Source organism: Myripristis murdjan, chromosome 6 (assembly GCF_902150065.1).
Source record: "Myripristis murdjan chromosome 6, fMyrMur1.1, whole genome shotgun sequence".
Taxonomy (NCBI): domain Eukaryota; kingdom Metazoa; phylum Chordata; class Actinopteri; order Holocentriformes; family Holocentridae; genus Myripristis; species Myripristis murdjan.
The window spans coordinates 27,855,954-28,144,311 of NC_043985.1; the positions used below are offsets into that span (position 1 = coordinate 27,855,954).

Sequence of the window (288,358 nt, forward strand, 5' to 3'; positions counted from 1 at the left end):
AACAAACTGTAGTGACAGGACTATGAGAGAGCCTCGCGCTGTTGTGGCAACCATCATCCTCTCACATTAACCACACATTTTCCAGATTTACCTCAGGGAATGTGGGTGAGTTCACACAAACGCCTTTAGATGTATACAATAGAGTTTTCCACAGAGTTGGTAAATTAACTGCACATTTAGCATTTCCTGTAACACATGTACATAGGCCACAGTTGCCCATTTGCACAGTTGTATCTTTAAAGTGTCACATGATGCAGTGATGCCATTGCTTGCATTAGTAGTCTTGGCATCTCTTTCTCCTCCTCCTCCTCTGCAGTCCCAGTAGCCCACTGCTGTCTGCTCACTGACCCATTACAGGGTCCTGATGACAAGCTCTCAACATAATGAGATCACTTAGTATTATCATTGGTCTCATCATCACCCTCCCCACCCATTGAAACTCATAGGAGAGAAAGCAGGCAATACATATGTAAATGAGACTTGGAGGACGTGTAGGCATGTCAGTAATAGGCTCAGATGTTGCATTCATTGGCTTTTCTTCACCATGATTTGTGACAGACCCATAAGCTCAGGTCCATGTGCTCCTGTGGCACCCCGGCCCTGCCAGAGAACTGGGTTCAACCTGCATTACCTGGCTTTAACCTACATTCAGCAATAACCGAGGGCTCCATGCATGCATACATCTAGATATGCAGACACACACACTCGTACACAGGCACACGTACGCACACACACACTGTACATCCTTTTCCTTAGAGTCTAATTAGAACATATGAGCACTTCTCAGCTCTGCAAACACACATAATGAGCAGCTTTTCGAATCCCTCTCCTGCAGTTGTAAAATAGCATGGCTAAGAGGACAAGACTGACATATAGCAAGGCATACTTCACTGCATGAATATGAATAAAACTGGATAGAGTGTGTTTGATACAGAAATAAGATGCATTGCTTTCAGTGACTCAAACCCCTTGTGGTCCTCTCCTTGTTCTGTTTATAGTTCCAGGTTATGTGGGCGAATACTCTGAATAGGTATGATGGTTTCATTTGGTTGAAATTAGGGGTGTCTTGCTGTAAAGTTAAGACAATAACTTTCATAAAAAAATGAAATAATAGCATCATGGTAATAATATGCATATCATAATATTGTTTTATATAGTATAATCCAGCAAATAATTTGTTTCCTTCTGTTCTCTAGTGTCACACACATGCACACAAAAACACACACACAGTGCACACACCTGACTACAGACACTCTCTTTACATTATTATGCTTGTATTTTGCATGTGATAAATTTGCCAAAAAGAGACAAAATGCACAGTCATCAAAGTTAAAGATGAATTTGTCTGATACCATTATTATTGTCAGTATTCTTATTTTCTGTAAATATGCTATAATATCATTATCATGAATTCTTGTGGCCATGCAAAGTGAAAATCTGATTTCGTGACAGCCCTGGCTGAAATGAGCCTTTTCACTCAGTATCATCATCAAAGTGGATTTTTCACTCTATTTGAAATTCTAACAGATGAGCATCAGTCTGTGAGAAAGATTTCAAGTAGTCATCATCTGGAATGGTTGTATTTTTTTTATTCAACATTCTTTATTATGTTGATATTGCAAATTAAGACAACAATAGTCACAAAGTCACATTTTCTCACTTTAGGGATGAAGCCTATCTGCAAGAAACTGATATTGTCTTGAGTGGACAGCACCGGCAGCAACAGATTTCATTGTAAAGGCACCGGGAAGGCAACCGGTGGCTTCAGAGCCGTGCAACAATAACTGATATGACAGCAAATGTTAATAACACCTTTGTGTGGTTGGTTTTTACTGGGGCACAAGAAACAGATGGCCTCTGTGGCAGGGGTGCATGTTTTATTAATAAACATCCCATCCCCACTGCCCAGTTCTAACATTAGAAGAAGAAAGGCTGCTTGATGTGTGTCCCTGGTCTCCTCTGGAGTGAAGCATTTGAGCGACACGTCTGCTTGACTCAGACAGGACTGATGGATCCACCAAAAGCCACCGAATTCTCTCAAACACACATCGGAAATGGCGAATTTATTGCTATTTCCTATTGGGCCACAGTAGAAGTAATCTATACATCCTGTCGTGCTTCATTTTGATAAACTTCTCAAGAAATATGCTTAAAAAATACCCAATAAATTTAGAATACATAGGCCAGATGAGGGGCGTGTTTCTTTGGCTGTATGCTTTGATTGAAGAGCCTGAAGACGGCAGCTCTATGGATTGTTGTCATTACCTGCTCCACAGTTCTGTGTGTCCAAATGTCAACATCTGTTTCTGTCCATTAGGAAATACTGGGTGCATTTTACACTGTGGGATCAGCTATCTGGGCACAAACAGCCCAACTGACAGCCAACTGCAAGGACTTGGTCTACTTAAGACTGCTCATATTCCACTTAACTCAGGCTGACAAGACATTTTGCGAGTTGTTCAGTACCTGGCAGAGGCTGCACATACATCCCCGCTGAAAAAAAATGATATCTGATATTTCCTATGAATATGAACGGCTGCCCGCCTTATCTCTGCCAGACCCTTGTAGATCAATTTCAGGGTCTGGACAGCGGAAGAACCACCTTGAACCAGGATCGCATGTCATCATTGGGATTAAAAGTGAAATTGACAGAGATCTAAGTCCTCTCAAATGGGGCGTAAAATATTTAAGCCCTCTTTCCAAATTCTTTTACTGCCCCCATGAACACAGAAAGCACTTTTTCTACTTTCAGTCAGCTGCTGCTTTTATTGCCGCTGTTCATGGTCCAGTCGCCCCCCTCCTCCCCACCTCCCCCACCGGCTTTCAAGTCTGTAAAATGCCTATAAAATGTATAGCAGCAGAGCATTTATCATTATGCAATTATGGCACAAACGCTGCACAGCACATGCTTTGGGGTGCTCCACTGGCGTCCTGATCTTTTCACCGTAACTTTTGCAAGTGTTCTTGATAAAACTAAGCAGGCAACATTTAGTGTAATCTCCCTATTCAGGAAATTCATTTGGGTCATTTACTTGTTATCAACAAGGGCAATAACAGTCAGTGTTGTTTTTTGTCTACAGCAAACAGAGCTTTTGTGCTACTGAGATAGCTGAAGCTTTGTGTGAGGTTTTAACATAACTCTCTCTCTCTCTCTCCCTCTGTGTGTGTGTGTGTGTGTGTGTGTGAGACCATGTGCAAGCAGCTGCCCATATGTACACTCTGCCCAAATCTCATGAGCTTTCCCTTTTACACTTTAGTCATTTTCTCCTCACATGTAGTCGTTTTACACTGCAAAAAGTCAAAATCTTACCAAGATTATTTGTCTTATTTGTCTTATTGTCTTAGTAAAAATGTCTTATTTCTAGTCAAAATATCTCATTACACTTAAAATAAGACATGATCAGCTCAGACATAACTTGTTTTTAGACAATTTTCACTTGTTTCAAGTGAAAATTTACTTGAAACAAGTGAAAATTTGCTTGAAACAAGAAACAAATTCTGCCAATGGAACAAGCAAATTTTTACTTGTTCACTTGTGTCACTAGTAAAAATTTGCTTGTTCCATTGGCAGAATTTGTTTCTTGTTTCAAGTAAATTTTCACTTGAAACAAGTGAAAATTGTCTAAAAACAAGTTATTTCTGAGCTGACCATGTCTTATTTTAAGTGTAATGAGATATTTTGACTAGAAATAAGACATTTTTACTTGAAATAAGACAAATAATCTTGGTAAGATTTTGACTTTTTGCAGTGTACACAGCCACCGTCTATTTGAATGTTTAGGCTTGCATTCTTTTTATGATATTACGCCCAGCAAAGAGTGAACAGCAGCAGTGATGCATCTGTTTGCTTTCTGCAGAGCCATAAATAGCCCGTGCTGCCCCGCTAGGAGAGGTTGTGCCGTGGTCGGCCAGCAGGTCAAGCTGCCACAAATGGGCGCTCTGGTATGTCTTATAACCGTTGTGTTATTTCTGTATCCCAGGCTCTGGCAGCTTCGAATGCTGCAGCACATTTTAGCAGATGGCTCACAACAGCAGCATCAGCAGAGAAAAGCAAACAGCAGGAGACAGCTGATAGAGAGATATCAGATCCGCGGGCCACAAATCCAATTAGTCACTGAGTCGGTCAGTCCGTCGGCCTTTCAGTCAGTCAGTCACTCAGTCAGGTGGAATCAGTGTCTCCTTGGTGACCCAACTCAACCCCACCTTAAAAAGACGCCCATTGTGTCTGTGTGCTTGCAGGCCGCCTGACTGAGGATCCCTCCCTTTGTGAACTGGTGGGTGTGTGACATCATCTCTGGGAGGCTGCCCCCCTCGCCCCACCCCTCCCTCACTTCACTGTGTCTCACCAATCAGCACCCGGCAAGACCCGGTCACGTGAAAATCACCCTCCCCAGCTCCGGTTGCCACGACAACGAGCAGTGGTCCAGGCAGCATCTTCCTGTGGTGAGAGGAGGGGGGGAAGACGTAGGAGGGAGGAGAGAGAGAGAGGGAAAAAGGAGGGAGAAGATAGAAAGAGAACAAACCCCCGGCTAGAGGAACACCTTGGCTCTTCAGCTGCCGCCTGGCTTCCCTCAGCACAGTGAGTACAGAGCCTTTTTTTTTTTTTAATCCACACTCATCATCACAGAGCAATGAATGAATATTTGGTGCAAGCCGTTGTCACTGGTATTAGGTAATGCGATATGGCAGATCTGTCTTTGAAGATTTCAGGGATAACATCACGCACAGTTCCTTTGTTATGCTGGGAATGTGTGCAGCCCGCCTCACCTAAGGTAGACAATCCTTTGTCTGCACGCATCAGTCAGCCTCCCCTGCTCCTCAGTGAATGGGTGTTGACAAACCTCGCCGGTGAACAGAGGCGTGGTGGAAACCATGGTGTTCAGGGCGATTATGGGCAGTTTCATAATGCGGTGAAACTGTCTGTGAACTCCTCTCCTTACTCCTAATCTCCTATCAGCCCTTCTCTAGTCTTCCGGCGTGTCCATCTACATTTATTCTCTCATTCTCTCTCCACCGATGCTGGTTGACATCCCGTGTCCCCCTGTGATTTGTTTAATTAGCGAATCCCTGCAAATCCAACTAGGTCAGCTTGTCCTGATTGGAGGCCTCATATGTGGAATGTCCTTGTGATGATGGAAACAGTGAGCTTTCCTGTTGTTGTTGTTGTTTGGATTCACCCCACCTTAACACTTAAGTATTGGATGTGAATGCTCAACATGTTGAATTACATGAAGATAAAAACTAACATTCCCAGACTAAAATTGTGCCAATGAAAGTTTTTTTTTTCTTCAAATTACCATGGGAGGATATATCGTCCCATTACGCTCTTACACACATGTACAGGACCCCATTTCACTTTTGTGCTTTACAGGAGGAAGTTAGGAGGTTAATGTTTTTCCATCACTCTGAGGGAAACCATTACCAAGGCCTCTGTTTTTACTTAAACATGTGGGAGAAGGTATATGGCCTGGAGCCCATATTCCACCCCGGGCTTTAATCAGATAATCCTCATAATAAGCATTTAATAGGGGAAATAGTTGTTTGGAGGAGAGCTAATGATTACTTGGTTCTCTACCAAACACAGTGTTTTTCTGTGCACCATGCAACACTGTACTTATTCAGTGCAAATGACATTTGACTGTTGAAGCCGGGGTGCATGACCCATTCATGATAATCTGGGTTGTACCTGACATTATATTTTGCCTAATTCCCTGTATCTCTTCCTCTTCAGTCTTTGATGATCATGTAGGCTTTGAAGTGTGGCACAGATATTTTGCACTCTATAACTTACACATCCGCTGTGAAGTAGTATGCATTCACACAGTATCACGTAACACTTGCAGCAGACATACAGTCACTATTACAGTGGTATTGCAAAAGTATAGCAGCAGCCGTGCATTAAACCAATCCCTCAGCAAGACAGAATTCAAGTTGAGGTTCACGGTATATTGTTAAGAGATAACAAGTAGCGTGTGTGTCAGAAGCAGCTGCATGGGTCTATCTGTCCAGTGACAGGAGCTGACAGGAAGGTGTCTGCCTGGCTGGATCCTTGAGAGGGAGAGACCGGCTCTGTAACGTGCACCGAGCTGATAGTGTGGAGCGGCTCCTCCTTCCTGCACACCTAACAGCACACTCTTCTTCCAGTGGCTTAGCACACTACAGAACACTCACTACACAGCAGATAAAAGCCTATTTCTGACCAAAGCCTCCAAGCTTTATCTCAAGCGGTCACATTTTTCATGATGCTGTGTTTTACTATAGCTTGCACTTCTGTTGTTTTGCAGAAGCACGCTCGCAACAGCGGTGACTTTGATAGCCGAGTGGGTTTTATAAGAGCTTGCATGTCGTTGACCTTTCCCTCGCAACTGCTCCGGCACTTTGGATGATTATTAGAGCTGTTAGTGGGTTATGTGGATGTGCAGTCGGGTTGGCTGTGCTGTTAGTTAGAGCATACTCTGGATATGATTGTTCTCCTAGTGTGAGGAGGAGTCTTGGATTTTAATCTGATTAAGAAAGCACAAAGGAGTGTATCATCAACAGTGCATATTTCTGTCTGTGGGCAGCAGCCAAAAAACTCACTGTGCTACTGCCTCTCATGTGATATCTTGCCATAAGAAAATGATTGTGTGAAACCTGTAATTTTCCTGAGTTGTAATCTTAAGAGGTTTTCCACAAAGTCAAACTTCAGCCCATCTAAGACCAGTGCACGGGGAATGTCTAGACTTTGTTAGAAGACAATAAAATGGAAATGACTGCAATCCAATGAGAATGTTTGAGAGTGTTTTTCAAGAATGAGGAGGAAAGTTTTTCAAGATATCCTCCAGGTAGACAGACACAAAAGACTCACTAAGACTGAAAAAAAAAAGTCTTATAGTCTATTTTGCAGTGGAGATCAATAAAGTCTGTCTTATCTTGTTTACCTCATGCCTCAGCCATTCAGAAGACTTATGCTTCCTTCAAATCCCTCTCTGACATCCTTGTCGGACATCTGAATTTTAAGGGCGTACAAACAGTGGCACCTGTCCAAATGCTCTCTGTCACACCAAATAGTCCGGTCCCATTAGTCTGATAAGTGTGAGCAGACAAGCAACATCAGAGAGATTAATCTTAACGACAAAATGACTTCACCTGCAAGCGATATTTTATTAGGCTTATCATTTTTTTTTTTTTTTTTTTTAATTATTAAGAGCGTCGTATATCAGATACTCGTAGTACATCGGTGCAATGTATCACAGTGCTTATAGGGCGGTCATAGAGAGTTATATCAAAATGACAAGCGCAAAAAAGGCCAATTACTAAAAAAAATCCTCGTCTCCTTGCCAAACGTACAGCGCTCTTAATGGCAGTCCTAATGACACCGACTGTACTTGAAGGCAGCATTACCTTCTCTTCGCATGCTGCGACGTCACGCAGGAGAGACCCAATCGGATTAAACTGAGTTAAAACATGCAGGCTCATTCCGAGGAGCGACGGGGGGAATTTCCTCCGTGCCGAGCCTTAAAATAACCCATTTCAAATGGGATTATGGCACGGTTCCACCCCGGCCAAACGATATAATGTGCTGCACCGTTGATTTAATTATGAGTATTGATACAATGAGTCACAGCGCGACATTTTGGTGAGGCGAAATTATTTTTAGACTCGGGTTTGGTCCCCTCGGTGCTGAAGACGTGGGCTCGGCCGGTTCGTCTCCGTCAGTTTCAAGTTGCGCCTTCTCCGCCGTGTGGCTGTGGCTGGTGTGGCCCTAACAAGCATTCCCTGCAAAACAACAGGCCAGTGAGAGCTGCGGATTTTTTTTTTTTTTTCGTTTTTAACCTGTGAGTAGCAGTGGACATGGATTCATTCTGGTGGGACACGGATGGATTGTAAGCGCACCATTCAAAGGTAAGGAGAGGCGCTCCTGTGCGTCGTTTGCAGAGCGCGGTGTGGGTTTTTCCTCGCTGTCCGGGATCCACGGGCTGCACCTCTGCACGTTTGGGAATGTCACGCTTTGCTGATTTTCATTGGGCACATAACGACTCGACAGCATTATCCTACATCAAATCGGACTTTTACTATCTGCAGATGGCGTGTGCATTGCCCTAATGGTGCATCAGTGGTCATCTGTCAACCTTAATTTTTTTTTTATTTTTTATTTTTGGTTGCTGCAGTGTAGTGTATCTCAGATCGGATGCATAGCCTGTGGAATGCGGATCGCGGTGTTTGTTTGCTCCAGATCATGGATGTTGCAGTGTCTTCGTCTCCATCTCAATAATTCAGCCTATTAAACCTGAATATGCGAATACATGTATTAAAATATGACCTGCTTATGTCCTCTGCGTAAAACTGTCACTGCGCCTCTTTCATCCCCGGTTGACATTTGAGAACTTGCTGGACATGTGACTATTCATGGTATTTGTGAAGTAATGTGAACATAATAATTAATTGATTTGCAAAAAACAAAAATTGGCCCATTACACAGTAGTTACTTGATAAGGCGCTTAAAGGGAAACAGAAGTTGTCATTGCAGTGCTTTGAATGTGGCCTGAGGGTACACATGTTATGTAACCCCCTAATTTATTACTTAAATATCTGTGCTGACATTTATATTTTTCTATGTTTTTTGCATTTGGTGCTAAAAATATAGCGGCTGTGGTACAGTAGTAGTTTTAATAATGAGTGGTAGCAGGAGCCACTTGAGCACATTGTGTTTCTCTTTTTCACAGCCCCGTTCTGCTCCAGTGGTCTGTTTATTGGAAGTGATGTGGCAAGGTGCTGAAAGCGTCTGTGGCCTTCATACTGTTGAGTGTGTGACCTACCTAACTCATTTGAGGTTTTGAGTGTGTTCTGGTCACCGGAGGAGAGAAGTGGCATTGGCATTTTACAGCTTATTTTCATGCTCAGTGCAAAGATTCCCACACTGAATTATGCAAATCTTCCAGGCAAACAAGTCGACTGCCATTGAAGCTGCTGCTGCTGCTGCTGTTGGGAGTGTGAAGCGTGCACTGCGCCGGCTCTCTGGTCTGCTGCATTGCATTCATGTGTCTAAAAGGAAGCCAGACAGAGACACCTATCATATAGGACGACTGAAGCTGTAGTTATCTGCTCTTAGCTGTGTCTCTCTTGTCAAATGTGTCCTCCAGGCCCCACTTATACATACTTTTATGGATGCCTCTGTTTTCTGTCTCTGCGTTGATTGACTGCACACTGCGGGTCAACAACAATACCATATGACTCCAGCTGACCCACATTTGGCCATACATCAACAAGCAGCAACAAGAGTCAGCCTGTGGCCTAATGGAGCAGTGAGGTCCTGACTTGAAAGGCATTTCCCCTGGACAAAGGCTTTTGACCGTCTTCCTGGAGCCATTTGAAGCATTTGAAATATGGATTGATGGTATTGAGCTCTGTTCTTCAGTGCATTTCTTCAAGCTCCTTTTTTTTTTTTTCGTCCATATCCTATCCAGTGATGCTAGACTTTGTTTTGGCAACTTGTCCGGGGTCACTGGCTGTTGCTGGGCAGGCAGACGATGGTCGGGATGTGTGTCCCGCCTGTAGCTGCCTGTGTTATCATAACTCGGAGTTTCCCTCCCAAGAGATCAGGATGTAGAGCAGAGGAGGAGGAGGATGTTTGCCGGCTGGCTGAGTCAGCACAATCACGAACACGCAGATAACTGGAGACGGTAGTCTGACACCCTCCAAAAAAGCCGGGTCACAGTCGTATGTATGCCACCTGTGATCAACAGCATCTCTGCGTTATTGATAGGAGAGCTCAACATAGGTGCAAGAACACGGATACCTCAATCCTGTGTTTTGTAGATCCATGCATGTGCCGGTCAGACTCACCATGAATGCTTTTTAAACTCAATTAAATGAAAAAACATGGATCTGATTTTTCATTGTGTATTATACATCTATTTAAAAAAAAAACAACAAAAGTCAGACATTTTTATTGTCTTATATTTTCATGTCCAAAATTGCAGTGCTCTTACTATTTCATGTGGTAGCAGAAGGTGTACAAAATACTAGTTTGGACCATCCTCATTTCTGCATCTCCCATCATATAAAACCAATGGCCACAAGTAGGGGCAGTGCATTTTTGTGCATTCTTCCCTGAAAACTCTTGATTCCTTTTTCTAAAACTCTACTGTGATCCTTGCAGCTGGAATTTATTCATTTGGAAGAATAAGGGGTTTGTGATGGCTCAGAATTATGTGCAAAGTATCGAGTCTCCTTCCATGTTTGTTGTGGTCTGACCCGCAGTTCCCCCCCGTGCCATGTCCCACCCGAATGTCCTCTTTCATCTGGGCAAAATGCAATCAAAAGGCTGCTTTCCTTGTGATGTGAAGTCAGCTCATGCACCAGGCGTACGTGTGTTGAAACGGCCTTGCATGAAATTAGCATTTCTGATGATGGCGCACGCCTTGTTGATGCGTTCGTGTCATCCTCCGCTTTTTGATCCATGGAGGGTCGTGCGGCTGCGTGCAGGGAATAGGTGATGCAGACCGAATGGCTCGGACCCCCCGCTGTGCCGTGTCTCGGAGGGAGAGAGTGAGTTCCTGTCAAGCTTCGACCCCCCTCGTGGCCCCACAGAGTGCCTTGGATTTGGAAACACCGCAAGATGAAAGGAAAAAAAAGGAAGGAAGTCCTCTGAAGTCGGCCCCTGCTGTGTCATGAGCAGCTGGATGTATCCCAACTGTCAGGTTTTGCCCAGAGGTCTGTTGCTGCGGTTGACTCATCCGAAGTTTGCTGGCCCCTTTGCTGCTGTCAGACCAGCTTCAGCAGGCAAAGCGGAGCTCGCGTTGTGAGCCCGCACCGGGCCGTGGCTGCCGCGTGCCCTTAAAAGGAGCGCCGTCAGTAACGGGACGCTCATGGTATGCTGTTAACCGTTAGAGGTTTATGTTCTGCAGCAATCAATTACTGTGAGGAATTTAATGTATTTAGCCAACCGTCATGTTGCCTTTCAAATGTTTCCTTGTCTGAATGAGGTCATGATGGTTAGTTTCTTCCAGACTGTTGAGTCAGCCCTCTCCTGTGCCTCCTGGAAAAGTAGGCCTGCACACACACACTGTAAAAATCCAGCCATGGTTTAAACAGAATGACAATAACTGATAAAGAGAAACAGCAATGGCATCTTTGACTAAATAGCCTCGTAGATGCGACGGTTTGTTTTTATTTCAAGAATAAAATGTACCCCAAGAGTGTAAAGTATAAACCCGAAGTGCCTCCTTCAGAAGGTCACTGTCAGTGAAGCCCCGAGGTCCTGTGAGGGCATGGCTCCAGTTAAACCAATAGTTAAACCATCTGCTGCTGTACCTTCTCCTTCCTCGCTGTCAAATACATCCGATGACATTTTGAATGTAGAAACACGGCTCTGTCAAGTGTGTGGGGAGAGCTATTAAGCAAGGTCCCAGATGAAGTGGCGCCTAAAGCATGTAAGTAAATTAGTAATCATCAATTAGTGTGCACTGATTTCCTCCGGCTACAGATTAAGACTGTTTCTTATACCTCGCAGGTCAAAAGTGGGTCAGTGTGACACCTGCATTCCACAGGCCGGGCTGTTTACATTCAGCCAGCCTACTGACCCTTGAACACAGTACTTCAGAGTCACACAGTCTCTTTTTTTTTTTTTTTTTTTTTTTTTTTTTACCCTGGTCAGGATGAAATTATCTGGGGGCTCAAAACACAGACCTACAGAGCATTGTTGTCTTAAATTTTTCAAACACAGCAGGCTTAAAAATGCTTTTACTGATGGGATTTGGCTGCAGCTGTTGATTGTAAGTGTATAGGCCTATTCATCTATCCTTGATATTTTTTTTTTTAGATTAATTATTTCATCTTTGAAGTGTCAAAAGTGAAAATGCCCCATTGGAAGTTCCCAGAACCCAAAGTGATACCTTAAAATTTCTTACTTAGTCTGAGCAGCAGCAAAAAAAAACCCAACAAAACAAAATCAAACAAAACAAAGTCGGCTATTTATTTTATGACAAAATGAAAAATGGAGAAAAGCAAGCAAACCTCAGCATTTTTGAAGCTCTAACTACCAAACGTGGTATATATTTTTTTTTATTATTAGCTGCAACCAGCAGCTCTACAGTTTGCTCAGGCAGGTGGCCACAGTTTTTATCCTACGAGGCTGAAATTTGGCATGGAGGTCCAGTGTGTGTGTGTGAAGCTGTGCATTCGCATTCATGCTAATTGGTTAAAGGGGTTGTGGCAATGGGACCAGCGAGTTGCAAAAAGGCGCTTAATTTCCAGATGGATTCTCAGACTTGCACAAGGTTTTGTGTAAAGGTCATGAGGCAAAGGACAGCTGATTGACTGTTCAGGCTACTGGGCGAAAAGGGGGCGTGGCAGTGGGCATGAGGGTGAAATCTGCATGCATGTGTGGATGCATGCGCTCGCCTGGTCACAGGTATGTCAAATTAGTGATTGTTACATGATAAAACAAGTCATCAGTTGTCAAAATTAAAGATGAACTTTCTCTTAACTGAATCAACTAATTTTCATAGCACTATTTTGCCATGTGGCCTTGTTGTACCAAAACACATCATATTAGCTGGCGTGCCAAGGAGTTATGCAAAATTGCACGCATGATAGCTCTGGTATCTCAAACTATGTAGCCAGCAAACGTCATTCCCATACATACGACTCGAGGCCACTGACGTGCAGGAGAACTCGCTCCACTGGAATGCATTGGTTATGTCAGTATAATGAAGCAGAGTGCCACCAATGTCGGTACCTGGCAGGTGAAGGGACCCCTGTAATGACCTCATTTGTCACTGCCAGCCTGGAATCCACTGCTCCAGCGGTGAGGTGAAGTGAAGTGTCCTTTCTCCTCTGAAACGTATCCTCACCTGTTGAAATCTAAACTAAGCCAAACCCTGAAGAGTGGGATCCACATGATTAATAAACCATGTCTGTGTGCTCTGAGACTGGAGAGCGCTCACACCCAGGGGTGTTGCTACCAAGCGCTGGGCTGATGCAGCCTGATAGATTTAGGCCATGCTGATACCTCGTAGGTCCTATTCGGCTACACTTTTTTTTTTGTTTTGAAACTTTCTGCATCACCATGTTTTTTCTTGGAAACAGACTTTCTTTTTTTTTTTAGCAATCAGGCTCCAGGAAGCGTCTCACAGCTGCCGTGCCTATAGTTCAGCCTAGCCTAACCTTCCTCCCAAGTCGAGCCTTTTGACTCCAGTAAACCCTTCATCCCTCCAGAGACCACATCATATTTCACATTCACTCTCCCGTTGCTGGAACGCGCCCCGCGGCCTCGTTATCTTCTTATCTGGACAAGAGCCGAATTCTTCTCTGGCAGTTCTGACGGCAAGACGAGCCCGCTAAAAGTTCTTTCCCAGAAGAAAGTGAAAGAACTTATGGGAGGCTTGTCTCTCCCGAGCTTTCCTCTCTCGGGTTGCCCGCATCACTCCGCAGCAACCCGGCTGCTCCCTGACAACCCCCGACACACATCAGAGCACATGCTCAGGGAGGCGCTTCCAAATGATCCGCACTTCCTCTGCAACTGATGCTATAAGCAGGTGAAGGCAAGGAAATGTGGGTATGAGAGGCTGATGAAATATACTATTTTGGGCTTCCATCCATCCATTTCAATACACATTTTGAATTTGTCAAGGAGAAGGGGGAGACGCAGCACTGTATTGGCATTAGGGCTGGGCGATAGGGACCAAAAGTCATATCCTGATATATTTAGGCTGAATATCGATATACGATATATATCCCGATATTTTTTCTGCAAAGTGAGAGCAAATGTTCAGTCAAAGTCAAAGCCAAATATGACATGACGGGGCTGGAGCTTTTTCAGGTTGTGGATGGGGCTTCTGCAGTGTTCCTGGTAGTATCTGGGGGGCAGGAGCTGCTACAGGAACGTCCTCTCGCTCGGCCCTCTCACCTGCCATGTCTCCACTGAGAGGGCCGAGCAGGAGGAAGGCTCCTGTAAAGCTACCGGGCCGTTGCGCGACCATCAAAATGCGTGTTGTTAAAAAAGCGTGTTGTTAGCATTAGCTTCCGTCCGCTAAAGCTAACGTTGGTGTCCCTAAAAGTAAACCCCAAGCCCCACCCAGGAGTTTTTCAGGGCCACTCAGAATCTCTACCCCGAGGCAGGGCCTTTTTTTAGGCCCTGTAAAAGTTCAGGAACTCTCTCCTTCGGGGTAGTACCTGCGGTGGAGACATGCGACAACGGCCCAGGCCCCGTAAAATTGCCCAGAGAGTGCCGGAGTGCCGGAGAGCTCTGGGTCAGCAGCGCAGCAGAGCAAGGATCACAGCGCAAATTTGAACTATATCGATATATGCGATATAGTCTAATTCCATATCACATTTTAAAATATATCGATATAATTTTTATATCGATATATCGCCCAGCCCTTATTGACATCAAAAAGCCAACTTGACGTTTCAGTCGACTGACCTTCATCGGATTAATCAGTTCATCTGATTCATAAATTCATTTGATGAAGGTCAGTCGACTAAACATCACGATGGAGTTTTATAGATTCTAGAAATAAAATCACCCACTTTTTAAAATAAACCGCCTTATGTAATTGGAAAGGTGCACTAGTTCATGTTTTCATTTTGCTGAATTTTTGAAAATGTTCCGATGGAAAACTGGGTTTGTTTCCCTGTGAGGGCAGCATGCCTGCCCATCTTTAATACTTAACTTTTGGGTACCACAGCGGCTGGCTGCTGTCTGAGCCAGAGGGTGGAAGCAGACTTTCACCATGGGAAGGTTATTTAACAGTGTTGTATAAAATATGCAATAAAAGGCGATTTTTGAAAATACAGGAGTTGCTGTGCACCTGTCAGCACTGTCTGGCAGTAATGGGACATCAGTGCCGGTGTTCAGTGCCACTGCTTCTTTGACGAGGTGTCTGCTTTCTCTTTCTTCACATGTTCAGTTCACTTATTGAAGCAGGACTTGTAGCCAGATCCTGTAAGTTCTCACCTGCTGTTGAAAGGAAGTCTCTCCTGCACCTGCCCGGTAATTGATTTAACCTGCAGCTTGTAAAATGTGACAGGAATTAAAGTGTAATTCAGGAGGAATCTGTTTTCATGCTCTCTCCGGTAAAGCTATCAGCATGTTTCATAGCTCTGTGTGGGTGTTTGGTTACCTTCCTACTGGATTAGTCTGCGGCTCGGCACAGTTCACACACAAAGTGCTGTCTCCTTAGGTCCGGGGTGTGCTGCTCTGTTTAATGGAGCTGGCAGGAGAGACGTGAAATGATTGAGCAATGTGAGGCTGGAAAGCAACCACTCGTGCATATTCTCACACTATCTGTTTGATCGCGTTTGCACTGTTCTCAGACGCTGCTCGACCACAGTTTTGGGGTCTGTTTCCTTTATGGCTTTGATTTGTAAACGGACAATATGCTTTCTGGATCTTTCCCAATGCAAAGTACACGTTTGGTGTGCTTCATTTTAAACAAAGGTGTAAAACAACCTACTTTTGGATCCTTGAAAGTACATTCTTTCTGCTTTCCCCTCATCCCACAGGGAGGTCTTACTTGGTCGGGCAGCTGCAGAACTGCGGCCCGCGACTTGAAGGGATTTAGCAACTTGCTAAAGGACACCTCACCATGGCCTAAACTGACTTACAGGAGGGCTTGAACTTGGACTGTCCTGTCTTCTATCACTAGGCCACCCAGCTGCCTGTCACCCTTAGTGTCAAAAAATAGTCTAAAAATAACTCTTTGAACTCCGATTGCCCCTTAAACTTCCACATAAGTAGCTTCAGAGTTAGAAAATAAAAACATTTCATAACACTGACACATATACAGTTTATTCAATACCTGCTGGTTGCAGCATTTTATTGAAACTACATCCCACTTCAGCTTATGTTGAGTGAAATATTCAAATCTAAGTCACCACTGATTTATGGCTGCACCATTACATCAAATAGAAGATATCTAAATGTGTTGTGCATTATTTTATACACATTTTCCTGTAATTCAACAGGACATATTTGGTATCTTCGGAAACATTGGGATCTCCACTAGAATTTAAAATACAAATGACAAAACCACCTGTGGAGGGGAGATTTGCCAGTTTGCTATTCATTATCATTAACATATTTATGCCTATTCGCCTCTTTCCCATCTTGTCCATCTTAGGCTTCACCCTAGCTGCTGGTTTAGAGTAGAGTCTCTTCAGGCCCTCAGGCTTGTTAGGTTGCTGGAGCTGCTTTACTGAGTGCCACCAGTCGATCTTTATGGTTGTTTGGACCCTGGAGAAAGATCAAGGCATCTGCAGCCCTGGTTGGAGACCCAGAGTGGTCGGCGTAACGCAACAGAAATGACTTCTGGCGGCTCATTCTGCCCATTCCCTCGTCTCGCCGTCTCCATACATCCAGCACTTGTTTACCATCGGAGCTGCTCACAACCCCGCCCACAAATTGGGATTAGAGACAGCAAGTGTGCGAGTGTTTGTGCGACAGGATTAGCGCGGGCTGTGTCTAACTGTTGCATGTTGCTCCTAGGCTTTGCACAAGCAGCTGTCTGATTCTTTGTTCTTGTCAAACACTACGGATCATGAAAGCAGTTTGGGGTTTTTGACCCAGAGCCACAATGATTTGTTTGAGGCACTGATGTTAGTAGATTTAGAAAGATCTAAAGATAAATCTCAGTAAATAGTGGAACAAACAAAAGTTGCGGCTTTTCACATAGAAAACGACTTCAGTCTTTGGGCAGTGTTGCAATTTTATTGTTCCTGTCATGTTTTATCCTCACTGAGAAATGCCCTGTTTTGATCTTTTATGCATTGTGTGGATTAAATTTGAACAGCAATAAACAGAATATTCAGAATAATCAGCTTTTTTCTTTCTCTTTTTTCTTTTTCTTTCTTTTTTTTTTTCCTCTGTCACTGTTCTAACACTGCACTTTTCTGTTAACATCCCTCGGTGATAAATCAGTTTCTGCCATCCAGACCGGAGAGCAATGGCAGTGGGCACAGACACAGGAGGAATATCACAACCATGCAGTGATGCCTTGCCAGATCCTTTTAGCTCAAGCCCATAAAGGAATCATAAAATGTCAAAGCACAGTGGGAATATGAAGTTCGCTTCTCATCCTTTCTTGGGCAATTTTCAGCCAATCCTCTGAGCCTCGGTTACATTCAGCAGCCGTCCAAACGGTCTGGAGTCTGGCTGTTTGCTGAGGCTCTTCGAAGTTTAAACATTGGCTTTGTAATTAATACGGGGGGGAGAGAAGAGCGCAGAAACCGTGAGCAGAGCTGCACTGTACTTTCCCATGGCCTGCCAGAATAAGAAACACACCACGAGCAAGCCTACATGCATTGTAAGGCATGATCCACTTATGAGATGTTAAAGTTAGTTATTATAAGGCTTGGCTCAGCTGCAATATTCCTGTCCATCATGTCAGCCCTAAGTGAAGGAAGACAAAGGAGTGTTTTCTTTCTCATGGGAAAAAAAAAGGGAATCCACTGAGATTGGCAAGTCAGGTGTTGCTGGAGGTGAATCATTTGCTGGTGTTGTAACATAATTCCTATCCAGGCCTCAATTTATCTATTTATGTATTTATTCTTCTGCTTTTCCCTCTGGACAGTTACATGAAACAGCCGGGTCACCGATGAAAAGCCGCTTGTAGCATGCGGCCCGCTCCTCAACTTCTCTCTCTTGCCTTCCTTGTTTCCATCTTCTCCTCCATTCCACCACGGTCACGACTCGGCCAAGGAAACAGGTCTCTCTCTCGGCTGGGTTTGCGCACAGGTCTCAGATTGCACTTCCTAGTTCCATGGAAAGGATAGATCTGAGTGCACGAGTAACTAGATGCATGTCACCATCTCGCCACGCACTCCGGTGGGAAAATTTGCACATGAATGACAGAGATAGCCAAATGTCAAAATCCCTGGAGGCGGGTAGTCAAATTAGCGGATTTGAATGAGCAGTGATATTGATAGAATACAGGAACAGCTATGTTTTATGGCATTCCTGTGCTCTCCTCCATCCCCTGTCTAGTGGTTTGCTGTTTTTATGGCTGATAGCTGCGGCATCTGGTCTAGTTTTGTGATGAAACACGCCAAAGTAGAAGAAGTGACGCTGGAGCTGGGAATTTAGAGGATAACCTTAACGTCACTAAATCAAACAGCTCTGACGTGCTGGCAGGCCGTTCTAATCAACCATGTTGGACAGCCATAAACAAACGGTCCGGGCCAAGGCTCAGATTACCCTGAAGAGGCATCACTAATAGAAATTTGATAAGAAAGACCCTTTGTTGTCGCTAAATATTCCCCTGAGTAGCCCGTGAGAGATTTTCAGTTACTGGAGGCTAATTCTTTTATTGGCTCTGCTATTTGCAGTTTGTAAGCAATCCATTTGAAATCCCCTTTCATGGTTGGAATGAGTGTGATATAGGCCAGTGAAGGAATTTAACAGTACCCAGATTCAGCTAAGCTCTCTCTCTCTTTTGGATAGAATTGAAGGGTGCATTGGCAGCGAAACTGAGCCGACTTGGACCAATACTAATAAAGCCTCTTGGAGCAGCACCACCTCTGATCTGCAGTGACTTTAGCCTATCAGATTACAATAATATATGAAGGTCAAATGTAACTGGTCGTGATTTGTTTCTAGCGGTTTTATTTATACCTAACCCCTGTCAGCGGTAAAACTGTCTGTATTTGTTAGCCTAGCCTATATTCTTTTTCAAAATTGGACAGGTTCTCTAATCTTTCAACGAATTTCACGAAGGTGGCTTGTAATTGTTTAAATATTTACTTGGATGGAAAAGTTGAGATTAAAAGGCCATTAAGTACTTGAAAATACACATTTAAAATTGGCTGCTCTGGATTAAACATGCCAATCAGTAACGGTGAATGCGTCCTTTCTGGGAAGACTGCAGGAAAGTGCAGATGACACATATTAGAAGTGATGATCTGGACCCAACACAGGATGCTGCTTGCACTCAGTGTGACGCCTTGGTTCGTTGATTCCCAGGACACCGCAAAAGTGATTAATTAGACTGGATCCGTGATGTTTTCCCAGTGTCCTGAAGGTCAATTTGTCAGGCAGTGATTTCTCTGTGTCGTGTTTTAATGAGGAAATTCGTACGTTTGGCTCAGAGGCGCCCAGTTTCTGGAGCTGTTGGAAGTCAGTTGTGGGAATTAAAACGAATGGCTGTGCAGCACAGTGTAGCCGATTTGTCAGAAAACACAAGTGATTCAAAAGCCAGATGGTTCGGAGAAGGTCTTTGCCAGAAGCAAGTTGTGCTTCAGACAACAAATGTTTGCGCAGTCACTGCACTGTGAGGCCTTGTCTGCTGATATCGCTCTGGACAGACAGACAACTGTCTCCACTCCTGTGGGGGAAATTCTGAAGATTTTACCAGAAAAATAAAAAAGAGAATTTAACCACTTTGTTGACTTTATAACTTTGTATGTATTACCGTTCTGCTGTCATGGAGTGATCATGTTTGTAATTAAATTTCATGATCACTATTGTTTCCGATAGATTTGCCCTCGTATCTGATCAGGAACATGTTTTCTGCAGAAATGTTTACAGACTAGATTCTTGATAACCCTCCCATGTGATATCATCATACTGCTGCTGTTGTAACAGACTTTTTTATGGCGGCCAGAGTTTGACCTGAGGCACCACATCCCCATCTGTGTAGAATTACTCAGCAATAAGCCTAGTGTTTTGTTTACAGCTGTGCTTACAGACGTGATGGTGAGGGAGCTCTCTTGGTAGTTATCACTGATTATACCACGGAGGTTTCTGGTCAAGCCATGCGACTGGTAAAGGGCTCTGTGTTATTTACTATAACATCACGGGAGCCACATCACTTCATTTGTATTATACCTCTGACAACAGCGAAACTGAAACCACATTCTGACTGTTGCTAACAATGGATATGTTTCTAAATGCAGTGTAACTTTTGGTTTGAGTCACGAGGCTGAAAAAGAAGAAAAGGCAAACAGGAGCAGAAATGAGGTGCCCCATGGCAGATGGTTTGGGCCCTTCATTTTTGTAACGGTTGACAAAGAAAGTACCAGAGAAAGTATTGAAACAGATGTAAGTGCATGTCGGCTGCTGCTAAACACTTTTTTGGAAGCTGTAGAGCATCAGTAACGGTAATCACAACTTTATTTTAGCGTGTTATTTGAGATCGAAACAATATTGTCGCTTCAATATCGTAACTGTTGTGTAAAAGCACTGGGACAGGAGGGGCTGTGTGTTACAGTAAATCACATCATGGCTGTGATGTGATTTACTGTAACACACAGCACCTTGTGCTTCTTTCCTTAAGTAGGACTTACTGACCAGTTGTCTACGGTCTTTCCACTGCTCAAAATGGCCAACTATCAACCCTGTTGCTTGGCAAATTATACAGCTTGGTATATTTTTTCACAACATTGTACTGCTTCTTATGCCCCTTGTGTTATCATTTAGTACTTTTTGACAGTACTGTGTGAAGTGCATTGTACTAATGCTGTTTTAGTACACGAGAATGCAGATTTTGAATTAATCTGATTTGATTCATCTACAGTTTTGATTTGTCACCTGATTTATCATGTGAATTGTTGTGTATTTTATGCAGTATGTTGTGTTTTAAGCTCTACTTATACATTTTCGCTAAATTATGTCGAGTATTGCAGTGTATTGTGATACAATTGTGGCTTAACCCATGTACTGTAATATATATTGTATCATGAGGTCCTTGCCAGTACCCAGCCCTACTAATGCTGTCAAATCTGCTGCATTTGCCTCCAACCAGTTTGTCTATTTGTCATTTTTTGCTCTGCTTCAAGCACTAAAAAGAATGACAGAGTTGATGGTTGATGATATAATGATCGCCACCAAAATGCTTGCTCAAAGAAATGGAAAGAGTGGGATGGAAGTCCGACAGAAGGAATACTGTCTGACATCATAACATCAGCGTGGGTCTGTCCAGACGGCAAACTGTGTGTTGATGGTTGCTGTTGCCGCAACAGTGTCTGGAGGCTTCCCACCAGCTGCAGCGCTCAGAGTGAACACACCTCAGTCTTGGAAAAAAACAGAATGAAAGTACGGATGGGGAAGATATTAAAGTATGCAGGATTTCACAGTACAAGATCTGAAAATGTCTCTTCGACTGGCGTGACTTAATTTTGGTTTTCTGTGCTCTTCAGATTGCATTGATTTCTGAATTAGCCTAGCTTTGACCTGTGTCTCCCATTGCGTTATGATGTTGGAATTGAACTTTAGCCTATTACCAGCCTACATAACGTGCAAATAATGTCCAGTGGAACACATGATGCAGGAGGAAGGAGAGATAACAACTCTGTCCAACTGTGATCGTGGTCTGATCTATTTACAGCTTGCAGGCATGCCCTGAATAGACCACACCTGCCAGCGCATTGCACCGCAATTAGTTTTGCAGTCATACTCTCCAGTGATTGTCATAATGACTATGAGGGGAACACTGAAGTGATCAATAAATGTCAAGAATAATAGCAATACCACCGGTGTCGAAAGGCAAACAGGAAGGAATGGGCCTAGCAATCGATCTGTCAAATCCAACTACAATTACAGTACATGCATTTAGATTTGGGGAATTGGCCGGTGTACCACAATAACAAGGTGGGCGGATTGAATGTTCTGGTTGTACATCCATTATTATCCACCGCTCGGAGAGACCGATCACGTTGCATCCTGTCCTCCCACCTCCTCTCTTCCAAGTTCACTGATGGATGAAGAGAAGGCGACTGCGATGGGGTATTACTTTCATCTCTAGGGTGTCCTCTTGAACATCGCTCATCCAGGAACAGGAGAGTGAGGGCATCATCCTATTTAAGGATACACATGGACACACACAAGGTTACAGTAGCCTAGTTAGGTATTCTGCTGCAGTCTGCAAGCAATTTACCTGCCTTTTTGGTTGCTTTTACTGACCGTCCATGCTCTCTCCACGCCAAAATCCACTCTGTAATCGGTTCACTCTCGTAGTAAAATCTCACCCTATTATTCTTTGTTTTTTTTTTTTTTTTTTTATATTCTGTTGTTTTAGCCTTGGGCTCGGATCCTGGAATGAAAATCAAAATTGAATGCAGACAAGATACACACATGCAGTTGTGTGAAACCCCAGATGGATTCTTCACATTGACCAAACATGGAAAATAACCTAAAAATACCCATCAGACATCGCCAGTCATCTTTAATTAAAATATACATTCATCCAAGCGGGTCACTGGCAATAAATTCTTTTGTACAAAGTATTTTTACTGCCAGTAACAAGTAGGGGATGTGTTTGAATCAAAAGGGTGCCTTGAAAAAAACATGTAGCCTAGTGGCCTAATCTGTGGATCTATTTTTAGATTAGAGGATGATGTAATCCAAGCAGTAAACCACAGAAAGCATGCCATATCCATGTGTGTGTGTGTGTGTGTGCACTGGGAGGGCTGGTGGGTGAGGGGTTGTGTGGGTGTACGAGCTCGCATGCATGTGTGTGAGGATGTGATTCTTCCGAGTGTGAAATCCCGCAGCTCATCCAGATGTCAAGATTTTAAAGGAGTGCCGAGGCGAAACTGCTTTTGCTTTCTCCTTTGCATTATCCACTCGGGACTGCACGGTTGGAATTTTAATCTTGTTGGAAGAAATAGGAATTTTTGTTACTTATTTCATAAACATCCCTTCCCTCAGGATTAGCGATGGGAATCACCAAAGGCCTCGCTTCACCATGCATTATCACAGAGCTTGAGCCATGATGGGATTTTTTTGATGATTTGCAGTATCCTGAGTATTGTGATATGATGTATGTTGCAGTTTGTTCCTTTTTTTTTAATGCAACCAATGCAACCTGGATCAAAATCTTTGTTATCTGAGATCAAAGTTTTCTGTTCATCTCACTTCTGTCTCTACCGCCAAGAGCTTATTGAAAATATTAATAATGAAGTAATTAAAGATCAATACTTGATGTCAAATGCATTGATGCAGTTTTACTGCTCAGCCAACCACACAACTGCTTCTCCCCCTTTTCTGTAACAGAATAATAAATAAACTCACCCAGAGCAAAATTTTACATTTCCCATCAGTGATACTGTGCTAGTCCATCTCGACCAGCATTATCTGTGTAACAGAAATATATGGTGCAGCGTTTCCCGAAGAATGGTCATATGAGCCTCTGCAGGAGGCCACTCTTCTATCTAATTACAGGCCCAGCTGTCTCTGGTTGTTTAGCTGGGTCAGGCTCTGCCATTGTTGCAGCAAAACTAAACCTGTAGTGCAGCATCTTTTGACAACACACACACACACACACACACACACACACACACACACACACAGTGAAAACACACTGAATGCACTCCCCTTCCCCTTCAAAGAGCTCTGAGGGTGTTAAATGTTTACTGCGAGCTTCCTCAGGAGTGTGCCATAGGGGTGATATTGTCTGTTCTTGGCTCCTCGTGAATTCACCAGAAGGCACTTGCTTACAGCCCACCGAGGGGATCCTGTGTGTCCCCTCTGTGAATGGGGAGGTTGGCAACAGCAACAGGTCAGCTCTTTCTTTGCAAACTGATTTGATTTCACTGTCAATGTATTTATTTATATAACCTTTTGCGACTGCTGGCCCAAGCTCACATTCTGTTTTGGCGTGCAGAATGTTTGATTTTTTTTTTTTTATTATTATTTCAGTATGTTTTCATGAGGCCTCAAACAAGATGTTTAAGACATGCCGTGCTGATTAATTGGGGGCTAACCCCGTTAATTACAGTATTACAGAACATTTGGATCCGAACAAACAAACTGTTAGGAGAGTCAAGTTTACAAGTTGGGTGAGTTTATTTTGGTCTGAGTTTCGGATGTTTGGTTTCGTCTTTCGACAGATTGCATTAATAAATTACGCTTGTTGGAAAGCTTTTACTGCACCATTGCATGAGTGCAAATAAATTTACAAAATAGCATAAATAAAATATTTTGATTCTTTCGGGGGTGGCAGGCAAGGCTATGGTACGGGGAACACTGTGTGTGTGTGTGTGTGTGTGTGTGTGTGTGTGTGCGCACATACTACCCAGAGACTTTGCACAGCTGCTACAGGTGCCAGTGGACCTCACAGAGTGCGGTTTTCCATAGAAAGTCCAGCTCCACACTTTCACTAAGAGACTGCTCTGTGGGTTTTGGTGGGCTAGAGGAAAGGGTGTAGCTGGTTACCTAAGTGACTGTGGTGGAAGAGGCCTCTTTCGTCTTTGCTGGCACTGCATTTCTAGTGCTGCGTCTGACGGACTGAGGCTGAGCCAGACCCAGAGCCTGCTGTTTCCACAGCAGTGAGGAGTTGGCAGGGTGTGAAAGGGAGGCCTAGTGACCCCTGTACCTGCCTCCCTTTCATCATGTATTGCTACTGGGACTGGGACTGCATTGGTTTCCGTGAGCTATCTAGGCTTCCTGGACAGTGGTGCATTGAGAATACTTCACAGGGGCCTGTCAGCTTTTTACAGAAATAAGCTGACGGCTTTACAGTTCATTTGCGATTTCCTCAGGAAACACTTGCAGTAATTGTTGGCAAACTCATTTTGGCATGTGACAGACAACAGAGTCAAATTGTTCTCTGGTGAGGATCGGTATAAGGTTGCAGGAAGGTTTTTGGCATTGTGATTTTTATGTTACATCTCATGTAGCACGTCCAACAGTTTTGATATAAGCTCTTTGCTTTTTTGAGATATAAGAACCATGAACTGTCCCTTGTGAATCAGAGAATCAGGCCATATTGTCTTTCCATCATCCTTCCTTTTACTGCAACCCTGTTGAATAAAAGAGAGAGCATCTAGGCCTAGTCCTTTAACAAACCCACTTAATCCTTAACCTTTTTCTGTTGTCAATGTGCCATGTTTTGTGTGATCAATAGATCAGACAAAAGCAAATTGTTGCCTTTACATGCAAACGCAATATTCATGGTGAATTTGTTTTAAACAGCCTTTGATTCTGTGGATAGTCTCTACACGTCAGAGTGTTACATAAATATACCTGTGTAAAGTGATCCTATGTGCTGAGCCATTGTGGCAAGTTTCTGCATTGTCGCCCTGGGGAATTAATGAAAACCAGAGTCACTGCTTGGCTCGATCCAGTTATTATTCAGCGCACAGACTGGCTCAGACAAGGTGATGTGTACTCCTCACGGCTGATCTAGCAGCTCTTCGTTAATTTTCATTGTCTATTTTGCCGTTATCTATCCTTACACTTTGCGCCGATGCTGTGAAAAAGCTGACATTTTGGAAAACTCCACTCCTGAGACGTGGAGAGAGACATTCCAGCCTTGACAGCTGAGCTACAGACGCCATAGAACATGAGTGATCTCCTCCCCGCGGGTGAAAAAGCACAGCACACAAAGAGACACACCGCTGCATGTTATAGCAGGTATATAGCCGCTATAAACAACAGCAAAAATCAGCTCTCACTTGCAGTGTTGATACAGGAAGCAGCAACAAGGGCAGGAACAGTGAATGTCTTTTTAAATGGCAGGTAGCAGCCTCGGTGCTGTCTGGCTGGAGCTGCTGCCAAATTATCGTCTTGAATGAGTATGATTGTGTTTTGATTCGCGGTGTTTTGGGATGAAGCATTATTTCCACCGTCTGGAATGGGGAATCCGTCTGAGTGATTCTGTGCCCCAGTGATTTGTGTACACACACATGCCCTGTTTGTTTCCTGTTTGGCTTTGTGCGGTTCAGTGTGCTTCCTGTGTCCGGCGGCTCCGTTCCTAGACAGATAAGAGCTTGTTTTAGGTGGTGTGGCTACAGGAGAATGGCAGTGAGACCTGAAGTGACCTGCTTATTGCACCTCTGGTTGTTTGTCTGACTAATCAGCTGGCCAGGGCCGATTTTAATTTGAGTCAAGCCTCTCTTAGTGAGGGCATTCCATTGTCAGCCAAAAAACTGAAGCTGAATCGGTACTTTTCCTAGAAATTTAGATGAGCCCATTCATTTTATTTCACGCTGCATGTTGATGATCTTTACCACAAAAAATCTGTGACAGAGGAAAGGAATGAACCAGTCATCAGGATTATGGTGATTTGAATCCAAACACTTTAAATTTCCACTTGGTTTTCTGCTCCTTCATTAAGTTATCATTAGGGATTGAGCAGTATGTTGAAATTTAATATACTGCTAAGAAACATGTGATAATACACGCTGTGGGGGAGGAAAAGCAATTGCTGCAGGCTGCATTTTATTTTGGTTTTGTAATTACAAATGAGATGGCTTGTCCATCACAATTTAATGGGCTGCCTGTCAAAATTATATTATTTACACCTTTTAATGACAGCATTTTTAAGTTGTTAACATTCTACTAAGCCAGTCCCAGTACTAGGAATATTTGTGGCTCATAAAATTTACAATTAAAATTTTGTTTATTACATTGTTTATTTCATTCAATTGCTGTTTTATTGAATCATGAACCCTATTATGTATATCAAACTGTATTGTGAAATAATGCATATTGTCCTATTATGCATGGTTTCCCTATACAAGGCCTATCTAATAAAATGTTCTGGAAATGTGAAGTGACTATGTTGATATTGTTTAAGCTATGAAAATAATCCATAGCTTGTATGTTTGACTTCTTGTGACGTGGAAATTATTTTCTCATGATCCGCTCAATTATCTGTCTCTCATTTTCCCTGACAGGATGAGGATGCCTGAGGCTGGAAGTTAGACCCCCACCAGAGACACAGAGGCAGTCCCAGGGCTGGGGCTGGACCCAGAGGCCCCTGCCTGGGGGTGAAGGGCCCTCACAGCCCCGCGTGAGCCCGGACCATGGGGGATGGAGGCGCTGGTGCGGCTGGGGGAGATGGGGTGAACCGGTCCCATGTCCTGTTTGATAACTTCGTCCAGGCGACCACTTGCAAAGGCACGCTCAAGGCCTTCCAGGAGCTGTGCGACCACCTGGAGCTCAAGCCCAGCGAGTACAGGGTCTTCTACCACAAGCTCAAGTCCAAACTCAACTACTGGAAGGCCAAGGCACTCTGGGCCAAGTTAGACAAGAGGGCAAGCCACAAGGAGTACAAGAAAGGCCGTGCATGTGCCAACTCAAAGGTGGGCCTACATTGGATTTTTTTTTTGCATTTAAAGCTTAAACAGTTCCAAGTGTTGGCAGCCCTTAGACGGCATTGAAAGCGAAATGATCGAAATTCAAACTTAAATATCCAGAAATCAGCAAAGGCACACCAAAGGGAACTATGAGCATTTGCGCCCTACTGTATATGAAATATTCTAAATTGTGCTTGTCCAGTGTTAAAATATGCTTTTCAAGCAAAGTTTATTTGAGTTGACTTAAGTAATTACCTTAATGGCTTTCTGTGTAATCATTCAACTATGTCTTCTGTTGCTGTTGGCACACTTCTCGTTAGCCATTTTTCACAGCTTTATTTGTTCCTCTCTCACCTCTAGTGTCTGATCATCGGTGCTGGGCCATGTGGTCTGCGGACAGCCATCGAGCTTGGGTTTCTGGGCGCCAAAGTGGTGCTGCTGGAGAAGAGAGATGCTTTCTCCAGGAACAACGTGCTCCACCTCTGGCCGTTCACCATCCAGGACCTCAGGGGCCTCGGGGCCAAGAAGTTTTATGGGAAGTTCTGTGCCGGTGCTATCGATCATATCAGTGAGTCGCCATCATAAACTCGTACAACATCATCTGTTGTGGTGTATTGCATTTGCAGGCACTTGTCCAAATGTCCTCTCAGCAGTGCAGTGTGCTGCTGCTGTTGGAGTTTTGATATCATTGTGTCTGCTTTCTCTCGGTTTCTACATAATTAGGTATTCGTCAGCTGCAACTGATGCTGCTTAAAGTTGCTCTCCTCCTTGGCATCGAGATCCACGTCAACGTTGAGTTCAAGGGTCTGATCGAGCCCCCCGAAGACCAAGAGACTGAAAGTAAGTCCCGCAAACTGCTTGTCAGGCCTTCAATGAAAAATGAATGGAAAGAGAACAATCTGTCAGAGACTCTTAGCTGGCTCTGTTGACGCATTTCTGTCTGATTACACAAGCCATGTTTTCTCAGGGATAGGCTGGAGGGCTGAGGTCCACCCCAGGACACACCCTGTCAGTGAGCTGGAGTTTGATGTCATCATTGGTGCAGATGGGAGGAGAAACACTCTACCAGGCAAGTTCACAAGCACTGACAGGGAGTAATGGTTTGGAATGAAAAAAAAAAAAAAAAATCACAGCACAATCCGGTTTTTCCTTTACCAATCAAAGAAGACAAAACTTTTTTTTTTTTTTAATTACTTGGAATCAATTAGAGAGATTATGATCTCACTTGTGTGAAATCGTGGCGTGCCTGACCTCACTGCATTCCTCGTGTGCTTAAGATTGTGTATTTGCGCCTGTGTGTGTGTGTGTGTGTGTGTGTGTCTAGCTGCTGCAGCCATCTTCAGAGAGTAGAGCCTTTTAGCAAAGCAGAGCAGGAACTGGTAAATTGACTGTCTGTTTCCTGTATGAGTCTGTGGGCCTCACAGGCGGCCACACTGGCATTGGGGAACCCCTGTGGAGAGGACAGCCATGACCCCTCTCTGTTCTGCTACCTGTTACATCAATGAAGGGAAGCAGGTTCCCTCTGGGATACCCATGAACTCCATTCGCACAGCTTGAAAAACGAAATAATTTGTACATCTGGTTGCATGCAATGTTTGATATCATGCAGCCTAAGTGGTCAAAATCCTGCTCTTGTGGACAGTTTGCTCCATCCCTTCTTGCAAACCTGAAACATTATGGTGCTCAGAGTCTACGTGGTGATCTGTTCCCCTCTGATTCCTAACCTCAAGGTCTCACGCTTGCCGCTTCCTTCCCCCTGTTTCCTTTTCCCCAGGGTTTCGGCGTAAGGAGTTCCGAGGCAAGCTGGCCATCGCCATCACGGCCAACTTCATTAACAGGAACACGACGGCGGAGGCCAAGGTCGAGGAGATCAGCGGGGTGGCCTTCATCTTCAACCAGAAGTTCTTCCAGGACCTCCGAGAAGCAACAGGTCTGTCGCGGCTCCCTTCCGCCTCAAAGGGACGGTGGAGGAAAAAACAAAAGCAGAAAAGATCCGAGCCGAAAGTGTCGCATCCTCCAATTAAAATGCTTGATGTCGGGTTTGATGCCAGGCCTGCCAAAGGAGTTTACTGCTGACATGGCAGTGTCCCCGGGGCCTTTGCTTTTGTGCTCTGAGTCATGTAATTGCCGCTGTTGTCCTCTAATGATGACGTTTACAGTGAACTGCTGCTGCGGGACGCTTTCTTTGAGAATGTATATGACAATACGTCTTTCTGTTGCTCGTTTTAAGGAATTGACCTGGAAAACATTGTCTACTACAAGGATGACACGCACTACTTTGTGATGACTGCCAAAAAACAGAGCCTGCTGGAGAAAGGAGTCATTCTGCATGTGAGTGATGAAAGGCCAGAGTTTAAATGCTTTGTGTTTGTGTGTCACTTTTATAAAGACATAAATACGAATGCGGTGAGCACACACGAATCCCGACAAAATCATACTCCTGTCACTCTTCTCTGTCTTTCAATTTTTCTCCGTCTCTCTCAGCTGTTCTTTGTTCATGCCTAGTATCAGCCCTAATGGTCTAACCACGCCAACAGGGTGCAGGAACAAACTGCCAACTCAGCCATGCTGTCTGAGAGTTTGTGTCCTCATAAGGCACAGTGCTTTTTGTTTGCCTGGCCACTTTCCACAGGAAACTGTAAAAAAATGGGTTTTTGGAACTCATCTCAGGGCTTTACATATCTGGATTTTATGTCCAAAGGTTTCTAAAAATGCAGTGTGTGGTCACTTTTAGATGGCAAGTATTACTCTAAACCCAGTCACAATCCATTCCTCATTTATTTTGAATCGACTTGGCAGGGAGTCGGTGTCGATCTGTCATCAAATCAGTGTTTTAGGTAGTTTGTTGCCTAAAGTTGAGTAGGATCCGAAAGTCAGACAAATACACAGGCACGGACATACACAAAGACACACACACGGTTATGTACTGATGAGCTACAGTAATCCAAAATCTACAGATTTAAGTGTGGGGAAGAACTGTGTTTATTTTCATGATGAGTTGAAGATTTCTATGAGTTTGCCACATTTTGTACACACTAATGAGGTCTGTTGTCAGAGACAGCTGGAGTTCAGCGGGCACATGTTCATGAAAAGGCGCAATTTACTGAAGCACTACTTGTATAGTAGCTTCTGGAAGTTTCCTTTCAATGCAATGTCCTGGACAGATCCTTTTATAGCAATGGAAATGACTCCATCCTGCCCCTGGGAAAGGGGGTGGAAAGGTTGGCAGACGGGTGGCGAGTCCACACAGTTCCTCAGGCAGCAGCATGAATCAGAAAACAACAGCCATTCAGATCTTCCACTGCTCCCCCACCCCCCCTTCCTCCGACCCTCCACCACCAGGCAGGCTGGCACGGGACGGCCGGGGGAGCTTTAAGAGCGAAGAATGTGCCTCTCACCAGCCTCTTTAAAAACATGTCACTGTGAAAACATGCAGTGATTTGATGCTACATGTCGGAGATACTTGCGAACAGCACAGTTCAGTCCGGCGCAACCTCCAACTCTCTCTGCAGAACACTGAAGAATAAAAGAAGCTGACATGTTGAAATACATTATCTGACAGGCATGTTCTGATTAGTTTAGTTATTCCTGTGATGTAGTGAAATATAGTTTTAAAATATATTTTCCGTACTACCCTTTTCAGTGTCTGTTGGGCCTTAAATTGCCATCACACACAGATTATGTAATATTGATAGTCCCACAAGAAATACAGCAAGTTCTTGTTCCTGTTCCCTCAGAGAGACTGGCAGAGTTGAAACGAGGCCAGCCATGTTTCTTTTTTTTTTTTTTTCTTTTTCTTTTTTTTTGTAGTGGTCATTTATTTTTTGAAAACATTACTGCAGTAGATTTCATTATGGTAATTTTCTGGGATTTTTTTCCCCTTTTATTCTTCACTGTCAACTCAGCTAAACAGGATAGTTATTTTCTCATAGCCACATGTTGACGTGGTTGCAAATTTCTTTATTTGCCGGGGTCTTGCATTTTGGCATAAGATCAGTTGAAAGACCTTTTTGCTGTGGTTAAAACTGTTGACAGGACACAGTATATCGCCAGAGCAAGTTTCCAGATTTTTGACATCGACCCACATGGTCCTTACACAGAGAAATGATGCCAGGTTAATTGAAAAGGCAGCACCTATAAAGGCTTTTTTGGCAATAACACTAATAAACCTGTTCCCTTTTATTATTTTTTTGACAACAGTTATCACTTTTCACCCTCATCTCCACTCATGTGGCTTCAGCTTGACATTTGCTCCCTGTCTCACCCGTATCACTGCAGTTTTCACGGTAATCTCACCTCTAATCTGATCCTATGGCGTTATTTCCCCTGTAGGATTATGCAGACACTGAGATGCTGCTATCCAGGGCCAATGTGGACCAGGCTGCCCTGCTGTCTTATGCCCGCGAGGCAGCCGACTTCTCCACTAACCACCAGCTGCCCACACTGGACTTTGCCATCAACCACTATGGTCAGCCTGACGTGGCCATGTTCGACTTCACGTGCATGTACGCCTCGGAGAACGCTGCCCTGGTACGCCAACGCAATGGCCACAAACTGCTGGTGGCACTGGTGGGAGACAGCCTGCTGGAGGTGAGTGACAAACACCAGAAGGCTTGAAAAAATCCTGAGATGGTGTGGCATTGTTCGAAACTTTGAAGAATAAAAGTGGATTGACATTGCACAGAATTTCTTCTCGTCATTTTAAATAATTTTGTGCCTTTTTAATGCACAACCCTAGCAGTAAAATGCTTGACCTGATATGTGCATAGTGCATTCTGTTTAGGGTTCGGCGATATTGACAAGATCATAATGTTTTGGACTGAATACCTTGATATTGATAATGTGAAGATGTTTTGGGGATTACCTTTCATGCTTTCATAAGATATTCACATCTAAGAATATTTCAAGAATCATTAATGATCACTAGCAGTTGATCATCAGGAATGAATATGGATATATGTGCAGTTAAAGGCAATTCATGTTCATTTTACTCAGCCAGAGCAGTCTAATAAGTTCATAAAATTGTATCGCTTTAATGTAATTTAGGCTTTCTGATTAGAAAAAGCTGCTGTTTAAATTATTTCACAATATTGTGATAACCAAATTCCCAAATGATATCAAGTCTCGCATCACAATTATGCAATACATCATCCAGCCTTAGTCCTGTTATACCTCTTTTGACAGAGATAGGCATCGTCATATTGTTTGAAAAGGGCCATTTTTCCTGTTGCTGTGTGAGATTATCAAAGTCAAAGTGATGAGAAAAGGATAAAAGATGCAGCGGAAACGTTGACAGTGACACTTGTTCAAAACGGTTCAGAATAGCTCAAGTTGTTCTTTTCAAGCTGACTTTTATTGTGTTTCATTTCTGATTCATCTGTGGCTGCAACTGGTGGCTGACTCGTTTTTGTTTGCTGGTGTGGTGCAGCCGTTCTGGCCCATGGGCACTGGCATCGCCCGAGGTTTCCTGGCCGCCATGGACTCAGGCTGGATGGTGAAGAGCTGGGCTCAGGGAAACACCCCTCTTGAGGTGCTGGCAGAGAGGTGAGGGAGTGGAAACACTGATGCAAACACACCCACACTGACTTTTCCTCTCCTTCTTACTCAGCTTCAACACACCCTTTTATCTGTTAGTGCCTGCATTAAATCTCAGTCTCACCTCTGGTTGCATTAATGGTATAAGAGGCTCTCATAAGAACCGAATGCAATGCTGTACCCTTTTATAACCACATTAACATGGTTTCACCCTGGTTACACCCTGCATGCTCCCTTCACTAGTGAGAGTTAATCTGCGGTTATGCATATTAATATTTTGCATATCTCTTTACCTTAGGGAGAGTATTTACCGTCTGCTGCCCCAGACAACACCAGAAAACGTCAGTAAGAACTTCAGTCAGTACAGTGTGGATCCCACCACGCGTTACCCCAACATTAGCCTTAACTTCCTCAGGCCCAACCAGGTGCGTATGAGAGCGGAGGCATCATGGAAGCCGTCTGTCTCTCCATTTATTTATTTTTCTCTTTTTGTAGATGTAACTTGTATCATTTCAAAGACTGACAAACAGTACTCAGAAGATACCCTAAAGTCAAGAATAACTGCTCTTTGAAATTACAAGTTTGAAGATGCTTTTATTTCTGTAAACGTTTCTTGTGACCTGTGCAACCTGTGTGATTAGACATGTAAGAGAACTAAGTTTATGGTTTATGGATAATTAACTGACAATTAGCATGAAATAATTAAAATCTCAAGTGCATTTCATTACAGGTACGGCACCTATTTGACACAGGGGAGACCAGGGAAATGCGCATTGAAATTGAGAATGTGATCAACGCATCGACACCCAAGCTGACCCGGAATGGTGCGTATATGTCACATACTCACATACATATATTCACAAACGGTAACTATAATCAGTTGTTATTAGTGCCATCTAAAAAAGAGATATTGGTTAATATGCTGATTGATGAATTTAGGATTTTGCTGCAGTCACTGTTGCTGAAATGTAATAATGAACTATTTTCACTCTAGAAATTTGCCTGCTTGACAAGCAGTTGCGAGGTAACATCAAGTCCACATTGCATGGTGTTGGCTTCTCAGGGATTCCTAATGGTTTTTTTTAACAGTTATAATGTCTATCTGCTGTACTCACGAATGTGTAATGTTCAGTGAATAGAGGAATGATGGTACTGTATGTGGATGGACTGATCGCAGCCTCTGAAATTTTTTTTGCGTGCACTAACTCGGTCATTGATATTCTCATTTGAACTCACTTCAATGTAAAACGTCACTTCTAACAGTTTTAAAGGTTTTCCTAAGAGTTCTGCATCTCCTCCTAACCTATCATTTGCACTCCTCCACTTTTTAAATATCAATAAAACATTTACATTTCACGGATCATAGTTTTTTCTCATAGGCTGGGCATAAACTGGGACTAACATGGATGATGAGATCATGGATGAGACAGCCATACTGCTGTGTGCTCAGCCTAGCCTGAACAAGGCCATGAGACTGCCTCGCAAAAGATGTACACCACTCTCAAGAAGCCGCTTACATTTTTTGTGATGCGTAGTCCAGGCTCTGTTTAGCTTACTCTTTGAACGTCAGCAAGTGTCTAACTTTGGCTCTTTGCGCATTTTCAGAATCCATAGCTCGATCCAGTAAGCTGCTAAGCTGGTGCCAGCGGCAGACGGACGGATATAGGAATGTCAACGTGACGGATCTGACGATGTCTTGGAAGAGTGGCCTGGCCCTGTGTGCTCTCATACACCGATACCGACCGGATCTCATGTGAGTGTACACTGTGAAAGAAGTACATGCAGTACATGAATGCACAGTGAAGACAGCAAAAAGAGAATAAGTTAAAGAAACAATAATTTTTGCATTTAGCGTTGGTGCAATCCATCCATCCAGACTGGTTCCAGTGTGCAGTGGTCATCCCTCTCTCCCTGCACCATAATACAACGGGGCTGGATGGGAACACATATAATCATAATCTACAATCCTCAGGGGGTGAAGAGTTTCATTGGGAGCCATTTCCTCCAGAAGAACACCATCAAGCTGTTTCTATCCACCTTGAAGCACACAGTTTGCTGGTTAATTTATAGGAAAATTGAGCTCCGTAAACACAAACCCATCTAACCCCACTGTATTGAGCTGATTGGAGACAGGGGAGACCGGAAACCATGCTGAATCACAGAAACTGTCTGTGTGGAAAGATTGCACCAGGGGTAAGTGGGGAAAATATATGTTTTTGTATCCTGGGTGAACATCCTGAGTTTTCATTTAAGCGATGATGACAAATTTGTTTTGCAATTTGTGGGGTCTTGTAAAAACAACAGGAAAAAAAAAAGTATTTTGCAGTCATTGTGAAACAAGTCCCATTATGGTTTCTGTGAAGGGGCTAAACCTGCTGCGGTCCGAGGAATGGCTGGCCTGCTGTGTTTATGGCCGCTTGTTGGTTCTGACTGATGTTTATTGTCTGGTTGGGACCTTGGTGTAACTTCGTATATCACTGCAAATGAGGTGACAGCCACCAGTCACAATGGCCCCTCAGGTCCCTCAAGGACTCACCCACACACAGCACACACACACACACACAAGATGCACAATAGCCCCAACCTCCCCGCCCCCAAGCCTACTTATGTGCAACACAGCCTTTATGCCACATAACCTATCGTGGGCTGTTACCCTCTGCAGGCAATGTGGCAATTAGCATTATAGTCTATTAGTGTCTGTGTCCTGCCTGACCTTTACCAAGTGGTGTTGCAGTTCTGCCCTGCTGCCTTTCATAGACCAGATGATTAGAGGAGGGGAGGGACGCCGATAAGTACAAGTAGTATGGGAAAACTGCGTTCCCATGGGCACACATACTGCACACAGGCTGATGGTTTTAACTATCACTAAAGCACTTATTTTGGAGAGGACTGAACGGAGAGAGTCCATTACTTTGGCTGACGTGAAGCTCCACTGCTAATGCTTTGAAATGGCTTATATGTGTTGTTTAGCTGTATGGATGAGCCACATCAGATGGTATTTTGAGCCGTAATGGCATTTACAGTAATACCACTCGCAACATGTAGCCTGCTGCACAGAAAGCGTCTGCACATAATGGAGGCTCAGCATCAGCAGGGTCAGCATCCATTATAGCCAAACCTGTTAAGTGGATCTGGCTGGACAGTGGGCCTGAAAATATCATATTACAGTTAATTTTTACAAATATTGCGATTGCGATGTGATGCACGTTTTTGGTAGGAATGATCATTTTTGCATCATAATTTTCATTTTCACAAAAAGACTATTAAGTTGGTGATACGCAACAAGACTTCATCTATAGCGATGTTTTATCATATAAGTTACCTTCATCGAAAAATTAAGGCTCTTGCAATTTGGATTTTGTACTTGTACTGGGATTTTGTAAATGTTTCTATTAATTATTCACCTTTTCTGGAAAGTTATATGAGCATGTATTTCTTTCATATTCACTGTACACTGTTATGAGCACTCAAGGGTTGTTTTCTGTTTAACATGCACTGTTTGCCCCTTGTCTTTGACTTTGTCACATCAATACCAACCTCTTTTTTCTTTGGCTTCTCTTTCCCTTCCTCCCTCCCCTCAGTGACTTTGACTCTCTGGACGAGAGGAACCAGGAGAAGAACAACCAGTTGGGTTTTGACGTGGCGGAGAGGGAGTTTGGCATCTCGCCCTGCATGACTGGCAAGGAGATGTCTTCTGTGGTAGAGCCAGACAAACTCTCGATGGTCATGTACCTCAGCCAGTTCTATGAGATGTTCAAGGACACAGTGCCCCCTGGAGGTAAGAGTCGGCGGTACATTGGGTTGGTGTATTTCATAACCTGCTTTTTTGTGAGTGGATGAATGTGTGTCATGTTGTTGGACGTTGTGGAAACTTAATAATTCATATTCCTGGAAGAATTTTTAAAGTGCTTCCTCACTCATAATCTTTCACTTTCTTTAGACTGATGTTTTCTGTTCTGTTTCTTCCCAGATAACCACAACTTGAGTCCCGAGGAGAAGGCAGCACTGATAGCTAGCACCAAATCGCCCATCTCCTTCCTCAGCAAGCTTGGTCAGAGCATTGCCATCTCCAGGAAACGTAACCCCAAGGTCAGGGTCTGAGTAATGCCTATCAGCACCCTTTGAATTCCCCCCTTAAACATTAAATGCAACATCATGACATTGTTGCCATAGGAGTGGATCTCTGTCGGCGCCAAAAATAACTCATGATTGTGTCATCGACAGGACAAAAAAGAGAAGGACGTGGACGGTTTGGGGAAGAGAAGGAAGACCAGCCAGGGTGGCCATTCTGAAGATGTGAGTTGCACCGACACAAGTGCCTTTTCAGATGTTGAGCTTTTCATAATTGTATTAACAGTCAATGCAGCCAGAAAAGATCGGTGAATCCATCTAGCTCCGACAGCAACGGGCTGAAAAATAGGTCAGGTTTTCAACAGTTCTGCCTCCCGTCGCACAGGAGGAGGTATCGCGGACCGGTCGTGACGACAGGCCATCTGTCTCCACCGCCCTGCTGGACAGAAAGATGGACCCCGGCGCTGTGGGTAACAACAACAAAGTCAAGGTCATGGCCACCCAGCTGCTTGCCAAGTTTGAGGAGAACGCTCCAGCCCAGTCCACGGGACTCAAGAGACAGGTATGGACAGAGTCTCAAGGACTTGTGCGTGCCTAACACTGCAGTTAGGGTCCCTGAATCTCAGTTGTGAGAGTTTTCCGCCAGCGAAGACGAAGGAACAGGCAAAGATCATTGTTTTTCTCTCTTTCTTGGATGATTTAGAAGTTCTCAGTGTTGCGTTTGCTCTGATGCTGAGTACTCCGATGAACATGTAAATTTTGCGGCTTCTGACAGGACCTCGAGTCTCATGACGGATGGGCTGTAGGCCACCGTATTAATGAGTTGAGGTCCAGAATGCTAATGTTGCTGGGGCTGTCCTGGCCGGGGTATTGTTCTTGGGTAGAGTAGGTGGCCTCATAGTGCTGACTGGGCTTGGACGGCTGGGGTGAGTAGGTTCGCAGAGCTTTGGGAGGCTAGCTACTGGGGACCAGCAGAGCTCAGGCAGTGGGAGGGAGTGTAGGCCATGGGAACACTAGCCACCATTGTTGACACAGAGGGAAAGACAGCGCTCGACTGTTGTTTCTTCAGGATACGTCTCCTTGTGTGTTTTGGAATAAGTGCTTCTGTTATGATCTTTGATTAAACAAAAGCTTTCCTTGCTTGGTAAAAAAAAATGGATGAATGAGAAGGTTTTCTGAGCACGCGAAGCTGACTGGTTTGTAACTTGGCAGCCTGAGGAGAGGTTTTGAAGGATTTAGCTGTAAAGACGCTCCTGAATTACTTTTAATCAAGTTTTCATCACCTGCAGCCAGCCTGCTGGAAGGGTTGACCAAACCTGCTCATGCTATATGTGTGTTTGCCTGTGCGGCTTATTGAATAATGTAAGATTCATAGGTTTGGTTGGTTTACACAGGTGCAGTTAGCACCAAATGGTTTGTCAATTGATCTGCTAGCTGATCAGCAGAATTAATTTATTATCCTTTTCATAATTGATTGTTTTAGTCTTGAACATTTCCTGACTCGGCTTGCTAAGATTTACTTAATTTTCTCAGTTCATATGATCATATTTTAGGTATTTTTGGCTGCTGGTCAGATAAAGAAAGCAATTTGAAGACATCACTTTGACTCAGCTAACTTCCCATGAGCATTTTTCATCATTTTTGACACTTTATAGACTAAATGATTGATTAGAAAAAATATTTGTAGATTAACTGACAATGAAAATAATCATTAGTTGTTGCTCTAACTGCAGTCGAGTTGGAGGAATTTGTTATGCGAGGCAACAGTGGATTTCATTTTTCTCCTATCATTTCTTTTTCTGCATGCCATTTCCTGTCTAATATTTCCAGATATTGTTATGAATGCATGCCACACATCATTGCACTGTAGTGTTCTTTCTCTCAGCATGATCCTCTTATGACTCCTCATCATTTCCTTTTGAATTTTGAACAAGGTTGCACTATGACTTTTTCCGTCTATGATTTACTTCCCTCTCTCTCTCTCTCTCTCTCTCTCTCTCTCTCTCTCTCTCTCTCTCCCTCTCTCCTCCTCCCATCGTGGGTCATTGTGACTGTGACTCGGTGGCTTGCATGGTTGTTTGGCCTCGTATTGGCCACACTTGCTGTCGCTCATCTTTGTTTGACCACAAAGGGGGAGTCTCTGCCCAATCTGGACCGCCTTCTACCCCTTTCCCCACCCCCAGCCCCCCTGAATGAGCCAGTCCGCCTGGCACCTGTCCCGGCATGGAGAAAGGTAAAGCGTGTCGACCCTTCCCCTCCCTCCCAGTAGAACTTCTGTTTCTAACTCCTAGACTGACCCCTCTAACCGTATGTGCCTCTGGTGTGTGTGTTAGTGGGGAAAGGCGCTTTGTGCCAGAGAGGAAGCTCCGTCTCCTCCCCGTAGAGCATTGAGTCGTTATTTATGTGGGATTCTGGCACAATCAGTGCTGCTTGGAAGGCTGTGAGTTTGTGTAATCAACTAAACCGAGTGGCAAAATCTGCAAAATGTTCTAACCGATGAATTAGATGGCTGTGTGTGTGTGTGTGGGTGTGTGTGTGTGCGAGAGAGAGAGACATGCATGTGCGACACCATCATGGCTGTCCTGCTTGCTTCTCTTGTCCTGGTTCAGCGACGCACTCAGCAACAGGAGCAGCTCAGCATTCGCTACAAAGAAAGGGTGAAATGTCAGACCCTGCCCAACAAAGTGGAGCAGGTACGGTTAGCTGTGCTGGCCTGGTTGGCCTCGTAGCCCCCACCCCACCCCCCTTTGTGCAGTTGTGATTAATATTGCAATATTAAGGAATAGTTTTCCCACGTATTCCTAGCGCAGTCTATCCATGCCGATAGTGTCTCTGTGTGATTTGGTGAGGTTTTTACGTCTGCCGCAATCTCCCCCGACTCCCTTCACCCCAGTGCAGCGAGGCTGGATTGTTATTGTTTTTTCAGAGCTCAAACTGTCAAAATTTACATGTGAAAAATTCAACAGCAACAGCTCTTTCCAAAAACAATGACACAGATACCCCCGCATAATCCACAGCCCTGGTTGGTGGTGAATTTCATTGGGAACTCCTTTCCTTGCCAAAGAACACCAGCGAAATGTAGCTATACACCCCCAGCAAGTACGAATTAGAGGCTCCTTTAAACACTCGAGCAATGTCTAGGGCGGTGGCGTACATGGATATTTGGTTATTTGATATCACCAACACATTGCAGAAAAACTGTATTCAACCCAAAAATAAAAACGCCAACATTTCTTCTGTGCTGCACCAATTGTCAGTGCGGTAGCAAGTGTTGAAAGTACTTTAATGTAAATGTAATAATGTAAATGAATCGTGTGCTTCAATGACCCACTAAAGTGGTAAAAACAAATTTTACTGGATACTCAAGATGTCAAAATGTGGCTGCATCTGCATCTTATTAAAATATCAATCACAAAACTGATGCGGAAGTGCTCATTCTAGTGTTGCAGCACAAAATAGCTCTTTACCACATTTTTTCTAAAATAGTCACCGAAAAAAAAATACTTCCTCTTTCACTGTCTCTGTTATGTCTGACTGAAAAGTACTTGATCACATGGTAAGTTGTATTCACGCCTGTCAAACTCTGACGTACACGCTTATGAAGGGAACATTAATGCGGCACGTTTGCATTCTGTTGGCTCAAGTCTTAATCAGATGCATTTGCTGGAACGCTACATTTGGCTTGTATGGTTTATTGCAATGTAGATTTATCTAAAATGTGCCCAGTAAATGTTGTACTTCTCTGATAGAAACCCTGGATGTGACTAATAGGCCAATTGCCTGACATCGGGTCCGTCATTATGCCTCTATCGCGAATGTGTGCATTGCATTGCCAGTGTTGAATGATTATATTATTCAGGCCAACCCATGTGTAACCTGCAGAGAGAAAAAAAATAATTATTGTGACGTTAGTTCCTCAAGCCTCAGTAGATGTCAGCTTGCTTGCCTGAGTGTCACCCTGCTTGTGCTCTCTCCCATGTAAAATGCAGTCCTGCCAGCACTACCTCTCCCCTGCTTGATGCACGCTTAGATTCGTTCGCTTTCTGTCTTGTGGATAGAGTAAGCATTCTCATCACAGGCATCCGTTTAAAGCTTCGGCTCCACAGTTCAAGGGGATTTAATGGCCCTTTTTTCGACGTCCAAAACTTACACTATAACTTAGGCTGCTTCACTGCTTCACTGCTGTAGGTAAAGTTCCTGGAACCTGATTTAGTGATGCTAAAGTCTGAGATCCAGGAAATTTTAGGAGGAGCTAGCGGGGCTGTCATCTTCACTGGTCCAAGCGGTGACTTGGCATCGCTTTTTGTAAATATAAGCTATTCGAGGGCCACAACACAAAGCAGTCACTGAAAAAACAAACAGCGAAGCATGGCAAAGTACAAGTTGTACTAACAGACACAAGCCCTGATCATTATTTAGGGAGAATTAAGTATCTACCTTGCGTGCCATTTAACAAACTAAAATTAAAATGTTATACATCTGCAATAAAAAAATATCATAGATCAGTGGTTAGGAATGAAAGTGTATATAGAAGTTTCACTGTGTTTGGGAGAGCTGGGCATGCAGCGCACAGCCAGAGGGGGGAAATAATAAGTCGACAAAAAAAGATGACGACTGAGATTTTTTTATAGGACACTTCTCACCCTTCAGGGTTGCTTCTTCATGCTTTGGATGAGGAAACAAAAGGCCGTCCCCTGAACTTCATGAGTTCTGGCAAGTCCCAGAACTCAGTCCCAAAATAAAGTATGACAGTATTTTTGAATGAATACTTCAATATGTATATTGTGAAGATAATTGTGAGATTTTTTTTATAAAGCAATGTGGATGATCAGACAGGTAGAAGCAAATAACATAACAATCCATTAAGTTCAGAAAACTGTATCCTTTTACTGTAATTTAGCCTTTACAATATGCAAAATCTCAGACAATATGTAGTCTTATATCGCGATATTGATATAACATCGTTATATTGTCCAGCCCTGTTCACAGCTGTACTTGTATGACTTCTCACTCATAATCTTAAGCTGCACTAATTAGCTGAAAGTCAACTATAAAGACTGGAAGCAGACATATGCATAAATAATCTTAAATACTTATCCACGCAAAGTGGATCGAGTGGACCTTTTAATGCCAATTTTCCACTTAATGGACTTTCTTACGAGTTAAGTAACTCAGTTCAGCTCAGTTTGTCCTCAGGTTGCCCTCCATTTATAAGCTAATGCTTTCTTCGTGCCGCTTTTTGCTGTCGCTGCCCCCCGCCCCCATTTTTCCATAAACCAGTAGGTTGTACTAAGTCCTGAGGAGAAATTACTTGTTTTTCTCATGGTTCCCATAGTTTGTGTATGCCCCCAAGACCAAACTTTGAACTTCATGCAAGGGTTAATTAATGCACCGGTGGATTATTTTTTCTTTTTTGAAATGTCTCTGTGACATCTGTTCGACTCTGGGTACACAGTGTGGTTTATTTTGCTTGTGTTTCCACATACAGTTTGTGGGTGGTCTGTGTCGGAGTATGTATGTATGTATATGTGGGTCAGTCATCACTAACAGTGTGTGTTTGCAGTAGCCCCTAACACACTATGTGAACCTAATCAGGGGTAGCGGGCATGATACTGACTTTATTAAACTACTTGATTAGTTACTTGAAATTGTTAATAAAAAACAGGATGAGGTTTGTGCTGAATGTGTGCACAAATTATTCCTGGGATGTAGCACGCTTTTGGGAGTCGATATAAAATGAAAGGCAGTGTGAGTAGTGTGCACTGCACTGAGTCACGGATCATCATCTGCATCATCGCCATCATCTTCCTCTACTTAATCTGCTGTTCCTCATCTCTTATCTCTCAAGGCCAGAAGCAGCACAGACCAACTGTCCAGCTCGGGCTCTCGAAGCTGCCCTAAGAAAACCATTCTGCTCCCTTCCTCTTCCTCCACCTCTTCGCTCTCTCTTCACTCACAGGTGACACACAGAATATCCGTCTGTCTGTCTGTGCCACAAATCCCGCTCTGCCCCTCCTCCTACCCTTTTGTTCTCCGTAAGCCGTCCTCCCAATCATCTCCCGACTTCGGGTTTTAGTGTGTCTTCTAAGTAGAGACTAAATCATGACGTGATGTCATCTCCCTCTCCCCACATTAACGTCCTCGAGTGGCTCCAATCTAGAGAAAATAAACGTTGTGTGGGTGTTGACTTCCCTGTGAGTAGGTAGTGCATGATAATACGAGAGGAACTGCTTGTTTTCATGCTGACTGGTGTGTAGGTGGGGTGTGGCGCCTTGTAAGTAGATACACTCGTAAACCTTGGCTGGTGTCTTTGTCAAGCACCGCCTGGTTGCATAACAAGCTGCATTCAAACATGAGTGACCGGCACCATCATTTTGTTCAGTCCCTTTTCCCTAGATACAGGCCACAATGACAAGGTGTGTCTGCTCTTTTCTGCCTTAAAGCGTCGGGGTAAAAGTTCAGAGGAAGAGGAACCTGAATGCAACCCGGTGCCTCTGAGATACGGGGTAGAGTAACCACTGCTGCATGGATATTTTTCTATGTCTGTCACTATTAACTCTACTGGTGTTGAAGTAGCTGTGAACAGACACAAACACGGCTAAACCAGACCTTTGCATATACACTGTTAACCCACTGACTAGGTTTACATGCAATAGCAACCAAATTACTGTAGGTAATCAGGTTAAGGCAGGAAATCAGATGTAAGTCTGATCTCTCAAAATCCCTCAGTGTAAGTCAGTAATCATGACATCTCTGCAATCAGATAAGTGCCGTGATGTGGGGAATAAACTAAATGTGGGTGTAAATGCACTGATGCTGGTGTCTAAAGCACAGGCTCAACAGCTTCAACCCATTCAGTCTCAAGTCTCAATAGAGTTTTATTAACAGGAGTGGATGCCGCTACACCTGGACGACCCAGGGCCCATTCACATCCCTAGCATACAGGAGAGGGCTGACTGCCTCATCTCCAAGTTTAAAGAGCGACCTAAGAAACCGCCAAAGGTGAACACTGTGCATGGGCATGTTGTGTTTCCCTGGAGTGATTTAAAGATGTAAGCGTCGCAGATTTGATGCGTTCCCAACCGACTGGTCCTTTTTTATTCTGGATTGTGTATTGATGGTTGCTTCATTCAGTAGTTTTCTTTCTCTGAATTCATGAAGTGTTTTTTATGCCATTACCCTTCACTCTTCAAGTCTAATTCCCTATTTCAACCGTCCTTCTTTTCTCTCTCTTTCTCCCCGGAGCCGAAGAAAAAGCCATCCCGTTTCTTTTTAGAGCAGTGGTACTTATCCCGAGACCTGAGCAGGAGCCCTGAGTCACCCCTTTCCTCTCCCGACTCCCCCAGAAAGGTCAGGGCTCGGTGCTGTGGAACTGACACTAACGGATTACTAAGTGCCTTACTGAGTCACTGGGTCTTACTGAAATTTCACTTTGAGGTTAAGATCTTACATGTCGGCTTACTTCTCGCTCATCAGCTTTAATTCGTTCACTCAAGAATGTTCAGGCTACTGTAAGTCTAATATTTGCGGCCTGCTGTCTTCCTTGATATTCTTGTAACATCATTTGTCCTATTTTTCTTGGAGACTTCAGTGCACGTACTATCTGCACAGGAAATGAAAATATGACTTAATATGGAAAAGGTATAAATGCTAGATCCCCTCACTAAGTGCGGACCATTCCTTTCATAGCTTACTTATTCAGGCTCCCGCTGCTGCCAGGGCATGTAAATTAGAAGCTGTCAGCTGAAACTACCAAAACAATGACTAACATCCCTGCTATGGCCTTTACCACAATGACAAGCTGTTTGAAAGGAGGAATATTTTTTGAAAACCACCAAAGAGGCAGAACACGGCTACAGTTTTCCGCTCCGTGCATCTCCTCTGTGATCTCATAACGCGTTTCTCTGCAGGAGCAGGCAAGGCCTCTGCGGTCTGACGAGCAAATGCCGATACACGTGCTTAGCATTCAGGAAAGAGCTGAACAACTTGCCTGTCAGCTGGAAGGCAAGCCAGCCAGGCCACAGGTGAAACAACCCCATCCACCTGGCTTTTTCAAAATGCAGCTTACGTTTGATTTTGAGCTTATATTTTCTTTTTGCTGAAGAGCATAATCCATGTAGGTGCCCTGTAGATTATTAGTAGATTTAATGGTGAATAACCGCTCTAATTTTAATGATTGAAAGAAATATTTACTGATACTTATTTGGTAGAGTAGTCTATGATTTTATATTTTGAGATACTGTTTCAAACCAGAGGCTACTTTCCCTGTTGATATCAAAAGTGAAGGTGGTGGGTGCACTGCAAAAAAACGCAAACTCTTACCAAGATTATTTGTCTTATTTCAAGTCAAAAATGTCTTATTTCTAGTCAAAATATCTCATTACAATTAAAATACGACATGATCACCTCAGAAGTAAATTGTTTTTAGACAATTTTCACTTGTTTCAAGTGAAAATTCACTTGAAACAAGTGAAAATTTGCTTGTTTCATTGTCAAAATTTGCCAGTGGAAAAAGTGAAAATTCACTTGAAATAAGTGAAATTTAGCCAGAAACAAGAAAAAAAAAATTGCCAATGAAAGAAGCAAATTTTCACTTGTTTCAAGCAAATTTTTACTTGAAACAAGAGACAGTTGTCTAAAAACAAGTTACTTCTGAGGTGATCATGTCTTATTTTAAGTGTAATGAGATATTTTGACTAGTAATAAGACATTTTTGACTTGAAATAAGACAAATAATCTTGGTAAGATTTTGAGTTTTTGCAGTGTGATCTCAGACTGTGTATGGCAAAAAATCCCTGTATGATGGATGAAAATGTGGTTGCTGAGTTAAAAACATGTCATTTTTAGGTCGTAGGTTGACCAGTGGGCCAGTCCCGCCCGAAACACAAATACTAAATATGGCAGTGAAATGAGAGGGAACTTGAAACGGCAGCAGTGAATTTAAATGTCAGGCTTATCAGTTGTTTGCCTTATCTCTTTACATATTTTTACAGCCGCTACTCTGTGTCTAACACTCTCTCCTCTCTCCTTCCTTTTCCTGGAGCCTAAGAAAAAGCCCTCGCGCTTTTTTATGGAACAATGGCACCTGGCCCGAGCCCAGAGTCCCCCCGAATCTCCCCTCTCCTCCCCTGACACGTTCAGACAGGTAGCCCTTTCAGTGTGTGGGAAAGAACGGACAGCGGTGACACTAACACACTACTCCTGCACATGGCTCCCGGACATTTCAGCAAGATATCATTTTACTGTCTTGGTTGCAGAATTCAGCTGACTTGCCTCGAGCTCTCGAGAGACTTATTTTGAAAAGCTGGCTGCCGGTTCTGCAGCAACTAACTTGCAACCCCTAATCGTGTGTCATTTAAATGCCCCATCTCTCTCTTTTATTGTGGTTATTTAGCTCAGCATGAGGGCAATTAATTGGTCCCAGTGAGTGTAAGTGATTTCTATTCATATATCAACATTTTGAATTTCACATTATTTTTTGCTGAGGGAAGCAGAGCAGTTGTTCTGGCTTGAGGGAGCAGCATGTCAATGGGAAAAAAAAAAAAAAAAAAAACAAACTCATCCACTGTAATTCCCATGTTGACAAGCACTGTTCCTACTTTGGCGAAGTAATTACAACTTTGCAATATACTAGCTGCAGCGAGTGTGCTCAAATGCCATCCGTCATGACCGTAGTTTGCATGGCACAGGACTACTCTGCACTAAATCTGACCTCAATTCCACATCTATATAGGATAAAATGCTGTTTGGGGATTTTAATAGATAGGGGTTTAGGCCTAATCCTGTAGTAGACCAGTTGAAAAATTTAAGCTGAAGAAGGATTCATATGCTACATACTTTCTAAATTCAGTTGATTGCAAACTGGCATGAATAATCTTTTTCTCAACTGACTGTGAAAACGCTGTTGACTATCATATTTTTGTTTTATTGGAGTATGTATGTGTGTGTATGTGTGTGTATGTGTGGGAATGCATAGCTATGTATTCTTTTGTACATAACTGCGGTACATTGGTGTGTAAGCATGCATTGTAACTTTCACACAGGGTGTTAGTGAAGCACAGAGATGCTCAATAAAGAAGAGGCATGGCTCGTGATGTTTTTTTAATGTCCCAAATCCAGCGGCGCTTTGTGTGAGCCACTAAAAGCACTGCGACTTATGGAATTATCTGTGAGACTGAGGGATGATTTTTTTTTCCCCATCAGTTTTGGAGTTGTTTTTATGAGTTTTGTTTGCTTCACATTTTCATTGCTCTCGATGGCGTCATTTAGGAAAGGCTGCCAACACGTTTTACGCGCTCAGTCAACCAAACATGCCAGCATGGGTTTGTTTACCCTCTCATATCTCAGTGTGCTGTCAGACGCTGTTGCTTTCAAGTGCCCTCCATACCGTAGCACTAACATCTCCTTCCACAATCCTCCCCTGCATCTCACCCATGTCTTTTTCTGGTTTTCACCCCTAACACCCTCTGTGTGACCCGTCTTCTTCATCCATTTTTGTCTAATGTCTCTCAAACTCCTCTCTGTTTTCCTCACTGCTCTCGATAGCGCTATGTAAAGATGTACACGGGGGGCGTTAGCTCATTGGCTGAGCAGATAGCCAGTCAGCTTCAGTCTCAGGAAGACCCTAAGCCCCCTCCTGATAAGAAGGACTTGGTAAGAACCGCTAAGTGTGTGCCTAGGCTAGTCGGCATGTGGTCGCACAAATCAGGACCCCACTTTAGCCAGGGAGTGTTGTTTTGACGCTGTGATGTGTTTTGATGAGTTTTCTGTTATAGTTTAACCCTGATCTGTCTCCCTTTAACTGTAGAGAGTTGTGTGTGTGTGTTTGCTCAACCACTAACTGTGATTTAGGTCGCTGTTGTGTTTGTGGATAAACTTTGCAGTCATGAAAGATGCATTTTCAGATTGCTGTTTAACTTTTGACATGTTGCGATCTCGTTAAAAAGTTACACATGGACAGCAGACCCAGAACGTCTACAATGGCTTTGTGTGAGCTTGTGGTCTGATTTCCCTGAAGCCCTCCTATCAAGGCTGTCCTCTTTCCCTCTTTTTCTCCTCTTTTGTTCCCTCTTTTTTTATTTTTTTTTTTTCCCTGTCTCTCTTCTCCTCAGATTCTGATTCAGTGCTCTCTCCCCCCGCAGGGCTCGCTGAGAAAAGAGTTCCCCGTCAACATCGGGGGTAGCGACGTCTGCTTCTTCTGCCGGAAGCGCGTGTACGTCATGGAGAGGCTCAGCGCCGAGGGGAAGTTCTTCCATCGCAGCTGCTTCAAGTGCGACTACTGTGGCACCACCCTACGACTGTCCTCTTACGCCTTCGACGTGGAGGACGGTACGGCTCACACTCGCATAACTTGTTTAAATTCCTAGATTTTAGCTCATCTTTTGCTGAAATGTCTGTGGAACCAGAATAAAATGGTGCAAACGGTGAGAATGGGCCAATCATAATCATTTAATTTTAATTTAATATTTAACATTCTTATGCTCTGATAATACATGTTTGTAGATTATACTGATAGATAGATAGATACTTTATTCATCCCGAAGGAAATTCACAGTTTTCAACAGTATCCACAGATTACAAGATTAAATAAATAAAAAATAAAGAATAAAAGATGACACTAGAGATCTAAGTACCCAATGTGCAAAAAACCGTGTGCATAGATGTATACAATGTGCATAGATGTGGGCAATGTGCAAATTTACTGTATGATTTTGGTCACATTATTCCACACATTTTAACATGTAAAGGGAATTGTTATTTAGGACTTAATTATTAGCGCTGACTCTGGTGTTATTGTGTTTTGGCACATTGCCGTCTAAACCCACTGCAGCCCGGCGCAGTTTTTCCTCTCTGGGAGGTGTCTATTGTGCTCATGGACAGGCACGAGATTGTTAGCCGGGACACAGTAGCTGTTTCTCCCGGAGCAGTTAGTCGTGGGACTGAAGCCCACTGGCAGAGCATGGCTCGCTCCTGCCCACTGAGGGCCTGAACCGAGAGCGAAAGGAGGATTTTTTTTTTTTGACAATGAATGGCAAACACAGTGTTCCTCTTCAGAGAAGATTCTGTGGAAAAAATCTCGAGATTATGGACTCTGTGAGGTGATAATGGCACAGTGTGTTTCTATTTAGGCCACGCACTCTTGCTTTGCGTTTTTAGATCATGCAATTTACTTGACTGGTTTGTCTGTCTTCTTTTATCCTGCAGGGAAATTTTACTGCAAGCCCCACTACTGTTACCGTCTGTCTGGCCAGGCTCAGAGGAAGAGACCTGCTCCAGCCCCTGCTCCAATCACCACTAAGGTACCTTACATTTGCCAGAAAAAATGTAAATGAAATTTCAGGGCCTAATTTGTCTACTGAATATGACACCTGTGACAGAGAGCAGCTAATACCCTTTTTATACTGACCTAATATTCCACTACCATCCACGACAGGAGCTCAGTGAATAGAGGATAACTGGGTAATCATAGGCTTTGGCTCTGATTGGCATAGGTGCAAAGTGGTTATTAATTTGTGACCCATGTTGGGCCACGATGATAAAATGACATGCTATATATTTTAGATAGGCTTTCCTAACCTCAGACCTGTCCAGTCTGTTTCCCTGCTGTACACCCAGTGCATGCTGGGATAGTCTCCAGCCCTGCTTCATCCATCCCTCATGGGGAATATACAGGTGTAGAAGATGGTTGGACTCCTGTCTCAGTGTAACTGTAGCCTCTGCATTATGATATATCACTAGTAAATCAATCAGCTGGATTTGGCTCTGTCTTATGTTCATATTGTAGCTGTAATTGGAAGACTGCCAGGGTGGAGTGTTGGAGAAAATGCTGCCGCTGTGAAATTATGAAGAAATAATGGCAGCCACATTCACAGTTCCCATTAATTTATTTAGGAGAAAAAGAGTGTTGCAACAGCTGATCTGTTTTGTCAGGGTTAATCTAATGGTTGGAGGATTTTCAGCTGTAGGTGCAATAAACCTGCCTTTTTTTAAAAACCTGCTTTAAAAAAATGTTCAAGTAGTCCCAGGTAAGGGGAAAATAGTGCAATCCTTGCTTGCTTGGAGTAAAAGTGGCCGTGCGTTGGGAAGGTACCTCTCCACTGTTGGACTCAGGTACAAACCTCCATGGGCGGCTTGCGTCTGCCCTGCTGAAGTATCTTTTAGTGAGACACTGGATCCTGATCAGGGCTGCTGACGCGGTGCTGTGACCTCCTGGTGCCATAGGGAGGCGAGCTCCCTACAGACATCGTTACAGTATAAAATTTCTGTTGAGGTCATGAATCTCTTTCTCCCTGTAGGAGAACCAGGCACCCCCGACTGCTATGGCGACCGTGGACGCCCCGGGAAGGGCGACGGCAGCTGCAACCCCCTCAGCCGAGCGCCAGCCCTCAGGTACCCCACTTTCCTCTCTTGCTGTGGCGACTGTGCCCTGCCGTCTGACCATGGGCGTGGGAGTCTCGCTGCGTACCCTCCGCCGCACGCTCTCCTGGACCTGCCACCAGGTGGCACACAACCCCCTAGACACTCCCTTCCTGTGTACCTACTGCATCTACCTCTTCTGCTGTTTCACCATCAATGTCCTGCTCAACCTCCTCTAGCATGACTCTTCTTGTTCCTTCCTTCCTCCTTTTCTTCCCCTCCTTACTCCTTTTAGACTTTGCTTACTAATGTCAACCGGACTGTATAGATTAAGCAAAAGCGCTCTTTTGACTGTAGTGACTGTAGTTATGTAAATCTTGTGGTTCTGCGTTATAGTATATGATTTATTTCCTGAAGATGCAGCATTCTTTTTGTCTCTCTCAGCATCCAGTTTTTCAGAACTGTGAGGATGATTTGTGATTGGCTTGGCCCGGCTAAGCAGCTCTCTGGAAGCTCGATTTTAGAATTGAATGGTGCATCTTAAATCTCTCTCTTTCTTGGCTTGGAAATTAAAAGAAGAGTCAGGCAAAGTTTGGATTTGAACTCTTCTGCTTCTGTAACTGCACTCTAGACAGCAATAATTATGATTTGTAGACCTGACATGCAGCTGCTTGTCAAGAGTTTATTGTCACAACGGGCAGTAATCTGCCCGCTTTTTTCGATGTAAAGTGTCAGTCTGAAATTGGCATTTAGAAACATAATTTGACCACATCCTTAACTAAGTAAGTACACATAGATGATAATTTTGCTTTTGCCTGCCTGTATTTTAATGAATGGCCAAGCTTGATTTTGTTGTGATTGTAACCTCTAGTGGCCTGTGACTGCTCTTTTTTAGCTCTACCTCCTCCTGTGTGATCTGCTCATTTTTTAGAGCCTGCTATGTGATGTGTGTCTCTCTCTGTAAGCTGTTTTGCACTTACCCTCTTACGGAAACTCACCATACTGTGATGAAGTGCCTGTATCGGTGCTTGTGATTGGTTCCTTTGTAAGCTTTACCTTTCCCCTCTCCTATCAGAGCAGCTTAAAGCTGAGAGCTACTGTAATGCTTGGATTAGTGCCTGTGATTGGTTCTCTTGTGATATTCACTCCTCCTCTGTCAGACCTTCTTGGCTGCCCCGTCCTCCTGCATCCCCCAACCTCCCGCCCCCAGCCACGTTGCTGCTAATACCAAGTTCTGTTTTCTCAATATACCGCATCTTTGTTGCATTAATTACTTTGCATATTAAAGTTAAATGTTGATAGTAGCTGTAACACTAGAAAGAACTGAAATCATTAAGTAGATGGGTAAGGGTCATAGAGAATATCATTAATGTACTGGAATTAAGGAAATAATATATAGGCCTGCTGCATTGTGTGGCATATCATAAACAAGTGGATATATGCTTTTGCAGATGCTGTGACAAATTAATATTACATCATTCAGTATTACATTTTAACTTTTGGGAGTGACTTTCAATACAAACTGCATCTGTTAAGACAGGGTACAGATTGAGTTGTCTTGATTTAAAACAGGTGATACAATTGGTTCTTTCAGACATTTACGGTCATCTTGCATTGTTCAGGGTACATCTACATAAGATAACATAAGCCAAAGTATCAAATATCACACATTCACTCTCACCAGTCCTTGCTTTGGTGGGGGTTTGCATGGGGTCATTGCTTAAGGCATTTAAAGTCATTTTGTCCTAGTAGGAGGGCAACTTAATCTTTACTCAGTTGTGAAAAAAAAAATTGCATACACTTTTGGATTAAATGTGCAGTGCATAAAATGATTTGACCCGTTCCACTCGCTCGCTCGATCTCTAAGCAAATTCTCAAGGCTAACCTCATTTTGTCTTTAAGATTCAGTTTTAAGATTTGCTTCTCAGGATGGGAAAAGGGCAAGGCACCAACCTTGTACCTGTTAACACAAGAACTATTATAGAAGAATTTTAGAGTGTTTTAGATATCTGTGCTTCAAGATACTATTTGCTGTAGGAAAATGATCTAATGCAATAAATTCCTTTTTAGATCTTAATTGGTGTGTTTTTGTCAGTTTTGTTCTTAGAACGAAAGGAACGTTGGGTGTGAATAAGTGATTTTGCAACAAATGCTGATGAAATTATTATGCATTAGTGTCATTGTTGGATGACACCCAAATGGTCATTTGCAATGTGTGATGGATTTGATGCTGCTTATAATAGATTGAGACGGCTGATCCTGTATGCACAAATGAACACTGACAACATTCATTTTGCCCATAAAGGTATCACTGCAACACTTCTCATATGTAGTCGTATAGCATATTTATTTCTCTGTTCCTCTCTGCTCTAATGTTTTGCTTACCCGATTCTCAGTTGCCTTTTTTGTACTTTTTTCCCCTCATCCTTGGTGCTCTGCCCTCTACCGTCCGTCCTGGTCTCTCCTACCTCCGGTCCACGATGCCACCATCGTTTCGTCAACCTGCCTCCGCCTTATGCTCTGATCTTGCATCACCAACGCCAGTTCCGGAGGTCAACGGGGTGCAGGAACCCAGCCTACCGAAGCGACTACGGGGAACTCCAGAGCGCATCGAGCTGGAAAACTACCGTCTCTCCCTGCAGAGAGAAGAGGAGCTGGAGGAGGTGCCAGAGGAGACTCTGGCAGAACACAACCTCAGCAGTGTGCTGGACAAGGCCACCGACGCTGACCTGGGCTCCAGGTAAGAGCACGAAGACAATCAAGATATGCATTTTGGCAAGAAGGATGGATTTAAGAGTCAAGGGGAATACGATTTATAGGTTTAAATGGTGATTTCACAATCAGACAAATAATACTGATATCTCTTTTTAAAGCTGATGTTGGCCATCACTGTCAACATTGTCTGTCAATCCCTGGTCAAATATAGTGTCCTTTCAAGCATGATTATCATTCTGGGGCTTTGAAATATTATCAGGATTCTTTTATGCCCCTTCCTATCCCATGTAAAAATTCTGAAAACTAGAAAACATAAGATGGAAATGATAGATTATGTTGTTATATTAACCATGTTACTAATTTGCTAGTATGTTGCTAGAATGCTCAGCTTAACAAATGAAGATATCCATAATAGAGGGACATTTGAAGCAAAAATGGTTGCTATAGGTGGACGTAGGTTAAGGGCAATAATTTTACATCGTGACTCATTTTCATATTCAATCAGAAGTGGGTTGATCACTTCAGTTCGCTCCTGACTATTCCAACTCTTTCCTGTGTCCCCTCCTTTGTTTTCCCACAGTAGTTCAGAGTCTGACATGGAGGAGGAGGACGAGCAGGAGGAGCCAGATCAGGAGGAGGTGGAGCAGCAGCCTCACAGCCCCTCAGACCTTGGCGGCGTTCCCTGGAAGGAGGCGGTAGAGCTCCACGCCAAACTGAAGGCGGGCAGCGACCACGGGGCCGGGGCAGAGGGCGACGCTCTGGCCGACGCCGTCAGCAGAGACGGGGAAGTGGATGAAGAGGAAGAAGAAGAGGAAGAGGAGGAGGAGGAGGAAGATGAGGAGGAGGACGAGGATGAAGAGGAAGAAGAGTCAAGCGATGGTAAGCCTGTTTTCAGTGTGTACGTGATGCTATTTCAGTGTTGTTCCTTCCTGTAAAGACTGAAAAGGTAGTTTGTTTCCCCTTTTTTCGTGTTTGCACCCTGTCCCGGTGTCATTAGACCTCTCCCCCTTCTTTATTTAGAAATCTGTTTCATCTGTGGTGTCTCTGTTTCAAACAATGTTCTCCTCATCCTCTACATCTGTCGTTTTCCTCCTCCCCCCTCCCCCCTCACCTCTTCCCTCTCCTTTTCTGTCCCTCCATGTCCGCCTGTCGGCTGTGTGTGCTTGTGTGTGGTGGGTTATTTTCGGGGCTCTGTCTCCCCCTGCTGGCAGAGGGGGAGTACTGCCCTTGGGAGAGGGAGCTCCAGTCAGGCCTTTGGCTGGAGAAGTACCTCACAGATGAAGAGGATGTTGGTACATTTAAAGGTAGCAACACTGCCTGTGGATGCGTTTGCAGTAACTCTGATGTATCAGCCTGATATGTAACTCTGGTTTGGGTTTCGTTTTCGTAGGATTTGTCCAATGACAGCGTGACATTTTGTTTTGTTGTTGTTGTTTTTTTGGTCTTGATGTGGCCTTTTTGATATAAATCTGTCATCTCTTTTTACCCTGCTTTTTAACACCTCCTTTTTGTGTAGTATACTATATGGCTCTAAAACACTAATCTGATGAATGTCACAGATTGATGCTGTAGGTATTTTACTTATAAGACAATGCGGTTGTGGCTTGGTAGAAAGTGGCAGGATAATTTTGTTCGACAAACTGTTTTGAACTGTTTTATTTCCTTAATCGCAAATGTTTGACGCTCACTTTTATGGTTTGACTTTTGTTGCGGCTCTAGTGCATGCAGCCTCCACCGCTCCTCTCTGATGATTTTCCAGTGCCTCTGTATTCTAATTGTACCTCTGTCTTCTTTCTTTTATTCTTGTCCTTTCTTTTCCCTCTTTGTTCCTTTTTCTGTTCCCTGCACAACTGTCTTTATCTCTCCTCATTTCTCTCTGCTCCCATGGCTCATTCAACTTCACTACACCCTAATACACAACATTATCACTGCCTACCATGTATTATACATTAAAATCCCGACGCCCACATGTAGCCAGAAACCTACGGATCCAGCAAGCTCTGCAGCCTGTGGACCCCCAGGCCATTCCAGGTTTGGTGAGAACACACCTGGACTCTGAGGGGGACAAGGATGGCCAACCGGCCTCGAACTCCCAACTCTCTCAACCCTCTGAGCTCACGCAGCCCTCCTCCACAGGTAACCCACCCAGAGGAGCTGAACCCTGGGAAGGCTTCGCTGGAGGCCACAGGGGGGATATGGGTCCAGGGTATTGAATCGTTAACCATGTGGCTGCTGCTGTTCTGTATGTGTGTCTTTGTCTGTGGAAGGAGGAGCCTCCTCCCTCACTAACCCACACATTGTATATGATCATCCGTGATTTGGGTACATTTTCTTATGTTGCTTTTTCTTGGAATGTCTAATTTTGTGTTCGGTCTTTTAAGTTGCCATTCAGTGTCGCTGCTGATTCTCTGGGGTGAACAGAAAATCTCCTATCACATCCCAGTGCACCATAACCCCCTTGTTAAGTCCTTTGAATTTTGTTCTGCTTCGTTCTTTTGTGTTCTGCTATGTTCTTTCCCATGTGTCTAATTACTTGTCTGTTATTTCCTTGCCATCTCTCCCTCGTTGTTCTGTATCTCCTGGTTTTAATGTAGCCCCTGCCCACACATCCACCCGACACGAGGCAGTGAGAGTCTGGTTGGAGTCCATGTCTGGAGGTAGCACAGACTTAAAAGGGATCATGAGATCCTGCCTTAGACTTGTATTCTCTCTGTCTATCAGCTGGCCTGTCCTGGAGCATGCACAAACACATGCGGAGACCAGTAGACTCACAAGCATGCATGCGTTAATACTGTCACACCTGAGAGCACAGCTCAGCTCAGCTCTCTTGGGTTCAGACCAACACCTGCATTTCGCTTTTCACAACCCGACTTTCCACCTTGCCCTGCCAAGTCTAGGCAAGTCTATGGACATCTCTTCAACTAGTGCAGTGATTTACTCCGGAGACAAAGCTAGCGCCATGGCATGGAAACACTTAACAAAATCACAGTGTAATCTACCTATAATGGTTTCAGCAGTTTTAGCCCACCTGTGCAGGCTGTAGTGTATACTGCTGTGTACTGTTAGTCAGTATAGCTGCTCTAAGTGGCACTTGTGCTTGGCTGAAATCCAGGGAATAGGGCTGTTGAGGCTCTGTAGTCATTGCTTTAAAAGCTTGACATGAAGGTTACCAGACTAATAAAATTAAAGCACTACACCTATATTTCTATTTTGGGAGCGCTTGCAGGTTTCCTGGGCTACAAGCTGCTTAAAATTTCTGGTGATGAGGCCCATTAGAATTGGGTGTTCTTACCGTATGTGCTTGTGCAAGTCACACACACACACACACACACACACACACACACACACACATAAAAATATTAAGCTCAAAAGTAGTAGTTTATGCTCTGATATTAGATTTAATCCTTACTGTTGCCAACAACTGCATGAATTAAAAGTGTGGTCAGTTCCTTGTTCAAGGTTTTTAATAGGAGGGATTCCTGCTTGTCTCTTGACCAGTGTCATTAATGTCTTGATTATGCTGTTGCACTGATTAAAACATCATCCATTTGCTAATGCAGAAATGGATACATGCATGTATCTAATCTAATGCTATTCTGTGCTTATTCATTTGTTCCTATTTATTAACAAACTTGTATGGTTTATGTTTTATGTTAAACTAATGTCTGTGTGATTTTCTTGTCAGAAGTTTTTTTTTTTTCCCTCAGAAATATTGGACCTTGAGGATATGATTTTGAAGCCCTTTTGATCTTCTTTCAAACTTTCTAATTCCTTTCTGTGTCTGTGTTCCACATTCCAAATTGGTCTGGATAGTTTCTTTCATTAAGCAATCTTTGTGCCTTGGTGCCTTTTTTTCTTTTTTACTTTAACCTGTGTTCAGAAACCTTAGAAAGGTTCAGATGAGGCTAGGTAGTTAGATAGTTCAGAAAAGTTTTCTCTTACTCTTTTTATTGACTGAACAGAGCATGTAATAGCTTGTTTCTCACCATTTCTTTGGTTTACCAGAGCCCTGTGAGGATGAAGACCTGGAAGCAGAAGCAGACAGTCCAGATTTGGAGCCTGGTACAGAGATGGATCAAGGTAGGCAATCAAGATAACATAAGTTTTACAATGATAAATAAACTATATCACTTCTCCTACCCTTTGATAACTATAACACTTTTTCATCACAATAAAGGCCATGAGAGAATAAATGCTGTGGAAAAACTGTAAAGGGGAACTATCATTTTTTATGATGTTATGTGTATATTCCAGATGACATTCCTTCAGATGCTGAAGCTGAGGCACGCTTGCATCAGCCAGAGCACACAGAAGCACTTCCTGAGGAGGATGGCAAATCAGAGAGTCTGGGAATGGCCTCGAGCATTGGTAAGCAATTATAACAAGTTCAAACTGCTACATCTCACAAATCATTCCTTCAAATTAGTCACTCAGATGTAATTATTGTTGCATAAATGCATGTCAGTGCAGTAGTTCATTTGTGTGCATTCAGAACCATCCAGCGTCAGTCGTATGCCGAATGAAGAAGATGTCGTGCTCTCCCCAGTCAAACCATCTCCAGAGCCTGAGACACCAGTAAGATACTATAGATCTATACTTACCAAGCTGCAGGTACGTGATGCTTGTTTTGACTGAATCCTGATCTTGCCTGTTTGTTTCCTAGATAACTCAGACATCGCCTCCCTGCTTGGTGAAGTCTCCTGGCACGCGTTTTTTCCCAGAGCCTTTCTTACCAGAGGAAGTGAGACCTGACAGAACAGCACTATCTCCAGTCACCAAGAGTCCACAGAGCCCTTCTCCTGCTCCTGTACAAAGTCCTTCCCCTGTCCCTTCTCCTGTTCCTGCTGCTACTCCCAATATTGCTCCTGCTTTGTCTTCTCCCAAGTCCCCTTCTAAATCACCAACTCAGTCACCAGTCAGGTCACCTATTGAGTCACCCGTCAAGTCACCTGCCAGGTCACCTGTCAGGTCCCCTGTCAGGTCACCAGTTGGATCACCTATCCGCTCCCAGCCTGTCCCACTACCAGAGACTTGCACGCCTAAATCTCCGGTCCTCCCTCAGCGCTCCATTTGCCCTCTGACAGGCAACCCCCTCTCCCCAATCTGTGCCCAGCCCTTGCCCTGCCATGAACCCTCTTCACCGCTCACCTCTGACTCTCCTGTAAGAACTCAGCCTGTCCCTGCAGTCACTTCCACACCCATGGCCAAAACAGACAAGGCCACACCTGAGCACTCAAACCTCATGGATGACTCCACAGAGGAACCATCTAAAAAGACCGATATCATTGAAGAGTTCTGGCTGAAGAGTGCTGAGATCAGGAAGAGCCTGGGTCTTTCTCCTTTGGACCGCAGTAGTAAAATCTTAGAGAAGACTGTGAGGATTTCAACCCAAGACTCTTCCTCTGTCAAGTCCTCCTCTCCAGAACTGTCTGAAGAGCCGAAGCCTGCCTTTACTGGACGTTCGGTCATCCGCAGACTCAACATTACCCTTGAGGGTCAGGTCATTACTCCCATTGCTCCAGTGGAGCCCAAGAGTAATGGCTCGGATAAAAAAGACCTCAGTAGCAGTTCTGGCTTGGGTCTCAATGGCAGTACCGCCACCAGCCAGACGGCAAACAGTGACAACTATAACACATCTGACTCCACCATGTTAACGCCTCCCTCCAGTCCACCACCACCCGTGCCTGCCAACCAGTCTCCAGCCATATTCAGGCAACAGAGACCACAGGTGTCCTGGAGCAATGGAACAGAAAAGCCTGCAACTAAGCCTGCATCTGAGCCTGCCAAGGAGCTGGCACTTCCGAAAACCAAGACCCCTGTTCCTGCACCGAGGACCCAGTTGAGCCCTGTGTCTGTGCCCAAGCCTGCCGCTAGGACAGTAACAGTGACGTCCGTGCCCACAGACGCAGATACAACTCCAGTGGTGGTCATGAGGGAGAAGAAAAAACCTCGGCGAGAGGAGGTGAGGAAGTCATTTGTGGAGACTGTGGAAGAAATTCCCTTTGCTGATGACGTGGAGGAGTCGTACGACGAGCGGACGCCAGGAACCAGTGTAGACAGATTCTATACTCCACCCACCAGTAAACCCAGCAGGGACAATCCTCCCCTGCACTTGGCCCTAGCCATGGAAAATGGTAAACCCAACATCCCTGTCAACCCAGCGTCCAAGCCCCAGAGGGTGACTCAGTTCTCCCCAGAAGCCAAGGAGATTGCTGAAGAGAGAATGAGGGCCAGAGAGAAGTCTGTCAAGAGCCAGGTTCTAAAAGACGCCATGGCCAAGCAGCTGAACAAAATGAAAGAATCTGACATAGCCAAGGGTGCCTCAGCTAAAGTGGCCTGGAATGTAACCTCGGATGCTGCTGGAAAGAGTAAGAAGTCAGCAGGTTCTCCAAAGACATCAGCCGTGAAATCTCTTGAGTCTAAGAAGGCTGAGACAGTATCTGAGCGTTTCTTCAGCAGCAACAAGAGTCTGGATGGCTCTGTAGCTTCATCTGATGGTTCCTCCGGGAGCAAGAGCAAGAAACGAACTTCCCTCTTCTCTCCACGTAAGAACAAGAAGGAGAAGAAAGCCAAGAACGAGAGCAGTCGGCTGTCTGGCACGGATGAGACACCGCCAAAACACAAGTCTTTGTGGAAGGCTGTCTTCTCAGGGTACAAGAAGGACAAGAAGAAGAAGCAGCAGGATGACAAATCATGTCCCAGCACACCATCCTCCAGCTCTACCACCCAGGACTCTGGGAAGAAGAGAGCATCTCCTCTGGGAAGGTCATCAGGTGAGCAGGATGATCAAGAGGTTTACAAAAGCTTAAAGTTCACTTTTTAATGTATTATTATGCATTTGTACTATGCTATGTACTTGAGAATAACAACAGAGATACTACTCTCTATTCTTATCATGTGCTACAGACTTGAAATCACGCAGAAACCTGAGCTTTTCTGAGGATTCAGACCTGTCCTGTGATGACGTTCTGGAGAGATCCTCCCAGAAGTCAAAGGCAGATGTGAGTAACAATAGGCACAATTAGAGGCATGACATCTTTTTCAACGGGTAGTTAGACGTCTCATTTCTGTTTTTACTTCTTTTAAAGCCATTTTCTTTTCAACAATTTCTTCCATTTATAGCAGCATATGGACATCTTTGACCTAGTATCAGGCATTCAGAAGGAGACAATAAAGGAGGAGAAACTGGGAAAGGAGAGAAAGAGGGAATTAAAGGAAAAAAAGAGGGCAAAAGAAAAACAAAAAGAAGGAGAACGAGAGAAAGAGTTTGAGCGAGAAAAAGAAGATGATGAGGTATTTTGCAGCAGAGGGTTAAATAGTTTTGAATTTCAGATAAACATCATAGCGCTCATAGAGTGAATGGATGTGAATGGCATTGACTCTTTCGCTTTCACTCCAATTTTCTGTGGAATTAGGGGTGTAATGATTCTCCAAGTGCACAGTTTAGTTCAGACCTTGATTTTTGAGCCATGGTTTGGTTCATAGCTTGTTTTTTTGGGGGAGAGGGGTTAGAGAATCAATCAAGGTTTGCAACTCGCGCGGTCAAATTATATGTTTGTGTCACAGTAATTGTCATTCGTGCACTCTACAGTCGACTGTATAGAGTACTAGGCCTATTCAGCAGACTTATAATCTACCATCTCAAGGACCGTGAGATGGAAGATGGAACCATGTCTCGAGACTATGGACATTTGTAGCAGATTTAGTCTCAATTTCCGAACCATTACACCCCTAAAATGAATTCTAAAGGTGTACTGGTGTTGATTATAACTTCTACATTAACATAGTTTGCCCGAGCTATTGAAACATCATTACAGGCTGACCTCAAATGCATTTTGAGTGCTCCATTTTTATCATTTATGTTCAAAAAGTGTATTGGATTCCTTTTCTCTCCTTGGGATTCCAGAGCAAATCAGACAACCAAAACTGTGAATATAATCATTTGAGGGTGTTCAGCACAACTTTGAGATAAATTAGATGTGGCATTTGTCAGCAAAATTAATACACATCCTTCAGTTAATAATATGAATTCATTCACCTTCAAAGGTTTGGTTTGCGGGCTAAAGCAGAAATGCCTGTGGTAAAAATCCCATTAGGAAAAAAATGGGAAAGATGCAGAGCCATTTGCATTCATTAAGTTTAAAATGTCTGAAATTCAAAAGTATTCTGTCCACTGCTGCACCTTCTGTGTGTTTTGTGAAGGTTTAGATGGATATATTGAGTCCAGGGCCAGAGGCATGTATTGGAAATTCAAGCTCGCATTTTTTTTTTTTGCTTTATCGAGCACATATATGACCTTGGCTCGATACTGTTCTGAATTCCGACCCAGCCATTAATTTCATTGAAGTTTACTGTTGGCAACAGGAGCCTCGAGCTCTCCTGCACCTGCCTGGCCTTGTGTAATTCAATCCAGTAGTTCAGTAGTTTTAGTGTCTAGTATTGATCTGTGATTGATTTGGGGTGTATAGCTCTCAAGATGTGTGAATTTGTTAGACATGTTCTAGCAGAGATCATTTCAGAAATTGGTATTGCAGTAATAGACCTGTCTCACCACTCTGTGACCACGTAAGATCGGTGCTCTGTGCAGAATGAGTAGAAGTTGTGTTTCTTGTTTTGACTAATTTGTGATTAACATAGAATTACAAGATGTCATTGCACCCTGTGAGAGTTTTTGTGCTGGTGTGGGACATTAACATTGCCTGTTTTTGATCGTACCAGTCATTTAGCTGAATGATTACATTTTTTTTTTTTTATGTTGACTGATTTAACATAATCATTAACCCATTTAATTTAATCATCTGTATCATGTTTGTTTCCTCCTTTTTTGTTTTGTCTTCCCCAAGTCTGTTTATGTCCCTCATGCACTGGCGTTCAAGAGATCGTATGCCACGAAGGTAGTATTACATACATTCCCATTGATAACCCCTGTCACCCCTTCGCGCATGTGCCAGTTCACCACCATAACCCCCTCTGTGCGTCTCTAGCCTGGGCATTCAATCAGTATTAACCAATCATCCTTGCTGGATGCATGTGAAAGTCAGACCGCAAGGGCCCCAAGCTGCTAAAACATGACTTTACAGCACTACTCACCTTTCTGGTCACAATGTTACCTCTGCAAGTCTTGATATCAGGGGCTGCTCCTCTCTGGTATGACACTAACCTACCTGTCTGTCACTGTGGCACTGTTCCTGCTCTATTGCAGCTACTGGAAAACAAAAAAACAAAACAAAAAAAAACTTGGAGTCCTGTAAAATTTTCCTTCGCAATGCTATTCTCTTTATCCTGGTTTGCTTTTTGAAATCTTTTGTCAATTAAGGGCTATCTTGCTTATTCACATATTGTATATCTTGATGGAGGACTTCATAATTTAAGAACAGTGCAAGAAGAAGTGATTTTTTTTTTTTTTTTTCTTGTGTAATTTTCAAAGTTCAGCTAGGAGAGCTGCAGTGATGTTATATCTTTACACCACATTCTGTTCTGAGATGCTACCTTGTGTTAGATTCCTAATTAGGATAAGTCCTCGGACATACTGTGAAGTCTTGACTCCAGTTGGTTTTCCGAACTAGAGTGTTACTCGTCCCCTACCTTATAGAAGATCTACTGTAACTCATGTTTTCCCTTCTGTTTTTTTTGTCCTGAAGGGCCTGGGCCTGGGTCCCATGGAGCCAAGCAGACTGCGCTGTGGGTAATGAGACCTCACTGACCTGTGTTTTTGTCGTTACACCAGAAAACCTACACGGAGGAGGAGCTGAATGCCAAGCTGACCAGAAGGGTTCAGAAAGCTGCGCGGCGACAGGCCAAGCAGGAGGAGCTCAAGAGGCTGCACAGAGCACAGGTGAGTTCACAACGGGAACATTCACATGATGAAGATTGCGGCAAAACACTCCCCGACTGAAGTTCACAGCTGTGTCCACAACTTATAAATTTTTAATGTGTTTTTGAGTGATACTTTAAAGTGATGTCGTAGATGATCATCTAAACGGGCTCACACAGCTCCCTTAGTGTCGCTAGAGATTCATGTTTAATGAGGGTAAACTCTTGAACCAGTTAAAGAGTGTCAGTGGTGACCTCTCCAACCTTTTCCCTGAGAAAGTTTTCAGATGATTAAACCGTCATTAGCAGTACATTTCATCGGCGCCGCTTGCTTGTATGAGGTGACTTGAGTATTTTTCATCAGTTAGCTCCTCTCTCTCTGTGTGTGTTTATGCCTCATAAATGCTGCGACTGTTGTCCCCTCAGATTATCCAGAGGCAGCTGGAGCAGGTGGAGGAGAAGCAGAGGCAGCTGGAGGAGAGGGGCGTGGCTGTGGAGAAAGCCCTGCGAGGCGAAGCAGGTAACGACCTGTCGCTCGTACATCTTAACCCGTTCTCAGTGAGGTTTTCTCCTTAAACTGGCCAGCTCACACGGTGCGGTCAGGTTTTCATCAGCGTCAGGATCGTGAGAAAGATTCTGGAGATTTGCATGCACTCTGTTCCTGGTCTGCAGTCAGTAATATATTGGCACGTATAGACAAGAGTTTCATACTCACTGATCAACCAGAAGGAACAGTAGAATTCCCATTATTTTGACATTTTCCCAAACTATATCTGGATGATTTAGGTGAGTTATGTGTATGTCACAGTTAAAGTTAGCTTCACTGGAGTTCACTGGAGCCTGTCTCTGAACCTGTGCTTTATCTCCACTGGATGTTTTCCCAGACGTGGGTCAAGCCTCAGCTGAAGAATCATAATTATAATATTAATTACAGCGATAATGATGATGTGGATGACGTTATTTTAGAAAAGCTGCCACCGTATGATCACTTAGATTGTTGAATTCGTTAGATGCTTGTGCTCCATTTACTCAGTTGCATTATTGTCATTATAGGAATGTAAACTTCTGCAATTAACGGCACATTTGTTTCTCTGAAGCATTAAATCCAAACAATGTTTGACAAGGGACTATCACAGACAACACACTGAGAATACATTATTTGTTAGAGAGCAGTGCAGTTCATTATTTGGTAACAAGTGTGCGAAGCATGAACGGCGCTCAGCAGCTGTGACAGTTTGGTTTTGTGGTGTGGGTTTGGTATGAATAGGATATTGAGTTATTTTTAGGTTTGACAATGCATTCCATCCTAATTTATTTAATGGTGATGCTTGGCCAGTGAAACTAAAGCATTTACAATGCAAATGCATGCACATACTTTAGATGCATTCTGTAGTGAGTGCATTTCTTTTTATTTAGTCATTTATTAGAATTTGGCCTTTTTTCCTCTGACCAAAACAATTATTTACTTTACTCATCACCTGTTTTTACTGTTAAATGTCTGGAGATGTTTTAACCTGTTTACTACTCTACTCTTTTAAAGGATTGTATAAAGGTACTTATACATTACCCAAACAGCACAAAAGAAGATCAGGTATTAGAACTACTGTAGTTTTTTTTTTTTTGTTTTTTTTTAAATGCCATAACACTGTTATGTAGGCACCGTCTGTGGTGACACACTGCAACAGTTCTCCATCTTTGAACATGTTGACCTTTGTTCATTCATAATATGTCCGTCATCGTCCGTCTAAAGCTGCATGCGATCAGCAGAAAGTGTGTCCCGACATAGATTTGTGTGTGCTCATTCTGGATGTGGTTTTGTCTTCTTCATAGTCTCTCAATGAGGAGAGTGTCTTTTCTGTTATCTAGACTCGGATCATGTTATGTTCCTGAAAAACCTTTCATGGTGTAATTGGGTTTAAGTGCTCCTTTTATGAAAAAGCCGAAAATATTTTCTTCAGATATTTGCTATAGCTGAATGACATGATACGGACTTTGCTCAAGAGCTTACCCATAACAAACTATGTTTGATATTAATACAGTTCAGAGTAGTTTCTGACTTATATATTTATGTATCACTCAAAGATACTTTAAGCCCAGCTGCTCCTTTATCTATCTATTATTATTATTATTATGAAAACACTCCTAAAACCTAGAATTATTTCTTGCTTCTGTAGTATAAACCCTTGCCTATCTTCATTACAACTTTTTAAAATCAGATAATTTCTTAGATTAAGTTAACATTTCAGTAAACAGCAGGGAAAGAGTGGCTTTGTGTAAAACTCCCTCAGTCAAATTAAATGCACAGAGCCAGTAAGCAGCAATACAGCAAATCTATGTAGCAGACTCTTATCATTTTGGGAAATGCCATGTACTCCTGCACAAGCTATACATTACTGCATTATGCACTGCGGTGAGTACTGATGGACTCTCTTTGTTCTGTGTGTTGCTGCAGTGTGTATGTGTGCGTCCGTGTGTAGGTGTGTGTTTTTTGTGTGTGTCTGTGTGTGTGTTTTTTTTTGTTTTTTTTTTGCAAAGAACATGCATGACTTGCTGTTGTCGGAGAAATTTGTGTGCATGCCCAGTTTGGGGCTGTGTGAAATAACTCCTATCTCTAATATTATCCCTGTCATTGTAGACTATTGGGGAGATTCTAATTACAGTGAAATCCTGGACTTGCATCTGGGCGGTATGTATTTCAAATCTGTCGCTTAAACTAACTAACCTAATGGCTAACCCAATCTGTCCTTCCCCCCCTTTTACCACTTGAGCTTTGAACCCCTTACATCTGCCCTGGTTGGCTGGCTGGCTGATTGGCTGGCTGGCTTTAGCCGTGCTGCAATACTTTCTGCCCCCCCCCACCCCTCACCCTCCTCCCTATTCCCCACCCTTCCACCCTTGATCCTTCCAGTTCAAACACACTTGCATCAAACACATATCAGGCTCTTGCCTCATGTTGTCCTCTTAAGACCCTCTTTGATCTTTCTGAAGTGATGCGGTCTCACATTTTTTTTGGGCTTGTTTAATCTTATCTGCTCTTACATTGTCATTATGAGAGGCAATTTGTACAATTGGAGTTCGACATCGAGCCCGATGATCGTCAAAGTGTAATTTGATGACTGTATTTAACGGTCAAAATGGACAAACTGAGTTATAAATTTGACAGTTATGAGAAGTGCACAATAACATACAGAGGAGGCGCATGGGAAAAGGTGGGTTTTGGTATTTTTCGACCCAGGCTGTATTAAAACGTAAAGCCATCATTAAAAGAAACACGCTCCATTCAACGCAGGTAAATAACTACTACTGTCACAATGCATTAGCCTTTGCTCTTTTACTATTTTGCTGTGTACACTAAAGGCATTTTATTCATAAGAAGATAACTACAATATGGATTTAGTGGAGGAGACCTGCCTGTGCAATTGAGGATAAACAGGTGACACAAGGAAATGGCCAATCCACGCATCTAATCCATTATAAATGACGTTTCTGAAAATGGGGAGCTCACAGTACACTTAAATAGGTCTAAAAAAAATTGTCTGGCCAAAAAATAGTTGCAAATTGTGCTTTCTGACAAGTTATATTTAGCATTTAAATGCAGTACATTTCCTCATATACCAGCACACGCCGTTCTGCCACCGCTCATGCTGCTTTCACAGGAAGTCGGCCTCAGAGTATCCGTCTTGTGCGTTTCCGAGCTGTGACAACACGTCGTTCACGGTGTCAGCTCGGGGGAAATGAATGCTCGCAGGAAGAGGAAGCTCTAGATTTTCCTCGAAGGGCATTAACAAAGGAAAGAGCGTTCACTCTCCCTCAGTCGGCAGCTTGAACACCATTTGGTCGGACTTCACAAGATGGAAATTCCTCAGTCAAAGTTCATGTGAATGCAGCATTAGTCGACTAGCAGCAAAGCCATTTGATATATATATATATATACACGAGGCAATGTACTGTCATAAATGCTAAATAAAATCTACGAGAAAGCACCGTTTACAGCCATTTTGTGGCTGCACAATTTCAAGACGCATTTGAATGCACTGTGAGTTTTACATTTTCAAAAGGGACATTTCTAACAGTTTTTGAGGCTGAAAACGAGTGTCCTTTTGGAGTGTGAGGAGAGCTAACAAGAAGCTGCAGCACAGTGGTACCTTTTTTTGGTTTTAAAACAAACACTTAGGTTATAAATGATAGGTTTCAACTGTTTAATGCATGCCTGGGTTGAAAAATACCAACAGCATCCTTTGTGCACACACACATAGAATCATACACACACACACACACTCGCTGGAAAGTATTGTATGGTAATTCCCCCCCTGACTGACCCCTACTAAACCGCTGGCCTGGCTATTGATCAGTAGCTTCCCCTCCGAGCTGCTCTCTGCTGCGGTGTTGTCCTGTCCTGTAGTCCCAGCCGTGGCTCTCCTGACTCTCTCATACTCGCTCAGTTGCACAACTCTCCCCCAGTGTGAGTGCTGTCTGCCGCTGACGGGCAGCCTCGTGACCCTTGACCCCCGGTTGTCCATGTCTGAACTCATGATTGGTCTGCAGTAACAGAGTGCTAACCGTGTGTCCCGCAGCGGACGCGACGTCTCGTGGTGTTTATCGTTCTGTACTAAGATGTAGCCTTGCTCGAATGCGGCTGAAATCCACTCTTTCCTCCTGACTTCAGCGGGCTCTGCATTATGTGGCTAAGATTAATCCACTCATGCCGGTTTGTTCAGTCACCATGAAATCCTTGAATTGCAGTGAGGAAACAGTGCATTTCCAAGTATTTGAGCAGGGCCTGTGCTTCTCTGTGGTTCTGTCCTGCTGGTCGTCGTTGATGTTGTTGTCGTTGTTGTTGTTGTTGTCACTCATCAGACAGGAGATTGCGTGGAGTTTTCTCAGGGAGAAAGCGTATGTTCATTACTCACCCCAAAAGAACAGGGTATGTCAGTGTTAATTTGTCCATCATTATAATCTCCTGTGAAAGTTTGTTACCTAACTGGTTGCTCAGGCGGTGCACAGGAGCATGATGACCCAACTCAACTCCGACTTGTTAACACACTGAGTCTGACATGACTTATTCCACTGCATGTGGTAAGTATGTGTGAACCCTGAGAGCAATTACTCGCTATCTTGCTTTCAGTCTCATAACTGGATGCGGCGTGTCTCCAGTCTTTTTGATGAATTATGGAGGAGGGATGGTGACTGTGCCTTGAACGTCTGGCTTTGTATCGCCGCGTTTGGTGGAGTGATAAAGAATATTTAACTTTTTGACTGAATAACCTTCAGCAGAGGTTACAGTCAAGAGATTGTGCTTTCCAGCATGGCTGGGTTCAGCCCTGCAGGGGGCACCAAAAGCCAAATCCAAGGTTAATGCGAGTGAGTCACTTCTGTAGGTGGCCATGAGATTGTTGCTGCTCCAGTGGTAACACATTATCTGCTTCTTTATGTTTATTACTTTAATAATCTTCAGTAATTATCATCAATTTTACAATTTACTGAACCTCAGTGCTAAAAATGCATTTCGTGATTGCACTTTTATGATCTGCCTTGAAATTTTAATGGCACTTAGGTGTTAGGGGGCGCTAGCCAAGTTTGTTTCAGAGCAGATATTCAGCATTGCAGTTCTCCAAACGTTCTCCTTCTTCCTCTGTGATAGTCCCTTGTAGTAATGATCCAACGTTTCACTCTCCCAGCTCTTTCACCTTCCAGTCTGCGTGGAACATTGTGCCAGTTTCCTCTTTTGTGTCATGTGATGGTACATAACCCTGTGTCATGTGTTTCTATCAAACGCTGTTCCCCTTAATTACCCCCCTCCCCCTCCATTTCCTCACTGAAGTCCCCTCTTCCATTTTAAGTTGTTTCTGCATCACTTTGCACTGATTCTCCCGGCCTAAGGTGGAGGAGATGCTTTATCATGTTAGCAGCTTTTTCAGTATCCAGAATCTCATTTTCTCGGAGAATATCAATTTTGGAGTTTCAGAGTTCTGGTTACATGTTTTGAGGGGGGGAAAAAAAAAATCCTGATTTGCACTTCAAAACCAGCCACACACAAATTCTGGCGTGTTGGTTTAAATACAGCTCACCTAGAGGAGCTGAAACATTTTTTTTTAGATTAAGTAATTATAAATAAGATGGTTCTCCTCTGGTAATCAGCAGTGTTTTTATATCGGGGTTTATTTCCAGTGGCCTTTCCAGTTCCTCTCCATACACAGAATGGACAGCAGATGGTCATGTTCCCACTTATTTGAAGAATGAAGCGTATGCATACAAGAGCTGCAGATGAAAGGTCAAACAGGGAGATTGTTTTTCCCTCTCCGTCCTCTACAGTTTGTTTCTTTCCTCTCCTTTCCTATTTTTACTCTTTTGTTCTCTCTCCCCCGCACCACACAGCCCCCTTGCCTCCTCTCTCCAGGTGATTTGTCTTTCTCTCCTCCCTATCATAGTGCTCTTGCCCCCCTTTTTGATTTTTCTCCTCGTTGTTCTCTCTCTCTCTCTCCCTCATCGCCCTTCTCTTCCCCCATCCCGCCTTTCCTCCTTCCTTCTTCACCCCCCGCGCTCCTGTGTCCTCCACGCTCTTCTCCTCTCTTGTCTGTAACTTCTCTGCTCTTCCCTCCTCCCATTGTGCTTCTCTCTCTCTCTCTCTCTCTCCCTCTCCTGGCCACCAAACGCATCCGAACCACTTCACTTCCCCCCTCACACTCTTTCCCTTTATCTTGTGGAAGTTGAGCCCTTTGTGGGGACGCCTCGCCGAAGACCTCTCTCCTTCTGCCCCTGCTGTTCCCCTGAAGGTAACGTAACCTCGCCGCCTCCGCTGACGGTTGTGGCGGGTTACCACGGCAACCATAAGGATCTGCAGAACCGGGCTATCTCCCCGTACACACACACCCTCTCCACAACCTCCCACCTGCTCCCCCACCCCCTCATCCTCCCGTCCTTGTCCCTCTGTGTTTAATCGGGCTTAGTAGATTTCCCCAGGATGTCGCTAAACCTCAGTGAACTGTTCAGGCGCTCGTCCTGAGGAAAGAGCAGAATGTTGATTAAAAACGCTGCCAAATGCATCGTTTGGAAAGTCGAAATGTGCAAACATCGGGCCCCGGCTTATGAGATTATAGCACTTGATACTCCAAGACTAAATCAACCCTGTCACCGCTCGCCTCGCGGAATGCCAGAGTGTCAGCTGTGGCAATTATTTTAGATAGAGTTGGAGGTTTTCTTTTCTTTTTGAAGTCCCCTGACAAAACAAAAAAACAGTTTAGCATATTCTTAATCTCCCCTGTTTTTGTTTGAGCCAACAGTCTGATATTTCAGTCGGCTTATCGGAGGCCTTTGACATCATATTAACCCGTTTTGAGATTAACCATTAGCAGCGCATAGCCTGACAGCGTATTGCAAACTTCCCAGCCAAAATTGTGGAGTACATTTATTACTCATAGCTGCAATGCACTGGAATATCCTCATTTAACCCCACAAGCATAGCATCACTGAAAATGGAAGCAGATGTTTGAGGGTTTTTTTTTTTTTTCTCTCTCTCTCCCTTGTTGCTCCAAGTATCTGCAGTCATTTAAAGGGGAAACTACTCTGCTGTAGTGTTTTGTGTGTTCGATCAATAGCATGTTTTCTGTTTTTCTGTATTTTCTAATGGAAAATTAATAACTGCAAAATTGTGCACGGTTCATGGCTCGGTTCTAGTTTTTCCAGTTTGGCTTTTTTTTTTTTTTTTCAAGGAATTCTGCCCCCGTTTGCTTTGGATAAGTGGTAGATATGAGTGACATGATTGTTAAATAATCCTGAAAATGAGTGAGCACCTGAGAAACGGCTCGCTCACGGGCAAATGTGTGGTTCAAAGAGTGAGAAACTTGCATGGTGTGAAGATTTGCCATAAATAATTCTAGTGCTAGACAAAACAAGAATGAAAAATTAATGCATCATCTGGTCTGTTCCTGCACCTAACACCTGTCAGTGGAATTTCTGCCTGAGCCTCTAATCTGTGTACAGAAAATTGCCTTGGTTTTTGTTTTTCGATTTGGTTTTTCGTTCTCCTCTTTGCCGTTGCTGTGTCCTACCTGTGGCTCTTCTCTCCTTTGTGCTAGGAGCCTTGGCTGAGGGGTGGTGGTGGGACAGGTTGAAATAGAATCAGACACATGGAAAAAAAAACAAAAAAAAAAACAGTCGCAGGATTAAGTCGGAAACTCAGCCTTGCTTTGATAATTCCTCCTCTGTCTCCACATGTTGTTCTCCTGTGCGAGGTACTCTTCTCCAGCTTTGCCTCTCTCTCTTGTCCCCTGTCTGTTAATTAGCGAAAGCCAGCCCCCGAGACCACAGCCATGCGATTTATGTGTGTACAATGTTTTTCCTTTTCGTTTTGCAAGAGCCTCCTCTTCCCCAGCTAAGTATGTCATGCTGCATCAAGGTTTGCCTTCCGGTGTTTCATTGAAACCGCTTGGCTCCACCTGCCGCAGTCAGATAATGAAAGGGATGCTTTCGCCACGGCGGCAGACATTGCTCGGCATGCGCTGGTCTCCTCCGTCCACGTCGGGGCTACAGGAGGAATCTGTGACTGTGCTGCCCTCGGACTGATTGTGCTGCCTGTGATAACCGCAGTACTTGAATGCATGATGCCGATAGTACTGATCATGCTTTTCCCTGAGGCAGACTTAATAGAGGAGTGTGAACTTCGCTATTGGTCTCAATGATGAATCATCCCATGAACCATATGACCTCGTAATTGAATATGTAAAGAGGGGAGAATAATTCATGGACTCGTATTTTTATTTTATTTATATATATGTGTATATATAAATAAATATATGTATCCTCTCTCAAACTGCTCAGCATAAATATGATCCGATGGGATTTTATTTCTGCTGGTGGGTCAATATGTGGGCAGGGGAGGATGAGTAATTTCCATAGGGCCTTGGGTACAGCGCTGTGTAATGTGCTGGCTGCTTTTAGGCCCTTTTGTACTTACCACCCAGTCTGAAAGGGGGAACAAAAAAAAAAAAAACAATCAGAGGATGTGATCGCCTCCAAATAGCAACTGTGTCTGTCTGATACAAAGTCCAAACTGGGTACACAAACTCTCAGTGTTGCAACAACAGGTATTAATGCACGCGCGTGTGTGTGTGTGTGTGTGTGTGTGGATGCGTGAAGGTGTGTGCGCGCGCGTGCATTTACCAAAGTTGATACCTGTATCTCCACGCCATCTTCTGTGTGCCATCTCCAGTATGGCCCGGCTGACCACGTCGGTGTCGTGTCCATCCTGCCACCTCACCATCCCTCAGTGAGGACATCTCCCGGCTTGGCTTCCATTGCATCGCCCGTGTCCGTCCGTCCGTGTCTGTGTCAGATCACTGTCCTCCCCCAGCCCGGCCGGCTCCTCACTGCCTCTCTGTGCTTCCTTCCTCCCCTGCAGGCATGGGCAAGAAAGATGATCCCAAGTTAATGCAAGAGTGGTTCAAGCTGGTGCAGGAGAAAAATGCCTTGGTGCGCTATGAGTCAGAACTCATGATATTGTAAGTACATTGCTTTAAGTCCCGAGATCGATACACCTCTAGCTGATTTGCCAGACATGGATTAAACTTCAAGCAGTCCAGCTGGTCAAATATATGCTCCAGCTGTGCTCATAATCTTGTGTAAAGCAGAGCTATGGTTGCTATGCCAACTGTGTCCGTCTCCAGGGAGCTACTTGACATTTTTTCTTGCTCGCCCCTATTTAATATTCTTACAAAATGTAGGTGCACTTATTGCAGCTAATGATGTAATAACCGATGGCTGCTATGCCAACTTGTCAAACCGTAACAGAGATGTTTCTCTGTAACGAGTCAAAAATGTATTCAAACCAGATGACACCACATTATTACATCAGGTAATTATTAGTTAATAGGGGTTTGACATATTGTTTAACAGATGATCTACTCACAACACTGACTCATCTTATAGCTGTATTCTTACAGGATTATTATATTTTTACTTCGTGTAATTAAATCTCAATTTAAAACATTATTCCTTTCAAATTAATAATCACTTTGTCATGTAATGATGTGATGGGATTTCATTTTCGAGTCATTTATCACACTGACAGATTTGATTACGTCTGTAACCCATTCGGAGGAATAGTGCGACACTTTGACAAGTCGTCATTTAATCAGCAGTTAATTAGGTCGCACTTCACGAGTCGTCCAGGATTGCACAATAAAATTAAAAAACTCTGTCGTGGTCCTTTTTTAATGTGAAGACTCCAGCAGAAGCGAGATGATGGCAGCATGCAACATATAGTGCAATACATAAATACTCCAACTCAGTATTACATTATCAGTTGCTACAGCACTACATGGGAAGATCAAGTTTATTCAGTTAATTAGAGCCATAGCGGTGATTTTGAAGGTTTTACTACTTTTAATTACAGTTTCTCCCCATTTGAACATCACAACAAACCATTTTGCAAATCATATGAAGGTAATAAAGATTTCACAACCTATAATTAAAATCACTAAATCTGCAAATTTGAATTTTTGGTTGAATCACCCACTTCTTCTGTGGCTATTTGTCAGCACTCATAAACCACATACCCGTATCCATATTGCAGATATTAGGCTAAACATGCAAAATCACTTGTGTTGTCCTTTAATCACAATTACAGTCTCAAAGGGCTCGCAAGCCCACAGTTTATTGGAAACAAAATGACATCCACTGACCTAAACCCTCATAGCAGGCAAAAAAAAAAAAAACTCTCAAAAATCGCAGAAGCCAAAAAAGGAACAATCTTTTCATGCAGAACACAGGTTGTTAGACACCTGGGGACGTTCTTTACTGTGATTATGGGTACTTCTGTGCTGCTGACAGCACTACGCTGCGGCTCATACCTCAGATCATTATACCCATAATCACAGTAGAGAATGCTCTTTCATGCTCCTATTATTGGTCGATTATCAGCTGTTTATGGTAAAGTGTTTTTAACGCAGATCTTCATTTACAAGTTAAGAAATATCCCAAGGTTGTACTTAAAGTGCTCTTTCTGTTTTGCACACCGATTTGAACACATCTCATGACCAGAGATGCTGAAAGCCAAAATTCATCAGTGAAACAAACGTTAATCTCTGGTCGTTCTGCCTTCCCTCCCAAGTGCCAGAGAGCTGGAGCTGGAAGATCGTCAGAGCCGACTGCAGCAGGATCTCAGGGAGAGAATGGCCATAGAAGGCGAGTACTGAAATATTAATTAGCTCAGCTTGCCTCATCACCATAAGTTTGAACTCCAAGCTCTCTCTTGTCTTTGGATATGCAGTATAACCTCCTCTCTCTCTTTGTCCTTGTTCCTTTTTTTTTTTCCCAAATGCACTCATGCTCCGTGTCTGCTTTTCTTTTTCGCCCTTGTAACTCCCCACTTTTCCTCTTTCAGACCACCTAAAGACGGAGAAGGAGCTCGCCCAGGAGAAGCAGATCCTGAATGAAATGCTGGAGGTGGTGGAGCAGCGAGACTCTCTGGTGGCCCTCCTGGAGGAGCAGAGGCTGCGGGAGAAGGAGGAGGACAAGGACCTGGAGGCTGTCATGCTCTCCAAGGGTTTCAACCTCAACTGGGCCTGAGGGGAGGGAGCGCGAAACACGAGCCAAGTCACGTGCAAAAGAGGAACGAGCAGAGTAATGTTTTGAGGCGGCGCTCGAGTGAATCGGCGTCCTTTTTCAGAGAGCAGAGGGTCCTCGATCACCGTGGTCTGTTTCCTTCATGGCGAGGACAGACGCAGGCACTCGGTCCTACTGTCACACCTGCAGCAGTGAATGTGTAGAGTCCCCCCCCCCACTTCTACCTACTACTATGGCTGTCGCTGATCACAGTTTGAAGCGGTCTGTCACGTTTACATATCCTCAGCCCGAAGCCAGGCGGAACTGTCACCTTTCGATCTCGCCTCGCTCGCCTCACTGTCTCGCCGTGGGTGGAGAGACGGGTACAGCCTCACTGTTATCGCCACAACCTCGGAGCGGATCTTCTTGAAACGGGGCGGGGAACCTCGGGAGAATGTCTGAAGACTTTGAATGACTTCATTCTCGATCATCTAAAGGGAAGAATGCGGTTAGGTCCTGCTGATGTAAAGGAATTGTAAAGATTTGTGTTATATATGTTAGATATGTGTGTAAAGCAAGTCATATTTTCAGTGGATGAGGGTCTTTTATTTTCTTTTTTTTTTTTTTTTTTTAAGGACTGCTACAGAGATGTGTTTAAAATGCTGGAGTGATGAGGTGAGGCCAAAGTCTTGGGTCTCAAACTCTCAAACGCTCCAGGTTTCAATTTTAGCGGCGACTCCCAACTGTAGGAGGGACTTCCTCTGCTGAGGCTGCCTTTACATCCAATCACAAACTGGCTTCCACATGGCAAAGAGCCAGAGGGAGGCCATCGAATTTCTTTTTTAATTTTTTACTCTTTTTTTTTGTTTTCTCCCTTTCACAAAGTGTTTTGTGAGTCAACACTAAGAATCCCTCAAATCTGGCCACGTCTTTTTTTTTTTTTTTAATGTATTTATTAGCTTTGTGTTTAACAGAAACATTTTTTTTTTTTTGGTTTATATTTCATATCTGCATTCACAGGAGAGTGCCCAGCATCCCAATAACTTGCACTTATGTCTACTCTTATTGCATACTCCATCACCCATAAGCCATTGCATGTCAGGAATGAAGACTGCAGGCTCATTAAAAAAAACGAAAAAAAAAAAAAGTGCATCTGTGTTTGTGTTACATTGTCTTTTACTCTGAAAAATGTACTACTATATGGCATAGTATACATACGTGTACGTACATATGTATACATACATACATGTAAATAATAGATATGGACACTTGAACATCTCACTTGACACTTGTATTGGTCTGAAAGTGAGCAAAGTGTGTAATGATGGGCCTCTCCATGAGATGCCGTTCACTGTATATCAGACTGGCAGGTTTACAATCACTTGTCCATTTTCAATAGTGGATGTTCAAAGTTTCAATATTCGCTCGTGAAATTGACGACGGCGAGATTACAACAACCGTTGGAATGATTCATCTGGGAGGGAATTTTCAGTCTTTTCAGGCTGAGATTAGTTTCCTGTGGTGTTTAACACGGTGATGTTATCATTGGTGGAGCTGGTTTTTGTCTCTGTTGTTAAGGGGAGGTCTGTGTAGCACCCGTCACTCATTTAGCAGCGCAGGGCTGCCTCTGCGCTATCAGAGGAATATACCACAAGGACTTACACACTACAGAGGAACATGCATTTATCAGTACATGACAGTGTTAATACTCTGCCCTTGAACAAGATGCCTTTTTCATTTCATCGTCGATACTTTTCAGATTTTATTTTTCCTCTCGGTTCACTTGTTTGTTTGTTTTGTTTTTGTTTTTTGTTTTTGAGGTGTTCACGTTTGTGTATCCCACTGGAAGCCACTGTTTTTGTTTTTCTCTCTCTTTCTTTTTTATATAATCCAACACTTTTTTACAGCACATCGTTAAACCAACAGCAGATTTTACATGTAGATCTGAGGAGACACAAGCTATGCTGTGAGCAGCTTGCATTCAATCTGTAACAAAGGGGGGTGTAGTTTATTTGTTGGACGTTTGAATCTAATAGCCTTTTGACAAACATTACAGATCCAGCTGGTCTCTGTTTTACAGCACACAAACACTAGGCAAGAGGCTATATTTATGACTTGCTATGAGCTGTGAATAAAAAAAAAAAAAGTTACACAATTTCAAGGCTTGTTTTAGATGGTGTGTGATAAGTTTGACATGATTGTATTGATATTTATTAACATGTGTGCAAAACTGTATTATATGTAAAGAAAAATGAACCCTAATTTTTAAACTGTGCTGTTGACACATGACCTGTAATGTAAATGCTTCATGTAGCTAAAATGCATAGGGGTGTTGGATGTATGCTGAAATGGCAATAAAACAATGCAGTTGTTCTTTTAACTGGTGAGCCAGTCTTCTTTTTCTCGCCTTTGCCGCTTGTTTGTCTCACTATCGGTCAGGGTGGCCTTGATGACTCACCAAAATATGCAGGGTTTTTTTTCGTTTTTTCTCTCTACTTCTGGCCAGCTGCTGAACAGAGAATGCCACAGTGATGTGTCCAGCTGTGGAAAAACAGTCTTCCGGTTTCATTTTAAAAAATTAAAGTCTTGCTGAATTGCCTGCATGTGGTGCAATGCCTTCACCTAAAGCAGGGGGGTCAAACTCGTGCCATGGAGGGCCAAGAGGCTGCAGGTTTTCATTCCAACCAAAAACTCCACCAGGTGATTTCACTGATCACCCTACCTCCAAACAGAGAGGCGGGACTAATCAGTGAAATCACCTGGTGGAGTTGTTGGTTGGAATGAAAACCTGCAGCCTCTTGGCCCTCTATGGCACGAGTTTGACACCTGTGACTTAAAGGAATAATCCACCCTGTTTTTTTTTTTTTTTTTTCTCCCATAATTCTGAGGTAATAATGATCTCATTAATTCAGGGAAAAAACAGCAGCATTTTTTCTTTTTAAAAAAATTCTCAAAATGATCTCGAAATCAACATCCATTCAGAAAGACAAGGTGAATGCATCTGCTTCCACACCCACACGCTGCAACAGGTTGATCCTCAGGTGATCCTCTCAACAGGGAGTGAATTTATTGCATGAATTTATCTGACAGAGGGGAAAAATACACTTCTAACAGAGTGTTTTTTGGCTTTTTTTTCTTATAAAACACTCTTTGTTTTTTGCCTCCAAGCCATCTCGGACATTAAAATGAACCTCCTCGAAAGGGAAAAGTCATTTTTCAGTTGAACTGTTCATTACTTTGCATATTAGGCAGCCCGGGGGTGTGAGGAGGCATCGCTATGTGCTTCATAAAATGCCTTAGATTGGGATGAGGGTGCAGAGAGATGCAGCACTGGCTCCAGAGGAATGAGTCAAAGTGCTGCAAGACTATGGGTAAAAACCCCAAAGGGCCACTGGGGTGCATGGTTGTAAATTTTTATTGGCTGTCTCTGCTGTTGCATCTCATAAATAAATAAAAATAAATAAATAAATAAATAAAAAAACCCTGTAAAGTCACTTAAACACAATACACACTGCCCTCTATTCATTCTAATATTTTTACTTTCTTTACATCATGCAAAAAGTTAGAGACACACTTGACTAATACAACAAAACAGAAGCATCAAACAAGTATCAAAGTATCAAAATGAAATGTGCGTTTTGCTGCGCTTTTAGTTTGAAAGAGCGGCATGGCACTTCCGTGAGGTTGTGAACTTTGACTCAGCTGGAGAGAGGCTCTCCGTGAAGTCTGCAGACTCAACTTAAGGATGATCGCATCAAGCTACAGAGACTGCGAGGTAGGTTGAAATATTAACACCGACGATTAGGAGAAAAGTCAGTGAAAAGTTAAAAAAAAAATATGGGTGTGTGTCAGCCCGCAGCTGCTCCGAGACAGATCGATCAGGGTTCCACTTATGGATCTGATCAACAGGCGATTTTGCAGATAAACACCGCCATGTCACTAATGCAGCGCAAGAGGGAGAGAGAGGGGGCTGACCTATTTTTTGCATCCTGTGTTCCCATCGAGAGGGAGCTGCTCCACTTTACGCCAAACTTAAGAAATGTTTGTAAACCCATACAGTGCAGAAGGCAATGTTCTCGAATAAAATGTACAAATATAAACAAAAACATGGTCCAGGCAATCAGTTAATGACACTTTTTTTTCATGCACCCCACTAATTAATGTTGCACTTTTTACCTCCAAGATGTTGCAATCCATTCGTTGCGGCCTCAGACACAATTCGAGGATATTCATTGTGCTCATTTGGTTTATTGTGATGGCATCGTTGTGGTATGGCTGTTTTTGTATCCGCCACATAGCACCACTTCTCTCTAATTTTCCAGCTCGGACCTGTACTTTGGCAGGAGTTTGATCTTTGTGCAGTATCCGTCCGATAAGATTACTGTGTGCTTTTTCGTGCGGAGGCCAAGGTCAGCTTTCTCTTGGCCTGTTAACGACTTTTCATTTGCATATACTAATAGCTAAATCTCCTGACATCTGCATCCCGATGACTGTGCATTACACAGCTTGCCTTCCTCTATCACTGTGTTTGACCTCGATAGTGGAGGAAGCTGCTGCATTCCTGCTGTGTGTGAATAGCCCGCATAAAATATGCACCGATACTGGATTCATGTGTTCTGTACATGCTTTGCAGGCGTGGAAGGCAGAGGGTCTTCCCCTGTCCACCAGCAGCAATGAGGCGTGCAAAATGTATGATGCCATACTCACACAGGTAAGCCAACTACACAATGAAGCCAATAAAATACTCTATTTATATAACTTTTGCTCTCACTGTCTCTCTTTCTTGCTCTCAGTCTCTCACACACACACTGTATTGCACACTGGTGTTTCATGCAGACTGACATCGACACTCAATATTTTGGAGCAGCATGCCGTTGCGCAAATATTCTCTTTATCATGCAGACTTTCTCAATAAATGTAACAGCGAGGATATAATAATAATCTACTTCTCTCTCTTGTTTGGCGTCTCAGTATGTGAAATGGCGTAATGACGAAACCCTCGGAGGAATTGACGGATGCATCTCTGCGGTCAAAGCGGCTGATCCGAACTTTGGTGAGAAACACAGTCATGAACTGAGTTGCAGTTTGGTTTGATAAGACAATCATTTTCCAAATTGGCAGGCAGTATTGCCGTGTTGTAATACAGGATTGCCTTGTTTGCTGGTGTTGTCAGCAAGCCAAAAGTTGGTGCAGTTGTCACTCACATAACTGTAAGCTGAGTCATTAGAGACTGAATAACCTGTGCTTATTAGCCCGTCTCTGCTCATAATGTTGTTCCCAGTTGGAACAAACCTCCAGTCTGAAGTTAAAACATGGCAGGTAATTAATCACCACACCCAACCCGTCCTGTTTCTCAGGTGAACATCAGCTATCATCTGTTCTAGTTAAAGGATATAATTTATCATCAAAGGACATAATATGCTTTGATGATAACACATTAAACAGTAAATGTCAAATGCATTTTTTTTTACTGGGACAATCAGATTTTGGTGGGTCAGTAGAGAATCTTTTACTTGCCATTCATCTTTGATTAAAGTTTGTTTAACTGAAGTTTGAGAGAGCAGAGTTCAGGCACCTTTGACTTTATTTGAGAGGCTATTTGAAGATTTTCCTCTTATGTGGCTGTAAATCACAGTGAAACACTTTATAGGTACATCCAGTTTGGTATTTAAACTGTTATATTGCAGTCTGAGATGAAAAGATTATTGTTTGGCTGTTTGGCTGTAGTTATGGGCCACGTGATCAGCACGGGATTGGAGCTGGTGGGAACAGGGAGCTCGATCCGGCTGAACGAGCGCCTGGCCAGCGCTGTGAAGCGAACGGTGGAGCTGGCCAGCATCCAGGACATAACGCCCAGAGAGAGGCTGCATGTCACGGCCATGGAGCTCTTCTCTCGCGGGTAAAGACCAGAGCCACTGGATACAGAGGGGCTAGAGTTGAAACACCAGTAACTCCAAATTATAATATTTGCCGGCGATTAATCATTTCAGTCATTTATCAAGTAAAAATACCAAACATTTACTTGTTATAGCCTTACAAAGGCTAAAAATCTCATGCGTTTTTCAGTTCCATATCATTAACGAGGGCAAACAAACAATTGCGCACATCTGAGTTGTCTTTTCTTTATCAGCTGTTTGACTTCCAAAGAGATTTTGCACAGAAATGACATGCAGTCATATGTCAACTCAGGATTGTTTGATTGGCAATGACATGTTTTATACATCACTGTGTCAGTCTCACTATAGATAAGATAAGATAAGATAAGATGTACCTGTCTTAAGACGTTTCCATAGATAACATCAAAAAAGTAAAAAATTAAATAACATAAAATAGGAATAATAGATGCAATAAAATAATGTGTGTGTATGTAAATGTGCACAAATCTGTGTGTATTTACTGTATGTATCAGTCCAACAAACTGTAATTCCAGCCACTTACAGATAACTTAAAAGTGTCCAGTTGCTGTTCCTAAACACCATTAGTGGCTGTGCCAATTTGGAGCAAATTGTACAAATTTTAATTTCACTTCATTTTCGTAGCTGAGAGGCGTTCGTCTCTGTTGGGACTGGGAATATAAAGTGATGCACACCTCTTGGATGCAGCAATGATAGAAGTTTATTTAGATCCGTTCAGTACATCTGTGTGTTCACTGACGTTTTATTTTGTGCTGACATTTCATTTACTATCTGCTGTATAGTTTGAGTGTAGAAATTAATAATTAGTGATAATTAGTGTAGAAGCCCCCCCTCAGATTGGCTCAGATGTGGGACCTTGAGACAAAAATCTTATCAAGGACTGAGTCATCTGTCGACTAATGCGTCTCTAGCCTCGGGTCCTGCGAAAGAAATATTTGTGAATCCCTGTAGAAGGCTGTCCAATTGTTTTATATTCTGTCCAGAAGAGTAAAATGTCCTGAGATTGTGTTTCATATGTTTTGAAGAGAGGGTTTCAGTGCTGTCCACCAGCGGGTCCCACCAGAGAACACATCAGTTTTGTTTATCTCCATGCCAGTGGAAATAGGTCGCCTGTGAAAAAATGGCATGTGGTCACACGGCACAAAACTCACAGTAGTGTGTTTTTATGTGTCAGGCAGCTTTCTTTTCCCTCCCCAGTTCCTCTTTATCACATCACATGCCGCAGTCACATGCTGCGTTTTTTGTCCCTCCTAACCTCAACCAAAGATATTCGTCTTTTATTTTCTGACACAGTATGGCCGCTAATATCAGTATTTTATCTTCTGTGTCTTATTTCCCTGCGGTGCTGTAGGATATTCTATGGAGAAGACATTTAATCTCTCAATATTTTCTTAGAGAAAACTGCGGTATTTCAGGCTCCTCTGATTCCCTCCATCAAAGAGAGAAAACGCTCATATCTCGGATTCTCATTGTATAGTGATTCTATTACATTTTGGGCGTTTATTGCTCTACCAAACTGCATCTGTACTTAACAGCCACTGATGTTCCTCGCAGGAATTTTCCCAAAGCCTGTGATGCCTGGGAGGAGATTCTGGTCGAGCACCCCACTGACATGCTGGCCCTCAAGTTTAGTCATGATGGCTTCTTCTACATGAGCGCCCAGACCCAGTTGAGGGACTCGGTGGCCAGGGTGCTGCCTCACTGGAAGCCACACATGCCGCTGTATAGGTACACCACAAGACACCACACTGAACGTAGATATCGCAAAAACAGGACACATAGATATTGAATCTTAAATATTTTAAGATGCTCTTTGTACACAGTGGCATAGAGGTAGGTTGAGCAAAGGACTGTTAGGTACGTAAGGATATGCAGAGACATTAAAAATAGTATTATAGCACCTGTGCAGATTCACAGAGTCAACTAATGCAAACCTTCAAAGGTGCATGTTTGTGCGTTTGTAAGGGAAGCAGACTCTTAATTGCAGAATGTCTGAAAATACCTTAAATTCAATATTAGGCCTTTGAAATGAGTCTCAAATTCAATCAAATTCTCTGATTGAATTTCCTTTATCAGTTTTTTTTTTTTCTATTTGTCAATGTGAGTCTAGATGGTATTAAACTCTAAACTCCAAGCCTGCTGAATCTGCTTTTATACTTCACTGCTACACTTACCTATTGGGAAAACATCTATTCCAGATGAACCCAACTCACTTTACACTTACCTGTCATATTTTCTCGAGGAGAGAAAGACAATCTTTGCACTCACCTGTCCAAAATCCTGTGGAAAAAAAGTTAAAGTTGTTTCACTCGGTTATCTAACCCTACAGGAAGCTGTTATAATAACAGTTCACAGAAGAATCCGGTTTATTATCTACCAAATTTCTACCTAAAACTTACCTCTCCACTGAACCAAGTATATTGTACTTACCTTTAAATTGACCTGCAGTGTTTATTTGCATAAAAAATAATGTATTTTGTCAAAAACCAAATGCCACAGGGTTTTTTTCTCACACGGGGTATTGCTTCACTCCTCACCCTGCATCAACATACATCAACATACAAATACATGCTCTTCTACTTAAAATGTCTATTTTAAGTATATAAATAAGTCACATAGTTGTAATCAATATAATGATGTCAATATCAACATGGCACAAAAGTTAGTGATGGCACATGGTGCATGAAGCCTGTTAGCACAGTCACTTTCAATCTCATAATCACATCCATGATCTTAAAAGTAAATTGGGGTTTCTTCATGCTGCATCAACCCTGTTTGTCCACTCTTAACTGCCTCTGCTACTGCTCGAGACACGTCTTCTCACAAAATCAATGCGGGGTTATTATCATCTTAAAAGATGTAGTAATCCCATCGCAAATTGAGCAAGTGCATCCAAAGTGCTGTTTGCTTTACATTTTATAATGAGTTTTTTTTTTTTTTTCTTTTTCATCACCAGTTACCTGAAAGGAATGTATTCCTTTGGTCTGCTGGAGACTCATTTCTATGACGAGGCTGAGAAAATAGCCAAAGAGGTGAGATTTTCCTCCCCATTGCGTTCTGTGGTGTTATTATAGGGTGCAATTTGTCTCCTTCTGAAGTGATGACATCAATTTGGTCAGTAATCTGCCAATAATAGTCCAAAAATAGTCCAGTGATAAATGGCTCACTCAGATCTCACTGGTGTTCCTCTTCCTCAGTGATGCATAAGAAGTCATATAGTCATCGTAAAGTTATAACAAGTAAAAAAGTGACCCGTTCTACAAAAGCCAGTCCAAATTCACCTTCAGATTTTCAGTATTACCTGATTAAAGTCGCACAACAAAATATGGTGTACTATATAATTATATTAACTGTTTTATTAATAAATGGCAGTGTGCTGTGAGTGTTTCCTCTGTAATTTTCTGCCGGTGGGATGCTTTGGGCCGTATCTGTCGCTATTTATGCACGAGCTGTGTTTGGATTTATTTTAGGATTCGATAATAGTTGAGGCAAAATTACAATGCTTATTTTCATTTCACATTCTCTCGTGGAGTGGTGGTAATTTCCTCGCTGTGGTGGCAGAGCTGTCAGGACACCTACACTGTTGGCGACTGACAAGTCCGTGATTGCATGCTAGTTCGTGTTTTTTTTTTTTTTTTTTTTTTAGCTATTTATTTATTAATTTATTTTGGAATAACACTGCGTGTGAGGCAGGTCTGGCAAGAGGATCAGTGGCAGGAGAGAAATGTCAAGAAACAAATAGGATTTTCATGCAAGTACAATTCATAACAATCCCCCAAAAAACAAACAATTTTTTCAAGCTACTTTGGAATAAAGAAAAAAAAAAAGAAAAAAGCCTAACAACACTGAGAAAGCCATTTATCTTTAGTTTGGCATTTTCATCTTGTGGCGTATAATATTCATTTTTTTCTGCACCTATAATTCTTTATTCTTTAACCGTCCACGTCCCGTTGTCCTGTGCAGGGCCTCGCTCTGACCCCAGATGACGCCTGGTCTGCCCACGCTGTCGCCCATGTCCACGAGATGAAAGCAGAGGTGGACAAGGGCTTGAATTTCATGGAACGCACCGAGAAAGATTGGCAGGTACAGTGCCGTCGACGCTTGTTTATTTCCTCTCTCCTCCTCAGAGGTGTTTTCTTCTCATAAGCTTTGTCTTCATTGTTGCGTGCTGAAATAACGGTTGAAACGGCGCTGAGAAAATTGATATTTCAGATATTTATTTGTTTCATTCCAGGGGTGTGACGTACTGGCCTGTCACAACTACTGGCACTGGGCGCTGTACTTCATCGAAAAGGTGAAGATTATAATGAGTTTTCTCAGTCGAGCACACAGTTGGCAGTCGAAGTGTTTGTGGAAGTTATATATGATACGATACGCTCTCCCTCGGGTTATTTCAAGTGTAGAGTTGATTATATTGGCAGATTAATTCGTGTTTGCATCCATGCAACAGAGTTTATCGCCCCGGCTTATCTCTCATGTCTGAAATTGCTCTGATTTATGCTTTTTTCTCCCCCCCTTCTCCACAGGGACAATACGAAGCCGCCCTGAAAATATTCGACAGCCAGGTTGGTGGAGTGTTCGTCAAAACTTTAATCGTGTCTCTGTCTGAACACATCCTGAGACCTTTCAAGAATAAGGCCCGCCCCGGCACCCAGGGGACGCCGAGTAAAAGCAATGTGTTGTGCTTGTTGTGAGTCAAGAGGGCAAGTGTGAGCAAATGGAAGTCAAATCCATTTGAACATACATCAGCCTGAGAGCCGAGCACATCTGCCTTTTTTCCGGCGTCGCCTGCCAAATGTGATGATTTTTTAATTCAGTTGTTATCCAGGAATAGAAGAGACAGATGTAAAGCCACGTGATGTCCCGGGCTCTGAGAAAACCATTGTGGTGTTACTTAACCACGACCCAAGGAGTCACAAGAAAACTCCACCTTCGCTTTGAAACGTTCACTTTTTGCGGCCTTTTTTCCGCACCTTAAAATGTTGCGCATTGTGTGAAGCTGGTCATACCTACTCTGCAGAGTTTGAGGTGAATGTTAAGATTGTTTCCTGTTTCCTGTGTTAGATATCCAGACAGCTGAAGGCCAGTGGAAGCATGTTAGACGTAGTGGACGCCTCTTCTCTGCTCTACAGACTAGAAATGGAAGGTGAGGAACAAAATAGTCAGTCAATCTTGGTGTCATTGTCATGTTTGTTCTGCTTGCATGGGACTCTCCCCTTTTAATTTTAATAATACACATATTATGATCCCATGTAAATAATCCAGCCCATGGTAAATCATTTCTGTTGGTTGGTCAGTCGGTCAAAAAAATTTACCACCTTTTTGCAGCCGCAGATTTTGCCCTAAGACTAGACCTGTGTTGAAAAGATCGATCCTCCGATTTTGAATTGATCTTCATTTAAATTCCCACGGATCGATCTATACGCCCAAAGATTGATCTTTTAATATATATATATATATATATATATATATATATATATATATATATATATATATATATATATATATATGCTGTTTTTGTGTGGAATATGAACGTATGTCTAGGGAAAATTACATGGAGGGAAGAAAATCTGGGTGGCACAACCCCTCCAGTGGTTTCACGTGCACCTGCACCACCAAGAAAAAACATCACAACAACTGCACCGGCACCGTACGAGTCCAAAAGGCAAAGAAACTTTCCAGGCTACAGCAGCGCACTGACATAGATTGTGTAACAAAGCGAAGAGTTGCCACTCCACTCTATTTTCACTGGCTAACAGCAGCACACTGGCTTAGCTTGTCTATTCAGAGAAGAGGTATCACTTCGGCTTATTTTTTTTTATTTATCTATGTTATCACATGCATACTAATGCTCATTCATTGGTAGTTGAATAGTTAGGTCTGTTTGATAAGTAATTTACATTTTTAAAACAAATAATAATTTAACATATTGTTAAATATAAATATATAGAATGTATAATATAAATATACTGGTAAGCATCTATACCTGCAAGATAATTTATTATGTTCTACAACTCGTAAACATACATTAACATAACATACCAAGTGTTTGAGCATCATATCTCCTCTGGGCTACAAAAGGTGGTCCTAGCCATTTTTACCAGTCTTACAGCCATTTTAATTACCAATACCTATATTAATTTGTTGTCAAATGACACAATATAATACAAGTATTAATGTGTTGCATAACTAGACAGGCATGTAATTCAGTAACAGATCAAAATGCTTTTTAATAAAACTAACCAAATCAATATCGGATCGAATCGAATCGGATCGAATCGTGATAATCAATTCTGAATCTTGTGAATCGGAATCGAATCGATTCTTGAAATTTGAATCGATACCCAGCACTACCTGAGACGCTGAAATTTGGCAAGAGGTGTGTATGTTCTTACCAGCTGGTGTGATAATGGATTTGGCCTAACATGAAAAGGCGCATAACTTCTACTACTTCTACTTCTGCTTCTACTCGTGGGAGCCATCATTGCACTCAGAAGAAAGTTCCCATTTCATTTGTGTGGTTTAGCCCCGCCCCATATTCTTTAGCCACGCCCCTTCATGATTCATTAACCGTTTGTTTTAGGGAAACAGTTGTGTGGAAGTCATCATTGGACTTTGCAGAATTCATTTTTCATCAGTGACCTTTTGCCCCGGCCCCTGTACTTTGGTCACACCCTTTTTCATAACTTAAAAACCATTTGCTGTAGACTCTGGTCACATCATTGCACTCAATAGAGAGTTGCTTTTTCATTGGTGTGGTTTAGCGCGTATACTTACAGTCACGCCCTCTTTCAGAGTTCATGTTTGAGTGGCGCGAGTCAGCCCCGCCCTCTCATTCTGTGTGTCCGTCTGTTCAGTGGTCCACAAAGCTGTGCCCGCCCCATTGCACCATAACAACTTTCTACCTGTGAGGCTGAAATTTGCCATGAAGGTCAGGTATTTGTGAGTTTGTGTATGTGTGTGAATGCATGCATGCATGGATGCATGTGTGCACCTGGTTGCAGTTATTGCATTAAGCCAATAATGCATAGAATGGATCCAAGCTATGCTCTTTCAAATTTTAGGGTTTAACGTATTTAAAGGGTGAAATTATTGGCAAACAGGAACAAGATACCTTGTTCATTTTCACCGTAGACAGAAAATTAATGGAACTGGATGTTCCCTGCCAGCCCTGACCACTTTGGTGTTTTCTGGGTGAGTGAGTGGGTCTGCGTGTCCCGCGCGGATGAGTTTGAGTGATTGTGTCCACCTCCTCCCCGGTGGGTCCCTGCCCTCTCTTATCCTCGATGTCACTGCGGCTTCTGCTGCGCTAATGTTCCTCGCTCTTTGATTTATGTCTCCTCTGTTTGTTTATGCTTGCTTTTTTTCTGTGACTGCCTTATCTACCATAATTGGTTCAAGATGACATTATTTTTTATTTGATTTTATTTACTTGACTGGATTGGATTTGAGCTGATAATTGCCCACTTGGCACCCGCTGCACTTCTGGCCGGCCTGGCAGGAGTTTCGCTCTCTTTGTGATCACTCCCAATATTTCTTCCACTTTTTTCCTTTTCGCTTTGGGTTTTATTGGGAGTTTTATCTTGCCCATTTTCTTGCCACATATTGTTTTTTTTACATGGTAGACCTGTAAAGCCCTTTGAACCAGTATACATTGATTACGGGATATAAATAAACATGAAATTGAACTCGTTTGCCAAGATTTGTGCACTTTGTGTGAAATCCATTTGTGTGTGTGTGTGTGCCAGGTGTGTGCGTGAAGGACCGCTGGCGGGAAGTGCTCCAGATCACACAGCCTCACACAGACGACCATGTGACCATGTTTAATGACCTCCACTTCCTCATGGCGTCACTGGGAGCCAAAGAGAGCGGGACCTCGCAGCGTCTGCTCGAGGGCCTCAGAGAAATGGCTAAGTGAGTTTCGCGGAATTTCTCCTCTTCGCTGCACACCTCGACGCGCTGTCAGCGTTACGTAACGCCGAGGCGAGCCTTATGTAAAACCGAGGCTGAAAGCGGGGTGAGTGTAGGATGGAGAGATACAGGGAGGATGCAGTCAAATTCAGAGAATTCGGAGCTGCAATCCGTCACAGAGACCGCGGTTTTCCCTCTCTGACAGGCGGTGCACGAGCTGCCGCTGCCCCGTGGATGTGTGTGGTTGTAATGTGTTCTGGCATCCTCACCATGGGCAGCCCGAGCTCTCCATTTTCCTTCGCATACAGGCCACAGAAAAGCCACCGCATGTTTAAACCAGTGCTTAGAAAATGTCATGTTTTTTCATTGTTACATAATAGAAAAGAAATCAGCAGAGTCGCAGGATGGGGCACCTTTGGGGCAAATGCGGCTCTTTAAACAGAGAGAAATCAGTTTCCTAAGTGAGGAATGGAAACTTTTTGCACTCCTCTCTGCTCTACTTTGAATCAGGCCAGACTCTATGAGATGTTTGAGGGTTGATTCAACGCCACCACGCACATATACCACGTGGTGTGTATTACCTTAGTCTGGAAAGTTTGCAGTTTTACATAATCCATATTTTGCTTAAATGTCGTTTTACATATTTTCTGTTCTAGTGAGAGCCAGCAGCAGCCTTTAAACACTGGCTAATCTTAGAAAGCCTCACAACTGCATCCTTAGCCTCAGAATAGAGAGAATCCCACTCCGATGATTACGCCTTTCACAGTTCATATCCATAATGAACTGTGCCATAATACCCTTTTCACACTGTAGAAATAAACCAATCTGGAGCTCATTTATAGAATTTGTTGGCGATTTTCACATTTAATTTCATCCTATTATAATTTTGAAAATTGAAACTCATTACACATTGGCATCAATTGGAACTTTTTTTTTTTTTTTTAATTTATCTAAGCACGTATTAGAAAAAAATAAACATGAGTGTGTGTTACACCAGTAAATTGGAGCAAACAATTTACCTTTTATCTCTGCTGTTTTCTGTCTTGTGAAAGGCATTTTGTGACAGTCCTGTTTAAAAAAGCTTTATTGATTGTATAAATTAATTAACTGCATAAATTAACTTCCTTGACTTAAGTCAAACATTGAATCCATTTGGCTGAAATGTAACTGGAGAATGGAAAACTCAAAACAAAGAAAAACCTAAGAAAATTTTGGAGAAACCCTGGCTGTCTTCCTACAAAATCCACTGTAGAAAATTGTTTTGTTCTTCCATATGAATTCAATAAATATGCAGCAGTGACTTGGTATTCCCTGGGGAGACAGCTTGCTGAGTGGTAGACGTACAAATATTAGCATTATCCACCTTGCTAAGCAAAGTTGTTTTTTTTCCCCCCTACATTTTCAAACTCGCCTGCCAAAATATTCTCCATCCTCTGTCCAAATTTCTCAACCGCTCTCCCATACCAATAATTGTCTTTTCTTTCCTGCCACGCTGCTCTTCCTCACAGAGAGCCTGGGGAAAATCATCAGCATCGGCTTGCGAACACACTCGGCATACCTATGTGCCAAGCCATGATGGAATACGACCGGGGCAACTACAGTCAAGCCGTGGAGCTGCTGCACCCTCTACGCTACCGTGTTAAGGAAATAGGGGGCAGTGACGCACAGGTAAGGTATTCTTTTATTCTTGTTCTTTTTATTCCTTTACTCTTTTATGGTGTTTATCTAATTTTTTTTTTATTGTGACCAAATGCATCGTTATTTCGTTTCACAGTGCATCTCTGATGTAATGTCGAAATGATAATAAAGGAATCTGATTTGTGCTTGTTTTCTGAGGGTTTACCACCACTGCACCTTCAGATTCAAAGTCCAAGCCACAATTGAAATGCAGTCTTGAGGCTTTAGTTATATCACTGATTCAGACTTGTTTGGTGGTTTCCCGTGGAAGACACTGAAATCTGTTCTTGTGAGAGCAGGCCACTTATCTCAGACGGTGGAGTTAGGCCGGGTTTAAACAATGCACGGCTTAATATTGAGTCGTTCAGTCCATCAATACAAACCTCTATAGGGTACGGGCATGTATAGCGCAACGCACCACCGCATGAATTATGAATCGCCGTGATGAATGTTGATGGACGTCTTGCACTGCCTTCAGGAAACCATTTCCCCAGATGCGAGAGTGCACATGTACCACTGAAAAGGGAGAGAGAATCTATATTGAGTGTCGGTGCGGCGGGCCACTTATCTCAGACAGTGGGGTTGGACCTGGATTGAACAATGCACAGTATAATATGGAGTTGTTCAGTCCATCAATACGGGCCTCTAATAGAGCACAGAGGATGTCTGGTAGGGCTGGGCGATGAATCGAATTTTATTTTCAATTACGATTCGGGCTTCTGACGATTATGAAAACAAGATGATTGAGATGAAATGGTCATTGTGGCGCGCTCTGTCTTGTGTTATGAATCCAGCATTATTATATTTTTAAAGTTCAAGGAAATCCACTTTGTAAAAAAAAAAAAAAAAAAAAGACGATTAAAAAAAGTTCAATAAATGCATGGTGTTTCCCCAGTCAACAAGTAATCATGATAAATAACAGTGATTATCAGTATTGACCAAAACAATTGTGATTTTTGCCATGATCGAGCAGCCCTAATGTATAGCACAATACACCACCACCACGTGAATAATGAATGCCAGTGATGGATGTTGATGGATGTCTTACACTGCCCTCAGGAAACCATTCACCCAGGTGCACGAGTTTGCACACAGCACTAAAAAAAGATAGAGAACCTATATTGAACGCCGGTGCAGTTTGCGTGTTTCCTAATGGCTTTGTTTGTTGCTGTTTGCAGAGGGACGTCTTCAATCTGCTGCTTATCCAGGCAGCCATGAAATCTGAGAAGAAGCACCACCAGAAGCTGGCAAGGTAACGCACAACAGGGATTTTCGAGTTGAGCACATGACTCGGCCTCTCTGTCCAGTACAATTCCAGTCCTGCTCGTCTTACCCCTCCAAGCTTTTTATTGCATGAGTTGTCTTTATAAGCTACCCAGGGAGCAGAGGGGCAGAAAAGGAAGACCTTGTGCAATCTGTGCTGTTGGATTTCATCATGGCGCTGTATAGTTACTGTTGGGGCTCCTTCTCACTCGTAGCTGTTTTTGTTTTGAAATTTCTACGGGCGCTTTATGCCCCCATTATGTAAGCAGCATCCCCGCTCTTTCCTCCACACCTTTATTATTGATCAGATTACCCTCCCAGCCTTTCTCTCAAAGGTTATGTGCATCTCTGTTTTCTCTCTGTGCTCCTCCAGATGTCTTTTGGTGGAGCGTGATGCTGTGAAGCAGAACTCTCCGATGACTTACCGTCTGATTCAGAGAGCCCATGCCCTCCACGACTAGACAGGCTGCGGGCTGCACAGCGCCGTTGCCCCTCCACAAACCAAGAAGACTCCTTTACCAGCGGACAGCTACGTGGGCCTGTTGTCAAGATGGCTAATGCTTTCATACTGCACTGCCTAACCAAGTATTGAGCCAGCTGCTGTGTAAAGTGAAACTGCTGGAGGAAAGGAAATGTACCCAAAAAAATACCACAAAGTGACCATGAAAAGCTAGTTTCACTTACACAGTGCTGATTGATTAAGCCTTATACAAGCTAATAGCTAAACTCTTGCACTAATATGAACCCCAGGTTGCCAAGTTGATACCTATGAGCATGAAATATTATTAAATTTGATGTATCTGTTCTTTATTGTAAGCTCTGTAATCAGTTTGGAATAATGTTATCGTTCATATTCTGTTATGATTTCTCATTTACTATAAATTTGTTATTTTTTTTCCTCGTGCTTTCCTCATGTAAACAAGTGATTTGCTGCGCAGTTAACCTCTTGTTAAAATGGACAGTATGTCATGAATCAGATTTTATTAGCAAACATATCACATTTAAATATAAATAAATACTTTTCAGAAATAAAATCGTGTCAACAGCAAATACAAAAATCGTCTCCACTTTGTGTTAACTTTTGATTGACAGAGTGAAGTCCACCACACTTGTGTGCCTTTAGGCAACAGCATATTAGAGAATGGGAAATGCACCCGAGTGCTGCAGTGATACAGTAGAAGTAAATAAGATGTCCTTGCAGATGTCAGTGGAGTTGAGCAGAGTACAGTTAGTTCTTTTCTTTCTCGTCTTCCTCTTCCCCAGCGTCGGGCCTTCCTCACAACAGTGAACTAATCTCATCTTGGATCTGAGAGATCAGGATCTGGGACAGCACAATGCCTGCAATCTAGAGGACAGCAGCAGCCACTTTAGATTACAGAACAGACTCACAGTAACCGCCCGAATATCTCAAGGTCCCTGTGGAGGTGTGCCGTAATGCTCATTTAGTGTAGGAAAGAAATGTGCGAATAATGAGGGGAGACTGCTTGGTCAGCATTATTCATTTCAAACTCACGGTACACTCACATTTAAAGGACAATAACACAAAGCTGCTGTCTTTTTAGGTGGCAATCCAGCCCAGCTTCAATTCATACAGTATGAATAAATCATGCAGAACTTAAGAGTGAAGCTTTTGTCTCACTCCGACCCCACACTCTGTGGCAAATGCAACTTTTGTGAGAGCTTGTTAATAAACAGTTTGACTTTTTTGACTTGTGCTGACAAAACTAGAAATTTGTAGTCTGATCATCAAAGTTACTGTGATAATAGTTATTAGTGGGAATGCGATCCCCACTCATCAGATGCGGAGGAAAAGGGAGAACATCCTCATCAGATTTACTGCACATCAAAGCAACTGGAATACTAATGCAATTGTTTTGACAGGACTCATGGGTAATTCACATGCTTTCCCCTCTGTGGAATCATTGGGGACCCAATCAGACAGATATGAGAGAGACAACATTTCGTATCAGGCTAAAGATGCATAAGCAGAGCTCAGATGCATAATCTGCGAGAGACAGACTGCGTGGTGACAGCGGTATAATAACTTTGATAAGTAAGCCAACAAAATATTCAGAGACGGCTCTCGATAAGTGCAAATTTGATTTCATGGCCAATCTAAAATTCTGAAATGAATTATTAACGGTACTTTTTGCCATGGGATTTGAAGTGCGACCTGCACTTGTGCTCAGTATGTTGGAGGGAATAGCTGATTACCTCCTTTGTTAGCTACACTACAGTGCCTTACCTTGTGCAGACTTCCTCATCGGTTGCACATTAACCTGCACCTTCACTTCTAGACTTGCAATGTCATAAATTAATCACACATGCAGTTAAAATTTTATATCCACTGGATCAACAGTGTGCCTGCTTATTGCTGTCTGGGCATTGCCCTCTATTTTAAGTCAAATTTATCCCGCATTAACTCTACCCGGGCCCCCTTTGAGCAGAGTAAGACATAGTGCAGAATAGATAAGCATTTTTTTTTTGGTTACAGATGCAGGACTTTTCTACATTAGGACAGTTGGAGGACAGTTCTTGGAGGCTCTCCAACTGATGTTTGTATGTGGGTTACTTAAGGCAAGGTAATGGATCCTGATTGATGAAGTGCTGCTTGAAGTATTTCACATCCCTGACCAATGCACCCTGTGAGGTCAGTTACGTGCAGCGGGGCCCATCAATATGTTGATTTGTACGCACTTCAGTTGACGCTGGTATCGAGCAATGATTGTTTTAGTTCACTTAAGGCTAGATGAGACCCTTGTTAGCCCATGAATTTGCAGGGTCACCCACAGCAAGGTCCATATTGAGCCAGGAATCACTTAGACTTGCATATGGATGGGCGAGTGAGTTTACCTGAGGCAATGCTAGACCGAGAGCAAGAGCTCCCACCAGCAATAGATGAGTCTCAATCCATGAGACAGCTCTGTCGGCACAGCCCACCGGATAGATTGACTTTGTGGCCTCCACGAAGTTCTGGGTTTGGACCCCGAAACCGCACATGGTGTTGATCACCAGCTGTGCGCCAGACAGACAGCAGCAAAGAGACAGAGAAAGGGAAACTTGAAAAACCTGCCATAACTTGAACTCTTCTTTCATCAACCATGTAACTCGAAAAACACGGGAAAGAGTAGTCCAAGGATAGCGTCACTGGCTGCTTCACAGGCTGTTTGAACGCTCGGTGTTACTTAGCCTTGACACAGACATTAACTATTGTGACAGCTCAGGGTGAGTGTTTAAAAGCTCTGTTGATTGTGGGGGCTTGGAGGAAGAAAGAGGCAAGGAGAGGGCAAGAGAGGCAGAATCTAACACAACTAAATTAATTGGATGTGACAGTGTAGACTGTGTAATGTCTATAACAACCATGCAGTTGCAGCGCACAGACAGCAGGTCGCAGCACTACATCAATTCTTATTGTGGTAAATTAATTGATTTTTCAACCATGTAGTACAAAAAGGTTGCTGGGAACCATTCTCTGTCTAACATGATGTATAATCAATGTTAGTGTGATAGATCTACATGTAGTTACATGCAGTTTTCTAGAAAGCATTGTTAGGGCTGTGTTGTATGCTGCGCTGCTCTGCGTGTGTGTGCTCCCATCGGGTTCGACAGGCATTCTGTGTGTGCATGTGTGCGCCGACGTGTGGGAGTGCAGATGTGTGCAGATGTGTGCAACCGTGCGTTCATGTATAAAGTATGCAGCCTACATTTGTACCGCGTTTGTGTGCGAGCGTGCACTGTGCTCTTCGATGCTCACGTCATTTTTTACATGTGTGTGTGTACACGGTGAGTGCATGTGCTGTGTGTTTTGAGGCTCCATAGAGATGAACCCACCTCCCCAGGCACAGGGGTGCAGCAGGAGTAGGGTACAGCGCATCGCTCTGTGCTGGGGTTCCCCCATGTACAATTAAAGTACAGGTTCCACGACCAGTCTGTGTAGTTGTTCCAACCACAACACTTGAACTGAGAGAGAGGGAGAGAGAAATGGAGAGAGAGAGAGAGAGAGAGAGAGAGAGAGAGAGGAGGGCACAGGCATACAAGCATATATTTAGAAACATGGTCTTGCACCGTACTGTACATTCTGTCGGTCTGGGCTTCTCTCAGGGGAAAGTCCAGGCTCACAAGTGTGCCAGTTTGTGCAGATGGAAGAGGAACACCACATGAGGAGACCCACAGTGCACAGGAAATGTATGTTACTCATAGTAAGCCTCTCATGTGGAAAACCCTCTCTGAAGCCAACCTAACATACGTAAGACTCACTGATCTGTGGTCACTGGCTGTGGTTTCCTGGTTTGGAGCTCTGACATATTTGATAAACCACTCGCTGTAATCAGTTTTGGAGAGCGGTGTGATGTGGTCAGCGACCGAGAGAAAAAGCACACCGGCGTCTCGGTCTAAGTCTAAGTGGAACGGACCTCTTTCTGAATGTAATCCATGAGGTTCTGCAGGTCCAAGTCGTCCCTGTAATGCACGATGGCTTTCTTCACAAATTTCCCCAAAGCATCGCGTGTCTGCAAGAGAGAAAGGATGAACAGAGGGAGGGGTTTTCCACACTGTACAATCACAGGACACATCACACCTTCTCGCTAGCGTTACACGAGCATCCTGTGGGGAAGAGCTTGACAAGCCAGCAGTGCACAGGGACTGTCAAGCCGGGAGCAGGCACTCCTAATGTGGCACGATGGCGGCGATACAACATCGGCTATAAGATGATAATGAGATTGTTGACTCCACAGAGATCACCTGCTCCATCCTCCACCCCTCATCAACCCACATGTCCACACATACACATACACACACAACAACCCATGTGTATGTACACACAGACACCTGAGGGTGTGTACCGCTCTGTACACAGCACATAGTGTGAGAGCACAAACAAACTTCTGGAGTGGATTTCAGCTGCAGGGGATAATTATTTCAACTTATCCCGCACTTGTCATTCTGTAGTAATTTTCATGGTCACAGCTGAATATTGAATAAAAAAGCTTTTTGCTGTGACATCTGGTACATGAAATATTTTGTTTTAATTGAGTAATGTGTAATAAGTATTGATTGGAGCATAAATAGGTTTGAGTCAGATATTGCGGTTGTGTGTAACGGGATAAGCTCCTTTTGCTCCATGTATTCTCACAATTTGGAGTTATTAGTAAGTTCTTGCAGGGGTTTTTGTAATGAAACCATCTCAGTGTCCACAGCAAAGTATGGCAAGATGCAACCATGTGTTTCATACATCACATTAATATTTTAATTCTTCTGTTAGATGTAAACAAAGTAGAATGCAGAAATGGGATTTACTGCGAGCATCCTTCTTATAAAACTGAAGAAACAAATGGATGTTTTTTAATGGATTTAGTTAAGATTTAATATTTGCTAATAAACCTGACGCACGCTAATAAGCTCACTGAAAATATCATTAAACTTGAACTGAAGTGAGCAGTTTGCTGAGGGCTTTACGAATCGTTCTTTTGTTACATACGGTGATGTTGATAAATCCTACGAGCTGTCCCAAAATAGATTGATTTTTCATCGTGAATTAGTTTTACTAAACTGTACAAGAATCTTCACACACACACACACACACACACACACACACACCACACGCCACACACACACACCCCTGCTGCTGCCTCTCCACATGGTATAGCATGCTTGTGGGCCTCAGTGCCGAGCGTCACACCCCCATGTCATTAGCGGCAAAGCCTCCTTGAAGGGATCTGTTGAAATGGAACATTTGGTTCCACTTTGAAGTGCCGAAGCATTTGAATCATTTAGCGAGGAAGGATGCTGGGAGGGTTGTTAAACTGCTCTGTTTAGCAGCAGGCAGTGCGAACGCTGACAGAGAACACAGGGGAGAGAGGAGGAGAGGTGTATCATCAGGCACCAGGCACTTCGCCACCAGACACTGATGTCAGGGAACGGTGCCACTGTTGTCTTTTTATCCTCAGTGGAACCCTAATGGGACGGTGCTGTGGGAGATAAGAGGATGCAAGAAAGGGTATCCTTCCCTTTCTTCAAGCCCACAAAGCAATTGTTAGGCTCATGTAGGGGGCTCTGACACACACACACACACACACACACACACACACACACAGCTTTTTGTCCCCAGTTGGACAAGCAGCCCCCAATTAACTGGTTTTTAGTCTGAAATTTGTCCCTGAAAGTACAGCTAAGTCAGACCCACTCACAAACACACACACAGACACTTGCATCATACATAGCCTGCTACAAAACACACATCTACAGGATGTATGTTCTCACACACACTGAGGCAGATATGTACTAAATATAAGCACACACACGCTCAAATACAAACCAAACACATGTGGCAAGCTGTTTTAGCCTGAAATGCTAAAACGGTCACAGCTCAGTTTTTACTGGTAAAAAGACCAGTTTTTACCAGTTTTCCAGTTTTCATAGCAATAATGAAATTTACTAGTCATTACACTAATTGTAATACTAGTACGTAATGGTCGTAATACTAGGTCTACATACACTAACAGTGACTTTGACTGGTCATAATACCATGGCAACAGATCTGCAATGTTATTTTGACCGGCCATATGTTACCACTGATTTTCATGGAATGTCATTGTCTCTTATCTGTGATTAAGTCTTTTTTTTTTCTCAGTAAAAAGGCAAAACAAATATATTGATTATTCCATTTTTTTACTGGTTGAAATTCTAATTCCAGATATCCGTTGCCGTCGTCTTATTCTTATAAGACTTATTCTACTTGCTGAATTCTAGATATGCACAATTATATTCAGAAATTACACATATCTTGAATGCGTTTTACAATTAGTACTAATTAAATTACAGGTTTTTTTAGAGGTATTTTTCCAGTTTTTAGTTTTAGTACTTTTTAAATTCAGTTATGAATATGTGGACTGGGAATTATCACTCCTCAAAATATCAGTGTGGATATGTGGAATTACAATTTCCTCTGATAAAAACAGAACTGTAGATGTATACAACTCCTTGAAACATTTAGACACTGAGAGGGGGTAAAAAAAAAAAAAAAAAAAAATTATGTAAGTTTTATCTTTCTACCCAACCACACATAGTTTACAAATGCAGAGTCTGTCCAAAAGCATGGAAACATGCACAAAATCAGTGGAGCTCTGGGGCATCTATTATTGATGGTGTATTTTCACCGTGGAAGAGAACTGGAGATCAACCGTGTGTGATGGATATTACCTTACACTGATTCACTTCAGTGCCTGAACATTACTGAGTCACAAGTGTTATTGATGAACAGGCAGGGAACACAACAATACCTGATCTGAGTAGAAGAAGCCCAGCACTGCTATGGCCAACTGGGTGAGGAAGACCAACGTCAGACTAAAGGAGAACTAGAGAGACGGAGTGGTGAGGCATGTTGAAAAAAAAAAAAAAAAAAAATCACACATGCACACACATGCACACACACAGCACAACAGATGCAGTATCACAAGTAGCATTATCACATCTAGTATTCTAACAACTTGCATATATTTAATTTAATTTGAGCTACGGTGCTACAAAAAAGAATAGTGACTAAATAAATCAAAGGAATGGCTAATGGACTGCAGTTTTATAGCCAGTAACAGCACAAAGCGTCAGGCAGTGCCAGTGGTGTGTCTGCGGTGTCTGTTACTGTCTTGAGGAGGCGAATGTTCTCTCGCAGAGCTCCGATGCAACCACAGAAAGTGATGAAGAACATGACCACCCCCACCACAATTAGGATGACAGCCGGGTCGATCAGGAACGTGTCCCGCACCGTGTCTGACAGGAGCAAGTAGAAACAGACCCTGTTTAGACGCCTTTTCGCCCTCTTCCCTCCCCGCTTGCCTCCTTTTTAACCCCCTTTCATGCCTTGAAACCGCTCCCTTTTGTCCTCTCTCCCTGTGGGCTTCATTCTTTCCCTCATGCCTTTCTCCATTAAACCATCAGTGATCTGTTGTAGACGAGCATCCACTATGCATATACATCAAAGTGGAAAGGTCATTTCTTTCGCTGTTCATTCATTCTTCATGCAATGTGGATTTCATGTGAGTGTCCACTTCACTGTGTTTTTTTTTTTTTTTTTTTTTTTTTTTTTTTTTTTATCAGGCCGCTGAATAAAGTCACTTGTATAAGATGATACAAGCAAAAACGTACAACTTGAACTCTCTGACCTGCTATTTTTGACACGGCTGTTTATGACATGGTATGTACTCTATCTGAGTGACTCAATGTATGTGCAACTAAAAAGAGGCTACCAATTCACACCCACACAGCTAGCTATAATGAAAGCAGCAGCGATTCCTCACAATTCATTTCTCACTCCTTTTTTTTTTCCCGCCATCATTGCAAAGCCGATGCTGAAGTGACATTCAGACATAAAGAAAAAAAAATCTGTTTCAACAGTGTCGAGGCAGCATCACAGTCATTTTCCGTGGAGTTTGAAGAGAGTATTTGGAAATGTGGAGAAAAGTGTACCAACCTGTTGCTTTCTGGACCTTAGCATACACTCCTATCGCAACAATCAACAAGGAAAAAACCTGGGGAAAAAAAAAGAGCAGAATGGTTGTGATTTCCCATTTGAGCACACCCACAGAAGAAACAGAGGAACATAAAACGTGAATCTGATGGCACTGTTGGACAGATTACAGAATTCCACCCCCCCCCCCCCGCCTATGGTAGTTTCAGACTTGAGGGAGGCCTGTTCCTGCAGTTTGAGACAATAACTATCACACGTCAACACTTCTCTCTTCAGTTTTCCACATAAAAGTGATGCCTATCTCAAGCTCTCTGTGTACTTGACCTTGGTTCGAAAATCACGGTTACCGTCTGCCCACTGTTTTTTTTTGTTTGTTTGTTTTGATTGTTGTTTAAAGATTACTATAGAGACTTCTTTCTTTTTTTCAGTGGGATATAAATGAAGAGGCAGATGGAAAGATAGGCAGAGAGAGAAACACAGCGAGACATAGAACTCGAGAGGGTGTTTGTGTCAGGAGCTTGACGTTTGGTCTGCTTCGTGTAGGTGTTTGTGATGGGTTGTTGTGCGGGGAGCTATCCGTCTGAGACGAGCTCTGTGCTGGAGAAACCCTTTAAAACTCACTGTAGCACCAACGAAAGCTCCTACGGTGTAAAATATTTAACTCCAAGGATGTGTTGAAAGCCCATGCTATGCAAGTAATGGATGAAGGTGAGAACAACTGCACTAATGAAGCCCCGAGACAGCGCGAACGTTCAGGTGCCACGGAAACCGGTGTTGCAGTTTGCAAAATTACTGTACTTGATGACAGCAGATTTGTCGAATATGTATGTGCTGGATGTTCGGAGGTGTCAAACATGCATTCCCTCACAGAAAAACCGCAAAGCAGCAAAGACGGTAGCTAATATGTGGAATTGGAGCTTCCTGTTGATTGCAAAGTCAACGCTAATTTCCTCCCATGATTGTGTGTCTCACCTTGAATAACCATCTGTAGGACTTGGCTTTTATTTCCAGGCTCCAGATTCACAGACTGACGCCTGATTGCTAATTGTGTGTGTGTGTGTGTGTGTGTGCTAAATATATTCTGTTTGGCCTATATGAGCATATGTCTGTTTTGTTTTTTTCTTATTATCCAGAGGCTCGGTCCAAAAGCCTGTACTAGATCATTATAGATCATGAGAATCCATGTTCCATTTCATGCCGGCTTTGCCCTCAAACTGGCCTCTTCTGGCATAACCACCCCTCTTGTTGCCTCGGTGCTCTGAAATTAGCATGCAAGCGCCCAGCCAATCAGCATGAGCCCGCTCACACCGTGGCTTCCCGCCACACGCACACTCCTCTCTGCAACAAATTTGCTTCAGCACCTGTAGAGAACAACAGTGCTGAAGATGGCATCATCTGACACTCCACCAGCAAATTACTGCCCGGCTTGCCCCAGACAGGTTGCCGCCATCGATTTCCCCGAGCTGCCAGAATGAAACCGACGGCGAGTGTTTTCCATCTGCAAAGCGCCGCCGGCACTGGAGCCTTTTCCGCTGCTCCCCAGAGCTGTGGTTAGAATGTGATGACTGCGAGGCAAAGCATTGATGCTCCTCTTGGGCTTAGCCAATCTGCCCTAGTCTTAAATCCCAGCTTTCCCAACCCTAGTGGGAGGATGACCAATGCCGCCCCTGGAAGTTGCCAATGACGACACCCTCGCTTCTGTCACTTCCCAGGCGGTGTCCTGCTCCTATTCTGCTCTGTCTTCTCTCTGCATGAGAGTGAGACAATAGCTATTTCTGTTGCACTCATCTCTGCATTACGTAAGAGACGGACATGACCCATGGGTCAACTGCCCCGTGGGGACCCACAGCGTTCAGTGCAGTCAGCTGTCACAGAGACCTCATGCTGTCATACCGCTGCCTGCTCTCTGTTTGCTCCATACGACAAAAGCACGGCTGGTTGTGGTTCAGCTGGTTGTCCCATCATGAAGTCCTCCTTTCACACACCCTACAGACCATAGTGATGAAAGTGGTGGGCTTGCTGCCAGTGGTGAGATCAGGGAGGGGCCCGGGATGCCCCCCCAGTGAAATCCGACTGGTTCCACAGCAGGCCTAAACGTGGCCAGGGCCAACTACATGTCGATCACACAAAGTCAGTCAGCGGCGCTCTTTTCATGATTGATGTGGATTAAACGAGCTCCTAAGTGCCCCCGCCCCGACTAAGTACACAGAATGATAAGTCACTGAGTTGTCAATTATGATGACTGAATACCTCATAGCTCAATGAGCATCTGTGAAAATTGAATCAGGTGTCACAAACCCACTCAAGCCCCTCCCTGGCCTGGATATGCCACTGTATAAGCCACATATTTATTATCTGTTTATACTGTAAATTTGCTTCATATTTTGCTATCCACTTTGCTGCTGTAATGCTTGAAATTTCCCCACTGTGGGACTAATAAAGGAATATCTTATCTTATCTTATCTTACAGACTTCGAAACCTTGCTCCAAAGACAACCGAGAAACTGCAAGCTGTCGCAAAGATGGACATAGTATTTTCTCAAGGAATTGGGAAATTAGAAAAGTGTTTTTTTAAAGGACTTGTTCCTTATCCAATATGAAGGTCTGAGGACGGAGGGTGTGCATTGCTGTAAAGCCAAAGGCAAACTCGTAATTTGTGATATTGGGCTATACAAATAAAACTGACTTGACTTGACTTAAAGTAAGGCAAGCTAAAGTTAATTGCTCTCCTGTGGACTGTAAATGAACAGCTTGGTGGATCCACTGTGGTTGAGTAGTTACAACAGCAAATGTTAGCTCTGGTACCTTGGCTGACGGCATCACAGATAGCTTCATAACTCACTTTTGAAACATCTAGATCAAGCATGACCAACATATGGCCAGGGGGCCAGATGTGGCTCAATGATCAATAAACATTCAGTGTGTGACCTGCTACTGATTTATTTATACATCTCTGTGATCTTCTTTATCTCTAATTACTACCAAAACAGTGTCCCGAAAGAACAAAAATACCTCAGGCATTAATGGCTGACTACAGGTGATGCTCCACAGTTCTAGCAGTATTTTGGCTGGTTTAGTGACACAGACACTGTGTTGCTGCTGATTCAAATTGGGCATGCTCTAGTTGGATGCGCCAGTGTGCCAGGTATTATACAGTCCGCAAGGCCAGAGAAAACCATTACAATGGAGCGTAGGTGGCATTTTTTCCATGTGCATCCTGATCAGCTGAACAAACGGTGGAAGCGGCTGCGCCTGCGCCCACGCAGCCATCATTTCTGACAACCATCAAATTCATTTTGCAAGCACCAAAAACGGCGATGGAGCCTCCTAAAGTTTTTAAGTAGTATCCTCCTCGTATATGTCTCTCTCTGTTGTCATTGTCACACTGCAACACATTTTGGGGCAAATTGAGGAGACAGTGTTCATTCACTCAATACCTTGTATGCATTTCATCACCAATATTCACAGAGTACATTTTGAGAAATCATTTTATAACGTGTAATAACATCATCATTATAGTGCACATTTTTCTCCCTCTTCCCCCCTTCTTCTCCCTCTTTGCTGAGTTATAGATATTGCAGTGAGCAAACATGCATGCATATCATAGAGGGAGATATTGCTGCATACATGGCAGACAGTTAATTAACCTGAGGCTGATATTAGCACTGAAGTTACACACTGTGTAAGTTCAATAATATAATGCCTTTGGTGAACAAATACAGGGTTTTTGTGGGCACTTGTTGCTGTGGCTGTCCTAGATTATTACTGATTCCCAACTGATTGTTCAGTGATTTCTGTGTCACCAAAATGCATCCAGTGTTTACACATGCACAACATAGGAGGATAGTAGGGATGGGCAGATCGATGCTCAAGTATTGATGCTTCTGACCCTGAAATTTTCTTTCTAAAAACCTCATATAAAAGATCAATACCAAGTGTTTTCTTTATTTGTAATATTTATTTTTTAGGAGATTGAATATTTTTTTCTGATGCTGAAAAGTGAAAATATAAATGTTGTTTGTTGCAATTCCTCATACAGTTTACACTGGCACACACACACACACACACACACACACACACACACAAGGACAGAGTGGAGTGAAAGCGGATTGCATTACTCTGCTGTAGGCTAGTGGCAGGAAGACAGCATATTTGGAGTTTCATTCCAAATTTCTCCCCACCAAACAATAATGATTTGGCCAAGTTTTCAGTTGACTCAATGACTATAATAGCCCTGGAAGGGGTAATATGTTGTGTTAAACAATACAAATAAGCCTTTTATTTAGCAGAGCATTTTTTTTTTTTTTTTTTTTTTTTTTTACTAATGCATAGGTTTTCAAATATATTTTTGATGTACGCATTTACTCACTCTCTCAGTAGAAACCCTAAAGCTTTCTCCCATTTATGTATACAACAACACAAGACTAGTATCAGCATATTATTCCTGGTATTACTTGGACCTGAAGCAAGAAGAAAATCAGTAGTATGGTCAATCCCAAGGAGAGATCAACCACAGAATGAAAAGGCACTCAGATACTCAAACGATTAGAAAGAAAGACGCAAGTCCAGTCAATGAAAAGAGTAAGACAGCCACAGAATCCACATTCAGACAGAACAGTGACGCTGAACAAACACCAGTGTCGGCTACGCTGGCCGTACTGTACATCAAGGTGTGTTTTGAGAGCACACTTCACTTTGTGTCAGTTCTTGCATCATGAATAGCTAAGCTAACAGGTCAGCTGTTGTCTGCAGCTCTCAGCTGTTACTCTTCCTACACTGGTAAATCATTGATGAAAGACTTGCCGGTGACTTGGATATCTTTTTTTTTTTTTTTTTTTTCTTTTTTTGGGCACTGAGAGCCAGGTTGATGAAGATTCTCCTGCCTCAGCAGCACTTTAAAAATATGTTTTGCTAGATCATACTTCAACCTCAGAGCAATCCAAAGTTAACACAAGCACAGTAACTAATGTCCAACCAACTTCAGGAAGGCTGGGCAATATATCAGTATTACATTTATAAAATCATAGGAGACTCGAAATCATCTGGTATTTTGGAATATAATATGATATGGCATAGGTTTTTTCTTTTCCTATTTGTTTCTACCTGGTTGGTCATCATATCCACTTCAGTAATAATTTGTGTGTAAATATATCATGAAAGCACCACAAGTCATCCCTATTTTGCTGTCACAGTATCACAATTGAGTTTGTTGGTTGGAGACACTGAGATAGTTGATTTTGTCCACAACTACTGTCATGTTTTCACTGTGTTATAGATCCTACAAGTGACGAGCACCAGTCAAAAAATTCTGGTGAGAACCTCCGGCCAACTGCACATCAGGGCATCTTGACCCATAAACTGTAGCAAAAATACCACTTCTAAGCTTTTGGAGCAGGTAGAAGTCAGATTTCATTATTTATACATGATCCTTACACCTGATCCTTTGATTTTTCTAGATGTGGCATTGCCATATGAAAACCAAGCTTGCTGGTTGTAGGACAACCTCCCCAGCCCTAACCAGTGGTCAGTAGTTGAGTCGGTTCTTTCTTTTCTCCAACACCTGCTTGAGATGTGGCGGGCACATTCTATATTTAAAGTATCTGCATCAGCGACCTCCTCTTGTCATCAAGGTTTCGGAGAGAGGTCAGTGTTTGTTCAGTTTCTCTTGCAAAGTGCTCTTCAGGAGGCTGAGGGGAACGTGTAGCGTTACGCCCCGCCTCCCCGCGTCCCGCTTCCAGTTCTCCGAGCCCTCTTTAAAAAAAAAAAAAAAAAAAAACAGCCAAGCCTGTTGCCAGATGTCTCTTAAATGCCGGCAGCAGGGCTCTCTTGATTGACAGTGCTGCTGCTGGCACAGTTGTCAGGTAAGAGAGTGAAAAATTTGTGTGGGAATTCAGGTGGCGCTATAGTCACACAAAACCCATGTGTTGCACCTGAGAACATAAATAGTTATTTTCAGGTCCAGGACGATTCATGTGGAGGCTTTTTATCCCCCTGTCCATGCTAAGGGAAAGGAAGTGGTGATTACATTGGTGGCCTTGTGTGTGCATTGGCTCTCTGTATGGAGCACACCGCTATGTTGGGACTGAGTAGCTGCTTGTGCATGGGGAAGAGAGTCTGGCAAGCCCCTCTCAAAACACAGGCTCACCCACTGGCTTGTTTGTTGGTGGGCTGAGACCCTCCAGCAGCTATATGGTTGCAGTTTACATCGAGTAAAGCCTTGCAATCATTACTGTGAAGAGGATCTGTGCAGCGGCGCAGTGGTTGATGCCGTGGCTGTTCATCACATTCTGTTGGACGTGTCTGGGTCTTTATCACAGCCGGCGCTCACTTGTAGGGCATAAAATCTGGCTTCACAGGGACTTACTGCCCAGCTACACTGCAGCCACTGGGCCTCTGGCATTGCCATCAGGCATCAGGTATCGAGTGAATGCTTCCCTTTAAAGTCAGTTGACCCTGCTACTCTGGCTGCGTCACGTCTCATTCGACCAGAGAATCCACCGTCAAGTTTCACCCGGATCAAATCCCAGTGGCTGATGCTAGCGTGAATGGGAAACTAAATAATAATGAAAAGAGACGCAGTTGTTTCCTCAAATCAGATCATCATAGATAACCTATGAATATAGAGACTAGTGTAAGCCACTGCCAGGTAAGTAGAGCTCAAATACAGATTATTATGATAATACAGCTATTTCTTGCTGCACACACAGAAAAGGCTATGAGTGTTTCAATACAGACCATATTTTTCTAGCAAGTATATTCTTTTTAAAAAAAAAATTTAACAGTTGAATCTGGTCTTTTACTGTTATTCATGAAGAGGAAAAATATAAATTTCTGTATTATATCAGCATGTAAAGGCATATATACAAGATACAAATAAGGCTGCATGGTGTTCAAAAGTTTCCCTAAGGGGACGGTAAAGTATATCTTATCTCATCTCATCTTATTAGTGCCTGTGTAGCCGGCTTGCCATCGAGTTGACACGATGCTGATGGCAAATTCTCTGGTGTGCGTAGCTTCTCTGTGTAAGTGACGGAGTCGCACGGCGCAGTCACAACAAAGAGTCACATCCTGAGATAGTCATGCTGCTAGATCCAAATGTTAAGCACTGATAGGATGCAGAATGAGGTTAGTTCCCTTCGCAGCGCTCGCAGATGAGAGGGGACTGACCCTGATGCATTCGTGTGTGCACACAGAGGTCTGTGCTCGCCGGGAAAGAATATTATACCACCCACTTCAAATATAAGTACCGTTATCTCGCCAAAAACGTACTTAAGGTACAATAAAAATCACCGGTCTTGAAGGTAGTTAAATCAAATGTACTGGGAGTAAAAGTTACTGAGTTAGGTTTAAAACAGGACTGTCACATTATGCATGTAACAGTCTATTCTATGTATTTGACTGATTGATCTTTCATTCATCGCTTTATTATAGTGCCTTTTTTTATGCTTATGAACAGCCCACAAAGTTTTTAATCTTTAATAGATTTTACTTTAATATGATATACAATATACCAAAGTGAAATACTTAAGCACAAATGTAATCAAGTAAAAGTACAGGTATTCCTTTGAAAAATGTTTTGCATGGTGCAGCATTTTCTGTCTTCTTCATGTTTCATCCCCTTAACCAGCAGAGCCTAATTAAAATGTGTGAAATTTAATGATAGTTATTGATTGCAACTCAGCTTTTATGTACCACAAAATGTCACAGGATGAGAAGGCTCATCTTGACTGGTTCAGTGCTACGTCTGTGCATAATTCATTGTTCTGAGGCAACTAGATCAGCGCTTTAATCTAAAATTCTACATGTTGTTGCTCTGCGACTGACCAGGTAACACAAACATAAATATACAGCGTTGTTTACCGAAGGGTTGAAGTGTCCAAGGAAAACAGCATGAGACAGGATGATGTAAATTTCTTGTAATAGCAGGGTTAGCTCGTTTCACTATATTCGTGTGTGTATGCGATTGCAACTGGAGTGCCTGTGGTTGATTAATCTGGTTTATAGTGGTATGACTGGTTTGAACAGACTTTATATGGGCGCTGTCAACCAGGACAAGTGTGACCTGAGAAGCCAGTTGATACCTGGGATGATTTTTCAAAAGCTGAGCATAAAGAGAGTCTCCATCCACGGCAAACGTGACCAGTTTTAGAGTTTTTACCATTCTCCACCTGACACATGGATATCAAAAATGATATACAAAGTAAAAAAAATAAAATAAAAGAAGATGGATTTGAGCTTGAAGCTAATAAAGCTCCTCAGATGGCATCGTCTGTGATCACAGGACTGGAATTATCACGTAAAACTATTGATCAGGGGTCTGAAAGACAATTACAAAAACCTCTGTGTGGTACAGAGAAATTGTTACTTTGAGACGGTCTGTTTTGCCTTCCTCACATTTTTGAATCAATACATTGTTGCCATGACAAGACAATAGCCAACAAAACACACCGCCTCAGTGGCACACTTTTCTTTTCTTTTCCTTTCTTTGGGTCTGCGGTATTTTCAGGGTTTTTTGAAAGCAATACTGTAATTTCTCTCAGGCGTGTCAAGGTGCTGAAAAGAAGCCTGCGGCGCGCGTGAGTGTGTGCACCCTCGCTGTCATTTGTGCGTCTCCTACTGTGTGTTGGTGCGAATATGTGCGCCGATATGAGCACGTCTGGAATAGGAGACACACAGTGAATGTATTTCAGCTATTTTTTCAGGCTTTTCAAAGGGATGAATCGGGCTTCTCCTCGTGGATTGTGCGGGGAGGTGAAAGCCAGCTGAACTGAGCCACGGGGACGCGGGGACAAAGGCCTGATGGATTAGGGCTGCAGTGTTCACTTCTGAGCCCATCTCTGATAAACAAACACAACGCAGGCCAGGCTGTTTGGCTGGCTGCAGTTATTGTTGATTGGCTTCACTCGCAATAAGACCGCAGTACACTCTTTGCACAGCACAGTCCCTTGCTGTGTTTGTATAGGATTGGATGAGCAGGGACATGATGGAGGTGTACAGGCTTGCTGGAGCTCTAAATAAGATCCATAAGCTGAAAGTAGGATCCGTAGTAAGGAAGTGTGCGAGCGAGAGTCTAGACTTTGTGCGAGTGTGAAAGCCACAGAGCTGAGCAATGGCGCCGGGGACACGAAGGCCCAATGGATCGTTTGATGGGTGCATGAAAGTGTCCCCCATTCTTTTATGTCGTCCTCTGTAGAAGTCCCAGTTGTCACACGGCCAACCGCTCATAAAAACAGCCAAGTGCGTTTTGGGACTTCTATTCCCACCCATTTCATACAATATGGACTAAAAGTCTGCCCACAAAGATCCAGCAAATGCATGCAATGTATAGCACATTCAGTTTCTGCTAATGCAGTAGTTGGGGGGGTTTCAAATCGTCATATTTGTCAATAGCCGGAAACATCCAGTCACTGACACTTAGTGCTCCAGCAAACCTACACGGCTGCCAGGTGTTTGATGGTTTAGCAAGAGCTAGAATGGAAAAGATTTGATAAGCATCCCAATGCACCATTCAACAGGTGTTATGTTGATATATTGGTGATCTGAATGTCTCTCTATATATATTACTATTGTAAATCATATTAAAGTAGGTAGCAGTGGGGCTGCCTGAGTCCTGCGACTGTTTGCAGCTCATGATACTATCTGAATTATGTATTTCTCAATCTATTATTCATAGGCTTTTTGTTTTGCCTCTATATTATTTTTCAATTTTTCTCTTTGCTTCAGAATGAATACCTTTTTTTTTCTTTTTCTTCTTGTTTTGAAAAGTTACAACTCCCCGGTTGCTTGGTGATTCATGCACTCAGACACGCTCAAAAACTATGGCGTCCCAAGACTTAACAACAGCCGTGTTTCTCTCTGTGGTGGCTTGCCCCCCCCCTCCTCCCTCCCTCCAACCCGCCCCCCCCCCCCCCCCCCCCCCCCCCCCTCCACCTCCCAGAAGCAACACTACTTACCCAGAATAAGAAGCTGAAAAAGAAAAGAAAATATCTGATCCAGGGGTTGATGAAAGAGAATGTCTCTGCTCGATCCAGATTCAGTTTCCTGTCCATCGCCGGTCAGTTTCGACAATCCGCGAGGCAGAATTCCAGCGAGTTTTACTCCAAAACAAACCTCGGCTCCAACCCCACCCCGGAGATATTTGGCCACCATGCGAGTCAGCAGCTGTGACGAGGGGTTAGTTGCAGCGAGCGTCAGGCTGGCCAAAAAAGGGGGCACGGAGCTGTGACGCTGCACTGCCATGCTGGTAGGGCCCAGAACTGTCTGTGCAGCTCCGCGAGTCAGATTACACAAAAAATATCTCTGGCCTGACTGCAGCTGAATGGTGCGAGAGCTTTGGAGTATTGTCAGGCTGTCACCGGCCTGTGGACCCTCTCTCTCTCTCTCTCTCTCTCTCTCTCTCTCTCCGTCTCTCGCTGTCTCTATTGCCTCCAAATTCCTGGGTGGTGCTGCAGCGTTGCACGTCCTGCGAAGGCCTACCGGCGTTGTTCCAATGTCAGCGTTAACAGCTTGTGAAAAGCGTGCACTCCATTTTGGAAAATTGTTTACTTCCCCTCAAAGACCAAGGATTCTCTTAAGTGAAAAATATCAGATCTTCAAAGACAGGTGCCCCCCTTTTTAGAGAATAAAGCAGAGTGACGGCGGACAGAGCCTGGGCAAAGACAGCTTGGAGAGGAACAACATCAGATGTACTTTACTGATGCCGTCCAGCACTTTGTCCCAGTAAACCTTCTGAATTGCAGCATCTACATAATGTTACATAATGCCCTGCTGAATCAAAGAGACTGTCAAGCCAATTAATTTGTAATGGCACTCAGATGTAAATCTCCGCTGATAATGGACCGGTAATGAATGATTATCAGACGCAGAAGAGATTGCACCACTATAAAATAAAGTTCATCTGAATGCAGTAAACAAAAACATCGGGGGCCACAAATCCAGGCTTTAATGATGGCAAGGAGCTGCTCATAATCCACAAATGTCGACGGCACTGTCCTTGGCAGCAGCAATATGTGAATACTTAATCACAAGGTTTTTATTTTTATCTTTACATCAAGTGTCTCCTGTGGAGTGACAGAAGGACATGAGGTCCCCCAGGTAATCTCTGCCTAGCGTGTCTATCCGAGCTACATGAAGGCTTAATGAGATTGATCTCTATTTTCAGACTGGGTAGCAGCCTGCCTTCGGTCCCACACTGTGTCCAAAGCCATAACCGGGAAAAATGTGCTACTTTGCTACACACAATAAAGGTTGATTTTAACTTCATGCTTGAATTCATCAGAAACCCACTGTCAGGCTTTTTTTTTCTTTTTTTTTTTTCCAGCTTTCATATTTTAAAACAAGATGAAGCCTTTCCCCCCACTCTGAACATTTCCTCAGATCCCTGAATAGTTTGAAAAGTTTTTAGTTTAATTGCATTTTATGTGATCGCCATTAAACTATTCTTCTTCAACAAACGGTCCTCAGTACACAATTCAGCCTGCCTCGGATAGGAGTGATGCCGGGGTTTTCAAAGCCAGCTCTAAAGTTTTAAAGGGAAAACAAATGGTACGAGGCTTCGCTTTCAGCAGTATTTAGTCATGCTGTTTTGACATGAGAAGTCGTGTCAAAGCAGCACGACAAAGACAAAAAAGGGACTCGCTGCCACTGAGTTTAAAAGGATACTGAGCTTTACTTGGGGAAACAAGACAGATTCAGCACAGATAACTGCTGCAACAGTCTGTGAGGCACCTACGTTAACAAGCCGAGCGATGCTATGTGGGGACAAACCCAACTGTCTCATCTAAATGAAAGCCTTCCCAATGTAGGTTAATGAAATGGGCTCTGGTGGGGATGAGGAAACAAATGTGAAATGCTGTAAAAAACGACCAGAAAATAATAATAATAATAATAATAAAAAAAGTATTCACCGTTGATTCTATTCACTTTATTTCAGTACATGTTACTAATACAAAATAATCTGTACAAAGGCTAAAATAGGTCATATTTTTGCATAGAAGGAACAGTGATGTAAAAGAAAAGCCAGGATGGAATGGCACAATAAACTCCACTCACTACCACACAGGGGCATGATAACAATTAGGTTCACCAAGGGATAAAGCTCAGTACAAAAATACTCTGCTGCTCACACCATGCTGTAGAAATACTCGACAAATTGGCCAGCTTCACCACTTTTCATCATTTCTCCTTTCTCCTTATGAAACCTTTGTTCTATCGGCTGACTACTATTAGTTCATTTCAGAGTCTGAAGACAACATTCCCCCAGGTTTTCGCGTCTTGAAAGGGAGGCCATTTAAAGCGGGAGATCTCTTTCATATTGTATACCATGGGATCTGTCGTGACACTGTTTCACTTTGCTGTTCATGCCAAGTCCTCTCTCTTCCAGCCCCAAAAATGATTTCATAAGCCATTCAGCTTCAAACACGATTTAAATACTGTCTATATAATTGACAGTGACAAGAAAAAAAAAAAAAAAAGGGAATACATCAAGAGCGTCAAGTCATAAAACATGAAAGGCAATGAGCGTACGGTATCATGGGATTTTGTGACACTCTTTTCCTTTATTTAAAAAATAGTTATGTTTTAGTGAATGAAGAGAATGTAGTGCACCACCTAGTATAGATATTCAGAGTGCTAGTACATGTAGCAAAAAAACTCCACAGGACGAGGCTGACAGGTATCAGCTAGTGCCACCCAGCAGAACACAACATCAAACACACCATTTCAAGAGCATACATTTCCACTGCTCAGATATTCAGCTTTGGGACTGGGGAGAGATTAGGAGGAGATTATAGAAATAATATGTCAAAGGTGGTTAAAAAAAAATAAATAAAAGGAAAAAAAAAAACAAAAACAGCTGCTATGTCTCAAAATTCCTCACACAAAACCCAATTACTGCGTGTGCATTCTTCCATTGCGAATTCAGTGGCTTACTGGGTGTGCTTCCATGGATGAGAAGGAATATTTTATATCACTTCCAAAGCAGGAAAAAAAAAAGCCTTGTATGTGTATGAAAGAAAAAAAAAAAAACTACAAGATGCAAGGCAAAATAAAATAAAATAAAATAAAATGAGATACTAAAACCAGACGGAACAAAAAACACAATTTACATTTTATACACTGCTCTTCAAATGAAAAAGTACAAATGCAAACAGGAAAATGATCTAACGAATGAAAATGTGGGTAACGTCGGGGTGGGAGCTGTGCGACTCCCACAAACGTAGGCGACACATTGAAAAGAGCATGGGTTGTTAGGAAATCCCAAATTAAAAGATGGCAGCCAACTTGATGCAAATTGTAAGTCGTACAGTATAACAGTAAATTACAACAGCTGTAAAATGGGTAAATGAGTATATTTACATCCAGGACTACGGTACAGGAGTGATATAGTGAGATGAGCTTTGCTTGTATAGAGTCGTCCAATACATCATTCTCTATGATGAGCAGTTGGCATTTACATAATGGGCGTCACACTGGCAGTTTTAAAAGACATACTGCAGCTAATACTAGCACATCCTAAATTAATTAAAGGACAGATCTTAATATAGAGAAGCACAATGACAAGCGTGCAGCATGTCTTTTGTGGGCTTCACCCAATGCTATATGCCAAATTCTTCCCTCTCCTTCTCAATTCTGACTTAATTATTTTAACTGCCTGTAGCGATGTTAAGACAGAACGGCGTTTTTGCACCTTGCAGAGGAACGTCATGTCGACTAATCCCCTAAGAAACAAATGCTTAATGGTGTCACGTTCTCACAATGAACGACGTTGAGCCCCTGTCACGAAACACAAAGCCAGTAAAAACACACGGAAACAACAAAAAAAACAACAACAATATATCGTATAAAAACAAACATGAAACAATGACAACCCATGTACAAAAATAACATCATTAATCGGCATTTGTTAAAATGATAGGCATCCATCCCTGCAATTCTAAAACATGAATAAACAACTTTTTCTTTAATAGGACAACGGTGACTAAGTGAGGCCGGGAGAGCTGACAGACGGTAGGACTTAAACACAGAGGAAAAAAAAAAAAAAAAAAAAAACGTCAGGATGATATCAGCACAATTTCCCCCGATCAGACTGTTGCAGATTTCCCAGGCTGAGTTTCAATGGTATGACATCAGGCTTGAGGACAGACACCGTGCTTTTCTGCGCTCTCATGAAATTATGAGAAACGGTGAAATTGCGCTGCTCAGCATTCGACTGCTGCTCCACCGTCATTACCGGCGGGATCAGACCACGCAACACGACGAAATATTCAGCTTACACCTCAAATCTTTTGGGTTTTCTCGTGTAACATCTTCAGTAAGGTTGCAGTGCAATCTGATTTATGTTTCCGTTAATGGGTAAATCAGGTGAATCTATCTTCCTCCTAACTTTGCTCTCAGCCGCAGCAGAGGAGAGGCATGCACGGGCGCAGACGGCACCACCCGGCTGCTTTCAGGTCTCCAAAGAGCATGGCTGTATTTCTACAGTGTCAGTGCTGCCAGGTATGTAGCGCCGAGTGTCTGCTGACGGCTGCAGTAAACAGGGGGATGCGTGGAGAGTTTGTGGAGGCAGCCAAGCAGAGGAGATCTGACCACTCATGCCTGTGCTGTACATCAGCAGCTGTCATGTTCCCCCCTTGGATACAACAAGAAAAGGTGGAGCATATGAGGGCACAGAGTGAATCACAGCCGGCAGGGTCAGTGCACACCGGAGTCCAAATCTGTTGCTTTCTGATGCACAGAGCCTCCCACCCTCCTCTCCCCCCAAAATCTGTGTGTGTGTGTGTGTGTGTGTGTGTGTGAGAGCTCTGAGATTAAGTCATCATGACGGAAATGAAGACAGGAAGAAATAAAAATAGTAAAAAATAAAATAAATGTCCTGAATGCTAAGAGTGACTTCAGGTAATACTCTGAGGCTTACAGGCTGCCAGAGTGAGAGAATGTGAGATGAGTGAGGTTGTGATAGTTTCAGTCATGCTTGGTTAATTTCCTCTGACTTCCTGTGTCATCTGGTAGCCCACGTAGCAGCAAATGCACAGTGTCTGAGTTCCTAGGCTTCATCCAAAGCAACATTTTTTCGAGCTTTCATTTATCCCCCAAACACATTCACCTCGGATGATCGTCAGAACAGAGCCACTTCTGGTCCCAATGATTACTCTACCCAATTTCAAACATAGCGGTAAACAACTGGACAGTTTGACCAGGCACCTATCCTCTCACGCTCATGCTGAGCTAGTCCATTATACCTACACCTCTATCACACATGTACACACACACATACGCACGCAGAGAGGCAGCCAAGAGCAGAAATGCTCTTGGAAAGCGCGATGCGCCACAAAGTAGAAGGCATTTTATCAAAGTTGCCAGACCAGATGTACAGCATTGTCACTCTTATGGAACCAGGCTGACGTTCAGGCCTCCTGTAGAGAATCAGTGGTAAACAGACATAAACAGACTTATCCTACAGGGCATGCTGCCATACCTATCTGTCTCAGCTTTGATCTGCCTACCCTCCACCACCCCCTCCTCTGACTGCATGAAAAGGAGGCGTACGGAAATTGGAGAAGTCGCAAACTGGAGGTACATAAAAACCATGATGAGCAGGAATGTCAGCAGAGTTACTGTGTGTATGCTGCATAAAACTCATTGCTTTTTGACACATGGGAAGAAACGGGGAGGAAAAAGAGCAATGGAGGCAGAGGGAGTTGACAGCCAGAGAGAGAGAGGGGGAGAGAGAGAGAGAGACCAGGGAGAGCAGATGGATAAAGACCTGGAGATTAAAGAAGGGAAAAGTTGTAGCAATATGGGCTTCACCCTCACACAATTGATGGTATCGGCAATGTCTAGACATCACGTCTGCTCGGCTCTTGCTCCTTTTACCCTTTGTTCTCTATGTTTCCATGTGTCGTTTTTCTCTGCAACACAGACAATGCAATAAAACCACACATACACATGTTCACACACACACGCACACACACACACTCACTTCAGACAGTACTCAAAGCGGGAACTACATCACCTAGCTCTCCTCACTTGACAGACCTGGTGGGGCTCTAATAAAAAGCCATTTTATAACATTTCTATTGTTTCACAGAGAAGGGCAAGACTGCTGCAGTGTGATAATACACTAGATTGTGTGCCTCTGTGTGTGTGTGTGTGTGTGTTCACGTGCATATGTGTGCATTAGAATTGAATTAAATTAATTTGAGATCACCGCAAGGAGTGATGAGTGCCCTGTAATTCCAAAAAAAAAAAAAAAAAAATCAGTAAAACGAATCCATTCATTCCTCATGTTCCATTGCAGTCTACCTTCACACTCACATTCGTCAAATCTCTGCACTTGATGATACCTGAAAATATGTATCATGGATTACATTAAACACTTATCCCGACACTTGTATGACTTTCCGCAGCAACGCCATATCGAATTTAATCCCACACACGCCGCATGTCTGAGAGCTCATTGCACTGATCTGTTCAACACTTACATTCCACAGGAGCGGCAAACTTAGAAAAAAAAAAAAAAATGAAATGAAATTAACAGGAAAAAAAAAAGAAGGAGTCGCCTGACATTTCAACGACAAAGGTAAATCCGTGGAGTAGAAAACGAGCATGCCATGTTGGAACTTTTTTTTTTTTGTCATTTACAAGAGAAGGGGGACTTAACATTAATCAACATGAGGAAAAAAAAAAAAAAAAAAGGAAACTCCACGAGAGCTGGAGGGTACTAAGTGTAAATATCAGTTTCATATGTTCTCTTTGCCTCGGAGGTGGCGATGTGGGCATTAGTAAAGCGTTCATTGTCTCAGAATCCTTCCTTCCGGCACATTGTTAGTCCAAGCAAAAAATAGAAATGTACTAAAGAAGAGCGACAACCAATGCAATTTTTCTTCCTCGCCCAAAGTAGATGTCCTTTCTCCTCCAGTTGTGTTACTCTTTGGCAAAATGAAAGGTGAGCGGAGAGAGCAGAACAGAGTGGGGACACAGCTGGAATCTGTACATAAGGTCTGGGACGGGGCAAAGGGGATCATATTGGGGGTATAAAGGAAGGAGAAGCGGGGGGTGTTTATCCAGAGTCTATCCCATCAGGTAGTGGGGCTCCTCGCTAAGTGGGCCTTCCTTAAGGCTAAGCGTCGTACTTCTTCCCCGTTCTGTGGATTTGGTGGAACAGCGTCATGGAGAACGCCATGCCCAGAAGCTGTGGAGGAGAACAGAAGGAGATAGTAAATACAGAGGTAAGAATCTGTGTTTGTGTGCATATATATATATGGATGTGTGTGTATAAGCGTGTGTGGCTGCTTGCAGTATGAGTGTGTGGGTATATGTTTGATGTCGATGCCTTTGGCTAGTTTTTGGTAGTTTTGGATGCACAATAAATCCTGTAGTGAAGCAAGAACACAATTTCTCTCTCTCTCTCTCAGATGGCCTTCAAATGCATGCTCCACTGGTATGTTACTGGTGGAAAAATGTGCAGCATGCACAGGCATTAAGTCAATGAGGTAAATTGAGATGCCACTGAATCAAAGTAGCCGGCTATCTCTTTGAAGTTTCCATTACCCCTGATACTCCCACATCAAACACAGTTGCAAGGCTGATCCTAAAACCATTATCTGGCAAAGTCTGGATGGCACAGAAACTGCAAAGTGTAGTGCATAGTCTTATAAAAAAAAAAAAAAAAAGGCAATGTGCAGTTGATGCAAACAGAGGAGAAGCCGGCTCCACCAGGGATCCCTTTAGTATATTATTAGGCTGGAAAAGCTGCTGATTCTCTCCCTTTAGTTCCAGTCAAACCCTGGTTCTTAAGAAAACACTACCTTAAGCTGCTGTCAATCAAAGTACAACACAGAGTCAGGGAAACAATAAACAGAGTGATGTGGCTGTAAATACGCCGCTGAAAGTCAGACAGTCAGAACCAATGAGAAACCGTCTCCGTGTTCTGAAACCAACCGTGAACCCAATTATCCTCGTGTGCCACGTCTCTGCGGCTCTGACGCGCACCGGCAGATGATGATATATACTGTCCTCCGAAGCATGACGGCATGACAGCTGTTTCCTTAGGATTCTGCACAGCCCGATCATGCATCCACGAAACCCATATTCCAGTGCGAGTGTAATGTATAACTACACAACAGTGTGGGAATTTTTGAAACCTTTATGCACTCCATTAGTTATGCCTATGGACCTGTGCCAGTGTCTGACATGCCTTTCGTTAATCTACTAAATCATTTATAAGCCACTTCCCTCGCACATTATGTCTTCATCTATTAGATTACAATGTAAAGATTTATAGAGCATCAGCTTTTCAGGATGCTCTTTACTGTCAAGTCTTTCACCTTGCCTTCAATCCTGCTAATCTGGCGGCTCAAGGCCTGTCTCTCCGCTCTCCCGCCCTCACCTAACTCAGAGAAGTGTGTGTGTGTGTGTCGAGAGAGAGAGAGAGGGAGAGGGAGAGCGAGCCAGATCATTAAAATTGATGTCAGCCGAGCTTATGCTATGGGATTTAAGTCTGCACAAAGACTTTATCAGCCTCCAAACAGACCTGATATGTGTGTATGATCTGCATGTGTGATTTGTGCGTGCATTTGTGTGTGTGTGTGTGTGTTTAGAGGAGAAAAGAACTGACAGCAGAGACAGACAGGGTAGAAGAAGAGAAAAAGAGAAGAGCAAAAGTAGGTGAGTCAAAATAAATGAATAAATGCAGGCGTGCTGAGGGAGTCGAGGGGTGGGGGGGCGTCTTTGTGTGAGAGCCAGCTAACAGGATGGGATTGGGTGTGTGAGCTTCTCATGAATACATAGTGGTCTGAGCTTGGCCGATACAGAACGCTGGCTTTTGCTCGGTGCTGGCGTTGAACTTTGAACTGAAGCCCGGGCGCTACTTTTCCCCCCTGAGTGTATTACAAAAGGTTTAACAGTCTGCTGAAGAACTCTACTGGGGGGGATTTCACATCGAAGCTACCTCACTCTCAATGAAGCCTAGATTGGCACTAGGAGGACCTGACAGCAGGACAAGAGTCACTGACAGGCCCGGGGAGAGCGGCGAGAAGAGAGCAAAGAGGGATGGCGAAGCAGAAAGGAAATTAAGTGAAGGTGAAGGGCCTGATGCATAGAATGAACCGAAATATTGAGAGGTAAGTGACAGGCAGGTATGATACTTTAAGGCTGGAAGGGGGAACAGGCGGCGGTTATGTTCACAATAAAGCCATTTCCCTCAATTTGTATGTGCCAGCTACTAGAATCACACCCGGGGGAGTTAGACACCCTTAGACTAGTAGCTGAAAGGGTGAGAAGCAAAGATGGCATGGTACTATCGAGACAGGAACGTCTAGCAGGTGCAAGAACATGACAAACCTGAGAAAAAGCTGGAGCGCAGACGGCTAATGTGAGAAAAGTTGGCCCAGGGACAGGGAATAAAACTCCCCATATCGAAATCTAATATGTGAATATAGAGGCCCCTATACCAGAGAAAGGCTGTCATACTCACAGTTATATAGTCCTATATGAAAAACATATTGCCGTTATACGGTCATATAAAGATGTGTGACAAATTAACCAAATATACATAAAATATGAGGTGGTGAGCCTCCATGGGCTGCCAGAAGAGCTTCAGCGCTCCTTGGCAGGAACTTTACAAGACTCTGGAAATCCACTAGATGGATGGAGCACCATCCTTCCAAAAAATACTGTACAGAGAGAGGGGTATTACACTGGGGTTGCAGTACATAAAGCCCTCATTACAAAGACAAATGCGCATTTCAGAGTTCAGTGGTGCACAAAAAGGTAGGCACTGGTCTACGGAGATGTGGGGGGGAATAAAAAGTGATGGGGTCAGATGAGTAATCCTTCACCGTATTCTGGACAAGTGGAAGAGTGCATGTGTGGCATACACAAAGAGAGCGCTACAGGCCCGAATGGCTTGACCGTTACAGTGAGGCGGGGTCTGCTGGCTCACTTACGCCGTGAGGAGAATTTTCCTGGCATGATTTGGGTCCTTAGAGGGAAGACTCAATGCAAATCAATACAAAGTTATTCTAAGTGATCACCTTTATCCTCTGATGAAACATTTCTCTCCTGATGGGAGAGAAATGGCCCCAGCCACAGGGCATGAAGGCTCACTGAACGGTTTGATGAGGATGAAAATGATGTTTGTAGCCACCAGATCTCAGTCCAACTGAACACTAATGGGAGGTTTTGGGCTGATGTGTCAGACAGCGCTCTCCACCACCACCACCACCATCAAACCACCAGATGAGGGAACATCTTTTAGAGGGATGGTGCTCCATCCACCCAACGCAGCTCCAGAGACTTTAAGAAGAATCGTAACACAAATGCAGGTGCAAGACTTTACACACAGGCCTGTCTTGAGATCATAAAGAGTTTTTTTTTTTTTTTTTTACAAGTTAAGTTTTCTTCTGTAGCTAATTTTACAGCTTTAATAGTGACACACACCTGGAAAAAAAATTTTCACGATCAGCCAAATATACACAGTAAAAATACTTCTCGGAGTGACTCTGATATTGCTTTTTAAAGCTGATATTGGCTGATATGGATAGTCTGGCAATATGTTGTATATATATATGGTTTGTCAGTACAGTAGGTGTTTAAATATGGACATATATGCCATATAGGGAAATCCCCTACATATACATAAATTACACCTCCACATGAAGCAAAACAGGATGAGATCTCACAAGAGAGTGAAAAGGCCAAGGCTGAGAGGTGAGTGGGGCAGTGGGATAGACAGGTAAAGCCAGAGAGGTAGACAGGTAAAACTGAGGGCAAGGCAAGAAGTGACTGTCACAAGAAGAATGTTTATCGCCTCTCCCTACAGGGCCTTTTCTCCCCCCGACTCTATGCCTCTCCTTGATATTCAGCAAACCTCTCCTCCTATCTTCTGATGGTTTCTGATGCATGGCTGCAGCTTGCTAGGCAAGGAGCCAGGTGGCTTTGATTTTCTCAGACAGGATCAGGGTGCAGTAGACAGCAGCTTCAATATTTCAAGATGTGTAGGTGCCCAGTACGCCCACTGAGCATAGCCCTCATAACCAGACTATCTCTCACAGGAGGATGGCACCGGCGCAGAGGCCACAGACATGTGTACATTTATAAAACATGTTGCCAGGAAAGCAGACAAACACACGCATGCATATAGACACACACGAACTCTGCAGTGCAAAAAGAAATAGCGAGAGAATGTAAAAAAAAGACACACTGGAGAAAGACGGATAACGGGATCAAAAGCAATTCATCAGCAAGCTTCGTACCTGCACTACCAAGATGACCATGCCTATGGTTCCCAGCAGGTGTTTATTGTCATCCAGCCACTCCTCCACTTTCTCGAAGCAGCCCTGAAAGGGACAGAAACAGCTTGTGAAGTGCATTTTTCAGTGTCACATAGGAATCGGGCCACTCAGTTTTTATTTTTGCACGTAGCATGGTGGATCAAAAATAGCCACTTTCCATGAGCTTCCCGTGGTTAAATAGCGAGGCTCAGCTAGCAACCGGCAAGCTGCAATCTTGCCAGAAAATAGTTCTTAAACGTACCAGTCTCTACCTTAGCCTAACTAGACGAGTGGACGTAAACTGTACAGAGAATAACAGAAATAACACCTATATAATGAAAAATGAATAAAACATGGCTACAGACACTGATGCCTTGATGGGCACACTGCAGGTGTGAATTATTAAGGAGAGATTCATTTTGCATATAGAGGCTAAGAAATATGGAACATGTTAAGTGGTGTTTTGCATTGGAAAAAAAAAAAAAAAAAAAAAAAAAAAAAAAAAAGCCCAGCTGAATACCACTTAAGCAGCGAGTACTTCATTGTGAGCTCTTAAGTGTATTCCCACCTGGTTCATTCACAGGTCAGTAAATTTCACCCGCTGGGTGTAGGGGGGCGTGGGGTGAGAGACCCGTGGTGCTTTCAGCTCTGCAATGGTGCCACTTGCTGAGTGTGGGTGATGCAGCAGCGTGCTTTACTACACCATACAGTATGTGGCCGTGTCCTCTGGGCAGGATTACACACAGGCTTTTAAAGCTGTGCATCCCCAAATGGGTCGGCACTCTATCTGCCTATTCTCATTTTGGCAATTATATTATAGCTTTTAATCCCCTACTTTGGCCTGGCTAACAAACCACATACCAGACCAAGGAGGAGATTAGACTTGTAATGAGGAGGGGAGTCGCGAACGTTGCGCTGGAAGGTTTTTGGGGAAAGAGAATTGTTGTCTAATGCATAATGGAAAAAAAAAAAGAAAAAAAAAAAAGTTCCTAGCGTGACCGAAATTCAAGAGGAAAACTTTGAAGCTTTACTGTCGCGCAGTGAATTGTAAAAGAGCTACTGAACAGACTGACTGTAGTTAAAGACCCCATGAAATGGACTCCCTCTGGATTTTACGGTGTTCCTGTTGAAACAGGATGTTTGGGCGGCATTAGTGCAGGGAGGGATCCTTCACAAGTGCAAACCAGCAGGATGTCACTTTAGCAGAGAAATCTGATTTTATTTGAAGGTATAGGTGGATGAGAAAAGATGCTTAAAGTTTTGTGAAGGTTTTACTCGTTAAAATTTTTAATTTACAGCCACTAGTGCGAGATGATGATGTCACTATTTATGATGCTCTGTTTTACAGCAAGTAGAAGTCATTTGAGGCCGCGGACGCTGTGGATTTTGCACTAATATCAGATCAGAGCAGGAGCCCCATTTCTAATCCTATGCACAAAACAGGGCCTGAAAGAATTGCTCAAATGCTCCTTTCACTCAGTTAATATCAATTACACAACCATACGATGAAAATATCTCCATCATTGTGCATGAATACCTCCTGACTCGCTTTATTCCGAAAGCCTGCACATCAAGATTATCCAAAAGCCCTCTCTCGGTTTGTAATTAGGTCTATATTTTACTATGTGCTCAGAAGCGGTGGGGACCCAATAATTAAGACAAACTGAAGATGTTAAACCAATGGACCGACTGACAAAGAAATATTATAAAAGGCTTGGTGGTGCATAATGACGTGCCATGGTTGTTTTGGCACAGGTCAGGCATGTAAGATGCATTACGCCAGCCGTGTTGAGAGGCATAATAATAAACATAACACACCAATACAGTCTGAGAAATATACTGAGTGCTGTTTGGTGCAGTATTTCCACAAACAGGGTTGAGCAGTGGCCCGCAGCCCACCTGGTTCACTCGCAGCGGTATTATCAGCCAAATCCGTGTCCCCCTCCTTACCTGGCACCGCTCCAATCATGTGGACTTAATTATTGATGCTGGATGCTCGTCTAGAGCGGTGAGCTCTGCTGTCGACACTGTGAGGATGCTCGGTAAGGCTCTACTTGTTGGCAGCTTTGTTTATGTCAGACCGCCTACTATTTATTTTGGTCACGGTCCTCACATTTTTCACTGCTGCACATAACTCAAGCAGAAGTCGTCTATGTTTGCAGAGCTTTTACATAAGCAGAGGGAATAAATAACTAAATAAATGACTAACTAACTAACTTGCTAACTACATAAATAGATAAATAAAAATGCAGAGTTACTTTTTTTTTTTAGAAAAGAGAACAGTATTCTGCAAATTTTAGAAACTGCAAACTATATACTGCAGCTCAATAGGCTGCAGTAGGATTTAAATGAAACGTATGATAAAGGTAAAATAAACAAATGACAAATAACAAAAAAGGTCGAACAAACTGCACAAAAAAGACCCTCGATTGCAGTCATGGGAGTAATCTTCTTCCCTTCCTCCTCGGTAAATATTTTTGAAACCTCTACTGAGCCACCCGAACTTCATCTCCTTTCTTGCCTCCACCACCTTCCTACTTTGTCCTGCACTCCCCGTTTTCTCCACAACACGAGAAGAGTTGAGGCTCATGTACGTGTTCAGGTAATTTTGTAATTCATTAAAGGGAAGGGCATTTAGGGGTGTGTGTATATACAGTTTTATAAAACTGTTTTGTTTTTTGTTTTTTGGATACTTACTTTTTCTTGCGTTGTGCTTATGCAACCTTTGCACGTATAATCCATGCACAGTTTTATAAATGAGGCCCCGCATGTATAAGACACTGACAGTTCACATTAAGTCAATCACTGTAATGAGTAAGACTCCTGGCCGAGGAACAAGACACAGGTGGGTCTTCAATTTGCTTATCGTGCAAAGCAGCCATGAACTGGTGTTTCTGCATGAAAGCCTTTTCTGGAAATGGTTTATATAGCAATATTTTAATTAAAGTACAGTGGCATGGGATATGCAGAACATATAAATGGAGAGTCAAGACTTGGATTACGCTGTGAAAAGAGTTTGAGAATTAAAAAAAACAAACTTTTTGCTACTGTTTGTGGTAATCACCAATTAACTCCATTCTAATAGAAATGGCTGCAGCTTCTTGAAGGTTTGCTTTGTGGGGGGACGCTAGAACGTTTCTTTGTTGGACATTCAAGACAGGAATTGAATTAATCACTCTTAATTACTCTTTCATCTGCTTATTTTGTTTAATTCTATTCATTGCATGTCTCTGTTTATTTCTCCATTTCTATCATTTTTATGTTTGCATGTTTTTATCCTTGTATCTTTACACCGTTGTAAGTGAAGATTCCTCCTAAATGTGTCTTTGGAGGTGACATTAAGGTTTGATGATGACTTGGCTGGAGCTGATTCCACTAGTGGGAAAAAAAAAACACACCATCACACCTAACTAACAAAGGAAGGCACTTTCATTTCACACGTTGGAGGACTGCAGGTTTGCTGGCCTTGTTTGCTGTCGCATCGGAGGCCAGACGAGGCCGACTCACCCTGTTCCAGAACATGTTGGTGGCGTTGCGCCCGCAGTCCTGGTAGTGCTCCTGGCAGCAGCGGTCAGGAACCACCTTCTCCTTCAGAGCCTCATGCCAGTCCGTGTATGCTGTCACACCGCAGCACTTCCACTGCAGGTGACACACACACACACACACACACACACACAGAATGTGAAAAAGCTGCCTGTCAGTGTGAGACCTCAAACAAACTTTAATAAATGTTTTAATAAGTGGAATTGGAATTATTATCTCACTCTGGAGGACTGCAATAATGGATAACAAGCATACTTCAACACAGAGTTCACACTTTCAGTGCCCCATTAATGCTACTGCTACAAGCCAGGGAATACATTAACAGGAAAATTTCTGTGGAAAAAAAAAACCCCAACGATATCACAGGAAAATGGATGCTCTCAACAAGTATAAATGCATTAAGGCATCATCCCCGGGACATATTTTGATGTAATGTGAATTACAGCCCTTGCTAATGTTTCTGATACACACACTTGTGTATATAATGTGTGGTGCTTTCTTTGTGTGTGTGTGTGTGTGTGTGTGTGCGCGTGTGTGCAAACATGTACCTCTGCTTGAATAATATTCCAGGCATTTCGCAAGCCTACGTTGTTGTCTGAGTTGTACAGAGCCAGCCCATCCTTCAGGTCCTGCTTAGCATTCTCACTCACCTGGGGATGAATAAAATGAATGAATAAATAAATAAATAAATAAAAAAAACAACAGCCTTGGTCATAGACCTTGGTGTAAGGGGGTGTACAAGAATTACACACACTCGTCTTGGCATTTTTATAGTCCTCAAATTGCAGTGTGAAGACGAAGCTTGAGTGTAGTTGTTGTTCTTTACACAGCGCTCTGCTCTTTTCAAGCTCTTTGCATATTTTCTACATGGAGGTTAAGTGGCGGCAGCTTGGAGGCTCAGTGGGTAGCGCTGTTGCCTCGCAGCATGAAGGTTGTGGGTTTGAATCGCTGCTCTGGTGCTTTCTGTGTGGAGTTTGCGTGCGCTCCCGGTGGGTTTTCCTCTGATAATCCAAACACATGTAGGTCAGACCGACTGGTGACTCTAAATTGCCCATAGATGTGAGTGTGTGTGGTTCAATGAGTGAGCGAGTGAGTGTGTTGGTTTATGCGTTAGCCCTGTGATGGAACGGCGCCCTGTCCGAGGTGCTTCCCCGCCTGCCGTGCACTGCATGCTGGGATAGGCTCCAGCCGCCTGTGACCCTATTCACGAATTAAGCCAGCGTGGACAACGAATGGAGAGATGGAGGTTAATGGGAAAACAGCTGCACCTGTCGTCTTTCTTGGCAAAATGAAACGCTCTGTAAAGTTGAGTCGGGCTTTTTGGAGGAGCCTGCATCTCAAGGCTTGAGTTCTTATGAGCCGGTGAAGAAGAAGAGAGGGGCTTCAAGGTTTACAACAACCACCAGAACGAAACTGCAGAAAGCACCGGCAGAAAAGTTGGCAGCTGTTGCTACTCTCTCTGATCATAAAGAGTCAGTGTACGGCACACTGGCTGTGTTATGCACTGCAAAAACTCAAAATCTTACCAAGATTATTTGTCTTATTTCAAGTCAAAAATGTCTTTTTCCTAGTCAAAATATCTCATTACACTTAAAATAAGACATGATCACCTCAGAAGTAACTTGTTTTTAGACAACTGTCTCTTGTTTCAAGTGAAAATTTGCTTGAAACAAGTGAAAATTTGCTTGTTTCATTGGCAAAATTTGTTTCTTGTTTCTAGCTAATTTTCACTTATTTCAAGTGAATTTTCACTTTTTCCACTGGCAAATTTTGCCAATGAAACAAGCAAATTTTCACTTGTTTCAAGTGAATTTTCACTTGAAACAGGTGAAAATTGTCTAAAAACAATTTACTTCTGAGCTGATCATGTCTTATTTTAAGTGTAATGAGATATTTTGACTAGAAATAAGACATTTTTGACTTGAAATAAGACAAATAATCTTGGTAAGATTTTGCGCTTTTGCAGTGTGGGAATATCAGTGCTGTTGGTCATACTGCTTACTGATAACGGCAGCCGGTCATTATGGAAACAAAGTGCGTACCACGTGACCTGCTTGTTAAAATTAAGAGCGCAAAATGCAGTGGAGACATTTGCATTTTCTACCAAAAAAAGGGCAAGCACACCCTATGATATTACTAACATGATGCTGCAGTTCAATTACAGGTAGACCTTTGCTTGTTAACTCCAATAAAGTCAAGACCACAATGGCTTTAACTTTTGGGTGATGACTGAGGACTTGACAGATGTTATGTGCAGCTCCAGTCCACACAGAGCTTCAACATGCCCTTCAGGGAAGGCAGCAAATCATTTTCCTCTTGACTGAACCCCCCAACAATGCGCTGAGGGTTGTGTCATGTCTGATGGAGATTAATATCTCATCGGATGTGTTAATGAGATATACAATCAGTGCCTCAGTTCGTCTGCAGTCCGCCGTGCCCACGAGGCTTTGCTAACTGCCAGGACAGATTGAGAAGCGCTTCAAATATAGGGTAATTAAGCTGGAAAAATGACATTCATTGCGAGAACCATGCTGTGCATCTTTACAGGCGATACAAGTTATTTCAGAGGCAAGAAAAGGAATATGCTTGCTTTAACATTTAGACCTTAAGGCAACAGAGTTGTGTCTGGGAAAAGAAAAAAAAAATCCCCATACAAAAAGAGAAGCAGGGGCTTGTCTGTCAAGGCCCGACTGAAGAAGGTGCTCTCAGCGATTCTCCAATTCGCCATCTTTCCTTAGAGTGGGAAGACTAAACACTGTTTGCAGGCTGCTCAGTCAAGGTCTAAGATTTCAAAACCAGGTAAACGCAATAGATAACGACACCTGCTCTTGTAAAGGAAGCACAAATTTCACATTTCAATTTACTAACTACCTGACCTAACAACTGCAGGAGAGCCCTGTCTTCTATACACTGTATGTGAGAAACATACACCGTCTTTGATCATATAGAGGAATCCATGATTAAACCTTAATTAAAGTGGTTCAGGAATTGATTGATAGAAAAAAGCCTCAAACTCTTGTTTTCAAAGCTGGAAGGTGTAAGAAAACTATTTGCTGAATTATACATTAAAGTCAAACAGATTTTTTTACTGAGTAATTAAAATTTCCCGAGCAATAAAGTGCTTTAGTGATCATTAATCATGCATAACTCATTTAAAAAAAAAAAAAACCTCCAAAACCTTTGAAATAAGATTAGTGTGATTTGAAATTGTTTTTTTTTTTTCTTCTCTTTTCTCGCTCTGTGTCTTTGCTGATGCAGAGGAGCATATCTGTGTATTGCACCTCAGGCTGCCGGCCCCATCGCATCAGTCCTTGTGCAGAAAAATGAGATGAAGAGCAGCATCATCAATCTCTGTCTTTTACTTCGTTTCCATCCTGTATCTTCTCTCTGTCTGGGCTATGTGATGTTGGCTCGCTCATTACTGACTCCTCACTGTAACGCAGCCACTTGAGAACGGGAACCCCCATAAAAAAAAAAAAAAAATCATCTTCTGTGTCTCCAGTAATTCTCTGTACCATCCTCCATTTCATGTGTGGAAGTCTTTGTTACAGCCTGAAATGAAACCTAATGATCCAGATTTACCACTAACGAGAGGCAGACAAATGACTGCAGAACAAACAAGGATTTGATCATGCAACACTCTGACCCATTTTCCTCGTGCAAAAGGAACAGATACAAACGCGTCTTTGCTGTATTACCCTCTTTTTTTTTTTTTTTTTCCTGATAAAGAAAACTAACTTCTTGATTGATGCCCATGCCGCTGCCGCTGGAAACCGTTCATAAATGACAGAGGCCGTATTTTGGTAACAAGTAACTCATCTCAAGTTTTCTCCAAAAGCATCGGCAAAATATCTCCTGTGTGGTATGTTGACAAAGCTTCGAGACACAGCTCATACTTCTCATTACACAGATAAGCTTGTGGTTTCCGCTGGGCTGACCGAGCCCGCACAGCAATACAGGACAGCACATTCATCATAGGAATCTAGCATGACTCTGCTTGTCCAGTGGACAGAGAGAGAGAGAGAGCGAGAGAGAGAGAGAGAGAGACAGAGAGAGAGAGAGATAAGTGCATATACACATAATGGCAAGGCATAGGGCATGTTAAGAAATGCTATTTTCCACACAGCCGGGTGTTTGTTTTCAGTCTCTTTGCACAAACAGGAAACGAGAGTGGGCAGTGGATTTTTCTCTTAGTGCCTGTCTGCTTGTCATTCAGGCATCTGTAATGATCTGATGGATTCTAGCCACTCATAAAATGGTGCAACCACAAAGAAAGCCAGTCATGCAGTCGAGCTTAAGTGGATTTCAAAACAGCTGCATTTTCTCTATTCAGTGCTACAAACAATGCACATATGGTATCTGGAGTTTTCCTCGCTGCTGCCTTCCCACTACCACCATACGTTGCTTTCAGGTAAAGCCTTCAGCTAGTATAGGGAGGCATTAACAACGCCACAATAGGGTCATTAAGTGCTATAGATTTCTGTCAGGTATGAGTCCTTAGCTTGATGACATCTTAACCTGGAGGACCAAGGAGAGATTGGGAATCTGTCAGTGAGTAGACAGGGAGACGGCTGGGCAGGACGGGTCAGAAAGGAAACGGCCCACTTCAAATCATTTCCTCTATCTGTTTCATGTGGGTTTGGACACTGCCCCACCCCTGCAGTGCTGCTGGCATCGCTTTCCAACCGGATGAACAAAAATTTAAAGGGACTTATATGTGAAACCATGATTTAATAGTTAAAAATGAAATAGAACAGAAATAGAATAGATATGAAATTGTACTGGGTTGATATCAGATATTAAACTAGCAGACGCGTGGCAAAATAAGGCACAGACATTAAATTTGTTGTATTGCTTAGACGTGGATTATGGATTAGCCTTGTGTCCATTCATGTGCCATGGAGGACCAAGTGTATGCAGGTTTTCATTCCAACCAAAGACTAAACCAGGTGATTTCAATGATTATTTGCTCCTTACTGAAGGCATGCTGAGGTGTGGTCAGACCACAACTGGCAGGGCGAAACATAGTCAGTACTTCTACTACAAATACTACTAGAGGCTAGGGTTTAGCATTGTCTCAGCATGCAACTAATGCTACATCAAAAGAATCTGGATTTGATCCTCGTTCGGAGATGAAGGAAAGCATTTGTGACAAAGAGGAAAAGGCTGTGTAGTTGAATTGGCTCAGAATAGTCAATCTCCCCTGATCTCCCACTGGTTGAGAATCAGTCCGTCGTGCCGTTTCGCAGGTTAAAGTTGGACTGAGCTGAAACGGGTGAGTAGGCAAGAGGCGTAAATTACTTTGCCACTGGACGGGATTACTTTTTAAATAACTTTCTGAATGGGTGTGGACTGGAGGTGAGTTCCTTTTTTTTTTTGGAATGGTTCATTGTACGGATGGAAACCTGCATATACTCACAATCGGACCCCCCCTGGCCTCGACTCAGCTGACAGCTCTGAACTAAATTCGGCGACTGGGTGAAAAGGATCTGATCTTGTCACCGCTCTATTCACAAAGAATCTAATTTTCAAAGGCCAAATCTGTGCCACGTTGGTGACAAACTTCGACAAGCGAGCTGACGGTGTACATTCTGCCACGGCGGGACATTTGACAGGGCTTCGGGGCTGATTCTCTTGTATTTCTTAATTGCCGATGTGAGGTGAATGAGGTATCTGGAGTTCCTCGCAAATTACAGGCTTGCACTGCTTATTAAGGCAGGGAGACGGTCATACGAGTGAGCTAATAGCACCGTATCTGCAATTTATTAATGCTCCACAAATTGCAATTTATCACCTTGAGCAACTGCAATTTTCAAATGCTATTAGAATCCTTAAATCCTGATAAATAAGTTGTCTCTGCAGGACAATTACACTGGAAAAAAAAAAAAGGTACTGGGTTAGGCACTAATTCATCCAGTGAGCACATTGCATGAGAGACCGAGAAAGAAAAAGAGAGAAAGAGAAAATATAATAAATGTGACATACACAGAAAAATATAGTGAGATGAAAAATGTAATTTGTGACTAGTCTGCCATCTCCGGCCCATGCTGACAGGGCGACGGAGCTTAGAGGTAGCCAGGAGCCACGCGTCACTGTAGGATAACCAAGGATTTGGCCAAAGAACGCATGTAATGCCATGCAACTCCTCCCTTCGAAATCTCTTGCCTCAAAGCTGTTTTTATTGCAGACCTACCTGTTCCTTACTCTACTCTCTACACATCAGTGCACCGCATATTGACTACCTGCCTGCTGCACAATCACACCTGTATAATGGGAAATGAGCAGCAATGACTCTAGGCAAACTGCACTGTCACTATGCAACACCCTCTTCTCCTCCTTCTCCTCTCTGTTCTTCTTTTCTCCAATCCCATGTGCCTTTCCGTCGTCTTCACATTCAATTTCTATTCCCTGCTCTGCTCACCCCATCCTCACCCCTTCCATCTCCAGTCATGAGGTGTAGCTCTTACTCTATGAATTCTTAAATAACTACCAAAACCAAAACAGAACGCCGCGGTTTCAACAATAAAATAATTTCCCCAAACACTATCTATGCGGTGTTTATTCGCACTGTTTATGCATAGCCGTTCTACAGGGACCTGGCAGGTTGCTACAGCACCTTGAATGGAAAAAAAGCAAACATTTTATCTGATCACGGAGGGGGTGTTGCTTTATCTCCAGTGAGCTGTAGACTGTGTAACAGTAGACTCAGACGGCATCTCACAGAGCAATACACTCAATCTTCTGTCATGGGCTGAAAATTCATCTCTTCAAGAAGTACCTCATGTCACCCTCTCGCCGCTGAATCTTTCTCTTGTACACGCTCTAATTTGCTCCCAAGTTGAAAAGAAGTACATATTCTGCCTAACTCTTTTCTTGGCTGTTATTTTGGTATTCATAAACCGCCGCCTCTCTTGTATGATCATTCTCGGGTCACAGGGAAATTTTCAGGACACCCCAACTCTTACACCCTTTGACTCATAGGAATTGAATTTAACAGTGCTCTGTTGTTGTGCTCATTGCATTACTCCGGATAAGAGGATTAACCAAATGCCTCGTATATGAGCGTAAAAAACGATATAGAGAGAAACAACCTCTGAGCCAGAGGAGATCATTAAACAGGATCCTTTAGTCCCCTTGTAAGTCCATAGATCCTTGCCTGGGAGCCAAAGGTCTGGGCACTGGACACAGCGACTCTACTCTACTCCGCTCCTACTCTGTAATTGGTGTTGAAGAAATAAGACATGGTCAAAGATGTAACATAATTCTCCCTGCAGCACTGCAAAATATGACTGGAAGTGTCAGAAGTCAACACTGTTGTGATGGAAGTAGCAAGCCATTCCCACCTTTAGCGCTCTTACCCTCCTTCTCTCATTTCAGTAAATGTCTGAGGTGTCCTCTGCATTATATCTTTGCCCTTTCATCATCTTTAATAAACTCACATTCTCAAGGTTTTCCTATACACAGAGTCACAAAAAAAAAACACAGGCTCTGCCATGCACTGACGTTAATGTTGCCGGTTTTGACTGGGAGACACGGAGCGTGTGACACTGCCACCACGGTAAGCAATTTGCATTGTATCCTAGGAACTAAACCAACTTTTCTTTATTTAGACCTTAACATTAGCTACCCTGAACTTTTTATTTAGCCACTGCAAACTGCTGCTGCCAAGGTAACAAAAATGATCTCTCGTCAAAGAGCAGCGGCAAGCCGGAACAGTTGAGCGCTCTTCAATTTAGCCACATGCAAATCTGTGAGCGGCATCCGAGTTTTCTCCCTTTACTACATCCATTCCTCTCGTCCGACTTCACCTACTTTGTCCCTTTAGCCCTTTTACACTTGATCTTTGCACTTCATTCCTCTCTTCTCCAACACCTTCCTCGCTGAATACATCTCCCTTCCCTCCCTCTCTTGCACAGACATCTCACCTCCCTTTGTCTGCCACCCAGGCCCACCTGCTCTCCCACCGTGCCAATCGCCCTCCTTCCCCTCCTGCCCTGAGCATTTGCTCCATCGCCTCCCTGCCAGGCTCGGATTCCTCATTCTGGGCTAATAAACCTTCATCTGTGTTCGGCCCAGTGTGTCGGCGGGTCGACTTGCAGTACAATGAGGTCACAGCGCTAAAGACGGATGGCTGTAATCTGGTCTGCGGCCCAGCCATCTGCTGTAGTCAGCTGGTTGCTAACTGCAGGGCCAGCCTTTATTATACTACAGCCTCTACACAGCATCTAATCAGAGAGCTTAACACCCCTGGACTAAAGAGGGAGGAAGGGTTACACCCCTGTAAGACATACCTGGAGGCAACGCTATAATACACTGAGGTTAGAGGAGACAAAAAATGAGAGAGAGTTAGAGAAAGGGAGAGTGAGAGGGACAGAGAGCAAGAGAGAGAGAGAGAGATGCTGCATGAAGAACATGAGGGAACAAGGTAGCAATTGATTATGTTCATTGTCCATTAATCTATCAGTTATCTTTGCTATTAATCATCCAGTCTATGCAATGTCAAAAATGCAGAATGCTTATCAGAAATCAGCAGAGCCCAAGTGATGGCTTCGAATTGCTTCCTTATTCAGGCCAGCAGTCCAAAAAAAAAAAAAGAGCTCTAATTATTGATTTCAGAATATATGAAAGGAGAAAGTTGGGGAAATCTTAGCATCTCGGTGATCTCGGGATATTCCGGATTTTTACTTGATAAGTGACTAAAACAATTAATCAGTTCATCAGATCAATTCGTATTCTGGCAACCAACTAGTCAATTAAATGTTTCAGTCCTACATGAGAGTACCTGAGTGGCTGTCATACCCGAAGGGGAACCTCTAATGATGGTAAGGAGAGATGGAAGTGGAAGTAAGTGTGTGTGTGTGTGAGAGAAAGAGAAAAAGAGAAAGAGAGAGAGAGTCAGACAGAGAAAATGAAAGAGGTGTAATAGTGTCTTCCTCTGGCATAGCAGATATGTTCACTTCTTCTCCACATCTAGTCAACAGCTTGTCACCCAGTAGGATCGCGGTTCACAGAGGCATCACTCATGACTTAATGATGACCTGTTTGAAAGACTAAAATATCTATTTTAGAGGCCTCTGTCAATACACTTTTAAATGCTGCCAAGTGCCGTATATCTTCCACACTTGTTAATAAATGCGTTGTGATTAGAAGATCAAATAGGAGAAGCGAATTAGCGATTCCTCTGATCACAGCCTGTAGTGGAAGACGGGGAGAGCCTCACACGGCATACGAAATTTCGCTGGCGAGAGGCAAGCCGAGACGAAAAGGGAAAGCAATATGTGAAGACCCTTTGTGACGGATACCAGTCGCCCTTCATCTAATCCCCTGACATTCCTTAACATATAATACCGTCTGAATAAAATATTAGTGTCACGCCGTTTCCTCAAGTGTGCCTTGGTTCTTGTTTGGAGGCTGTCTGCAAATGTCACCTCCAATAACGTCTAATTTGTTATAATGGCCTCACATTCCAATGACATTTGAAGACCAATACAGGGAGATATATTTTGGAGCGATCGGCATTATCACGGTTTCATCTACAATTATGCCCCCATCAGGATAAACTCCCTGTTATTTGCTGAGACAGGGGAAATATAAAACGTGATACATCCACTGTAACCGATGTGGATGAGACAATTCTCCCCAGCTGAAGCTCTAACACCGGCTAATGCAGGCTCATACCAATTCATATTCAGGAAATCCTCAGACCCACTTGGCCATCTTTTCTTAACTTCACAGGTGATTGGAAGGCGCCGCTGTGCAGCTGAGGGGCTCCACATTAAGATTCCACCGGGGGGATCTGAGTTTGATTTTTTTTTTTTCTCCCCTAAAAGTTAAGCTGGCAATATTGAGAGATAAGGCAACAGACATATTTACTCCTGACAGAGTGTGCCTACGAGACCCGATCCAAATCTTAGAATGGATTGGCTGCTAAATTAATTCCTTTATCTGCCTGAGAGACTAAGTTTGAGCAATAACCTCAGAACAAAGAGGGAGAATTAGCCGACATCCCAGAGGGGAGCATCGAGACTTTGAATGTATAAATAGACACATCTATCAACCATATGTCCTTGAAAAGAGATAGAAGTCTTCGGCGCTCGTCCTGAACAAGACATTTGTCATTGTGGGTAGCAAACATTTGGGGGGGGGGGGGTGATCCGACTCGAACATCAAGAGGACTCGTGTTCGTTTCCCCGCGTGGCTGTCAGTAATATCCGGAGCTTTACATAACGCCATGTGCTCTCCCGACATAGCCACCGAACCTAGCTTGGCCCCATGCAGGGGTCATGGGAAATGCTGATCTAAAGCTCAGGACCAGGAGCTCACACACACACACACACACACACACACCAGAAGCTTGGGACCAATTACAAGGAGCCAACTGGTGGGGATTGGGCTGTATTGTGTGGTCTAACCTTTGACCGCTGGGTTAATGGTATGGTGAAGACATTTAACCTTCTGCCTGAGAAACAACAGAGTGTGTAAGGGGAAACTTGTGACACTCTGAAGCAAGTGGAGCATGGATATGTATATCTCACTCACACCTTTTATTGCTTTGCGGGGTTTGGATCCCTGTGCGCGCATTGTGTTTGTGCACACCTATGCATTCAAACTCTGAGGTATGGACTGGTGTACAGAAAGCAACCTATTTTATGGGTGCACTATCACGTAACTATAGACTGCATAATACCTCAAGGATGGAGCCGGGGAGTGAGGCAGAACAATGAGAAATACAAGCTATAACATTTAAGCATGACATGAAAAAATAACTTACCTTATCTGAGTACACAAAGAACAGGATGAGCAATATCAGCTCTGCCAGGAGAATTATCAGCAGGACAATGAAGAACTGTCAGAGAAAGAGAGAGAGAGAGGGGGAGAAAGGGAGAAAGGGAGAGAGAGAGAGAGAGAGAGAGAGAGAGAGAGAGAGAGAGAGAGAGGAGGGGAGGGGGGGGGGGTCGCTTTTAACAACTGCTTTGCAAATACTGTAAATCTACCTAGCCTTGCCAAAGCAAACATTTTGAATATGAGTCAAAGAAAACATGTCTCTACCGCAGACATTTATATATAGATGAGAGGAAAAACAGTCATTACATGAGTCAAAATCACAAGGACAGCTTTTCTTTTCCATTTTTTTTTTTTTTTTTTTTTTTTGAATTTTTACATCCAAGTGGCACTAATCAGCCGCTCTCTTCAAACTGCCCTCACACCACATTTACATGATACCTTATGAAAAGATTAAACACCCTTGACTGCTACTATACAGACATTTGATTGTGCTATACCGGTGCAATATTTGAACTATGCCTACCCATGGCTAAGTGCATTAATCTGCAACTGCACTGGAACAATTAGGTTAAAGCTAGGTTTAGTGCTTGGGTTTGGATGTATGTGCTGTCTGAATATATTGTATACGCTGTTATTAAGTCTGGCTTGCCCCACATGCGGGTTTAGATTTTGGTTTTGGATAAATAATAAAAATGTCCCCCCTGAAAAAGAAAACTTCAGACACAGTGGCAAACTTATCGCATGTGTTGGGACCTGATCCCAATTCGTCAGAGATGAGGCCCAGTGTTCACACCCATCTGCCCTAAACACTCTTATTTTTCTACCACGCTATTTCAAAGTCCCTCTATCACCTGCTTCGCATTAGTTGAGCTCTGGTTCCGTTCAAAGAATGTCACTTAACATTACAGTGCGCTGTTTTTTTTTTTTTTTTTTTTTTTTGTAGCTGCGAGTACGAATCTGGTATGAGAACAGACTCTTTTGTTTCATTATTTGGTACTGTCTACTTGATTTTCTTTTGGCATTCACAAAGAAAAACCCTGCCCCATGCACATGAAAGCACTGACACGGCGCGGCCCAACGCCTGGATTTTGGAGCTGGAGATACAACCAAGACCCTTCATTAAAAAGACACAGCAACACACACACAAGCAGGGAAAACACAAAGAGAAAGAGAGAGAGGGAGCCAGAGGAAGTGGTGAGGGTGACAGACAGAGGGAGAGTAGGAGAATCCCAGAGCCACAGGGTTTGTGAAGGTGTGAGAGGAGGGTAAGACGGTTTAACACCTCCTAAGATTAATTTCCCACACAGCCCTGCATCTCATTTGCTATTCTCTTCTTTCCTCGTGTCTCCACTTCAGCTTAATATTTACCAATCTCTTCTGCACAGCGTGGGAAGAGGCACAAGGAGCAGAAACTACTAATTTTTCTTGGGTGTTATTGCGGGCGGGGGGGTTTTATCATGTGTGTCAAGGCCCAAATGAAATAGCTAAAACAGCTTATTGTTTGTCGGATTTCTAGGTTGCCAGTTTGGCGTATCACTGTTGATTGCAAGCCCTTCACAGTGTGTTTGTCACATTTTTCCTGGTGCTGAAAGTCAAAGAAACACATTCTGTAGACAACAATAATGGTGCTATTACAGCTCCGTGCATAGCAGTGTGTGTATATATATGTGTGTGTGTGTGTGCGTGCATATGTCTGTGTGCACACATAATTGAAAGTGCGTGCGTGCACACACCTTTGTGGATGTGTTCTCATTTGCTAGCGATTCTTTCAAGGTTCTGAGGCTTGCTGTTTCAGCCAGATACTTCAGTGTTTTCTCTCCCAGATTTCATTTTTTATTTTTTTTATTTTTTTTTTTTGTATTTGTTTGTTTTTGTGTGTTTTTTTTCTTCACTACACCAGTTTTTGGCAGGGAGGAAAACAGCAAGAACGTCTGGGCTTGAATATTTCTAATCCAAAGAGAGTTGTTCACAGAGTAACGTCAGAGATAATATGTCAAGGTGGAAGCTCAGATCTGTTCGCCCCAGGAGATCGAAAACCACTCTGATGTTTTTGGCCCCCGCCCACCTCTGGGTTTGCTCGGACGGACAGGCAGAAAAAAATCTAAATAAAAAATCAACAACTAACACACATCCCTGCTGAAAACAGAATTATCTTGGCCAAATATGAAACAGTTGCCTATTTAGCACTGACTTAATTAGAAATCCCAGAATTTGTAGATTCCCATTAAGACGCTCTTTTTCTCCTTCAGTTCCTCCTCCTCCTCCCCACTCCCACTCAGGCTTCACGCTTCCTCTCTCTGCTTCACAGTTGTTACGCAGGTGAAGGCAGCCATGTCAAACACTGAGGATTTGGGGGGGGCTTTTTGACTGATGCAAGAGCTTTGAGGGATTGAGCTGTTTGTGATGTTAAGTACCCAGAGCCCCGGTTCCAACTCCGATTTAATGTTGATGTATGAAGTTTTCAGCCGCTGATCCCGCAGCCTCATCCGGTTGCGTAAACCAAAGACAGCATTTCTCTCTTAACTTTTATAATTAACATGAGTTCAAGACAAAACACTTGTGCAACTCTAGACAGAATTTTTTTTTTTTTTTTTGTCTGTCTGCAGTAATAGAACATTCTCTATTTTTGAGCTGAAAAAATATCAATTGCCATTAGGCTTGCTTCATAATTTAACCATGTAAGTGACAGAAAAAGCCCCCCTGTCTGACAATTCCTTCACTGGGCTGTGACCAAAGCCATGGAAAAGCCATGATTGCCTGGTTTTAATTTGCAGAATGGGAGAATCCCGCTGCTCAGCTCTAATTTTCCCTTCTGAGCCCCTGAGGTTTTATACAGACTGTACTCTTCCCCACAGAGCATGTTAAATGGCTCTCTCTGGCCTGTGACAATGTGTCTGTGTATGCAGGTATACACACACATGTGATCGGTTGTCCACATTTTGGCTCAATATTTGGATGAGTGATATGGCCAAATGTAAGAGAATAGAGGTGGGGAAGTGAGAGAGAGGCAGAAAGGAAGGACAAGAGAAAGATAGATGGATAGATGTATAGATAGAGAGAGAGAGAGAGAGAGAGAGAGAGAGAGAGGGTGGGACCTTGCAGTGTCGCCTGTTGCATGTGCGTGTACATATGCTTGGACATTTGTGTTTATGTTTGCTATTATAAATGGGATTGCGTAGGCATGCAGATGAAGAAACTCACGCTCAAAAGTAGGCACTTGTTCTCCTTGATGGCACCCAGGCAACCGAGGAAGCCCGTTACCATGACAATGGCGCCAATGGCGATGACCATATTGGCAGCGGAGAGTGAGGGGAATGAGGGCGAGAAGGTGGCGAAGCTGCCCTGAGACACGGAGAGCCAGATGCCCACGCCGAGCAGCCCACAGCCGCATAACTGCAAGGCAAAGAGATGAGAGTCAAACAGGTGAGAAAATAAAAGATAAGATTAGATAAGGCAGGTCAATGTGTCGTCACAATGAGCTACAAATATATTAACAACCTGAAAGTGTATTTTCAGCTCTGCGCTGAACCCACACTGGCAGATTGTGCTGGTATTGACAGACCTCCTAAACAAAGCAGCAGTTCACAGAGTCAACTTAGCGCTAAACAAACAGAAATCCCAGTTAAAAAAAACAAAAAAAAAACCATGCAGCAGCCTCAGTTTCCCTGAGTCTGCCAGGGCACCGGCCCATGCTGTCATCCATCACCACACAGCCCTCAAAAACAAGAGGGTTTACACCAATTACTGCAAATTAACCAACTATGATAAGCCAATAACAGCTCTGTAGGAGATTAGAGCAGAAATTGGACTTGGGCCGTGTTGGTTTGCAGTTTTGAGCTGATTACAGGAAATCCAGAAAACACAGAGACAGAATTACTGCCGCCCCCCCAGAATGAAAACTTCCAGCTTCCAAAACCACCTGCAGTGGAGCTGAACCCCACATAGGGGGAGCAATTCCCTCTGGATTTCCACTCTGTCACGGAGCCAAGCCGAGTGAAATGCGTGTGTGAGGCCCCCTATTGATGTCTGTGAGGTCTGGAATGTGAGTCGATTAATGCGAGAAAGTGTTTATGGAAAGCCTTGATTGGCAGAGTGGAGTGTCCTACCCGCTGATATGTTGGTCCATCTATCAGAGATAAGAGCCAGACAGCATGCCTACCACTCAGTGAAATATAAGCTGCGAGGCAAGTGGTGACATTTTTGCCTGCACCTAATGGAATGAAATACCCAAAGCAATATTCCTGTGAATAAGGAATCTCCAATGAGGTAAAATATGGGGTAGACACCATGGTAAATCACTGCACCACCTTTTCTTTCCCTCCCTTTACCGGCCCCCCCCACCCAGCTTTCTCATCTTCGCACCGCTGCTCCAGAACACATTAATGCCTGTCAAACAATATATAGATGCTAACAACCCTGCAGTGCCTACAAAGACACACACACACACTCACAAACAGGCACATAAACTCACGCTCACACACGCATTTACACAAACACATACATGCGCACAATCACCATGACGCTCCAGTTCAGTTAGTCCTCTTTTTTTTTTACAGCAAACAAATAAATCCACCCCACACGGTGCTTAAATTGACAAATTTAAACGGAGAAATAGTGCCGTCGACGCAGCCCTGGGAAACACGCTGCGACACTCCAAAACCATAACAAGCAGGTGTTCTTTCAGTTTGACTAATGGGCCTGATTCTCAGTTGATCAGCAACATGGCACGCATAGGCAAACAGCGCGAATCTGAGCTGCATTTCGCTGGGATCGGAATGCCGACCATGTAAAAGGCAACCATGATGCAATTACGTCAAATGTGGAGGTAATTTATAGGCACATCTGCATGGCTTCTTGTTTCACAACCAGCAAAATTACATCCATATTTGACAAAACTGTATCCCGGTTGTTTCAACAAGGTTTGCATTCACATCTTTTGGGAATTGAGCTTTCTTTGAACAATTCATCCATTATCGAAAAAAAAATGTATATATTATATTTCCCTTTTACCCCTTGTGGAATATATCCATGCAAATAGTTTCTGTGTGATTTGGGGGAGGATTCCAGTCTGCTGTGCTCTTTCCGTTCTGCCTCCCATCACCCCAAATACAACGGTGCTGGATGGGTATTAGTTTGTGGAGCTCAAGCCATCAAAAAATTTCAAACTATATCTATCCATCCCTAATGCGCAGGCCTTGTGGGCGGATAGATACAGTTTGCGAGCGCTCCTCGGCTCGAAGTTGTTTATAGCAAACTCTTCACCTGTGACAGCTGTGGATTATGTCAGCTATCTGTGTCACTGTTTTTTGGAAAGAGCTACCGCTGCTGAGTTTTTCACATGTAAATTTTTGACAATTTGAGCTCCACAAAAGAAAACCCGGCCAGAACCGTCGTACTGCGGTAATGGCCGGAAGAGAAGATTTAAATCAGCGAGGAAACCTTGCCCACTCAGAAACTATCTGGACGGATAGTAGTGTGAAAATATCTTTTTTTTTTTTTTTTGGTATTTTTGGATGAACTGTTCTTTTGAGGCACATTGCACGGACACATGAGAGGCGCCCGATCGAAAAGCAGACCGCAGCAGTACTAGTGGATGATACGCGAGAATATTTTTGGGGTGTGGTAACATGCAGCAGGTTCTGTGTCCTTGTGTGTAAGTCTGAGGAGGAGCGGTGGGTGGTCGGGTGGGTGGGAGGAGGAGGGCTCAAATGCAAGCCCCGTCGGGTGATGAGAGATGCCTCAAGTCTGATGAGTCCTCTCGGATCTAGATACATAAACCATCGGCGAGTCAGAGAGTTCAGCCAACCCCGCCTGGTCTGCCTGCTGAGTGGAGATTTGCTATGGTTAACCTGTGACCTTCCATCATTGGAGGCTGACTTTGTGTATAGTTTGCTGACCTGCATGGACGACAGCACTTTGTATTAAACAAAAAAAAAAAAAAAGACATTTACATACAGGGGAACATGTGCTCTCTCTCAGGATTTGAGGAATGACCGGATACATTTCTTACTATTAAACGCTGAGAACACAGAGGGGGAAACCAGGCTGCATGTAGGGACTCAGAATAGATGAAAAGGCCTCGATGAGAGCGCACATATTCCAGCGAAAACGTAAGTGTGGCACCGCCTAGGGCATGACCCTGTGAAAGACTGGCGCTCCTGCCGCAACAAACACAGGCTGAGTGCTCCTGTCGAAGGTCGAAAACGAGAATGCCGTGAATAGCAGGCACACCAGACGCCGGGAGAAGGACGCTTGTTCAGTCGCATGCGGGTGACACCAAAGGCGTGCTACATTACATTTCTCGAACCGGAGGGAACGATACAGCGGGAGCGGCTGATAAACAGGTCATGTTGCCCTCCAACAAGTGGTTCAAGGAAAACTGCAGTGAAACAAACGCTCTCTGAGAGACAGAGTGTGAGAGAGAGAAAGAAAGACAAAAAGAAAGGCCTTTCAACCGTCCGCCGTTTTAATAATTCAGTGCCAGGCGTATTCGGAGGAAGACACCCGCTGGTCCTTCATAATTCCCTGATTAAAAAAGGGAGAATAAAAATGTCAATTGAGAATACTGGTAAAGGTCATGTCCTTATGCCAAGAGGCCAATATACAAATCACAGCTGATGTTCTTCGGCCGCCCAGATTATACAGAGTGTAAGTAGGGCTCTAGGAAACCGGGGAGGAACAGAGAGTGGAAGAGGGCAGATAGAGGGAGTGGATTTACGGCTAGCGAGGGGACAACTGGAGGTTTAAGAGTCCAGGTGGGGAAGGATACCGTGCCTTTACTTAATTCTGTTTAATGCCCAGTGAAGAAAGCCCTTCCAAGTGTGTCGCTCTCTTAAGTGACTGTGAAACCACCCAGCCCCCGCTCAATCTGTCTGATCTGTCCTTTTAGAGCCTGCCAGCAGCATGGCCTAATCTCCGTCCCGCGTCTTCCACTACTACTACAACACGCCCTCATCGGACCCCTGCGTCGGTGCCAGAGGCAAGACCTATAAGACCTACAAGCTGTGATCTCTTTGGACATCTGACCTTACAGTTGAACTTGTCCTAAAGCCTCCCCACTGAGCTCCTTATCTTCTTTTAATTGTGGGTCACTCATGTTTGGACATCCCGTCTGCAGGGAAGCATCGAGGACTTCTAAGAAATCCCCACATATACAGAGAAAGTCAAATTGTTACTACAAGGACAATATTATCATTGTTTCTATAGTAATTACAGTAATTACACTGTATCTGCTGTAGCACTAGGGAACGGTATTGGGCAATTACTGTATCTTCTTGGCTGGGGAATATGAAAATAACATTCTATGCAGTAATGTTGTAGTACAGTTGTAGTCTGGGTAATGACGGTGAGATTCAGTGCAATGACTGATGCACTGGCTGTTTCATCATCTAAGAATAGTGTTCATGTTATGCTTATGATCAAAAAAACAAAAAAAAAATCCAATGTCCTGCAGCGTTACTGAATTAGATTTACTAATCTTACTAATCTTTGGTAAATGAACACTTGATTTGGTAATGAGGCCTCTATCTGCCTGCCTATCTTTGCAACTTGACCCAGTTTGATTTGAAACTAATTATCTGGACCTATAGACAGACCTAGCAAAGGTGCTGTGGGCTAATATTTTACTTTCATGGTCCCCTCAATTCATCATCAAGCGACTCAGGGTGATGCATGCTATCTGGGTCAAATACCACTGCAATGTTCACATGCCTCAGAAAGGAGAGCGAGCACCGACGATGTTTTTATCACACTTAAGGTTTGTGCCATGTTCGAGGTTCCATGCCATGGTCAGAAAACCAACCGTTCCACTTTAGAAAATAAAACTTAGAGCTCTCAGCGCCGAATTGAGTGCAGGAAGTTCGTTTTGGCGGAAAAGTATGGAGTATACGTGATTGTGCTCGATAGGAAGTGACTTTTTAAAATCAATGAAAAGAGTTAGAGCGGACCAAGAGAATATCTGACCTTTTCGTGTGTTAGACAATATTTTCAGGGCACCATCATAGCAAAAATGTCCAATGTCTAAATGTCATTTGCGGAAAAGGAGAGACGTAGAAGCTGGAGATATGGGCTCTTAGATAGATAGATAGATGTACTTTATTGATCCCAACCAGGGAAATTCTGGTGTTCCAGTAGCAACAGTAGAAACATATAATAAAGTTAAATAAAACAGAATAAGGGCTAAATATTTACAATAAAGACTATAAAGACTAACTATTATTTACTTGTCTGCTTATTTATTTTACCTTTTTAGACTGGTTTTCAATTGAATTTTATTTATTTGATTATTCTACCATTTTAGTCTTGCCTTCAATAGAATTGTATTTATTTTATTTACTTTTATTTATTTATTTTTATTGATATTTACTGAATTTTAAATTTTAATATGGATTATCTTCTCTCTAGTATTTCCTCACTTCGAAGTGGCGAGTGTAGGATAGCGTTTCCTCAGTGTTTTTTTTTTTTTTTTTTAATTCCTTAGTGTTTTTAAATTTGTGTGTGTGCGTGTGTGCGTGTGCGTATGTGTGTATTTATGTGTGGGAGAAGGGGGGGATATATCCTGTGTCTATTGTTTGTTGTATTGTTTTTATGTGTTGCATTGTTTTTATTGTTTTTATGTGTTTTTATGTAAAGCACTTTGGGCTGCTCCTTTTGCATGAAAAGTGCTCTATAAATAAAGTTTTGATTGATTGATTGAACTAAATATTTACAATAAAGACTATAAAGACTAAAAACTAAAAATATACAATAAGTTTTTAGTCTCTATAGTCTTTATTGTAAATATTTAGTTAGTCTTTATAGTCTTTATAAAGACTATAAAGAGTCTTGCTGTGAAGATGCAACTACAGGCAACAGACTCAAGGTGAGAATAACTGCAACAACATGAAGCAAGTCTGAAGCGGCCTCCCACACTTGAAGGCGAGGTGAACGGGGTCGACTGGGGAGGGGGACAGAACGAAGGAGAATGAAAACGCCGGTGAGAAGGAGAGAGATACGTGAGGCGCGTGGGCGTGAGCGAGCGAGATTGAGCGGTGAGGGAGAGACGAAGAAAATAGAGGCCGACCCTTCATCCGAGTGGCTGCCTCTGAGAATTACCAGCCACTGTAGTAACCAGCTCAGCGGCGCGGAGTGACCCTACACAGGACGCCACTGCAATCTACCCCCACGCTCTGAGCAGAGGGGAGGATGTGGGGTGGGGGTAGGGTGGGTCGATGGTTTTGGGGTATAGTGACTTTGATGTAACTGGGAATGGGAGAACGCTGACCTTTCCACACTCAGGGCTCGGAGAGGTCACCGTGAGAGCCCATCATGTCGTAAAGCGCCAAGAACGATGGCTTTGGCGAAATTACTACTGTCACCTTTGAATAATGTCACTACAAGGGTTAAATGTCCCTGTTTGTGACGCTTGAATGAGTGAGCTCTTGCATGTATATATATGTGTGTGTGTGTGTGTGTGTGTGTATTATGCAAGAGCGTGTCTGTATATACATGCTTTAGTGTAAGTGTTTGAGTTTGTGCTGCACTTGACCCTCTTACTTCAATTTATTGGCCTGACACCAAGACTTCACAGCTCAGTGCGGCGAGTAAATGACCGCTCAATACAGAAGCCATCGCTTGCTCTCCAAAAAACGCTCTTCCACGGAGTCTGGCTCCTCCACGCCGAAATTGAAACCTCTTTGTTTGAGGAATCAGTGAGTACTTCTACCGTTACAGCACAATAAACCATATAAGAGCGGAAAACGCCGTCCTCTGACAGCACTTTTAGGGGATGGAGACACTTTATCACCTCGCGATCCCCTCTGCCCTCCTCCACCGCTGCATCTCTCTTTTTATTGGAAAAAACATCTTTCTTCTCGCCGCGCACACGTGCTGCTTTTTGTGAAGGTTGTTAGCCGACATTGATTTTGCACTGAGATGAAGACAGAGGATGTTTGCCGTGCACAGAAGCGGACTTTTTGCTCGTCACCCTATGACGGCACAGGCCTGTGATTCATGCCAACGTATAACGGCTAAGTAGTTTGCCAGCTGCAGAAATGAAAATGAAAACAATCACATGATGATGCACATAAGCAAACAATCACGAGTGCCGAACAGAGGTGAGAAAGCCTGAAGGTAAAGACGGGCAATTTCTGTGTTGTCTTCCCTGCCGCAGAAAAGACCTTCTCTGATACATGCTGTGAAGTAAAGAGTCGCGTTAACAGTCGCCTCTCTGGAGAGACTGTTTTCTGGCTCCTGTCAAAGTTATTTTACTAACGACGGTTCTTTCACTGACTCCTGCATTGCCTAAATACATCAAGGTTTTTTTTTTTTTTTCAAAAGAGGGGTCATATATAACTGTTCTCAGGATGTTAAATGAAACCAAAGCACAGGTGACAGGCACGGCAAATTATTTTCCGCGTTATCTTTCATGATTCATTCCGCATTTCATTCAACGTGTCTACCTTGTCAAAGCCTAATGAAGCCATCTTGTTCTTAGCAGAGAGTGTCCTTTTTGATTATGAGCTCACTCGAAAAGATGCAAGGTCACCCGATCTCTCTGTTACTCTCATTAAAACTCAGTTTCAACATAAAGCAGCCTCATGAGCTGCACTCAATAGCGTGAATTATAAGCAGCTCACCTGCTCTGTCAGTGGCAGTCAGTAGAGACTGTGAGTGCTGATATCTACAATTAAACAGCCCATTGTTTGTTGGGCACAGTATCATGGCTGCACGCGTTTCTACTCTGCCAAATTATCCCCATTTCAACAAATTGTTTAAATTAGTATTCAGCGTTAAAATCAAATTTCTCTTAAGGGAACAGGTGGGGAACAAATGCCACTGGGATGAGATAATTGCACTCGCTTAAAATGCAGTTTCACTTGCTTCAGGAATTTTTAATAACAACATGGAAAAAGTGCTTATTAAGATGGATGATTTTTTAGTGTAGCACAGGTAGCTCCAGAAAGAAATTAACCCCAAAGCCTCAGTGACATGTGTTTCCGCACATCCTATAAAACATTCAGCGTGTTGATGGGATTTGTGTAATGTAACCAGGTAAAGCAGAGAGGGAACATTTCTCCGTTCTGTCTTGGAAGCAATTAAAAATGAGTCGAAGGAAGGCCTGTAAGAGGTTGACCCGATTGAAAAAAAAAAAAAAAAAAAAAAAAAAAAAATAAGCACAGACTACTAGACTCCTAACGAAACAGAACAGTAAGCGGGAGGCTGTGTCTTACCATGAGGCCACCACCAAGAAAACTAAAAAGGATGAGACAGAAATTAACCAAGTTGGGTGGTCGGCTATTATAGTCAGCAGCCCAGACTCGGCTTTCCAGTAAAGCCCCCCCTCCCGAAGCTTCCTGGGGTGTCCTAGTCATCCCCCGATGAATATTGTACAACCAATGTGAGTTGTATAACAAGTAAATTATTCACAGGGTCTGCTATGGTGCTGAGGGAAACAGTGCTTTCAGGCTGAGAATAAACACTGCATGGATTCAAAGGGCTGGGACAGATGCAGAGTGTAAGATTAAAAAGCTATATCCGCCTATTTAAAGTTTCATTAACCCAATGGAGACCTGATGGATTCATACAAGGAGATTATAGGCTGCAGAAAGCGATGCTGACTGACCGACAGACAGACAGTAAGGAGTGTTTGGGCTTTCCGTGAACACACGCGCGTTTATGAGAGGACAGTTTAGTGCTTGTTGGGTGAAAATGCAAAGCACTACAAGTTGTTTGCGAAATCTCCACTGGCTTTCACCCGCACTCGGGGTTCTCTAAACAAATTACACTATGTGGACTGCTTTTTCTCCTCCCGAGCAACTTCTGAGTGAAAATGCCTCTTTGGAGATATAAATGTTTTCATATAGAGGCAGTGATCCCTCCCTCAATCACAGGCTTAGTGAGGCATTCAGATGCGGTGTGATCTGCTAACTGTGGTGGTTCGTCATGGACAGCTTGGTTGAGCTCTCTGAAGAGGGGGGCCTGTTAGATTATTCTGTTTAGGGATCTTTAGTGACATGTCTTTTCATGCTGCGGGGAGAGTTGCACCCAGCCTTCCATCTCTCTTTTCTCTCTGTGTCTCTCCAACGCTCTCTCTTTCTCCCTCTCACTCTCCCTGTTCATCCCAAGAAGAGCTGAGAGGCCCATTCACGGCGAAGTGACTTTAAATCAATTGGGCCAGGAAGGATTAAAGACAGATGAGCCTTTCTCTGCCTGTCCAGAGCCATCCCCTCTGACTGCTCTGACACATCCACACTCTTCAAGTCTGACAACAACCTCTACCTTTAGAGGACAACACATAAAAAGAAAGAAAGCAATGACAACAACTGAAAAAAAAACCCCAAAAAAACTATTAGAAATCCCTGACTAATTCTGCCATTAGATTTCCACCAGTCCAACAAGATTCTTCAATCAGCCGAGGCACCCACAGGCACTTCAATTATGCATCGAGAACAAGGAGAGAGGAGCATCAGGAAGGCGAACTTAGCCCATGTTTGGAGCCAGGAGGCTCAGCAGCTCTGCTCACCACAGCTGTCAGGGGGAGGGAGAGATCGGACGGTGGCTCAGAGAAACGCACAGGAGGATAGGGCCTGCAGGTCAAATGCAGAATGCAAAGCGCAAAGCCAAAGGTGCAAATCCGGGTCCAAACACAGACAGATATTGCCACAGGATAGCAAAGCTCCCTTGTTTTTCCATGCTGTGGCTGCAGAGAGGCTGTGGGAGCGGTATCTGCCCTCTGTCTTCCTGCAATCTGTCCCTAGTCAGCTGAAAACAACACTTGGCTGCCCGGTCTCTTCAGTGCTGTAAAGACATGAAGGACCAAAAAAATCCCAGTGATGTTATAATGAGGACAATGAAATATAAATACATAAATGGAGCTGATAACAGAGAGAGAAGCTCGCTACACAAGGCGGTAATTAAACGGGAATATTGCCGCTTGCTGTTGACATCAAAGGTGCTTATGAAGACATCTTATGAGGCATTTGCGTACAATAAAAAGTCGACGTGTTAAGAAAAATAAATATCTATTTATGTGAAGGCACTGCCTTTTATGAGTGGCTGTTTTCCTTCACATAAACTGCTTGCCTGTAGAGGCACACAAACATTTGGCTCAAATAAATATCTCGCACTGGTCAGCCAGTGCATCCATGCCTAAAATCCTCAGAGGCGGGCAGACGGTTGGACACTCTCCCGTTGAGTTTCACTAGTTGAAGGGCTTAATGAGCATGCTGGCTCAGCAGAGGTAGAGCATAGCCAGAGACTAGTGTAGGAGAGAGGATGGAGGCTCTGTCTATTCCCAACGCAGTGCCCGGAGCAGAGGACCAAAGAAAAGGAAAATCCCTAATGCACAGAACTACAGTGTGTTGCATGTATGTCAGTGAGGTCTTGGACACTCAGCACATACCTCTTCACTCTCACCCCTATCCGTTTCAAAGTTAACCTAAACCTCAGCATCACTACGGCAGTACTCACAGCAAATGGCCTACTGATGAAGGAGTGCTGAATTGCTACAAAATAATGAGATCAGTAAGATATACAGTATGCACACATTTGCCAAAATGACCCACTTTCTACTGGGGGAACCAGGAACCCTTATCTATGTTTCCACCAGAGGAAACAGTCCCTCCTTTTGCATTAGGGATCGACCTCGAAAACGATCTCTGCAACCAACGTAGTACTCTCCAAGTTCCTGGTGGCTGTCAGGGTGGAGTTTTAGTGATGCACATCTCCAACTAGTGAATATATGACACAAGCAGCACCAAAAGACTCACACAGGAAAAAAACAACAACAACAAAAAAACAAAAAAACAAATGCACATGACTGAGAGATCACTTGACTAGTAATTGAGAGAAAAATCTCACCAATCTAAGTAAAAGCAGTTTCCTCTTTTCAGAGCTTGCTTTTCAAGCATCCTCAATCTCCTTTCCAACCTCTGTGCTCAGTGCTTCTCCTCTCCAAAAGCAAATGCAACATCCCAGCAGCACAGCGGTAAATAATCCTGAATGCAACAATGGTTTCAACATCTTCCATGTTTACCATTTTGCTGTTTTTCAGCCACAGACCTCCTCCTTATGTGCATTAAGCTCTCTGTTCTCGTGGTGCGGTAGAAACAAAAATGCATGAGAGTTTTGGGTCCTTACTTTGAGACGAGAGCGAGACACGGGGACTTTTTTGGTGGAAAAGGGACTTTTTTTGGTGGAAAAGGGGCTTATGCAGCTGATACCACTTTACTCACTCATAACCAGCATAAACAAAAAACAGAGGGGGCATCATTCATCTTCATCAGCAGAGCTAAGCATATGCTTCATACACCCATACTTGTTCATTTCCCTCCCTGTGTTAGGGAACCATGCACACAACATTAACCATGACTAACATCAACAGCAGCAGCATAATTTATTTCCCCTAATATGTGCAGAGACTTTTAGGGAAGAACTAAGATGACCTTGGCTGGCTATGTTTGAGATTGCCAGAGGAGCCAAAAATGCCATTACAAATTTATTTCAAGTGTCTGACAATTGCTAGTCTAAAATGGGCCGAACAACAGCCTTGGGAGTTCTCCCTGGAAATGAGTGAAGCGCCCGAGCATCAGGACCACATTGTTATGGTTTTATCTACAGGGTCAGTCTGTCTGACCTTGTGCAAAAAACAGACATGCTGTGGGGGCCTTTGTGAACCGCTCAGGGAGAAAGGTGTTACAAAGTGTGCATGTGCTGTGTGTGCATGTGTATGTGTACTGAGAAGTTTATCATCTCATTTCACATCGCAAAAAAAAAGAGAAAAGAAAATAAAAATAAAAAGATGGAGTCATTGCCTGGCCTTGCTGTAAGGCTGCTTTGGTTACTGCACTGCTCTCAAATATCTGACCTGCCGCGGCTGAAATGCAACATCTACAGAAGGGACACTGGCACAAGCGAATGGCCTGTACCGTTTCACCACAGCGTGATGGAGGTCTACCAACACTCCAGACGAGCAGGAAGAATTTCATTTACCGGAGGGTATGGTGGCTGCTACCCAAAATGCACATGAGGGACTGAATGAAGCATGACTCAACAGCTGTGCAAAGAGTGCAGTATCTATTAACTGCCTCTGCTTTCAGGTGATACTCAGAAGGATAGGACAATTTTTAACAAATACAGAAGAGTAAAATTGTGAACATCTGAGCGTATGTTTATTCCTGGAGCAGCGGTCCCGTGAATGGAAACGCTACAGTTACGCAATGCATACCATTATGCATCCCCGGAGGGACAGAGGAAGATGAAGACGCAAAATATGCACATCCACTTAAGTGAAAATCAGAGCATGGGGCAGATGCTGAGCGAGAAAAAAGGGATATTCACATTGAAAGACATATAATCAATAGTCACTTTGCATGCCATGCCACAGGCTAAAGAACTATTTCCATGCTCTTTTAAAGGGCTTCTTAATACCCTTTTCTTTTCATATAGTAAATTATTCACCACACTTTTAAAGACAAAGAGAGAGTTGGAGAAAGATACTGTAGAGAGAGGTTTGCTAATGTTATTACACGCTGCAGTGAGAGAAGACCGTATGCTCTTTGCTATGAAATGATAAAGTAGCCTGGCGGTATACTACTGAACCTTTTACTATCAGCCCTTCTTTATGCCTTATTTTTTTCTCCCTCTGTTTCATGATGTAGGGAAACATCCTCTCTTAACCAAGCATGTTTTAGTGCATCCTACACACTTGGCTCATTCACACCAACAACCAAACCACAAGTAGGACAGAATAAAACATAAGCTTTGGGAATACTGCAGAATGCCTGAAACACATGGCATGCGCACATGTGCAACTACATGTACATGCAAACACACACGCACAGGCGCTCTCTCTCGCTCTCTCTCTCTCTCTCACACACACACACACGCACACAAATTGAACGTGTGCAGCCTGCATAAGGGCAACATGTATGAATTAGTGCAAATCCTGGAAAATTGACCTTATGCTCCGTATGCGTGGAGCAACTGACTTCATTCTGTGGATAATAAACTTAGAGCGTGAGAGAGCACGGAGTGGAAACAAGACCCTACGTTAACCAATACACAGAGCCAATCTGTATTCATGGAGGTGCAATGTGTCTGCCGGTGCAGTTTGAATGCTGATGACGCTCCATCTGCATCTGTCTCCACATTTGAAGGGGACCGGGGGAAGCGATTCTATTTCACCTTTGGCACGGCAGCCTCAGCACCTGAGTCTAGTCTAAAGGCCAAAAAACTCTGCTCATCCATCATTATGAAAAACCCATTTAGGGGGGGAAAAGGCAGTGGGTGAGGTAAAGGGAAAAAAAAAAGGTGAAAATAATATAAAATCAGCACAAGAACAGCTAGATAAAACTTTGACAGCTGCAATATTTACAGAAATGAGATTCTGTGAACACTTCAGCACTGACAACACGCAGCTGATAACACACTTACTGGGACTGGGGGTGTCATTTGGAATAATTTCAAACTTTTAACTTTTAATGTTCCTCAAACTTCGTCCTATCGCCATATGGTCAAGCCCTAATTGGTGTTCCCTGTGGCTGCCGCAGAAACCATCTCTTTTTATACTTCTGGTCTCCCTCAGAACCCTATTGCTTCTTTATACTCATTCAGAGAGGGCTCCACTGAGATGACGGGGGGAAGAATTAGGAGGTATTGTACGCATCTCCGTCTCTGTGAGGATATTAAACTTTTCATGGAGGGCTCCCCAAAGAACTGACCTTCAGTCAGCGCTTAAGAGTCTGACAAAGAGTAATAAAATCTGCTCTCTGTGACAGCTTCCATTGAATACCCAACCCCCCCACACACACTATACACACATCTTTATACATGCAAAGAGTCACAAATCAATGTAGACTCGGGCACATGCATGCACGCACACACACATGCACAGCAGCACTCCACATACTAAAAAAAAAAAAAACCCATCAAGACATCTATCGCGCTGTCGTTAATGGCGGTCTCTCCCCTTTGAACAGTGTAAAGGTCAGGTTTAATGGCAGTGCGACGGTGCAGCCGAGGCTTCTTTAAGTTGCTTTGCCCCCTATTCCTTTCCTCTCCTCTCCGCCCCTAAACGGCTCATTGGAGGCGCCTTTACAGTTGACATGCTAATTAGCACAGAGGGGAAATGGGCTGTGTAACAAGTCTTTTCTGGTCAGGCAACCTCTGAATCTCCCTCAGCCCCTCATCTCAATGCACTGGACCGCACATAAGGACATATTACCAAATAATAGTGGGGCATCAATCCATATATTACGGTTGTGATGTACGAGTGAGGCATAATATGCGTCCGCTGTAGCCCACCTCAGGCAATAAGATAAAGAAATGAAGAGTGAGAGGGAGAGAGGCAGCGATGGAGAGAGAGAGAGAGAGAGAGACTGGGGGGGGGACAGGCGGATTATTCAGGCCTGTAATGTTGCAGCGAGGATGCTGTAATATGATTTCATTGATGATCTCCAGTCTACTTCCCATCATCCCAGCTCCGCTCCCCTCCCTCTCCTACTGTTGAAAATTAATATAAATGTTTCAAAAAAGCAAAGGAACAAAGCACACAAGCTGGCGCATTATACACTCTGGTACACAGAAGACACTCGGCAGAGGGAGTATTAATAAGATCACCTCCAACAGCAACCTCATGAAAGCATTCTTCTTGTGTTTTTTTTAAAGTAGATAATAATTTCAGTAATATGAATCAATGCCTGCTCTGAGAAAAGCAGTGGAATAAATCACTTTTCATTAAATCAGCGTTACAGGGCCAGAAAATGAATATATTTATTTTTGCACATTGTAAACTACGGTGTGTACAATTGATAAAACAATTCTTTCATAACCACCTATATTACATTGACGCTCCAATGAGCATTGGCCAAGGTTGGGAGCCTTTTTTTTAATGCTGGAGAGATGTAAAGAGCCTTAGGTAAGCTGTTGTAACTATTGTAGACTACAGCGGGGTTTCATTTGGAGGCGCTTTCATGGAGAAACTCCAGGAAAAAACTGATAAGAGAGTGACTTCTCGAGCTCCTGCTGCAGCCCCGGCGCTACCCTATCAAATGCCATTTTGATTGAAGATTCGCTTGCAAAAAGTAAACATCACAAGCGGGGGTGGGAGGGTGGGCGCATCAGAGACAGGCATCCCAACCTCCCAATATGATATGCATAGATTCAGCCTTTTTTTTTTCTACCCAGATTGATCTCTGATGTTGGCTTTGGACTGGTGGGAAATCCTCACACAGGAAAAGATCACTGAAAAATTAATAAAATATGAAAATGTCTCCTGAACAGCAACAAGCAGGCGTTCTCTCCGCAGAAAGCCCGACTCACCAGCAGCGCCTCAGCCTCTCCACCACCTTTATCTACGCCAGCCGCTGGGGAGAACAGATGTAGTTTCAAGGAATGCACCATTTTCAGATGTCATGTTACATGATTTTAGGTTCCCGCAAGCCCGGAGAACTCAAGCCTTATCTCTCAATGTCATTCGCCGCTGCTATGTGCAGCTTCAGCTCTGCAGAGTGCGTCCGTGTGCTGCCGCTTTGCATGCTGTGTCTAACTTTCCAGTTTCCATTCGCGGCCCGCAGTCACCGCTTGAGGAATTTCAGCGCCTGCAGTAGAGGCCGGTCTGTCATCAGACACGAGTTCAAAGACAAAGCTAACAGGAGGGATTAGTTTCAACAGAATACTGTGTGTAGATTTTTGTACGTGACCGCCACACCACCATCTTGGCTGTTAACTCTGGCGATGGCTTATGTCACACCAGGAAAGGGTGACATGTTTGTCAAGGACCCTCAACTGTGAAATACGGTAATCCTTCAAGACCTTAACCTTTCCCTTTTCCCTAATTCCAATCAGCGGAGCTGCGCAAAGAGCCTGTCATCTTTCTTAATATAACTCACATAACTCACATGATCATAGATCCGCTTTAAAGCGCTGCCATTCTAATATCAAGGCAACTGAAAGGCTCAAACTGGGGACACAGGCGAGCCAGAACTGGGACGAGGCCTCTTCAACATCAAAGTAATCAAATATGTACGAGTTTTGACAAATTCTGAGACCCAATTTCCTAATTTTGTCGACCAATTAACTTTTTTTTTTTTTTTTTTTTTTTTGCTATATTTATATCACAAACATCAAAGCGGGGGAAATTCACTTTCATTTAGGAGCGGGAGGTTGATTATACAATCCAGGGGGCTTTTTGAGATGAGATGAGACGAGATGATTTTGTTTACTCAGCCTCGAAAACGCTCTGATGATGTATTTGAGAGGGAGGCTGGGCAGCTCTCACGTGGGCAAAGTCTTCCTGACAAACAGGGGATTTCACACAGGCAGGCAGAAAAACCTCCACTCATCCCCAAAAACACGATTACAGAACAACATGACAAGATACAAATCCTCGACAAACGCTTTTCTCTACATTCAGCGTTCAGCTTTGCCTTCCAGGCCTCGTACACAAAGGCTGGAGAGTCCTGCACCTACGAAAAAAATTCAAGCGAGTGAGGCCTTTCCGAAGTCCAATGGCTAAGACTTTCTCGAACATCCTCGGGATTATGAAAGTAATCTATGCACACTCTTCACACTGTTCACGGGGCTGTGAAAGAGGATGTCTATTCCTCTCTCTCGCTCTCTCTCTCTCTCACTTTCTCTCTCTGCAGTCGGTGTCAAAGCAACGGTGTCAGCGTGCTGCAGGGCAAGAGTTCATGCAGGGGAATTTTAGGAGACATCACATTTAACCCTGACCTCATATTTAGGAGACAGGGAGCAGCTAATCTCCAGATTCACCGAACCGTGACTGCCCTCACACTCACTAGATCATCCTTTACACTCTCTCTCTCTCTCTGTGTGTGTGTGTGTGTCTATGTGTATATGTGTAAGAATCCCTTTCTGCCCTTGCTTGTGTGTTTCCTGGAATAGAAAAGTATATGTGACTAGCGCAGAATGTTTCGTGCCTCCCCGGTGGCTTTTGTTAACAGTGTCCTCGTGGGAACACTCTGGCTTCTGGCTGATTTAGAGGCCTGCCAATCACACCCGTGGCCCGGGTCAGTGTCAAGGGGCTGAGCGGGGAGAGCAGGCACAAGTAAGCAAACACCTTCAGGATTATTTCCTGTCACACCGCGTGCTTTTTTCACATTGACACCCCAGTAATCAAAATGCAAAGTGAATGGGGAGGAGAAAGTACAAGCTGCAGGCTGTAGGTTTTATGTGGGAGTTGACAGCTGACGGGTTCATCATTTGTTGAGAGTCCCCTCAGAATAGCGGTTATAAATAAATACCTGGAGTGCAGCCTGTAAGTTTGGAGGAGTCGAGTTGAGTCACTCACACACTGGAAAACATGTTATTTCCTCTTCACGACTAAAAAAAGGCATACCTAGCTCTAAGAGGTTGCTGACCTAAGTAATTACATCGAGTCAGGCATATTTTTCCAGACAGAATTTTTTTGGAGACCAAACACGGGAAATGTCAAGGGCAGATTCACCCTTAAGTTGTCTACCTTGGGTCTCAAATGGGTCTCCTCTCACAGCTTTCTCCATCTATTCCAATCAGCTTACGTAAGAGCACAATCCTCTGGAACAGGTGAAGCGTGGCCTCTACACTGCTCACAAGAAGTGCTACAGCTACAGGTGGAAGGTGTATGTGCATGTCTGTGCATACCTGCATCTGTTTTTTCATGTCATGTTTTCCTGCCCAGGGTATTTGGCTGCTCGCTGCTGTTGCCAGCAGAGGACTGAACGGCCAAATAGCATTAGGCTTGCCTGCTAACTCAGTAAAACCATGAACCCCCATGACCCATTTAATGCAGTAAGGTCAGCTCAAGTCCAACCAAGCGCTCAGCTGATTGAGATGGCTCTATATATATAGCACTGGCAAGCGAACTCATACAGGGGAATGGGCTGGAGCTCGGTCACAAGGCGTGCAGTGATTTAGTGCAGATCTTTAATCTAAAATCAGCCAATGGCGTAATGGAGCCAGACTCTATTCCATGACAGAGAGCAGAACAATATTTCCCTCCTGGGGAGATGAAGAGAATCAATTCGAGATAAATGGGGGATGATGATACATTAACTGCGGATGCACCGGAGGAGGTCAAAGCGAAAGCTGGGTTAAGAGGCGGATCTCAAGTGGAGGGTGGCAAGGGGTGGCATTCAACTATTTAAGTCCGTGCCTCAGAGGGAAAGTGCCTCTGGGCTTCGGGGGACATGATCGGAATAGCCCGGCGCTTTGGACTGATGTTAATGTTAGTGTGGCTATGTAATGTATGTGGGCATGGGGTCTGGCAGCGTGGCAGTGTGGCCCGCTTTTCAACATGACAGGCACAGAAAATATGGCAAACATCAAGGCTGTAAAATGGCAATCAGGGTTCTTGCAGTTTTTTCCATTATTCCAAGGGCATGACATAGTTGAGATGATCTCTTTTTAACTTTGAGTTAATGAAACCCAGTTTAAATTAAAGGGGATGGGATTGGAAGATACAGTTAATTGTTAAATTAATTTTAGCGTCTGCTATAAATATTTGCCCTAAAACTACACAGTGTTTATTTGATCCTAATTGAATTTGAAAGGCTTATCGTATAGAACCTCACATAAATGCATCGTAAGCAATATGTGTTCACAATGCAAAATCTGGTGGTGTGCTGCAAAGCCAAGAAGTATCTCACTTACAAACAGAACTCTGCTTGGAAAGATGAAAAAGAAAATCCCGCAACTTTTTGATGTAACACATAAATGCATGATTACCTTTTTCTGTGCTGCTGTGGTAAAAAATAAATATATAAATAAAATAAAGAATTTGCTGTAATTCCTCGCAGGTACATGACACTAGACAAGATGAGCGGGTCCACTGTCGTCTAAAAGAGATTTCACAATATAACAGAGCATGTTTTTTTTTTTTTTTTTCTAAATAGAAAATGCATTTTTCATGGGCAGGAAAGTAAGTGTTGGGGATATTTTTTTGGACTGCACTTAATTCTCATCTTAATTCTCATATTCTTTCTTGGCAATTTGCATCACAAGGGGATTCTTTGATTGATGGGCTTCCTTCTAATGAAAATGGATGAACATTCATTAAGCTCGGTCCTAAAATTCTGAAGACACACTCATCACTCCTGAGTGTAAAAAAGAAATTCATTTCGCAGGAGACTCATAAATGAAAATTAAAATTGAAACCACAAAGGGAAACAGTAGCACATAACACTTTGGACAGGCTGGATTTATTTCTTCTGCGGTCCAAATGAAGCAAAAAAATCAGCTGGGGACTGACAGACGCCATCCATCTCTAACATTAATTAAGTCCATTACACACCACATGCCAGATACTGTATGGGCCTCTGTGGGAACATGAACACACACACACACACACACACATGCACACACATGCTCATGCACATGCACATGCACATGCAACTCTTCAAGGATATGCATCTTTTTCCTCCTGACCTGAATCAGGTCAGAAACAGAGCAAGAAGCGGAGAAGAGGAGAGGCGGAGCACAAGTGTATCTCGAACTGTCAGGGTTGATTAATTAACTTAAGATACATCTGTCAGCCGCGCTGCTCACGGTTAGCTTAGTAAACAGACTTTTGGTGTTAATCCCTTATACTCGAGCACAAATAGGATGGATTGTGGAAATGTGGACCTCTAAGGCAGCTCGCCAAGAGATTAAATCAGACTTTGGACTTAAGACAGATTGACTGAATGGGCGTCTGGCAGTGAGACTGTTTCACTCAAATGAAACAGCGAAAGCGGGCCGGAGTTCACCTCAGTAACCAATTAAATGTTTCAGTGAAATGTCTGTGAGGAGAGCGAGAGAGTCCATTGACTTAAACCACAACCTTCAAAAACAAACAGCACAAAGCGAATGGTCTAAACTCTTTTACTCCTTTTATCTTTTTTCAAATGGAGTGGTCAGTACATGGGCTTTGCGTCAAAATGCAGACATTTTGTTGGTTATTTCTTTACCGTTGCTGCTTGACTGAGCAAAAGATGGGCATGGCATGACTACAAACGATCTCCAAGCATCTTCCGTTCATTTATGTCAGTCACCTGTGAAGGCGGCGGGGAAAACTTTCATGTTCAGTAACACCCTGAAGGTTTCATAAGGGCTGATGGTCTCGGTCCAAAATGAATAAAGAATAAACAGGAGAATGTTGTTTTGGCGAGGAGGTTGAGAGCGCACTGACCTTGGTTTGAAAAAGTTTAGCCTCCATCTCTTTTCCAAATACAGAAATGTCACAGATAAAGATGCTGGTAGGCAGCCTGGTGTGATGAAAGACTCCCTGGTATATCTCTTTTCCCAAAACCCCCCAACCCCCTGTGCCCTCTCTCTCTCTCTCCATAGAAGAATACACACCTATTTCATCATTTAAAGTGCAAGACCGAAAAAAATCTATCACATGCCAGAGATTTACATTTAATAAGCCAATGCACAGAGGCAGCATTCAACATAAATATCACGTGGAGAGAAATGAATAAATTGTAATAAAAGCTGCAGAAATGCAAAAAAAAACTGCAGCTAAAAAACACAACATGGCTGATTTGACCCCTTCAACTAAATGAAGAAGGAATAATTAATTAGCTCAATTAGGTTAAGGAGTATTATCCCCAACAAGCTCACCCTGCTCTTTCTTCTCCCACGTCACAGACTCACATCTAACAGGCAATAATCACTTCATTTTTCAGTGCTCTCCATTATGATCCTCTTCCAAAGGTTAAGTCCTAGCTTCTCTCTCTCACTTCACAGGGGAGCAGCTATCAGGGGAGCAGCTATTATTCTGGAACAGGCCTTTCAAATCATCTGATCATCTGTGCCCCATTTATGTGACCAATCCCGTGTAATCTAGCATGAACTCCACGCTGGCAGAAAGGCTTTTGAAGAGCGGTTTGATCAGGTGTGCAATATGAGGCTACATGATGTTGCAGTGGATTGCACACAGGTCCCAGTGAAGATATGGAGAGACACTGAGAGACGGGCGAGGGGGGGGTTCAGAAAATAAGTCAAGCTACCCTGTCTCCCCGTGTCCCTGAGGGTTTGAGCGATGTCAGAGAGGATTCTCATTAAATCAGATCAATACTGGCTTTGGGTTTGTTTATTCTCTATGAATACATCAAGATCAAATTAAAAAAAAAAAAAAAAAAAAAAAAAAATCAACAAAGCAAATACTTTTTATCTGCTTTCTGTGTCTTTGGCTGGCGGAAAATTTCAGTTTGCGTCATTGAGAAGGGTGTGCGTATCAAGTGAGTAAAGCTCTCTATGAATATGAACTACACAAATGAAGGATATGAGGATTTTTTTTTTTTTTAATATTCCAAATTATCAACATCTGCAACACTAACAACTGTTGACATAACTCTAATCGATTCTTTCAAAGAGCTTATGGCATGGCTATAATAAATACATTGCTGCGACTTGTAAGCGTTTTCGATTAATTCTTTGAAAGCATACTGCACATTGCAATTTTAATAATGGGAATGCTAGCTCGTTTTCTTTTCCTGAATGAATTTAGTTTGACAGAGTTTGCCAAATAAACAATCAAAAAACAAGTTCTTATGTAAACAAATGTTCAAGTAAAAGACAAAATCTACTAACTACTGATGTAACACACATGTACCAGCACAGATTTATACATCATTATACATATTAAAGCGGTGCTGTCTTTTATTTAGGACATACTGAGTTTGCTCCAGTGTTACTGTACATGCTGTCTGCAGCACCACTGAAACAGAGTTTTCCTGAGGCGCTATCACTGAGTTCATGTGGCGACAGAGCACTAACCCTAATTCAACTGTAGTCTAAGACAGAGACAAAGAGAGGAGGAAAGAAAAGAGGAGAGCATTGTGAGAAGTCCTCAAGGGAAGTGTTGTAAAAAGCTGTTTGGTATATCAAAATGCCTCATGTAATCTTTTTTTAGCTCTGGTGCATCTCCCTTACTAGAGACAATAGGGCTACGGAAACTCATTTGGAGACATGCACACTCCAAATTAAAAATGGATTCCCTTGTGAAAACCGATAATAATAATAAACAAATCTTGCTCACAAAAAAAAGTGAAAAAAAAAAGAAGAAGAAGAAAAGCTCCACGAATGGAATTATGTAGTGCAAGCGCTGGGGGCAGAGGACAGAGATTACACAGGAGTACTTAGCATGTGCGATTACTCGGGAACCTGAGTAGGACTGTGGCATTTCAGCTGATGGATGATGAAGCTTAATGCAGTGGCAAAGCTGCAGCTTGGGGAACCAGGCAGCCGCCGCTTTCAGAATCAACACAAATTCCTGCTAAGAATAGATAATTTTTGTGTGCAGTACAGCGCGTCCTCCAGGTATGGTGTTGAAGAGATGTGAAAGGGCTCTGCCTCGGGTTGTCAGAACGGTAAGCTGGTGCTCAGGACTTCAGGGTTTCACCACCTCTGACTTCGCTGCTTGATTGTAGACCCTTTTTTCATAAGTGCCATTACACACTGAACTTGATGTTAAGGTTAGGAACGCTTTTCAAACACCGAGGCTGCCTTTGAAGTTTAAGTTTCAAAGTGCAATGCCTTCGAGGTGGAAGAGTTGGTAGTTTGATCTAATATTTTGCTCTGCAGAGAAATTAATAATAGGCCGGATGAAAATGAGTCTGCACAGGTGACAAGGGAGTGACTTTACTTCTGTGATACAGATGTGGGCTCAGATGTGTGGCGCTCTGAGTTGGATTAATTCTGCAGTGCTGGACCTACAGTCAGCTGTGGTTACAGCAGAGTGGGATTAATGGCACTGTGTGATGTGGAGTCTTACATCACTGGACAGATGCTAATGCTGTGACAGCTGATCTGAAGGGAAAAAAAAAAGTCAAGTCCTCGATACTGAGACTCTGTATAAATACTGGAGCTGTGATATGCACTTTACGGTGAAATGAAAGTCATTCAGAGGCAGAGGCAGAGTTGTTGATTTTGGAGGTGGGATTCCTGCTCTGAAGGCAGACAGGTAGGTTTTGTGCTCCAGCCTAACTGGCTTTCTGCCTGGCTGGATGTCTAGCAGCGGTGGTGACGGAGGGCAGGTTCCCCCGGTGTGAGGTCTGATCTATTAGGGGAAATGGGAGTCCTCGTGATTGACGAGTTGCTCCGCCTCATCCATCAGGCCTGGCACACAGAGGTCTGACACTGCCATATCACTCCCATGTGGCTGTGGCCGCTACAACCCTGAGCTATATTTGCTAGCTGACATTAATGCCTTGCTCTTCCCTCACTCACTCAGCCCATCTTCCACTCAGTCTCTTCTTCCATGACGCTGCAACTCTACGGCCGCCCCATCCTGCCCTGTTCTGGATCTTTTTCTGGTCCCAGCCTCCGCATCCTCCGCAGCATCTGACGCCATCCCAAACAACACATCTATTATACTCTAACATAATTATCCTCAACATCTGTCACTGACAAACAATTAGAAGGCACTGTGGAAATGTAAAGCTCAACTGTAAAGAGGGATGCTTCCATTACCTGAGGGTGGTTCACATATCATGCATGCATACACCACACACACACACACTCATAAATGTCCAAACTAATAAATATATAATGGCATAAAAAACAGATAGAAGATGCAGAGCTGAAGAAACCCTTCCAGAAGACAGCGGTAGTTTTGACTGTGTTTAATTCATTTCCTTACCATTTACAATTTGATTTCCTGTCATAAAACCATTAGGAGACACTGCTAGCATGATTCACTCAAACATTAAAGACAGTCTCAGCATTTCCTCCTCGGTGCAAACGTCAATTATTTCACGGGGTACTTTAAGGACAGCTACTGTATCTGCAGGTCTTCATCAAAAGGTTGCGAATCGTCTTCCTTCTGCTTAATCAGATCACATCTGATCCTGATTAAGGAACTCGGCAACGCATTACGCCGCTTTCAGAAATCAAGCGGCAAATGACATCTTTTGGAAACAGGGGGAAAATGGAAGATAAAAGGGCCCGAGTGAGATTTTCTGGAAAGTGTGTAATACTGGCCTACTTGGCATCACCTAAAAATGCCTGTGATAATTTAAGAGAAATTGTTAGGATAATGAGAAGTCTCGGGAAGTGATTTGCCTCAGTGATGGCTAAATAATAATTTGAAGGTCAGACAGAGACACGGAGAAAAAGCGAAAGAGAGAGATATTAATAATGATGCGGCAATGGTAGTTTTATAGTTGCTGCTGTTATTCCTCTGATGAGAGCTGTCTGGCCTGTTTACTTCCCTGTCCCGTCCTCTTTCTTCATTAGAGTCTGCTTGGCTGTTGATCCATGCTGTAATTTTAATTAAAACCCATAAGTAAGCAGGAGAGAGAGAGAGAGAGAGATCGGCTGTTGAAAGAATTTTTCCCGCTCTTTAAAACTGGGGTGTACAGAGAGCAGAAACAGCCTCTTGACGGTGGGGAGTCATGAATAACAGAAAAAAAAAAAAAAAAAAGAAAAATCCTCATGCTGCTCTGCATTCAGGTCAGGACTGGAAAACCTGCAGTGTGCGCAGCTTACCTTGATTCTAATGTAACCTGCAATTAAAAAAATCACAAGGCCTGCAGCAGCTGTCTGGTGGCAAGCTTTCACGCAACAACCGGTATATATATGAATCTCCCATCAGTCAGACATTCAACTACAAATACATTGCCCTAAAAGCTGTGCTCACGCCAGCGCACTAGAGAGACTGTATTGCTTAAATAAATCAAGAACTACAGTAGCCACACAGTTGGGACAAATAAATAAGTAAAATCAAGATATAATCATGCACCGTGAAGTAAAATGGCTGCGGAGTAAGTTATGTGCTGGCCTGGACACCGTGACTAAGACAGGGAATTTCTGCATGATGTTTTATGGATTGACATTAAGAACCAGACAGCTGTAAGCCCTGCTTAGGCGTGCTCATACTGATCATGTTCAGTGAAATCTCCTGCTAAGTGCAACATAAGGGACATTCAGTCAGCCAACAGGAATGGTGCACTCTGGGGACCCTTGCATAATTCCCTTGCATAATTTTCCAGTTAAAAATCTCCTGCATCATCTTAATGTAGTGTAATTAAAGAGGACAACTTTGCCCTGGCTAATTGAAAATCTGCAGAGTCAGTCTCTCAATAGAAGAAGAGGAAGAGAGAGAGAGGAGAGAGAGAGAGAGAGAGAGAGAGAGAGGAGAGAGAGGGAGGGAGGGGGGTGCTTAACATATTTCTATCTTCATACGAACTCAGATAAAAGGCCCCAGCAGTATACAAAATGCTCTTTCTGTATTCACCACCACCTGAGCAATATATTCTCTCAAGGTTTCCCCAAATGAGATGCCATGTCCCGCTTTATGCGGGTGTTTGAGTCCTCGCTCACACACTGACTGCCAAAAGCGAAGAGGAGCAATTATGATTTGGTAAGGGAAGATAAACGACAGTAAGATTCTTTGTTTAGAAGTGCCACAGGGGATAAATTAAACTCTGAGACTCCTGTCAAGAAACTCCTCAGATGGCCGAGCTATTCTCTATCGTCTAATCTTCGCTCAGACAGTTAGCAAAAATCCTTAGATGACAATACAGAAGATGGATCCCTAACATGATGATGGGATATTTGTCACCATCAGATGACGGGTTCACCAGCAGGTAAGACGTACACCAGTGGTTTGGTTCGTTTGCAGAGGTGAGAACGGGTGAACCATGGCCTGCCTCAAGGGTTAGAACAATATGCTGTTGTGTGCAACAGGGATATTACAAGGGAGTTTCCACCGTAAAATGTCTCTCCAACAGATGAACAATCTGCTCACATGTAGGTAATTTATTCACTAAAGTCTGGTTTGCTTAACACACATAAAAACTGCAACAAAGTGCCAATTTTATGCCTGAGTTGGACCAAAGCAAGAAAACCATAGGTGTGAAAGCGCCCTGAAATTTATGGTTTTGTTTTGTTTTGTATTTGATTTGGATTCACACTGTACAAATTTAAGTAGGCCAGAAAACTGAAAACATTTGCTAAAGCGTGTGTGGGAAGGAGCGGGGCTGGAAATATACTCACAAAATTCTTTCAATCACTGCATAGAAATACAGCGGCCAAGTGAACATTTTGCAAGTGAACATAAAATTCATGGAAGTCCACTGATCACCACACAGGCTACACTGGCAATAACTTCTCTTTGATGTTCCTACCAAATACATTTGGAAGGTGCGGCTCAGTGCAAGACGCTTGCCAAGGCTCCAGGTTGTCAACAAGGGTGTTGAAGTGGACCAAAACCATTCCTCGCAAGCGGTCTTGGCCCACGATGTTGCAGGCGGGATAAGTTTTTGTGATCGCTGTGTCCACACCTGCCCAAACAAACCACGAGGGGGTAAACACACCGGGGTTTTACTCAACAAACCAAACATGGCAGGAGTGAGAGCAACCACTCCTCACTGAGAGTTTTTTTTCATTGTTAAGCCATGAGATTTTCCATGGAGCTGAAACAGAGCGTAAACAAATAAATAGGCACTGAGCTAGACGAAACAAGACAGAAAATAAGACAAATCTACAATTAAATAAATATCAAACATATGCTTCCAGATTTACTCTCACAGTTACCCAAAAATATCCTCTTTCCTCTCCTCTTGAAGCTGCAGTGTTTTGATGGCTCATCCTGTCCTCTGTGGCTTAACATTTTGACTAATATCTCTCAGCTACAGCTCAAAAGTGCTTCACTCAGGGTTAGTCTCCTACGCATTGCTGTGTGCATGCAAGTTCTTTCCATTCATCTTTACAACAGACAGCCGAGCTCATAATTTGAATAATGAATAATGAACGAGTAACTATCAATACCTCATGTAAGGAGGATGAATCAAGTAGGGTGTTAAGAATCTGCTTCAATGCAACCGGATTACCGCTTTCTTTGTTTTTATCTCCACTTCCGCGTGTAAACAACTGATTTTTGCAAACACTGTCGCCGATGCACACTCCCACCCCAAATTTCCATTCTCCCACTCTTACTTCTGTTCTCATGAAAGCCACGTGTCACAAAAAAAATCAAAGTATACTTTAGTTTTCATGCGTCCTTCAAACTTACCCCTTTCTGTATTAGAGTGCATCCTGTATGTGTGCAATAAACAGGTCAAATATATTAGTGTTAAATATTCTCTTAACAAGATCAAATACTTAATTTAATCCATATGCTTGCTCGAAACTGTAAAACACATGACCGAACAAACAATCTCACCCTGAAAATTAAGGAAAAAAAAAAAATTATAATGAAATGAAATCCAACTCCAAGTGACCAGAATATTCAAATGCAATGTGACTATCACATTGGCCATTAGGCACATGCCCAGTCACTTCTCCTTGACTTATATAGTCATTACAGGAGTGAAACACTCCATTTGGCATTGTTGTGAACAGTTAATTTTCCTCTTGATTGAGCCTGCCTATTAGTGCTTTCCAACCTCTGTACGACACACCAGGGAAAGAGGATTGCAGAGGAAAATGCACAAAAAATAAGGTCGCATGCCAGAGCCAGCCAAGCCTCTGGGGCTGAGTGCGCACTTAAGCTTGCAGTTAATTAACGGAATGTTTGAAATTATTTTGGCTAGTATTTTTGGTCTGTCTGTGGGAAGACAACATTATGGTTATGAATAAAACATGCAGTGTACCTTATCATGGTTATATAAGGCCTGACATGACTGGAGACATGGGCCAAGTAGGAGGAAGCAGCTAGTCTTTCATTTCTGGCTCTGTGCAGGAGATGCATGAGGCCTCTGGTGAATGACTACAGGTTTGGATTCACAGACACGTTTGCCCGCCCGTCTGCCAGCCTGCATGCCAACCAGCCAGCCGCCAGTGTGGTCCGAAGAGGAATCATCCGCTGTTACCTACCAGTCTCTCAAATCCCCAAATCCACCTCGTTCAGTTGTTAGGCACCGGTGAATGATAAACTATTGGAGGCAATAACCGCTTTCCGCTATCTCTCCTCTCTCTACTGCTATGAGACACCCTAGACTTCAAAACAAGACAAAATGACATCTAAATTGGCATCTTCTGCTGCTTTCTGGTGCAGTGCATTGCAATGTTCCCTCTCCTCGCTATCTCTTCATCATGCTGGGCTAAGGGGTGTTGTGATTTAGATTTTTGCAAGCTGATTCACTGTAGCAAACTGGCTGTGTGAGCCTGTGGGCTGGAGCAGGGCCTGAGAAGAGGAAGCCTGCTGTGCCAGTGGTCCGTATATGTGTGTATAAGTGTGTGTAATGAAGAGAGCCAGAAAGAAAGTCAGAGGGAGGAACGTAATAGAAGGCAAGGGAAACTGAAAGAAAGCGAAAAAGCAAGAGAGCGAGAGAGAAAGAAAGGGAGAGAGAGATAGACTGTCTCCATATACAAGTAATTGGCTTGATGTGGAGGCAGAGTGTGGGTGGGAGGCGGAGTGAGTTCTCTCCATCATTACCATTGTGGTTTGTCTTTGTTATAATGAGATCTCCTGTAATCACTACCAAATCAGTTCCTTTGGGACACAAGGAGAATGAAATGGTTGGTGCAACCGTGGAAAAGTGGAAACGGAAATTAGAGCTGACAAATCAACAAGCGGTCAGCTTCCCGCTGCGAATTTGTTGGACCTGATTAAAATTAAAACACGCAAACGCCCGCAAGTCTATTGCTACTAATGTGTACATTTGACCCGCCAGCCTTGCTTCTCTCGCTCTCGCACTGAGCCATTACTGGCAAGTTGGAAAACAAAAGGCACGTGCACATTTACACACAGCTGAGGGTACGGCGAACAAAAAAAAAACGCACAGAGCACCGAGATAATCCATGTCAACGAGGCTCCATCCCTCTCTCTCTGGCATCGCCGTCAAATCTCCGCAGTGCAGATAATTAGATTGCAATTAGACGAGAACGGGCTATAGGAGGTCATATGGCGTGGAGGTTGGAGAATCGCCTCCAGAGGTCGACTGCATGGCTGAAACAAGAGAGGTGCACCGTGGCTCCAGCTAGCATTTCTGCATGAATGCCTATTAAGGATAACCATTCTAAACCAAAAACACACATACACACACATGGAAAAAAAAATATGCATGCAGTCACATACACACAAATTTCAAACACACGCGCACGCACGCACAGAAACACACAGATCCTTCTGTTACTGAGCTGTTAGAGGAACTCACTCTGACACATCACTGCATTTGGTTTCTACATTCTCCCCTGAGGGAAATGGCGCCTTGCCAAGCTGCTCACTTCTGAAATATTAAGGCCAGAATCCATTGTATGTTGCTAATTCTAGAATGTGCTGAAAAAGGCACAGAAAGGGAAGCTGGGCAGTGCGTTCCCATGTTTTTTTGGACCCATGGATTTTTTTTTTTCCCCTTTTCATCTTTGTGCCAAAATTAGTGTCTGCGTCACCATTAAGGTCAAATATAAATACCCGAATCTGCCCCGTCACATCATAAGTCTGATTATAACAGCTGTGAGAATGGAGCTCGGCGGCAGGCTGTGATTAACGTCCCTTGTCAGTGGGAAAGAATAGATTAGTTTGCGTCTGTAAACAAAACCACACAAACATTTTTGAATCCGCAAACGCATTAAGTCGGCAAATGACCGGCTCCCTTGTAAACAAACTCCTCCATTTTTCCACCAGAGTACGGGCTGTGGGCGTCACGCTTCTAAAAATTTGGATTCAGCGACACAATGGATATCTGCGGACGGCTCATGTGATCAAAACATGCATGGTCTTAAATATCCGAAACAGAGTCAATCAGTGTTGCTCTGGCTGACTGGTGTGATCATGAAACCAGTAGATCACAATAAATAGTTGGTAGTTTGCTCCAAATGGGGCCAAGCTGAGGGTGTGAAAACTTTCCTTTTACTCCCAACTATGTCCAGCTGTTCTTGTAGATCTCGCCCGCATGCTCGCTCCTCTCTCATCTCTCTGCCTGCAAGGGTATCAATAATTAATGATTGTGTCTCTGCCCCTGTCTAGATATATTCCACTGCAGGATAACTACCATTATAAGGCCAACAGCGAGTTGATACCTGCCTGGCGTGCTGAGGAACAACAGCAGGCATCTTTCTTTGTTTTCAAAAGTTATCCGTCTGTCATAAAATTTCATTATGCCCGTATAACCGGGGTGAGGCTGGCGGAGAATGAGAAGCAGAGGGAGGCTGGCTGATATCTTTCTGATTTGTTTATTTGCAGGAGGACGGGGTGCATAAAAGGTGATTTATATTCTGGACAATGATAAGGTAAAGCCTCTTAGCGGACCCTACTCCCAGCTCAGTGAAAGATAACTGGAGGTTGGATGTGAGGAGCATCCCCTCTGGTGCAAAACGCTGCCTGCCTGGGAAACTCAGCGGTCTGTGAAGCTCCACTCTTGAGAGCGATCAATAAGCTCCCATCTTACAATTTTCTCTCTGGAGCTCAAAGAAATCACTATCCTCTGCTCCAACACAGAGCGAAGGCACAGAGCGGTAGGTGGTGAAAGTGGTCAATTCAATTACCCCTCTGTCAGAGCACATTTTCTATTCTGGCACCCCCACCTCGTCAACATCCCCAGTAAATAAAGTGGAGAGACAAATAAATTAGATGGCTTTAAATATTTCTCAAGGCTTCGTTTAACATCAATATCTCTATCAAAACTCTTCGCCATTTGATTTCATATTAGATGTTCAGGCCATCATGGACTTATTTTTGAATCAAAATGGTGTCAGCATCAAGATGTGAAGACTTCTGAAAGGTCAGTCTCTTGTCTAAATAAAAAAAAAAAAAGTGAACATAAGATGAGCAGTGAACTTCTCAATGCTAATTGCTCGGAAAGGTTAATAGGAACTGTGGCCGGAGGCATGATCTTTCGAATATTTGAATCGACGTTTGTGCATGTGCACGTGTGTGCATGTGTGACTGCATGACACGGCGGTCTGTGTGATGAGGGGAAATGTTGAAGAGCATGAGGGCAAAGTATGGTAGTTAAAACCACAAAATGAGTCATTCAGTGACAGAATCCAAATCCACGTTCAGCAAGTCATTAATAATGTTTTTCTGCCAAATAGATCACCCTTCCGATTATTTTTCTTTAAGTTCGGCTTTAATCAATACATGCAACTTCTTAATTAATACATACAATTTCTTAATAACATGACTTTACTTGCAAAGAATACTGCTATATTAGCTGTCTTTGACTTCCAGCCCTATTTGAATAAATGTTAACCTGAAAACTGTGTCTCCTCCCCCACAACAGATGCAGATAGACAAAAAAAAAAAAAAAAAAAAAAATAGACAATTACAGTCATGGTGCACAAAAAATATGTGAATAATATTATATTTCTTTTGACTGGCAGTATACATATTTTAATAAGCATTCCTGCTTATTAAAACTATATAGATTTAGGAAACCCAATGATCCAATGATTAGAAAATAAGAAATTACTTCCAGTTTAAGCCACGCCCACTTTCTTCCAAAATCCGAATCTGATTTTTTTTTCATTATTTCATTATTTTTACTATTATTTATTTTAGTATAATTGCTTTTTTTTTTTTTTTTCTTCACCTGTCCCCATCCACATGGAGGTCAGAGGTCAGCAGTGTCCTGCTCACGGATACTTGGGGCATAAATATGTGTCACTCACTCAAATAACAGTCTCAGGGGAGTAACCCTCAAAGGCGTGTCTGCCAAAGAGGAAGGATGAATCAGCATCCAGGATGAACAGATGCAACACTGCTACCAAGCTAACGCCAATTCCATATTTGGCTTTTGGGAAACGCATGGAAGGCGGGATCCGGGATTAATGAATTTTCCATTTGACAGTGCAGTACATATGCAATCAGAGCTGTTAAACAAATGTAGAGGGAACACGTCAAATTGAGGTAATGATAATAATGAATATGGCAAATATGATGAGCGTGTTTGTGTGGATTTCCAAGCCGATGCTTACAGAGAGCAGATCCGTAGCAGCCCATCAGGACGGGGTCAGGAGTGTTTAACCAATAGGACGGTGCGCGGCGGAGATATACAGAGCAGAAGGATGACTGGTAATAGATGTGACAGAGAGGGGAGCCGCTGTAAACACAATTTCCCAGTGGGTGTTCACATAACTCTTTTGCTTCCCTTCCACATTTATACTGTAAACACCTGTCTCTCCTGTTCTCTCTTCCGCTTTCTCCATGCAGGGCGAGCCTCTCATCCAGCCCCAGCTGCTCTGGTGGGACGGCCATCAGCTGCATATCATATCACAATCAGACACCGAGTAAACCAAGGCTTCACATGTGTTGCCTGGGTAAACAAAACCTGAGATGCATCATTTTTTTTTTCTTCCTGGATCTCCAGTGTAAAGAATGAGGATGATGCAGGCAATTCATATTCATTATTTCTAATCAAACACACTCCTTGCTGTATACAGTTATGCTGCAATTGAAGTTTATGCCAAAGCTGCGTAAGTTCGGACAAATTATCAAGAAATTTGGGAGAGAGAAAAAGAAGTTCCAAATGTTAAGTGTTTAATGTTAGGTTTTGCATGGTTTGATAATCATTGGATATGATAAGATTACTGAAAAAAAATAAAATAATACATTTTAAAACATGTATCATCTCCTGCTGATTAGAAAATGCAGGCTCTTGTGATTTAATTGCAATAGCCCAAACTGGAATTTTGATGTTTTTTTCCCCCCTTGTTCTTCATTAATTATGCAACTCTAATTTATTGATTTTGGAGATAATGATGAGGAAGTTGAGAAAATATACCGCTGAGACCAAATTCATGGTTAAAATTATCATTTAGACAAATGCTCTCACAGCATCTGCTCCCCTTTCAGAAGACGTGGGTTTGGAGCGTAGTATTTCTATATGAAGATGAGCTTCAGAATTGAAAGACACGCTATCTCAGCCTTTGTTCGGCCCTGCAGGGTAACAAATGTTTGAGTCAGTGTATATGTGTACATTTGTCTCCTTGTTACTGCATGTGAAGCTCGGTGCTGAAACTTTCACAGCTACTTAGAGTCAAAGAAAAACAGATTTGAGGGACTTGGTGTGATCTCTCACCCACAGAGCCCTGGTGAAAGACATACAACAACGCATTCACACTACAAACAAACAGACTGGAGCTGGGAAGGCACTGTGGAGGGGAGGGGGGGTGTTGATCCAGAGACTGTAGAGCAAACAAGAAGAAGGAGGACAAATGCAGCACAAGCAATACATAGAGCAGAGAAAAAAAAAAAATAACAACAAAGAAAAACTTCAAAGTAACACACATCTTATTTTGCTTAATCCTTTCCTCCTTGCTGTTCTCTTGGTGCAGAACTGAACGCAGATAAGCAGGGTTTGGTTATATGAGCAGAAACAAAACAGAGGTTTCCTGATAACAATGGATGCTCTCCTTCGTGCTAATCACTCAAGTTGGGAAACAAAAAAAGATCCCATCCGCTGCCGCAAGGCAGGAGTTAATTGAGAGAACAAATCTCTCAGCAAACCACTCTCTTCCGTCCACACGTAATCAAATTCTCCTCCTAAAATAGTTTATTTGACTGCCCTGACCTCTCCAACTCTTTATTTCGGCATTATGGCACGGCCTGCGGTTTGAGAATTGTGCAGAGATGTGGATAATATCAGAGGATTGGCTGCTGCTGTTGGGTTGGGTCTGCTAGAGTGTGGCCACTGGAGCTGATAACCTAGGCTACTGCACGCAGGGCGGCACAGCAAATATCAGCTTGCTTTTCATGCTATTAATACACAACCACCAAACCTTCCAACCTGCAGTCCAGTTGAATTGGAGAGATTCAGGGGTACTTTGATCCACGGCTACAAATAGGCTGTCACAAGCATAACCTTAAAATCTAAGGTGAAGGTTGCTATGGTGTACATATAAATGATAGGTATGGCGTATATAAAAATGACCAGTGGATGCTATTTCTAATGAACTCACTGCACTTTGACCTACTGCAGCAGCTGCACCTACATACAAGCTGGTGGTTTTACGCCAGGCTCTCATCTTAAGAGGCTTTTCTTGTGGAAAGAAAAGTTGAATGAAAAAGCGCCAAGTATCACCTGTAGACTCGCCTTGTGATGGATTCATCAACATCTCCAGCTCCAGAATGCTAATTAAGTGGCAAAAAGCTTGAGGATGTTGAAAAGCCCTGCCTAATTCTAACAAAAGCTGAAATGGGATTGTCTGAGTTTGAGTGAAAAACATTTTAGAGCAATGAGAAAGCACTGGAAAATAGAGATAGTGTTAAGGTGCACAGAAATTTCAGTCTTAATTATAGCTTGTGTGCCTGGTTGTTCATACTCAGCTTTATCTGTGCTTTGTTCCACTGACTGCGAATGTGAAAAAAGGAAGCAGTAAAAAACTGCTTTGAAAGTCGATGAAAACACTCAAACCTCAGAGGAGAGTGATTGAGCCAGACTGCTTTCCACCATAAATCAAAGCACATCATAGATACTCACCAGCCACCAGTGCAACAAGTTTCTTGCTCATCCCTCCTTGCTCCTCCCTTTTTCTCCCTCTTTACCATGCAAATAACCCTCCTCAGAATGGGCTTGTTTAATGAGGAATATCTCTAGATTACTCGCACATTTGAACAAGTGCCGTGTCTCTCAAATAGGCCACCTGAGATGGATCGTGGCTGGAGAGCACCTGCTGATAGGTGGAAGTGTTAAACATTCACTTCCATCTTCCACACTTCCCCCGCTGCTTCGGAAGTGAGAGGGGCATTTTCAGGAAAAACACAATCTGTCTGTCCACCTGTGGTACTACAGGAACAACATCAGAGGTGTGGACTGTTAATATGCTCCCCGCTCCCCGCTGTCTTGGCACGCTTCTGGTATCCCTGTCTTCTCTTTGCTTTATCCTTTAATTGTCTTCCATCTTGAAGGGGGTCTTGGCTGCATCGCACTAGATAATGGAGGAGTGACAAGTCTGCTATACCCCCACGTGCAACACGCGGGTTATGGCTTCTGAAGAGCCTGCCATATTGTGACGGTGTCACCACAGGACAGCTGCAAATTGATAGAAGGCCTATCTTGTTTAGACAGAGACAAATGAAGCAGAAGATGTAGCTAAAGCTGATCCTTGCCCTTACGGCATATCTTTGTATCCACAGGACATTTCAAACTGGTGTGCAGATTATAGTAACAAAGCTACTGTGGCAACATGTATGCCCAATGTGTACGTACTCCAACAGCTATTGCATTACATGTATAAAAAAAAACACTAGTGTATTTTCTAACGCATCAAGAGGCACAGTATGTGATATAATTGTTTCCATTTCTTGAAATTAGTACCAAAGGCATTGAAACAGGACTTGAAGAGAGGATATTATTAGCACCGCTGCTGATAGGAGCCATTTGTTCACCTTGAGCTGCTTGAGTTTTCCCCTGTGTGCACTGCAGGACACCTGTGTCATTGGCTATCTAATGAGTTGGTGTTTATGAGATGGAAAAAGCTGGCTCAGGACTTGCGTGGCATTAGACACCAGAACTCATGCTTTCTATTGTGTTGCACACCGCCACGGCTCTGCCAAAGACAGGATGAGCTCCCGTGTAACCAGCAGTACGAGGCTGCAGAGTAAGATGCAAACATTTCGATCAATAGACTTGACAAGAGTTCACCAGTGACCTCTAATTGGCACATAAAAGCCCCTTTAATTAAAGAGCTTTATCTGTGTAAGCCAGATCTAATTGGGTTTGGAGAAAGCATGCGTTTTTGTATCCCATTTGTGTTTAAACCTTCAAAAACTGGAACAATTAAGAGACCCTATCGTACCTTACAGCGGCTTCCCTCACCTTACCTTATCTCGTAGTTGCTTTATGTAATGACCTTAATATTTTTAAAACCCATGAGAGACTAATTCTTTTGAACAATCGCCATGGTCTTTGTCGACTTTAATCAGCTAGACAAGGGCTGTTACTTGAGCCAGTCCCGGAAAGAGTGGCCAGCTGTCACGTTACACTAAATGGAAGTAGACAAGAAATGAATTAGTAACTATGAAGAAAGGAAGAACAAGAGGATGTCTTTTCTCAATTCACATTCCATTCCATGTCATATAAAAAAAACTGCAAAGGCCTAATAAGTGGTGGTGCCATAGACAAGAACATGGTAAGGTCAGAATGCATGGCCCCACTTCTGTGATCCCCACTCATTGAGTTTATCTCTGCTTCTCATTATTGGTGGGAGAATACAAAGGCCAATTTCCCTATCTCTGTGGGCTGTGACCGCTTTATGTCCCCTGTGTCTGCAAAGAATAGGTCACATTACCACTGAAAGAGATTGAGACAAAGGCCCAAGTTGTATAAAAAAGGCACTGTTTTGTGAAAAGCACCCTTTTTTTTAATGGCAACCTACTTTCCCTACCTTCCTCCTGTCACACATCCTCTCCTGCAAGAGGCTTTTGTTTGGTGTGCAGCCCTGACAATCATGCACAAAAAAGAACAATAGGAGATCAGTGAACCAGCTGAAACTTATTATCGGAATGACTATAATAATAAAACATGTGTGTGGTTAGATGCACAGTCAGCTAGGCTAGGAGGTGAGATCTGTCAGTGGCTGGCAGTCTAAAAGAAAAGCCATTAACTGGGAGCTTTTTTTTTCCATGTTGGGAAGCACAACCAGCAAATCAGCATTTATATGTACAGGACTTTTCAAGCTATGGCGATGAATATACATGGGCCACATCCTCCTGACCTTGGATTCCCTTTCTGTTCACTGGAAGCCAACTTGGTGCATTATGCAGAAACACAAAAATGTTGACAGCAAACTGGAGGCAGCTCTGTGCTTATACGCTCCTGCAATGCCTGCACATTCACCATCTTCACTACCGCCAGCACTCTGAGTCTCTACGGACAAAACACCCAGCATTTGAAATGGACTCTGATATAATGAGCTGGATCCCTGCAGCTGAACTCTCCATCTCTCTGTAACCAGTATTGATGCTGTGTGAAACTGTTTCAAAGCATATTGATGTTTTGTTTTTCTTTCTTAGCAGAGCACATCCTCTGCAAGTGAATGTGTCGCTGAATGAAGTTATTCTTGATCTCAAGGATGAAAATGGAAACTGATGATCACTGAGGAATTCAATGGGCAATAAAAGCCGACCACCCACCACACTTAATATCTGAAAAACTGCCAGATTCCTCAGCCAGTGTGTTATAAAGTGGTATTGGATCAACAACTAAACCAACCTAATAAAGACATTCTGATGTATGCCAGCATGAAATGTTATTGCTTTTTGAGGAAGACCTCTCATTATAATGATGGTCAAAGCACACCAGCCACTTGTCCACACTATAGTTCTGCTTACTAGAATCAGGATAGACAGGGGAGACTGTGTAACTTTGCCTTCAGTGTTATAATCTTTTACCCGTTGGTTTCATCAATCAGATTGGTCTATGATGATCAATTAGAGAAGAGTCATGGGCCATGTCAGATATTTATAGGAAAAAAAATTGGAAGGCTAGTGAGAAATCCCTCCATCTCCCCAATACAAACTGAAGACAGAGTGAGAGCATGCCGCAGGATAATACATTTTCCCCCACACACCTCTTTTGCAAGGTAAGCACTTCAAGGAAAACTGAAGTAGAAGGGGGAGGTTTTTGAAGATGGGAAAACCGTTTCCAATTGAAGAAAACAATTTGCTTTCATGTGCCAATTAGTGGACACTCGATACGACTGACGGCGGCCAACAAATTGATACGTCAGCTTTCACGTTGTGAAGCGAGGGCTGATGCAGAGCCTTCACCGCTGTTGTCCTTGCCGTAACCATCTCCAGTTACTCCCTGGGTCCATCTGTCTCTGGATATTTCTGGATAACTGCATCATAATCTGTATTTGCAACACAATTAGGCTCACATCCCCAGCTGAGGCTAGGGCTCATCTGAAATAAGTCTGACTAAATTTCTCTCATCGCAAAAAAAAAAATGCAGCGTCTGTACATCTTGTGAAACTAGATAAATAAATAAATAAATCAGGATACTGACTGTATACTGGAGAATAAGGCCCATCATGCCTATAAATACACCTGCTATATACACCGAGATGAACACAATTCAACACATTTTGAATGAATGCATGAATGAATGGATGAATGGATGAATGATTGAATGAATGAATGAATGGATCACAGGGCTTGCTAATCCCATTATGGCTGGCTGATTGATCTAATACATCTTAGTGCATCACATAATTTCAGCCCCTGCATTATATATGAATAATACATAAAATGATAAATATATCAAAGAGCTTAGCTCAGCTGATCACACTAGGAGAACAGAACTGTCAAAAGCAACAAGCAGAGTACTTATTTTGTCTGTTTAATTCTACAGTATGACTGCCTCTCACTAGGTAAACTGTATTTGGCTTTCATCTGTTCATCCACCGCTTAATTATTTGTCTTCTTTTAAACAGAATAATAAACACCACTGCATGGTGACTGAACACTTCGCCAGTGCCAATTATTCACAGTATCTTCAAGACTGCTATACACACTCTGTTAATCAAATCAGCCACCTGATGAAAACATGTAATTTATGGTGTACAGCACCTAATTCAAAAACAATGTGAGAAAAAACCCTGTAAAACCATAATTCTTTGATTTGTCCTATTACTAACTGGAACAATCAGGCTAAATAGACTAAACAATAAATTTTCACATAAAACTGATTTGGTTTTCCGGCTCACATAGGCTTAACCCTCTAACAGGGTGCTATTGGCTTAACCAGTCAGCTACTTGCCTCAATGCATTGCAATTTGCAGACACATACTCAGCCAATCATGATGAGCTTACAGTACTCACCCTATGGCTTCTCACGGTGCAGTACAAAAGGCAAGTTCATCTCTACTCTGCATCGACTTTCCTTGAGTTACTGAAAACAGCAACGCTGTCGAGGATGGCATCGTTTAATGCTCCACTACTGCCTGACATGCCCCTCCTGGTTACTGCTACTGATGTTTTGGGGGATACTGGTAACACTGCAATGCACCAACTGCTGTGCTCTTTCATTTGCGAGGCACCAACATCACTGGAGTCTCTTTTCAACTGATCTTCTGTGGTAGGGACGCAATGATGCAAAGACAAGAACCGCTCCAAACCACCAAGGAGGGAATGACTGATGCCACGGCTGTAAGATGCTGATGATGATGACCTGTGGTCGGTCTCTGCCCAGGTGATATTCTGCTCCAGTTCTTTTCTGCCTACTGTCTCTCTCCTCTCCGCATGATAGAGAGGCATTAGCAGCTGCTTAGTCTTTCTCCACCTACCACATGGGCTTTAGTGCTGAGGTCAAAGACTTAAGCCTCTATAGCTATCCTCCAGATCATTCAGGAATCACAAGACAACTCTCTACACATCTGAAAGACCATCCCAGCTGAGCACTCTGTTCTGCTCTAAGTGAGGCTTGTGCAGGCTGTTTACCTCCACCCAGGCTTGTTTCTCTGTCAGCCTCCCAAGTGCTGCCGTGCTCTGTCAACTCTTTGCACAATAGACAGACACTAGTTAAGTTAAATGTCCAACGGAGGGAATTAGCTTTCATGATGTGTAAAGCAACATTAAGCATCTCAGTCATTCGTTAAAAGAGCAAATGCCTATAGTTATCATCATGACTATGCCTACTGTGGTCTGTCATGTCTATGTTTAACAATATACAGAACTGAGCAGCAAGCGAACTAAGCCTCTTGGAGGACTGCATCAGCCAGTTAGGCATTAATTGTTGAATGCTGTGAACTCTCACGGAGAACCTGTGCTGTTACTTCACTGCCTGCTCTCCCTTTGTGCTCAATAATAGACAAACAACCCGTGGGTCAGTTGTCCCGAAGCCCCTCTTTCCCGTAGCCTCGAGAGCTGTGTTGAGATTGGTGGGCTCATTTACGTCAACTCACCAGGACAGAATTGGGGTTTGAACCCTGCTGTCAACCTCTAGTGAAGCCTGGAGCTTGCTTTCTCAATCAACCTCGCCAACCAATAGTTGGCTACAGCTGTCTGAGTAGGAGGAAGCAATCTGTTCTATGACACTCACCCAGCCTGCTTGCTCTGCTGGGGAAAAATCCACATAAGGGCACATCACTGTCCATTATCCCTCACTCCAAGTTCCAGTCTGGCCCCTTCCCCACTTAGGCTGCACCACTGAGTCAGTGGCCCTCTCTTGGAAACAACTTCCAGCTGCTGGTAGCCCCACTGCCAGCTGGCCTGTGCTTGGGGATTGTCCGCATCCCAACTGCCAGCTAAAAAGAAAGCCAGCTGAGAGCGGATGGTCCTGGCAAGGCATATTTCTTGGTCATCCTCTTCAGCTCTAATTGTCTAATTGAGATGTGGACGTATTTGAGGACAGATACTACGAAGCCATTTTTGACCATGCCGGAACCCAGACAAGTAGAAATTATAGAGCTGTGGTGCATTATTGATCAGGTAGAGTCAGGCAGGGCACTACAGTTGTAAAAATAATGTACCCCAGTCAGGACAGATCTAGACTATTGTTGCAACCCTGTGACACTGGCAAAAGGGAAAGAAACCCTGGCTGTTGTCCATGGTGAATTTTTGCCTTCCCAAGTCACTGCATATTCCAGGCCTGGTGAACACTGGAGCCAACCTCCTATGGAGAGGCAGTCTCCTGTCAGACGCACACTGTCATGCACCATGGCCAAAAGCATTGCTATATGCTTCCCTTCACATCCATGTCATTTCCCCTCTGCTGATCAGAGTGAGACAGGAGAGACTGATGATCATTCTGGAAATGATGCTACTGTCGGCAGCTCTGACGTGGACGCACTGTTGCAGGCGAACAAAGCAAAATGGTCACTGCCTCACCTGGGCGAACACCTCAATGCTGGCTCCTAAATGGGACAGACTGATGCATGCAGAAATGTCTGTGGCTATGATGGAGAGTATCCATTTAATTTAATTATTTGAGACTATTCCTTTTTTTTTTTTTTTTTTTTCTTTTTTGGAAGATGATGGTGTTTGGTCAACATTTTCTGAATCACCAGACTGCAAGAGACTAGGAAGAAATATCCCAGGATAAATCCTGCTTCACCCAAGCGGGAATTGCCTTTGTTTTTCAAAGCCCTTTCCAAAGAGCCTTTCTGAGTGTATTAGTCAGACTTCTCCTAAAGCACTGTCAATCAAGACTGCACTTCTGCTGGCGAGACTGAGTGATTTGTCCACAAGATCTGTTAACCCCAACTGTTTACTGGTAGGAGGGGATTTCTATATCACTACACTCAGACCAAAGCAGAGATTGCATCAGTTGTGCCTGCCGTGCACACTGTTGTGCTACACTACACACAGTACAACAACGCTGGCAGCCTTATTCAGTGGAATAATTGTAAATGAGATATACAGTGGCTTCATAGTTGATGCACTATCAGTTAATCACATACAATCTATTGGACATTGCAAGATCTTTTTCGCTCATCAGTATGCTCATCGTGTTGCTAAACCAAAGTGCTAAGCATTGATGGGACACAGTATGAGGTTAGTTCCCTTTAATTTTGTAGTGGATGAGCATTGTACCACCATGTACACAGCTTACTCATGTGTACACGGTGGCAGTCAATCAGGCCTGTGTGTGGCAAGCTGTTGACATATCACATCCCAGCAGGAGTGTAGTCACAAGTCTTCTTCCTCCTTGGCCACAGCCACATTATAGGGTGGATTCTGTGTGAAACAGAAGGGCGGCTATGCGTGGTAACCCTTATTCCATTTTCTCTAGCAAAGTATCCTGATGCTCTAGAAGTCATCGAAGGCTCACTGGATGCAGGGTTGACTCGGTAAACTTGCCTTATATACAGTGAGAAGCCATAAGGAAAATTGGCTTGTCTTAATGGGTGAGTGTATGGATGTTTCAGTATGCTGAGGGCCTGTTAGAGAGCCCTGTTAGAGCTATGCATGGAACTAGAGTTACCATGCATAACTCATATTTCCTGAAATTGGTGAAATGATTGTTGAGTTTTGTCCCCAGGACAGAAAGAATAATGATGTGATTGTGGATGCCAGGGAGAGCAGGATCTCAGATTGAGGGTGACTCACCTCTAGGAAAGCTGTCACTAAGCATCAATGAGCTCACCTATTTTTCTCGAGGGAAGAGATCCCTTCCCCCCTTCCTGCCTTCATGCTTCACTTCCCCCCACCAAGGAAGAGGACAACATTTTGGGTCTGCCAGTCTGTCTTCCCAGAAGGGGACTGTGGAGGAAAACCTGTTCATCCCCATCTGTCCTCGCTTCCTTGTTGGAAGCTGGTTCAAGAAAAACTGTGCAAGCCAGTGCCAGTGAACTCAACACACTACTAGGGTGGACACGTGAAATCACAACAAACTAACATTGAAACAGCAGAAATGCATTGGGGCAGGGCATTAATGGGTTGGCCTTTAACACTCGAATCTGTCTTTTGCAGGAATTATCAGTGGATAAAATTCTGTGATGGGGATTTGTCTCACCACAGTGCGATGATGAGAGCAGGCATGGGCAAAAGGTCTATGTTAATAATTACTCTGACTCAATGTGGATGAATGAGATCATTCACTCAGTGTGGTAGTGACCCCATAATCGACTTCTCAAATTAGACTCCTCTTATAACCTCAGCCTGTACACACTGAGTTTCACTCTGACTCACCGCTTTGTATTCCACCACCATCACGAAACATCCATTATACCTGTCTTGCTTAATAAGTGAAATGGAGACATCTGTCCAGAAATAATAACATGATGCAATCATTTAGTGACAGAACAGCAACCAACACATGGTGGTGGATGTGGAGATTCTGCACCAATTTCATTTTTTTTTTTTTACCCAGTTAGAGATGAAGAACAGTGATGGAAGCAATATATAACATTTAGAATTGTCATTATTATTTCATTTTAGCTTGGAATCGTTGTTCTGGGTGTAAAACAGATATTTGCTCATTACTGTTAACATTTGCTTGTTATATTATTCAGATTTCAAGTTAAACTAAAATAAATGAATTCCTGTTTTCCTCAAGCAGCAGATGGAGCACAAAGAAGCTGTTTGTGATTCAACATGGAAAAACAGGCATATGGTGCAAGATATTTTTGTGGTTGTTGTTATTTTTCATAAATTATTGATCTTTGCATTCAGATGTTTAAAATGTCCCATTGCATACAGTAACAGGGGCCAAAACATGTATGCATTTGAATTATTTATTATTATTATTATTTGAACTAAACCCATTTTGCAATTATGGATGAATTTAATTCATGGCTCTTGCACTTGCACTATGCTGTAAAACTGACTGTCAAGTCCTGTTTAAAAAATATGGTTTGAGACATTCACTCTGTGCCTTAGATGGGATGTCAAAGTGATGGACCAAGGCTAGTTAAGCATACTTCCCTCTCATACAAGATTTTATAGGCTGCAGGCAATCAGACCTCTGCAGATTTCTAGTTTCAGAATACAAAACCCTCATACGATATGAAAAAGAACAGACCCAGCAAATGCTCTTTGATCTGTAGCTCTACTGCTGGTAATTGCAAATTGGTGTAAAATAAATAAGCAGAACCATGTGAGTGTGATAGGTCTTGGGCAAAGTCAAGGGGACAGTTTAATGCTCAATACTGATAAGGAGGGGGATGAATCTGCATGCAGGAGGCATGGCAATAACCCCCTGTAAGTTTACTCAGGCAGTCAGGCAGTCAGTTATCTTGCTATTGTAGCAGTGGTGGATCTTGACTGGATGCTACGTTTCTTCTTTAGGGAGAATATCAGAGCTGGCTGTGTGCACATCTCACGCACATCAGACAACAGACAAGCCCAAACTGGATCGGACATAAGGAGAACACTGCAACAAAATGCTCAAACAGAGATCTGGGTTTTACTCTGAAAACAAGAAGACAGGCATCCATTTCAAATCACAACAGACAGTACATTATCATAAGGGGATGCTTCAGACACTGACACAATGGTCTGTATTGTACAACATATGTTGCCAGTAAAATAGTTCCACTGAAAAATAGTGATAAAACATGTCAGTGATTGATACAAGATCATCTGGCCATGCAGGGTGTGTGGCCTCTTTGTTTACCAAGCCACAATATGGCCCATTTTATGGCTGAATTATTACAAAGTAGCAGTGTGTGGCTGTTAAGCCCACTAAATCAATATATGCTGTTAACGTTTGAGGCATAAATCTGTTTCCCATTTGTCATGGCTAACAGTGTGGATGAATATGTGCCTCCCTATGTGTTGGAGGACTGCTGGAGATGGGTCCTGGGCTCATTATCATTCATGCTGTGAATGCTGGGTCCCTGACCCAAATTCAACATGACATATTTAAAATGCACAGATTCAAAGTCAATCTGCTCCTCATATTTTGAGCACATTCTGGCCCAGTTGCCCACTGTGTCCTGGGTCTATAAGTTTTGTTTAAAGAGGAGCAGAGAGATGGATGGGGGGAATCAGCCCTCAAGGACGCTATCTAGGTTGTTACAAAATGTGGAAAGGAATCAAACCCAATTGAATCAACTGAATTAGTGTCCCTGGGGATATAGGCCCTAGATGATGGATCCTCAGCTTATAGTGGCCATCCTCTGAAGAACTAAAGCCACTGGTAAAGATTCAGGCACTAAAGATCATCCTCTGATAAAGTGGAGCCCATCAAGGATACCTGTGATTTCAACAGCTATAAAACCTGGAAGCAGAAGAAGTGTGCTGTGCTGTTTCCCCAAGACAAATCAGAAAAAAAACAAGCATAACTCCAACAACAACAAAGAAGGTTGCCTTGTGTTTTGATCATTTTGGGATCATATTACTTTTAGCCACAAGCAACAAACGCGCTCATGCGTTCCAGCATAAAGTCTTTCTCAGAGTGTGTGTCTCTGCTTTAAATGGCACATCACACACTCTGCAACACCATGCAGGATCACTGCATTCCGTTTGTGCAAAACATTTCTCTTTGTGTGTGAGAGATCACATCCATGCACAGATGACAGACCTACCAACCAAGACCAGCAATCCAAATGATGGTGTGCCTTCATATAACACTTGGCATATCCTGTGTTTTTAGCTCTGACTGCAGTTTTATGTACAGAAATTTGCAACTGACAGTAAAGTTTCTGTTTGTCCAGCCAACATATTATTTTGGAGAACGGGCAAGACTAATTGCGGAACAAAAACTGATAAATTGCTTATGATAGAATTTCTGTCCAGTGAAGGGACGCTTAAAATATTCATAGAAATCCCCTTGTGATGCTCAAGTAACTACTTCAAACCCACTCGCTTATGGACTTGCAGCAGCAGTTCATATATGGATCCCCTAAATTGTTAATTAAATAGTAGCTGGGTAATGTAAAAGAAATTCAGTTTTCCCTCAGCAGACCAAGAGGAAAATAATATCGTCCTGGCCTCCTCAACGGAGCTGGAAGTAAAGGCTGACTGGGAAGCATTGATTCCACCGTAATTTGCCTTTGGGTGACAGGGAAAATGCTGAGTAGTGGAACTGGCAAGCTATTTCAACATTCTACATTAATTCACTGCTTAGGTGGAGATTAGCATTGATTGGTCTTCCCGGGGTACAAGGGGGAGGGAGTAGATAGAGACTAGTTTACCGCCCCTCCTACAGTGTGAGGACAGCAGTGGTACAAAAACACACTTTTCATCTAAAACACAATTTGCATGAAAACTAGTTTGTCGCGCCACTAAAACATTTTAAAGGCCTGTTTGTTTTACTCCCATGCCATGTTTTTATTTTTGTTGTGTTTTATTTTGTTCTGTTTTTAAGTGTGAATCACACACTGATGGTGTAAAACTGATGAGTAACAAGTCGTTTTTTTTGGCATCCCCAGAAAAAAACAGGTTGAAAAAGCAGCATCAAGGTAACTGACATTCAGATAAATATATGACAGACAAAAACTCAGACTACAGCAAGTCAGAGCTGACCAAACCAAACAGCGGAGAGTGTCTGAATTTTAATGACTTGCTGCAACCCCAAATGTGTGTCATTCCACAGGAAAAACAAATTCCCCTTCATGATGTGAAATGCTCAAATGAAGCTGGGAAGCTATGCTAATTGGACTCGTTTTCTGACTTAGATTCAGAGGCAGACGACTGTGCAGCAGCTACCTCAATAACACAAATCAATTTGTACCGAATTCTGTTCTTTTGAAAATGTCAAATCATCCTCAGCCATCGAAATGGATGCCTTGCCAGAAGCACTGTCAAATATGAAGAAGTAATAAGAGGCACACAAAAGAAAGGCATTTCTACCAAATGACACAAATGTATGACCTGGGAGGAACAGTCCTGTCTCTCTGTTCAGTGATATAAGCACATTATTGACCATTCAACACAGTTGCTGGCTTCCCTATTGCTTGAGGTGCTTGATTTGACATATAGTCATTACATCAGGTCCTGCTTATTTATGCAGAACTAATGACACTCGTTTCTCTTTCTCTCCCTCTTGCTGTGAACCTCTCTGGTCTATATTTAGAAATGCAACACCTTCTCTGTGTTTCACGTGCAGGAGCACTAGAGATCACAAGCCCTGCGGCGGTGGCACAGTCATTCCTGTTGAGGTAATCACTAACTAACATGATGATGACAACTACTGTGGCCAGTATACACATATATTTTGTCATCTGCCACTAAAGAGACATGGGTATATGACAGAGAGAATGTAAAGAGATACCGGGAGACATTTTGGGAGCTGAGCACCTTGGCACTGCAGAGGTCTAAGTTCCTAAGAGCTCTATCTGTGGTTCCTGTATCAAATGAGAGGGACACGTGTGGAGAGGGAAGGAGGAAGGCGACAGAGGTTGTTCTGGAGAATGTCAAGCAACTGTCAGTGAATGGCAGTTACAAAAGACTGTGATCTGCAGTATGCAAGCCACCACTGCTCTGATGGCTGTACCTTGCAGCTATTGTTTTTTGTTTTTTTTTCGTTGTTGTTGTTGTTTTTTTGTTTTTTTCATTTGTTCTTGGGTTGTTCACCTGTCACTCCAAGTCAGGACTGTGCAGCTGACACAGCAGCAACTGGCGTAAAGTGGCACCTGCAGCCCCATTTCGATCAAAGATAGTAAAAAACTGTAAAAACTCACACTTGCATGAATATTCTGACTGAATTTTTTAAAGCAGCAAGGAGCGATGTGTTTGTATTCCAGCCATAGTAATATACTAAATTCATAAACTAAAATGTTACTGTTCTGTTTTTTTCCATTGGATGCCATTATCACCCCTTCAAAAAAGCAAACCACCACTAGAGTTCATTACACGTGAAGCCCATCCCGATGCAGTGAGAGCGACAATGGGGTGAGAGACTTAACTCCCTCACTTAACAACCACCTACCCACTGCATTCCCCAACACCGCACCTCCAGCGCTAGTGCTCTATTACCTCGACCCCCTAGAGTGAAACATAGCAGCTCCATGTCCCTGCTGATCTGCAACATGAGCTAATGAGCTCAGCGGCGGCATACAACACAGCCGGGAAATCGAAGCAGCCGGAGAGAGATGTGTAAATTGGAGTGATCTCCCCAGACGACGCACTGGACAAAGTCGGGCATATGGAGATATTTACCAAACAGGCCAGTCAGTTCAAATCAAAGCACAGCAACCTACAGGGGATGCTAATTACAACACTTCAAATAATTAGATGCATATAAATTAAGTGATGCATTCAGTCTATGTGAATGTTCTAAAAAATAAATAAATAAATAAATAAATAAATAAATAAATAAAAATAAAAAGACTGAGGCAGCTCATGTGAGCGGAACGATGAGACAGTCTGGTTTTATACGATGAACTATGATCTTATTATGATGAGCTTAATATGGATGATAGTGGATACATATAAAATGAGATTGATTTAACGACCAGCTAAAAGGCAGCCTTGCATGACTTCCATTGACTGAATTGATTGACTGCCTATGCCTCCATCTATCACTGTTGACAGGTAATATCCAGATAGACAAATTGGCTGAGTTTGGTGAAACCTTATACTCAATTCTGCCTTTTCAAAGACGAAAAAAAAAAAAAAAAAATGCAAGAGCCCGGCTTTTCATGTGAGATTGATGGAATTAAATGCATATGATGGCACGGCACACCGCTTGTTTCATCATTCCACAAAACGAACCCAACTTTCATCTTTTTATCCCCTGCCCCAAACTCGGGTTCACCTGGCAGTGACTGATGGAGTTCAGATGTGCCTCTTGTGAAAAAGAACAACAACAATGACAACAACAACAAAAAAAGAAAAACCACTAGAAAGTTTGTTACAATACGTAGTCTCTTGAGCCATAAAAGATTACTGAACTTTTCAGCTGTTGATGTGGGGAATGGAAAACTGGCAAATTGCTTCAGCACCTTAGATCGAAATCCCAGGGGAAGGGACAGCTTGAGTGAAATGTTTGTTCTGCAATACTTTATAGAGTTCCACTCAGCTAGGCAAACACACACATAGATATAAAAACAGACACAGATGCACGCACACACACACACACACACTGAGAGAGCTCCAAACCACCTTAAATCTGCCATTAGCTCTCCTCTTGCTGCATCAGAGCATAGGTACATTTGAAACTGAAATGTCAACTTTTGTGATTAAATCGATAGGGAAACTAATCTTCTGTTGCCTTGAACCAAATGGTTTATAAATCCCCCAGCAATCCCCTAAGCAAGCATAGGAATTCATGAATGCTAAACACAGTTGGTTTTCTCTCCCCTAACAAAGGATCGGCTTTGATACCACTACCCTCTTGTGCTTGTAAGATAAGACTGCTGAGCTGACAATTTTTCTTTAAAATATGAATATCAAATGAGGGTTTAGCTTTTTGATATGGCGCGATAATAGCACAGCTAGGCTGGGCCCGTTTGGCTACAACCTACCGCTAACAAAGGAATTGTTGTTTGTGCATTTTGTGGTGTCATGTTTAGCACATGAGGAGTGGAGAAAGAAGCACAGGCCGTGGATTTTCTATATTATGTGGGTGTGTGTTTGTATGTGCGCCTGATGTTGTTTCTGCTCCGTGTTCTAATCTCTGGGGGTTTTTTTCTGCTTTTTTAAAAGGGTTTTAATATTGCTGAGCAAGATAAGCATGAGCACCAGTGGACGCCAAACTGAATCTTGAATGGAGCTGATTAAGAGTCGGGGGAAAACATACAGCCTGTAAATACAGAGGATGAATTGGAAGATAAGATGCTGAAATCCTTGTTCACAGTAAGCACACCAACTCTGATCTGTTCATGAGGTTGACACCAATAGGATTCAACATCAATCACCCGGCCATGTTGGTCAAACAGACACTGTGTGCGTGTGCATGGGCGTGTATGTGTGCGTGCATGTGCGCGCCAACCGATCGAAGCGTATCACACATTGTCATTGTGCTAGGGAACATTTGCTTTGATGATTGTTGGCTTTAGCGTAATGCTGTCCGAAAGAGCCGTGCTCTCAATCCTGCCCGCACCACCCAATACTGCTCTAATCTGCCCGAAACTCCCCCTTCAGCTCAGACTCTTCTAATCCTCTGTAAGAAAGAGGAGCCAGATGGTCATGAACAACTGCTGGGGTGCCTGAGGATGAGCGCATGCATGGAGATGCCTGGAGTGCCTGCCGCTGTTTACCTTGTGCTTCAAGTTACCGCTGTAAGCCCCGTGGAACGAATGGTGTGTGGGTGGTGAGTGCGCTTTCAAGGCTGTGTGTGTGCCTGTGTGTGTGTCGGTGCTGTTGTGTATGTGATAGGGTGTGCGTGTGTGTGTGTGTGTGTGTGTGTGTGTATGTGTGTGTGAGGGTCCGTGTCCACACATTCAGAGCAGAGAGACACCCACTGTACCTGGCATCGGGTTACTCAACCGCACCATTCCCCCTCAGTACTGAAATGAGATGTCAGATCTTCAGAGGCGAACCTCGCTACCAGCTGCAGTAACCTTGCGATTCCTGGAGTGTCAGAGGGAGAGCAGCGCTGTCCCAGGGGTGTCAAGATACAAGATGCCTCTCACCATGCCTCCCTCCCTGCACCCCACAGCCGTGCCCCAGTTGCAGAGCGAACCTTTCTATCCAAGCTCCGCTAAGCTTAATCGGACACACTACTGCCTGAGAATCCACAGTCCCAGTCAGCCAGCCGCCTGTGAGACAGGAGCTGTCACACACTGATGGACAGAGGGCCACCAGTCACACAGTTACCCCCCCCCCCCAGGGACAGTGATCAAAATGTCACTTAAGTCAGTCTATGGTGGGTGGAAAACACGGGCATCATTCCGCGGGACGAGGAGGGGAATATGCATGGATGGTGTTCATTAAGTAAACATTAGCAGAGCGAGAAGTTCAATTACAGCACAGCAGGGGATGCTCTGTCACTGGCAAATGTCCACAGCCACTTGAGATCTCTATACTCTATACACACCATCCCTGCATACACTGGAGGAAGAGGGTCCACAAATTTGCTCACGCTGAAGGGAGCCCCTGTGTACTCTCTCAGGACGTCTGCAGTGCACTTACACAAAGAGCCACAGGCTGAAATCCACTTCAGTCAGAAGCCACCAGCCTTGCAATCCAAAGCCTCTTTCCCAACTCCCTATTAGTGGTGTACAGCAGCCGGTTATTAGCGGAGGGGTTGCACCACTGAAAAGGTTTAAGCACAAGTTGAACCAAGGAAGTAAATGCCTTTGCAGAAATCCCACAACTGTTTGACAGTAGAGGGTGGCATATTAGCGACCCGGTGACCTCTACTAAAGTTTGATCTATACCGGTGCCCTCAGACAGCTTCATAGGAATCAAGTTACAGCTACCATATAAACAGTAACCATATAACAGTAATCGCAACAAATCAACCAGTAGAAAAACTGATCCCTGTGCCTTTCTTAAAACATTTAGATCAAGAATGCAAATTGTTAGAGGCCCTAAGTCATTTACATGTCTTTATAGCTCCTGCACCACTTCTGTCCTGCCCTGCCCATCACTCCCATCCGTGTCTCTGTGGAATGAGCAGTGATATGAGAGTAATATGGAGTTATTGCCCTACAGCAGCAGACACCATTGCAGTTTTTGCCTCAAGCCTGGCTCCCAGCAGTGCTGCATACCGGCGTGTGTATATGCACACACAGGAACGGACACTGCAACGGATCTGTGCGCGTGTGTGGTGCGTTATTTGTATGTGTGTGTGTGTGTGTGTGTTTTCTCAGTGCTGGCCTCTCCACAGCTGGGCTCCAGTTAATGCCAACCGTGCTGCCTCTGATGTGCCCCAGTTAGCAGGGCTGACGACCCAGTGACATGGTGGGCTGGGGTTGGTACACTTCATGCTTCACTGCCTCCACACAAAAGGCTTGGCCCCATAAACGGTAAGCCAAATAATCCTCTACGTCAATATCCAAGGGATGCCCACTTTCACAACAAATACCCATGCACGGGAGACACAACAATGCCTGGCAAAATAATGCGCAGGTTTCACCGGGTGACATTTAGCTGTGTGTGAATTCAGTGTGTAGAATATTAGCATAATATGATTCATTTTATTCTATTATGGCATTGCTACAAACATGGATCACTGCACTGGCTTTAATTACATTGTGATGGAGCCAAATGTCTTGTTATAGCAGTTATAGACTTAAAATGATTGCTCAATTATGATACACTTCTCAAACAGTATTCGCAGGATTATTACTCAAGAGCAAAGGCATTTCCATGAAAAGGTGCATTTTGGGAGGGCTCGAATGAAACCCCCCCCCCCCACATCAGGTCAACTCCATGTTCGGCTCCCCCAGAGGGATTTGAAACTTTCTCGACGACGAACTCATCACGTATCCGCTTACCGCGTATCGTGTTGCTTATCAATGTCACATGGTGTTTTCTCCTTTACCTACACATCGTAAGCCACACGGATCCCATGTTCGGTGCAGGCTGCACATGCTGTACAGCCATCTGAAAGACCCCGACCCCGGTGAACCCCCATCCTTCTCACGACCACCCTTCACACAGAAAGAGAGAGACCTGGTGCCGTGCCACAGACTCCACCATGACATCCAGGAATAGCAACATGCAGACGGGAGAACATGCATAAATAGTCTGATGTAATAATCAGAAACACATGATTGCACAGACAACCATCACCTTTCCATTATGTTCTGTGATTAACATTTCATTAAACTTATCTCGCACGGGTCGGTCTCAAGGTAACACTCATTACCGCTGGCACGTTAATTACCAGCGCCAAGTTTTGCTGTGTCGCTGTCATCCTTTTTTAGCTACTTTGGGAAATTATCATCAAGCGCAGTGAGGATCTATTAAGGTGCAGAATAAAATAGGCATCCACTTACCCAAAAGATGAGATTGAAGAGGAACATCATATACTTCAAACAGCAGAGGCAGCCTCTTGCCATGTTGCACTTCTTGAATTCTAAAAGGAACACAAAGGATAAATCCAGGTAAAAGACTACGTATTTGCTGCCTTTCGGTGAGCTGTACTTATTACTGGTCTTGTCTCTGGCGCTGCTGTCGGCTGCTGCTCCAGCCTGTCCCTGCTGTGCGTTATTGCGCGGCCCTGTGGAGCCGTAGAACGCGCCGGCAGTGAAGCCGCGGCCACCAAACGGGCGGCCAGACGTGGAGGCTCGTGCGAAATCGGAGTCGCGGCTGTCTACAGAGGGGCTACGGTGAATGGCTGACTCCTCACTGCTGGACTTCTCCATGCTCTAGAGCTGCGTCTGCTGATGAAGGGCTCCCTGACGCACAGTCTACCATAGTCTCGGAGATGACAGGACAGAACAACTCGCCCTCCAAAGTCTCCCGTCCTTCGCACCCTCAAGCAAGCAGATTGTGCACACGGGAAAAAACAAAGTCACATCCACCGCAAAGCAACCAAGCAATTTGAATAAGAGTCTCCAGAGTAGAAGTGAGTAGGACCGCACTGCTCAGGCACCTCTCCCAGGCTTGTGTGCCTCCTGCTTGCTGTTGTCTTGCTTTGATAGCCCTGAAGAAGCCGTGCAGAAGGGTCCTGCGAGGAGCATTCCCCGACCCTTAAGGCAGGACCGTCCTTGTGGGTTTAAGTTTAAGTGTTCCCTCTATCCTGTCCTGTGGTGTCTGTGCTGTGCTGCTCCAGTGGGAGTCAGAGCCCTTGTGAATCTCCAGCTCTCAGCTGCTCCACTTGCACGTTTCCTTGCTGACCTAAGCACGGATTCTCAGGGGGAGGGGGGGGGGACGTGACACGCTTTGCCCCAGAGCTGGGAACTTTTTTCCCCCTTCACTCCTCTCCTCGCCTGTGTCTTTTCTCCTTCCCTGTCCTCCTTTTTTCTGTGCCGTCTCAGCCCTCTGCACTCCAACGTGCTCTGATGCGCTTCTCTTCCTCCGCTCTCTGTTTCTCTCTCTCACTCTCTCTCTCTCTCTTTCTCTCTCTCTCTGTGCCTGTCTTCTCTAGTGTACCATTCTGCGCTCAGCAACTCAGCCCCCTGCACTGGCTCTCTGTGCTCTCCCGACAGCAACGCTGTGGCTGATGTGCTATTATCGGCAGACGCAAGTAATGGGCATTCCCTATCTCCCAACAAGAGCATTGCCCTCCTCCCCCTCCTCTCTCTCTCTCTCTCTCTCTCTCTCTCTCGCTCTCTCACTCTCTCTCTCAGCCCCTCCCCGCTGCTGATCAGCCAATGCAGCAGCTGCAGCCAAACCTGAGCTCCTCCTCTCCATTCCCACTGTCTTTAATAAGCCCATCATTTCATTTGGTTTGACTATACAAGTTCAGCAATTTCATCTGTGCTATTAGTGCACCACGGGTTGTGGGAGGCCAAACATGAATAAACAAAAAAACATTCCCAAAGCATCGTGTCCCAGGGGAACTGGAGAGGAAGGGTTATGGTTGATGTAATGGAGTTGGGGGCTGTGGGAGATAGGAGAAGGGCGGGGAATTAACAATATATGATGAGTAAAAGCTTTTACAGTCAGTCAGCGAACAGTGTCAATACCTTCTGATTTCACGCACTGCGAGATATTTTCGTTGCGGTCTCATGATTCCACTGCTGAACGCTGCCTTATTTACACTGTATTTAACTCTGACAGCAGCTGATTTATCTTCTATTTTTGAGGACCGGCTTTAACATCAGACCACGATCACCAGAGTGATTACCGCATCTGAGAGGGGTGGTGGCGACAGTTCCCAGCGACAGCTTTGTCATGCAGTTGCTCTGTTGCTATTCAACACTGCGTTGCCCACATCCATGTAAGGAGCCCCAATTAACTGGCAGGGTTCAGGCTTTGGAATTATGGCACCATCTGAAGCATGGAAAGGGGATAGTGGCTTTAAGATGCTGGACACTCTCCTATGGAAACCCGGGGTCAAACACTGAATACGCCAGTTGTTTCACACACCATGCTGACAAGAAATTAAGCTGTGATTTTGTAAACCTGTGCTCAAATTAATCTGCCCTTCTGGTCTGCAATACCCCCCCTCCCCAAATGCCTACATATATGGCGGGAGAACAAAGGCTACATGACGCAGGATGATCAAGTCAGCTATTCTGTGGGTGGGAATCATTAAATTTCAATAACAAAAGGATAATCATCTTATTAATATTCAGGTTGTGTCTATTCGCGTGTGGTGCTTGCGAAAGCTTAATTCAACCTTCAGTAAAGTGTAACATTTCCAAATAGACGAGCAATTGCCCCCTCCCCGACTCCCACATTCAACATGTTTCCAAGGCTTGTGCAGCAGGAAAAAAAAAAAAAAAAAAAGAAAAGAAAAACATGTTTATCATTAGATTGCAGGTTGTTCTATTGTTGTAATGGCCTTCAGTCAGCTGCCAGAGGCCAAGCGGCCGTGATGGCTGAGCTGAGACAGATGGAAGGAGAGTTTCAACTGAACGGTCTTAAAGGTAAATCCACTAACACCCAATAGACACGGGCAACTTAATCCAGCTACCTTGTGTTTCACCAAAGCAAAGCACTGACGAGTCTTAAGTGTGCTGTGACCAAGAGGTTTACACGGAAGCAAATTTCACCAAAGGTTAAATTAGACAATTATGTTTTCTCATGTGCAGCACAAAAATATACACCAAGAGACAAATACCAATTAGCGAACCTTCTATATGAACGGTAATTGCACCTAGCTCTGTCAACTTGATGTAATTAAACTCACAATTTTCACTGGTGGTACAAATTCCATCATTCTGGAATTGGAAACAGATAAAATATTTTACTCTAAATTAAGAAATTACTTCAGTTTCTGGTGGATACGGAGCTGGTAATCATTTTTTGATGCGCGATTACTGACAAAACAAAGTGTTGGACATCTGAAAAAAAAAAAAACAAAAAAAACGCAATCATGCTTTTATTTTTCAACACCTCTTACATATTTTAGAGCCGACCACTTACTTTAATTCCACAAATCCTTAAATGTCTTCCAGAGAGTTCCAGAGACATTTTTACCATCTCTAGAGGTAGCCATCCCGCATCTTTAAGGCCTATTCATCTTTAATAAGGCTTTAATGTTGCCAACAGTGGCAACGCTACATGATGAGCGTGTTTGCGCGCAGGTCAAGCTGCAAGATTTCCCATCAGCCCCTGTTAGTGCATGTCGAGAGAAAGACAAAGACACGGCATCAGAGCCCTGGTGCTCTCTGAACATCAAGCCCTTAACTCCTAATTCAATACAATATACGTCAGCGCGGCCCTCCGTGGGACCCTGAGTGTACATGTGCTACTGATTCTTCAAGTAGCCTGAAGGACACATCCAATCCTGCTCCCTCCCGAGCCGAGCACAGATCCATCCATCGACTCGGCGCAATGGGCCTCTGCGCTAAAGCATGATATTGTGAGGCTAAAGTGAGAGAGCGGGAGAAAAAGAGAGACTCAGGAGAAACCGAGGGTCTGTGCAGGATGACACAGAGGGCTTGAGGTTTGGAGGGAAGCTGAAAAATATGTGGAGCACAGCAGAGCCGAGTAACAGGGCTGGGCTAAGATTGGGGAAAGGAGGATGGGAGGTGGAGGGGGAGGAGGAGGGGGAGGGTGTATTCTAACATTCTCTCTGATGTTGAGTAAATCTGGCAGCGCTTTCAACATATGTTGCAAAAACAGACGAGACCAGAGAGATTAGGGTTCAGAGGGAACAGAGAACCAACAGTGACTCACCCAGAGCTCTACTGGCAACGCTTCGCAAAATATTGTAAAAGCGACAATGAAAAGCAAACACTTAACCCTGAACCTGTGTCAAGTGTAGCGAGGGGGTAACGATCCATTCATTCATTCTTTCTAAATAATGCCCATTTGAATGAATCGATCGCCCGAAAGGATCCCATAAAGGGAATCGTGCTGATCTTGGCCTGAATTTATACAGGGATTCAAATGCTTTTAATCGATTTCTTCTCGATTCTCGGAAAAAACTCTCACATAGGAGAAAAATAGTACAAGGTGCAAGTTGCTGCTCGGACACCATTTCCTGTTACATGACGCTCGAACCAAAACAGCAACAACAGATGGCTGATCGACACAGACGACACAATATTTCCAACTCATCTGCTGCATCTAAAAGATATAGATAGATAGATAGATAGATAGATAGATAGATATACTTTATTGATCCCAACCAGGGAAATCCTCGTGTTACAGCAGCATCAGTAGAAACATATAATAAAGTTAAATATATCATAACATATAATAACATAATAATAAAGTTAAATAAAATAAAATAGAATAGAATAAAGACTAAAATCCAAATTCTGGGAAACCGCTGCCTTCTCAAAGAGTAACTGCAACCTAGACAAGAGCTGAGCAGTATATGTAGGATCTGTAAAATGGAAATTAAGTCCTCAAGAAACACAATAAAGCAACACCTAGCCACCGGTCTTTCAGAGAAAGGCTTTGACAGACGTCCCAGATGTGTGAAGACGTTAAAAAAGAAAAGAAGAGACTGCCCAGTGATGCTGACCGGGTGGCATGAGAGTTGACGGCTGGACAAGCGGCTCAAAACAATGGGATATTACAACAGGATTACTGCCGGCTTCATTCATAAAGCCTCCACCATGCACAATGCAGTTCTGCAAACAAAACCGCCGAATGAGGCGCACACTGGAGAAAATTGAAAGTAGAATTTGTTTTTTGACTGCTTTCGCTTGCCTGATAAAAAAAAAAGAGACTTTTAAAAAAATTAAACCTTTAACTTCATCCCTGAATCCCATGAATTGCTGTTTTGTCATTGCTGTGTGGCCAAGCTTTGTTTAAATATGCAGAAGTATAAATTCTAGTGGGGACCCCAGTGTCCCAAATACGTCCTGCTGAATTACAGGGAAATGTGCATAAAATGATGCACAAAATATCTTGATATTTTCTATCTGATGTAATGCTGCAGCCATAAAACAAGCTTTGAATATCCTCCTCAGTGTAAGTGTGCTGCAACTCCACTGAGGCGCTGCAGCTAACAGATACAGAGCAGATTTGTGACACTGCCATACAATATGGAAAATTTTAAAAAAAGTACTTTTCTCTAACTTTGAAGCTACCTAAGGGGACAATTAAGGGGAAATGTGAGGTCCAGGGGTTAATGTAATGTTACCAGTAAGGTAAACGTAAAGCGAAAAGGCTACGTAATTGAATCATAGTTTACATAATCTAATCATCCAAAAAAAAAATCATTATAGGATCAAATCACCCGCTAATGAATCCTGAATGGAACTAAACTGAATTATTAAGCCAAACATTCACATCCTTAGTTTCAAGGCCTTGAGACTTAATGGTACAGCTCTACTACTCTAGGACGAGAGCTAAACATTGATATGGCAAAAAGACATTTATCAGAGTTGCGAGAGACATATTGGCGTTAGATTCTTAACTCCCACTGAGTGGTGGGCAGGATCACTGTGCATAAACGTCTGAACGAACAGCATATGTGGTCTAGACAACAAAAGCATCCTGGTCTACAGAAACAGTAGGGGGTAAAGTGATATTTCCTAAAAACCTGCAACTCACATAATTAGCCCAGTAAAACAAAATCCTACATCAGGGACTCTAAACTCATTAGGTGAAATAATTTTATAGGAAATAGGCAAGTATGCTGCATCTGTTTAGGCTTATAAAGCACATGTAGTGCTGCGGTTGATTTAACAAGACATAACCCAGATATTCAGTCATGTTAATTATAATAGAGCCTAAGAACCCCTGATGATGCCACAAGGGAGAGTTACATCAGATCCAGTATGAGGGTCATTGTACAATATGGTGGGAGGCTGGAGCAAGACGTACATTTTGACTATTTACCCTCCTATATGAAATCCATTATAGTGTGATATGAAGGGTATTAATGAAATTTCTCCATCTAAGAAAACATACTGTTTTAATAAGAACATACAATGAGGAGCCAAAGATCACTTTTTGCACAATTAAGCCCAGGCGAATTACCATTAACCATGGAAAGAGGAAGGTTCAGTGTTACACAAGAGCAGGACATCATTTTTCTGTTATATGACTTGGGAGACATTGAAAATGAAATTCATTTCATGTTTTATAGTCCTTTATATGGCAAGCTGAGATTATGTTTTTCAAAAGGTGTATTTTATGGGCGCTTTATCTATAAAGCCTGGGGGAAAATGGCTATATACTGTACTTTGCTTGTGTAATACGTGAGTTTGCTGGGGAAATATACTTTGTGATTCGCAAACTACTATGTGATGTATGGATGTGGGTTAGGTATTCAGCCCATGCCCTTGGAAATCAATCTTTCTATTTGATGCCTAGTTGGATGCCGAGTTTTCGATGATAACTTCAGAAGTTCGCTTTGGGTACAAGGCAAGTGCCTTCATCAGAAACTAATTTTACTCGAAATGTGACTGTAAAATGGTGCAGAATCGCCTTAAATCCACTGGGTGAAATAACCGCACACTGTAATAAGAGGGCCGCATTGTATCGAGACAGTGTTTTATTGTACAGAAATATTTAAACTTTGGAAGTGGGGAGATGTACGCTAAATTATTTTAGGCTTTAGGGCTAAAAGGGCCTAAAAACAGATCAGCAAATGTGATGGAAAAAAAATCATCATCATCATCACGCTCAAGGAAATTCAGACTAAATGTTTGATGTCTTGTAGCCTGAATTGGCCTCAGCAGTTTGTTTTGGGTACATGATAAATTAGATTTAGAGCTTTAACTTGATATATAAAAAAGGCCGTCACCTAATCACTTACATCCTCCAAGCTCAAGTCCTTCACCAGCGACTGATGAAAAGAAATTAAAATCAAGATAAGCTATTTTAGTCAAAGAATTAAAGAACTGAATGATGCCTTTGCTTGGGTAGAATGGTGCTGTTTTTTTTCTTTTTCTTTTTTTTTTTTTTTTGATGTTCTTGTTATTGTGCCAGTCCATGTTTCTGATGGCCTTATTGGATTTGACTCATGATGAACACTGACACAATTACTAGTCTATCTCACACAAGACAACAACCCAAAAAAAGAGAAACACTGTGTGTACAAAAAAGAACTCTTGATCAAACTTTACTCTCAACATGATGGACCCACTGAGCTGTTTTTTTTTTTTTTTTAGCAGAGAAATGTAATTCTGGAGGATATAACTGCTTTTCTTTGTAGTCGAGAAGATTAAAGTTTTCACATGGGGGAACTCAGCGAGTACAGTATGTAACCTCTAGGCAGAGAAGAGAGGACCAGATGACCGGCAAAAACGCAAATAATCTTATCAGCCGTGTGCGGCGCTGGCAAGTTAGTATGCCAGCAATTAATATGAATTTGGAAGTCATGGTAAATGGTGGCGCAGCAAATGGTGACTACAATATATCAACGTGCTGCAAATCAACATGATAATGGCGCGCTGGCGGAAGCCTGGGAACAGCAGCCGCTGAACTTTCCTCCAAGATAAACAAATATAATTACAGCAGGTACCTCACTGTGTGTGCGAGAAAAAAAATAAAAATAAGGATCTATCTATTTATCTAACAATGAGACAACATTTCAGGAATGCCATAACAACACAGAACTTACCCTTGGTAAAATTATTTCAATATCAGTGCTATCATCTGCCTCGCCCTTCTTCTGTATTGCATGCCCCCTGTGCTCTTTAATCACCAGCAGCATTCAGAGAGAGAAAGAGGAGAGAGGAAAAAATATTGTCTGCTAGGTAATTACTAGATAATTTGTAAATGTGCTCATGTTACAGAGGGAATTACTGCCACATATTTGCAACCTCTCAGTCTGAAACTTTACTCTAAGACCCTAAGACATATGTGACATGAGAGGACACATGATGCTGGGTGTGAATATGATCAAGGCCTGAGCATAAAGGGTGGATTAAAACTACAAAGGGTCCCCTCCCACAGAGTGTGGCGCTGACAGTGGCCCCTAGATTGTCTGAACATTTGGCCGGGCCGCTTGCTGTGGACGCTGCAGGTGAGAAAACAGGCACCACGGACGGCACGGCATGTCCTGTGAGGGCCGTTTACTTCCTGGAATTTAAACAGCACAGGGCTAAACGAAAGCAAACAAACAAACAGAGAGATGAGGACGCTGACTCTCAGTCAAAGGATACGCTGTGAGGTGGAGATATGCTAACAAGTTATTTATTCGAATGTGTGCCTTGTCAGCCAAATCAAATTAAAACTGGATGTCAATCTGGTTTGATATTTATGGCTCCATCTTGCCCTTTTATGATGTTCAGACTATTACCCTCAGAAATGAGGCTAGTCAGACAGCCGCGCCATCCTTCAGTCATTCTTGGGTGATTTGCAACAAAAAGTCAATAAAAGTGTCTGGAAAGGGTCTTAATTAGGAATTTATGTCATCATGCTCCCCTGAAGATCCAGCAGTGATTGGATGTGAGGGCTTTGGAAAATGGCATAACCATGGAACAAATCAAGGACAGATTCCTCGGAAAGTCACAAGCTTTAAATACTAACCACATTTGGGACTATCAGATTACTGTTGACTGACCATTTTAAAAAGATAAAACGGTGGCTTGGCTTGACTCATATGTAACACATTCTGAGAGCGTTTAAACAGCGCAGTCAAGAGTACAGTCAGAAATATCCCAAACGTTTCCTGCAGGGAGAGACCTGACGCAACAGCTGAAAACACGAGACACATGTCTGTGGCTCTTTTCAGGTTGGGGACGACAAAACAGCAGCTAAGACCACACACACGGACAGAGAGACACATACATAAACATAAATACACAAAAAAAGCCCCAAAAGCCCCAGCAGTCCTGCAGGCAAGCACCAATCTAAACTACATTTCTGTGGGCATGTCCATCACAGCTACGGGAGATAAGGTAGAGGCCAGGAGAGACAGGGCAGCAGGGTAAATATACTCTGGCGACGGGATACCGCATTAGCATTTAGAGCAGAAAATTTCTTTTTGCCATTGAAATGCACCATAGCATCACAGTGCAGTAAAGTCCAGTTGAATGAAAGCAGCTGTAGATAGGTCAAATGCCTGTGATGTCTTTAGCAGTACAATATATGAATCCCAGAATGAACTATTAGACGTATCAGGAGTGACAGAGTGTTATGATAATGTTGATCAAAGGAGTGGAATAGCTAAGTCCTTTGGTTCCCCGCGCTTTATGTAATATTTAAGAGAGCCATAACGGCTTGTGTGAGAAAATGGAAAGTCAGCAATATGAATCTTATCCACTTCACTGGGAATGTGAGGAGCCAGCCATTGAAGTGAGGCCTTGGTTATCAATCTATTGGTTTTGAGTTAATTAAGGCTGGCTGCAAGGTCTCTTGAAATTGTCTAGAATTTGTTCCTGTGCAGCGCCACTTCACATTTCAGATTTTCCACTTTGTATTTTATGGTGTGAGCAACTGCTGTCTAAAAAAACGGTAAAATAATTGCACAGGTAGAGAGGCGGGCCGCCGCGGATACAGTATATGCGGTGCCGAATTAAAACAAAACAAAGCGAGATCTTTCCGTGGAGGTAAAATTGGAAAAAATCTAAAGCAGACCTGTGGGCAAAGATATCCAGTGGTATTTTCATTTGAACAATGAGGCTGCTATGTAAGCTGCTGGATAAGACAAACATTCCCCTGAGAAGTAAAGAGGTAGAATAATGAAAATATGAGTCAATCAGCTTCACAGCTTTTGCCTTCTCCATACAAAAAACAAAGACAATTCTCTGGGTGAGAGACCCTGAGCAATGACAAAAGGTTAGGCTGACACATACATATGCATGATTGGCTAAATCATACATTGTCAGAAGAGAACAATATGCATAATTACTTTTTGAAGCACTTTAAATAATTGGCAGTACTTTAATGCCTTGAAAAACACATTTATAATGGCACACATAAATCTAAAATAAAGAAGAAAAGGCGATAGGGTTAAGGTATGTGGGAAGCTTGTGTTGCATCCATAAATAAGCAGGCAGTTCCTCCTCTGTGCTGATGGAGTTATGTTACTGACCTCATGGAGCAAAAGAGAAAAGGCAAGCAGGTGAAGGATCTTTTATTTATGCCCTGTAAAATGTGAAAGAGAGACGGGATGAAGAGGACGCAGTTGACAATTATCACTCCAAGTCACACGGAAAAACCGCCAACCACAACGAACGCGACGCCACTCTGGGCGCGCTTCCATAACCTGCAGATGCCACAGACACAACGACTCACTATTTAGGGCGGTGGAGGTGTCAGTATATACGGAGGTAGGACGGTGCTCGTCTGTGGTCCCCCCACAACCCTGGGTGAGCTGTATTCCTGTGGCGCCTCATGAGCGATCCAACACATAATTAAATCTGCTTCTGTGTTTCACGGAAACGAGTTATAAGGCACGCAGCAGGGCTCAAAGATAGAAACATACCCTGGCCACTACAGGGGAGGGGACGGGGTAAAACTGAGGTCACATCTACAAGGATATGAATGTGTTTGAAAACTCAACTTATCTACCAAAATCTCTCTGTGCACATGAAAACACAAATGCACAAGCACTCTGCTGTACAAGAATGCAAAGAAGCGGAATGCAAGTCCAAATGCAGTTATAATGTTTCAATAACATCCAAAACAATATATAAAACATTAGTAGCATTGATGTTAGATGACATATTTTAAGGTGAACAGATGACAGGGTAGATTTCATCAGTGGAGGCTATCAGTCATCCAAAGAAATGGTTATCCACGTAGAGTTGAAGCGAGGGCAGCTGGACTTGGACTAACAAGCCAATGACCTCGATAATTTCCCCACACAGGTTCAACACCTGGGACCCCACCAGTCTGTCAGAGCCGAAGATGTTTCGTGGATGAGAAGTGAAATGTCTTTGAGAATCTACAAAAAAAAAAAGCCCAGTTGCCCTTGATTCAACTCTATGCTGCTGAAAAGTGCTGAAAATAGTGGAGTGAACATCCACCATGATGAAAATCACAGCTGTGTGAGGTCCACGTCTCGCTCTCAGCATTTGCAAAGAAAGTTGCAGCGGTCTTCTCAGCGTGACTCTACCATTTTAACAGGTCCACACGACAAAAGGAAAACAGGAGTGTTTTTTTTTTTTTTTCCAAAAGTTGCCTTTCAATTGAATGAAAATGTTGATTTTGAGTGGACAGGAGGCCAAAATGGACAGAAAAAGTTGCATTTTCCAAAAGAATCATTGTCATGTGAATTGAGGGATGTACAACTAAATAAATAAACAGATGAGGAAGACACAGAGAGAGAGATACAGAATAATAGATGCAACCAGTTGTGCAGAATGAGATGCTGCATGTGTTTACAGTCTTATAGAAGTTCAAGTGTCTCTCATAACCTTCTGTGGTGGATTTGACCTGAGCCTGTAAGGGTTGTCAACACGGCTGCAGCGGTTTGATTCGGTGCTGTCTGTGGCAAAGCCGCCGCTCAAATCAGGGCACGATCTCTGTCTACGCATGTAGCGGGATTAAAGGGTCAAGCTCTGCGGGGAATAGGTCAACATCGCGATCTCATCTTTGGCTCCAAAGATGGGTGCAAGTGGGTGGGTGGGTAACAGCTGGCGGCATATACAGTGCTGCCTGTGTGCATCATGCGATGTCTGTCCTACACGGGAGTGAGTCAATAAGTGGACAAGCTCAGTGCCTCTCTGAAGGAACGCAAGGAAGCTGCTGACACAGCGATGAGAGGTCAGGTGGTGCGCATCAATATTTCAGCTGGCTGTTGCTGAAATGCAAACAAAGGAAGGGCTAGGCTGTGCTGCTGTGCCGAAGGATGTAGACGGAGAGGGAGGGAGTGGGAGGAAAGGAAGAGAACGAGAGAGATGGAGAGAGAGAGAGCAAGCTGGAGAGGTAGGAAGAAAGACAGAGGCAGAGCATGTGCATCCATCTCTCCACTGTCTATTCATTCCACTCAGTGCTATGGCTCCTGGCTGAGGATTCAAAGGCAAGGATGGATTAAAGGTATAGCAGAACGCCTGAGGAGCTTTGCCATTGTGTGCACCACAAAGACATCTCATCTCGCTCTTGCAGGCTGTTGTTTGCACCTCCGGGTTATTGATCACTGCATAATCATCAGCCGTCTATGACATATAACATGTTCTCATTGACATAAACTCGCCATAAAATAATATTTGCATGCCCACATACTGCACTGAAGCAAGAGACAGAACAGGGAAGTGAGGAGGAGAGAGAGAGAGAAACAAGTGGGCAGGGAGAGAAATTCTGGCCTGAAGAAAAGCAAAAGTGATCCCTACCCAGCTCCATCTGAAATGATCAGGAAGGGGTGAAGAATGGAAGACCCTGTTCTCACTCCAGTCCTCCAATCAAGTATGGTGGAAACACACACACACACAGAGGAGAAGATGGTCCACAAAAAGTCTGGATCCAACCCCGCCAGCTGGGTAACACCTCCCCTCAATATGGCATGCCCGGTGTGTATGTGTGTGTGCATTTGAGCCGGGGACATGGGTTGCGGCCCCTGGCGCCGGCACAGTCAATATGGCCCTCGTCATTCATGAGCAGCCGCTCTGTCGAGGCCCCCCACAGACTCAGTGCAGCAAACCAGCACAGAGTCACCTCATACAGGAGAGCAGAGGAGAGGAGAGGAGGAGAGGAGAGGAGAGGAGAGGACATATGAAGGTAGCAGACCGTGGCAAAATGCCCTGGATCCCTTCAATTTTAGAGAAACCACCCTGTTGAGGATTAATGCTCCCCTATAAAGAAGCAGCTGCCACATTATTGTGTTTGTAGGGCAATCTCCGAATAAGAATCAATAACTGCTGATAAAGCAACAGATTCCAGATCCACTTCCCATGAAATCACAAGGCTCCAGAGTAGTAAGACCGTCTGTGGACATCTTTTTTTTTCCGTCTAAAAAAAAAATATTCCCCGCGCCGTCAAAGATAAAGAGCCTCTTTGTGGCGGTACCTTTCCAAACAAACTAGCATATTATACAGCAAAGAGTGGAACAAACTGGAGGTAATGGATGTTTTATGTAAAGTACACTTATGGGTACCATGTCGCCTCTTGACCTCCGATGCCGAGGAAAGAAAACAGCAGCTGTCTACAGCGCTGTATAAATGGTGTGGAACAAGCCAAGAGCCGTCCCATCAAAAACCTGCTGAACACACCAAAGCACATTTCAGTGATCTGTTAAAAAATAATATTACTAGCCAACACAATGACCATCTGCTCATTTAAACACAGGCACATAGTGTACCGCAAACAATACAGCGTACACACAAACACACACACATGCAAACAAACATCCACCCACAGAGTCACACTGTCACACAATAAGACTTACAAATACACACACACACAAAATCACAGAGGCACAAACACACACATAAAAACACAAACCCATTACACACACAGCACAGCAGAGTACCTCCCCCGGGGTTTGCCGTAACCCTAATTGGTTACTAAAGCAGAATATGGAATTTGCAATCTTCCTCTTGGATGATAACAACAGCATTATCTAGGCAGTATTAATAAAAGAATTTGATTTTGAGGTTAACCATATCATAGAGTAATCAATTACCCCAAACATTTGCAAACCACCAAAACAACTTAGGGCCTGCTGTTATGCACATAGCAAATGAACATTTGCTTAGCTGCCAAATATTCTTAATTAAAGTCTGTAGACAGGAAGTCTCTCCAGAGCCTCAGCTTAAATTGGCTCCGGCTACTTTTCTGATTTCACTTACTTATACATATTGTGCTGATGGCTCCCAGTTCTGTCTATTCCCTTTGAGGATTGTTGATTATAAATTAACTTAATATTCTTGCACTCCGAGCCATGGTTTTGGCAGCATGATATCGAAACAAAATTGCCTGTGGATGATTTAAATGAAATGGATATTTGTTTCACCCACCAATCCCAAATAATAATGAAGACGCAATTTATGCACATTATTAATGCCTTCAATATTATGCATTGCACGCTTATACATACTAAAATACACTATGTAAATAAGCAATGTAAATGAACATATTTTCTTCAGGAAAATGGTTGAATATGGATTTCACACAAGAAAAGCAATGGCATTCCCCCTAAACTTCAAAGGCAGAGGGGGCATTATGAAAGGAATGTGAGCCACTTTGCCACCCAGTCATCAATATTAAATCGCTCATAGGAGAGTGATTTAATATTGATTTAAGACTAGAAAAATAGCTTTCCTTTGACCTATAACCATGGCAACCCCCCCCATCCTTCTGGAGAGTCATCCTCATCTGCAAAAAATCAAACCTGAACCTTATTTGCTATAATGGAAAGTTTTTTCAGTGGCACACAATGTGCTGTGCCTGATTATCTATGATCCTTATAGACAATCAGAGAGGCACAGAGTTCCTCCATTATAGATGATACTGCAGACTCATTTCCTGCTACAAGATGAAAGTAGTTGCATGTATTATGCTTGCAAAAGTGTGCAAAAGCATACCCACTTGCATGCACATGCAAACGCACACACATACACACACAACAACGTTGCCACTTTCTGGAGACACCCTAACAAGCGTGCTATAACTAGTTAAGTAAGCCTGCAGGTCATGCAAGATTCGATGCTATTCACAGAGCGGGCCAGGTAAAAATAATATTCTGCAGCTGTTGCGGTGGGATGACAGTGACGTGGACCTCATATAAATCGTCCATCACTCTCGAAGCACAGTTCTACTGTTTCACACACAGCACGGATGTTACAGAGGAGGTCTTTAACTCAACATCCCCGCATAAGAAACCAGAGACGAGGCTAAAACACAGCCTGCCTGCCTGCAGAGTTACAGCACATTTAATGCAGTATCTCTCTCTGCTCTTCAGTGTACACAACATATTTTATGCAGTCAGCTCTCTACGTCTCTCTCTCTCTCTCTCTCTCTCTCTCTCTCTCTCACTCACACATGCTTTCTCCTCCCTGCTGCTTCCCCATTCACACACTGACCTTCAGCTGAGCGAGAGAGCAGCCTCAGTAACTTCGTCACTCCACCGGATTCAGATTCAGATATGAATAAAAAGCATAACATGGTCCTGTCAGGGACAAAGCTGTTGACGCCCCAATAACAGGAGGCTAATTGTCGGCAGCATTTACTTTAGAGTAAGTACTGCCCAAGAAAGCCCAATGCCATGTGTCAAAATCCAAGAAAATTCAGTTCTTCATGACTGATGTGTGTGTTCTCTCATTGTCATAAACACTAAACACTGCTGCCATGGCTGCTGCTTGTATTGTGAATCCAACACAGCACTGCATCCCCAAACAGCTCTGTGCCCTTCATTTTAACCTGTAACTGTCCGAGCCCATGAATGTCTCTGTGTGTGTGTGTTTTTTTTTTTTTTCTGTGTGTGGCCCTGTTTGTGTGTGCTTATCCGTCTGCCTATGTGCCGGTGTAAAAAGTGGAATCTGGAGGGGCTAGGTCAGCCGTTCCTAATCCGGTTCGTCAGGAGTTTTATTTCCTGTTCAGAGTGAGCTCGGCTCCACTCTGTCTCCACTGTGGTATTCCTGCCACATCACAGGTGGAGGGAAAGAGCAACTGCACAGAATGCTAAAGCAGAGGAGAGGAGGCAGGAGACTGTCCTGTTCCTGCCTTTTCTCTCATTAAAGCTAACACACAGTCATCCTGTATTTAAAATAGCCTGCCCCACGCACCGGACACAGGTAAATAAATGTAAACGCAAGCTTTTGACAGCTTGACGGAGGCTGTCTGCGTCTTTGTGAGGCACACAGTGCGGTGAATTGGAAGGTATTTTTTGGATTTTCCAGATTTTTTGATTAGATACCTCACACATAGTAATTCACCAGTCCTGATGATGCTACAGAGAGGAAGAAATAGCTGTGCTGTCCACACAAGGAAGTAATCCCTGCATTGTGACTCCTACCTGTTTATAAAGAGGCACCATAACCAACAGGATTGCAGCTAAAGGTCTCAGTGCCCTTTATGTCGACTACATCCTTGGTCCAGCGACAACAGATACTTGACTTCCCAGAACCACAATTCCACGCAATTCTATTTGGTTTTACACTGCATCCACATTAATATTCATAATATCAGCTCAGATTTCACACTGCAGCTCATTACACACAAGCATTTTGTTACTCAAGGTGACTGCGGAGGGAGGGAAATGCAGAAAGATGTATTTTATGGTAATGTTTGAGCAAATATTCACAACAAACTAATTTCATTAGCACTTTTTTACTACAGCGTCAGGCTGAATGAAATCTGATTACCTCTAATAGGTCACTAGGTTAGGGGAAACGTGCCAATATTTTCATATCCCCTAACTTCTAAATTAAGAGGCTGCAGAATGCAGGGAATAGCTGCACAGCTACTCTGGCACATGAATTACTGCCATGCATTCTAATTATGATTTGTCCATATCAGTAGTTGCCTCATTAATACACATAAGCACTGCTGTGTACTCAGAGCTTTTCTATAGGTTCAAGATTTTACCATGAAATCATGAAATGGCAGCCTGTGTGAATCAGCTGTCACCACAAACTGAATCACAGTAAGGCTGACATATAAAGACTTGGAGCTTTTATGGATATGTGATAGGCCTGCGCGCTCTTACAGGCGGCTCTGGGCCTGTATTCATGAAGCTTCTAAGAATAGCAGAACTGATCTGGGATCACTGTTTAGGTCACATGACCATATTAACTTCACTGTAAGATATTTAATACATTCTAGATTTAGGTTCATTTTAAGCTCCGGAGGGAGAGAGTGACATTGAGGGTTTGGATGTCTGCATTATAATGACAAGCTGAATCCGCAGGGTGTCAACATCTCTGACAGCCTGGAAATCAGGGTCAGAGGTCTTCCCCACATGATCCACAACCACCTCAAGTTTTACATCCAGCACATACATTATGCATGCTGACACGGCTCTTGATCCTCTGTCCCTCCTGCCCCACTACTCCCATATTTATATTTTTTTGCTGGGACACCTATAAGAGTATGTGCAACATGCCCACACTGAACAGATTGAATTTTCTTTAAACTGTGCTGACAGGGCATTGGAAAAAGAGAGCAGGGCCTCGCATCCTTAGCCATCTGTACATAGTCTGACACTCCAACTGAAAACTAAATACTTGGAGACGGAGAGAGGGAGTAAAAGAGAGAGACACAGACAAAGAGGGCTGTGTGTTAAGAAATGGGCGCCGCTATGCTGCTATGCTGGAAGCATCTGCGATAATGAAATGGTGTTATGTTGGCAGTATCAGTGATAATGAAATGTCTTCACTGAGTGCTCTTGTGTTGTTTTCAGAAATGGGTAGTGAAATAAGAAAGTGCAGAGCGGCCGTCCAGAGTTATCTACTGTATGCAATAGGATGTATCAGGGGTAATTAGTAAGTATTCTTGAAAAAAAATAACCAAAAAAATGATTCTTCTACTCATTGATTTCCTCTACCCAGTGCTTCCAGAGGGGAAAACATAGCTGCAGGGAGTAGTTATTTTGCTTAGTAAAACAAATGTGGAAAATACCCAGTGTGACACTGATTTGAAATGCCTCGCACTAGAAAATGTAAAAAACTGATTATTCAGCCAAGCGTCCCGATAAGAATGAATTTCTAAGAGAGGATACTACAATAAAGAAAGTCATAATTCAGAAACATTAGCATTAGTTACAAAAGAAAAAAAAAAGCGAATCATTTGTGAATTCCTCTGTACACAATTGGCTTTGTGTAAAGATTGCCTAAGTCCATAAAAACTGTTTATACAGCAATTGCTTGCTCACACAGACATATTCAATAGAGGTGGATAGGCAATGTGCACTAGGTGAATGAGTCTATCTGTGCTGATATTTCACTGCTCCTGGGGCTGGTTAACCACAGCACAGATGCAGGGCATTGGCAAGCTAAGGAATGATTTATTAGTTTAGACTTACCCAGCTGTTGTGGGAGACAATAGCCCAGAAGTAACCCACATTAAGACAGAGGAAAAAGACTTTCAACCTGTGTTGAGACAAGAGCACTGTCTACAACTTGAGAAGCATGAAAAAATATTGATTCATTAAACTTAAGCTTTTTTAACAAGTGAATGTTACTGTGAATTGAAATAACATTTGTATTTGAACAACAACAGTAGGTTGTATTTATTCTCGCACTGCAAGCGCGATTAAGTGAAGCCTGTCAGTCCTCCACATGCAACATGCATGACAGGTTTACTCGACTCTTCATTAGCTAAATCACCACCTGCTGGGACCTGTCAATACACAATGGACACCAAAGGGCTGAAAAATGCATGAATTACAAATGAATTCTAGTAACACTGACAGCTTAATTCTGTGGTATGATAAAGACTGTGGTGCTGGTGAAAAAGCTGTCAGTGAGAAGAGAAACCTTGGCTCAGGAAACTGAGGACACGGCTAAATGTCTGAAGTTGGATGAGGCACAATGATCACAGAAAACTAGGAGGGATCACAGTGTACAAGTGCCATCGCCGGAGACTGAACCCCAGTCCACATGGGAGGATTAATGTATGGGTTGGACTGCCCTCTGGACGATGTCTTTCCCTGATAAGAGAAATCTGAGCTCAGCACACTTCACATGCAGAGCCAGATACAGCGGTACAGTATGGACTGGAGCTCTGTGCCAGGACCTTCATTTAGCCTGGTCCTCCTCGTCCATTCAACCATGCTTTACATGGGATTGCAGGCTCATGTCCAGGCCCAAGGGATATTCATTACAAGACTTGCACACAGCTCCCCGCAGACCCAGGTACAATATCAACAATCTCAGTTGGGAAAATGCAAGCAAACAGAAAATTATCCCCCCACTGTTACACCTGTAAGACTGCAATGCTGTCCTCTACACTTTTTTTTTTTTCCCCAACCTGTGCGCCACAGCATAATATGCCCAACCTGGCAATTACATTACTGTAAAGTGGTATGATATAACAGAGACACGTGTTGTCCTTGCCATAAAGAACTAAGGACATAAAAGAAACAATATTGCATTTTACAAAATTACCGAATAGCACAGGGAGAAAAACAAAATTGATGGAACAGAAGATATAACTTTCCAGTTTCAAGATTAGTTAATTTTTAGCTTTGTCATTTTTGTTTTCAAATATGCAGCAGTACATGATAACAATAATGTTTTTCATTTTGCAAATAAATGTAGTTTATTTAATCGGGATATAATGAATTAATTAGAAGACAAAGTCATCATAAGTAGAGCAGTCATATTACTGGACCCTGATATCTGATGTAAATAATATGAACCAAGCTCTTCTAAATCAAACGGGGGTAAGGCAGTCAACCAGATCTGCAGCCAATGTGCCAATCTTGCCTTATTGAGAGGATTTAGGTAATTGCTAGTGGAGCCAGTCAAAAATCCAGTCATGAAAATCCAATAACTCTAAATTTGACATCTCAAGTAAAAACAATGCATTCATTGAACATCTTTAATCATATCTATATGGAAATTGAGGAAAAATGAAATTCTGAGAAAACTCCCATAAATTTGGACAAATTTGGGAGAGTGCTCATCATTCCAGATGAACTGACGCAAACAAAGTCGAGCTGTGTTGAACACCACTTAGCTACTTCACTTTAACCATTAAGGTACATTCCTACGTCTGCGTCGTCATAGTTTGTTGTTGGTAACACTCAATTTTCATACCTTACAAGATAAATCTAAAAAGCATTGCATTTTTTTTTTTATTTGCAAAACAACCTGCTTTGAGAACCACCACACCACTTTGCTCCCAACAGTAATGTAGCCTCAAACAAGATGCAAAATACTCTTTGCTTTGGAGATTTATCTTCTGAACTACATCTACAACTACTAATCACTTGGATGAGTGAAAAACAGTATCAGATACTGTGTAGAGTTCAAAGCTGTACATGCTGTTCTGTTGCCCCAAGCATCCAGCAATGCACTTTTGCATAGAAAACAAAAGGCAGCAGAGGCGGTGACGCTCCAGAAATAGGACAGTGGTGTGAAATGTGGCTTTCTCTGGTGTGATGGTTTCATACTGGGCATTGTGTCTGTCTTGACACAGCGCCAATCAACACTTTTGTGTTTTGGCCTTTAATTAGTCCACTGTCCTCAGTCCCCTAAGCAGATTCTTTCAATTTCATTTCATTTTATTATAACTATACAGGAAAGTTTTAAGTTAACACTTCAGATGTTGAGATGTTGAGTTAGGGTTTGTAAAGACAACATTCAAAGCTGGTCCGTCCTCCCTGGCTACACTAACTGCAGGCAGTTGCTAGGATGGAGACAGCATGAATGCCATCGCTGTCCTAGGAAAAATTTGGTCAGCCGGCATCTACCTGTCCAAGAGGAAACAAGCCAACACCGTGCTGCTCTTGATCCTCTCCCTCTCCCTCAGTGGCTCCCCAGCAGGTGAAGGCAAAGCCCAGATTCAGTCTTGTTGTGGAACAAGCTTTGTCCGTGTGGTGCTTCCCCTCGCTATATTGCCTTTTTTCCATAGTCCATATCCACAACTTTCATATCTTCCTGTTGAACGCTGTGCTGTCGATCTGGCACCGCGCCCTGTGATTGGCTGGAAGTTACACACCCACTGCCCAGAGACTGATGCCAAGAAGAGTCCTGAGCTCAGCAAAACAACAAAATCAAGGCAGAGGGCAGGGTCTCTGCAGATACACACACACACACACACCAACACACACTTCTAGTGAGTCATGAGTGATGACTGAGAGGGATTATTTTTGTATGAGTCTATACATTTTTTTTCTTTTCTTTTTTTCTTTTTTTTTTTTTTATAGAAAATTCCTCTGCATTTTGGCTTTGAAAATGTGTTACATTAAACTGGCCTGACTCCGTTAAAAGCTGTTTAAAGGCAGGCTCCTGTGCTGTAGCACATGAAAGACAGTCACATTATAATACAAAATGAACAGATCACAATCACAGAGACAAAACCACAAACAAAGCCTAACAACTAGACTGACACTACAGGGGAGAGGATTTAGGTGGAGAGAGTAAGATGGTGTGTGTGTGTGTGTGAGCTGTGATCAGTGGTTGCAGGTGTGTCTTTCCATCAGATTCCATCTTTCCATCAGTTTTCTGGCCTGTTTGAGGTGTGTAATAGAGATTATTGATCTAATGTAATATGAGATCTCATGCCAGATTTTAGAGTATGTGTGGGGAAAAAAAAAATCTCAGATCATAGTTGTTTTTGTAAGCCAGTACTGGGTTAACTGATGTAGTGATGTGTTTCTGTCTTGTGTGCTGTCTCTTGGTAGTAGAAGCAGAAGACAATAAAATTTAATGACGTGATTATTCTATTAGTTTAATGGTTTCCTTTATGGTGAGGGACAAAATTCGGAGATTGCATGTAGATATGTTTCTGAGACAGTATGGGTGAGAAATGGTTTGATCTGGTACAAACATACAATTTTCGGTTGAGCTTCTTCATTGAATTATGAATGTGGTTTTAATGGGTGAAGTATGAATCGAGAAATAGCCCAAGATATAAGTTTCTGTGATAGTGTTTAATTTGCGAAATGAATGCAGTCAGATGTAGCTGTATATTTCTTAGGGGAATGAAAATACATATATTCAGTTTTCTTGACACTGATTTTTAGACAACTAGATTTCAGTCAGTCATGTAAACAGTGACGATAGGGAGCTCTGAATTTATGACATCAGGGTTTGGATCAGAAACAACAATTATAGTGTCATCAGCATATAATAGACAATTTGAATATTTACACATATTAAGAAGGTCACTGCTATACAAAAGAAAGAGTAAAGGACCCGAAACGCTGCTTTGTGGAACTCCCATATTACAAGCCATAGGAGAATGTTACATGACCAGTTTTAACCACTTGCGGCCTGTTTGACAGAGAGCATCATTATCACAGTGGATGAAGGTGGAAATGAGCTACGCTTGCTAAGCAGAAAACCGATAAAAATGGCTCCAGTGACATGAACTTTAGAGTGAATTATATATTTGTTCAGTGAATAGTAATGACGCAGACATGGTTGAGCAGAAAACATGCTGAAATTCACTGAGCTTTCAAGATTCAAGGTTGTTTTTCCAATAATTGTGTTATTACTGGAAGAATGGATACTGGCCTATAATCTGAAACAAGAGTTGGGTCCTTACATTTGAAAAAGAGGGTGAACTGTGCAGTTTTGGAGCCAGAGGGGAACATAGCGAGCCTGATACAGAGTTTGATCATATGGTGGAATTTGAGTCTTAAAGAAATACATATTTAAACCATGAATGTCACAAGCATGAAGGTTTTTCAAAGAGTTCAAAGCATCGGAGAGCTCAGTCTTTGTCCTGTTTTGTCCCCAGCAGTCAGCTCACACTAGTCACTGAAAGGAAAGTGGTAAGTGGCCTGTTGCTGGTGGCTTTTTAGAGTGGCTCAAGAGCTTGCATCCTGCCGTTCCACACTGTCACTTAGCCTCCCCATCTTCCATGTTCCCAGTACCCTAAGCCACCCTCTCAATAGAGCACGATACGCACGGTCAAAATAGACAACTCCACTTCAATATGTGTCGTAGATGGATAGAACAGCTTCCTGAGCTCCCTCCATGCTACTCATGGGTCTCTGAAGTGCTGCCATTCTCACTTTCCATGCCATCTCAGAGTGACTTCAGTGATTGGATGTTTTTTTTTTTTTTTTGTTTTGTTTTGTTTTTGTTTCATGGTTTCTCACCAAAAGACCGGTAGCAGCTTCATAAATGTACGCAATGCAGAGACAGGAGAGTTATAGAATTTACATTTCCTGTAGTAGTAGAAGATATACTCCACGGATGGCAGCAGTCGCCACGTAATGAACATAACACCAGCACTGGAACATCATATGCTCTAAAATAACAGAAAGCAATGAAAGAATAAAAAGTTTTTAACGAAGCCGATGTCAATGTCACAGTTGAGGAGGAGCCGGAAACAGGCAACAAAATGACTTCTGAAGCACTTGCATTTTTTTTTTAACAGTTATGGTCCCCATTTAACCGTTACGGTACATAAAATACCAGAGACTGGTCGAGATGTTTTCACAGTTCACTGAATGAATGTTTTGTGAACGTCTGAGTGCATGAAAATTAGATGTTGAATGATAAGGATATTGTTGTGGGCATAGACAGATCTTTGTGCCGGTAAGACTCCAGCTTTAACTACATGTGAATGAGCGAGTGCCTGTTCCTCCTGGCACTCTCCATGAATATGTTATATGTTTTTGTGCACTGCCTTTTAAACAGGCCTGTGGCAGCATCACAGAGAAACACTGATGCTTGCCTCGACACAGGAATGAGTCAGTACGCAAGGGTATGGCTCAATAATTATACACATCCACTGGTCCGCAACACCTTTGACCAGTTGGTGAGTTGAGATTGAGCTGTGTGAGGATGTTAGATGAGATACAGTGCTCCTGCTGATGAGTGACCTTTTTTCCTAACCATTTAAGGACTTAAATTGTTATGTGTAGTAGGTCGCTGAACTCAAGTGGATGACGGCTAGAGATGCTCACCAAGGCCGATACTGCGGCTGCTGTGTCTGGCATTTTTTGTCACACAGTAACTAAACCTTGCCTGGTATTCTCCTCTCACCCCTCCTTTTCTGCTGATAGTATCTGTATCTCCCCCTCTTAATTCCTTCTTTTACTTTTATTATTATCATCCTTTGCCTGCATGTTCCCATCTTTACATCCATCTTTCTTCTCCATTAACTTTTGTTTAATGCAGTTTCCTCCAAAAATATCAACCAACTCCAATTTCTTTCTTAACTCGCCCAATTGCTTTCAACACCACAATCTCCTTTTTAATATCCTCCTTCCTCTCTTGCCAGCTCTGTTGGTGTCCTCTCTGTTTGGACATGAAAGATGGTGGCCCTGCTGTTTCATGGCTTGTAAGAAGCAGCTACTGCGAAAAGTGGGTGTACGACATTGAGAGATCGGAGCCATTCTGGCCTCCGCTTAATGATTCATTCGTTTGTGTTGCCATAACTCCATTTCAGTATTTCTTTCTGAATTAGTCCTTGAAAAACAGCATTTCATGCTGTGTGCATGCAACTGTGGGTGAGAGTACAGTACACGTGTGAGAGTGCATGTGCATGTTTTGTGGGAAAGAGAGCGCGAGGCAGAGATGTGGGCCTGCTTGTAAGTTGTTGTGCATATATTTTTTTGCTCTTTGTGTTGAACCAGCGTGTGTTTATGAATTTGAATGTGCACCCATGTGGATTTTCTCTTTTTGTCTGTCTGTGCCTGGAAGGTCCCATACTGTCACATTTGGAAGGCTCACTTTGTCTGCCTCCTGTGTACTCAAAGCACAAAACTCCCGCCCCTCCCTGCGCCACAGCAAGTCACGCAAGCTTTCTGCCTATATCTCTGCAGCCAGACAGTACGAATCACAATGAATCTGCAGCCAGTAGGAAAAAAAATATATACACCTGGCACTGCATAGGAGTCCTACACCCCCACATTTTCCCTGGGAACAATGAAGCCCTGAGGGTTACCAGGGATGAAGATGAGGAGGAGGCATCCTGTCCTCCTGTGATTTCTACAGTAGCTATTGGCCCCAAGGTGCTGCTGGCAATGCTTATTCAGAATCAGAGCCAAGTATCAGTTTCCACGATGCTGCCATATCATAATCTTTCCTGCATTGCCACTACTCACATTGTTTTGTCTTTGTGGCTTAATTACCCGAATTTCCTTCGTGACAATTTTGAGATGGCAGCATGTCAAGTAGAAGCGTCTTGCTTGGGAGATAAAGAGCATTATTCTCGCGTTAGTTTTACACGGGAAGTTATCAGTCTTTATCAGTTTAATTACGTTTCATCTTGACATCACGCTTGTGAGTGTTTAGGATACGTCACATTTGCTCGGCTCTGCTCACTTGATTCTCAGTGCATTACTCAACAGTGAGAATTTCCCCCTCAAGTATGGTGCGTGAGGTGCGTATGAAGTCAGAGGCCCTTTTATTCATCATTGAGAAATTGGAAATTCAGGAATTCCTGTCGAGGTGTTTCGATTGGGTGAAGTCGAAGAGACGGAGGAGTGATGAATGAGATGAGGCGGAAAAACCTCCAGTTCCTGAGATCTGAGTGTATTCCATGACACACACCGAGCCCTTTACCAGAGCTTGTCACCTGCAAATGTTTAGAACAACACCTGTTCTCTCACTGCTTGAACACTAGTACCTTGCACTCATAATGAAGAATGATTGGGCGTGCCTCGACTCTGTAATATCACTTGAGAAGTTGCAGGGCATACATACATAAACCTACACACATACTCTGCATGGATATGAAATGCATTCCAACAGTTGGGTGGGGAACACCTGAGCCAGCTTGATATGAGATCAATTAAATCTGGGTAAATATGACCTGTGCCACTTCTTATGAGAAAATCCCTTGTACTTTTCTTTAATGCACACACCACTACTATTTAATGCAGTCCACTCTTTCTAAATCTCTTCATTAGAAATGCACTGATAATTTGCAATTCAATATCAACAACGGATCTGTGTGTGTGTGTGCTTAACGCTTCTCTGTCTCTCTCTTTCCATTCCCTCTCTCTTGCAAACTGCCGAGCTCCTGTGAACTTCCTCCATGCCTGGCTTGAATCTAAATGGCTCCCTGCTGAAGCGCTACATTGGTCCTCCATGCTGGGTTGTGCTTTACATTAGCAGGAGTAGATGCACACCATATGAATGGCGTACTCCCCTTACTTTTTTTTTTTTTTTTTTTTTTTTAATCAGCCTGAATCACAGCCTGAGACACGACACTCGCCTGTCATAAAATACTCTTTTCAGACGATACTGGGAGCAGCTGCAGTCTGGGTTGTCGGTAGCTGGAGACAACAGGAGGATAATCATGTTCTTATTTAGGTTATGATAAGATGAGAGGGGACAGGAGTCTGCAGGGCTGGTGTTGCACCAGGACATCCAGTTGATGCGACAGGACAAGTTGCAGCATGTCTTCACAGAAGCATATTAGCTGGGAGGGTTACCTGAGTCCAAACAAAGTTAAATTTTCAAAGGAGTTAGACACAGGGATACATCTTCTTGCGTACATGGACTCACTCATACACACACATGCACACATATACCTCCCAACCAGGCAGGGACTCTTACGCCATCTTTTTTTTTTTTTTTTTTTTTTTTTTTTTTCCAAGGTGAAAGAGCAGGAACATCTATTTTCCCAGAAGGTAAAATGGTTTTATGTAACATAACGAGTGATAGCTTGTGACATAAGGGGCCATGTCATTGTGACACTGTGCCTCTGCTTGGGAACGCCTGGTGGCAGTGGTGCTAAAATTCCCGCTGTGGTCATCTCAGGATAGCCGGGGAATGCTCTTCATCGACCTGGCATAATCATATTGAAAGACTTAAAGTAACTTAGATTAAAGACCTGTGGGATGAAGCTATCAGACCACAGATATGAGCTTTCATTTCTACAAAATTCATCCCTCTCCTCTGCTCTCATCCTCCACATTGCAGTGCTTCATGATCTCAGGGGCTAGGCCGGTGGACGGATGCATTCACTACCATTTGATCCGACTGCCAAATCTCATCTGTAAGCCCATTACTCTGATATACCCAGGCTGCAATGTAAAAATAAGCAATTACTAGGGATTATCCACCCAAACACAAAGCCTACATATTCTGTAATCAGATTGTTCAATCAACATTTTATGAACATGAGTAAAGCATCCAAAGCTAAAAACTACAAAACTGAGGGTCTGATCTGCAACTGCATAAAGAAACAAAGCCTGGATCCCATCCAATCCAACGAATTATCGACTTGCTTCATGTTGTAATTTCAGCTTGTAAACCCAAAAGAACCACACATTATATAAATGTCACTGTGTGCACAAAATCAGTCAGCCTTTCACCTTCAGTGGAGCAGAAAGTTAGATGTCATCATGACACTGTGTCAAGATGTAATGTCCGCCTTCGAGGGCTGAGCACGAGAAACGCTGAGCACCAGCAAACCTTTGATCAAATCGATTGATCGACTCAAATACCATAGCAGACTTGAAGGCAAGAAAAAATATATACTGAGATAAAACATACTGTAAAACAAGTTGTTATGGTTGTTATGGCAACTCACCTGAGAAAGCGCAAACGATGAGAATCAAGTTGAAATGTTTAGGCTAATGAGCTCTATAACAAGAGAGGAGATGAACACAGCTAGAGACAAACTGCAGCTTCAACTCAACTCCATGAAAAAAGACTTGAATAAGTGCAATAAGAAAGTCACAGAGCTTGAGCAAGCCCTTTCGAGCATGGAGGGTCAGATAACCTGGCTGGAGAAATCCAACGAGTTACTGCAAAAGGAGAATAAGGATTTGAGAGAAAAGGCTGAACAGCTGAAGACCCACAGCCCAAAGTTCAATCTACAGGTATTTGCACTGGCCTGAGATGTTGAAAAGGGAAATCCCACCGATTTCATGGCGACTTTCTTTAGAGAGGTACTCGAGGTTAAAAAACCTCCCATGTGAATCTGAAGTGGAAACTGAGCACAAAGTCATGCCGCCAGGGCAATGGTAGTGAGAACGCAAAGATATTTTACCAACAGCGAAGGTGAGGATCGTCCCACATCTGACCACGGAGACAGCCAAAAGAGGAGCCCAATTCCAAGATGTCGGCGCAAAATTACACAAAGCTGGGATTAAACACAGGATAATCCATCCAGCCATGCTCATCATCACCTTCAGTGGAAATATGAAATACTTCCAGGATCATAAGGCTGCAGAGACTTATCTCCAGCAAGGTGATCAAGTGGATACTGGAAAAGTGACTTGCCTGTATCAAGATGAAATGCACTCCCAAGATATAACACACAAGAAAACAGTAAAACTCATTTCAAAATTTTATCACAACAATATATTTAGACCAGACACTAATGACAGTATGAAGGATAAACAATATTCCAAATATGGACAAGAGAGCAGCACCATAAGACATGCATGTTTTAATTGATTTGATTTGAGCAAAGTACAAATATGAGTTTTATTGTGCTGATTGTTGGATTGCGTCTTGTGGATGTGGAGGGTCTGTTTGAGTTTGTGGTGAAACGGAGCGCGTTATGATTTGTAATAAGTTGGTGATACTGGAGTAAACGGACCAGATAATGATTTGTAATGAGTTACGAAAGTTGAAATATTGGAGAGAAACGGACCGTCCTACGATGTGGAGCTAATTATGAAAGTTGTGAAGAGTTATTTTCCATGTCCAGATGTGATTGTTCATAATGAGTATAAATGTGAGATACATTGACATACTCAAATATTCTGTATTATGCATTGTAACAACGTCATTATTATGCTACAGTAGAATTATAGCACTTATTTGTTCTATTAGTTGGTAAACTATGAGTGTATGGACATACATAGATGTGCATACATATAGTTATGCACATACATAGCCAATGGATCTCATAAAATTTGATTACTGTATTCTACTGTACTGTCAGGAGCTCATCTTGTCTGTGCGTGTGGGTGTGTACTAGTCTTGTCCTGTTTATTGTGTATTGTGTTATGATGTAATTAAGGTTGCATTGTCACAAGGTAAAGTTTCTGTGAACCCGAGGAAGAATAGCTGTAGCCAAGAGGGATCCTAATAAACTAAATTAAACTAAGCAGCTCGGGGAATTGTGCATGATCTGTTTTTAGGGTGGAATTTCCCGCGGAAAGAAAACTGCCTGCCAAGAGCAAAGCTCCCAGGAATCAAGAAACCTTTAACGATATGAGTGGAAGCAGCCACCCTTGGCTACACTTCCAGATGACTCCGTGACTTTAAGGTGAAGCACTGTGCAAAGGGCAAACATCTCCCTTCCCCGCATCCTCCCTCAATTCTTTTTGGAGGGTGTACACACAGACCCAGAAATGAAATCTTAAATGAGATAGCTCGCACCGGAGAGAAAACACTGGAATGCTAGATAAGCTGCAGAGTGCCGTGCGGTGATAATAATTGCGAGATAGTTTTCACTTTATTCAGCGAAGTGTGAGAGCAAGAAGAAATTCCTTGTGGCCATGGGCTTGTCAAAGATCAAAATAAAGAGACAATTAACTTGCGGATCCTGATTAAATGAGGTGATAAGATGGAGCTGCGATATGACTCCTTGTCCTCTTCCCTCGCTGCCTCCTTTCCATCTTTCAGTTCCAGATTTGGAGGATTTAAATCGTAAGTGCGCACCATCTGGAAAACCTGAATGAAACAGTTTTGATCTAAGCCTACTTTGTTTGACCATCTGTTTATTAGAACCCATTCTACTCGAAGCCGAAACATGTCAAACGACTAACAAAGCAAAACAAGAGCAACTACACTCAAAATCCCACTCTGCTACCCGAAAAAAAATAACTCCAGTCGGTGCCGAGGTGTGCACTTTGTACCAGCAAGGTCATGTAGCACCCGAGGGCATTGCATAACACTCGATCAGTATCCAATTACATGCAAGTACCTATCCTCTCTCAGCCTCTCAGTTGAAACATCTCACTTCATATAAGGTGAAGGTTCAACATGGATCCCAAGTGAGTAATGGGAAATTCAGTGAGCCAGACTGAAGTGTTGCTCACTCTTTTAATTTGTTTCTGCCTGAAATCTGAATGGGACTTCAGCTGAGCTCATACAGTCTGTGCTGAAAGGCCTCAGAGATGCTACCTCAGGATCCCAGATTTTCAGAGATTAGCAAAACCAAAGCCGAGTCAATGCCCATCATAGAGCAAGTTCATTAATTTTACCACAACAACACGACTGCAGAGACCCCAGCCCAGCTCCAAAAAAAAGTTACTTCTCCTCTAACTTTACTTTTAAGTAATCATTTAGGCCTAGTGTGTGTAACTGTATTATGTCTTTATAAAAAGAACCAGTGCATCTCTCATTCCTTTTCATTTCAGTCTCCACGTGACCTCATGAAGGCTAATAATGTGATCACGCAGGCACAGCATGTTATTATGACTCATGATTTATCAACAACAATACACTGGTTTCATTGACATGGTAAGCTATTGATAGCTCTAGCTTATGAAGAAAATCAAATTAGCCTGCACATGCACATGAAAACTAGCCGCGTAAATAAAAGAACTGGCTTTGTGTCCTGGTGGCTCACTAGACCGAGAAACATGCAGTGTCACTGTGACTTCCCGCGGTTCGAATTCAGCCTGGAACATTTGTTTCATGTTGTATTCGCTCTCCCAGTGCTTTGTCTTTGTCCAGTGTTTACTTTCAAGTAAAGGGCCCAACAATTTTGAATCATTTCAGCTACAGTAAACAGCCTATTGCCAGTGACTAATAGGCCACATGAATGTGTTGCACTGAATTTGCCTCTGCAAATTTTTCGCCCATTTGTTCTCAGCGCTGAACTATTAGTCGGATCAGTTGTCACGTTTTAAAAGGCGCAGCTATTGTAATTGCATATATATGTAACCCTTTTTGTTTGCTCGTTAATGTTGCCGTCTTGAGATGCAAATCTAAGGGACGCCCGCCTCGCAGGGAGTTTTGTCCCTTCTCCCACAGCTCCAAGCCCAGTGACTTATGACTGTGAAAACCTGGCTGTGTATGAGCCCCTTATTGTTCCAGTTAGTGAAACAAAAACAGCACTCGGCAAACTCAGTCCCACACAGAAACAAAACAAATGGAAACAAAAGGAAAAAAAAAAAAAAAGCCTTGGGTCCCCATGCTGACCTCCCTCTAAATGGAAGATTGCACTAGCCTCTTCAAAACCTAAGTAGTTTCTGCAAGTGCTGGTAACAGGGTAATAACTGAACCATCAGCCGAGCCCCACAGAATACCGTATATAAAATTCTGGATTTTAAAAATCAGAGTGCCATGTTTGTCCCAGATGTACTCTGTAAGTGGTAAACAATCTTACATCTCACCACCACCCTTTCCCACACGCTGTACAGTCAATATGTTGAGATAAATATGGGAGGAAAAAAACAGACAAAACTTTGATATTTGAATTTGGCAAGATATTTTTTTTTTCTCTTGACTCGCAGAGTTTTCAACATTAAGTGTGTAATATCATTTATGGGATAAGGGCCAAGATAAATGCTGTCAGATTTCTATTAAGCCCTTGTACAGGATACGTGGGAGAACGGATGGGATGTAAACTGACTTTTCATCTCAAGTGCTGCAACAAGGCAGATTTTCTAATGAAGTTTCTCGTTAAGCCAGTGTGAGTATAAAACCATCTGCACAGGAAAAGACAATGTGAAAAACAGTGTGATGTAGACCTGGGCCTCCTCTCAGGTTAAGAAAAGCTTCTCCACATTGTTGTAGATGACAAAGAAGCAGCCAGGGTGGAAAAAGCCAAATCCGACTTCCTCCCTCTCCCCTCTGGAGCTGCTGCCTGACACCGCTGAGTGCCAGCACGGGCCCTACCCACTTGGGGGAGCATAGTCAGGATAAACGAGACAGCCATTCCATTCACTTTGATCCATTGTTTTTCTCTGGCGAGGCGCTGGCCGGTGGCACATTCGTGGTAATAGGGGTCTCTGTGCTTGGCCTCTGGCAGCAGCGTTGCATGAAACCTGCCCAGCGGCCTCATCCAGGGTGAATGCTTTTCTTCAGGGGGGGCGGAAACACAGACTTTGAAATGGTTTTCTGGGCAATTTGGTGCTGTTACAGTACTGCTATTATTCTTTCTCAATCTCACTTCTAAGTCTCCAATTTGTACTGTAGTGCGTCACTCAAAACATCAACTGCCTTCACCTTTTCAGTGCAACAGGAGGGGGGTGGTTTCATTGCTCTAACAGTGCGACTCAGAGGCGCCGTTCACACCAGCATCACGGGGTTTGACAAGTGAAGTTAACAGGAGTTGCTGATGCTCTGCGTACATACACACACATATTTAGAAGACTGCGACAGCGAGCTCACATGAACAAGAAAAATGACTTGCTGCTGTATTCTCAGCACTGTCATGACGTATGTGCTCGCATAGCACAAATCCCGTATTTCACACACATTACACACACAGCCAGGCTCATTTGCATAGTCACAGCATAGTAACTACAGTCAACTTTGGTTCTCACTACTTGTTTCTGACTACTTGTTTCTCAGTGGTACTGAGCAGGACCATGCTGAGCGTGAACTTGACCAGATTAAGCACGAAAATGAAGAGCAGCAACCATATTTCTAATGTCAGCGAGGGCCAAAGTAACTTGTTGGTTGTCACTGTATTTAAATAATTCTTCAGATCAGTTCTGGCTGCATGAACGCCTGATATAATAATTGGCATTTTCTCTCTCCAAACAGCCCTGACCCGACCTTCAAAATGTCAACATAGTCCTTAGGCGGCGAGGAGGTTAGTTTCTTCCTAAAAAGCCAAGGTGTCAAGTTGTGCACTCACAGGGGCTGCAGCAGCATCTCTGCAGGCTGCGCTCTCACATGGAGCCCGGGGTGCAGCGGAGGAGGAACATCTCGTAGCTGGAGAGACGACATTTCATCCTTTTTTATCGCTGTGGCACATTTTGCAATGCAGATGTGGGTCAAGCGATGGAAAAAAAAAATGCTTGATGTTGTGCTTTTGCCAAATGCAAAAACAAAGCACCTCAATAAATAAGACTTTCAACAGAATGTTCTACAAACCCTGAATCTCATCTATCAGGAATGCAGTGTAATTTGGCTTTCTAGTTAACATGTTTAACCAAAGCTCTAATGAACAAACTTAAAACACACGGCGTATATTAGAGCTGCCCCCTGAAAGTTGGCGAGTCAAATTGCTACTGGGCGGCGCAAAATGAAAATAAAACAAGACACGCTCTCTTAAAAATGCACTGGGATATACTGCAATAGGGAATGGAAAAAATATTAAGTTTTCATATCCTTTTAGAACTGCTAGAAGCGCAATTAATTGGATTAATTAACTGGAGAATTGCGGAGGACATTACTGAAGCCACTCTGTCAGCCGCTCTGCCCATAATCAACATGAAAATACGTCAGATGCGGCTACCACACAAAAGCCGATGCTACCCACTGAGCCGATGGAGGAAAAAAGAGGAGCGCTATCCAATGCTGGCGAGAGGAGCCAAATGGATACCGCCAAAGGAAGGAAGGGAGCGGGGGTGGCAGTCATAGACTTTGTTGAAACTGTGAGTCCTAGAATATGTACAATACACAGGGAAACAGTCTACACAGAAATGTTTTCTATTCTAAACTGGCAAGCAGGCACTGTAACATGATTATATTATAAAACTATTATTACACTGGAACTATAGGCAAATTCAGATATTTTTATCTTAATGCACTGCAGCTCTCAAGGCAAGCTAATTGACCAATAACCCAAATAAGTCCCTACATTATGCTACACCATCTAAAATCCATTTGTGTCTTTGGAAACTAATTGCTACCGCTAGGATGTTCAGCATCAAAAAATAATTTCTTCTTATGACTGTACGATAAAAAACAGTCGTGATTTGTAGAAAAAGATTTTTCCTCAAGTGCCGTGATGAAGTTTGATTGCAGAAAGATACTGGCACACGACATTATGTGATGAATTATGTGACGGATGTGAAGGTTTTTTTTTTTTTTTTCCATCACTGAAGACTGATCGATTGATTGAAGAATTGAAACCATGAGACTTTAAAAAAAAATGCAGGCAAAGAGTTTCAAAAGAAATAAGATGAATATGAGAAACCTAAATCCAACACTTTAACCTCTGCAATAAATTTAAAACACAAAGCATTTTGTATCTATGCAACCTGGCAAACAGTAATTAATTATAAGTACACAATATTTGAATTACCTTAAATACCTTAATATACTGGCTAGGATTCTATTCTATTCTATTTTTCCACTGTACATGAATGTCAGTGGTTGTTGCTGTTTATCTGTAACTGGCACTTGTACTACAAACATGTCATCTTGTGACTTACAACCCATGTCTTCTACATTTTACAGATTTATTTGTCAATAAAAACAATAAAAATAAAAACTAATTTGTTCAAAGTGTAACTCTGATTGATTTTTAGCATGCCTTTAAAATCGATCATGATAATGGGAAACAAGGTAACTTACAGAGGTAATTTAGAGCCTCTGGCCATAGACTAACATGCTCAAAACCTACTCCATGTGAAAACATCAACATCAACACACAACCTCCCCAAAGAGCGGGGAAAGCAGGCTTAGGTCATATTACTTATTTATCATTTTCTGCTTTTGGAGACACGCTCATGTGAGACGCACATAAGAGGGCCCAGAATGAATTACTATGCAAATAGCATGCAATGTTTCTTCCCTTTTTTATGCAATTTACTTGGGGGTTTATGTAACTGCACCATATCCACTTTGAAAAGTAAGAGTCCACTCTCTCAAGTGCATCAATTACTCTGGATAATCATCAGGCTCTGAAACACTGGGACAGCCAGTAATACAGCAGACAGCTGGATGTCTGGACGGAGGATCAAAGGACGGCGTAAACACCTGTAGCGAGCCTTAATATGTTATTGTTTATGGCTGCAAAAGAAGTCTGGGTCAAGGAAAAGATGCCGATGTTCACTTCAGAAATTTGTAAAATATCATATTGATGGGCTAAGGCTAAATGATATCAAAAATAAATAAAAAATAAAAAAATCGAATTGCAATCAATTTTACAGAAATTGCAGTTTTGGTAGGAATGATCATTTTTGCATCATTATTTTCATTTTCTCTGAAAAAAAAAAAAATACTGGGGTCTGTTCCACACATTTTTTTTCCTTATGTCCAAAGAATATGATTTGTACACCAGAGCGTCTCCAGCACCACAATACGTCAATTATAATGATGTTTTGTCACACATTTTACCTTCATCAAAAAATTGCAGCTCTCGAGATTTGCACATGGCCGTACTGAGATTTCGATAATATTTTGATTAATTGTTCCGCCCAGTCATGGACACAAATACAGACTCACACACACTTGCACGCACTAAAAGACATGCATGTGCACACACACACACACACGAGTGTGTGGTGCATTTCCTGCGTGCGAGCCTGATGACAACGACGGAGAGGCGAGTGATGAAAGACTGGAGCGCGTCGGCTCCCAGAAAATGAAGAGCCAGCAACATTACAAAAAGATCTATCAGAAGATCTCATCAATTTACTCCACTTTAGCCTAATCTCTGCGGCAGAGGAAGGAGCTAGGTGACAAGAAAGGAGGGATGGATGGAGGGAAGTGAGGGCAGAGATTCAAGAGGACCCTTGGGTGTGAGATTATGGAGACAAAGAGCGACTTAAATGAGTTTCGTCTAATGGTGCTTTTCATGCTGAACCTATGGCACACTGAAGAAATTAAATTAGAAATGAGACTTTTAGACAAATTAGACTTCTTTCATTGACAGGGATGAGCGGCGTCCTCCGTGTATGCTTCCTCCTTCAGCAACATCCTATTTAGATTAGCATGTGCACAAAAATACAGACAAACTTGAGTCATAACCCCTGTATCATGATACATATCGTCACATTCTCTCCAGAACACAGCCCTAATTTGGTCCCACCTCAGATCTACAGCACAGTCAGGTCAAGTCAAAAATGATCCAGCTGAAATCTCAATATAATGTATTCTATGTAAAACCTATTCCCATTTGCTGATGTTGAATTCAAGCACGGGGATTGGGGCTGAATTTGTGTCAGCCATGGGCCTCCTTTACACCGCACATTTTACAAGATTGAGTTTTCTTCCTGGAGTTATTCCTGTGAGAAATACATTGGGCCGACTGCGGATTCATCTCTCGCCATGACTGCAGCACAGGGCATGAATGAATGAGAAATTGGGGGGGCACGCACACACACACATGCGCGTATGCACACACACACACATCTGCAGTCAAAGAAAAGTAGCAAACACTGCAGAAGGTAAAGGGGACAGAGGCAAGAACAGAAGCTGTTTTCGTGACAAGTGACATAGCTAATCTGTGCGTGAGTGTGTGTGTATGTGTGTGTGTGTGTGAGAGAGAGAGAGAGAGAGAGAGGGAAAAACAAAGAAAGAGTTTGGCAAATCCTCATGGGACAATACTTTTTTTCCCCCCCAACAGCAGGGAGGGCCTCATGTGACAAAGCGTACCTGATGATACAGCCTGTCTGATTTTGTTGATCTGATTAGAGAAGAAAGGGGGCATTTAGCTAATGAAATTCAACTTTATAAAACATTAAACTAATGAAACAGTCCTGCCCTGAATACCTTCTGATTCTGCGGTGCAACAAACGAAAGCAGCTTGTCCAAAAAACATCGGTGCCAGGCGACTGCCGGGCGGGCTGTCTGCCTCCGAGTTGCCCAGTGGTGGAAGCTCCATCTGATCTAAACTTCACAGCGCTGACTGATTGGCTGACTGCTGCGGAGACTGGTGGCAGGCCTTCTGAGAGCACTGAGGGGGAAACAGCTATGTGTGTATTTGTGTATGCATGTGTATTTACCTGCGTGGTGCCAGGAGGTGGCTGAAATGTAGAAAACATGAGCAGAAAACCTGCGCGGATTGATAAGTGGAGTGCAAAGTTCAGGCTCTGAACACCGAGGCTTGTTATATTTATGAGGCAAGGCATTCAAGTCAGCACCACGTCCTCTCATGACAGAGAAACAAACACACACACACACAACACACACACCAGTAGGAGGAACCTTTGGTGATCAAATTATTTTCTCATCTTTTCCTCCACATTCAAGGAATATGGCTGCAAGGCTTTTTGCTCTGTTTCGAATATATTTAAGTTTTCTTTGTTGTTGCTGATGTTTCTTGCAAATTGAAGGCATGGCAATGTTTTTTTTTAGGACTCTGATTCAGCATTAGCACTGATGCAAAGCACACTCTACATAAACTACACAAACAGGCAATAACAGCCGGCAAACAGCACCGTCATTTCAAAGTAGGAATCGCTAAAAACAATAGAAAAGAACTGCACTATAGGTAGAAGCCTCGTAACAACTGCCAGTATTCAAGTCCTTTAATGTGAATGGATCTGCCCTCTGTCTAATGGGGGTCTACTGAACTATCATCAAGTACAAAGGCAAAGGACCTGTGTTAATGAAAAGCTATTAGCAGCATTCTCAGTTTAAATGGAACAGGCCAAATCAATTTGGCATATTTTACTCTAAATGCCCATGGCTTTGTATTTAATCCGCTGTCAAAGCTGGCCCACCCTGTGTTTGTTGCAGGTTTTCAGCTGCTTGTATCTCTGTGATCTGTTCCATCGGCCGAGGACAGTGGCAGCAGTACAGTGGAGTGGAGACTGGAAGTTATTCTGTTAATCCTCAGAGAAAGAACAAGCTCCAGCCAAGCATACAAATGACTCAAGAGGGTCAGAAACATAGTTTTTTTTTCTTCTTTTGCTCTCTTTTTTTTTAATATAAAGCCCACACTCATTACTTTTTAACCAGCACAAAAAAGCTGCCATCTATTCTCCTTGGGAGGTGAAGGACTTGCCACATTAAAACAGAATTTCATAAAACATCCATTTCAGTCAAGACACCTCAGCGGTGCAGGAGAGTAAAGAGGAGAATAGAACAAAGTGGCCTTTGACGAGCTTCAGACACCGGGGTGGTGCGTATGTGGAAACCAGCTGGACACATCTGAGCCGAGCCACTGATCTCGAGCTGCTAAGTCAATCTGAAAGTCAAACCCACTCATTCCTGCCTCTTAAATACTAATAAAGCACAGGCCCACTGGTGAAAGTATTCCCCATGCTGCATCCACAACGAGCTCTGCACGCGTCTGTGCACGTGCACGGCTGTCCTTGTGTGTGTGTGCACTCATGCACATGCACAACGACGGCTGAAATACGGCATACATCACTGCACACGCGCAGCAGTGGGTGTGTGTGTGTGTGTGTGTGTACGTGTTGGTGTGTGTGTTTGAGGGCCTGGTAGAGCACTATGCAGACACATTACTCCCATCAAAATGTCTGGCTGTGGGGTGCACAGACCACCCTAAGCCTGGACCAAAGCCATTGACCAGGTAGAGGCCATTAATCACGGTTCAGTCAGGCCAGGGACAGACTTCGAGACAGACAGGCTCCACCTGCCATCACACAACCCGGAACACACTCCACTTCCCCTCCCCCCAACGGCCCAGAGCTTTAAAGACGCACTTATATATACACGGTCCAACACATGCACATGTCCACACACACACACACACTCACACTCACACAGGAAGCTATGCTGCTGGTGAACTCACTCGGACAAGGATTTCTCACTGTCCACCAGGCCTGTATGGAAAAAAAAAAAAGTACATATATATATATACACACACACACCCACAGGTTTATGGGTCTAATGCAGACGTCAAGGGCATTGTAGTTTTGATTTACAACGGCCCTGTGGCCAGATTGTGATGTATTGCAGAGGCGTTGCGTTTTACATTGTGATGAATCGTGTTAGGTGCAGGACCAGATAAATTCTGAAGACACCTCAGGGGTTGCTGCACGCCTGGCACTCAGCCTCGAAGGTTGCCGAGGAGAAGACAAACCATTATTTATAGAAATAGAGAGTCTTTTTAAATTCATTCTTTAGCGAGCCACAAGCAAAACATTCCCACTACTTTTAAAAGAGATGATGGAGGAGGATTTTTTTTTTTCTTCTGTTTCATAGCTGTAGAACATATAGGAGGAAAATAATAAGAAGTGCACCTGGAGGACGGGAATGCATGATTTGAAAAAGGGTGCAGACTAACAAGAAAAAATCTCAATGGATTTCTCATGGCCAGCTGGGGTTTCAATTCCAATTTATGCGACGGCTCATGGCAATATGGAGCACTCTCACTCCAAACTTAAAAAAAAAAAAAAAAAAAAAAAATCGGCAGCTGCCCCCACCCCTTCCCCCTCTCCGCTCTCTAAATCACTAGGGTGATATGAACACAAATAGATGTGTTGGTATGCATGATGCTGACACCAGGTGTGCGGTGCGCTGAAGAGCTACAGAACTGTATGCACTTCATAAATCTAAATAGTTGTCTTGTTTTAGGATTTATGCCTCGATAGCTTGGTGAATACTAAACATATGACTGATGCCGAACGTGCAGCAAAAAGATTCTGTTCATACGTCTTCAATCAAAAATCGCACGTGAAGTGAGGCTATACGGCAAACAGTAAGCACCCAGTGATATGGGCCCAGCGATGCATAGTGTGTGTGTAGTCCGCTTTATGGGCAACGGGAGATGATAACTGTGCTTCCAGTTTAATGTCATAACATGTGATAATCCTCTTAAGGCCGGGATAGTAGATGATCTCCAGACAAAGGGAGCCTCGCAAGGGGACAAGCAGAGCCCCAGCCTCCCTCAGCCGCCTGCTCCTCCCTCAAGGACACCGACAACGGCGTTCAGAAATATGTAAACGCTGGACACACACATAGCAGGGAATACTCACATACCCGTCTCTACCCCCATACCCTGTATCTCCATATTCAAACCAGGCCGACTAAATCCTTTTAGGTGATGAGATGGCCTGCCAGTCTCCCAGGGGCGGGGCTTGGTAGGGAAACCGATATATGAATCTGCATGTGGCCAGATGGACGGAGTTAGACAGCCATCAGCTCCGTGTTTGCTTAACAATTCAGCTGTATGGCCGTTGTTATGGTATATAATAGCACCTATTAGGGATGCACAGAAAAATGCCCTCGGATTACGGTCCCTGTTCTCTGAGGAAAAAGTCATTTGAGCAAAAGGGTGGGCACGTATTCATACTTAGAGGGCGCAATTTAAAATCTGCGGCCATGGATTTGTAATTCGTGAGCATAGATTATGAGTATGGCTTGTAAAGCATGAACACATATTTCTAAAGCGAGAGTACGTCGGAGGAATGTGCAAGATTAGTTAACTACACAATACAACCAAAAGTCATTTCAAATATTTTCACAATCAGCACTGAGCTATGGAGCTGTACAGAGGTCACTGAGGTAAAAAAAAAAAAAAAAATAAAGATATTCAAGGCCACTTTCAGTTATTTCCCACCATCCATTAATTTCATCAATAGCTTTGTTAATTCACTCCTGATAAAAATGTGACATTGCTGTGGGCCTCTTCCTCGACTGCCACTGCGGGGTTCCTTAACCCTATAAAGCCATTCATATCATATATGATACACATTTTCAATTCCGTTTTTCATTTTCAGTTTAATCAATACTTGACCAAAATACTGTTGTATACCTTTGAACACTTCCCCTGTTCACCCTGGACCATACCATTGGCACTTCAAGTACATATCATATATCATACACCAGAAAGGTCGTGTAATAACATATTTTTTGCATTTTTTATATATATATATATTTTGTTATAGGACTAAATAAAGGGTTCAATTTCAAAAAATTGGAATTTTCTGCCAATTATTTCATAGTTCAGGCTTCATAGGGTTAATGAGCTGAGCTGGTTCAGTCAGGAAACTCTCCAGGTGCCATCAGCTGATTGGTTCCTCACTGGTGCATGACCAATCGTTATCTCACTCCCAAAATTCAAAGCCTTTTAAATGCCACGTCAGCTTACCTTGACGCGTTCCCTTGTCTAGCTGCTCTAATGTGTTACAGTTCAGCGTTAACACTCCTCTTCCCCAGATCCACCCGCTGAGATCTGTTTTTATGTTCTAGAGGGGATTGCATTCATCGCTAAGAAATATACATATTTCAACGCGGTGACTCATGTCATGTCATGCCTCATCATTTACTGTAATAAATACATTTCCTTTACACGAGCTGTCCCGACTGAAATGATACCACATCTGTAGCTAAAAATGCTCCACTTTTCCACGCAATTTCAAATATATATTTCTTATAGACATTATTCGGCCAAGTCTTTCGACTATATAGCCCTTATGGATTTATGTGGGACTGCGGTTGATTTTAAATTGGTTGTGTACTTCCATTTAAAGGTCAGTGAAGTGAGTTGAAATGCACGTCTTTATGTTCTCGCCACCCTCTGAGACGCTGGGTGTCTCATGGTTTCGTTACGGAGGTTGCTGTACATCTTTATGTCGGTGCTTCTGCCTCTGACGTGAAAGGTGGCCTCTGATCTCCTCTGATCCTTGGCATTAGTGACGATATTCTACAACATCACTAAAAACAACCCATCTGTCTGTCTGCATGGCCTGTTTGCAGACCTCTGGCACTCAGAGCATGATCGCCACAAATCTACCTCCCCCCCAACACACATACATACGCACATACACACATATACCTCCAGCCCAGTGTAAGATTAAAGCACCCAGACCTATATCTCTATAATCCTTTGTTTAAAAGAATCTCAGCATCCACAATCCTCCACAGTGTCAACATCCTCTCCAAGACGGTATTTCATAAAACAAACCAGAGAGATTATATCGGGTTATTATGCAACACAGAATATTAGGTTTACAGTAGATGTGCAATAATGATACAGGTAAGCCTGTGACAGTTATAAGATAAAAATACAGTACACGGGGCCTATTGTAGGAGGATTAGCATGGAGGTGAGGGTATGATCATACTGACTAAATGGAACTGGAGAATTAATGGAGGCGGCTTTGTGGCAGACACACGGACGGCCACACAGTTTAGGTGCATGGGATTGCAGTGACTGGATTACAGGGGGAAGCACAAGAGACAGACGAACAGATGGATGATGGATCAATCAAACAACAAACAACAGATGTTTGCGATAGCCGGAACACCTGTATGTATGTATAGATAGATAGATGGATAGACAGATAGAGTATTTTATTGATCCGCAGGAGGGGAATTTATGTTTTTACGGTAGTTACAATCTCACAATAAATAGAAGAACAAAGGGGGGGGGGGGCGATCAATCCAGGGCAGAGATCAGCTAATGCACATACAGATCATGAGGGCATTAGGGCTTGACAGAGGGCACCTCTATAGCACAATACCGCAGATCATGGGGGGGCTGAAATCTCATATTAATCCTTACACCACTCCACACAAACTCACTCACCTCACTTACATACACACACCCACCCACACACACACACAAACAATCCAAAGCACACAGCGACTCCATGGCGGCTGGCCTGTCGCCTCACCATGGCGACCCGCAGATCTGTTTAGAAACCACACACAGTGCAACCCCCCGTCCCCCCCAACATGCACACACACACACACACACACACACACAGCTCATACTTTACACATGGGACAAAGGGACATGCAGCTACATTAGGGCTCACCATTACACTATGAAAACCCTGTCATGTCCATTGGGAATCAACAAGCAGGATCAACACACAGGGGGGTCGCAGGGCAGAGAAAAAACACACAGCTTGTGCTGCAAACAGGTTGCAGCCGATGGCAAGGAATGTGATGTTTTCATTTGCAGGATCAGAGGACTGCTTCCTTCAGGTCCTCAGTTCAGGCTATTCTGTTGATGGCATTGATTAATCCTGGATGCAGTGCTTTCAACTCCGCAACGTTAACTGCTGTTAGACAAATTGCTGCTAATTACAGCTGCCCTATAATGTGTCAGTCGTTTGGCTCTGCAGCAACACTGCAAAGGTTGAGTGTTAAAATGTTATTTTTCTTGGAAACAAGAGGCAAACAGCCAGCGTGTGAGATAATTTCGCTCATTTCCAATTCGACTAAACATGCCGTCTACACCAAACAAAACATGGACTTGCAGACTAGTTGACATATTTGCAGTGAGACACAATAAGAGACAGAAAGAACAAAAGACAGACAAATAAAAAAAAAGAAAGAAGGGTCTTCAAAATGCATGAAAGGTCTGAAGATCGACCTTTTGAACTGCAATCGGAATCGAATTGATTGGAATCTGGGGTCATGTCAATCCCGGCCCAGTCCTTTTGATCAGATTATTGATCCTGTTTTTTATCTTCCTCTGTGATGCCCCCAACAAGCACAGCTACGATCCCCGGATGCAGAGCATTCAAGAGTTTCCTACTGATGCCAAAACACCTAAGCCTCCTCGGAATGAATAAATTACTGGATCTTGGCTGAGCCAGTAATTTATTGTCCAAGTGGGCATTAAGATAAAACCAGCTAATTTCTATTTACTGACCTTTAATTTCCTTCTGTCTCCTACAATCAGTGATTAGCCCGTTGGTCTGGCCAGTGTTCAGATTTTAAAAATTAGAGTCGCACAAACTGACAAATAATTCCTCCTCTTGTCTTGGTTAAGTAGTCCCACTTGGGCAGAGTAATCTGAAAACTTTTTGGAGGTGACCCTTGACTCAACCTATTCAGCCACACAAAGTGTGAATAAAAGGGGGGATAACGCCGTGCCTTGTGGGAACCCTGTCACAGTTTAAACAGCATCAGACACTTTACTATCGAATCTGACAAACTGAGCTCTCAATTGCAGATAATACATGAATTGTACCAAAAGCACCAGAAAAAGATGTTGTGAGATCTTTGTTTTTTTTTCCACTTTGTATTCTAACTTTTTCATAACCTGGATTATTAACTTTTAAACCTCAACTGACTATGAGGGGTTTAAAGGTACACTTATAACCGTGACTTATTTTACTCCTCAGTCAATATTCATGCACCCTGTGATAATCACGATTATCTGTATCATCTGCGTTGATCCCTCGGTGGTTACTGAAGCTCTTACTACTCATCTCAGCCTGGTTTTGGGTCGATACAGTACATTCCTCCCTCGAAGAGGTGCTTTTGATTTGGAAACACACAGATAGCAGTGAGCACTAGAGATGAGAGGACTAACAGCGGGAAGACAGATTTTCAACGTTATCTAACTGGAAAGGAGGGAACCTTTTTTTATCGACATTTTTTTTCTCGACAAAAAAACAGATACTGCACTGGGTGGAATATAAGAGACAAATTCTTGTGCAGTTGTTGAAATGATAGTGTCATTAGCTACCAAGTGGGACGCGCTAATTATAGGCTGCCATTACCTGAGCGACGATGAGATGTAAATTGAGTGAGTGAGTAATTTAAAAACTAATCATGCATGTAGGTTGCATGCCTAATCAAATGAAGTGTTATTAATGTTGACATAAGAACTGATTGCTAGTTAGATGCGGCCACATTCAACACTGGAAACATATGAATAATTTATGTGGAAAAACAACAAACATCTAATTTTTCAAAAGCAAATTGAAGCTGAATTTAGCTGAGTTTTTAAATGAAGCGAAATATCTATTGTCAACAAAGTGACACCTATTAAATGAATTTCACCAAAAAATTAAAATAAATTATGCCAGTATTTCGAGGTCACTGGCTGACAAAATGATAGAGACACAAACTAGGTTCTCTCCAGTTTAGAGATATTATGTGATGAAATTCAGTTTGTTTGTATTTTTTGTTTGCTTTCTCCCCCCCCCCCCCCCCCCCCCCCCCCCCCCCCCTTTCTCCATTCTATTTTAGGATATGAGGCAAAATTAATTATTTCTCGACATAATTTTCCTCCTACCTGCTACCTAAGAGGATTAGTGCAGACAGCTATCACTCTCAACAACCAATAAAATAAACCACAGGATTTCATAAACAGTAAATTGGTTGAATTGGAAAATGACATCTTTCTGCTCATGGCACATTTGTGCTCAAGTTTTTTTTTTTTTTTGTATTAGGGTTTGTAAAAAAAAAAAAAAAAAAAAAAAAAGGTGTCATGACAGCTGTTCCTAAAAAAAAACCCTCATATATCTATGGGTAAAATCCCATCAATCCAAAGGTGCTTGTGGAGGTGATATTGAGATATTATTATTACTTAACATGTGTTCACATATTCCGCCTCTGAGCAACGATTCCCCAAGATTTTTCCAACTCATGCATTAGTTTGTAGCACAGAAGGACGAAAACATACTTGGCTAAGTGCACCGACAGGTCACTTGCCCATTACTAGTGCTAAAAGGATAGCAGGCAAACAAATAAGAATGGGCCTCTGTCTGTCCATTATTGGCAGTCCTATTTTATGCGTCTCAAAGGCTCCCACTCTCTGAGGTTAGTGTCCTGAAAAAAAAGTTTAAATTGAAGGCGCAGAGAGGCCCATCAGCGTGTTTAATGTGAGGTGGGGACAGATTTAGAAGATTTAGAGTAATGGAATAATCACTGTGAAGGAGCACGGCAGACGGGAGTCATGCAAGACTAGTTGTGGTGACCTTGGATTTCGTCAATACAATCAGCTGTCTCCGTCTCCTGCAAACAGCACACGGGTCGTCGCCTTCCGGACGACTTCGCATATAAAAGAAAAATCTCCGTCATAATTACAATGGATAGATTTTAGATCAGAGGCTTGCGGGTGAAGACAATAACGCGACGGGAAGGGGAAGATATAGAATCAAGACACAGATCAGAACCGCAAAGAGGGTGGAAAAAACCCATTGAAATCAGCTTAATCCACGCTCTTATCTTAGGACGAGATTGTATAACCTTTGAAGTCATTTTACAGTCATTATGAACAAAGATATGATACGTTCTATGAATTCATAATTCATCCCCAAAGCTATGCTCATGCACGTTCATGTCTATGTGTGTGTGTGTCTGTGCGTTCACATGTATCTGTCTGTATGTATATGTATATGCCACTTGGTACACACATGCTGTATGTGCACTCTGAATGGTGTGTAATTGCATTGTCATTGGGCTGTACAGTGAACTGCTGAGAGAGAGAGAGCGAGAGGAGGAGGGCTAAGGCAGCTCAAGCTCAGGGGTGGCCTGGAAGAGGTGGCACCGAGTGTCCTCTTCACCCAAATGTCTTCAAAGTAAATATGTCAATCAGCACGGACCTCAAACAGGGGACAGAGCCCACCATGTTCATGTGAAGAGCACAGACAAATTCACACACAAGTGAAGCAAACACATATGCACAATCACATAAACAAGAGCCCAAACACACACACACACATACATAAAGGACAGCAAACCTGTGTCCTCTCTCTCTCTCTCTCTCTCTCTCTGTATGTGTGTGTGTGTGTGTGTGTGTGTGTGTGAGAGTGGGATTTGTGATCCAAGATCAGTGCAGCCATAATGCTCTTCTCAGTAGACTGACAGATGATACATCCTGCCCTTTGGGCTCCAGTCAGAATGGCTACAGATCAATACCCAAGCTGGCTGCCTGTCAAAATCCACACATACATACATACACACACACACACACACACACACACACACACACACACACACACACACACACATATATAGGCATCCACGTGCAGGCAGCATCAAAGCCCATCTGAGCCCACTGGCATTTACCGGAACAGGACCTGGATGTGTCCAGCACAGCAGGAGGGGACATTCCTGGGATAGTTCCCGGCCTGGAGGAGCAGCATGGCTGCAGGATGACGGAGCTGCGGCATTCTGCTGTGAAATTCCTCCGGCCCCTATGGTTGGTTAAATTAAGCAGTCGGAACGGACAGACGCACCGGCTGACTGAACAAAGTAACAGGTTGAAGAAATAATGAGGAGACGCGGCGGTGTTTGTGAGTGGCTGGTGTTTGTGTGTGTGTTTGTGTGTGTGGCGGCATGACCATTTAACCTTTGACAGACTATTTGTGTGTGGTCATTTGTGGTTGACACATTATTATGCACTGGTGCTAATAGTGGTCTGGCATGGCTTAATTAGCTGAGAATGCACAGTGCAAGTTAAAGGTTTAAGGGTCAGGATTCCCTCACTAAGACATACTGCATGCAAACAATTTGGTTCAAACTACACTACATACATTTATGATCAGAACAAATCGAACTGCAGCTTACTATTCCACAGTAGATACACTACAGAGTGTCCATATTACTTTGTTACAGTTGTTTCATTATTATAATCTGTCCGTGACTTAAGAAAAAAAAATCCTTTGTCGTTTCTCTCTATATATTGGAGTTTGACAGATTTTCCTGATAAAAGACAGTAATCCATGGCTCATTTTAGCAGCAGGTTTAGCTTCGTTATTATCCTGCTGGCACAGAGCTTAGCAGGGTTTGGCCAAGGCTAGCCTCCATACTGCCTTGATGTATACTCTCAGAGTGGAGAGAGACAAGGACGAAAGAGAGGACGAGTGACTTTGCCCAGAGTTTACATAGAAACTTATTGCTGCTCCAGTGGTCGGACAAAAAAATCACATATTGCACAATTAAAACCAGAGAAAAGTTAAATATCAGCCCCCCGATTTACTAAGGCAAGCACAAACCAGCTGCATGTGCAAAAAAGGGCAAAACTATTACCAATTCAGCTGGTGATTTACTAACAGCTGACATTTAAAATAGCACAATTTCAGAGACATCAGCCAACTGCTATTAAAAAAGGGCAACTGCACGATGCTTTCCTGTTATCAAGTTAGCTACAAAACAATTCGGATTGCTTCTGAATAATCCAATTCAAACGATTAAACTTTTCAAGTGCTTTCTTTTCAAAGATAGCCTACAATAATTACTGTTATAACTAATCCGTATGAGGAACAGGCCATCCATGAAGAAGTCAGGGGAAAAAAAAATCTCATTTTACTGCAGCCCTGTCACACCTGAGCAGGGGAGGTTTGCCCGCCTCATCCTCATCCTCCTACATTTCTTTCTTTGGATCATCATTGCCGTCTGTGCATTTATTTACAGATGAATATTGTAGAGCATGCAGCAAACATTAGCGATGCCCTCTCTGGACTGTACAGCGGCTCGACCTGCGCTGTGGAGGCAGTGAAACCTCGACTGCAAACATGCGCTCCACCACATTTCTGGCTCTAATGTGGGCATTGTTGTGTCACTGCTCCTCGGGGATAACAGGATTTGGCAGAGATGTCAACAAGGTGTACGCTCTGTCTCCTCTCGAAATGAAATAAAATGCCTTGTAATCAGGCCCCTGCCTCTGATGAACGGGGGAAATGCCTTGGAAGTCACGTAACGTGAATTGACTTCAGAAACACAAGCCTAGGCTGCAGGTAGATTAAAAAATAATTTTCTGTAGCAGTCGCGGCTGTGTTTCCAGTTTATTCTTTGTCTTACTGTTTTGTTTTGTTTTTTTTTTTCCTCTTTACACCTGTGACCTGTGCTCCCATCTGTTTCTGTGGGTCTGTCTCAATCGAAGGGCTAGATGACTACTAGGTCACAGCCTACGGTGCCCACGTAGGAGGCGTCCGACGTAGGTGCCGATATCAAGTTTACCGGAACTAAAAGTTTAGTGAATTGGGATGGTGTAGCCTGCAGAGGACTCCTACGTCATTATTACCGAGGCTTCCCGAAGTGCATTCGAGTGATGCAGCGTTTCGGAGGTGTGTCAGTGAACCCCTGTGCATGAAACAAAACGATAAGCAGCTTCAACGCTCTCAAGATGGACAACATTGATTCTGTAGTTTTATGTATTTTATCTTATTTTGTCTTCGTGAAGATGCAGAAAATTAAGATACTTGTTACACCTCACAAATTGCAACAGACTATCCCAATTAAAGTAATTGTACACAGGGCTACATTGTAACGTACCTGATGCGCTGATGGTTGCTATGGAAACATCATGCAAAATGCCTATCTAACTCATCTAACTAAACTTGCATTTACAGGCGTGGTTCGGATACAGTTAACAGCGAAACCGAATCTATGGTGGTAATTATAGGCATGAAAACTTATCAAAACGTCATGATGTAAACATGAAGACGGTCTAAAACATGCTTAATAATTCCAGCAATGGTGGCTGGTCCAGAAATTCAACTGGACCGAAAGGTACCCTGGGAAGTAGGCTGTGATGTCGGCCGCGAAGCATCGTGGAGGTATATCCTGCAAATGAGTCAAAAATAGGCTGGATCTGTCGGCTGCATTTCCAGGACCCCGCGCGGTAAAATTGAATTGGGACAGCACTTGTCGCGCCGCCGTGACGTAAGCAGCCTACAAATATGGCCTAGGTAGCGTACAGCCTTTGAATTGGGACAGAGCCTGTGTGTGTGTGTGTAGCTGGGTTTCCATCCACCTATTTTTATTCGCATTTTCATAAATTGCGAAAAAAAAAAAAAAAAAAAAAAAACTTGAATGGAAACGCCAGAAATTCGAAAAACGTCCGAAAATTCGCAAAAAAGTTTTTACACTTGGAGGGGGTGGATTTCTCAGCGTATCGATAAAAGAAAATGCGACTTTTTGCTGTGGAAACAGGTTTTGCGAATAAACGATGACCGGACCGGATACCACGTCACACTTCTACGCTACAGTCTTATTATTAGTTATTATTATTATTATTATTATTAGTCTCTTATTCCTTATTTAGGATGGTTCGGTACGAAGTTAGCGCTGCCAAAATAGTAAGCAGACTTCTCCCAAGAGCCGACAAGTTCAGCAGGAATCTGTCCATGATCAGCTGTTGAGTGTCAGCTGAGTGTTTGTTGTTGTTCAGTCGACACACAGACGCTATCTTATGGTGTCATCTCACGGTGCACTCTTCTCCCAATAATCGCAAAACAAAACTAATGTAAACAGGCATAAATTCGCATTTTCTTTTGCGCATTTTGACAAAAATGTCGATATATTTGGATGGAAACCAACCTACTGTGTGTCTGTGTGTTATGGGTGTGACACTCCTCTCACTCTCCTGGCTCCTTGGTTGTTCATCAGCCTGCACACCTGCAATCCATCTACTCATCAACCCAGCTGTATATCAACCCCGCTCCTTCATCACGTCTCTTGGCCGCTCTGAACCAGTTTCTCATGCTGTTTTGGAACCAACTCTTCTCTCCCTCCGTGCCCTGCCTGCTTCCCTGTTCGTCTCCAAACCTGCTGCTCGATCATCCAGCCACGCTCATGGCTGCGCTCTCATCTCCACTCTGCCTCGTCAGCCACCAGCATCCCCCCGCCCTCTGCCGTCACCTGCCAAACTCCTCACCTCCGTCCGCCCTCGCCGCCCCAGAGCTGACATTAAACCTTTCTTTTCATCCTATTCCCAGTTATGTTTTGCATTTGGGTTCCTCCTCGATTAACACATGCTTTCACTGAGCAGTAAATACCATGCACAATTTTGGGTTATATGCAATGTTTTTTTTGTTTTTTTTTGAGTACAGTGGTCCCTCGTTTATCGTGGGAGTTACGTTCTAAAAATAACCCGCAATAGGCGAAATCCGCGAAGTAGTCAGCTTTATTTTTTACAATTATTATAGATGTTGTAAAGCTGTAAAACCCCTCACTACACACTTTACACACTTTTCTCAGACAGGCATTAACATTTTCTCACTTTTCTCTCTTGTTTAAACACTCTCAAAGTTCAAACCTTCGTAGAAAAATAAGTCCAGACGCATTCTGTACTGTACAGGAGACACGGCACGGAGGAGATAGATTGACAATGGTCTACGGTCCCTTAGCCAATCAGGACGCAGAACACAATGCGCTGGAAAAAAAAAAAAAAAAAAAAAAAAAAAATGCAAAATTGCACTAAAAAAAATCCGCGAAACTGCGAGGCCACGAAAGGTGAACCGCGTTATAGCGAGGGACAACTGTACATCAGCAACAAAGAGCTTTTATAATATTAGAATAAAACCCACCTTCATTTTTGCGTTCTTTAGCTGACGCACCTTAACATACATATTCATCACTTCTAAGGTGCAAAATGTTTTTACCTAAATGCTAAATGACTTTGCACCATTGATAAATTAGAATTGTCGCTTTTTACACAGACAATGCCATTAGCGCCACGGCTTAGAGCGTGTTTCTGCAGAGGGTGATGCAAGAAGTTCTGCAAGAAGTTAATTTCGCTGTAAAAGTGACTTTGAGTTACTGTATGAGTAACTAAGAAACTAGATTTGAATGAGATTTCAATTTTCGCCAACACTGTAAAACCACACCATGCCGTGCCACAGCCTCCCAGTCTGTGTGGATCAGCAGTGGTTTCCTCCTGGAGCCTCCTGAGGACTTGCAGCTTTGCTCAGGCAGACGCATGCAGGCAGAGTAATTATTTTCATGGCAAAAGAGATTAGCTCTCCCTCTCTCCTTCCTCGGCACCGTTCTACCGCACAGACTACTTTATTAGACGTCCGCAGTGAAACGCAGATGTCATGAAATATTTGTCAGCGACAACCAACAGAAAAGTAGCACATATTTATGTTTTTGTTCATTTATATTCATTCGTTACTCTGTTTACGGAAGAAAGGATCCTCATATTGTATTGTCATGAGACAAGCCATCCAAACAGGCGCGCTTCCGCACAGACATCCAGCACACACAAAATCATGCGAGCGCACGCACATACAATCATACATGCATACATAATGAAACATTACTTTGTTGAAGACGGAGGCCATTGTGGAGAAACCAATTTCATGTCAAATGGAGGCCTGCAGAGACCCGAGCTGAATTGCTCATCCTTTCCAAATACCCAACGCCTCTTTGCATGCTCCCACTCGCTCTCCAAATAGCACCGGCGTCCGCGCGCTGACCTCTGTAAATAAACAGCGTCTCCGCGTGCGCTGCCATCATCCCGTCTCGCACTGTGTCATTGATCTCTAAGCTACATAAATAAAAAGCAGAGATAAATAAATAATAATTCAGCCACAGAGTTCACACTTGGCCTCACACTGATCCTCCTCCCTCGACGACTCCGCCGCCTCCTGCTTTCAAACAGCCAGTAATTCATTGTCTCCTGCTGCCGGAGCGCTGTCAATCAATAGCCAATTAAAGACAAGCGTAGAAGGTCTCCGGTGGCCACCGGTGTGCGTGGCGTTGTTTGGCCAGGGAAATAAATATGCAAATGGTTCATTGGAGGGGAGGCATCAATTGGTGTCTTTCAGCACGGGAAAGAGCAAGAAGGGGGGGAAAGGGAGCAAAAGAGGAGGGAAATGAAGAACTCGTCTCCTGGCCCCTATTCCCTATTCCCTATCCCTGCACAACACACACACACACACACACACACACACACACACACAAGGTTCGTCCATAGTTTCGGTTACGCCTCACATCCCAGAATCACACTACATGGCTACCAGTGGTCAACAAGGCCTGAGGGAGTTGTTGGACTGGATGAAGGTTGTGAAGTGTGTGTGTACATGCATGTCCTTGCCTGTCACTATGGCTGAGTGATCTGTCAGTTGAAGGACGGATTGTTAAGTCGTACCGACACACACACACACACACACACACACACAGAAAAAAAAAAAAAACAAGTGCAAGATTTAGAGCGGCGAGGCAAGCTTTCTCCAGCGACGTCTCCACTGATCCAGACACAGCAAATTCCAAATTAACTGTTGCCTTGTCATCTCACGGTGCACTTTATCACACCGTGCGCAAATCTCAGAATCCCCCTTGCCCCGCGCCAGCCCGCCTCCACGCACTCTTTCTCGATTCAATTTTAATTTCCCTGAGCTTTATTTGCATGAAAGCGCACAGACAATGCTGCCAAAAGCGTCGAGATAAATGCAAACCTTACATTATACTTCCTGTCCTGGGCATCAGCGCGCATCGATATTGCTCTCACCCACACCCGCCCACAGGTACGCATACAGTACAAACACTCGACACGCAGTGATCAAACATGCCCTGTTAACCGCAAAGCCAAGTGCAGGATGCATCCATACGTACTAGCGACCAGTGTTGGGACCAATTACTCACAAAACTAATAAGTTACAATGACTAATTACTTCTGTAAAAAAGTAATTTTGATTACTACTCAATTACTGCTGCAGAAGAGTAATTCAATTACTGGGGAAAGTCATTTTTATGCTTACTTTTTTTCTTTTCTTAAATCCTCTTATTAATGCACATATTTTTGCGTTGCTGTTGCAGTGTGGACATTGCTGTCAAATTTCATCTATCATTGTCAGTGTTGGGCACGTTACTTTGAAAAAGGAATTCATTATAGTTTAAAGTAGTGATGCCAGCTTGTCCAGGTGGGGAATTGAACCCCCGGTCTTCTGTATGGCAGGCAGAGATACTATCCACTCTGCCATCAGGAAACACATACGTTGCTTGCAGGGCCAAAACCACCATTTCAACATTGGGGGGGGGCAGATATTGAATTTGCTATTGAATTGCTAGTATATTCCAGCAATATTGGGGGGGGACATTTTTGGATTGTCCCCCCCCAATGTATATGGACGTTTGGTCCCTGGTTGCTTGTAATTTATGCTCAGTCATTCTCCATGTATGTTGATAAGTTACGATAAACTGCAAAGTCCGACCGGTTTGAAAATTGACACACCGCTTTTTCTCCACAAGACGCACATTTTTCGAATAGGATAATAAAATAATAATAATTGTTAAGAATTCTTCAAGTTGTAGTCGTTGTGCATTTAAGCTTTTATTTTGAAGTATACGCTCTTATTTTGATAACGTCTATGCAGTTCCTTCCTCTTTTCTCCATGTTCGGTTTTCGGCATGTTTACAGTGTGTAGCAGTCATTGATGATGTAAGTTATGCTTCAATTTATGTGAAATTAATACGTACATGTCACTTACCTCTTCTTATACTGTTGTTCAGCTCCCGATGTGTGTTTGAACTCTTTAAAGTGTCTGTTTTCACCCGCTAGCATAATCGCGATTTAGCATTTAAGCTAACTGAGTTGATTTGTATGACTGTTAGTTTCAGTTTGTTACAGTCTTCATGTATGCTACGTGATTTCTTTTGAAGCAGTACTTATGGGTCTAAACATTATACAGCTGACATGAATGTATATTATACTTACCGTAAGTGTTACTTACTGCATTTAATTTACAGTATGACATAATGATAAATCTGTCATTTATTTTGTTATATTTTTTTCAGAAACTGCTCTGTAACTGGAATGCATCACTGTGCCTATGCAGTTCTTCAGTAAAAAGTTAGAACTCTACTGATGTCTCGTGCTCTCTGACCGGAGCCCTGCAGTGGTCAGTTAGGCTAACAATCAGCATCAGAGGTCCCAATCCTCAACAAAGGTCCTTCGAGCCGGATAATTGATTACTGCAGAATATGTCATCAGAAGAATATACAACGTCTCACTCTCATATGGGCGTACGAGAGCGACAAGTGAGACAACGCCGCACACCTAAGCACCTAGAAGAGTACATCCTTGCCTACAACGGTCCTGGGCCTGCCCTTTCCTCCCACTCTGACGATGGAGAGCATGAGGAGCAGAGAGGAGCAGCGGCCGCGGCAGACAGTGGACAAGCAGATGCAGTCTCTCCTGTTAGTGCAAGCGGAGCCTCACGTAGCTCTGACTCAGGTGACCCACTGTGCACCACAACACTGAAACAGCTTGTGGAATCCCTCTCCAAGAGTGAGAAGGAGGAAAGGGCGGAAATAGCTGAAGTCACTCACAAACTCCGTCAGTATGAACATCGACAGCGTCGTCGCCAAGAGCTGTTAGAGCACATCACATCATTCCTGCGGGAAGAAGAGGAGAATGAGGAGACTCACAATGTAATGGGTACCACACCCACTTTAGTACAAAGACAATCTTCACTCCACACCCCTTCAGCAGAGAGGCAGGTACACAACGTGGAGTCTCACATTGAAAGACACACAGCAAATGTGATTTCAACATTGGAGGGAGAAGCTGAGCTGAGAGACAACATCCCTATCGTAACAAGTGAAAGAGCAGAATCTGCATTTAAACCAGTACATTCAGTCCCTCCAAAGCACCCAGGCTCTCCCTATTCAGACATCTCCTCTGGGATGATGACGCCAACTGCAGCTCAAAGGCATCCCATAAAGCCAGCCCCCTTACAGCCCCAGATGACGGAGCTGTATCACTACGAGGATGAATTCTCCTACAGACACCAGCCTCAGGTACAGCAGCTGCTAACCACCACCGCTCTGCCTTACAAGCCCACGCCTGCAGCTCTAAATCAGAGACCGCAAACATCACCAGGCTATCCCCCACCTCAAGCTCCCTCAAATTATGGTCTGTCTCATTATGGACCCATGCGACCACCAGTAGTACCATTCCAGACTCTTTCATCTGTCCCAGGAGTGTGTAACACCTCTGCAGTAATTCAGTCACAGTTCCCACACAATTTTGGTCCACAACCACGCTCCATCTATGGTGTGCCCAAACCCAAAATCCCAGATTTCACTACAGATAGTGAAAGGGAATTTGCTAACCTGAAGTTAGCATTGGACAATCTGCTCGAACCCTATCCTGAACTGACTGAAAAATACAAATACCATGTGTTACTCGAACATCTCAAGCTCCCTGAAGCACAGATGATTGGCCAGTCATGTCGACATGACCCATCCCCCTACACAGCAACCATGCAAGCACTTCAGCTCCAGTATGGTCAGCCACACCAGCTAGCACAGAGTGAAATAGCAGCTATTCTCACTACTCCTGATGTGAAGTCCGGAGATGCACGCACATTCCAGAGCTTCGCTCTCAGAGTCCATCTCCTAGTCAGTATGCTGCTCTCCCTAGAGGGACCTCGGGGGATGGAACTCAACTGCTGCTCACACGTTGACCGCCTACTTAGTAAGCTGCCCAAATATCACAGAGATGGGTTCATCGAATACCTCCAGCTACAGGGAAAGCTCAGCACCACAAGCCTCAACCCCTACAACCTTCAAGACTTGAATGGTTGGCTACAAGGTAAAGCCCAGCAGCAGCGTTTGTCAAACAGACTTGTGCAGCGCTATCAAGTGGAGAAACCCGCTAGCAACGGCAAGGATAAAATCCCATATAAGGGTAAAAGTCAGAGTGTAGCTGTGTATCATGGGTCAGAGCCCACTCAGCCAAGCACCTCCAACAAACCCGCATCATCTGGTGGCAAGAAACCTTTTAAAGTGCACTGCCTCTTCTGTGACAGCAAAGAACATTATATCAGCCGCTGCCCCAGCATAAAAATGCAATCAACAGCAGAGCTGGACAGGTGGATAACAGAAGGGAAACGTTGCTGGAAATGTGCACGTGCACACACACCTGAATCTTGCAACCTCAAAAAGCCCTGCAGTGACTGCGGTGACGTCCACCTCCAAGTGCTGCACAACATCGCTCAGTGTCGCTCCACTGATCTACAGTCAAGATCCTCAGAGAGCCGAGTCTACTTGACTCCCAGTATAACGACCAGTAGAGTACTCCTGAAGGTGGTTCCTGTCTTGTTGCACAACAGTTCTAATTCTGTGGAAACCTTCGCTGTCTTGGATGATGGAGCACAACGGACTATGATCTTGCCAATAGCAGTCCAACAGCTTCAACTGAGCGGAGAATCAGAGACCCTCACCCTACGCACAGTACGTACAGATGTCACACATCTTCAAGGTTCCAAGGTCAGCTTTGAGATTTCCCCCAAGACTAACCCACGGAGGCGGTACAAGGTGCAGGGAGCATTTACCGCCGCAGGTCTGGATCTAGTGGAACAAACCTACCCTGTACAGATGCTTCAAAGACGATACTCCCACCTGCGAGGAATACCACTGCAGCCATTCCACAAGGTACGGCCACTAGTGCTACTCGGTTCAGATCACGTACACCTCATCACTGCGACTGAACCAATCCGCCGAGGGACGAATGGTGGACCCTTAGCCATCCACACAGCCCTAGGATGGGCCCTGCAAGGTGCAGAGGGAGGTGTGCCGGGACAGTCTCCGGTGCAGCAGTGTCTCTTCACATCAGTCACCAGTACAGACGACCTCCTCTACCGGAGCGTCGAAAGGTTGTGGCAACTCGATGTTCTGCCCTTCCGAAATGAGAAAATTGTTGTCCGCTCTCGTGAGGACCAGGATGCCATCAGCCTCCTGGAAACCAAAACACAGCGACTCAAGGTGGGAGGAGTTAACCGGTACGCAACCCCCCTCCTTAGGAAGCCAGGGGCACCCAAACTCAACAGCTCCGCACACTCAGTCATGGCTCATCTGAGAGCTACAGAGAGACGGCTCAAAAGGGAGCCAGAGAAAGCAGCAATCTACTCAGCTGAAATCAACAAACTCATCGTAGCTGGGTACGCCAAGAAGCTCCACCCAAAGGATGTGGAACAGTCTGCAGAAGCTTGGTACCTGCCCCACCATCTTGTGTGCCACAACAACAAACCACGTCTGGTCTTTAACTGTTCATTTCGGCTACAAGATGTCTCCCTGAATGAACAACTCCTACCTGGGCCTACGCTGGGTCCATCGTTGGTCGGTGTCCTCATTCGGTTCAGGCAGCATCAGGTAGCAGTCAGCGGCGACATCCGTGCCATGTTTCATCAAATCCGCCTGCTGCCTGAAGATAGACCACTCCTCCGGTTTATCTGGAGGGACATGTGTTGTGAACACCCACCAGATGTGTATGAATGGCAGGTGCTGCCATTTGGCACAACAAGCAGCCCATGCTGCGCCATCTTCGCACTCCAACAACATGCCCGTAATCACCAGGACACTCATCCTGAAGTGCTACAGTCTGTACAGCAGAGCTTTTATGTTGACAACTGCCTTGAGAGTTTTCCCACCATATCTACAGCCAAGCAGAGAGTCGATCAGCTGCGCACCGTGCTGGCAGAGGGAGGATTCGACCTCAGGCAGTGGGCCAGCAATCAACCCACGGTGGTAGCCCACCTTCCAACCGACGCCAGATCCTCAGCTACGGAACAGTGGCTGAGCCAGAGTCGTACTGACCCACTTGAATCCACCTTAGGTTTGAAGTGGAACTGTGCTGCTGACACGCTTAGCTATCAGTACAGGATGATTGAACACTCTGCACTGACGATGAGAAGAGCGTATCAAGTGTTAGCGAGTCAATACGACCCATTAGGGTTCATGGTGCCATACACAACTCGAGCCAAAGTGCTAATCCAGCAGCTTTGGTCCAAGCAAAGGGGCTGGGATGACCTTGACCTACCACTGGTCCTCAGAGAAGCCTGGGAAACCTGGGAGAGTGAGCTGAGACACCTCAGCAGTGTGTCCATCCCCCGCTGTTACTCGCCCATCCCAGTAGATGGTACAGACATCAAGTGTGATCTCCATGTGTTTTGTGATGCTTCGGAGCGAGCATACGGAGCGGTAGCTTACCTTGCAGTCCATGCAGGAGACACTATCCACATCTCCTTCGTGATGGCAAGATCCAGAGTTGCTCCTAAAAGGCAACAGTCTATTCCCCGCTTGGAGCTCTGCGCAGCACTAGCTGGAGCCCAATTGGCCAAACTCATAAAAACTGAGATGATGCTACCCATCCGACAAACAGTTCTGTGGTCTGACTCTACCACTGTATTGGAGTGGCTCCAATCAGACTCCTGTCGTTATAAGGTGTTTGTCGGAACTCGGGTGTCAGAAATACAAGAGCTGACTGATCGACAGTCCTGGCGCTACATTGATAGTCCAAACAATCCGGCTGACGACATAACGAGGGGAAAATCACTGCTGGATCTGGTTGAACCTAGCCGCTGGAGTCAAGGCCCTCCATACCTCAGGCAGAGCGCAGAATGCTGGCCTAAGAAACCTGAACAAACTACAACAGCAGGCTCATCTGAACTTAAAGGGATCACCTTTTGTTGCTTCGTGGCTGTGGAGTCCAACGACAGCATTCCTGATGCTAGTCAGTACAGCTCATGGGAGAAGCTGTTGGAAGCAACCCAGCGAGCTCACGGGGCGGCCACAGACTCAGAACAAGATCAGCTACTCAGTCGCAGAGATGCAGAGGTCGTGCTGCTGAGAGGATGTCAAGCTCATAGCTTCGCTGAAGAAGTTGCAGCACTTAAGGCAAAGAAACCTGTCCCGAATCACAGTCGTCTCCTCAACCTTGCTCCAGAGTGGGATGATGAAACCTGTCTCATTCGTGTGGGGGGAAGGTTGCGAAGAATGCAGAATCCAAGCATCAGTGAGATTCATCCAATTGTGCTGGATCCAAAGCACGCGGCAGTGAAACTCCTCATCAAGAACATGGATGAACATCTTTTGCACCCAGGCCCAGAGCGGGTCTATGCGGAGTTGAGGAGACAGTATTGGATCCTAAGAGGCCGTCAGGCCATCCGACACCACCAACTCAATTGTTCAGCGTGCCAGCGTTGGAGAGCTCAGCCAAAGGTGCCGCAGATGGCAGACCTCCCCCCACAACGCCTCAGACTGCTTTGTCCGCCCTTCTATTCGACCGGTGTTGACTGCTTTGGGCCTTACCTGGTGAAGATGGGTAGGCGGACAGAGAAGCGCTGGGGGGTGATCTTTAAGTGTCTCACAACACGCGCGGTACACATTGAGCTCCTGAACTCTATGGACGTGGATGCCTTCCTCCTCGCTCTGCGTCGATTCATAGCCCGGCGGGGTCGACCAAAGGAAGTGCTATCGGATTGTGGTACCAATTTCCGTGGTGCAGAGCGAGAACTTCAGGAGGCTTTCGCCACAATGGAACCACAACTGAAAGAACAGTTGGCAGAATATCAGATTGACTTTAAGTTCAACCCACCAAATGCGCCGCATTTTGGCGGGGCATGGGAGAGGGAGGTGCGGTCGATTAAATCTGGTCTTCAAGTTGCAGTGGGCAGTCAGTCTGTCTCAGAAGATGTCCTGTACACAGCTTTGGTGGAAGTGGAGGGGATTTTAAATTCGAAGCCCCTGGGATACGTGTCAGCTGATGTGGCCGACCTAGACCCCATTACTCCAAACATCCTACTAATGGGGCGGCGGGATGCTTCTTTGCCTCAGGTGGTCTACGCTCCAGCCGGCATGGGGCGGCGAAGATGGCGACACTGTCAAGCACTTGTGGATCAGTTCTGGCTTCACTTTACAAGGAACTACTTACCAAACCTCCAGACACGGCAAAAGTGGCAAAGGTCATCACGGAACATCGCTGTGGACTCTGTTGTACTGATTATTGATCCGTCACTTCCAAGGGCTCAGTGGCCCATCGGGAGAGTGATTAAGGCCGTTGCTAGCCCAGATGGATGTATCAGAACGGCTGAGGTCAAAGTAAAGGACAAAGTTTACACCAGACCAGTTGCTCGACTTGTTGAGCTTCCTGTCCTACAGGATGATACCAAGGACACTTGAAGAATCCCTGGTTTTACACATTTGCAAGGCAAATGTGGGGGCGGCTGTTAAGAATTCTTCAAGTTGTAGTCGTTGTGCATTTAAGCTTTTATTTTGAAGTATACGGTCTTATTTTGATAACGTCTATGCAGTTCCTTCCTCTTTTCTCCATGTTCGGTTTTCGGCATGTTTACAGTGTGTAGCAGTCATTGATGATGTAAGTTATGCTTCAATTTATGTGAAATTAATACGTACATGTCACTTACCTCTTCTTATACTGTTGTTCAGCTCCCGATGTGTGTTTGAACTCTTTAAAGTGTCTGTTTTCACCCGCTAGCATAATCGCGATTTAGCATTTAAGCTAACTGAGTTGATTTGTATGACTGTTAGTTTCAGTTTGTTACAGTCTTCATGTATGCTACGTGATTTCTTTTGAAGCAGTACTTATGGGTCTAAACATTATACAGCTGACATGAATGTATATTATACTTACCGTAAGTGTTACTTACTGCATTTAATTTACAGTATGACATAATGATAAATCTGTCATTTATTTTGTTATATTTTTTTCAGAAACTGCTCTGTAACTGGAATGCATCACTGTGCCTATGCAGTTCTTCAGTAAAAAGTTAGAACTCTACTGATGTCTCGTGCTCTCTGACCGGAGCCCTGCAGTGGTCAGTTAGGCTAACAATCAGCATCAGAGGTCCCAATCCTCAACAATAATAATAATAATAATAATAATAATAATAATGAGTATTAGTAGTAAGTAACGGCTAGTAACGGCGCATTTTATTGTCAGTAACGGTAACGGCGTTGTAACGGGGGAAACAGTCATTTCTTTGATTACTTGTTACTGATAAAAATAACGCCGTTAGTAACGCCGTTTCTTTGTAACGCTGTTACTCCCATCACTGCTAGCGACACAGTGCAGGTGGAAAGTGAGAGCATGTGACGTGCGGCACACAAAACCTTGACCCCTTCATCCTCAAAATCCCCATCCATAATCTCCTGCCACGCAACTTTACACCTCCGGACGAGGCCTCTTGAACAGCCATCCATTTGCATGAATAGCATTGCAGCACTCTCTCTCTTTCTCCGTCTCTCTCTCTACATTCCTCCCACCTTCCTTCCACAGCCTCTGCCACCACAGGCGCCGTCGAAGAGCCTGACAGTTCAGCCCCGCTTTGATCTCAAGTCACAGGTTATCTGTTGCCCGGCTGATTTTAGTTCCTCCTCTTTAAGCAGCACTCCGCTTTGAAGCGTGTTACCGTCGACTAGGGGAGTTCTGAGGTGGGAAAGTACGGGGTCATTTCACATCTGTGAACAGCTACTGTAATCCAGACAAGATTATCCACCACTGCTTCTGAAGCTTAAAAAAATAAAACCTTCATGTAGAGCTGTGAAGGGTGCCAAGAATGTACTGTACACTGAAATCAAAGAAACAGTGGAGTTAACGCTGGCTAAAATGGCACTTAATCCACGGCAGCTTGTTGAATAAGCAGAGCAACACACGGGAGACGTTTGGAGGTGGACTGCTATCGAACACACTCGGGTAATTAGAGGTTCTCAGTTTCATTTTGCGGCGATGTAAACAGATTGTCGCAGCAGATGGATGGGGGGTGTGGGAGGTGAGGGCAGAACACTTACCTTTCCTGCGAGAGTAAGAAGAAGATGGAGAAGCTGTCTGCTCTTCACTTACAGGTCGGGGAGGCCGGAAAGCTGCACAAAACAGAAATACGGCCAAGTCAGGCAGTGATCCTCTGGCTGTCATCCAGTTTGCTGGTCATCATGTCAGACAGTAAGCCTGTCATCCAGCTAGTAAGTCTTTGTGGTTATAGCCCTAGGAGCTGACCACAAATAACCAAATAATCAATTAATCCTTCATAAATGTAATATAATTTCAGTATTCATATAATTTGAGGGTTGAGGATGTCAGGTGTGTACGCTAAAAAAGATGCAAAAAAATCATCTGCAGTGTGGGATTACTTTGAATAGGTTGATGACAAGAAGGCTTCAAATATGTAAACAAAAATTATCCTAAAAATTATCCGTCTGGCTTGCTAAACCATCCGAAACATGCAAGTATTGGTGCGGATTTTCAAAAATGTCATTCACAATGTCACATATTTCATTGCAAACTTCTCACATTGTTGCGGGGGGAGTTATCAGAGGTGCAACACGTCTCTGCTACAGTCTGATTTGTTTTTCAGAAGCTTACAGTCGGTATCTAAATTTATTCACAAAACTAACACATCTTGATCATTACAACAAAAAAGGGCACTGGTAGTCCTTTTTTTTTTCATTCAACCCTTCATTTATTCAGTCAGCACGTTACACCTCTACATAAACATCTACCCCCACTTCACCTCACCCTATGAATAATGATGTCCTAGTTACGCTGAGAAACAAGCCTGTTGAAACAATAAAAAGGAATAATATAAAATCCAAGGCTTGTATCCCACCAGCCAGGAGTCGGCATTAAAATTTTAAGAGCATCAACAGAACAACTCGGGGGCAGGGTGTGCTTACAGCAGGTTACACAGTGGCACACTAAAGTCGACGCACTGTGATTTTTACAGAGTGGTCGACCGGCTGGCCGGAGCCTCAGTCAGGACAAAACTTAACGTGCTGAGAGTGTGACCTTGCACACTGCAGCAGAAAAGCAAGGCACAACATGGAGAGGGGGGCGATACGTCGAGGTGGACGGGGTAGTCTTAAAAATAAAAGAGCCTGTCCACCTCTCACCTGCTGGAGCTGGAGCGGGACACATATGAGATTCTCTTTCTTTCCCTTTAGTGCTGTCTTTGTCAAGCTCGGGTCTGAGATCAAACACACACACACACACAGATGAATACAAAGACAGAGGCGCACACACACATACACACACTCACACATGTATACATGCATTTACAAATACACACACAGCAGCAGCACAGCCAAGGCAAAGTACACAAAATATCAAAGCGCAGCACTTGCTCTCCGGCGTGAATGATGGTTCTCCAGGAGCAACTTCAGATGAGAAGAGCAAGAGGTGTCTGCAGCCTGATTTAGAGCCCCAATCTCATACAGCGGGGGTCGCTTTTCTCCCCATTGGATGACTTACGAGGGCAAAGCCGCTGCCTTTCATTTCCATTTTGCTGTGAGGAATGGAGGTTAAAGTTTCCTGCTATCAACTGTGGAGGCTGTCGCATGAGTTTGCTGAAGGACAATTACAGGCGCTTATGCCGGTCGGCCGCCGCCGCACGACAAGGTTTCTACAAGGGCAGCGATCTCGGTATTAAAGGCGGGCGATATGTCACTATTAATTTTCTGAACTTATTATGATAGCCACAAAAGGCGTCCGTGCACTGCAAAAACGCAAAATCTTACCAAGATTATTTGTCCTATTTCAAGTCAAAAATGTCTTATTCCTAGTCAAAATATCTTAATACACTTAAAATAAGACACGATCACCTCAGAAGAAACTTGTTTTTAGACAATTTTCACTTGTTTCAAGTGAAAATTTGCTTGAAACAAGTGAAAATTTGCTTGTTTCATTGGCAAAATTTGCCAGTGGAAAAAGTGAAAATTTACTTGAAATAAGTGAAAATTAGCTTGAAACGTGAAACAAATTTTGCCAATGAAACAAGCAAATTTTCACTTGAAACAAGTGACAATTGTCTAAAAACAAGTTTCTTCTGAGGTGATCATGTCGAAGTGTATTAAGATATTTTGACTAGAAATAAGACATTTTGACTTGAAATAAGACAAATAATCTCGGTAAGATATTGAGTTTTTGCAGTGTGTTGACATATTTGGTTAAAGATATTGTGATGTTTGATCCCGTTCACATCGCCTAACCATGGGTTTTCTGACTCTTGGAATATCTATCAAAGATCTACATTTCTGAGGTTTGGGTATGGCAGGAATGAAAACACACACTCATGTTGCAGGGATGGAGGTTATTGTCAAATCGCTGTTTATTAAAGTACAACATCAGTGTGTGGATCCACTGAAGTCGAATGACAGGGAACATTGTGTGCACACACTTTTGTGTACCAAGTGTCAAGTGTGAACCTTACTATACTCGCTCATACAGCACGTTGTCAGAACTGTTTTTTTTTTTCTATGATTTGAGAAAAAAAAAGTTTTCAGAGCCTCTTTTTATTATAAATGAATTTCTTGTTTGAAGCACATAGCGGCTAGGACAAGCCACAATGGATTGGCTCCAGGGTTTTCTCTCTCCGTCAAAAGATACAACGTCAAGAGATCTTAGGAGTGAAAAGCGGCCTGTGTCTCGGTGGGCAGGCGCAACAGGAGAGAGAAATAGTACAAGACAGAGATAAAAATGTAGGAAAGCAAGCGGGAGAAGAAAATGAGAATTTGTGTTAGTGTGTGTGTGTGTGTGTGTGTGTTCGAGAGAGAGAGCGGCTGACAGAAGGTGAGGACATGTGATGGATAATAAGGAACGTGAGAGAGAGAACAATTGGAAGAGAGGGAAGAAAAAAAAAAAAAAACACCGAGAAAAGCGATCGATGGAGCGAGGGAGAGCAAAGCGCCAGAGGAGAGATGAGAAAGCCGAACAAACCAAAGAGTGACACAGCCTGCAAAACAAGACAGTTTGTTCCTCCCATTAGCGGGCAGAATTAATTGGGGCTTCATTGACACACTGCGGAACAAGACAACAATAATTAGGTTACATCATTACTCCTCATCATTACGAGCTCGCCTCCTTCCTCTTCCCTTGGGGGGAGGGGGTTTCATCCAACCGGACAGCCAATTCTAAACACTAGCCCCAAGAAAAACAAAATGGCTGTCAGCATGTGTCCAGCAGCCCACTGGAGCAACATAGCTGCCATAAGTGTCACTGCGGGCTCGGGAGATAGATGAGGCCGTGGTTGCTGGTCATCAGGCCTCATGAAAACATGGAATCTGCGGTGGGGATGTGGCTGTGTAAACCTATTTAATCACTGATGGCTTCAATGGCTATAAACAACCTGCAATTGGGCCTGGCCTGCGATCGCTCACCATTGTGTATTATTATAACCGTGTGTGTGTATATGTGTGTGTGTGTATTTACACTATGCGCTGTGTGACGGTGTGTCAGTGCATGTGTGCGCTCCCGTGTGCGTCTGCGTGTGCTCTCGCAGCTTGCAGCCCCGATGATAACAAGTCATCCTGAGAGACGTGCAAGACATGCTCCATTACACTGTGGACCATGAGAGCGTTCTCACTGTAACCACGGATCATGCTGCGTGCCGGTGTTTGTGAATGTGTGTGTGTGTGTGTGTGTGTTTGGATCCAAGCCAATGAGGACAATTTCTCAGGCTCTGACAGGAGATTTAAGTGCAAGCTGAACTTTGGTTTCTGCACACTGCACCAAAACGCCGCGCACTGTCCTCCCTTCCTGTGATTGAAACTAATCAAGAATCTAACAAAAAGAGACTTCACACTGAGAGGGGGCACTTAAAGATCTAACAGGGTCATGGTTTAAAACCGACGACCGCTCTTTGCAGTCCTGCAACGGGGACTGCAAAGAGCAGTAACCTTGTTTTAATAAGAAAGCACTGGGAAAGGCGATGAAAAGCCACTGCCGTGCTGTGTGTGGTAATGGGGTATCATTTGTCTCATGGGAGAGAGCGGAGCCCTGCAGCTGTGCCTGCTACAGAGCACACACAGCTGTGAATGGGCCAGGGTCGGCCAGCGCTGGCACACACTGGCAAGTCAGCTGCGAATGGCTGCCTTTACGCTTACTGAGGAGGACGAGTGTTGCTGAACCAAACACAAACGCTCCTGCCTGGGGGTTAAACTTAATGTGTACGTTTCAGTGAAGATGACCTAGACAAGCATCTGGATCTGCTGACTCTTTCAGTGAATCGAAAACAGAATCATAAAAAAAAAAAAAAAAAAAAAATCTCTGTACCGCACTGCTTTGTAAACACTGTGTAGGTTTTAGTCTTTTCAGCTGAGGTTTCAAATGCAACACCTCTCCAAGGCCTGTGATATGAATATTTTCTAACATTTAAAATATTTTCATCTTACATAATCTGTCATAGACTCGCTGCAGTCGACTGAGAAGTCTGAGCAATTCTTTTTCTGTTCTTTTTGGTAAAATTAAATTATTTCAAATGTAGCCAATTTATGCTCAGACAAACCCTCATAATCACTGAGATGCATGGAGATACAGTACCATCTGCAGTATTCCTATATTATTTTGAAAATGCAGATGCCGCACATCGCTGTAAGACTAAAGAAAACTCTAGAGGAAACCCTAAAGGTCCATGAATTTAGAAGAGCTTCATTTAACCGGACATACCTGTGTGGTATCTTATTATACTGGCAAAGCCACATGGTAATTCAAACTGGCTGACAATTACAAACTTTATGCAGCTGTCTTCAATGCTCAACATTTGTTTGACTTTGTGGCTTTTGCTTTGAGCATTATTAGTGTAGTCTCCCAACACTGAAAACTGTGCCAGTGCATTTTATGATTGCCAGAAATACTATAACATTAAATAAATAAATAAATAAATGACACCATGAATAGCTAAAGCATCATATTGAAATGCTGAATCTGATTCAACTAAGGAAAATATGAATCAGCAACAGCCCTTGATAATTCCTTTTTTGTTATACCAATTTTAAAAAATGCTACCCATTGTGAGAATCATTTATTTATTGTACCTTCTCATTTCTTTTCTGAGGATGACAGTAAGTGTTTAGCATGTTGTGAAGGTCATGCTCAGATGAGAGCCCTCCTGGTTTAAACATCCTGTAAGCGTTATGAACAATGATGCTACAGGAAGGAGCTCCATCCCCAGTCAGCACTCCACATGTTTGCACATGTGCATAAACAGAGAGACGCTCGAGTGCTTAATCCCCATTCCATATGCAGGTTGGGTAGGGGACAGTGAAATTGAAATGGCAGGATGTGGAACGGAACACATCTGGTTAGAATGAAGGTATCACTCCTTCGCTGACGGGGGCCGACAGGCTATTGATCATTCCTGGGCTAAGCCTTGAGGTTCAAATAAATGACTCGCTTCCTTGTAAGTGTGTACTCTACTGTACTGTACAACATATACTACAGTTGCTACTGCTGACTCTGGCAGCATGAAGGTCCTAAAGACCACCATCTACAATGCAAAAAGCATCCATCTTAACTCATTTGGTCTCATACAGTCTCATACAGTTTTGATTCTCTTGTAAAACAAGTGATAAAATGTGTGGTATGATTTTCGCTTGTTTCCAATGCTAGTTAACTTGCTTCACAGATTTTCTCAAAGCAAGTGTCATTCTCTTGATACTAGAGGGATCAATTGCTTTATTCTTCTTTATTTCAATATATTTATACTTGTTCCTAGGAAAAAAAAAATCCTGAAACAACTAAAAGTGCACTGCAAGTGGAATTATCTCATCCCACTAGCGTATTTTTTCCACTTAGTTTTTTTTTTTTTTTTAAATAATAAAACAAGGTTATAGGACTGAATATGAGACATGATTTGTTAAAATGGAGTTTTTTTGTGCAGTATGGGTTTGCATGCCTCCCCTCCTTTTTTCTATCCTTCTCCCTCTCTCCACATTTGCTCCCTCTTCCTTCATGGGTCATTTGGACCCAACAGCTGTCCCTCCTCATCAGTCTGTTCAGATCCATCTCTTTTCACTATCTATCCTCTCATCATTCCCCCCCTGTGTCCACTCCCCTTCCCACTGCTGGGTTACTGAGGCCACAGCCTCTCCATCGTAGCTGGCGTCCTGGTGTAATCCTGCTCAAATACTGATACTGAAGGGAGAAAACTTTATTTTCAAATCTATAACAGCTGCAGGCCAGTGTGGCCGGTCCGCCAGTCCCTCATCCCTCCATCCCTGCATCGTCGTCGTGCCTCGGACTCAGCCGAGTTTTGCCTCCTCACGCCACCCCTCGCACTGCAGGACGGGGCAAAAAGAGCTTGACGCCTTCACGCAGGAATGCTGGAAAGGAGCCAAAGCAGATCCCCTTCCATGGAGCACACAAGCAGTATGGATGCTTGAACAAACACATGCCAAACACACGCAAACATACACACAGACACGCTTTTCCTCGGGGCAACATGGGGCTGTGAAAATGAAAAGCGGAAGGCAGAGGGATCTACAGTTGACAGATAGTTTAACTTTGGCTGTATTTTTTTGTTAATCTACTGGTACCTTCAGCCTGCTATGAAAACCTATCTGCTTTGGTCAGAAATTCGAGTGCGTGACTAAGGCCCAGGTACTTATCAGAGTAAATTGCCATGTAATTCAAGACAGTGGGTGGCTTGGCTGAGCTCTGATTGCAGGCTGATGTGTGTGTGGAAGTCAAGATTGGGGAGGGGGAGGGGACAGTTGCTACTGTACAGTCTGGCTTTCTGCCAGGCTGTGTAGCATTGCTGAATGATGAGATAGACGCCTGGAAGTTCTTTGAGAAGAGGTATTATAACGGGCAGAAATCAATGGACAGCTTTAACCATGCAATTACTTGCTACACAGACAGCAAGAAAACCTGGCAGTACAGCTATATAACGATGCACTTGAACTGAAAGCAGAACACAGAGGAAATGGAATTTCTGACTGTCAGAGTGGTCATAATGGTAGCCGCGTTTCCATTTTCCTTACTGGCAACCTGGCATATCTTCAAATTTCCATCGGTTTTCAGAAGTGAAGAAAGTAATCATCGGCTTTTTCAGTGCATCCTTCCACCTTGAATCTCAACTTATCAGCTGTCCTTATTTAAAGGACAACTTCAGCGGCTTCTGCGAGGAGTGGCATCCACGCTTTCATTCCTCGTGTATTGTGACACCGTTCATGTAGCTGTGCAAGCACACGAGCACAATTGAAAATGCAGACAAACCCCCCCCCATGCTCAGCAGTTAGAGCGGGTTCAGAGGTCAGCTGTATGCCAAGGTTCATGGTGTGCCGCGGAGGAAGAGTTATGACAGCTCTGCTCCATCTCATCACCCTGGCTGTCAGCTCACACAGCATCATTTATCTGTAAAAGCCTCGCGGTTGAACATTAAACGCCGTGGGCTGGCAAATCACCACTGCCACTGTGCTACGTTACTATTGCAGAATAGGTCACACAGTGAGCAGATATGGATGCAGGCATCTCCCATGCATATGTGACATTGGTAGTCATGCTATTTTTAATCCTGTTGCTCTTCTGTTCTGTGTGTGTCTGTGTGTGTTTGTGCACGTGTGTGTGTGCAGCGTTGTAAAATCTCTTTCATACAACCGAGTAAGGGAGAGAGCTGGGGCCGTAGGAGCCAGATTAAAATTACAATGAGCCAATTAAAAGCTCAAGGCCTATCTGTAAGCACGGCTCTAACAACAGCACAACACAACATAAACAAGGACAAGGAATAAAACTCAACGGAACAGAGATTTTTATGGTTGGCTAGGCTGACAAATTGGTTAAAAACTTTTCATAGCGTTTTGTAGACATTCCCCTTGTAAGAAAACCAATATCCTTTTTTTTATTTACTGGAGAGATACTTGCCCTTCAAAAGTCTCCTGAATGAGCTCGCCTGTGTTTTTAGCATCACTAAACCTCGAGTTTCCCTGCCGAATACAGCAGAGCATGTAGTACCTGTGGAACAGATGGCTATCTCATTGAGAAACATGTGGCACAGAGCAAACACAATAGTTAGAGAAAAGAGATACAGTAAGAAGGCCCTCAGGCGTGCTTGTTGTGATTATCCACGATTAGCTTTTCATATGGGTTAAAAAAAAAATATGCATATTTATTTTGAGAAGCTCGGCCGGCCTATATGTCCCACAGCAAGGTTGTACTTCATCATCATGACAGCAAAAACAAGAGCTGTCTGTGCTAAATGTCCTCCTTTCTTCTTTTGACTGATACTTAATGTCTCACATTTAAAACACCTGTGGCAAAGTAACCTCTCATATTATCTACATATTCTCTCTCTGTGATAGTTATGTTAAGAGTAATGACACCCTGCAAAGTACATAGTTTGTTTTCAGGCACTGTCCCTGCATCTTCTTCATATATTTATTATTTTATTTATTCTTTTTTTTTTTTTTTTTTTTTTTTTTTATTTAGTCTTCATGGTCCCTGTCTCTGAGAACAGTTTCAGTGTGGGAGTTAAATAACAGATGGAGCCCAAGGAGGAATGTACTTAGAGACTCCCAAAAAAAAAAAGAAGAAGAAAAAGCAGACAGTCTCAACAAAAAAAAAAAAAATAGAAAAAAAAACATATGTTTTAAAAAATATATATTATCAAAGATATACTGTTTAACAAGATGGTGTCTAAGTTCATAAATCCAATTCTCTGCTCTAATTTGTATGGAACACAGGCATGATGCACAGTGTTTACAAGCCATATGCTCATCGCACATGCATCATGTGACGCATCAATAATGCAGTGTTTTGCACAATCCAGTGCAATCAAATGAATCCAACAACTTTACAAATGTATTATAATTGCAGCCCTGTACTCCCATGGGCGGGGTTTGTGTGCCTGCAGACTGCCGATGACACACTGCAGCCATCCATCCATGTGAGCTTGTCTACGGATGCAGACGCTGCTCCAGTCCTTCCATCTCTCGCTCTGTCCCATCGCCAAGTTCGAAGACTAAGGTGCCAATTTATCTTGGGCACGGACGGCTGGCACGGTGGATTCTTTGCTTTCGTTTTCGAGTACTGACTGCCGGCCGTGAAGCACCACACATCTAACCCTATCACAGGACCAGCATCCACTCCGGAGCCTCCTCTCTCGCTCGGCAATTAAATCCCTAATCTTCTGCGCTTAGTCCCCTGGCAGCTATGGCGCCTGTTCCCGGCAGACACAGCACCTCAGGACCCAAACGATTCCACTCGCTCGCCTTCAAATCCCCTCTAGCACCCAACACTCAACTGCACTGCAGATCCACTGGGCTCCCAGCAAATCACACCAGGTCCTCTTATCAGATAATTTCTTCAGACCCCAAGCGACCAAGCCTCCCCTAAGGCCCTAGCTCACGAAATAATCTCCCGGTCTCCGACTTCGCTAGCCCCACCCCCCAAACCGGTATCAATTGCAACCCCAGCCAACCGTGAGACTGGTGCGCAGGAGACAGTTAAGAGTCTCAGGGGAGTCGTAAGTGGAGATTATCACCTCAGCCACTAGATAAACAGTGGTCATCACACACAATCATCACCAGAGGTCTGAATTGGATCCTGGTCTGATGCCCTGCCATGGCACTGTCATGCCTGCTGGTCTGTGAGAGTGTGTGTGTGTGTGCATGAAGGATACGGTCCGCCTCTGTTCACCAGCGAGGCCGTGCCAAGTCGGGCCAGCATGCCCTAGCTGCTGTTCCTCTATTCTCCTCCTAAAGGAATTTCCTTCCTGATCCAGCGTGCAATCAGAGGCATCTGCAAACCCCACTTTGCCAGAATCCTTGTGCCTCCTCAAAACGCACACGGATGTGCCGCAGCATCTGTTAGGATGCACTCATGCCAGGGAGGAGTGCAGCTGTGCACCCATCCACCCAAACACGCACACACTCGGAAACACAGGCACATTCACGCTCACTCTAAACCCACAGCTACCCCTTCGGAGTCTCCAGAGATGATTCTGGACAGGGGGCTGGAAGCGCGGGAGTAGCAAGAGCTGCATAGCTATAGGGATGAACTGTCATCACCCATGACCTAACAGAATCTATCTCACTGCTGACAAAAGCATGTCATCAGCAGTTGGCCGAGCTCACAACCTTCTGTTCTGATCAGCTCAGGACTTCAAATGCAGCCCCCCGGTATCCTAAAAATTTTAGACATTTACGGTGTGATTGATTTCGTTCGCCTTGAATGTGATATTTTACACTTTTGAATCAAAGAGGCCATTCACTTCCCTAAAGCGTGGAATTAAATGTAGCTCAACTGTTTTGATGCCAAACCAAAAGACAAGAAAATGCATTTTGTTCTGCCCCCGTGGCGTTTAGTGCCTACCCCGACAAGGTGACAGAGTGAGGGGAAGGAAGATGAACGGACTCAGGCTGAGCGACTCGAGGCACATCACTCCGACATAGGACGTGGTATTAGCGGCTCATATCCTTCATGCTAATTTTTTCAGTGTCTGTCTGTTCTGAGTAATGCCATACTGGATTTATAGCCGATAAAACCCCTATTATTTCATTTCTCTCCCCGAGTTTTAAATTAAGGTAATAGACAAGCTGGTGGTTCGGTCTTACAGAATTAAAGCGGAGTCCAAATGAAAAGGGAGGAGGGCGGGTGTGATAAGTGTGGACGGGGAACAGCGAGCACAAGATGAAATATGTGCTTGGAAAACATAATTAGTAAAAAATGGCTGTCATGCTCCTATTCCGCTGCAATGCAAAAACACCAAATCCTCCCCACCAGACGCTGTCAAAAGCACAGCGATGGCCTGGTGACATAGATAAAGTAAAACCAAAGGAATCCAACAATTTCTCTTTTGAAGGCGTGATGCACTTTATACATCTTCAGAGGGGGATTATGCACACAGGAGCTATAAAAAGACCTTTCACACAGCTCTGCAACGGTACCACAAGGCAGGACAAAGTGTTGAAAGGAGAAGACAACTCGCATTGATCACCATTTTATCCACATCGCTTTTATTCCGGAGAGTGTAGTTCTTCCACTGTGGAGATGAAAGCCCCGTGGTTCATGCTGTACAAATGAATTCCAGAGCTGCCTTTATTTAACAAGGCTCCCCATCTCAACAGTGACAGCAGGTGTTGATAGGTAGGAGAGATACGCAGCATGAGTGTTGTTTGCTATCCACCCTGTCCTTCCTGTGCGTGTGTGTGTGTGTGCGTGCGTGTGGAGGGATGTGCACATACACACAGGCATGTCTGCTTGCATGTATGTTTGTGCGCGAGTGTGTCTGTGTGTCCTGAGCTTGTTGTCAATGCTCTCAAGCCCTCTGCAGGTGCCGAGATCCTCCACAAATCCCCATTCGTCCTCCCAGCTGAGGCCAGGACACAAGGCCGGCCTTCGCCTTCCCCTTCCCTCTGGTTCTCAGGCCGCGTCGGGCAGGAAAGGAAACGCTGCCAAGCCCAGGTGCCAGGCATCCGCTGGGCACTGTGTCAGCAGACACGGCAGAATGTGATGGGAGAGATTAAGTGTATGCAGACAAGGAGGAGGAGGAGGGGGGGGGCGGGCTTAAGAGCTGTGAAGAAGAGTGTGAGGGAGTGAGACAGAGAGAGAGAGGCTGGATTTAGGTGAGAGAGCAAAGTAGGAAAAAAGCTGCACATAGCACAAGGAAGTAAGGTGAGAAACTGACTCAGAGAACGAGACTAAGAGAGTGGGGGAATTGAGTGAGGTGGCGGGGAACCAGTGAGAGCAAAAAAATAAATAATAAAAAAAAAAAATAGTGCTTTGCCGGCCCATAGAGGAAAGAAATACATATAGCGACCTTTGACTTGTAATGAGTTGCGGTGTGCACCGTGGCCACCTCCGGGGGGCTTTTACCTTTCGAGTCAGACATATGATGCCCTCTCAAAAACACACCACAGCACAGCACAGCCGAGTTTGCTGGACCTCCACAGCCGACAGTGTGTGGTTTCAAAGTCATTACCTATAAGTGGACCTCTGGACTGTATAGCCTCACAGGCCACAACAGGATTCACTAAATAAAACAGCGAATGTAGGGTTGGCTTCCTCGGCAAAGACATATGGGAACAGGTCTTTCATGCACTGTGGTTTGTATGTGTGTGTGTGTGTGTGTGCCTGTGTGTATGTGGTTATGTGTGGGTGGGGGGTGAACTTATGCCTGATAAATTGCAGATGCTCGTGAAACGTGGGGATGCGGCGATTAGTTTGTGTCTCTCCCACAAGAAACTATCCCAGCATTATTTAGGTTTGCGGTTGATAAGGGCAGAAATGAGATATAGCTGGAGGAGGGGCGACTTGGCAGGGGCATTAATACTGGAACCACCACTGGATGGATACAGGGGGTGTCTGATGGTACAACTTGGAAGGGAAAAAAAGTGATTCATTGGGGGGTGAGATGGAGGGGATCGTGATACAAGAGGATAAGAGAGGAACTCACTGCGGTAAGTTCAGTAGATTGAAGCAAATTGGAGAATCCTTCGAGCACCGGGTCAGGTGATTAAGAGTTACAGCTTTTGACGAGGCGGATCGAACGGACAGCCGCAGATCAAGCACAAGATTCATGCACTCCAGCTGCAACTGGGGGGAAATCTCTTTTTTGCAGCTGCTTCCACACATCACGCACGGCGGCCTGTCCTGCTCTCTGCCGTCCTCGAACCCATCAATCCATCTTACGCTATCCATTTGGAAAACGTACAACGCGACAAGGAAATTCCACAGAGAGCGGCCTCATGTATGCAATGATACATTTTGAGCTCTCCCGTGGCATTTCTTATTTATCAGCATACTGACAGGCACGCTGATGAACAGAAATATCTGTATTTTCATCCCCTTATGGCTTTATTATGTGGTGGATGGGCCAGGACGGGGACAGTTTCTCTCCCCTGACTTTGATCACACCCCGAGGATTGGCAGAGTGACTGATGGGCCCCGGTCAGTCCCGCTGCCTGTTCTCCTCCCTGGAGGGAGAAGGAGGGAGAGGCAGAGGAAGGGGGGGGGAGTTTCATTGATGCAATGAGAGGGAGTAAGCGGTTTTGGATTTTGCTTGTGGGAGTCTGGAACAAGTCAACAGCGACCGTGATGTCTCTCACTAATGGCGCAAGTCGCCCTGAGCAAAATGTTATCTCTTTGTTTCTTTCTTTCTTCCTGTTTTTTGTTTTTGGACCGTGTGATGTGCAATGCCTGGGACCTTGGTGCTTTTTGGCCTGTTGGTGGAGCTGTGGAGGGCCAGTTTCATTTTGTTGATAATATAGATGTAAAAATGCATTATGGGTCCTGCTGGTCTGGTGATGTTGCTGGGGTCGGCCAATCAAATCAAAAATTCTGTACTTTGGTGTCAAAATCCATCATTCTGAAAATGTTTCATCCAAACAGGTCAGCGCAGGCTCAGAAATCACACTTGATGGGGGGAATGGATGGACAAACATACAGAGTGCAATCCATAGTCTCTTCCCCAGTCTTCAGTTGTGGGGGGGCAGATACGGGGGGGTGGCTTGTAGGAGAGGATTAATGTCATGCTTCATTCATTTATGCTCCTATTTCCTAGCCTATGTGTAATTATGATGTTGGCATGTAAGCCTTCTACAAGCAACCTGGCATAATAAGATGGCAGTGAGAGGGAGAGAGCGAGAGAGAGAGAGAGGGGGGGAGAGGGAGAGAGAGAGAGAGAGAGAACGTGTGTACTGTACACTATGTGTGAGTATCATGGCAGTCTGTCGCTCACCAGGGGGCTGTGATGAATTAGGCGCCTCGCCGTCCCTCTGGCATCTGGCCACTGTTTGTCCTTTAGGTGTCCTAGTGACCAGAATGTCTCCCCGGGCTCCACATGGGCTCCTCAGGGGGACCGAAACAGACGCTGCACTCTTCAGTGCTGTTACATACGTCTGGAGCTGAGTGGACAATACCTTCTCCAGATGTATGCGTGCACTCGTGCACATGTGCAAGCGTCGGGGGGGGTGTTTTTCTCATTGGAAGGGACTCACGTTCAAGCCAAGCGTCACCTCCTATCATTTAGTCTTGTATCCTGTAAATTCTCCAGGGTGATAGTATGGGAGAGCCTCAGGAAAAAAACATTTCATAAAAAATGGTGGAGCAAAGATGACTTATGGAAATGAGAGAACTGTGAGTGATACCTTCCAGAGGTCCTGGATTTGAAGAAAATCCATCAACCTATGATGGCCATTCAATACAGAAAAGGGAGCATAAATCACAGTGCTATGAATATCCATTAAAATACAATGCAATAATGGGCCTGGGTGGGAGGTAATCGCATTGGAGGTGAGAGTACAGTACTGCATGTGTGTGTTTTTGAAGGAAGGCTGGTCTGTATTTGTTGTGGGTGTTGCTAGCAGAGCTATGGCATTCTGTGCATGACAGAGATGAAAGAAACGGCAGGCGCATGATGACAGAAGGTGCACACTGAATAAGGGCTGACTCAAAGTGTCAGGATCACTCCTATTGCTCATCACTCACAGCCCACTTTCTCAACGCTGCTCTCCACAAAATGCCAGCCCTCTTCTTCCACACCTGAGTGCTTAGCTTTAATGCATATTAATTCACTGTCTGGCACTAAGACACACACGCCGAGACTGAGGGCCAAAATGTTGAAAAGAAGGGGGAGGTTTGCATGTAAAGCCTCATCTCTGTGAAAAACAGGCTTATACTTAAGCTGGTGATAGTGGCAAATCTGTGCCTCCAATGAGTTGAAATGTTTGCAATACTTTCAATTACGGTATTTTTGTGCGGCGGATTCAACCTGCCAGTAATGAAACTAGGTGATCACTCATCTGTCAAGAACGCAGCTACACAACTACAGGTTACATCAAGAGAGCGGAAAACCATTTTTGACATGTCAGCCCGTGTTATGTATAAATCTTTATTTATGAATTTAACTTGTCAAAATCACAATTCATCAAAAAATGACCATATATTAGTGTCGAGGCTCATTCCTATTAATTCTGTATGACAAGCACTCTTGACTAGACTGACTGCACTGATAATTTCGCCGTGAATGCTTTTAAGCAGCAAATGTGTTGTGAGCTGTCCAAGTTATGGCGCACATTGTTTTCTGTGTTAGCCTTGAAAACTTATTTCCCATTAGGAAAATAAGCTGTCTTGTAGGGCTGAGCGATATGGCTAAAAATATATATAAATCTTGATTGTTTTAAGCCTTTTGAGGATATATACTATATATCTCCATGGCAAGTGGCAAATGCAAATGCTATCTTTGTCATCCATAAGTGATGTATGGTCAGGAACTAGGGTTATTTTTTTTAAGTTTTTCAAATCTGCTCTAAGATGGACCTCACAGCTATCTTGCCAGCTATAGGTTGACGGTATAGGATAGTCAAATAAACCTGGAAATTTGACTTCACTGGCAATTTGTTTCCAAGCAGCATCACTCACAAAATCACACAAAAACTGTTGCAAATTGAATTACACAGAATGGCGGGGAATGCACTGAAAACCTGAATTTGTGAAAACAGCAGAATAAGTTGTGAATGAGGCTTTAGGAACTAAATGGTTACCTTCCTCTGGCTCTCTCTCCACAGACTTGTTGTCATCACTAGTGGTTGCACTTTCACATCTCTCTCACTCTCTCTCTCTCTCTCTCTCTCTCTCTCATATGCGTGAGATAAGGACAGGTCAAGAGACTGCTGTAACTGCTCCATATTTATACCTTTTTTTTTTTCCAGTGTTCATGAATATCATTAAAAAAGTGAATAAATGAATAGTTAATAATTCACTAAGATCATCAAATCACTGTGATATTCATATATATATTTTTTTTAATCTCCAACAATATTATCACAAATATATATATAAAAATTGATATCTCCCAGCCCTACTGTATTGCATTGTATTGTATCCTAATAATAGTGCTCAAAACTCAAACCCTGCCTCTCTGGCTCATCTGCTGGGCTGACCAGCAGTGACCACCCAGGCACTAACAAGTTTGGGGTGTTTGGAAGGTCATCAACCCATCGCTGGAGACGCCTATAAAAAGAGCCTGCCACACATGTGGCTCGGGAACTGTATGGGCCAGAGGATGGGCTTAGTCTAGACAGTGAGTTATTAGAGGAATTATCCAGTCTTATCTAGAGATGGCGGGGACAGACGCAGAAACGAGGCAGCTGAATGGACAGTTCGGACGATGCGCTAGGCACTGGGGGTTTCTAACACACTTTTTAGGACCTGCCTGCTACAAGTCAGTGGGATCACTCAGATCTGGGAGCAGCTGTCAGGGCCTGCCAACAAGGCACAAGTCAGATGCTCATTCTCATGACTTTACATGTGAATGATGGCACCAGTCCCACGCCAAACCACACAATTTTAACTTTTAGATTCCCACTAATACCAATGGCACTGTGGTTCTGTATTTTTTTTTCCAGCAACCAAGGGCCTAATCAAGTTGGAGAGTATGCATTTTTTGTTTTCACCTTAGCAATAATACTGTATTCTCTCATATTATCATCTCGAGTAGACACATTATGTGCTGAGAGCTGATTAGTCCTAATAGACGGCGGACAGCCTGTGTGTCCTACTAATGGATACCACACCGCGCTGGTCTTGATTGAATAGGAGCGGGAAAGAGCTAATAGCAAAATGGCCAGGTTGTAGAACTATATGAAAGTATTTCGATTCCCCTGTGGGAGATGGAGGACATAAAAGATGCGGTATTGAATGGTATAGCCCCGTGTTTATGAGCATTAGGGAAAAGGCTAAGAGCTCCAATTGAAATGATCATTTAAAAAGAGAAACATTTAGTTCTTTGCGCTGCCGAGGCAGAGGTAAGGGTAAATCGTTTCTAAAAACGCAACCGGCATGCCCGCACGAATTTGTTGTCACTGACATCACTGCGCGAGTTTGTTAATTTGTCTGCACTTTTATCCCAATTTCAGAGGGAGTGAAAAGATTAATATTCTAATTCACCGCATGTCTGATGCTCCGAGGCAGGAAGACTTGTCAGCACGATCTGGGGTCGCTTGCCATAACAAAACAAAATTCCACGCTCTCTACAAAAGAAATGCCCCTTGACCCAGCCATGACTACAGAGAATAACTGATTTTAATTGGTATGCAGCAGTCACTACTCGCAGAATTTAACACCAGCAAATGGTCCACTGAACTGTTTCTTGGAAGATTATTAAAGTCTCGCAGAACATCTGCAAGGGATTATCGTCACTCAACTTGTAGTTTAAAGGTCGCGTCAAACTTTCAAAGAGGACTGATAAAGGCGGCTTAAAATTTACTGTGCAGGTGACCCAGGCGAAGGGTTAGACATTTGTTTTCCGACAGGCAAACAATTTCCTCTGAGACAGATTACAACAGGGCCATGTACATAAATGTAAAATATTTAAGAAACCCTGCCACAAATAGTAATAATAATAACTACAATAACAATAGTACTCATTTAAAAATGAATAATGTATAAATAAGAGTAAACCAGGCATCTTCAATTGTATGAATTTCTATAAACCATGTTTTTTTCTCCAGGTAATATCAAAATGGTTGGCTAAGTATGAGTAAGTATAAGCGATGCTGACTTTTGCAGTATTTTATGTGAGGCATTACATACAACAGTTTTGTTGTTGTTGTTTCTTGAATGGCATTCTTTTTTTTTTTTTTTTCAAATAAAGTCTCCAAATAGTTACGAAAAAAAACTGCAGCAGAAAAGTGCTGAGTGAACATACTGTACATAAACGGAGATAACACCCATAAATTTGTTTTATGGAGGCTCCAATCAAGCATCTGCTAGCGTGGTATCAGGAATTATTCATTGTGATTATTAGACAGGGGACAGCTCTGATTGGTTTGTTCCACCTGGATAATTAAACTCACCGTTATGAGGTCATGATCCGTTCGTCACCGAGCAGGACTACAAAGTGAAGCACAGGCGAAACACCTTACATTCACAACTGTGTCTTGGTGCAGAACACAGAATAAGGAAATCTTTTTTTCCCATCAACAATTATCCCTTACTACCACAGGATGATCATTGAGTTTCATCAAGATTTGAGTTGAAGCGTAGGCTGTAAAGAGTTTGGTCAGGCTGTTTTTTCAGGGCCGACAGCCTGGTCAGGGTTGCCAAGTCCGCGTTTTTCCGCCAAATTGGGCTACTTTTTAAGTGTTGCCGCAGGTAACAAATTGTGTCCGTGGGTTGGGCTTGGGCAGACATGAATAAAGATTCATATTTTGAATGACCAATGTTTATACCCAAATCCTGTCAAACTGACTCCGGGCCAGATCAACATATAAACTATCCACATATGTCACATGCTCCACAGACAAATAATATGCCAATGCTGTGTGAGGCCACTCAGTCAGCACATGACCAATCACATCATCAGCACCACTCGTGCCCAGTGCCTGTCAGCTGAAGTAAGGTATCCCATATTATATTTTAAGTTCTGATATACTGTAAATTAAATACGTGAAAGAACCGTTTCGGGAAATTGCCTTTAATGTTTATGGTGTTATTTTATAGATATTATAGTGCATTTTGCAATTATAGCAATGCTGTTGGACTTTAAAAGCAACATATATGGATTTTTATGGGCATATTTTGAGTTCTGGTATTGGGCTGATTTTTGGGCCCTTTTTATACCAGGTTGGGCGGGTTTTGGGCTTTTGTCTCACAGACCTGGCAACCCTGAGCCTGGTGGTTTGATGTTGAGATTCAGATTCACGAGGTGGATGACAACGCTGTAAGAAACAAAGACCCGGGGAACGAGGCTGCGTGCTGCTGACACCATAGGCGCGCTCACTCACACAAACCCCGCTCACATAAATAAACATGCTCGCTTAGCCGTACCAGTTGGCGTCCTTACCTCTTGTAACAATAAAAGTGGGCAACATTTGGATAACGCTGAATTATGTTTTTTTATGGCCCCGGTTCTATCGGCGTGGAACGGTTAAATCATTCGTGTCAGAGTTTTCATCAAACGGCACAGATGGGCAGTCGTTGGCATTCAGCGCTGCGATATTCATCAGTGATAATACAGCCATACCATAAACCCACAACAACAACAAGCATCGCAGTCTGCCAGTGGTTACAGAGCAAGGATACCACATGGATGATCAACCCCAAATGGAAACCATTTCATCTTATTAGTGGTGGAACACAAAGGTAATTGACTCACACTACTTGGGGATACTATGATCAGATGTTGCGTAAACCGAGGAATCTTTTCTGGAATGAACAACAGGAAATTATGGATGTTTGAGTGTTTATGTGGCGGCTTTCTGTGATAAGCACAAACCACGAGGGAAATATTATTGCCTCTCGTACTGCTTAATCTTCAGTGAAGTAATTAATGTTAAATTGCGAAGATAAATGATCACACAAAAGAACGCAAACTAGTGAATAACAAACTTCTGCGAGTTAATTGAAGTATGAGCTTGTTTTTTTTCAGTTTTCTGCATTAGGGAGGCTGATATTTTCCAAACCTTTTAAAGAGATGCACACAGCGTTTGAGACGGTGAAAAATGCCCCTCGTGAAAACTGTTAGAACTGGACATCTGCTGTCCACCATAGCCATTTTTTTAAAAGCATGCACAAATCTGGTCCAGCGCTTTAAAAAAAAAAGAAATGGAACAACAACAGGCTTTTATATTGGTGTGTCACACCTGGACAAGTGAGCCATAAACCCAGCTCCAAAACAAAATAAAAAAAACAATACTGTCATTTTTGTTTTCATTTGCCATTAGTATCAGGTAGCAGAATAGCTTTTTGTATAACTAGAACCATTAAAGAAAGCGAAAAGGACTATTTAAAGTGACAAGCGGAAATATGATAATCACCTCTCAGCCCATATAACGGCTCTACATGGTGGAAAGGTAATCACTCAAAGCATAAAATGACACGTTCTGCATGGATCTGGATTCAAACAGCCCAGTCACTCTGCAGTCATGACCACTCTTTTAACCTTCAGCTGATATAGCTCTATGATGCATTAATGAGCGGCAGGGGGAGCATGGCTCAGTTAAAACCCAACTCCAGAAGAGATTTACTATTTATCCAAGGACACGCATCTGTCATTGAAAGATGTCGCAGCAAAAAAAACAGCCTTATTGTATTTTTAACAGGGTGAATGATCAGCATGGGAGGCACAACTGTATCAATCATGGAAAATCTCGAACGTAGAACATCGGCTCATGACATGCTCCATTGCTCTTGAAACTCGATAACTGCGCGAGCCAACAGATGCTACTCTACCACAGCCTGGAAATAAAAGTGTGGCTGACTTATCCCCGGAACCCCCCCCTCACCCCATCACCACAGCACTGCAATGCGATACATCTCACCATTTGGCCATTAAACCCACTAAGGTATGGTGGGGAGGTGTTTCATATTGTGATGGCAGCAGTGCCCTCCATGACTCTTCCAGAAGGGTACAGAGGACCAGAGAGGGGTAGCTGGAGAGGGCCTCGGGCCTCCGAACATCCCCCAGCCCTGCAGTGCTGCCTGCCCGGGGCTGTGGCTAAATTTACCCCCCCACACACACATACACACCACCTCCTATACACTCCTCCGCCCCCTTACTCCCTCCCTCTCCTCCCCGAGCGTCCTAGCACATCACGTTGGGATTCTATTACTCTCTCGCGCCCCGGCATACAGCGAGTCATGTGAAAGCCGACCACAAGCCTCTGCGGCTGCCTGTACCCTTCCTGCCCCTGCATTCAGCATTCAGTCCAGTTAATGCCATCCGTCGCTGCCCAGCTGCCCGATCTCTCTTATCACTCACTCACTCGCTGTCTCTGTCTCTTTCTCCCCCTTTCTCTTGCCTTCTATGGCTTGTCTCTCAAATTCAACCCCCCAAAACAACCCACAACCTCACTCCCCTCCCATTACTGCTTCTCTTTTCCTGAGAGCCGGGGTCAGCGGGGGACAAGCTTAGGACTGAGATTGATGGTGGGTAACCGAGAGGGCGGAGTCAACCTCGGCCAAATGGGGATCAATAAGGAGCAGCAGCGCTAGCTAGGAGCTGAAGGATGGCTCCTGTTATGGGCAGAGAGGAGGAGGATAGGGCTGAAGAAATGCCACTGCTGCCACATCAGATCAGATCACATGTTTGATTCCCCTCTACTTCTGTTCCATAGGTGGAGCGCTGTCAGCGGCGGCTTGTGCGTGATGGGACATGAGGGCAGATATACGGTACGATGATGGGACTGTGATATGAGGCTAAAGTGCCCTGCCCTGACTGACCAAATGGCTGACGTTGTAATGCCGATCCAGCACGGAGATCATCAGCTCTGACTTGGCCTTGTATGAGACTGTTAGTCGTCGAGCCTTAAATAGACTGACATGCGTCAATGAGGGCAATGGAGTCATTAGCTATTCCTTTTGAGCAGCCAGCTCACTCTGACTGAGAAATACACAGGGGTAAGCACAGATTTCTGAAGCCAGCTTATGCAAATTGCATAAACAGGTTGAGCCCAGCCCAGGTTGAAATGCGAGGAAAGGGACAGATAAAGAAAGAGAGAGAGAGAGAGAGAGAGAGAGGAGAAGGAAAATGAGATTCTATGACAGGGAGGAAAAAAAGCTTTGCTTCATGCAGTCATCCTGCAGACATGAGTGTGAAGCATGCTGCAAACACCCCCTCCCACCCCCAGCCAGTACATGACATCTTCACTCCTTCATGCGGCCATTTCAGGGTCACACTGACCTCTAGTGGTGTCAACAAGAAGACATGACAGCTTGCCATGAATAAGAGATCATTCGTCTTCAAATGTAATTTTATCAGAAAATTGATTTTAAGTCAGCGACATTGGTCTAGTACCTCTTAGGCATCATGGATAAATGGCTGCAGGGAACAGCTTGTTTCAACACCCTGTGATCTGCAGTCTCAGCCTCCCTGCTTTCCCAATTATCTACTACAGCTGCGAACAACCTATCTCTCTCTGCTACGATACCTTTAGAGATTTTCCATTTGAACATTATTGATTTTGTTGGTGAGATCTACCCAAAACCGTTGAAAGAACTTACACGTACTTTATACTGTGAAAAGATCAAACTGTGACCTCTCCCTCTGTGCATGTTGTTTAATGAGCACTATGGCGGCTTGCACATCACCGGGGATATTGTTTACAGATAACAAGTTTTTAAATTGAGTTGTTTTTTTTTTTCCCCAGAGCCATTCATAGAAAGATAATCAGGGATTACTTTATCTGACTGCACAGATGTTTTTTTTTTTTTTTTTTCCTTGCCAATTAGGCCACATCCAGTGCAGCACAAATGGCCAATTAATCAGCAGTGTGGCATGAGTTTAAAAAAGGAGCTCAGAAACAGTTACCATGCAAGAGGAGAACCCACTAAACAAAAGCAATGCCATATAGCACATCAGCTATGCTAAAAAAAAAAAAAAAAAACACTCAGCCATGTTATATTGCATAAAATTCACTAGATGGCGCACATTGCAAAGAAACACAGTCGTATCTATCAGCATCTTAGTCCCCTCAACGTCACTGTCAACAATACTGATGAATGTCCAATTAAAAGTATGATTTCATGAAGTGATCCAGGTCTCATGAATGCTGTTCGACTTTGTCAAATCACGTTGAGAATTAACCAATTATTTATTAAAAAAAAAAAAAAAAAAAAAAAAGACAATGCAGAGAGTCTGTCCTATCAAACCCTCCTGTATATGTCATTTCTCTATTACTGAATGTTTGACAGTGGAGAGAGACAGGAAAGCAAGTGGAAACAGAGTGACATGAAGCAGAGGTGCTGGGTTGAAACTGAACAGTGTATCATGTGCGTCTCAGCTCTCTGATCAACCAAGATGCCACGAAGATTATGTCTGAATAATAGAGTCAGGTCATTTTGATACTGATGGCAGATCTCTTTTCAGATCAGGGCTACAGGGCAGTCAGTGTTCCTGGATCCAGTGTCTTGCTGCAGGACATTTCAGCAGGATATACGCTTGTCAACATGGGATGAGTTCAATCTAGGTGATCCAGCTGATGAGAGTTATCCCTAATCCGTTTGCAAGTTGGCTGCCCTAAAAGCGGTGAACAATGTGACATAATTTTGTTTTCGGCATGCTGCTCTGAAATGTGGTTGTGGCGACTTGTAATTCAGCCTCTCGGAGAGTCTCCATGACTACAGTACATATGCCCCTGATTAAAGACACTTACTTATTCACCATTCATCTGTAATTTAAGCAAGACTGTTTTCCTTATTTGTCTGGGTGGAGCCGGTTATTCTACAGGCCCATGTAACATGAGAACCGCTCATCGTCACAACTTGTGAGGTCAAGGTTTTCAAGGCATTTGGTCTCCATCTCAAGCTGAATAATGCCATCAGTGTTATGAATTCATCAGGGGTTGCTAAAATACTGACAACCCAACAATTTCTCAGCAGCAAGCACCCGGCAACCCAGGCACTCCAAATAGAGAAAATGAAACTTCCTTTATCCTTTATTGTAGTAGCTAAATTATTTAAAAAGCTTATATTTTTGATCTATGCTTGATCATAAAGGGCGACCAGTCATCTTCTCTCTGTTTGCTAAGAACTGATGTCTCTTTTGCTGTTGCCTGCCATACTATGTCGTGGATTCGACCGACTACATGCGAGAACAGTGACACAACTGTAGAGGAGGCTTAATCAGAAGTTGAGGCACATAGCACTAATGCAGCCATTACGCCAAGGGTAATAAAGCACCCAGTGGCACCAGCAACAGGCTGGAAGCAGCAGCCTTGGCAGGTGCAGTCAGCATGAATATTAATCCCGCTGCCACCCTGGCAACACACTGTTCTCCTGAGAGAAGGAGAGAGAGAGTGAGAAACAGAAACTGCGGCAGAGAGAGAGAGAGCGAGAGATGCTTGTAGGCATTGTTAGGGGCTCTCCACTGGCCACTATAACACCATTAGTGGCTCCAGAGTCATCATGTGCTATTCAAGTCCTCACAGGACACTGAGTCCAGATGTTGAGCAACCACAACTGGCACACACGCAGAAAGAAAAAGAGATCTTAGAAAGCCAGAGTTTGGAGAGGTAACCCCTCTTGGCTTGGCTGAGAGTAAATGAAGTCCAGTCATAACAGCCTCGGCCTGTTGCTGCGGCACAGAGTGCATGCAAGCAATACCAAATTTGTTTTTTAGCAAAGCATTTATCTAGCAGCGGGGTTGCACTCAATGGCCATGGCGAACTGAACTACAAAGTTTTATTCCCCTTTCATGTACCCCACTACTCTCATTTTACGCATAAAAATGTATTCTTTTATCGTCCTGTTTCACATTCTTAATCTCTCTCCAGTAAATTTAGAACCAAATAACCATCAAATCACTCACTTTCAAAGTGGAGTCAGTGCAGCAGAGGGCACCACAAGGGCAAACTATCTCTGATGCACAAGAAGAGAAAGATAATCAGCCCTTTGATGAAGCCAAAATTAGCCTGAGGGGTTGTGAGATTAATACCTGCTCATCTGTGTCCATTCTGAGGGCTCATTAGTCCCGCTTGAAGATATGGAATTATAGCGTACATATATTATATCATCAGCTGACATCGTTGGCAGAGAGCCACCATAAATATTTCAGGGCGATGGAGGAAGGTGTGGAGGCAGGACACTCTTGTGTTGAGAAGCTCTGGAATTACGAAAAGCTAACCGAGCAGAAAAGACTTAGTTTGACCCAGTTTGAAGTTCTCAATGTCCCAAAACCAGCAACAGTCTAATAAAAATCTGGGTTGCCTTGTTTATCCTCATAACATCAACAAACTTTGGGATGTACTTACATTCCTGATGGAATTATTGAGGACAAGTGAGCATATTAAGGCACGTCACAAATTTATCTCCACAACTCATAGCTCTATATATCAAGGATGATATGTATGGTACGTCCTCATTTTCTCAAAGAGGTGTCCTAAATATGCCAAACTTACAATAAATAAATAAATATATGCAGGAAGGTTCCCGAAAACAATGTGTCATGAGCACATTTGAAGGAAAACAACAACAGAGGGACACACTAATACAAAGACTTAACTGTAAAAGTGCAATTTGAGTGGAATTTAAAAAGGTCATTCCATATAAGGCTGGAATGCTGCACATGAATGAGCTTTTACAAGCCCACAGTTTTTCTTTTCAAGGGTTGAAGGATCTTGAACAGTGATTTAAAATCACAATGATGCGTGTTACAGTGGTCGATGATGACGAGGACGGCGCACCGCTGCATGCCAGCGTGCAGCATACGTTTGCAAGGAATACTCTCTTGAAAACGTGCCCTGCGATATTGAGTTTCATTTTTGCTACAACAAAACTAAAACCACCGTTTAATAACCCCAAGTCGAGACTCAACCGCGTTCCTGTTCAGCATGTTGTGATTAAAGGGAAGCAGCATCTTTGAACCCGTCTGACCTCGCCAAAGCAATCTGTTGTGCTCTGCTCTGCTCCAACACAGCCATCAAACATAGAGGCTGGGGAGCCATGCTGTAAAGTGCACTGAAGCAACGCCTTGATGTTTTTACAGAAAGCACAAAACTAAGGCTGTGAAATACAGCACCCTTCTCCCTCTCCTTCATCCACTCCTTCTGCAGTCCAAGGCACTTCTGTTCCCTCAGTAAGGACTGTCAGGCTGCGGCTTTCCACAGCGCTGCCTGTTGTCAACACATCTCTTTCTGCAATGAGTCAGCCAAAAATGAGGAGCATAATTCAACACATGATGGTCCTGTAAGCTGACCAGCGGGCTCACCTCGTGTCTAAAGCTTTAAAAGAAGCACCGGGAGGTTGCGTGAGTTCTCCTTGCACTCATTAATGTTTGATGCATGAGACCCCTGACGTCAGTGATGCTTAAACAATACAAGCAGTCTTATTAAACCCCAGACAGAAAGAAAGCCTCAAACGCTGAACATTTACAAAGCACCTATTGTTTTACTAGCTGCAGGCAAGCTCACAGCAAGTCAATGTTAGGTTAAATGGTGCATTAAAACAGTCTGATGCAGCTCCACGCTTTAGAGATAACAGAGAGGAGACCACCAAAATACATTATTTTCTGACTTCTACGAAACATAGGGCTGACCAGCTGATCTTCTGTTTGGACATCCATCAGCTGAACAGAGGTAGGTCAGTGACTATATCAGTAAAGCGCTGATGAAGCAAAAGATGATCTTGAGTTGATGTGAAGCTCAAATCCCTCGTCACCAGTCCAGTGATATATGACATCAGATACAATGTCAAAGGAACAAAAAAAAAAAAAAAAAAAAACAGATGTATGGAAATTCATTATACAGAGCACATGATGATGACAAGCAAGGATCTCTGAGGTGAATTTCATTAGTCCTCCTCTGCTGACACATCACATTTATTTATATTTATTTATAGGCGGCTGCTGCCTGACAGGCCTTACTGAGGGAACAAAAGTCCCTTGGGCTCTTGTCGCCCTCCTTCACCCCTCCTCTCACACTTCCCCACCCTCTCTCCCCTTCTCCTCGCTCACAGTTTAGCATTTACCGAGCAGCAATGCCTGGAGACTCACACACACACACACACACACACACAACGCCTTTCACTTCACCTGTGCCTGTGACTTCTCATCAGAGGATATTTTAGCCACTGCCGCAGGCGAGAACACACACAGTTCAAAAGGCAATGTAAGGGTATAAAATATTCAAAGAGCGAAGCCGATCAAATATAATGACAGGCAATTTGGCCAACAGGTTATTTATGCTAATAATTTGTTTGAGATGAATAGAAACGTCTATGTCTTCTTGTGAACGCCCACCGAATAACAGCTATTCCCTGTCCTCCTGTGCTTGCTAAAGATGAATTTGGCACCGTGCTCCGTTTTTTTTTTTTTCTTTTGCAACCATTTTCCTACCAGTAAACATCCAAGCTTATGAAACCAATGATTTATAAATAGGAAACATGAAGGGCAAACACTGCAGGGGGACACAAAGTCTGTAAAAAGGCACATGCATCTTAACTCCATGTTCTTTACCAACATTATGCATACATGAATGGCCACTCAGGCACTTACAGCTGCAACTTAAGTACCAGAAGAAGTGAGGACCAACCATAGGGCTTAGTAAACTGAAAAGATGAATTTTAGCAAAGCACTGAAATACTGTCACGGATAAGATCAAAAAAGGCTTTCTCTGATTACAGCTTTCGAGAACATTATCCAATTAACCAGCAGAGATGACCAATAGCTTTCCCTCTCAGACGCCTCTAGAGGATAAAGTAGTGAGCAGAATTTTAAAAGCGGTGTGAATAAGAACAACTTGGCGGCAAAAAAAAAAAAAAAAAAAAAAAAAAAAAAGCTTGGCCTGAAGCTGAGCATCTACTGTGCCTCTTAGGGGATTTATACTGACAACCTCAGGCTATTAAGTTCCCTTTTTTTCCCCTCCAGAGAAGGCCTGCCCAGACCGAGCAGTCTCCCTGGACGACTTCCTTTATTACTCGGGGCTAACTAAGAGCCCAGATGTTGCTACCATTTAATTGAAATATATAAAAAAATAAAAAAGGCAGTATGCTACAGTGGGAGCCATCGATGAAGCTTTTCTTTGCAGAGCGTGGATTGAGGATGCATCATGTCTCCGCACCTCCCTGAGAAACACCTAGAAACTGTGAAAGGGTCTGCAACATCTTGTCTATACGCCACCATTGACAGCAATTTTCTTTTTTTTTTTTAATGTTTGACTGGAGATTGCTCTGCTATGGATGGACGAGTGCAGAGCCCAGACAGGCTGACAGAGGTCACTGCGACACTGCACACACCACTGCCTCGCAATGACCAAGCACACTGGGCCGAGGCCACGACCTGCACAGAACAGCAGCCAGCTGAGTGACCTGAGCTCAGACCACTTAAGTAAAGCTGAGTTTTGGTGCAAGAACTCCTTAGAGGCCTCCCTGCTGGATATTGCTGACAGGGTGCTTCATCCGGCTCAGCATGACCCAGAATTAATTTGTCAGTAGCGGCAGCCTGCTTTCACACTCGGCGCTGGCTGGCACCTGGTGTTCCCTGTTTTAAATGGTTCCTCAGGATCCAGAGTGCCTCCATATTCATGTCAGCACACCTCATTCAGCCTCAGATCTCAGATTTATATACTTTTCCACACTTTCCATATTGTAAGAGTGAATAAAAATAACACTTGGACTATCTTTAATCTGTTTAAATGACTGCAGCAAACCCCTAAGCTGGCTCATTAAGTGAACGAATGAACGAATGCCATTTATTAAGCCTTGCTGCTGATATTTCTTCAATTTAGTAACCGCATGGGAAAATTCTGACTGGTTTTCCATGTGAGCCTGCAGCCCTTTCGGGTCTGAATTAATTACAAATTGTACCAATCAAGTGGCAGCATAATGCTTTTAGCCTGCTACAATGTGCAGAGAGGTTGTGGAGGTCATGCGGGGTCTGTCACTGAGATTTAAAGTGTATTCAAAGAGCAGAATGATTTATTGGTGTGTGTGTGTGTGTGTGTGTGTGAGTGTGTGTGTGTGTGTGTGTGTGTGTGTGTGAGCATGTGGGCTTGTGTATAAGCATGCACAGGGGGCTATTTCCTGCAATCACCCAATCCAAGGCCTGCAGGCAAGCAGACAGGAAGCACGCCCATACCCGAACAGCAAGTCACCCCTGGACAATCTCTAATTTAGTCCCAGGAGTGTGTTTCCTGGAAGGCCTATTGTCAGCCGCTGTTAAAACACCCTTGAGCAAACAGGGAAATACCCATAACTGCCCACACCACAGAACTACGCAGCATAACTTGGCCCGTTACGTTCTATTTCTTCATGCCCCCAAAAATGGCGGGGTGAAAGAAAAATTGGCTAAAGGTACATCCCTTCACTGGTTGGATCAAGTCAAAAGTTTGAGTTCCCACAATGTGATGAGATCATGGATAAAAAAACGAGAGAAAATATAATGAGATCTATCCAAATCTAATATGGCTAATCAGCTATAAATAAGACTTTACAGTTTTGTCTTTGGAAGGAAAGCGTGGCTCTTTGAAACTACAAAGAGAACGTACATTCACATCGCATCAGATAAATCCTGTACAAACAAATAAACACTCAGCGACAGGCCAAAGGCACAATTAGACCATCCCGGGACCGAAAAAGAAAAATCAAGTGAAGCGGAACATGACGCAATTTCTTACCAGCTCAGATGTGGTCGGAAACAGAAGTGGTGGGCTCTCCGGCTCGCCTGCGACGGCCTGTCAAACGCAAGGAGGGAAAACAGAGGCTGAGACTGACTCCCCCGATTAAATCAACCATTGATTAGAAAATTACACAGAGTGATAATGGCGCATGCAGCTACAAAGAGGGGAAAAATGCAATGTGACAATTAAGCATATTGTAGCTGTGTGAATGAGAGAGCAGCGGAGTGGGCTGGTGAATGCCACAAAATAAGACCACCGCCAACAACACACCTGTTAGTGATAAAACTAGGCAGACTTGCTGCTGATTTGGGGATGTTTGTGTGTTGCATGTGCTTTTTTATTTTCATTTTCATTATAAAAACAAGCACGTCCATAAAACACAGTGGTTACCAGATGCTACAAGAACACATGGAAACGCTGCAAGAATCCGAGAAGAGCACAAACACACACGCACACTCCTTCGTCATGAGGCTGATCCATTAATGCTGACCACAAATTAGAAATCTGTGCAAGACTTTGCCGGTGGACATGACAGTAGGTGCTGCTGAACAGACAGGAAAATTACACTGCATATCATAGCGCGACTGTCTCCAGTGTCCCACACACCCTATTTCTGTCCACGACGGTTATAACTAACTGCTCCTTGATCAAATAAGCGACTGCCTGATGATCGCAATCGCAGACAACTATTTTAGGCATGCCTGCAACAGCATGTTTCATACATTAGGTGTCCCATAATGACCATAGCACAAGTGATAGATGCAGCGTTCTACATGAGTCAGTGTCTGCAGCGGGTGGAGACACTGCAGGTTGACAGCGAGCAGGCGAGACCAGAATACCTCATATGAGCTCACACTAAACCACAGACCAGAGGCCTCCACACAGGCTCCAGACAGGACAGGCACTCAGGCTGCTTTCATGTGCGACTCGCCCCTATAGGGATGTAAACCTACCCCGTGCCACCGTCAGCCCCGAGCGTGCCTACAACCTGCTTTCCACTTGTCTCACTCATTCACTTTCTGGTCAGGCAGGAGCAATGCCACAAAGCCGCAGTAGGTGCTGCGCTTTAAGTATGGCTGTCTTGACTCTGCTCTCAGACAGATGTCAACAGACAAGTATGGAAGGACAGAAAAAAATGGAAGAAGTGAGGAGGAGGAGGAGGAGTGGGAGTGGGAGGAATGAAATGGAAGAGGTGAGCACAATATAGATGAGGAGGGGATAGAGGGAAGGGGGGGAAATGGAAAAAGGATCAAATGTTAACCGAGGACACGGGCTTTTTTTTTTTTTTTTTTTTTTACTAAAGTTTCCCTTCATTTCTGCCAGACGCAAAAGTCAACAAGTCATTAGTTTTCGTTTTTGTTGTGGCTCCAAACCATAAGCCTGTGGAGTACAAGTTAAATAAGGCCAGGAACTGACATTTCCCTCCTCGGTTTTAATCTCCCACCGCTGATCAAAAATGTTTTCTTTTCCTCGATTTCTCGCTTGATCAATAAGAGCACCATTTACAGTGCGCCACGCTGATATTTCCTCTCCCGTAAAGTCGCCCTTCTTGAGGAATTCGCGCGCCATCTCGGATATTTGACGCTGAAGAATGGTGTATCAAAGGAAAACATTTCTCGCATTCAACCACTGAAACAGCCACTTCAGACATAACAAGGGGAGCGCGCCCTTAGGCCACGTTCATGTTCATTTGGCGTACCTTTGGCATTCATATTGTGCTGGACGTGTTAACAATGACCCCGGCCAGCATTTCCGCGGAGCTACATCTGACTTCATTAAGTGGATTTGGTGCGAGTCATGCCAAAGCTCGCTATAATTACCCCATTTATATACTACACATCTAAATAGCCTTAGCCTTCCGGATTAGAATGAACAACTCAGGTGGAAAAATTACAAGAAATCAATAGTTCTCATTTCTTATACACTACTCACAAAAAGTTAGGGATATTCGGCTTTCGGGTGAAATTTCAGGATGAACCTAAAATGCATTATAACCTTTACAGGTGAACTTAATGTGACCTTCTGTAAACTTTTGAATGCACATGTCCAACTGTTCAATGTTTCAGTACTTTTTGCACAAGTTGCTGTTCTCTAACAAGGAGTTTAACGGCAAAATTCACATCAGGTGTTTGATGCTCCAGCTCATCGAGGTCGTATCATTAGGGAGCGGCTGCTGGAGACTGGGGTACCTCAAATGGAGTGTCCTGCACTTTCTCCAGACCTGAATCCCATAGAAAACCTATGGGATCAGCTGAGTCGCCGTGTAGAGGCTCGGAGCTCTGTACCCCAGAACCTCAATGTCCTGAGGGCCGCCCTTCAAGAAGAGTGGGATGCCATGCCTCAGTAGACAATAAGTCGACTTGTGAACAGCATGAGACGTCGTTGTCAAGCTGTAATTGATGCTCAAGGGCACATGACAAGTTATTGACACTGACAAGACAGCCACTGTTGTTGGCTTTTGTTTCAAGAAATTGTTTGAGATGAGGAAATCACCAGTGTATGCTTCTACTTAAATGCCCTACTTTCATGATATAATATCACTGTAGCGTGAACATTTTACATTTTCCATAAATTTCACCCAAAAGCCAAATATCCCTAACCTTTTGTGAGTAGCGTATATTGAACAATTATGATGGGACATTTACAATGAAATTTGACCTTGCAGTTAGGTATGGAGACGCTAATGAAGTTGGAGAAGTAATCTAGATGAAAAGCGGATATGCTAACTCTCAGTAGACCCCTTCCTCTACTAAGTGGGCAGTCAGGTTGGTGGCGAATCCCCCTGAGGTCTTCAACTCCTCTCTCCCATGGATAACCGCTGTGAGAAAAAAGAGAGGAGCGTGAGAAGCTCTGTCAAGATATTCTTAGTCCTCTCTCCCTGCTCTCCTCTCCTCCTTCACTAGATCCCATGCGCCTGCCGCTTTTTTAGTCCTTGCCCATCAATTATTTATTTTTTAATTTCTCCGTGCCACTGCAGTGTGCCGGCAGGTTTTCACAACCCCTAAGCTCCATGAAGACGTCAAAGCAGAACGCCACTGACTTTAAGAGTGGATACGCTTAATACAACACAACCCACTGGCACCATAATGAACTGAAGCTCAATAGGCTTCAGATTATAAGATTTGAGTTCAGGTATTTTTTATTAAGGCCATAAAGTCACTTTCCCATCTATTGCTAATGGAGCAATGCTAGACTTTTCATCTTGATGACGCTGGCAGTTCTGTGGCATGCAAGGTTGTTTCACAAACACTGATTTATCTATTGCAAACGATAGGAGGAATATATGTGAGTGTGACATCTCCTTTTAACTTGTCTGTCTCCTTTTCTCCCTTTAGCTAAGTAGAAATGAATTCAATTGGAATTTAATCTTCGAGAGGCCTTTAACTAAGTAACGTGGCATTGCGGTGAAGACACTTATTGGAAGAGGAAATGTGCCTGTATGTCTTTCAGTTTCGCTTTTAGCCAGCCAGCCCGTCTGTTTATTTTTTTCACCGATCCTTCCAGCTATCTGCATCCTTGCCCGGCTGAATCCCTCTCTGCCTCCAGCCTGCCTGCATGTCTGAGGTTATTAGGGCTGTAACTTTACCCTGAGAAAGCACCGCAGCGTGGCCGACACCCCTCTACCCTCAGGAGCAGTCCACATTCCAAACAGGAAGACTGAATCAGAGGAGATAAAACTCTATTTATACACTCCCAGGCAGTCATGCTGACATACTGTCAGATTGTCAAATATGAGCACATGATGAGCCACGTATATGGCATGTAATGTTGCAAACAGCAGCCATAAAATGTAATATTTGAAACAGGCATAGCACGGTATTGATAGTGGCACCCATGTATGCACTAATATATCAATCAGAGACATTTGTTGCTCTGCAAGATGGAGAGCAATAAAAGAAAACATAAAACCGTTGACTACAGATTAAAATCTGAGCAGCGGTACGCTTGTAAGTGTCAAAGCATGACTTTTAAATGGCGCGCAGTCCATTCTGAAGTAAGGGAATTAGAAATATGCAGCTTTGGATGATCACCAAAACAAATCTGGTGGTGATCAATCACTGAACGGACTTGGCAATGTGAGGAAGCATGTGACTTATTGGAAAGCTTACATCAATTACCGGGAAATATCTTTGTCATAAATAACTGATCATACAGTAATGCGTTGACTGCATCTAAATAAATAACATTACTAACTATAGCAACTGCCCTGTGCATCTCAGAACACATGGCCTTTTGGATCACATGCTATAGTGGCTTTACTTACATACTGTACCATACCATGCTTGCCTAATATAGCCATGTGTGTATGTGACACAGGGAAAAAAGAGAGAGAGAGAGAGAGAGAGAGAGGGAGAGACAGATAGGCGCTCATGCTGCCTATGTAGCCTGGATAGTGGGGACAAGATGGGGTCACAGCAGGCAATGGTGTTGGAAAGAAAACGCTTAATTGATGCCCATAATCACTCACGACTTCAGTAAGAAACAACAGACCTGCCATCCACAGGAGCCCTGCAGGCTGCCGCTATAGTGACCCGGTGTCTTACATTCTCTCCTCAAGGATAATACCAGTGCAATTTATTTTTTTTCCCCCATTAATGCCTGTGACACGTCTAAACCCACTGACTGTATTCACCGCAGTCAGAAACAACAACCGCTCCGTCTGTTCTGCTGCAGATTTGCACATCCTCCTGGAAGTCAGAGCCGTAGTCCTGTGTTGTTTTCGGAAATCTACTAAGAACAGCTGGCAGAGACATACTGCCGCCTTGAGCAATGAGTCGACTGTGGTAACTCTTCCTTGCATGACTTTGTACCTCACAAACATTGCAGTAGCAAGCCTGTAGTTCCAGTGTGCCACAGCAACAGCCGCCCTGCTTCACTTTGTCTCTTCACTGCCACCAGAGGGAAGTAAGAGTGCACCTAAATGGAAAAAGTGAAACTAGACCCAATTACATGTGGTAACAAGCTGCATGTTAAGATGTTAGTCATTTCCTTTTAAAATGATGGATTATGCTCGTCGATGCAGCAGCATCAGCCGCATGTGCATCCTGATTTTAATGTTTGATTGGAAATAATAAGAGTGTATGACCTTGTTCTGCTGCAGGTTTGCCTCTCTTCCTCAAACAGTATTAGCTAATGATGACTGTGGCAAATCCATCAGTGAATTTGCACTCTTGATATTATCCCTTAATGTCCATCTGTACAGGCTGCTCACTGTACTTTCAGCTAAGGGCCTCAAAACCAATGTTGTGTTGGACCAGCAGGGGAGTGCAGGCCCACCCAGATCTTTTACACTTCTGTTGCTGATCACGTACCACCCAAACCGCTTATTGGGTGGTTTAGGCATCTGTGCAGTAACATACAATCGATTAAAAACCATTTAGCCATCTGGGAGCGAGTGTTAAGCCAAATCAGAGAATTTGAACAAGATCTGTAAATAGGTTTTACAGTCATTTAGATTGCAGTGATATGCAAACAAAGAAAAATGTCTGGATCATCTCTGGATGATGAGTTCTGATCTCAAAGCGGCCAAATTTGGGAGACATATATACAGATTCAAACGAAAGGGGATCATTTAAAAAATCATATCAGTCATCTTTTAATAAGGAAAACTGATTCTTAGCATCTTTCTGTCCAACTCCTTGCAACAAATACTGCCCCCTCACACTGGGAATATGGCTGTACTGTAGCCTAGGTTTGCATGATGTGGAAATATCCGCTGGCACAACTGAACGGCTCAACTTGAAAATATGCATGCATCCAAACTTGTTTCAAGCCGTCAGACTCCAAGACTGCTGCTCATGATAATTAGGCGCAGCTTTTTCACACTTAACACACACACACACACACACACACACATGCTTAGTGAGGAAGACATTTGAGTTTGTTTTGCAGCAAACCAGAAGTGTGATGTCAACCGCCAACAAAACATTAAAGACTTGTGTCACTGCAGTCTGTCAGAATCTATTTAATTTACAGAGACGCTTATTTCCATGTATTCACATTTTACCCAGCAGTACAGTTTGGATGCCTTACATTATGATGACTAATTAGCCCTGGAAAGCAGATTTTCATATTCATATCAGTGGGTCCATTGTACCATTGTAACATAAAAGGCATTAATTTTATAGTTGTATACTGTTGATTACCAGATCAGCTTCTGTGCAGATTAGAGTTTCAACCAGTCAAAAATAGAGTCATCCTACTTAAGAAACTTTGTATTGCTCATCTAGGCTCTAAATCAAACCCTATTCATACATATAACAGTACTATATTGTATAAAAAATGAATGATCTTGGTTCAAATTGCTGGATTGTTCATTCTTACGATATTGAATCACAAACTACACAATATTTATACTGAGTTGATATAAGAGATTAAAATCCCTATAACATCACATTAACAATTGTGAAACAGAAGCTTTAAAAATATTCTAATGGGAAAAAGATGTTTAGATAAAACAGTACAGCAAAAAAAAATAAAAACTAGTGAAATCTAAACATTCTTCTGGGAATGTGGTCAATAAACAGCAGCTGCAGTTTGTTTGCTTGCATGAAAACAAACTTTGGCAAAATTGTGCAGGGAGTCTTTGCCAGGTAAATCAAACAAAACACAGTCGCATAAAGACAGAGTCAGGACGGAGACAGAAAGCTGCATGCACACACACACACACACACACAAGAGCAGACGTACACAGCCACTGACAGAGCGCAGTCTCCACAACCCAAGTCATTTTAGCGGTGATTGTCAACAAAGAGGGAACGCTGACATTTATTTTCTTCCTGGCTAATAAAGCTCATTCTGATTTAGTATTTTGTTGGACATGCATAAGAGCGTCTGAGAGATTTTACAGGCTGAATATAAGGAGGCTGAGGTAAACTTTCATATGGAGTTAGTTGGGCCTGTGTAAAGAATACAGAGCTGGTGAAATTAAGGCAATTTTACTGCTGAGGTAATCAGACTGAACGTAACTAATAACACTGCGCAAAGATAAAGTACAGATGCACTGAGCTGCATTGTGTTTGACTGCGCAACACAGCTTGACTTGATATATGATGCCCAAACACAGATCTATTAATCATATTCGTTTTCGGCTTGGAAAAATGCTTTCTCTCTGAGTAAGACGGCGAGTGTGTATCTGAAAGGCAGCCAAATAACATGGTAAGTTATATGCATATTACAATAATTACTGAACAGAGGTAGCTGATGGGAAAATACACAGTGATGGTAACCTCTGTGGATTTAGTAGTATGCCAAGTCAACAGCAGCTAAGCCAAGTCTTTAAGTTAAGTGCTCATTGATGTATTATTATGGCATATTGATTGCACAGGAGGGACGGGGAAGTTGTTAAAATACATTCACTAACAAGCCTCTGGGTCAGGATTATGCCTTAACCACAGATTTCAGTCAGACCTACACGGGGACTTTGACGCTGAGAGCGCTCCCGACTCTGCCACGGAGCTATAAACCTCTTCATCAGAGCAACCTCAAGTCAGCAGCAGAGGCCGGGCTTGACAGGGCGACTATTGTGCAAATGTTGGACATGATATAACGCAGCGCTGCGACGTTTTGCGCTGAATGTGCGGCGTCCTCTGGTGCTCTCAAGATCAAAGCTACGGCTGTGAGCGAAGCACAAATTGCAGAATAACAAAATTATTCCGACATTTTCTTCATAATTTGCTTTTGTCGGAACACAATGTGAAATAGAGGTTAGAGAAAATGTGTGTTTTGGAGGCTATCGTGATGTTTCCGCTCTTATGAAGGGTAAAAGACAGGCTGCATCCTTTTTGCGGACACAAGAAATATCTCAGCTGCTGGACAACAATCACTTTAAGTGGTTGCTGCCTTGCCAAAGTTTTGTGTCTTTGAATACCAAAGTTGAACTGTCTAAAATTTGTCTTTTACTAAAGTCAGTATATGACCTTATTTATCGGGAATGTCTGCGGTGTAATCACCATGGAAGGCCTGTGAGACATGGAGGGCCTTACTGAGAAGTGACTCTTATGT

General features: G+C 43.4%; 4 protein-coding genes across 8 annotated transcripts; 2 read left to right on the forward strand and 2 right to left on the reverse strand.

Moving 5' to 3' along the window:
• The first annotated feature begins 7,729 nt into the window (after nucleotides 1–7,729).
• On the forward strand, nucleotides 7,730–76,411 carry mical3a (microtubule associated monooxygenase, calponin and LIM domain containing 3a). Of its 4 annotated transcripts, XM_030054525.1 has the most exons (45): nucleotides 7,730–7,884; nucleotides 26,599–27,006; nucleotides 27,361–27,568; nucleotides 27,724–27,840; nucleotides 27,968–28,069; nucleotides 28,775–28,930; nucleotides 29,231–29,331; nucleotides 31,333–31,590; nucleotides 32,429–32,544; nucleotides 32,834–32,960; nucleotides 33,266–33,359; nucleotides 34,141–34,288; nucleotides 36,117–36,313; nucleotides 36,506–36,624; nucleotides 36,760–36,831; nucleotides 36,992–37,168; nucleotides 38,738–38,839; nucleotides 39,216–39,299; nucleotides 42,455–42,565; nucleotides 43,495–43,608; nucleotides 43,852–43,956; nucleotides 44,520–44,630; nucleotides 45,650–45,751; nucleotides 47,152–47,268; nucleotides 47,748–47,934; nucleotides 48,811–48,905; nucleotides 49,902–49,995; nucleotides 52,507–52,702; nucleotides 53,258–53,556; nucleotides 53,889–53,981; nucleotides 54,652–54,813; nucleotides 55,272–55,334; nucleotides 56,683–56,757; nucleotides 56,932–57,045; nucleotides 57,170–57,252; nucleotides 57,341–59,450; nucleotides 59,584–59,678; nucleotides 61,521–61,571; nucleotides 62,405–62,512; nucleotides 62,917–63,010; nucleotides 64,031–64,081; nucleotides 65,126–65,176; nucleotides 71,888–71,987; nucleotides 73,598–73,671; nucleotides 73,871–76,411. In XM_030054525.1, exons 2-45 carry the CDS (start codon nucleotides 26,728–26,730, stop codon nucleotides 74,053–74,055), a joined length of 7,497 nt encoding a protein of 2,498 aa, XP_029910385.1. In that variant the 5' UTR covers nucleotides 7,730–7,884; nucleotides 26,599–26,727; the 3' UTR covers nucleotides 74,056–76,411. The 4 variants fall into 4 exon arrangements, with proteins under 4 accessions (XP_029910385.1, XP_029910383.1, XP_029910386.1 ...); XM_030054523.1 differs by lacking the exons at nucleotides 38,738–38,839; nucleotides 39,216–39,299; nucleotides 42,455–42,565; ... (7 more) ...; nucleotides 55,272–55,334; nucleotides 64,031–64,081 and adding an exon at nucleotides 59,800–59,970; XM_030054526.1 differs by lacking the exons at nucleotides 38,738–38,839; nucleotides 39,216–39,299; nucleotides 42,455–42,565; ... (7 more) ...; nucleotides 55,272–55,334; nucleotides 64,031–64,081.
• A 1,262-nt stretch (nucleotides 76,412–77,673) lies between these two features.
• Nucleotides 77,674–91,436, forward strand: ttc38 (tetratricopeptide repeat domain 38). The gene is made up of 14 exons (XM_030054740.1): nucleotides 77,674–77,806; nucleotides 78,665–78,742; nucleotides 79,003–79,084; nucleotides 79,759–79,930; nucleotides 81,501–81,674; nucleotides 82,903–82,978; nucleotides 83,910–84,029; nucleotides 84,181–84,240; nucleotides 84,473–84,511; nucleotides 85,011–85,092; nucleotides 87,695–87,860; nucleotides 89,366–89,525; nucleotides 90,713–90,786; nucleotides 91,171–91,436. Exons 1-14 carry the CDS (start codon nucleotides 77,777–77,779, stop codon nucleotides 91,256–91,258), a joined length of 1,401 nt encoding a protein of 466 aa, XP_029910600.1. The 5' UTR covers nucleotides 77,674–77,776; the 3' UTR covers nucleotides 91,259–91,436.
• A 637-nt stretch (nucleotides 91,437–92,073) lies between these two features.
• On the reverse strand, nucleotides 92,074–109,307 carry tspan33b (tetraspanin 33b). The gene is made up of 8 exons (XM_030054422.1): nucleotides 109,212–109,307; nucleotides 99,262–99,319; nucleotides 98,434–98,561; nucleotides 98,075–98,149; nucleotides 95,210–95,305; nucleotides 94,629–94,757; nucleotides 93,651–93,812; nucleotides 92,074–92,142 (listed from the first exon to the last, which is right to left on the reverse strand). Exons 1-8 carry the CDS (start codon nucleotides 109,305–109,307, stop codon nucleotides 92,074–92,076), a joined length of 813 nt encoding a protein of 270 aa, XP_029910282.1.
• On the reverse strand, nucleotides 96,854–190,352 carry tspan9a (tetraspanin 9a). Of its 2 annotated transcripts, XR_003928381.1 has the most exons (8): nucleotides 189,984–190,352; nucleotides 138,060–138,251; nucleotides 134,845–134,919; nucleotides 124,622–124,723; nucleotides 124,038–124,169; nucleotides 120,513–120,596; nucleotides 114,527–116,449; nucleotides 96,854–96,889 (listed from the first exon to the last, which is right to left on the reverse strand). XR_003928381.1 is itself a non-coding variant. In XM_030054421.1 (7 exons), exons 1-7 carry the CDS (start codon nucleotides 190,350–190,352, stop codon nucleotides 116,378–116,380), a joined length of 1,026 nt encoding a protein of 341 aa, XP_029910281.1. In that variant the 3' UTR covers nucleotides 112,324–116,377. The 2 variants fall into 2 exon arrangements, 1 of the variants encoding a protein (XP_029910281.1); XM_030054421.1 differs by lacking the exon at nucleotides 96,854–96,889 and having other exon boundaries at nucleotides 112,324–116,449.
• Between the last annotated feature and the right edge of the window lie 98,006 nt (nucleotides 190,353–288,358).

What these genes read in the sequence shown, in the direction of transcription:
- mical3a (XM_030054525.1), top strand. Translation starts at nt 26,728, where the DNA reads ATGGGGGATGGAGGCGCTGGTGCGGCTGGGGGAGATGGGGTGAACCGG. An exon ending in CTCCCGACTCCCCCAGAAAG is followed by an intron (nt 43,957 to 44,519) that starts GTCAGGGCTCGG and finishes TCTCTGCAGGAG; the next exon opens with CAGGCAAGGCCTCTGCGGTC. An exon ending in GACGCTGACCTGGGCTCCAG is followed by an intron (nt 52,703 to 53,257) that starts GTAAGAGCACGA and finishes GTTTTCCCACAG; the next exon opens with TAGTTCAGAGTCTGACATGG.
- ttc38 (XM_030054740.1), top strand. Translation starts at nt 77,777, where the DNA reads ATGATCGCATCAAGCTACAGAGACTGCGAG. An exon ending in ATGGAGCTCTTCTCTCGCGG is followed by an intron (nt 79,931 to 81,500) that starts GTAAAGACCAGA and finishes TGTTCCTCGCAG; the next exon opens with GAATTTTCCCAAAGCCTGTG. An exon ending in GCACCGAGAAAGATTGGCAG is followed by an intron (nt 84,030 to 84,180) that starts GTACAGTGCCGT and finishes GTTTCATTCCAG; the next exon opens with GGGTGTGACGTACTGGCCTG.
- tspan33b (XM_030054422.1), bottom strand. Translation starts at nt 109,307, where the DNA reads ATGGACAGGAAACTGAATCTGGATCGAGCAGAGACATTCTCTTTCATC. An exon ending in TAAGGTCCAGAAAGCAACAG is followed by an intron (nt 98,562 to 99,261) that starts GTTGGTACACTT and finishes TGCTCCTGTCAG; the next exon opens with ACACGGTGCGGGACACGTTC. An exon ending in TCGGTCTAGCATTGCCTCAG is followed by an intron (nt 92,143 to 93,650) that starts GTAAACTCACTC and finishes GCTGTCCTCTAG; the next exon opens with ATTGCAGGCATTGTGCTGTC.
- tspan9a (XM_030054421.1), bottom strand. Translation starts at nt 190,352, where the DNA reads ATGGAGAAGTCCAGCAGTGAGGAGTCAGCCATTCACCGTAGCCCCTCT. An exon ending in TCTTCAATCTCATCTTTTGG is followed by an intron (nt 138,252 to 189,983) that starts GTAAGTGGATGC and finishes TTTGCCTTGCAG; the next exon opens with TTATGCGGCTGTGGGCTGCT. An exon ending in GGAATATTATTCAAGCAGAG is followed by an intron (nt 124,170 to 124,621) that starts GTACATGTTTGC and finishes TGTCACCTGCAG; the next exon opens with TGGAAGTGCTGCGGTGTGAC.